We start from the raw sequence: 288,358 nt of genomic DNA, 5'->3' as shown, positions 1-288,358 counted from the left end.
TGAGCGGAAGACGGCCTAACGGTGTGCGGGACCGTAGCCCAGCTTCATGGAGACGGTTGCGAATGGTCCTCGCCGATACCCCAGGAGCAACAGTGTCCCTAATTTGCTGGGAAGTGGCGGTGCGGTCCCCTACGGCACTGCGTAGGATCCTACGGTCTTGGCGTGCATCCGTGCGTCGCTGCGGTCCGGTCCCAGGTCGACGGGCACGTGCACCTTCCGCCGACCACTGGCGACAACATCGATGTACTGTGGAGACCTCACGCCCCACGTGTTGAGCAATTCGGCGGTACGTCCACCCGGCCTCCCGCATGCCCACTATACGCCCTCGCTCAAAGTCCGTCAACTGCACTTACGGTTCACGTTCACGCTGTCGCGGCATGCTACCAGTGTTAAAGACTGCGATGGAGCTCCGTATGCCACGGCAAACTGGCTGACACTGACGGCGGCGGTGCACAAATGCTGCGCAGCTAGCGCCATTCGACGGCCAACACCGCGGTTCCTGGTGTGTCCGCTGTGCCGTGCGTGTGATCATTGCTTGTACAGCCCTCTCGCAGTGTCCGGAGCAAGTATGGTGGGTGTGACACACCGGTGTCAATGTGTTCTTTTTTCCATTTCCAGGAGTGTATTTATCTACAATCAACAGATATTGGGATTTGGAGACGTACATCCACAAGGTATAAGATGGATCACCAGAACCTTATTATTATGTGCTGTGGTATCAGAAAGATTTTCTCAGGACACATTCGACGAGCGGTGCAGTCAGCCTTATAGGCATCTGGAACAGATGAGTTTCCAGTTCCTCGAAAATGGCGCTGTTCACATTCGATTCGATATTATCTCCCTTACCTTCCAATTTTGCAAACTCTCAGGGCGTAGTCGAGTACACACGCTAATAGCAAGTAGAAATCTAAGATCAGCACCATTATTATTTTACAAGAAAACTAAATTAAATGTAGATTGTTTCCAAACTAAACATACAGCAGCTGTCCACCATAACATTAGTAAATTCATGTGTTCACCGAGTTGCTCTCTGTCTGGCGTTGGATTAGCACGTAACTTACGTATTATGCAGACCTCTGTCGAAATTTATGAAATAAAACTCTTCCTCAGGCACGTTAAAAGTATAGATACTCTGTAAAATTTAATAAAAATGGGTAATTTGTACGAGAAATCCTCTCTACCGTCTTAAATTCTAATTGCTTTAAGACTTTCAGTTTGTTATTGTTTCGCAAAAGGCAGACCAGAAACGGACCGAGTAGATTGTTTACAGTTTGCGTTTAAAGAAAGTATGTGGTACAATTTCAGCTGAAGTTTCTTGTTTTGTGACTTTCGGGATTTTCAAAAGGCCTAACGCCCTATCCAATCGTATCGCTCAAATTTTGGTAATCAGTCAGCTTCAGAATAAACAATCCGGCAAGTTTCACACTGCCGAAGATAATACGTTGCTGTACGAAACACACAACTTCCGAGTCTGATATACAATAAGCGATGTCAGTGCAGTAACTGCGCTGGCAGTTTGAACTATAAACAACAGATGTACATTCGAGTTGTTAATTGTGGGCAGGCAGTGATAAATAGTGAAATGAGGCCTTAGCGTGTCAGAGTCGTTATGTCACAAATCGCAGTGGAGCAACGTATCTAATGAAAGTGTTTAACACATTCTCCAGAGACCAGAGTGTTTGATGAAGAGGAACGTGTATGAAAAGTTTATCCACCACACCTAGGCTCACCATAAAGAAAACAATAATGTGAGGATGACTACCTCTTCTCGATTTAAATGCAAAACCCTGGCAACTCTTTTCTCGGGTGACGAGACTTGGTGTTCTCAATGCGAACCAGCCGCAAAACGGCGAAGTTCATAACCCTCGTGGAGGGTCAATGTTTGACCAAATAACCAAAATGAAACCCATTGCGACGCGCGAGTTGAACAAATATCCCGAAGAAGGACTTTTCTGTTACACATGTTTCTATGAAGTGTGGTATGTAGAACACCTGAAGTATTGCACCTACTATCGAAATGTTTCTATACCTTTTTATTAAAATTTTAGGACTGACGCGGTTAGTTGAAGGGGATCACCATGTGACTTAACGTGATGCAGAGACATCCCTTGGCTTATAATTGTAGCAGATTCGACTTTACATCAATAGTTATCGGTGAAAAATATGCTTCCAGTGGATTAAACAAAAAATGCATCCTAGTGTACATGGCCGAGTACTTATATGCAGCGCTTACAGCTGATTGTGAGAAAACATAGTAAAGTATTGTACAATAAAGTACAGTGGATTGTATATTGTTATTTTTATAACGTAACAGTCATCTGGGAACTCTACAAGCGCTACATATAAGGACAGGGTCATGTGCACAAGCTGCTTTACGATTATAGATATTTTATTTCTGGCAAACCTTTGTACAATGTGCTGCATTTTGTCAATTAACATGACCACTTGGCATGAGGATCAAATTCACAATGAACACATTACGTAAGAAAAATTTTGAAAGCCTGAAGATGTCAGCAAAGTGTATCGATACCGTTTGCTGAAAATAAAGAAGTATTTACGCCATCTTGGTTTCAGAGAGTTTTTCTCACCAAGGAAAACAAATGGCTCATTCAAATTTCACACGAAGGGAAGATTCAAACATAGTTTTGTTCAAATCCAATAAAAAATGTCTGGCTAGCGATATTTATCACCTCAGGACGCTGTTGAAGGTTTAAAAGGATTTTAAAGTGTCGCCATCACAGTCAAAAATATATTTTCAGAACTGGTTGCAACGCACGCAAGGAAAGAAATATGGGTACGGAACTTTTGGCGGAGGGTCCCGTTCAGGGGAGTTCGGCCGCCTGATGCAAGTCCTTTTGTTTAAGTCCTCCTCGGGTGACTTTGATGATGAAAGGATGATGACAACACTCGCACACACACACACACACACACACACACACACACACACACACACACACACACCCACACACACACACACATATATATACACTCCTGGAAATGGAAAAAAGAACACATTGACACCGGTGTGTCAGATCCACCATACTTGCTCCGGACACTGCGAGAGGGCTGTACAAGCAATGATCACACGCACGGCACAGCGGACACACCAGGAACCGCGGTGTTGGCCGTCGAATGGCGCTAGCTGCGCAGCATTTGTGCACCGCCGCCGTCAGTGTCAGCCAGTTTGCCGTGGCATACGGAGCTCCATCGCAGTCTTTAACACTGGTAGCATGCCGCGACAGCGTGGACGTGAACCGTATGTGCAGTTGACGGACTTTGAGCGAGGGCGTATAGTGGGCATGCGGAGGGCCGGGTGGACGTACCGCCGAATTGCTCAACACGTGGGGCGTGAGGTCTCCACAGTACATCGATGTTGTCGCCAGTGGTCGGCGGAAGGTGCACGTGCCCGTCGACCTGGGACCGGACCGCAGCGACGCACGGATGCACGCCAAGACCGTAGGATCCTACGCAGTGCCGTAGGGGACCGCACCGCCACTTCCCAGCAAATTAGGGCCACTGTTTCTCCTGGGGTATCGGCGAGGACCATTCGCAACCGTCTCCATGAAGCTGGGCTACGGTCCCACACACCGTTAGGCCGTCTTCCGCTCACGCCCCAACATCGTGCAGCCCGCCTCCAGTGGTGTCGCGACAGGCGTGAATGGAGGGACGAATGGAGACGTGTCGTCTTCAGCGATGAGAGTCGCTTCTGCCTTGGTGCCAATGATGGTCGTATGCGTGTTTGGCGCAGTGCAGGTGAGCGCCACAATCAGGACTGCATACGACCGAGGCACACAGGGCCAACACCCGGCATCATGGTGTGGGGAGCGATCTCCTACACTGGCCGTACACCACTGGTGATCGTCGAGGGGACACTGAATAGTGCACGGTACATCCAAACCGTCATCGAACCCATCGTTCTACCATTCCTAGACCGGCAAGGGAACTTGCTGTTCCAACAGGACAATGCACGTCCGCATGTATCCCGTGCCACCCAACGTGCTCTAGAAGGTGTAAGTCAACTACCCTGGCCAGCAAGATCTGCGGATCTGTCCCCCATTGAGCATGTTTGGGACTGGATGAAGCGTCGTCTCACGCGGTCTGCACGTCCAGCAGGAACGCTGGTCCAACTGAGGCGCCAGGTGGAAATGGCATGGCAAGCCGTTCCACAGGACTACATCCAGCATCTCTACGATCGTCTCCATGGGAGAATAGCAGCCTGCATTACTGCGAAAGGTGGATATACACTGTACTAGTGCCGACATTGTGCATGCTCTGTTGCCTGTGTCTATGTGCCTGTGGTTCTGTCAGTGTGATCATGTGATGTATCTGACCCCAGGAATGAGTCAATAAAGTTTCCCCTTCCTGGGACAAGTATTAAAGGTGAATATTTCGAGAATCACAATAAAATGTAATATATTGTAAGAGGTCCACGACTAAAGAATTTATTGCTAGCGCACTCAAGCAGATGCCACTTCGATGGACTGCTCACGTGCTGCTTGCGATACGTAAGCTACACTACTGGCCGTTAAAATTGCTACAACAAGAAGAATGCAGATCATAAACGGGGATTCATTGGACAAATATATTATACTAGAACTGACATGTGATTACATTTTCACGCAATTTTGGCTCATATATCCAGAGAAATCAGTACCCAGACAACCACCCCTGGCCGTAATAACGGCCTTGATGTGCCTGGGCATTGAGTCAAACAGAGCTTGGATGGCGTGTACAGGTACAGCTGCCCATGCAGCTTCAACACGATACCACAGTTCATCAAGTGTAGCGACTGGCGTATTGTGACGAGCCAGTTGCTCGGTCACCGTTGACCAGACGTTTCCAATTGGTGAGAGATCTGGAGAATGTGCTGGCTAGGGCAGCAGTCGAACATTTTCTCTATCCAGAAAAGCCCATACAGGACCTGCAAAATGCGGTCGTGCATTATCATGCTGAAATGTAGGGTTTCGCAGGGATCGTGTGAAGGGTAGAGCTACGGGCCGTAACACATCTGAAATGTAACGTCCACTGTTCAGAGTGGCGTCAATGCGAACAAGAGGTGACTGAGACATGTAACCAACGCACCCCATACCATCACGCCGGGTGATACGCCAGTATGGCGATGACGAATGCACGCTTCCCATGTGCGTTCAGCGCGATGTCGCCAAACACGGATAAGACCATCATGATGCTGTAAACAGTATCTGGATTCATCCGAAAAAATGACGTTTTGCCATTCATGCACCCAGGTTCGTCGTTGAGTACACCATCGCAGGCGCTCCTGTCTGTGATGCAGCGGCAAGGGTAACCGCAGCCATGGTCTCCGAGCTGATAGTCCATGCTGCTGCAAAAGTCGTCGAACTGTTCGTGCAGATGGTTGTTGTCTTGCAAACATCCCCATCTGTTGACTCAGGGATCTAGACGTGGCTGCACGATCTGCTACAGCTATGCGGATAAGATGCCTGTCATCTCGACTGCTAGTGATACGAGTCCACTGGGATCGAGCAGGGCGTTCCGTATTACTCTCCTCAACCCACCGATTACATATTCTGCTAACAGTCATTGGATCTCGACCAACGCGAGCAGCAATGTCGCGATACGGTAAACCACAATCGCGATAGCCTACAATCAGACCTTTACCAAAGTCTGAAACGTGATGGTACGCATTTCTCCTCCTTACACGAGGCATCACAACAACGTTTCACCAGACAACGCCGGTCAACTGCTGTTTGCGTATGAGAAATCGGTTGGAAACTTTCCTCATGTCAGCACGTGATAGGTGTCGCCACCGGCGCGAACCTTGTGTGAATGCTCTGAAAAGCTAAACATTTCCATATCACAGCATGTACTTCCTGTCGGTTAAATTTCGCGTCCGTAGCACGTCATCTACGTGGTGTAGCAATTTTAATGGCCAGTAGTGTACAACAGAAGTGCAGACCAGGGAGCAGTGTCGGCAGCAGCAGTAGTAGTAGCTCGCAGTCGAGCGGTTGGGTAGACTGGTCGCGGTGAACGATGGCGGTGCCTGAGCGATGTAGTATAAGGTAAAAGAAAAAATTTTTGTTCTTTATTGCCGCGCGCATATGTTAATTGCTTCAACTGATTTTTTGTACTATTGTTATCTTCCTTATAAAGATAACTTTTGACAGTCATTCATCTGAATTTAAAGCTGTCACTAATTTATGCTATCCATAGTCATGCCGATTATCGTAAACAATATCAGTTGTTTTTCATATATAACAAAATCTAGTGGCCGGCATTGCACTGGGCTGTTCCAGAAAAATTTCTTGTAGGAGCTGATATATACCCCTTATCCGGCGACATCACTGAGGTAAGAATTTACAGTTTATTCATAATGATTTTTCAGGGCCATAACGGAGCACTGCTGACGTCCAGATTTACCAGTCTAGATTCACTGTCAGTTAATTATTGAAACTTTAAATTACGATATTACTTTTGAAAGGTTATATATGAGTCACATTTTTATTGGGCGGTTAATCACTTTGTTATTGGGAGGTTACGGAATTTATCTGTTGGGAGGTAACACTTGGCGACAGACGGCCAGGATCGTATTTTTTTTTTTTTTTTGTGAATTTCTGAGAAATAGGCAATTATATATCTGCTCTTATTTGTCAAATGTTAAATGTAGTTTGCATCTGGCGCAACGCATTTAATAATTTGACACTCCTTCTTTCACAGATCATCAGCAATTTATTGCTCTTTGTTGTTATTGTATTTGTTACATTTTTGCTTTGTGTTTGTTTGATTTTGTGCCTATCTTTGACTTGTGAAAATACCGCGAAAAACTGCCAACAGTACTTCGCCATGCGTAATGACTGAAAAAGTCGACTTGAATAATTTGACTGATAATACTAGCGACACTCAGTGTCATAATGCTAATCCTCCAATTACAGATAGCCAGTGCATGCCGACCACCAGTAACGATGCTAAACTAAATGATGAGCAAACAAATTCAATTATGTCCACAGTAAATTTAACCACAACTGATGACGCGGCACGTTCCGTTACAATGAACGCTGCCCAGTTTGACACACCTGATTTGCAAAATTTACACAGTGAACAGATAAATGTTTCTAACGAAGATGGACAATGTACTCAAAATGCGTCAGATTTATTTGATTCCGACGTAGTGACCAACAGTGCACATCCAATTAGTAAACCTATTCATGAATTAGACAATGACCAAATGGTTACAAAAAACGTGACAAATGCAGATACACCATCACACAGCACAGAGAATAGTGTCGCTAATTTTGGCATGGATCAAGTTGTGGATAAATTCTAGTGTTCGATAACACTCGTCAGCCTTGACTAATGACGTCATACGTAAGGCAAAGATGCTGCAATGGACAATCTATGAATGGAACCGTGGAGGTACTTTTACCTCCATGAATGGAACGGATCATACTCGTAAACAAACGAATGTAGCATGCCATTTAACGCGACTATTATTTAAGCGCGAAATTCGTTTAAACGTGTTGTGGATGACTGAAATAAATAAGAACACGAGAGCAATTACGAGTGCATATATTATATTATATTTTCCACACATACTGCAAAAACAATGTAAATAAAGCAAAAATCTTATAACTTATAAGAAACGTGCTTAAAAATGATCTTGTTTGTGAACTACAGAAAACGAATAGATTTTCAAAAAATGAAAATCTTTACACACATTACTGTACACGCAAAGAAATAAAACGCAAAAATAGCCAAACCTTGCAGCCGATACTATATGAAAGTCACAGCAGCTACAGTAGCTCCTAATAATCGACTCACCAGGAGTGTCAGTAACAATATGAGAAGTGTAGCAGAAACATCGAAAAGGAAAACATAAAGGTGGCTAGATAAAAAGAAACTTACCGCATATGAAATTCCAAAGGAATCAAAGATCGAGGCTGACAAGAACGAAATAAGAACATAACAAGAATTAATAATGTTAGAAGCACAAACTATAACGAAAGAAGCAAAATCCAGAACAACAAATTAAAAAAATAATAAGAAACACAAACTGCCAGGCACGAATGAGGTACCACCCTAATTAGTTCTTCCCTATCACCCGCCCTCAAAAACACGCAAAATTTTAAAATAAAAAAAAAAATTGAAACCACGAGTCGATCACATAAACCTTCTGGCAAAGACACACCAATACCTCTCGGCCCACCATTGTAACCAAAAAAATATTAAAACGACACAGAAACCTCCCTCCAGAGAAACCAAAAGTGTAGCACTCGCACAATACAGTAACATAAAAAAACGCAACGTAAAACAAGAAAAAATTATCAGACCCACCAACACCTAACTAACAAAAGGAGACTTGTACATTATGCTGACTACTTTCATAAATGCAAGAGATAAACAATTAGCTTTAGGAATACTCGTCCACCAACAGTACTCATCTAAATGGCCTTGCAACACTGATATCCTACTCCTTCCCCGCCCGACAAAAGATTTCACAGCCCTCCGCAATACCCCTCGATAGTATTAGTACATGCCCCCGTCTTATAATCTTTAAACTGAACATTGTGATTCAGACCAAATTATGATAACCCCTTTCACCCAACCCCCTGTACGGAGCAAACCCATCCGACATGACTACAGAACCTTCTTCCACATATTCTTCTATTAAAGGTGTCAAGACTTCCTTTGTCCGATTTGATACAACCCTAAATACATCAGCCCAGTCTCCTCCAGAAACTACTACTCGAAAACCCAAAGCCCAGCAACCTCGTGGCCCCTTTAGTACTTTCTCTTTCCAAAATGTGACTCACCTACTTCAAGTATAACCCCTGCCCCCCCCCCCCCCCTATACTTTAAAAATTCCCCACAGATGGTTCAAATGGCTCTGAGCACTATGGGACTTAACATCTAAGGTCATCAGTCCCCTAGAAATTAGAACTACTTAAACCTAAGGACAGCACACACATCCATGCCCGAGGCAGGATTCGAACCTGCGACCGTAGCGGTCGCGCGGTTCCAGACTGAAGCGCCTAGAACCGCTCGGCCACACTGGCCGGCATTCCCCGCAGACTTCTCTACAAAACGAGAACAAGTCGACAACAGTGCCACACGAAACCTCTTCTTCGTGCATGACAGATTTGCAAGAATATTCGTAGCAAAAATAGTAGGTTAGCATGACAATTACTTCTTAATTCAGCCTCGATCTTTCGAACCACGTCCCCCTGCGCATGGATCTCCATATGTTATTTTTTTCTGCACCTCCACATGTATTCGTCGGAAGTTCGTGATAACGCAACCTTCATCAAAACCATGTAATGTCCACAGACACTGCACTAGCAAAATTCAGAAATGACGACCAATGATTGCAAAAATTTTATAATTGATTTACGGTCACTCATTTTCTGAAGCAGAATTTTCGCAGTAAAAACAACTGACTCATCCATAACGAACAGCGTGAGGAATCAAGAACTTATAAATCACGACTACTTATAAATCATGACTACTTTCATTAACAAAAGATGGCAAAAAGAAACTACGAGATGAAAAAAAAAATCTACATCGAATTTTTAATATACGCGCGTAACGAGCAAATCCAGAGAAATCATTTAACGTACATCGACAGCAAACTGAGGCACAAACAAAATAACATCACACATTACGTCATTGCTCAAAGCCGACGGATGGTATCGGACACTAGAATTGGCCCCAAGTTGTGGCATTATTGCTACAACTTAATGAAAAATACGACAACAATTACAAACAACTTAATGAAAAACAAGGCAATTATTTTAAACAATCGAATGAAAAGCAAGACAACAGTTACAAACAACTTAGAACAGATTGCAGCCTTTGCCGTGCAGTGTCATGATACCATAGAACAATTACGTGAGGAAATTAAGGCCTGTGCTAGGAGTAGTGGTGAAGAAATTAGATCTGTTGCACAAGAAATATGTAATACACAACCATCCACCACAAAATTACTTAGAGATGAAAGCAGTGCAGTCGCTAAACAATGTACAGTAAAACAACACAGTAACACGACGAGTATAAATTAATGTCAGCAGAACTTTCACACACTCTTGATGCAGAAGTCGACAAGAAATTTGAACAACAGAACAGCAGAACTGACGAACGTTTTAATCACCGTCTGCAAAATAGTGAAACGCGTTACCGTAAACTCATACAGGAACAGAACAAAGTAAAGAAACAAGTCATGGAAACAGTCACTTCACAGAGACAAGAAGACAAGCGTAAGTTGTTTGCGAAAGCAAAAACATACGTAGGCACCAACACTGCTTCAGTATCAGACTAAATCGATATTACCAAACAGTTGAACACTGAATTGCATGGTGAAATCTCCGATCTAAAAACAAAAACGGACACTAATATTCAGACTTTGGAATATAAATACACAGTAGACTTTCAGACAGTGACTAGCAGACTTGAACAATTGGAATTAATACAGGATCCTGATGCCGTTAAAGCAGACATTAAGAAATTAAACAAAACCACACGTTGTTGTTGTTGTTGTTGTGGTCTTCAGTCCTGAGACTGGTTTGATGCAGCTCTCCATGCTACTCTATCCTGTGCAAGCTTTTTCATCTCCCAGTACCTACTGCAACCTACATCCTTCTGAATCTGCTTAGTGTATTCATCTCTTGGTCTCCCTCTACGATTTTTACCCTCCACGCTGCCCTCCAATACTAAATTGGTGATCCCTTGATGCCTCAGAACATGTCCTACCAACCGATCCCTTCTTCTGGTCGAGTTGTGCCACAAACTTCTCTTCTCCCCAATCCTATTCAATACTTCCTCATTAGTTATGTGATCTACCCATCTAATCTTCAGCATTCTTCTGTAGCACCACATTTCGAAAGCTTCTATTCTCTTCTTGTCCAAACTATTTATCGTCCATGTTTCACTTCCATGCATGGCTACACTCCATACGAATACTTTCAGAAATGACTTCCTGACACTTAAATCAATACTGGATGTTAACAAATTTCTCTTCTTCAGAAACGCTTTCCTTGCCATTGCCAGCCTACATTTTATATCCTCTCTACTTCGACCATCATCAGTTATTTTGCTCCCCAAATAGCAAAACTCCTTTACTACTTTAAGTGCCTCATTTCCTAATCTAATTCCCTCAGCATCACCCGACTTAATTAGACTACATTCCATTATCCTTGTTTTGCTTTTGTTGATGTTCATCTTATATCCTCCTTTCAAGACACTGTCCATTCCATTCAACTGCTCTTCCAAGTCCTTTGCTGTCTCTGACAGAATTACAATGTCATCGGCGAACCTCAAAGTTTTTATTTCTTCTCCATGAATTTTAATACCTACTCCGAATTTTTCTTTTGTTTCCTTTACTGCTTGCTCAATATACAGATTGAACAACATCGGGGAGAGGCTACAACCCTGTCTTACTCCCTTCCCAACCACTGCTTCCCTTTCATGTCCCTCGACTCTTATAACTGCCATCTGGTTTCTGTACAAATTGTAAATAGCTTTTCGCTCCCTGTATTTTACCCCTGCCACCTTTAGAATTTGAAAGAGAGTATTCCAGTCAAACCACACGTAGAATGCAAAAACAAATTGATGTCTGTGAAACTAAAAATGATGATCAGGATGTAGTATTACAGAACATTATTATACATTATTCAGAAGTCTTCATTGAAAACAGGAGTTACCGTACTGCTACTACAGCTGACGCTGCTCTCTGGTCTGTGATCGTATAGTAGCTTAAATCGGACAACACACTTACGGTCGTATGTATCGCACAGAACACACGAGTGAAGAATCTAATACATCAGGAATGTACAGCACTCTTGACTCGCGTTTGGGAGAACGACGGTTCAAACCCGCATGCTGCCATCCAGATTTAGTTTCTTCGTGACTTCCTTAAATCACTCCAGTCAAAGGCCAGGATGGTTAATTTGAAAAGGGCACGTCTGATTTATTTCCCCAACCTTGACAAATCCGTGCTTGTGCTCTGTCAATAACGACTTAGGCGTCAATGGGCCGTTAAACCTAATCTCCTTCCATTCCTTTCCTGTTGAATATACATCCAAAAACCAACGTCTTTTATAAATACTGACGGCTGTGTGGCCAATCAATTTGTTGTTCGTAGTGTGTAATTAAAAGCGTCCCCTTTTCTTTTACTTAGGACTGTAGCTCGGTTGCATTACGAAATGTCTCATTCGGTAAGGAGATTGCTCACGAAAGTCAAAGTCCTGGCTTCGGGTCTCTGGCACAGAGTTTTTAATCTGGCTGGAAAAAAAGGAAACAGCGCCACGCTCGGGTGTCTTATGGCCCAAAGGTCTAAGCTAAACTTCCGAGGTAGGGAGGTGGGCCATACCTGTATCCAATCCACGAAACAGGAAAATTCTTGTTTATCGGCAATCTCTGCTTCAGCAAATATGATGCACAAACACTTTGTAATAACACACATAATAAAGCCATGAGTTAAGAGAAATACAGTTCTCTTCTGCAACTGGGCGTTGAATTAAATTCAGTGGGGACAAGTGAAAATTGGTGCCGGACGAGGAACCAGAACCACATTTTCTGCCTTATGCAAGTGGTCACCTTAGTTGCTTCGGTTACCTGGATGTGCTTCCCTTCCAACCCAAAATCAAAAATGGTCGCGCACTAATAATGTAGCGCTCAGCGTCCACTATCCCCGCTCTCGTAGCTTGACCTGATTCCCACAAGAGTTCAGACATAGTGTGCATCTACACTGAAGTCATCATTACCATGAAGACGACTATGTATACTGCTACATGTGTGGTGCCCATTCTGTTGTACATGTCCAACAGAACAGATGTCACATATACAGGGTGAGTCACCTAACGTTACCGATGGATATATTTCGTAAACCACATCAAATACTGACGAACCGGTTCCACAGACCGAAAGTGAGGAGAGGGGCTAGTGTAATTGTTTAATACAAACCATACAAAAATGCACGGAAGTATGTTTTTTAACACAAACCTACGTTTTTTAAAATGGAACCCCGTTAGTTTTGTTAGCACATCTGAACGTATAGACAAATACGTAATCAGTGCCGTTTGTTGCATTGTAAAATGTTAATTACATCCGGAGATATTGTAACCTAAAGTTGACGCTTGAGTACGACTCCTCCGCTGTTCGATCGTGTGTATCGGAGAGCACCGAATTACGTAGGGATCCAAAGGGAACGGTGATGGACCTTAGGAACAGAAGAAACTGGAACAGCACATTGCGTCCACATGCTAACACCTTTTTATTGGTCTGTTTCACTGACGCACATGTACATTACCATGAGAGGTGAGGTACACGTACACGCGTGGTTTCCGTTTTCAATTACGGAGTGGAATAGAGTGTGTCCCGACATGTCAGGCCAATAGATGTTCAATGTGGTGGCCATCATTTGCTGCACACAATTGCAATCTCTGGCGTAATGAATGTCGTTCACGCCGCAGTACATCTGGTGTAATGTCGCCGCAGGCTGCCACAATGCGTTGTTTCATATCCTCTGGGGTTGTAGGCACATCACGGTACACATTCTCCTTTAAGGTACCCCACTGAAAGAAGTCCAGAGGTGTAAGATCAGGAGAATGGGCTGGCCGATTTACGCGTCCTCCACGTCCTATGAAACGCCAGTCGAACATCCTGTCAAGGGCCAGCCTAGTGTTAATTGCGGAATGTGCAGGTGCACCATCATGCTGATACCACATACGTCGACGCGTTTCCAGTGGGACATTTTCGAGCAACGTTGGCAGATCATTCTGTAGAAACGCGATGTATGTTGCAGTGCTCTCCGATACACACGATCGTGCAGCGGAGGAGTGGTACACAAGCGTCAACTTTAGGTTACAATATCTCCGGATGTAATTAACATTTTACAATGCAACAAACGGCACTGATTACGTATTTGTTTATATGTTCGGATGTGCTAACAAAACTAACGTGGTTCCATTTAAAAAAACGTAGGTTTGTGTTAAAAAACATACTTCCGTGCATTTTTGTATGGTTTGTATTAAATAATTACACTAGCCCCTCTCCTCACGTTCGGTCTGTGGAATCGGTTCGTCAGTATTTGATGTGGTTTACGAAATATATCCAGCGGTAACGTTAGGTGACTCACCCTGTATATAATACACATAATAAAACTTACAAAATTCTTAGATAAATGGTGCAAGTGGCTTCACTCGCTTAGGTTAACTGACGACAGTAGGGCCGTACGGCGAAATAAACGCCAGGTGAGGGAACTTGAAAGCAGTGCACACTTCCAACAAGGTAGCAGGACCACTGTGAGGCTTAAAATGTTGAAGAGTGCCATCGTCAGGAATGAAGACAGAAAGTGGGCCGTGAAATTTGCCAGGATAACTCTGTAGATAAGAAAATTGACAACAAAATGCAAGGTTCCGGTTTCCAGTCTGTGTCTGTCAAAGAAATTAAATCGGCCAGGGAGTATAAAGAGAGCATGCATACAGCTGTCGAGCGAAATCTTTGTTCTGAAATGAAGTGTGGATAACTCAATCATTACGAGTATTGCTCGCAGAAAGCAAGGTTCTGTTTTCGAGATGAGAACTTGAGATCTACTTATTGTTTATTTTAAATGTCATTAATTCAAGCCCCCACGTACAACACAATCCCCAGATTAGTCACTCTTGTGTGTATACTTATCTTGTTGTCCTTGGTTATCCTGGGTTGCTTTATGCAAACGCTTTTCTGGTAACAGTCACATATCATATGCAAATTCATAATGAAAGAACCATTTAATAGGAACATGCTCTTGATTCAGATATGAATGCCTTATTTGAATGATTGGACATTTAAAGCATTCTGGATAGGCAGCCAGAAGTACACGGACTGCCAGGAGAATAAAAGTAGGCCACCTCGTTCTGTGCTATTTTACAGAAGGATAGCTGAGGGTCGTGCAAATCATTATGCCATGGGCAAGACAGCTCTTTGTATTTGCTATACCGGGGAGTCCAAGTATCCTGGAGAAACACAGGTAAGATCATCTGTGGCACAGAAACCCTCCAGCTGCAAAACAGTTTACAACCCAAGAGAGTGCGAGTTTTAACAGAAGACACTATTGTGCATCAAACACAAAGCTGAGTTATTCTCCATAAAGCACTGGACGCCACAGACAGACATCTCGAAAATGGAAGGGGAACCTGCAGTTTTGAGCCTTTTAAACTGTGGTATACCACTGGACACGTTGACTTAACAAAAACTAAATGTTTACTCGATGGAAGAATTACAGGGCAGGCTCAAGTAGATGAAGAAGAGGTTAGGAAGATAAGTTTGGCTGCACTGATGGCGACTGTCTCATTGGTCAAAGAAAAAGATGGGGAGAGAGGAAGTCGAATTTTTTCCATGTGAGCTATTAGAACACATGTTGCTGGTTAAATGAAGGAGGGAAAAGTACTAGTGTGTTCTAAAGACCCATTTGAAAACCCGAAACCCAGCCAATCTGAACAATGTAAGAGACGCGATATGGCGTAATGCGACGTATCCTTGTAGAAAAAATTCGATCACAAATCACTTCATTTCCTCCAACTTCTTCTGCCAAGAGTAAAATTCAGGCAGATTTGCACTTTGCGATTGGCGAGGGATGTTGTTGTTTTCCAACTTTATTCTCCACCTGCACACCATGGTGACATCGAGAAGCAATATGAGACAATGTGTAGGATGTAACGCCGGATGTGCATATCCTCCTATTTACATCTATAGTACTATAAATTTTTTTCCTTGTTTTGTTACCGCAATATATGACATTTCTCTGTCTTTAGATATTGTAATTGTTTTACTGTTCGTATATATATATATATATATATATATATATATATATATATATATATATATATATATATATGCATTTATGTTGGTTTGTTTTGTGAATATTATTTGTATTTATACGCTAGGTCTGGCCTAGGGAAAACTATGCTATCGAACAAATACATCGGTAGGTCGTATGGAGAACCAAAGTGTTTAGGATCTTTGGTAGTGTTAATTCTGTCGCGTGGAGCGCGGGCAGAGAGGGAGTGTGGCTGGGGTGGGGCAGTGGAGCAGGTTGTGTGACGCTCCCGCGAGTTGCCGCGCTTTCGGGGTTGGGCAGCATGTAATTGCGCTCGACTTGCTATGATAGTTTCTGACACGGTGTCGCGGACGGGAAGCATTAGCTGGCGCACATCAAGAGCCCGTTTCGCCTGGTGCCCGTGTCGAGAAGAAGGCGCGCCAACATCCAGCTTCTGCAACAGCGACGGCCGACAATGAGTGACTGTCACCACCTCCTCGATCGACGGCTTCAAACCTTCAATCAACCAACAAGAAAGACTGGAAGCACGTAAAGTTTTAGAACTGTATGGCAGACCTCAGCTTTTCAAACTGTTCAAATCACAAAATTACAGCAACGTAGCATGAACCTTTGTTGCTCATTGTCCCAATTGCATTACCAAGCAGGGTCCCTTCCTTTTCCGGAATGAACCCGAGTGTCGTTGAAAATTTCGATTTCACTGCTTTAATTTCAAAGTTCAGTTAAGGTATTCATAGCTGGCTACAATATTTAGATTACACAAGCACAAATTAAGAGTGCGAGTTTTGTCACCATATTTTAGCTTACCTGTGGCTGCAGCTCAGCTTGGTACGTTTTTACTATTGTTAATTGTTTAGAATCATTTAATTCAAGTTCAAAGCTAAATCTCTTATTTCTAAATTGCGTAGATTCGAGTAGCTTTTGAAATGATTGTTGAGGTGGTCCAAGACCAACCGTATTTTACTGAATTTCGATGTGCTTCAGAAAGAAAGCTCACTATTAACTTCAGTCACTAAATTAACTTTCGATTTTCCGGTTTTATTAATTCTTTTGCTAATTTAAGTCATAGTGTAGCGAAATTTATTACTTCTGACAAACTTTCAGTTTTCACAATGCACGTGTCAACCTTCAGTTGCCACGCTTCTAGTGCTAATTATATGTGTAATAACCTTTCGTTTTCAGTTACTATAGAAATTGTCCTTATGACTGGCGAACGTAATTTCCCCCAAATCTCAAATATCTAATTACCGCTCGTTAAATGTTAACGTAACGGCCGCACATTTACTTTCTTGATTAACTTTACCCCTTTTCAAAATTAATTTCCACCAGTTTCATTTGTATTTTTCCTTTCATTTAGATGTAACCCTTTCCTCCCTCTTTACCGACAAATTAACTTCGGTGGCGATTGCTTTTCCCAAATTTCCGTTAGGTACACGCGGTTTAATTTTTCACTGTCATTAAGGTCGATAAGTGAGGGGGGGGGGGCTAACAAGGGGAACTAATGTAATTTCATAACATTCCGATCGCTTCGTGCTAGACTTTGATGACTTGCACTCTTAGTGTAATGAGCAGTCTGCTTTCAAATCCACCATAGATATAATGTATTCCCTTCAGTTAACAAGATGACAATCACTGGCCACCTTATGATTACAATTAATTCAATTTCGAAATTTGTAGCATCTTTCCTCACTACCCCTTTGTTAGGTACGCCATGGTGTTCTATATTAGTATTGTTACTATTTGTCAATTTTTTATGCATAACATTATCGGAATAAATCAAAGTCACTGGAATTATTTTATCATATAGAAGTTGTAGGACTCCCAATTCATTAATTAACTTATGTGGGGGACGGTTATTACTTCCGTAGTTTTACATAAAATTGACATACACTCTTTACCTCTAGCAGTTGCAGGTGCATTTTTTAATTATAAAACTGAAATCAAACGAAAATGCTGAATAAGGATGGTTTACTATTGTTCTCTACATAAAGAATTAAACAAGATGGATAAATTGAAATATTTTGCTGCCTCATTGAGTCAGTATTTCCACCTTCGTTCCGGTCAAAAACAGTACAGCGTCATCTTGGAAACATACACACATATGTCTTCTGCTAAAGATTTTGCCAAAGTTCCCTACAACAACTGCCACACAAGTGCTCTACCCCCCATTCCGTTGAGGCTGGTGATTTTATTCTAGTGGTTAGTTACGCCATTACCATAGCGTCAGATGAGCCCTAAGTCAGAATTACACAGCTTATAAATCAAATTAAGTATAGGGTAACTTGAAGTTATTCTGATGGCTAGTTCTACAGAAAATTCAGTGCATCCCCATGATAATTGGAGTTCCTCACAATCTGTCGTATGCCAAATTTTGCTTATAACATAATTACTGAACTGGGTTGAAAGAGATCAGAAGAGGTAAAAACAAAAATCACTAGAAACTTTCAAAAATGAATATCAAATAGAAAGCTATTGTGATGTATATCAAACTATTCTAGTTGTTCAGAGGATTACGAAGGTTAAATGGGATTTTTTCTAACCATGCTGTCACGAATGTTATAGTATGTACCAAGTAGTTATAATTTAAGTGCAGCCACTCACAAAGGTCCAGTGTTGGCTGCAACTATAGTATGGCAGCAGAACTTAGTAGATATGCTAATGCGTTAATGTAGAGCTGATTAATGCTGAAAAAAATACTTACAATTTTGGCCACCACGTGCAAATCTTGTGCTGTGCTCCATCTCGTCGACGTCTCTGGTGCTCATACTAAGCAAGACGTGTAAGTGGCGGATAGTAATAAAATCAAGGTTATGGCTTTTCCAAATGTTTGACTTTTCTGCCCACATCTTGGTCCTAAATCATAGTGGAAATTTTCTGTCGGTTTTTCCTACGTTCCCAGTGGCAGATTTTCTCCTGGTGGCCAAAGTTGGAACTAATTAAAACACCATTTTTTAAAAAATTCAAACTAATCAACTGCTTCATGTTTTTCAAGATTTGTCGATGGAAGCCACCGCCCACAAAGCCTATTATGTCTCAGCAAATATCTTGCTCTGAATTCCAGTAAATGTTGGTAAAAGTAAGGATAATTTATAAACGACAAACCACATGATTAATTTTTAACCACACGAAGAAAGTGAATAGACTAAAAATAAGTGAAAAAGTCGATATGGAAATGTGTGGCTAGTTTCAGTTAGTTTTACCGAATGGGCGAGGGCGTCAATGAGGTTACGTAAGAACCACCTTTTATTTTGCAGAATTTAGCTTGTGACGAAGAAAGGTGCTTTTATCTGAAGTAATCGGCTGGAGATACATCGATTGGTCGCAACCTATCGGCTATATTTGAAAATTGCGGTGAGTTGAATTATATCACGATATTCATTCTGTTTTCAGTACAAACTTTCACCGTGTGTCCAAGCCGAGTCCAAACTTTGATGTACTATTCAGTTCATTTGTTAACAACTCTAAAGCCAAGACATAAATAGTCCTTTATTTACAAACAACCAGTTTCGACAGACTTTTCTGTCATCTTCAGGTCTTCAAAAATTTTTGTAGTAAAATGTGCCAATTTGGACCTCACGCCAATTCGTCATATTAGTGGATAAAACGTAGAACAATATATAAAGATTTGTCGTACATAAAACATTTAAAATGACAAAGCACGTTATGCAAATGGACCATGTCCGTATATATAGCGTTCATAGACGAATGTTACGTCGTACAAATGCAATAAATTATAACGTGCACAATAACATATGTGTTTACGTTAGCTGTACCACATGTTCTGATCACTGAAGATCCACCTTACACGGTGTATGAGATACGAGATTATATAGTACTTTATACGCAGTCTAAGGTGGTTCTTCAGTGATTAGAACACCTCCAGCAAACGTAAACAGACGTGTTACTGTGCCTCTTATTGTGTACTGTATTTTTCATGACAACGCTACATATATGGACATGGCCATGTGCACAATTGCTTTTTGAATTTATATGTTCTATAATGTGCATGATAAATCTTTATACAGGGTGAACATTAATAAAACCGACAAACTCTAGCGACGGATTCCTGACGGGAAATAGAAGAAACAAGGTACTACGTGGATGTATACGGAAATGCATCGTTGCCACGGTACATGCCGCTGATGAACGAAAGGTACCCTGACGACGTGCAGTGTGCTCCGTGTGTGTTACAGGCTGTGGGATTGATGCAGCGTACTGCAAAAGGGAGAATGGTCCGGTATTCATGTCGCGAACAGGAGACAGTGTTTGCGCAAGGACAAGCAGATGGGAACGGTCGATTGGCAGCACGGCTACACCGTAACAAGTGCCCTCACAGGCACCAGCCACATCAAACAGCATTTCAAACCACTTTTGGGCGATTGTGTGATCATGGGTCCTTTCAGACAGACAAAAGTACAGGGTGGCGGCGAACTGTGAATACATCAGATTTGGAGGACCGAGTTCTACAGGATATTGAGACGACAAGTGATCCGCCAACATGACGGGAGCCAAAGTATAACTGTGTGTATCCTGCATGACAGATATGTGTGAACGCGTGCATATCGTCCCATGGAAGCCAATTTGAACATCTGTTGTGATGTGTGTGCGATACAACTCTGTACTGGGACACATGTTCGTAGCTGCTTTTTGCCTCTATTTCCATTCAGGAATCCGTCTCAGCATTTTGTCGGTTTTATTGACGATCGTCTTTCAAATTATTGATGATCGCCTTTCAACTTCTGAAGGTGGCGGGGGTAAAATACAGGGAGCGTAAGGCTATTTACAATTTGTACAGAATGCAGACGGCAGTTACAAAAGTCGAGGGACATGAAAGGGAAGCAGTGGTTGGGAAGGGAGTGAGACAGGGTTGTAGCCTCTCCCCAATGCTATTCAATCTGTATATTGAGCAAGCAATAAAGGAAACAAAAGAAGAGTTCGGAGTAGGTACTAAAATCCATGGAGAAGAAATAAAAACTTTGAGGTTCGCCGAGGACACTGTAATTCTGTCAGTGACAGCAAAGGATTGGAAGAGCAGTTGGACGGAATGGACAGTGTCTTGAAAGGAGGATATAAGATGAACATCAACAAAAGCAAAACGAGTATAGTGGAATGTAGCCGAATTAAGTCAGGTGATGCTGAGGGAATAAAATTAGGAAATGAGACCCTTGAAGTAGTAAAGGAGTTTTGCCATTTTGGGAGCAAAATAACTGATGATGGTCGAAGTAGAGAGGATATAAAATGTAGACTGGCAATTGCAAGGAAAGCGTTTCTAAAGAAGAGAAATTTGTTAACATCGAGTATTGATTCTAGTGTCAGGAAGTCGTTTCTGAAAGTATTTGTATGGAATGTAGCCATGTATGGAAGTGAAACATGGAGGATAAATAGTTTGGACAAGAAGAGAATAGAATCTTTCGAAATGTGGTGCTACAGAAGAATGCTGAAGATTAGATGGGTAGATCACATAACTAATGAGGAGGTATTGAATAGAATTGGGGAGAAGTGGAGTTTGTGGCACAACTTGACTAGAAGAAGGGATCGGTTGGTAGGATGTGTTGTGAGGCATCAAGAGATCATCAATTTGGTACTGGAGGGCAGCGTGAAGGGTAAAAGTCGTAGAGGGAGACCAAGAGATGAATACACTAAGCAGAATCAGAAGGATGTAGGCTGCAGTAGGTACTGGGAGGTGAAGAAGCTTGCAAAGGATAGAGTAGCATGGAGAGCTGCATCAAACCAGTCTCAGGACTGAAGACCATAACGAGAACGTCCTGTAAAATGTGTTACGTTCTATGTACATGACAGCTTGGCGTGAAGTAGAACTGAAAATGAACACGAAGACCTGAAGATGATTTCAAAGTGAGCCAAAACCCGTTGTTTGTAAATAAAAAAATATTTGTGATCTTGGCTTTAGAAAGTTCTGGCCAAGTAAAACAGATCTCTCCTTTTGATTTCTCGACATGATAAAGTCCATTCAGTTCATTCTACGTCGTCACAATTTCGTAAGAAGTTTCGGATTCTTTTTAGTAACTACTATTGGTCACCTATTTTTATGTTTTCACAATTCATTTTAACTTTTGGCCTCTAGGGCCTAATGCCGGAGTGTCGATTTACGCTGTCTGTAGTCGAAAGATGTCGATGACTGCGTCGGGCAGTAAACGTGATAGGATCGCGGCGCTGGCCCTTTGTCCGACCTCGAGGCTGTTTATGCAGCGCTGGCCCAGCACCGGCCTCTGCCGAGATGCTATCTGCAAAGCACAGCGCTGAGGGGGAGGGGGGGGGGCGGAGCAGGGCAGAGCCCGAGGCGGCCACGATAGCGGCGAGCAAGTGGCTGCCGTTAAGGCACGGCTCCGCCTCTCCAGCTCCCCAGGGGATTCCCCTGATGCGCGCTCAGCTGCTCTGTCGGCAGTGGTAGTGCAGCAAAATGAACGTCTCAAAAATTAACATAGGCTTTTTTACTTCTGATCCACTATTGAGGCCGAAAACGCAGTTCTGTCACTTGGACGGCTATCTTCGGTACGAGACACATTTAAGAAAATGATGTGCAGGAGCATTGGGATCCCAAAATTAGGAAATGTTTGGAACGACCTGTAATGTCCTCACAGCAAATACCCTCTACCACGCACCAATTAATCATTTTCAATCAAACCATCCACATTCATTCACTTTGGAAAAGTTATCTGATCTGATTTTCTCGTAACATATGCGGCGACAGCCCGTCGACGCCAAAGTATCTTCTAGTGCATTTATTCTTTGAAATAACAGAGATGCATATATGCATTCTCCGTGGTTGTTAGAGGGGTAACTAGGACAGTTTCTGGAGTATCTGTCCAGGGATTGACGTGTTTCTGAGAGATACATATTCTGCTTTTCCTCTCGCTAAAGCGAGCCAATTAACATTCGTGCCGTTGGCGGTTTGTTTTGAAGAGAAAGAGATTGTAAAAGGAAAATAATTAAGGCGTGGAATCACCGGAGATCTGGACATGTAATGGAGATGGATTTAATACACGATTTCCTCCATAAATTAGGTTTGTGACTTTTTTGTTCTGGAGTGGATGAACGAATGAGTTTTTTTCTAAATCATTTGTTGATCACGTGGGCCCCGTAATTAGTGGGGAAGTTTTAGCTGTGTCGAAGAGAGCCTGCAATCACTGAGGCTGTGTTAAATCGTCCAAAAAGGCTTCGTACACATCTGGAATTCGTAATCTTTCGTAAAAGGAACAAATTGTCCAAACGATTGATTCCCCCGACTGACTGCAGTGTTTAACAGCAATAATAAATGTAAAGATCTCTTACAGCAAGCCAGCCGCTGATTACCAAGACGAAGGACCCCATCAAAGTTTCTATTTGGCTGATTCTTTTTATCACTATTTCACGTAATGCAATCTTATATTAAAAACTGTACATAGATAAAGGAGGGAAAGAGAGAGAGCGAATGAAAATAGAGATAATACTAACAATCCTCCATTAGCCTTATTTTTCGCCTGTCTTATCACGGATCAGCCAAGAACTGGGAGGGCCTTACTTTACTGTATAGACTTATGTGTGAAGGTGAAGGGATCTTAAAGGCAACAGATACACGTCAATACAGACAAGACATTACACAGGGATAGCGGCTAGCTGCATTGATCATCTATTCTTAGGTTAAAGAGACGGCAACTTATTATCCGAACATTAAAATGTTAAAGACTGAGTAACACATCCGTTACATGAAACGGGTTTGACTGAAATTTCTAATTTTGAGAAGACAGAAGGAGAGATTTGCTTTAATTCCCAAAAACATTCTGAAGCCAAGATTACACAAATATATCTTTGCTTAAAACAACCCTTTTCGACAGACTCTTCTGTCACCTTCAGGTCTTAAAAAACCTTTTTGTTCATTTTGAGCTGGACCGCACGTCAAGTTGTCATGTGGAAAAAAGGAAGCACATTATAAATGTTTATCACAACTAAAATATTTTAAAAAAAGTAATTTGAGTAATGGCTATGTCCACATACAGATATCACTCACAGATGACTGTTGCCACACATTAACACAGTAAACGGTAGTGTAACACCATAGCTTAGGGACTACATACCTTTTGTTGATTCATTTAGCTTTCTATTTTGTTCAACATCCCATCGTTGAATTTCTGTAATTAGTGTACGATTAATTCGATACTGTAATGAAGAGTAATCTCTGTAATATGTACAATATGAGCAAATGATCTTTTGTCTTCCTCATATAATCTCTTTGGTTATCTTTAAAATTAAATAATGTTGTGTGGAACTACCAACATATGCAAATGTTCTGTTTTATTTAAAATGTTTGTTTGCTGTTATATAAACTGCTGACCTTCCCTTATATGTAAAAGGAGTTGTGGTTCCCCTCGAGAATGGAACTGAGTTGCGCGCGCAAATTGTGGTGGGCATAGGAAGAAAAAGTGGAACCAAGAGTCAGTCCGGGACGATTTACCGAACTGTAAACTGCTCATGTAAAAATTGTGTATTGTGCTGGTGCCGAGAGAGGCTTTCCGGACGCTTTCCAATGCCTCGGATGGATGTATAAAGAGCTAGAACTATTCTGGAATTGGTATCTATCATCGCCACCAAGAAATGACAGAGTCCAACAATTCTACCTGCAAATCCACCTACCAACATACAATCGCCACCACATTGCGCAGTCACTATAATAGAAGAACTATACTAATGTACAGTGAAGGATCAGCTTATTGTATGTTTTAGGGTACTGAAATGTAAGGTAATTTTTAACTGAACTCTTGTACCTACCGTGATTTATCCTCAGTCACATATTGGCTTAGGGTCCCTCCCACGCTAAAGTGCTTACCGAGTGTCCTTTATTGAAAGCATATTAAAATTTATATGGCAATAGAGTGAGCTAAAACTTTATATTGTTAGTTGAAAGGATCTTACAAATATCTCAAATTTGGTGTTTCACTGCAGTAAAAGTTCAGAAGTGCAACTGTTGAGAGTTATATGTTCATGCTTGATAAGGGCTTGTTTGTTTAGTGTACTAAAAGTGTGTTTAGTTTGCTCTGCTACAGTGGTCAAGATTAAGGGGCCCCTGCTTGAAAGTAGTTAAAAATGCACAAAGTTACTTAATTGAAGAAAGTTTCAATTACTCTTGCTATTCAAGTCAAATTCTGTACAATATTGGGTTCCTCTTGTGTATTAAAAGTGCATATTAATGGTGTAACAGGATCCACAGTTTGTCTATTGTGCCCATGCTAGATAACGATTAATAAAAAGACCACTATCTATGAAAGCAGCACTTTCTTTATTCAGAAGACAGTGAGAAGTAATTTGTTAGGGAACTCCATTTAATTTTCATTCTAAATAGAATGGTGTTTAGTAGTGAAAGCCTTAATCTATACATAATAATTAATTTTGCTGTCAACCATGTCCATATATATAATGTCAGATAGGAATATGTTTCAAAAACTAATATTGAACCTATGTCCAATTTACGATTCTAAAGTGCACTGTAATACGAATATTATTGAAACCACTCAGTTTGACCAAGCTTTGAAGGCAAAAGTGTATGTCATTTTCTGTTATCGTTAATGCAAATAGCCTTGTTCTCCTATAACGGTTAGCACTTTCTTTAACGTCAACATTAGCTGGTGACAGAGTTCATTGCACTCTCAGTTGATAAAGTATAGACTGTGTCTGTCCATTAAAGTTACTCATACTTATTTTCTTGAACAAGAATGTCAATCATTCTCTTGCCTAATTAGGCTGGCGACCATTTTCCTTATTCTTTGAACAGTTTAAATAGGTAAAATATTGTTTGTTACTGTTTAAATATTTATGTAATTCTGACTTTCACTTCCGATAAGCCGCCTCCGCCAGGTACAACACGGTCCACATAACAAAATTCCTCTCAGAGGGTAACACTGCTCTGTTGCTTTACACCATAATTACTTTAACAAAATAGTTCCATTATAAGAGGTGCCTCCAGCTTTGAGGTTAAGGTATAATAGTAGCGGACGGTAATGTTATACTTGGCTTTTCTGTGACAGCACTATTTGTTCTGTTGGGGCATAGTACAGAATAAACCAAATTTGGTATTTGTTTGCACAAGCTACGTAAATGCAATTGCAGTGTTATAGCAGCAAATCTGTTTACATAAGGTGCACGTGTTTCAAGCATTGCAAATTCTCTTTAAACGGTGTATATTCACTGAAGAGCCAAATAAATTGGTACATTTGCCTAATATCGTGTAGGGCCCCGCGATCAAGCAGATGTGCCGAAACACGACGTGGCATGGACTCGACTAATGTCTGAGGTAGTGCTGGAGGGAATTAACACCATTAATCCCGTAGAGTTATCTACAAATCCGTAGGAGTACGAAGGGGTGGAGATCTCTTCTGAACAGCACTTTGCAAGGCATCCCACATATGCTCAAGAATGTTCATGTCTGGGGAGTAGGGTGGCCAGCGGAAGTGATTAAACTCAGAAGAGTTTTCCTAGAGGCACTCAGTAGCAATTCTGGACGTGTGGAGTGTCGCACTGTCGTGCTGGAATTGCCCAAATCCGTCAGAATGCAGGTGATCAGTCAGGATGATTATGTACATTACACCTATGAGAGTTGCATCTAGACGTATCAGAGGTCCCATATCACTCCAACTGCACACGCCCTACACCATTATAGAGCATCCACCAGCATAAACAGTCCTCTGCTGACATGCAGAGCAATGGATTCATCAGGTTGTTTCCATATCCGTACAGGTCCATCCGCTCGATACAATTTGAAACGAGACTCGTCCCACTGGGCAACATGTTTCCAGCCATCAATAGTCCAGTGTCGGTATTGATGGGTCCAGGCGAGGCGTAAAGCTCTGTCTCATGCAGTCATCAATGGGACACGAGTGGGCCTTCGGCTCCGAAACCCCATATCTATGATGTTCCGTTGAATGGTTCGCACGCAGACACTTGTTGCTGGCCCAGCCTTGAAATATGCAGCAATTTGCGGGAGGGTTGCACTTCTGTCACGTTGAACGATTCTCTTCAGTCGTCGTTCGTCCCGTTCTTGCAGGATCTTTTTCCAGCAGCAGCGACGATGCAGATTTGATGTTTTACCGTATTCCTTATATTCACTGTAGACTCGTGAAATGGCCATACGGGAAAATCCCCACTTCATCGCTACCCCGGAGATGTTGTGCCCCATCGCTCGTGCGCTGACTATAACACAACGGTCAAACTGACTTAAATCTTGATAACCTGCCATTGTAGCAGCAGTAGTCGATCTAACAACTGCGCCAGACACGTGTTGTCTTATATGGGCGTTACCGACTGCAGAGCCGTATTCTGCATGTTTACATATCTCTGTATTTTAATACGCATGCCTATACAAGTTTCTTTGGCGATTCAGTGTATAATACGCCATTTACGTGAATTTTCAATGTTTATAATATGTCCAGCTTACGTAAGCAAATGGGCTTTGTGTACCGTGATTTTCGAGGGTAACAGTCATCAGTAGGCGGTCTGTTTTTTATCCACATGACAACCTGGAATGTGGCCCAATTTAAAATGAACACATTTCATAGCAAAAAGATTTTTAAAACAGTAAACTTCGTATAAACCGTTTGTTCTAAATAAGGAATTATTTATGTAACTTCGGCTTTAGAATTTTTTAGTAAATAAACCGTAGCCAATGAAAATTCTACAGCACAGAAATTATAACTGTGTGTTCCATGAACTACCTTTCATCATCAAATACCTCATAAGAGCAAATTATTATGATGAAACATGATAATTATTGAAGCCCGAAATAGCTAAAAAGTAGGTGACCGAATTAAGAATCAATTGAACTCAAAAAACCGTTCTTCGCAAGAGAATCAAGTAAGTTGTCTGAACTGAAATTACTCTACAAACACCGTAATATTAACAAGTCTCAGTCTTTATGTAACGTAACTGTAAAGCTGATAATTATACTAAGGCTATAATTTGAAATGGAAAACGCAGCTATAGAAATAGATAATGGTACCATAAAATAGATTCTAACAATCTGTTTCTTCACCGGTTGTACTCAGAATACCAACCAGGAATGAGCATAATCGTATATTGAGTAAATTCTGCCTACTTCATCTGGCAGCCAGATCAACATTAGAATTTATTACTTTCGGAAACGATTCCTTCCCTTTTGTGATGCTCGTTCGCTTTCCAGATGTCGATGGTTGCATGGAAACACTTCTCTTACCAGTTTACAAGTTCTTGAGACAGCGCACAGGTGTCTCACAGTACAACTGAAACAACACAGCACTGTGAAAGGCACTAAAATACGAGTTCGCTATTGTCTGCGCCCGAGGCAACCTTAACATAAATTAGCAGCATGAAGTAGATACACTGCACAAATTTTTACTGCAATACCGGCTATGGCTACCAGTGAATAAATGAAGAAAAAATGCCAAGATAATGAAGGTGAGCCCAATGGCACGTGTGCAAGTAGCTGCTAATGCTGGGCACATAAATTTTACTCAGATTATCAACACACAATGGGTGCGGTTATGGCTACACCACAACAAGTAAAAGAATGCGCCCGTAATCCATGTGTACATCAAAGCCTCACGTGTGGCATACAATCTACCAATTGCTTCAAGAACAATTACAGTACTCGACAGCAAGAGTCCGTAACCTGAGACACAGTGATCACTATACAGAATTTGGATAGCAACGCACGGCGTCCTCCGTCCGGAAACAACTAAAATGTTGTCTGCGCTGACCGAGCATACATCGAGACGCGCACTTGTTGCTTACTCACCGTTACTGTACCGAGTCACGCCTCCCATTTTACCTCTAGACTGGCACAGAGAGAGCCTAACTTCAGTCAGAGAGGTCGCTTCAGCATATCTAGAGAGTATAGCCAACAAAATCATAATGCTGAACATGGTACAATGAGATGCTGCCGGCCGGAGTGGCCATGCGGTTCTAGGAGCAACAGTCTGGAGCTGAGAGACCGCTACGGTCGCAGGTTCGAATCCTTCCTCGGGCATGGATGTGTTTGATGTCCTTACGTTAGTTAGGTTTAATTAGTTCAAAGTTCTAGGCGACTGATGACCTCAGATGTTAAGTCCCATAGCGCTCAGAGCCTTTTTTTGTTTGTTTGTTGTTGGTTTCGCAGTCGGTGTGTTTTTTGAATGACAACCTTTTCTCATCCAATTACCCTACGCACGGTACATTGAGTTGTGCGAGACTCTCAAACAATGCTAAACCTTAACAAAGCTACACTAACAGCATTCTTTGCTCTGAAACTGGTGCTTCCATTATCAGACACTGAAATGAAAGCGATATATGCCCATGCCGCCCTCTTTGCCAAAGCCCCCAGATGTCAATATTGTCACGCTACGTGCGGCTTACAAGATGACCATTTGTAGGGAAGCAGCCTACTCACTTCGTAGAAAATTCACAGCAGTCTTTCCATTGTGTGCCAGCCTAGTCCGCTGTAACTAGCTCTGACGTCATAAATGTCGCACAATATTTTAAAAATAAAGCAAATAACCTGAAATGTTTCTAGCACGTTAGGAGTAATACTAAATTAATATGTGTTGAATATCAGTTCGATAACTTTAACCATTTTCGAAATTTGGACGTTTTACTGTAATAATCATTGGCGCAACAGAAAAGAGCTAGAGATTTAAAAATTTATACTTAGATTCCTCTTCAATAATAATTTAATAGAAACAGTCTTCTGGATCTCACAAATTAATATTTTAGTTGAAATTCATGATTTTTTGGTTTTTGTCTTAAAAATTAAGGAAGCAAGATAGATTAAGTAGGCTAATTTATAAGGCTAGGATGTTTATATTTCAGTAATATGGAGATCCGCTATAATAATAAAGAGGTGAGAAGTTTCATTTGAATACCTATAAAACTACAGCGACAGCGTATCTCCAAAGGGCCAGTTCAGAGCTCGTCTACTGCGTGCAGTGTAATTAAATTATTTCTCTCGCCCAAAATATTTAACTTAGCCACGTCAAACTTTTATTACGATTACTTAGCTGTGTGCTGAATGCACATTTAAATTGAGAGCTTCATTGGCCATCAGCAAAAGAAGCTATGATTTATTCGGTAACTTAAAGTGGTGCATTACTAGCCCAGCGGCTAGTCGGGAGAGCCAATTTACTCGGGCGTTCCCTTAGCCGTCCGCACCGCGGCTTTATATATAAGAACGCTGCGCGTGGAAAAAGGCCCCAGTTCTCTCCAGACGGTGAATAGCACGCCATCTATGTCGGGAGTCGCGTCGCGTCGGTATCATTGCTACAAACAGCCACGGATGCCGTATTAAGTTATTCGGAATACGCGTAACCATGAAATCATTTTCGAGTGAAGTGTTAATTCTGGGATGACTTTAATTGTCGATCTTCAGTTTGCGTATTGTCGTATTTTCACATGCCGCCGCGGGACAGACATTCTACCATTATTTTAGCGTGGCGTTTGATGAACCTAATCATCAAGTTATGACGAGCATTCATTTAAATATTTAATTTGGACAGTTATAGTAGCATCAGCGCATTGGACTCTGAACTGCTCTGTTAGTTAGATTGTGTAGATTCTTTTGTTTTCATCTGTGACTTTCAGAATACAGAACGATTTCTTTCACGACCGTTTTTAATTAGAAATCCCAGACAATCTCCTAATTCCTCAGAGCTATAAGCTGTAACTATAAGTGTATTCTCAGATGAAATGGGCACTAGGAATTCTAATTACAGGCTTCACGTTTTGCTAATCACTTTCTGGTTGCCAATATTGTAGTTAGAGAGCCAGTGTTGAGAACGGCGAAAGACAGCATAAATAACATTCTAAATAATAGGAACTGGATTTACATTCTACAAACCAAACATATAAACAACCAAAAATATTGATGAAAATCTACCCACCAACCCACATATGGTGCATTGGCCGGGAACACTGACTGAGTAAAAGTGAAAGTGATTTTAAATATTGGAATTCGCGAGTGAAATGCGACACACAACTGAGTAATAGAACAGTGAAAGTGTTACGTGTGTATGTGGACGACGCAATTGGATTAACGACGCATCTGGATTGACGGAGCTGGCACTGAGTCGAGCGGCGCTGCCTTCATCGCGAGAAGCCAGTTTCGCCGCACCGCAGTCATCCGCCGGAGCATCCAGAGCCGCGCCTGCAGTTGCGGGCCATGCAAACACACAACAGCCGTCGGAGTGCCGTCTGCAATTCAGCGAGCTGCGCCGCATCAGTAATCCTAGTACACCACGCCGGCAACGCCATACGTCGTGCAGAAGGAACTGAGTTAAGTGATAAGCTGTTAAAAATTTTACTAACCTGCACTAAAAGACTGTCGGCGATGGAACCGCCAAAAGAAACGGGTTAAACTTAAATCAGAACCTATGTCTGTTGAAGGAACTGTAAATCCAGACAACGGTTCAAGAGTAAATATGCATGAAAGTAGTAATGTTAAAGTGAAATATGAAGTATTGTCTCCTGACAGTAGTGTGGGAAGGGGCAATGATTCAATAATAGAGACCCCTGTAGTAAAACAGAAATCAGAAATTGTTAATTTATTGGATGATAGTTTATCTGATGAATTAAAAACGAAACAGCCATCAGAGGTGGTAGAGTTTAAAAAGGATAAGTTAGATATGACTGATCAATCCGAAGTTTCATTTAGTTTTGATCATCCTGGTGTTGGAGCTAGTTTTTCGTCACATGAGTGTGATAAAAAGCCAGCTAGTGAGCAACCGAAAGATACTGGGGCTATTGATGTAAATGTTATATTACAAGCAATAGCTACCAGTAATGCTTAATTAAAATCTAATATAATTGAGGTAGATAACAGGATTGTGGCTAGTCAAACCAATTTTAATGATCGGTTTGAGGTAATGGGCAATAAATTAGAATCCAATAAAGCTGAATTAGAAACTTTCTTCAAGGCTGGTTGCAATAAATTGAAAGAGGATCTGGACAGTTTAAATTATAAAATTGATTACAATCATGAGGATATTAAGAAAAAGGTTACTCAACAATTTTCTGAAATGTATAAAACAGTAAAATCCGAAGTTGCTGAGGCTCGCAGAGACTTCCGAATGGAAGATGCAAAGCTGGAGTACAAGTTAACAGAAAAGATCGAGGCGGAATCTGAACTGTGCTCAGATAGGTTTAAATATGTTAATATAAAAGTAAACATACGCCAAGCAGAAGTAGATGCAATCAAAACTGATACTACTCATATTGTGCAAAGAGTAGATAATGTTGAAATGAGAGTAGAAAATATTAGTACTAACATTGCTAACATTGAGAATAAAGTAGCTTCAGTAACTTCTGGTAATGGTAGTGTAGAACAAGTTTTAGCTGCAAACGCCGCTTTTATCGGGTGTCGGCAGTTCTTGCGGTTCGATCCAGATAAAAATAACCACCCGCTAGATTTCTGGAACGATTTTGAAGATGTGATTCCACCAACTTGGTCTGAACGAGAGAAAATCTCATTTATTAGAAGCCATTTAGCAGGTGACGCCATGCGTTGGTCAGCTGATGTTATGTTGAAGTGTAAAACATTAGCGGAGTTTAAAACTGCTTTCATTAATGAGTATTGGTCTAGTAATAAGCAAACTGAAGTGTTGAGAGAATTTTGGAGTGGAAAAAGCTTCAATGCAGGAAAGAAATCTATTAAAGAGTTTGCCAGGTCATGGATCTCATGTTTGTCTCATTTGGCGGAAAAGCTAAAACCTGAAATGATAATACTAATCTTGAAGCGAAACTGCCGTGGTATTGGCAAACTAGAATTATATCTGCCCCTAGAGACAATCTGGATCGTTTCATTGAATATTTGGAACGTGTAGAACGTGTGGCTGCCAATGAGGAGCAAGCACGTAATAACAGAAATGCTAATAACAATAGTAGTAATTTTAAGAACGAGCAGAATGGCAACGTAAACATCAGAACAGTAGGTGTTCACCATCCTAAGAGAGGCAGGAATTGGAGAAATAATTATCAGAACCAACAATGGCATCCAAATGATAATAATTTTGTTCCAAACAAAATTGTGCAGGTAAACAACAGTACGGAAAGCAATGCTATGCCAGTTAACTATAATGAAAATAAAGGAAACAGTAGTAGGCCGAGGCAAGAAAACTAGTTCCCGTCTATGAGGATACTGGCGCTCACCAGGCGGTTACTTTTCCTAAGCCAGTAGTTACGGGAATTGGTAAGACAGATCAGAATACTCAGACTGAACATGTGGGTGAAGAGTCGGTAGCATCTAAGAATACAGCAGAAATATTAGATCACTCACAGTATTTGATAGATACCGTGTTAGAGACGCTTTCTAAGTGGGAAGAGAAAGAGAAGGCGCAGCAGTGTAATGGTAGGGAAGAGCTACAAAATACTGAATTGTCAGGTGAAGAAGCAGAAGAAATTTATGCTTATATTTACGATGAGGATGATGTGCTCTTATCTAAAGTGCCTGTGCAGGATGTTGATACAGTACCAATAGATTTAGGACAGGAGGTAAGTGAGAATGTAGAGGGTAGCCTGTTGGGGGTCGATGAACCCAGTAGCTGTGACCAGTTGTCACTTGAGAAGGAACCCGACAATAATGGTGAAAGCGGTTTAGCTGTAACTAGTGTTATGCCTGGTCTGGAGGCGCAGAATCGCTCAGACTACAGTAATTTGGGTCATGTTCAGCAAACTAAGTGTAATGAAGTCGTGCAGTGTTTCGATTTGAAATTAATAGACTGACTGGAAAAGGCAGCTGAAAATGTAATTCAGGAAACCCCTACACACTTTGACCTAAATGTAATGAAGACAGATGTCGATCACTTTAGTTGGAGACAAATCAAAAAGGAACTATTGGATGAGTTTGAGGAACCACCTGTACAAACTAGAATAAGCCACCCTATAATAATAGAGAATATGTTGGGTATCAATGTACGTTGTCTCTTAGACAGTGGAAGTAAGGTGAGTGCGATATCTCAGTCCTTCTTTGATGCATTACCTGGTAAAGACAAGCTTACAGTAATGAGGGTATCAGGACTAAGAATAATTGGTGCTACTGGCAAGGTGTCAAAAACGGTAAAGCAAGAAGCTTTGCTGCCCTTTAATATTAATGGTAATTTAATTGATCATCCATGTTTAATTGTAAATAATCTCAGTATTGAGGTTTTAATTGGCATAGATTTCTTGTCAAAATATCAGAGTGTTGTTGACTTTGAAAGAAGCCAGTTAAAAATGGTCTTGCCAATAACCGGAGTAATTACAGTACCTTTTAGTGATAAAAATGTAGTAACTAATGATGAAACTTGGGAGCTGCCTATACGAGTTCTGAAAAGTAGGAGATATTGGGACGAAGGTGTTAATGTTAGTAAAAATAAGCTGAACACAGAAGAAGAACAAGCAATTATTTTGGACAAAATGGAAGCTAAATTGCAGGAAATCGATAAAATTTCAGCTAATCAGAAGGAAGAAGTGAGACAGGTTCTAAAAAGGCATCATAAGGTATTTTCAGATCGACCTGGCGTGGTCAAAGGTTAAGAATGTCAATTAAAGGTGAAACCCGGCCAAGTGTTTTTCAGGAAGCCATACCAAATACATGTAGCTAGGGAGGAGGCGGTTCGAAAGGAGAAACAGAGAATGCTGGAGTGGGGTGTGACTGAATAAGCGGTCAGTGAGTACAATAATCCTCTTGTTGTTGTACCAAAAAGAGGCGGGAGTGTCAGATTCGTCTTGGACGCTCGTTGGTTGTTGAATGAAATAGTGGTCAGGGAAAGTGATGGACCGCAGAACATGCAAAAGTTCCAGGGAGTAAAATTCTTAACTTCTATGGACATCACGTGTGGATATTGGAATTTGCCACTGGCGGAAAGTTCAAGGAAGTACACAGCTTTCTTGTACGAAGGAGTTTGTTACCAATACCGTGTGGTACCTTTCGGACTTAATATCTCCTTTTGTGCGAAGGAGTTTGTTACCAATACCGTGTGGTACCTTTCGGACTTAATATCTCCTTTTGTGCCTTTGTACGTGTGATGTGCCATGTTTTAGGACCAGCCTTAAGTAATAAAATAACAGTCTACGTAGATGATCTGTTAATAGCAACTCCTACCTGGGAAGAACACATAGTTCTATTAGAGGAAGTGTTAGAGGCTATTGAGAGAGGTGGCATGAAATTAAAGATTGAAAAGACAGAGTGCGTTAAAGAGGAAACAGGTTTCTTGGGATATATGATAAGTGGAAAGGGTATTCTGCCTGACCCAGGCAAGTTAGCAGTCATTGAAAAATTTGAGGCTCCCAGAAACAAGAAGCAGTTGAGATCGATGTTCGGTCTGTTCGGCTTCTATAGGCGTTTTGTTAGTGATCAGGCTTTTAATGCGCCCTGTCTTCACCTCCTGCTGAAAAAGAATACCCCTTGGGTTTGGATAGCAGAATGTCAACAGGTGTTCGAGGTGCTTAAACAATCTTTAATTAATAGTCCTATTTTACATCATCCTGATTTTGAAAAACCATTCTGTTTGTCTGTTGATGCTAGTGGCTATGGTATAGCTGTGGAGATATTCCAAGTAGAAATAGAGAACGAACAAGAAGTGCACAAGACTATAGCTTTCGCAAGTCGATCTTTACAGGCAGCAGAGAGAAATTATGGCATCTCAGAACTGGAAGCATTGGCAATTGTATTTGGGGTACAGAAGTTTGAGCAGTATCTATTAGGTCACAAGATAATTGTTTACAGTGACCATAAGGCTTGACCTTTTTAAAGACCTGTAAGTTGAGGAATGCTCGTTTGGTAAGATGGTCATTGTATCTCCAGCAGTTTTGACCTTGAGGTTAGATATATTCAAGGGAAAGACATTCTGGTAGCTGATGGGTTATCTAGAAGTGCGGAGCTCTGTGATGACGCGGGGATTACAGCAACAGACCTGAGTGAAGTTCGAATGTTTGCACTGCACGAAGTAAAGGAAGAAAGTGCATTAAAGAGAATGATTAAGAACTTGAGACGTGAGCAGAATGCAGATAACCAACTGAAATTAGTGAAGAGGTATGTAGGAAATGCGAACTATCCTAAGGTTTCGCAATACTATTGTCTGCATGAACGTATTCTGTTTAGGAGGAAAAAGGTAGGTGTTTCTGAGTGGAAGCTGTGCTTTCCCTCACAACATGTAGACTTACTAATCGACTATGTACACCTGAGGTATGGGCACTACGGTGCAAAGAAGTGCATTGCAAAATTAAAAGAGAAGGTTGTGTTTGACAACATGTACCGCCGTGTGGCCAAGTGTCTAGCATCTTGTGTCCGTGCTGCTAACACCAGAATACAAGGGGATATGCATTCAGTAGAGCCAACGGAAACCCTAGAATTACTGGCTTGTGATTTGTTTGGCCCTCTTCCTGTTTCGAGAGGTGGTTGCACCCATGTTTTTGTTGTTGTGGATGGATTCAGTAAATATGTTAAGCTATACCCAATTAAAAGAGCAAATGCAAAAACATTGGTTGAAAAGTTGGAAAAAGATTTCTTCGTGAACGTTGGCGTTCCGAAGAATTTGCTGTCAGACAATGGGACTCAATTTATTTCTGATAGATTTAAGGAATGTCTAGATAAGGCCGGCGTGAAACATCTGAAAATATCCGCGTATTTCCCCCAAGGAAATATAAGTGAACGTATTATGAGACAATTGAATAGGCTTTGCAGAACTTATTGTGCTCGGAAACACTCAAGTTGGGCAGAGCACATTAAGTATTTTGAGAATGTAATTAACAACTTAAGACATGATGCAACTGGTTTTGCACCTTGCGAATTGATGTTTGGCCAAGAACCGCACAATGTGATTGCAGATATGGTAGAATTCCCTATTCTAACGCAAATATCCACAGATGAGAAGAAATTAAAGGCTAGGGCAAATATAAGAAAAAGAGCGTTGGAAAGGAAGAAGCGTCATGACGCAAAAGCTGTTCCTACTAGTTTTGAAATAGGTCATTTAGTCCTTGTCAAAACCAAGGAAAAATCAAAGAAAGTAAATGCAGAAACAAAGAAATTCATGTTCGTATACCAAGGACCTTTCAGGATCATAGGAAAACCACATGCCAATGCATATAGGCTAGAGTACCCTAAAAGTAAAAAGCTATTAGGTCTCAGGAACGTGATCGACCTAAAGTAATTCATAGGTAGTGAATGAATGCTGTAGGGAGGAGGTTGTTCTGTAACCTCTACACAGTGTGGCAGCTGTGAAGTCCCAGCTGTGTGAGATCTTCTTTTCATTTCAGATCTCACTCACTCTTCAACTTTCCTATCCACAAAAATTTCGACCCCTTCTCTCCAATATGAAAATTTTCTGAAACCAATGAATTCTATAGCGAGGAGGTTGTTCTGTAACCTCTACACAGTGTGGCAGCTGTGCAGTCCCAGCTGTGTGAGTTCTTCTTTCCCATTTCAGGTCTCACTCACTCTTCATCTGTCCTATCTACTAAAATTTCGACCCTTTCTTTCCAATACGAAAATCTTCTGAAACCAATGAATACTGTAGGGAGGAGGTTGTTCTGTAACCTCTACACAGTGTGGCAGCTGTGCGGTCCCAGCTGTGTGAGATCTTCTTTCCCGATTCAGGTCTCACTCAATCTTCATCTTTCCTGTCCCCAAAAATTTCGACCTCTTATTTCCAACACAAAATTTTCCGCTATGGTTATCAAGTCAATAATAAACTAATGAATGCTGTAGCGAGGAGGTTGTTCTGTAATCTCTACACAGTGTGGCAGCTGTGCAGTCCCAGCTGTGTGAGATCTTCTTTCCATTTCAGGTCTCACTCATTCTTCATCTTTCCTATCCACCAAAGTTTCGACCCCTATTTTGCAACACATTAAATTTTCCGTCATGGCTACCAAGCCATGAGTTCTGGAACCATTAGTGAAGAAAAATACCTAATGTGACAAACCTAACAGTGACGTATACAATAGAGAAGTATGACGTAATTAAGATATAAATGTATCTGAGTAACAATTATGTATAGAACCATGGTAATATAGTAAGTACAAAGTGTTGTTTTATTGGAAATGGTCCCACAATAATATTTTAAAAAGATATACAAATTCGTGTACAATCAGGATCTGAAGTGGCAGTAAAACCTAGTGTATGCATTAAAGCTAACTAATTAATAGTAAAAGAGATTGCTTATTGTTATGAAAAAATATGCAGACAAGTTATAAGAATAAACTCACCTTGTGTAGCAATGAATGGCAGTGTAATAGAATTGAGCAGTGTTTGTGGTTGAGACGTGAAGGACACGTCCCTGAAGTGTTTATAAGGTTGGAGCTGGCCCTTATTTTGGTGTAGTGTGTGACAGGACACACCTACACGTATTGAGCTTATGAGTTGGAGGCGTGAATGCGACGATAGGTACCCTTATGTTAGATGAGACAGAGCAGCTCATGGTGTCCTATAGGTTTAAGGAATTTAGCATTACGCTCGTCCATAATTACTTAATGCATTGTAGTGGTAGGTCGAGAGAGACTACCTGTGGTTTCAGCGTCCGATCGAGTGGAAATGGATTGCCACGTGAGCAAACTGATCAGCTGCAATACACAATGGATATGAAATAAATGTGCTATCCTATGCTTTAAATGTTATTGAAGTGAGTATTACTTAAGTTCATACACTAGCAAAGTAAATAAGTAACATAATGACAGACGTGAAACATTATTGATAGCTCAGCATAAATACTCTTCGATGAAGTGAGTACACAATTGCAGATGTGGAACTGACACAGCAGCAGAGGACCAATAAGTGGATTTTGTAGTCAACTAAACGTAGTGTTTTTTGAACACTCAGAACTGTACTATTACCAAAAGTTACTCCCATGTAGAAAGAAGCTGAGAATACAACCACTAATCAAATATACTCATACTATCTCTAAGAATAAGGTGATCAAAGATGAGTCAGCTAAGTGAATAAAATACAAATGTATCAGGAATGTACCAAGCACTGGTTCGGTGGTCCAGCCCAGAAATAATAAATTGAAATTAAATAGGATTCATGATTGTATGCCTTGAGCATAACTTTTCTCTAGTACGTGACTAACGGCCTTTTGAGACATTTGTTTATCGATTTTATGACTATTAAGTAACCATGAGAGTAAAATTAAAAAGGTTCTGTTAACTTTGTTCCAGTAACATATTGTAAGATAAAATGTATATCCCCATTTCATTGTGACCCACGCATAGATATTAAGTGAACAGAGTCTGAGGCACTCTTTTTGCTTGTTCTACAGGACAAACCAGATAATGGCAGCCTGATAGCTGCGTGAAAGCGTGGAGTGACTTGGACACAACTCACAGTAACCCCTCCCCTTTCCCCATGTAATTTGGAGTGCACGTGAAGGACACACACCATAACAACTTCCCCTCTTCTACCCTTGTGAATGGAAGTGTAGAACGCCGGCCAAAGCGGCTACAACCACGTGTGAAAAAGATTATTTGTGAAATTTTCTTTCAGGTTTAGAAAAGACTGCTAAGATATAATCATCTGTTTATGTATCTTGAATAACTTATTTTCTTTGAATTTGTGTATGTAAAAATGTATTTAATGGATTTAAGATTTTCATAATTTTACATATTTTTATGTGTTTCTTTGTGTAAGGCAATATGTATGCCAAAGTGTTTCGTTGAATTTGCTTAAATTTTGAGGGATAATATTGCTTAAGAGGCAGTGAACATGCCAACAATTTAAATAATTCATGTAGGTAATCAGTTTTCTTTTAATATTTCTAAATGTTTACATTTCAATTTTAATTTTTCATAGGGAGCTAAGCTGTACTCTTGCTTCAGTTTTTTGTAATTAATTTTTTTTTCATTCATTAACATTCAAAAAAAAAAATTTAAGTAGAGGGTGATGTAGGGAAGCAACCTACTCACTTCGTAGTAAATTCACAGCAGTCTTTCCATTGTGTGCCAGCCTAGTCCGCTGTAACTAGCTCTGACGTCATAAATGTCGCACAATACTTTAAAAATAAAGCAAATAACCTGAAATGTTTCTAGCATGTTAGGAGTAATACTAAATTAATATGTGTTGAATATCAGTTCGATAACTTTAACCATTTTCGAAATTTGGACATTTTTCTGTAAAATTCATTGGCGCAACAGAAAAGAGCTAGAGATTTAAAAATTTATACTTAGATTCCTTTTCAATAATAATTTAATAGAAACAGTCTTCTGGATCTCACAAATTAATATTTTAGTTGAAATTCATGATTTTCTGGTTTTTGTCTTAAAAATTAAGGAAGCAAGATAGATTAAGTAGGCTAATAAATAAGGGTAGGATGTTTATATTTCAGTAGTATGGAGATCCGCTATAATAATAAAGAGGTGAGAAGTTTCATTTGAATACCTATAAAACTATAGCGATAGCGTATCTCCAAAGGGCCAGTTCAGAGCTCGTCTACTGCGTGCAGTGTAATTAAATTATTTCTCTCGCCCAAAATATTTAACATAGCCACGTCAAACTTTTATTATGATTACTTAGCTGTGTGCTGAATGCACATTTAAATTGAGAGCTTCATTGGCCATCAGCAAAAGAAGCTATGATTTATTCGGTAACTTAAAGTGGTGCATTACTAGCCCAGCGGCTAGTCGGGAGAGCCAATTTGATCAGGCGTTCCCTTAGCCGTCCGCACCGCGGCTTTATATATAAGAACGCTGCGCGAGGAAGAAGGCCCCAGTTCTCTCCAGACGGTGAATAGCACGCCATCTGTGTCGGGAGTCGCGTCGCGTCGGTATCATTGCTACAAACAGCCTCGGATGCCGTATTAAGTTACTCGAAATACGCGTAACCATGCAATCATTTTCGAGTGAAGTGTTAATTCTGGGATGACTTTAATTGTCGTATTCTCACATGCCGCCGCGGGACAGACATTCTACCATTATTTTAGCGTGGCGTTTGAAGAACCTAATCATCAAATTATGGCGAGCATTCATTTAAATATTTAATTTGGACAGTTATAGTAGCATCAGCGCATTAGACTCTGAACTGCTCTGTTAGTTAGATTGTGTGGATTCTTTTGTTTTCATCTGTGACTTTCAGAATACAGAACGTTTTTTTTTTTTTTTTTTCACGACTGTTTTTAATTAGAAATCCCAGACAATCTCCTAATTCCTCAGAGCTATAAGCTGTAACTATAAGTGTATTCTCAGATGAAGTGGGCACTGGGAATTCTAATTACAGGCTTCACGGTTTGCTAATCACTTTCTGGTTGCCAATACTGTAGTTAGAGAGCCAGTTTTGAGAACGGCGAAAGACAGCATAAATTACATTCTAAATAATAGGAACTGGTTTTACATTCTACGAACCAAACATTTATATAAACAACCAAAACAAGTGATGAAAATCCACCTGCCGCCCCACACAGTGAACCTGTTAATCATAGATTTTCATGAGTTTTAGATATGTCGCAGAGCCACGGCAGTGAACCTTTTTTGTCTACCGCCTACTTACGAATCTCTGTTAGTAGTAACATTTTCCAACCGCCCGCCGCCTCCGCAAAAAATGGTTCAAATATCTCTTAGCACTATGGGACTTCACTTCTGAGGTCATCAGTCCCCTAGAACTTAGAACTACTTAAACGTAACTAACCTAAGGACATCACAAACATCCATGCCCGAGGCAGGACTCTAACCTGCGACCGTAGCGGTCGCGCGGTTCCAGACTGTAGCGCCTAGAACCGCTCGGCCATTACGGTAGGCCCGCCTCCGCGGTAATGATGACTTACACTAGGGCGACAAAAGACATGGGATACTTCCTAACATCGTGTCAAACCTCCATTTTCAACGCATAGCTCAGCAACACGATGTGGCATAGATTCAACCATTCGTTGTAAGTGTTCTGCAGAAATATTGAGCCATGCTGCCTCTATAGCCATCAGTAATTGCGAAGATGTTTAGAGGTGCAACATTGTGTGCACTAACTGAGCTCCCGATTATGTCTCATAAATGATCGATGGGACTCACGTCGAGCGATTCTGGGTTACCATTGTCCAGAATGTTCTTCAGGACGAACAATTGTGGCGCTGTGACATGGTGCATTGTAATCCGGCAATATTCCGTCGTTGTTTGGGAACATCAAGTCCACGAAGAGCTGCAAATGGACTCCAAGTAGCGACACTCGAATCCTGCAGTCAGCCCTTACCAGCTGAAATCGGGACTCATCTGACCAGCCCATTGATTTACAGTCGTTCAGGGTCCAACCGATGTGGTCACGAGCCCAGGAGAGGCATTTTAGGCAATCTCGTAGCAAAGGTACTCTTGTCGGTCGTCTGAAGCCATAGGCCATTCACACCAAATTTCGTCGCGCAGTCGCAATGGATACATTCGTCGTAAGTCCCATATTGATTTTTACGGTTATTTCATGCAGTGTTGCTGGTCTGGTATCACTGACAACATTAAGCAAATGCAGGTGCTCTCGGTCGTTAAGTGAAGGCCGTCAGCCACTGCCTTGTCCTTTGTGAGAGGTGATTCCTCATGGCACTCTTGACGCTGTGGATCTCGAAACATTGAATTTCCTAACGATTTACGAAATAGAATATCTCATGCGTATAACTCCAACTGCCATTCAACGTTCAATGTCTGTTCATTCCCGCTACGCAGCCATAATCATGTTGGAAGCCTTTGCACATGAACACCTGAATACAAATAGAGCACCGGCATTGCACTGTCCTTTTATACGCAATACTACTGCCATCTGTATATGTGCATATCGCTTGAGGCAGCCCGCCACCAAATCCTCTCCCGTGCCAACCTCTTCATCTCAGAGTAGCACTAACAACCTACGTCCTCAATTATTTGCTGGATGTATTCCAATCTCTGCTTCTCCTACAGTCTTTGCACTCTACAGCTCCCTCTAGTACCATGGAAGTTATTCCCTTATGTATTAAGACATGTGCTATCATCCTATCCCTTCTCCTTGTGTGTTTTCCACATATCATTTTCCTCTCCGATTCTTCGCAGAAGCTCCTCATTCCTTACCTTACTAGTCCACCTAACATTCAATAATCGTCTGTAGCACCATATCTCAAATCATTCGATTCTCTTCTGTTCCGGTTTTCCCACAGTCGATGCTTCACTACCGTGCGATGCTGTGCTCCAAACATACATTCTCAGAAAATTATTCCTCCAATTAATGCGTTTGTTTGACACTAGTAGACTTCTTTAGGTCAGGAATGCCCTTTTTGCCAGTACTAGTTTGCTTTTGGTGTCCTCCGTCCGTCATTGATTATTTTGTTGCCTAGGTAGCAGAATTCTTTAACTTCATGTACTTCCTGACCGTAAATCCTGATGTTAAGTTTCTCACTGCCCTCATTTCTGCTGCTTCTCATTACTTTTAGCCTTCTTCGATTTACTCTCAGTCCATATTCTGCACTCAGACTGTTCATTCCATTCAGCAGATAATGTACTTCTTCTTCATTTTCACTCAGGGTAGCAATGTCATCAGTGAACTGTACCATTAATATCCTTTCGCCTAGAATTTAAAAAAATAACTAATTACGAAATACATTGCCAACATTTTTAGAAACACAAATGAAAATGTATTTCAAACCCAGTCTGCCTACCGTTCACGATGAAAGTTGTTTCTCCCACTACTGGACGGTAGAGACCAGGTGGATGGACTGTCACCTCTGTAGAGGGAGTTGTCGTGAGTACCTAGCTGGCTGCTATTCTTTTTTTTTCTTTCAGTTTCATCGTACAGAATATCATTAAATAGTATATGCCACGCAAAATTATTCAAAAATAGTCATTTTTACCGAAGTAATTTCATTACTAAATCTGTGGTTACAGCAAACATTGTTGAAATGTATATTCTGTTTGTTACGGAATGAGATACGTACTCGCCTTACTAACTGTCGCTTGAATCACCTGCTGTGTTAGAACGTAGATCCGGATTGTACTTTTTTTTGTAGAAGCAACCGAAACACAAATTCATAGAACACCACGCACATTTAATGAAAACTGTTGAATTGCAGATACCCGGATGTTACAGAAGCGATACGGGAAAACGCAGATCGTTTCAGTTCTCCTGTGACAAATTCCGTTCTAGCACGGATACCTCTACAAGCGACTGCGTGTAAGACATCACCTTAACGTATTCTCTAACACACGTAAAATGCATTTAAAGGAAGTTTCTTGTAATGATTGATTTATTAAGGAAATTACTACGGTTAAAATGACTGTTTTTGAGTAATGTTGTGTGACATACAATATGTGATCAAAAGTATCCGGACACCCCCAAAAACATACGTTTTTCATATTAGGTGCATTATGCTGCCACCTACTGCCAGGAACTCCATATCAGCGACTCCAGTAGTCATTAGACATCGTGAGGAGCAGAATGGGGCGTTCCGAGAAACTTAAGGGCTTCGAACGAGGTCAGGTGCCTGGGTGTCACTTGTATCATACGTCTGTCCTACACGTCACTAGGTCCACTGTTTTTGACATGATAGGGAACTGGAAACGTGAAGGGACACGTACAACACAAAAGCGTACAGGCCGACCTCGTCTGTTGACTGACAAAAGACCACCGACTGTTGAAGAGGATTGCAATGTGTAATAGGCAGACATCTATCCAGACCATCACACATGAATTCCAGACGGCACCAGGTTGCACTGCAAGTACTATGACAGTTAGGCGGGAGGTGAGAAAATTGGGATTTAGTGATTGAGCGGCAGCTCGTAAGCTACACATCATGCCGGTAAATGCCAAATGACGCCTCGATTGGTGTAAGGAGCGTAAACATTGGACGATTAAACAGTGGAAAAACGTTGTGTGGAGTGACGAAGCACGAGACATAATGTGGGAATGGGGAATGCCCGGTGAACGTCATCTGCCAACGTGTGTCCTGCCAACAGTAAAATTCGGAGGCGGTGGTGTTTTGGTGTGGTCGTGTTTCTCATGTAGGGGCTTGCACCCGTTGTTGTTTTGCGTGGCACTATCACAGCACAGGCCTACATTGATGTTTTAAGCACCTTCTTGCTTCAAACTGTTGAAGAGCAATTCGGTGATGGCGATTGCACTCCTGAAATTAGTAAGTTTCCGAAAGGAAGATTGTCTGTCTTGAATTGTAACCCATATTCTCTCGATGTAATAGAGGCATTAGTAACTGTACTGAAAGAATAGATGTGCGGAATTTAGCCCCTCCAGTAGATGGACAGAGTGCAAGTAAAAATCGAGATATCCACCATTATATACAGGTTGATTCTTGTTAACGTTTAAAAACCCCCGATGCTACGTAGACAACGCTGAGATAAGTAATTTAATATCAGAAACATGGGACCTAAAATGTCGTGAAATACCCTAAAAAAGGCCTACAAATGTTGAACATGTGACTTCACCAGATAACTTACCTCTCTGGGCGTCCAGCGGTGGATCCAATCGGTCTGTCGCACCTGGTCACACCAACGCAAATAAAATATTCACGTCGGTGTGACTCCGGGCCCACGTATGCGACCTTAGCGTTTAGGCCTCTTGGTTCGTGTCTTGCGTTTGGCAGACAGTACTGTTTTGCATTGAGTTAGACAACGGAATAATGGAATGTAGTCGAACCAAGTCGGGTGATGCTGAGGGGATTAGATTAGGAAATGAGACACTTAAAGTAGTAAATGAGTTTTGCTATTTTGGGAGCAAAATAACTGACGATGGTCGAAGTAGAGAGGATATAAAATGTAGACTGGCAATGTCAAGGAAAGCGTTTCTGAAGAAGAGAAATTTGTTAACATCGAGTATAGATTTAAGTGTCAGGAAGTCGTTTCTGAAATTATTTGTATGGATTCTAGCCATGTATGGAAGTGAAGCATGGACGATAAATAGTTTGGACAAGAAGAGAATAGAAGTGTTCGAAATGTGGTGCTACAGAAGAATGCTGAAAGTTAGATGGGTAGATCACATAACTAATGAGGAGGCATTGAACAGAATTGGGGAGAAGAGAAGTTTGTGGCACAACTTGACAAGAAGAAGGGACCGGTTGGTAGGACATGTTCTGAGGCATCAAGGGATCACAAATTTAGCATTGGAGGGCAGCGTGGAGGGTAAAATTCGTAGAGGGAGACCAAGAGATGAATACACTAAGCAGATTCAGAAGGATGTAGGTTGCAGTAAGTACGGGGAGATGAAGAAGCTTGCACAGGATAGAGTAGCATGGAGAGCTGCATCAAACCAGTCTCAGGACTGAAGACAACAACAACAACATAGACAATAATGCCTTTACATTGAGGTAAGGTTCATTATTATAGTCACCAGTCTCGCGGTCTCCGCAGGTTAACTGCAAAGTACAGTGCAACAAAAACCTACCGCCATTGCGCGCAAACTTCACAAAATTGTATCAGGTTTCGTTTGCTTACAGCGAGGAAAATAGTCATGTAACTTTTACATTTACAGATGATCACATTTTGTAAACAGAGTCGCCTATGTGAGCGATGTGTAGTGCTGTCCCCTCCCAGCGAGTATAGGATCAGCGAGGCAAACAGCACCAAGTGTGACGTGCTAGGTGACGTCATTACTTCACATTCACTTTTGGGACATTTCCCAACGTCTGTGGTTTCATGAGGCTTATGTTAAATTATATGTCTCAGCAACATCTATGATGACTAATTTTTAAATGTTTATAAGAATCAGCATCTATAATGAAAATGAAGATGATGAGACAGCTGACACCATGCAGCTTGCAGCATGAGACTGAGACCTTCAACGTTTTGCTAGCGCAGCGCACACAAAGTACCACCTAATGGCTGTGTTCCTACTTTTTCGTTTGATGCTCATGATGTTTGGTTTGTTGTGCTCTCAACTGCGCCGTCATCAGCGCCCGTACCAACTCCCATTTCTTCACAGTCCAATTTTGATCGTAGCCCAATCTAACCACTGTCTCGAATTATGATGAAATGATGAAGACAACACGAACAACTGGCCCTCGGGCAGAGAAACTACTTCGTGGGAGCGAGAGTCGAGTGTAGTTCGCACATGTCACATGATACGTGCCTGCACGTACTGTAGTGTACTGGTCATCCAATGCGCCGTGCATGCGCCTGCACATACTGCTGAGAACCTGGAAGCCCACGCTCCCACATGCTCATGATGTGCCCACATTCGGTCGTCAATTGTAGAGGTTCTGTGACGTCATGATATTATAATTATTTTACAGGGTGGTCCATTGATCGTGACCAGGCCAAATATCTCACGAAATAAGTGTCAAACAAAAAAACTAAAAAGAACGGAACTTGTCTAGCTTGAAGGTGGAAACCAAATGGCGCTATGGTTGTCCCGCTAGATGATGCTGCCATAGGTTGGTTGTTTTTGGGGAAGGAGACCAGACAGCGAGGTCATCGGTCTCATTGGATTAGGGAAGGATGGGGAAGGAAGTCGGCCATGCCCTTTGAAAGGAACCATCCCGGCATATACCTGGAGCGATTTAGGGAAATCACGGAAAACCTAAATCAGGATGGCCGGACGCGGGATTGAACCGTCGTCCTCCCGCATGCGAGTCCAGTGTGTAACCACTGCGCCACCTCGCTCGGCCGCTGCCATAGGTCAAACGGATATCAACTGCGCTTTTTTCAATAAGAACCCCTATTTTTTATTACTGTAATAGGATCACTGGAGCGGGTGACATGGTCGGGGTTGTAGGGCTTCTCTGGGTAGAAGAAGATGGCTGTTTTTAGCAATCTTCCTCTTTATTGTTGGTTCTCCCAATACATTTTCCAGTAGCTCAGCCCCACCGCTCGTGCCGTGGTGGAGACGAGCTGATGCACGCAGTCCAAGGAACGTGACGCTGCACCCGATCAGTGACTGCACAGGTGGTAGGAGGGTGGCAGCACGAGGCGCGGCCCAGCTCGGCCCCTGCAGACGCGGCAGCTCTTGACGACGCCGGGAGTCGCCGGTGCAGCAGTGGGCAACACCCTCTGCTGGCCAGTCCTCGGGAACAGCGTCACTGATGACAATGACGTGACAGCGACCGAACGCCCAATCGGTCGAACCGAATGCCAACGCCCTTAAATAGTGCAGACCGCTGCTGAATCCGCTGGTTATGCATGCGTGAGGCTGGCGCATCACGCATGGAAACACACTAAATCACAATTTCGCACCATATTTTTAAAAAAAAAACCTTGTCCTCTACATTACATATTCATGTAGTACGTAAAGAAATATGAATGTTTTAGTTGGACCACTATTTCCGCTTTGTGATAGATGGCGCTGTAATAGTGACAAACGTGTAAGTACGTGGTATCACATAACATTCCGCCACTGCGGACGGTATTTGCTTCGTGATAAATTACCCGTGATAGAATGGACCGTTTACCAATTGTGGAATAGGTCGATATCGTGTTGATGTGTGGCTATTGTGATCAAAATGCCCAACGAGAGGTTGCGCTATGTATGCTGCTCGGTATCCTGGACGACATCATCCAAGTATCCGGACGGTTCGGCGATAGTTACGTTACTTAAGGAAACAGGAAATGTTCAGCCACATATGAAACGTCAACCACGACCTGCTACAAATGATGATGCCCAAGTAGGTGTTTTAGCTGCTGTCGTGGCTAATCCGCACATCAGTAGTAGTAAAATTGCGCGAGAATCGTGAAACTCAAAAACTTCGGTGTTGAGAATGCTACATCAACATCGACTGGACCCGTACCATATTACTATGCATCAGGAATTGCATGGCGAAGACTTTGAACGTCGTGTACAGTTCTGCCACTGGGCACAAGAGAAATTACGGGACGATGACAGATTTCTTGCACGGGTTAGATTTAGCGACGAAGTGTCATTCACCAACAGCGGTAACGTAAACCGGCATAATATGCACTATTGGGCAACGGAAAATTCACGATGGCTGCGACAAGCGGAACATCAGCGACCTTGGCGGGTTAATGTGTGGTGCGGCATTATGGGAGGAAGATTAATTGGTCCCCATTTTATCGATGTCAATCTAAATGGTGCAATGTATGCTGATTTCCTACGTAATGTTCCACCGATGTTACTACTAGATGTTCCACTGCATGACAGAATGGCGATGTACTTCCAACATGATGGATGTCCAGCACAGAGCTCGCGCGCATTTGAAGCGGTATTGAATAGCATACTTCATGACAGGTCGTCGAAGTACAATACCATGGCCAGCACATTCACCGGATCTGACGTCCTCGGATTTCTTTCTGTGGGGAAAGTTGAAGGATATTTACTAACGTGATCCACCGAAAACGTCTGACAACATGCGTAAGCGGAAGGCGAACTACGGGAGGCGAACTACTCGCTGTTGAGAGGAATGTTGTTACACGTATTGCCAAATGCATTGAGGTTGACGGACATGATTTTGACCATTTATTGCATTAATGTGGTATTTACAGGTAATCATGCAGTTACAGCATGTGTTTTCAGAAATGATAAGTTCACAAACATACATGTATCACATTGGTACAACCGAAATAAAATGTTCAAACGAACCTACGTTCTGAATCTTAATTTAAAAAACTACCTGTTACCAACAGCTCGTCTAAAGTTGTGAGCCATATGTTTGTGACTATTACAGCGCCATCTGTCACAAAAAAGTGGTCAAACTAAAACATTCATATTTCTTTACGTACTACAGGAATATGTGACAGAAAATGGGGGCTCCTATTTAAAAAAAAAAAACGCAGTTGATACCCGTTTGACCTATGGCAGTGCCATCTAGCAGGCCAACCATAGCGCCATCTGGTTTCCCCCTTCAAGCTAGACGAGTTTCGTTCTTTGTAGTTTTTTCGTTTGATGCTTATTTCATGAGATATTCGGCCCGGTCACTATCAGTGGACCACTCTGTATATGAACAGTCTGTTTTGGACGGACTGACGGCATTCCACGCATGATACCGCCATTTCATCGCTGTTCGTGCGGCGTGTTTATAATTGACGAGATGCATGCTTTAATCAAAGATGAATCTGACAAGTCTATTTGTTGTAAACATCTTTCAGAGAAATATAACTAAAGCTTTCTGTACCAAGAGTGTGGAAGCACGCTAACGGAGGACCGTATGAATCAGAGAGGAAGAATATTGTTCAACAAATAACGGCTATGCAGCAGAATGGCGAGGAGATTCACGCACCAACATTCATTGCTCCATACGTTGAAATTGTTTATAATTTTTGGCACCACGCAAGAAATTTAAGCTATGGCAGTAAACATATTTATCTATCTATAATCGTTATTACGTTTTTATGGCATTATATTTTGGGTTTATTTTTTGTTGCCTCTACAGCTGAAGTGGAGGTGTTCACAGTAGCTACAGGTTGTAGGTTTTAAACATCCATGTTCAGTCCTCTCCCACAGAAATCGACATCTTGACATTTTGTAAAGTTGGCTGTAGGTGTCTAAAAAAATCGCAGTGTTAAGCATACAAACTGTGCAAAGCATCGAACGCAACGCCGTGAAGCGGCACCAAGAGGGCAGTGACGTGCTCACCAATGGGAAGAGCGGGCAACGCCACACCTCCAGCAAGACTGTCAACGCTGATTCAATCAACCGCCCGTCGCTGGTCGGCCCAGTTCGGTATCACACTTCGATAGCAGCAGCATTAATTGGGAGCCGGCACTTACCCTGCGTCCTGCGACTAGTAATAGAGAGTAAAGTACTTTTATGCAGGCGGCATAGGAATCACTAGAAGTTATGTTTCCTTCTTTACAATCATTAGTATATGATCTGTATAAATCATTTCCGATTCCTGCTACCAGCCATCGCAACTTCTCTCCTTCGTTGTTTTTGTCGGTGCCGGTTCCCACAGTTGCCGACACAACACGAATTTCTGTATCTACTTTTTTTGCCACAGTACTACGTGATGGGATTGCTGACGATGATGCACAGGTGAGTTCTGTTTGCAATGGTGAGCACTTGTTCGGTGCATCTTATTGTTGTGTTATTCCAGAAATTTTAATGAGGATATTTTCGGCAATTATGTAATAAAGACTTATAGTTTGAAAAAATGTAAAATTACTGGTGCTCACTGCAGTCAGAAGAAATATAATTATTTATTTTATTTTATTTATTGTTAATTATATATATATATAATTATTATATTTAAATAAATAGGCCGTCACACGTGCAGTTTAAATTTCAAAGGTAAATCAAACTGTCTGCTGTAATTGTCCATATCGATAGACTAAAGCCATATCACGAACAAGCTTCACCACCTCTTTTTTTTTTCTAATTGGCAGTGCTAGTGTTCTATAAAATCGACTTGATTCGGAGGTGTAATCTGTTTTATTTGATCTATTGTGGATGATTTTTCCATGGTTATAGAGTTTGTTGTACTGTTGTGTCATAAAGGAGTAGATCCAGTAGCAGATTTTCAGTGAGAGTGGAGTGCTGTAATCAGCATCAAGGAGATAGAGTGGTAGGGTAAGGAGTTTCGATGATTAACATTTATGTCGCAGTATGCTGTATTCTGAGTTATGTTCTATGTGTAAGTAACCACGGTCTGTATAACTGAATCATTTGTACGTTACTTGATGACAAGTATTAGCGAGTCATTTAGAGAAGATGTGGGCGTGCTGCTGATACCATAGTAATACAATGCGGTGGTTTTGTGGAGGTTTAGAAGTTCAAAAGTGGCTCTGAGCACTATGAGACCTAACTTCTAAGGTCATCAGTCCCCTAGAACTTAGAACTACGTAAACCTAACTAACCTAAGTACATCACACACATCCATGCCGAGGCAGGATTCAAACCTGCGACCGTAGCGGTCGCGCTGTTCCAGACTGTAGCGCCTAGAACCGCTTGGCCACCCCGGCCGGCGGTTTAGAAGTTCAGCTACGTTTAAAAATTGAGTACCGCAGTAGTGACGTAAGTTCTACTGATCGGGTTTATTTCGTGGACAGTAAGAGTTTTTACTCTGTACTGTCCGAATTTCGGTACGTATTGAGATTTGACTATGGAAAGTTATTACTCACTGTAAGGAGATAAACGAAAACGAGGGGTCTGAAAGCATATCTATTTCACTGTCATATATTAGTTCCTATAAAAAGCACAAACTTAAGGGCGAATTTTGAACAAGGAACTATAGTTCCACTATCTGTTGCTAATGAATCCCCTCATGCAATTAAGTATGAAATATGCATTTTAATCTTCTGTCTCTAGAAACACAAGTAATTGTATATTTTGGTATGTTGTTTTGAAACAAAGGTTCGCATTGACGAGTGAATTCTTTAGTTACGTGCACAAAAGTTAATATTAGAAATTAATTTGGGTAGTGAACAACACAGTAAGAGAATCAATATAGGAGGACGGCAATCAGCGTCATTATCTGTTTGCTATAGTTTTACGATATTTTTGAAAGCAACAGTTGACACATATCCAGCCTTTTAGTTAGCGCACACTAGGTTGAAGCAATAGTTCATGAAACAACATTATTTGAAAGTTTTAACAGCCTTCTGCAGTCAACGAACAATTTACACCGTACCACATGAGCAGCAGCAGTTTCGCCTCGTGCAAGGTAAAACATCTGTTACTGTTTGGCAGGAACTATTCATTAAACAATGTTTTCTTTGTGAATGCAAAAGAAATTATATGCAACCAAGATAAGGCTTGGTCTTCGTGATTTATGGTATATTGTATAACTGATTTGATAAAATGGCTAAGAAGCTCCTTACACATTTTGCGTAAGACTTAGAAGAATCTTATGTTGCTCTACTACGATACAGCAGCATAGGATTAATCGGAGAATTTAAGGAAACTTGCTGGATATGAAAAATGCTTCTTAGGAGTTCATATGTCGGACGAATGTTTGACCAGCGGCAGGAAAGTAGAGTAGACTAATATTTCAGCATGTAACTCCTTATGTACTCACTTAGTAGCGGAAAAGCATCCGGACCAGACGAGATACCCTTAAGATTCTATAGTGATTATGCTAAAGAACTTGCCCCCTTTCTATCAGCAATTTATCGTAGATCGCTGGAAGAACGTAAAGTACCTAGCGACTGGAAGAAAGCGCAGGTCGTAGATCGCTGGAAGAACGTAAAGTACCTAGCGACTGGAAGAAAGCGCAGGTCGTTCCCATTTTCAAGAAGGGTCATAAATCAGATGCGAATAATTATAGGCCTATTTCGCTTACGTCAATCTGTTGTAGAATAATAGAACATGTTTTGTGTTCTCGTATTATGACGTTCTTAGATAATACAAATCTCCTTCATCATAACCAACATGGATTCCGCAAACAGAGATCATGTGAAACTCAGCTCGCCCTATTTGCCCAAGAAATTCACAGTGCCGTAGACACTGGCGAGCAGATTGATGCCGTATTCCTGGACTTCAGGAAGGCATTTGATACGGTTCCGCACTTACGTTTAGTGAAAAAAATACGAGCTTACGGAATATCGGACCAGGTTTGTGATTGGATTCAGGATTTCCTAGAAGAAAGAACACAACATGTCATTCTTAACGGTTCAAAATCTGCAGATGTAGAGGTAATTTCGGGAGTACCGCAGGGAAGCGTGATAGGACCTTTATTGTTTACAATATACATAAATGACTTAGTTGACAACATCGGTAGCTCCGTGAGGCTATTTGCAGATGACACGGTTGTCTACAAGAAAGTAGCAACATCAGAAGACTCGTACGTACTCCAGGAGGACCTGCAGAGGATTAATGCATGGTGCGACAGCTGGCAGCTTTCCCTAAACGTAGATAAATGTAATATAATGCGCATACATAGGGGCAGAAATCCATTCCAGTACGATTATGCCATAGGTGGTAAATCATTGGAAGCGGTAACGACCGTAAAATACTTAGGAGTTACTATCCGGAGCGATCTGAAGTGGAATGATCACATAAAACAAATAGTGGGAAAAGCAGGCGCCAGGTTGAGATTCATAGGAAGAATTCTAAGAAAATGTGACTCATCGACGAAAGAAGTAGCTTACAAAACGCTTGTTCGTCCGATTCTTGAGTATTGCTCATCAGTATGGGACCCTTACCAGGTTGGATTAATAGAAGATATAGACATGATCCAGCGAAAAGCAGCGCGATTCGTCATGGGGACATTTAGTCAGCGCGAGAGCGTTACGGAGATGCTGAACAAGCTCCAGTGGCGGACACTTCAAGAAAGGCGTTACGCAATACGGAGAGGTTTATTATCGAAATTACGAGAGAGCACATTCCGGGAAGAGATGGGCAACATATTACTACCGCCCACATATATCTCGCGTAATGATCACAACGAAAAGATCCGAGAAATTAGAGCAAATACGGAGACTTACAAGCAGTCGTTCTTTCCACGCACAATTCGTGAATGGAACAGGGAAGGGGGGATCAGATAGTGGTACAATAAGTACCCTCCGCCACACACCGTAAGGTGGCTCGCGGAGTATAGATGTAGATGTAGATGGTAAATAAGGACCTAACCAGTAATAGCAAAGCTAAGATAAACAAGTAGCTATAAAGTGTAATTTCCTAGTACTATTCGACCAGAACAAGTATGTCCACTTACTACAACGAATATAAAGTATCTTATTCGCGCGGATTTGTTTGACAACGCCACACATAATTCACAGTTGTCTCACAAGACCTGCCACGCAGCTCTCCAAGACATCTAGAAAAAAACGGATATTTTAATCAACCAAATGCCTAGTATCAGTTCTGAGTTTTGGAGCATTAATAATTGATCGTGTGATATACATGTGGATGTCTAGATGGAAGTAATCACTGAACAACGCCGATGAACATCATCTCCATTCGTCTTATTGATGTTCCACTCAACCCTGAGTAGAATTAGACTCCAGTTACAATATCAGTTTTTTTTTTTTTTAACTAGGCGTTCATATCTTCGTACCCATGCAAGTTATAAAAATGTTTGTATATACTTAATTCTTCATTTGTGTAATCATATTTTCCATAGTAGCTGTAGAATTACTGAGGGTACTTCCGTTTCGTCGTTACAAGAAGATATGGACCTCTTCTTATTTTTTTCCGCCAGACGACTTTTGATTTAGTGTGGTAATCAGTGGTCTGTCGTTAATGATATTTACAATTTGATTTGTTTCCAAGTCGACATTTCCTGATTTAGGCGAGAAACCAAGTAGGAATCGCCGTAAGTAAAATCCAACAAACTGTTAACAAACTATTTTTCGATCTTAAATACAAGTCAAACTCTAAATCCATCAATTACAGACCACTGGTGGTACCTTACCTCAATAACATGTCTGGTGAAGAAAAAAACAAAGGAAAACGAATTTTCTTATAGTAACTACGTAAATAAATACCCTCAGTTGTGGATGTATATACGTATAAGGCATAGGCAAAATAATGTGAACACCTCTACTCACTAGGGAATGGTTTATTGATAGGGGTTGGATCCCCATTTTAGCGTAATACAGCTTGGAATAATGGCATACAATGATTGTATATTCTCTAGTGGAATATTATGCCACTCTTCGGTCAGAACCTCTTCTAACTCTTGTAATGACGAGGGAAGCAGATATCTGCTCCGGAGTCTGCGCTCCAATACCGCCCACAAGGATTCGGTAATGTCAAGTCCGGAGACTGTGCTGGCCAGGGAGAAAGCTGCGGTTCAGTTGCGTCCTTCTCATGTAGCGATCGCATGTCCTGGCTGTGTGAATGGGTGCATTATCCTGCTCAAATATGTTGGGGAACAACATTTGAATCATCAGGTGCAACTGATCACCTAAAATTTTCACAAAATCGATTTCTGTAACACGGGATTTGAGAGTAATGATGGGACCAGCAGAATACCATGACTTGGCTGCCCACGCAATCACACTTCCATCTCCGTGCTTCACCGTTGGAATCAAGCAATCAGGATTGCAGGCTTCTTTTGGCGTTCTCCAAACGCAAACACGGCCCGAAGTTGGAAATAACGAAAACATTGTCTCGTCGAACCATAGGACGTATTTTCACTGATCAGCTGTCAAGGATTTATGCTCCTGACACCATGTTTTACGCTTCTTTGCGTTGGTCGTCGTCACTAATGGTTTTGGTATAGTAGCTCGTGAATATTCGCCTTATGGAGTTCTCGGTTCAAAGTGTCGATAGATATTGGGTCTCGAAGATGACTATTGAGCTCTGCATACACTTTAGTCGCTGTATTTTCGTGTTGTTTTGACCCAATTAATGTTAGCGTACGACGGTCTCTGTCATTTAGTTTTGATTTACACCCACCATTGCGTAAACTCGATGATATCTTTCCATTTCTGTGTAGGCTGTCATGACTGTTGACACAGTTGCTCTCAAAGCAATAAGTTGGCTGTGTTGGTTACTGATGGTGGAGCTAATCGGGCCCCCACGATCTGCCCTCTTTGGGATTCTGCTAGGTGTTTCATTGCACGCCGACCTCGGCCTCTGAATGCAAATACGAAGTGTGCACTACTCGTAAACAACATGTACTGATACCTAGTCCATACTGAACCCGCACAGTCCAGCGTCACACGTGCCTTACCTGCGTATTTGAGCGTCAAACACAACCATTCCATTACTACAACTGTTCACATTGTTTTGTCTATCCCATGTATGTATGTAAGGTCCACAACTTCTTGCTAACCACTGGACCAATATCAACCAAACTTGGTACACATATCATTTACTACCTGAAAAGAATCACTGTAGGGTTAAGAACCACCCACCTATGAAAGGAGTGCTAGTTGTGGTGAAAAATAAGTGTAGCCCACGATCTGCAAATGTCCATAATACATTCATCCAGTTTCTGGCAATGAGAGCACTTAAAAATTTACTATAAACTTTAACATAATTTCCAATATTTGTGAAACCTTTTTCGCTTACTACCCCCACAAAGTTATGGAAGGACATAAATGTGTCCCTTACCACATTTCTTCTGTTTGCGTAATAAAACTGCCACATGAAGCATGATTTTTCAATTTATTTCATATGTATAACTAACTGTAATCGTGATACATTTTACAGACAGTATTCCCATACACCACGTCATGTACCAGAAAAATTATATCATTGTACGTCACTTAGTTCTGGAGATACAATGTCATAAACACCGAATTCTAGAGAAACTATCACATCACGCAAGACGTTCAAATATTACTTCGTTGCTACAAACTGTACTAGCAAAATTTCACAGATAGTATCCACATACGCCACTGAATGTACCTACAAAAATATATAATCGTATGACACATTTTTCAGGAGATGTGACGTCAAATACCAAGATGCATGAAAAACTGACATATCATACATGATTATTACTTCTTTAATACTAACTGTATCCACAACACATTTCGCAGACAGTGGGCACATATACCATTGGATGTACCTGCAAAATAAAACCTTTGACAGCACACAGCTCAGGAGATACGACGCCGTACACATTAAGCTGCGTTAAAATGAAACCGCAGGGTGACGTTCACTAAACATACACTGAAACATGTGTCAAAATAACAAACATGAAATATTTTAAATATGTGTGAAATATACTTGAGACGCACATATGTGCGCAAAGCCACGGGTAAGAAACTCATCCTAAACAGGAGAAAGATTTCAATCAAGTTTAGTACATGTATTAATTACAATCCGGAAAGAAGTCCTGTAGGGGTCAGAAACACAAACCTCCTATTGTGTTGAATGTGATAACATGGAAACAGAGGGGAGTGGAATAGACAAGCAGCGAGGAGGAAGGTGGAATCAGGCAAATATATGGGGAAGAGGAGATAGGAATAGAAGAGCAAGAAGTAGACAGAGAGGGGGGAGAGTAGAAGACTGAGAAAGAGAGGGGGAACAGGAGATGGAGTTACAAGGGGGAGAAGCAGTCTGACAGAAGGAGAGGCAGGAGGAGGAGGGGGAGAGAGAGGGGGGGCAGGAGAAGATGGACAGAAAGTGGAGGTTAGAGGAGGAGGAGAGTAAGAGACGATGGTAGTGATGGACAGAGAGAGGGAGGGGTGGAGTTGATGAACAGGGTCAAGGGGGATGGATAGAGATAGATGGTTGGAGATGTGGGTAAAGAGAGAGACAGAATGGGTGGAGATAAAGGAAGAGGAGTTGGATAGAGAGGTGGAGAAGGATCAGATGGACAGAGATAGAGAGAGAGGGGGGGATGGGGGGTGCAAAAGGAAATGGGCAGAGAGAGAGCAGGAGATGGACTAACAGAAGACTCAAATCATTAAATAACCGGGCAACGCTGGGTTTCTCAGCTAGTACTAGTTATAAAATAAACGCAAAGGAAACGCAGCAAGCAACTTACAGTGGTGTCTTTTTTTCGAATAATTAACGACTGCTGACGCTCCGCCATCATATGATTAATTTATGTATGTTCAGAAGCGAGCTTCTGGAGTACTACTCAGTACTAGTTTCAATACTGAGTGGTAATACTAATAACGATACGGAGTGAGACAAATCAATGAAATCTGTACCAGGGAAGAGCGAATGGCACCTAGCATCTGACGTTTGTCCCCCTGCTGGACTATTTTACCATCCCTTCTAAAGATACACATCCCATACTAAGTATACGGGTAACCTGGGCCAGGATTTTCAGAAGCATTATATAATTAAGTATGTACAGTGCTTAACTATATTACTTTGAGACATTATTTGCTAGTCTACGTGTATGCTGATTAAAAAATTATTACAAACGCAAGGTAGAAGCACAACTTCCTCTGTAAAACCGACACATTTAATGCGACCAGTATACCAACACCAACCGTGTCCTCAAAAACATGCGCCGGCCGGGGTGGCCGAGCGGTTCTGGGCGCTACAGTCTGGAACCGCGCGACCGCTACGGTCCCAGGTTAGAATCCTGCCTCGGGCATGGATGTGTGTGAAGCCCTTAGGTTAGTTAGGCTCAAGTAGTTTTAAGTTCTAGGGGACTGATGACCTCAGAAGTTAAGTCCCATAGTGCTCAGAGCCATTTGAACATTTGAACTCAACACGTGGCAGTACCTGGTAAATAAAAACACACCGACATTACGGAAGTCTTGGATTCCTCAATTCCTCCTAATAGCATTTTGTACCACCTTCTTCCCGGCGTAGTGCAGCAACTCGACGTGTTAACAAGTTGGAAGTCCCCTGAACAAACATTGAGCCATGCTGCCTCTACAGCTGCCCACAATTGCGAAAGCGCCACAGGTGCAACACTTTGTGCATGAACTGACTCTGGATTATGTTCCATAGATGTTCGATGGGATTCATGTTAGACGAAATGGTTGCCCAAACCATTTGCTCGAATTATGCAGAATGTTTTTCAAAATGGTTCAAATGGCTCTGAGCACTATGGGACTCAACTGCTGAGGTTATTAGTCCCCTAGAACTTAGAACTAGTTAAACCTAACTAACCTAAGGACATCACTAACATCCATGCCCGAGGCGGTCTTGCGGTTCCAGACTGCAGCGCCTTTAACCGCACGGCCACTTAGGCTGGCAATGTTTTTCAAATCAATCACAAACAATTGTGGCCTGCTACCATGGTGCATTGTCATCCACAGAAATTACATCGTTGTTTGGGAACTAGAAGCCCCTGAATGGCTGCGTCCGCAGCTCGTGGTGTAGCGGCTAGCTTTGCTGCCTCTGGATCACAGGGCCCCAGGTTCGATTGCCGGCCAGTTTGGGGATTTTCTCTGCCCAGGGCTGGGTGTTTGTGTTGTTCGCATCATTTCATCATCATCATTCGTGAAAGTGGCTAGATTGGATTGTGTAAAAATTGGACTGTGTCAAAATGGGGACTTCATATGGGCTGTGGTGACCGCACTGTTGAGCGCCCCACAAGCGAAGTCATCATTCATGAATGACTGTTAATGGTCTCCAAATAGCCGAACATAAGCATTTACAGCCAATGGTCGGTTCAGTTGGGCCAGAAGACCCAGTCCATTCAATGTAAACACAGCCCACACCATTGTGGAGCCTTGTTGTCAACTATGGTCCATGGCTTCGTAAGGTCTGCGCCACACTCTAACTCTACCATAAGCTTCTACCAGCTGAAATCGGGACTCATATGAGCAGGCCAACGGTTTTCCAGTCGTCTAGCGTCTAACCGATATGGTCAAGAGCCTAGGAGACGCGCAACAGCTGGAGTTGCGCTATTAGAAAACGCAATCGCGTCGGTTGTCTGTTGACGTAGTCCATTTATGTCAAATTTAGCCGCACTGTCCTAATGGATACGTTCGTCGTTCGCCCGACATTAATTTCTGTGGTTATTTCACGCCATGTAGCTTGTCTGTCAGCAACGACAACCCTACGTAAACACTGTTGCTCTCGGTCCTGAAGACCACTGATTTGTCCCCGGTGGTAGGTAATGCCTGAAATTTGGTGTTCTCGTCAATTTCTTGACACTGTGGAGTTCGGAATACAGAGTTTTCTAACTATTTACTATATGGAATGTACCATGTTCCTAGCTAAAACTACCATTCTGCTTTGAAAGTCTGTTAATTCCCGTCGGGCGGCCATATTCACGTCGATAATCTTTTCACTTTAATTACTTCAGTACAAATGACAGCTCTGTATAAGTGCATATCACTATCCCATAATTTTTGTGACCTCATTATAGAAGGCTCAAAGACTGGTTTATAGTCAGCCGTTTAGGAAGATAAAACTGCGATTAGAAGGTTTGACCAGAAGTTATGTGCTTCGCTTTCATGATAGTCTAGACAAGGGGAGATAATCATAGTATACACTCCTGGAAATTGAAATAAGAACACCGTGAATTCATTGTCCCAGGAAGGGGAAACTTTATTGACACATTCCTGGGGTCAGATACATCACATGATCACACTGACAGAACCACAGGCACATAGACACAGGCAACAGAGCATGCACAATGTCGGCACTAGTACAGTGTATATCCACCTTTCGCAGCAATGCAGGCTGCTATTCTCCCATGGAGACGATCGTAGAGATGCTGGATGTAGTCCTGTGGAACGGCTTGCCATTCCATTTCCACCTGACGCCTCAGTTGAACCAGCGTTCGTGCTGGACGTGCAGACCGCGTGAGACGACGCTTCATCCAGTCCCAAACATGCTCAATGGGGGACAGATCCGGAGATCTTGCTGGCCAGGGTAGTTGACTTACACCTTCTAGAGCACGTTGGGTGGCACGGGATACATGCGGACGTGCATTGTCCTGTTGGAACAGCAAGTTCCCTTGCCGGTCTAGGAATGGTAGAACGATGGGTTCGATGACGGTTTGGATGTACCGTGCACTATTCAGTGTCCCCTCGACGATCACCAGTGGTGTACGGCCAGTGTAGGAGATCGCTCCCCACACCATGATGCCGGGTGTTGGCCCTGTGTGCCTCGGTCGTATGCAGTCCTGATTGTGGCGCGCACCTGCACGGCGCCAAACACGCATACGACCATCATTGGCACCAAGGCAGAAGCGACTCTCATCGCTGAAGACGACACGTCTCCATTCGTTCCTCCATTCACGCCTGTCGCGACACCACTGGAGGCGGGCTGCACGATGTTGGGGCGTGAGCGGAAGACGGCCTAACGGTGTGCGGGACCGTAGCCCAGTTTCATGGAGACGGTTGCGAATGGTCCTCGCCGATACCCCAGGAGCAACAGTGTCCCTAATTTGCTGGGAAGTGGCGGTGCGGTCCCCTACGGCACTGCGTAGGATCCTACGGTCTTGGCGTGCATCCGTGCGTCGCTGCGGTCCGGTCCCAGGTCGACGGGCACGTGCACCTTCCGCCGACCACTGGCGACAACATCGATGTACTGTGGAGACCTCACGCCCCACGTGTTGAGCAATTCGGCGGTACGTCCACCCGGCCTCCCGCATGCTCACTATACGCCCTCGCTCAAAGTCCGTCAACTGCACATACGGTTCACGTCCACGCTGTCGCGGCATGCTACCAGTGTTCAAGACTGCGATGGAGCTCCGCATGCCACGGCAAACTGGCTGACACTGACGGCGGCGGTGCACAAATGCTGCGCAGCTAGCGCCATTCGACGGCCAACACCGCGGTTCCTGGTGTGTCCGCTGTGCCGTGCGTGTGATCATTGCTTGTACAGCCCTCTCGCAGTGTCCGGAGCAAGTATGGTGGGTGTGACACACCGGTGTCAATGTGCTCTTTTTTCCATTTCCTGGAGTGTATTTTCCACAGTTGTGTCAAATGTATTGAGGGATGTCATCGTAATTTTCGCTGCTAAAACGCCCTTCGTATAATAAGAGCGACGGAAAGCAATTATTGCAGAACGTATATAACGAAAAAAAGCATTGTTTACTGGAAACGTGTACAAAAGCTCCAAAATCTTCAATAATGAAAAATTTCCTTTCGTTATTGTAGTAGTGTAAAAAAAGACTAAGCATTTTTTTGAGTGCGGTGTGTCTCCTTAATACACCTTCTCAACCATCGAGCCCTAGAGCCTAAGGCCCACTGTAGCGTCGACCTTCGAGTCCCTGAACGCTATGGCCTAGGGACAGATCACTGTTCGTGACGTACAGAGGCTACCCACAACTCACCGCAATTAGAGCGGAATTAGGCCCGCATTTCCACTGCGACAGCCCTCTAGAATTCTTAGTAGATGGGCCAGCGACCGTAATTGCTCTCCTGTGTGTCACAGAAACGTCTTGTAGTACACTGTCTCACAAAAGTGTAACATTGAGAAGGGAAGGTAAAAACGAAGTGAACCTTCATGGTCTGATAGGATATTTAATGTTGTTATGAGTGATTACAAAGCCCATTAATCTGACTGCTGCTGGTCTGCGACCAATGGGGTTGGGTGACCAAGAATGTTGTCCATTTCTTGTTTTGGATGGCAGGCGCGGGTGTGAAGGGGTTACGATGTGTTTGGTGAATAATACAACGATCCTCCCTCGTGATGGGAACAAGTATCCTGTTCTTGGGGTCCAGCAGAAACTGACAGTACTGGGGTGGGTGCTACGAGAGTAAGCAATGGTTAATTTAAAACGTCAGGGCTTATGTGAAGGTAGCACAGGTCCGCGAGAGAGAAGGAAAGTACTTCACAATAAGAGGTACGGTCGTAATGAGGTTCAGGCTGCCATATTACCTCACTTCATAAATATTCAGTGTCGCATGATGGGACGCGAAAAATGTTACGATGCTTTGTACTGAGCTGTGATCACAGTCAACACTGTGCAATCCAATGAAATGGAAACAAAGTGGTTAGGCAATTATTATTATTCACGTATTAAATGACAGATGTATTCAAATGTTTTACTACCATTACAACGTAGCGACTATCGCCCCGTGCTGCCGCGGTAATAGACTAATGTTGATAGACACAAACACTATATGTAAATTAAAGGTGGAGTGGGGGAGGAATGTAAAGGAATGGGGTATTGATGTCAGCTGCATAGGTTCATTACGCGGAATCACCAGCGATGGGTGCCGGACCGAGATTCGAACCCATTATCTCCTGCTTACTAGGGAGTTGTGCCAACCACTGCGCCACACGCCACACAGTATTTATCCCAAATATCTCGGCACTCCTGACGGTCGACCCATGCTCCCATCCAGCGTCACTTATCCACAGCCTTCATGCCCGCTCCTCAGAGATTCCCACGGAAGGTCGAACGCATTTCTGCATCAACACTGAAGAAGGTGGATTCCTTGCCCAGCTGGGCGAATCAGTTATATTAATGAGTGGTGTCTGTTCTTTGCGACATGTGCGCAAGAGCGGTCATCATACATTCGTATAAGACACAAACACGAGAAAATTCCTTTACTGTGCGGGACCACGAGCAACCAGCGTCGAAGCCTGACGGAGCGAGAGCCTGAATTACCTGCCACTTTATTTGGCTGGTTGGGTAATCTACACCTAGCAACGATGGTGGCGCCCAGTTCTACGTCTTTTGAACTGCCTTGTTTACGCGCGTTCATACCCGCATCATGCAACTGATTTTTGGGGACAAATCGTGATCGTTGCCCTGCTTTCTTATGGTAAAATATAAACGTTCCTTCCACTAATACAACAGCTCAAATGAACCTTTTGTGTTCTTTATTTATGTACATTATGACAAAAGAACTTTCCAAAGTCAAGACCATATAAATATTTCTTTATTTTCAAGAACCGGTTTTGACAGACTTAACTGTCATCTTCGGGTCTTCATAAATATTTGTTAAAACACGTATTCAAGCTGGAAGCTTGCGCACACTTGTCGTGTTAATGGTAACATTTAACAATTTACACGTTTGCCAGTAAACAGCTACATTTTTTCCACAAATATGGCAACTTGGCATGAAGTTCCAACTCAAATGAGCACTTTTTTTAACAAAATTTTTTGAAGACCTGAAGAAGTCAGCAAAGTCGCTCGAAACCAGTTGTTGAAAATAGAGAAATATTTATGTGGCCTTTGCCTTAGAAAGGTTTTTACCAAATAAAGCAGACCGCTCCTTCTCATTTCGCAGCATGAGAAGTTCTTTTACACTACGGCAGTTTATAGTTCCAGCCGCAAATGAGGGCTTACCTTTGTTGACTATACAAATACATATTACCAAATAAAAGGTGTAGTCGCCACCGTGTATTTGTATCAGAGTCATATAAAAATTACCAACTCGACCCATGCAAAGAGCAAATGTTTCTGTCTGTAGTGGGTGGTGTTGTCAGTAACTAATTGTGAGAGTTTCTTGCTTACAACTGGCAATCATTTTTTGTAATATTCTCTTGTAAAAATTATAATACAAGCTTTTGTCGTAAAACAGTCACACTTTCCGCACTTTCTCCCTACAGACGTATAAAGCTGTCGTAACGTCAGTAAATTTCTACAAATGGCACCCGCCTCGTAAACAGGCCACAAGGCACAACAGCAGAGGCCTAACGGATGTTTCATTAATCTGTTAGGAATTTTAACAAAATTGGCGAGAACATGCTATTCCGTTAGTTCTGCTTGGTGTAGTTGTAAAATCTGCACGTATTATTACGCACATGTAGAAATGCCGAATCACTACGTGGTGTTTCATGTAGGCGTCTTACACAGCCTCAGTTAAGTGTCGCCAGAACTTTATCTGCGGAGCATATGTATTTGGAATAGAAACACAACTCGAGGTAAGTAGACATAGCGAGTTACTATCTTCCCAATATCTCCACGTATAGAAGAAGCATTGTACCAAACGAATGGTTATCTGGCCAACATAGTCTAATGGCTGGGAACAGAGTGGATTGTGTGTGTGATCCTCTCTAAGACTGTTAAATGTATCAAGGAACAGTTGCTGTGCTTTTTGGTAAATAGTCAGACGAAACCGACCGGTCGTCTGTGGTTCCTACATTTTTAACCCAATTAATCAATCATAATAGCTGCAGTGGGCGGAAGAGGGTTCTGACATTTGTGATAGGAAATTACTACCATGATAGACATAAGCTGTTGTGAAATTGGAAGTAGGCTGTTTAGGTTTTTATATCTATGTAAGTAGGCTGTTTAGGTTTTTATATTGGTAACGCCAAGTAGCGCTCTGTCTGAAAATCACTGGCTGTGCTGTGTGCAGTCTGTGTCTGGTTCGCATCGTTGAATATTTCTGTGGTGTCACCGCCAGACACCACACTTGCTAGGTGGCCTTTAAATCGGCCGCGGTCCGTTAGTATACGTCGGACCCGCGTGTCGCCACTGTCAGTGATTGCAGACCGTGCGCCACCACACGGCAGATCTAGAGACTTCTTAGCACTCGCCCCAGTTGTACAGCCGACTTTGCTAGCGATGGTTCACTGACAAATTACGCTCTCATTTGCCGAGACGATAGTTAGCATAGCCTTCAGCTACGTCATTTGCTACGACCTAGCAAGGCGCCATTACCAGGTACTATTGATGCTGTAAAACATGTACCGTCAAGAGCGATATTCACCAATTATGGATTAAAGTTAAGTATTCCAACAGATACGTACTATTTTTGCTAGTCTCATATCCCTGACCTGTTCCAGACCTCATGCCAGCCTGCGTGAGCTTAAACGCGTGCCTTTCGGCTTCCTGTCATAGTGGATTGGCTGTCTTGCCAGTCCACAACAATTTCTCTATTGTAGTGGGCAGTTAGATGTTAACAGCGCGTAGCGTTGCGCAGTTGGAGGTGAGCCGCCAACAGTGGTGAATGTGGGGAGAGAAATGGAGGAGTTTTGAGAGCGGATGATCTGGACGTGTGTCCATCAGAGACAGTAAATTTGTAAGACTGGATGCCATGAACTGCTATATATATTATGACTTTTGAACACTATTAAGGTATATACATTTTTTGTTCTCTATCAAAATCTTTCATTTGCTAACTATGCCTATCAGTAGTTAGTGCCTTCAGTAGTTTGAATCTTTTATTTAGCTGGCAGTAGTGGCGCTCGCTGTATTGCACCAGTTCGAGTAACGAAGATTTTTGTGAGGTAAGTGATTTGTGAAAGGTATAGGTTAATCTTAGTCAGGGCCATTCCTTTGTAGGGATTATCGAAAGTCAGATTGTGTTGCGCTAAAAATATTGAGTGCCAGTTTAGTGATGGTCAGAATAACTAAATAGAGAAATGTGTGAGTACGTTCAGTTTTGCTCGGCTGTTTGAAAATAAAATAATATAAGAGGTTTATTAGCGCAGTAATTCATTAATTTTTTAAGGGGACGTTTCAAAATGCGTTAGTGGTCGCGCACTTTGGTTGGAATGCCTTTGCCACCACACGAGTGTTACATTAAAGCAGCAGGAGAAATACACTTTTCGCTACAGTGCCATCAAGCAAACTTATGGTGTGGCAAGATACTGCTGTGAAACCGTTTACAAAATAAATCGTTAATTCAAAAAAGGGAAGGGTTTAACGGTGTGCTTAGCCTCAGACCCGAGGGCTGTCTGTTGCGGCTATACCACGAAAAAATGCACGTTGCTTGAGCGTGTGGATGCATTAGGCTGGTTTCCTCCGCACATGGTCCGGCAATAAACAAAATATTTATTTATTTATTCACTTTGTGTTTTTCCCCTCCTCATTTACAGGCTTCTGGGAAGAATTGACACACGTCGTTTGTACCCATCTTGAAGAATGCGACGTTTGAAGAGTCAGGGGCCGTTGTGAGGCGGCTGCAACAGACGCGGCGGAGCTGTGGCTGATAACTGGGAGAGCTAGCGGCTGCAGGAGCGGTACAACTATCGACTCAGGTTACGACAGCCACGGTACTGAGTAGTGGTCATCAGGTTTCCGACCTTGGCAGATACGCGAAAAGCCTTGCGCCGGCACGGTAATTCTCTACCCAGCCGTTGGTTCCCTGGTTGCGCCGCACTTTCTCTGCTCTTGTTCCAGCGCAGGTGGTTGCACTTAGTCGGAACAATGGATATCAAAATCACAGTCGTGGGAATGAGTGCAGTCTCCACGTGTCAGTATGCGTTCTCCAGATAAAATAATGATAATAATATTCTTGGCAACCAGACCAGCAACGTTATCACGGTGTAAATACCGGGTGATCAAAAAGTCACATTAAATTTGAAAATTGAGTAAACCACGGAATAATGTAGATATAGAGGTACAGATTGACACACATGCTTGGGATGACATGGGGTTTTCTTAGAACCAAAAAAACACAAAAGTTCAGAAAATGTCCGACAGATGACGCTTCATCTGGTCAGAATAGCATTAATTAGCATAAAAAAGTAAGACAAAGCAAAGATGAAGTTCTTTACAGGAAATTCTTAATAAGTCCACCATCATTCCTCAACAGTAGCTGTAGTCGAGGTATAACGTTGTGAACAGCACTGTAAAGCATGTCCGGAGTTATGACGAGGCATTGGCGTCGGATGTCGTCTTTCAGCATCCCTAGAGATGGCCGGCCGGAATGGCCGTGCGGTTTTAGGCGCTACAGTCTGGAGCCGAGCGACCGCTACGGTCGCAGGTTCGAATCCTGCCTCGGGCATGGATGTGTGTGATGTCCTTAGGTTAGTTAGCTTTAATTAGTTCTAATTTCTAGGCGACTGATGACTTCAGAAGTTAAGTCGCATAGCACTCAGAGCCATTTGAACCATTTTGAACCCTAGAGATGTCGGTCGATCACGATACACTTGTGACTTCAGGTAACCCCAAAGCCAATAATCGCACGGACTAAGGTCTGGGGACCTGGGAGGCCAAGCATGAAGAAAATGGCGGCTGAGCACACGATCATCACCAAACAACGCGCGCAAGAGATCTTTCACGCGTCTAGCAATATGGGGTGGAGCGGCATCCTGCGTAAACATCGTACGTTCCAGCAGGTGTTTATCAGCAGGCTGGGGGTGATGTGATTCTGTACCTCTCACCTGTCACGGTAGCAATTACAAAACCATAATCACGCATTTCCTCGAAGAAAAAAGGCCCGATAACGGTAGATGTGGTAAATCCAACCCATACAGTGACTCTTTCGTCGTGCAATGGAGTTTCCACAACAGTTCTAGGATTTTTGGTAGCCCAAATTCAGCAGTTGTGGGCGTTGACAGACCCTCGGAGCGTGAAATGAGCTTCGTCGGTCAATAACACGTTACTCAACCAATCTTCATCTTCCAACATCTTTTGAAACGCGCACACCGCAAATGCCCTCCGCTTCACTAAATCGCCAGGTAACAGTTCATGATGCCGATGGATTTTGTACGGATATCATCAGAGGGTACGCGTAAGTGACAACCAAACAGTAGTGTATGGAATGCCGGTGCGACGTGCGACTGCACGAGCGCAGACTTCCCCGTGCATAGACGAACCCGCTACAGTCTCGATTTCTTCCTGAACTGTCTCAGCAGCATTACGCCTTGTGCTCGGTCGGCCACAACGGGGTCTATCGTCTAAACAACCCGTGGCTTCGAACTTCGAAATCATTCTCGCCACAGCTGCATTTGTCAACGGACCTTCACCCGTTCGACTCCCCTTCCTATGGCGATAGGATCGTAACGCTGAACTAGCACATTCCCCATTCTGATAATACAGTTTCACTAAAAGAGCCTTTTCAGGTAACATCAACATGCTGTGACCGCTGGCGCATCTGATTCTATCTCTTTTTTTTTTTCTTTATTGTGAGTTTTATCACCTTACAAGGTGGGCTGTCAGCAGCTGAGTACGCCGCTCTTCAACCTTGAGGTTTACAATAAGTAATACATAGAGGGGGCACAGAGAATACAATCAAAACGGCGGGCAAAACAATGTAGACACTAAAAAACAAAAAAAAACATGGAGCCATTCACGCTGGACGAGAAAACATCACTGACGCTAGTTGACACGGCGCACAAAACATGGATGATGGCGACGGTACACGTGAACAGTGGCGGCGTGACGGCGAACAAACACCAAACACTAACGAAGGCACACACACGAGACACTGACGGCGATGACCTCTGGCGCACGGATGTTCACTGTGCGTGTGCGAGTCCGGGGACCTACCAAGAGAGGAGGAGGAGGAAGGGGAGTGGGAGAGCGAGAGGGGAGAGCAGAGATGCCACGGGCAGGGGAGATATGGGGAGGGAGGAAGGGGGAGGGGAAGCCCGGGGGAAGAGGGGTGGAGGGAGGGGCAGGGGAAAAGGAAAGAGAAGGGAAGGGAAGAGAAGGGAGGGAGGGTGCCTAAAGGAAAGGACACCGGAAGTGGGAGGTGGGGCAGGGTCAAAGTTGATAGGAGGGGTAGATGGAGGGGAGGAGGACATCATCAGAGAGGGGGAGCTGGTGGAAGCCACCTTGGGAGAGGGTAAGGAGGGTTGAGAGATGGAGACCGGGTGGGACGTGGGAATGTAGGTGCGGCAGCAGGCGGGGGTGGGAGAGGATCGGGGAGGCTAGCGGGTGGGGAGGATAGAGCTTACGGGAGGTGTACAGGATCCGTATCCTTTCAAGGAAAAGGAGGAGGTGGGGGAAGGGGATGAGATCGTACAGGATCCGTGTGGGGGAGGGGAGACGGATGCAATAGGCGAGGCGGAGAGCATGGCGTTCAAGGATTTGGAGGGATTTATAAAAGGTAGGGCGGGGCTGAGATCCTAGCCGGATGGGCATAACAAAGGATAGGGCGGATGAGGGATTTATAGGTGTGGAGGATGGTGGAGGGGTCCAGACCCCACGTACGGCCGGAGAGGAGCTTGAGGAGACTGAGTCGGGAGCGTGCCTTGGCTTGGATTGTCCGGAGGTGGGGAGTCCAGGAGAGGATTCTCTCTTTCATTACAGCTCCTTTTATACACGATTGTCATTCGCAGTCACTGACGTTTTGCTGTCCAGCGCCATCTGTCGGACATTTCGTGAACTTTTTTTTTTTATTCTAATAAAGCCCCGTGTCATTCCAAGCGTGTGTGTCAATTTTTACCTCTCTATCTACATTATTCCGTGGTTTATTAAGTTCTCAAATTTATACTGACTTTTTGATCACCCGGTAGTAGGACATCCAACAGCGTGATTACTGTGCAAGGGGCACGTCTACATGATTCCATCGGTAGTGGGGCTGGCTTTCTGAAACACTTTGTAAAACATGTGACGATAACGACAAGCGTGTACAAAATGCTACCCACTTACAATGTGATGCATTACCTATAGAATGACATCGTTAGAGAACAATATTGACTTTTTGTAACGTCACCACAGCTCTTCCTGCTACTGTCAAATGTTTACAGCACTGGACGACACATGATGCCTTCGTTTGTGTGAACTATACGGCAGTTTGCAATTACTCGGTTATAGTAGGTACAACATACTGCAACAACCGTACTGACTGCAGTGTTAGAACTTTCCATACACTGTGTCTATTGACGAATTGCACACATTAAACATGTGATTTTCTCGTAAAAGGATTAACACAGCATTACACTGTTCGTGAACAAGGTTTATTTTAACATGAATACATTTCCATCATATGAGAGCAACGATCATACCACCAACAACAATTTCACATTTAACTCTGTAGTCACTGGTTCATTTTTGTCAATATACAGTTTCAGTCAGAGTGTTGGGACACGCCTCTTCCTCGATATTGAAGACGTTATACTCCTGCAACAAGTCCTTAAGCCAATTCAAATACTCTAAGCCGTACACGAAGACAAACGCCTCTACCGGAATAACTGAGCGTATACAAGTCAACATCATCTCCAATGACTTACCAACTGAAACCATACTGTGACCATGATGATTCACGATTATGGTATCGGCTGGCTACGATACCTCAAACAGTCCTGTCCTTTGAAAATGCAGGGTTCAGCAGCTTGGGGGCGCTCTAACATTGGGTTACTGGGTTGGTTTGTCCAACGTGCCTCAAGAAGCAGTCAACTGAACTGTAGAAAAATTAACGCAAGGTCTTCCCCAAGAAATAGGAAATAATGTAGAGTTTGATGATTTCGCCTGGCAATCACTGACACCATTTCATTTATTAAAAGATGGGACTTAAATTCAGATGAAATGAAACAGATTATGGTTAATATGTGAGATGCACCAGTCTGGCAATAGATTGTCACATATCATAGTCTTCGTCCAAAACACATACATTTTGTGGATATTTGATAGTAATACAAAGCTTCAGTGTGTGTTAGTACAAACAAATGCTGTAAATATGCATAATTTATTAACAGAACCATTTTGATTAATGTGATACCAGCTTTCAGCTAAGGTGTTAATATACTGACGGAGAATAAAATAGCACCATCAGTAAGGAGTTACGCTATTTAAACGGAAGTTGGTAGCCGAGTTTCTACATCTGAGAGTATTCATATTTCGTGCCAGTCGCCTAACAGTGGCGTTAACAGCGTCACTATAAGGACGCAACTCAAAATTGCTTTAAAGACACGCTGTAACGGTCGTACCGACCGGGGTGGCCGATCGGTTCTAGGCGCTACAGTCTGGAACCGCGCGACCTGTAAGGTCGCAGGTTCGAATCCTGCCTCGGGCATGCATGTGTGTGATGTCCTTAGGTTAGTTAGGTTTAAGTAGTTCTAAGTTGTATGGGACTGATGACCTCAAAAGTTAAGTCCTATAGTGCTCAGAGCCATTTGAACTATTTGTAATGGTCGTGAACGTTAGTTACTTTGAGACTGGACATGATGAGTTGATGTTAGTCAAGAATGCTTTTAAGGCTGCAAAGACGTCATTGTAAACACCTAAATGAGTTTGAACAAGTTTTATTTATTTATTTAGCTTATGGCATATAACACATCATAAAGAAAAGACATAAAAATCATAAGACACAGAAATAAAGAGTAGTCACAGTATGTAACATATAGTTGTAGATATAAAAGTGTTTAAAAATAGTGTATATAACAAACAAAAGTTCACAAACAAACATCCAGATTTGTGACATAGTCTATTGCACTTTCAGTCGCAGTCAGAAACTCATTGGGGTCTCCTGCAAAACGTCTCAGAGGGCAATCTTCCACGATGTGACGAATCGTCTGCCGGTCCGCACCGCGGTCACATCGCGGGGTGGTGATTTTACCCCACCTGTGGAGGCTGTCTGCACATCTGCCGTTGTTTGTCCGAATTCGATTCAGGGTCGTCCAAGTTTTCCTTGGCAAATTGAATCCTGGTGGTTGGACATTGATGCATGGCATATTCTGCAGGTTTTGTGGCACAGATTCTCTCCACCGCATTTTCCAGAGGTTGCCATAATCCGGGTTGAGAGGATGCGTATTTTTTGCCTTTTTTAAAGAGGGGTGTCTTGAGCGCAATCTGTTCATCTCCAGGGCAGGAACATCCTTATGGATTGGCAGTTTCTCGTTGTTCAGCACTTTTCCCTACTCGCGTAAGAGAGCGTTCTCTCCGCGCAGGTCCGGTGGGGGAATGTTGCTCAGTATAGGTAGCCAGTGTAAAGGCGTTGGCTTTATTGTTCCTGATATCATCCTCATTGTGTAGTTTAGTTGAGCATCGATCAAGCCTGTGTGTTTACTGTTTAGCCATACCGATGCGGCATATTCTGCTGTTGTGTAGACAAGTCCCACAGCCGAAGATCTCAGTACAGCCGCGGGAGAGCCCCACGTGGTCCCACATAGCTTCTGTATGATATTATTTCGAGTTTTAAGTTTTGCGGCTGTATTACGTAGGTGTTCCTTGAATGTTAGGGTTCTGTCAAAGGTGACGCCTAGATATCTGGGGTAATTATTATGGTTTAGCTGCCTGTTTTCGAAATGAACGTTGAGTTTTCTTTTTGCTTGGGAATTGTCGAGGTGAAAGCATGTCACCTCCGTTTTTGTCGCGTTTGGCCGTAATCTCCACCTTCGGAAGTAATCTCCCAGCTTTGTTAGATCCGCAGTTAATGTGTTTTCCGTTGCCTCCATTGATCTGCCTCTTGCAGCTATTGCCCAGGTCATTTAATAGGCTACGCTGGATGTTCCTTCTTTGAGACTGCAGAAAGTCTTGGCAGAGATGTAGCCACTGTACATGATTGTTGGCGGGAGTGATCACGGATGTAGAGCCGGAAGAAGACCGGACTCCAGAACGCCACGTAGCACTAACGAGAAAGAGGACCACCGTGTTCGGCGTATGGCTCTGGCGCATAGTAGCGCATCTGCAGCAGCAATGTGAACAGCAACTGGCAACACAGTGACACAAGGAACTGCTACGAACCGGTTCATTCAAGGGCAGCTCCGAGCCAGACACCCTGTAGCGTGCATTCCATTGCCCGGAAGCCATCGTCATTTGCGTGTTTAGCAGTGCCAAGCGAGAGCTCATTGTCGGGCGGGGTAGTGGTCTGTTATATTTTCTGATGCATCTTGGTTCCACCCTGGTGCCAGTGATGGTCGTATGTTGGTTAGGCCAGCTGACAGCCTGTAACCAACCTGTCTGTGCGCTAGAGGCAGTGGAGTGTTGTTCTGCGGTGCGATTTCGGATGACAGCAGGAGAATTCTCGTCGTTATACCACAGACTCTGAGTGTAGATTTGTATTTCAGTCTGGTGTTTCGACCTGTTCTGCTGCTACTCATGAACAGCACAACATGTCGTGTTTCCCAACAGGATAACTTTCGCTTACATACCGCTGTTGGAAACCAATGAGCTCTACAGATTGTCGACATAGTTTCCTGGCCTGTTCGATCACCAGATCTGTCTCCAATCGAGCACGGACATCATTTGACGAAACCTCCTGCGTCATCGCCAAACAGTGTCATACCTATGTTGACAGACCAAGTGCAACAGGTATGGAACTGATCTCCGATACCTGTATATCACAATGCATGCACGTTTGCATGCGTACATTCAACATTCTGATGGTTACACAGGTTATTAATGTACCAGCATTTATCATTTGCAGTAGCTTATCTCGCTCGTGATCTTGTGATCTTGTAATTTTAATCGCCTAAATCTTTTACCTAGACATTAGCCTACATTAATTTTTCTATTTCTGCTGCGATTTTTTTCAGTTAGTGTATAACTCTCACGTCTTATGTACTTCAGCCATATTATTTTAGTAAGGATCTGGCCCACGCGTCTGCCTAGCCAACATCGGCTTTCTCTGAACTAGACCATCGCTCCTAATAAGGATCTGCCCCAAATATGAATACTCTCAAGACTGTTTCACCTCATTTTCGATTATGCGTAAGACATATTTCTAGCTAAATATAGTGATCTTTCGATTCAGTAAATGTTAAGTCTTATATTTGTAGATATGGTCTGTGACGTCTATTACACTACTGGCCATTAAAATTGCTACACCAAGAAGAAATGCAGATGATAAACGGCTATTCGTTGCAAAAATATATTATACTAGAACCGACATGTGATTACATTTTCACGAAATTTGGGTGCATAGATCCTGAGAAATCAGTACCCAGAACAACCACCTCTTGCCGTAATAACGGCCTACGCATTGAGTCAAACAGAGCTTGGATGGCCTGTACAGGTACAGCTGCCCATGTAGCTTCAACGCGATATCGCAGTTCATCAAGAGTAGTGACTGGCGTATTGCGACGAGCCAGTTGCTCGGCCACCATTGACCAGACGTTTCAAATTGGTGAGAGATCTGGAGAATATGCTCGCCAGGACAGCAGTCCAACATTTTCTGCATCCAGAAAGGCACGCCCAGGACCTGCAACAAGCGGTCGTGCAGTATCCTGCTGAAATGTAGGGTTTCGCAGGCATCGAATGAAGGGTACAGCCACGGGTCGTAACACATCTGAAATGTAACGTCCAGTGTTCAACGTGCCGTCAATGCGAACAGGAGGTGACCGAGACGTCTAACCAATGGCGCCCCATACTATCACGCCGGGTGATACGCTAGTATGGCGATGACGAATACACGCTTCGAATGAGCGTTCACTGCGATGTCGCCAAACACGGATGCGACCATCATGACGCTGTAAACAGAACCTGGATTCATCAGAAAAAATGACGTTTTGCCATTCGTGCACCCAGGTTCGTCGTTGAGTACACCATCGCAGACGCTCCTGTCTGTGATGCAGCGTCAAGGGTAGCCGCAGCCATGGTCTCCGAGCTGATAGTCCATGCTGCTGCAAACGTCGTCGAACTGCTCGTGCAGGTGGTTGTTGTTTTGCGAACGTCCCCATCTGTCGACTCAGGGATCGAGACGTGGCTGCACGATCCGTTACAGACATGCGGATAAGATGCCTGTCATCTCGACTGCTAGCGATAGGAGGCCGTTGGCATCCAGCACCGCTTTCCGTATTACTCTCCTTAACCCACCGATTCCATATTCTGCTAACAGTCATTGGATCTCTACCAACGCGAGCACCAGTGTCGCGATACGATAAATCGCAATCGCGAAAGGCTACAATCCGACCTTTATCAAAGTCGGAAACGTGATGGTACGCATTTCTCCTCCTTACATGAGGCATCACAACAACGTTTCACCAGGCAACGCCGGTCAACAGCTGTTTGTGTATGAGAAATCGGTTGGAAACTTTCCTCATGTCAGCACGTTGTAGGTGTCGTCAGCAGCGCCAACCTTGTGTGAATGCTCTGAAAACCAAATCATTTGCATATCACAGCATCTTCTAGCTGTCAGTTAAATTTCGCGTCTGTACCACGTCATCTTCTCGGTGTAGCAGTTTTAGTGGCCAGTAGTGTAATAATAGAAGGGGTGTCTGTTCCCTTTGAACTTTTATATGTGGCCGATCACATGAACGGATTACCGGAGTGAACCCGCACGGCAGCGAACCTCGGGCAGCTGTCCAGTGCCGGCTGCTGTCGGCTCGGCGCGAGTAATCAGTGTCACGGCTGTGGCGGGGGCGCGCCGCGGCGCGCCCGTCGTCGATTCTGCTGCAATTAACTGCCTGCTGCGCCCCGCCCTACCCACCCCCCAGCACTCGCCTGCCGGCGGCGGCCGTTAATTACTGATAACACTGCGAATCAAATTAAAGTGCGCGCCCGTCCCTGCAGAGCTGGGCATGACCGCCGCCCGCAATCTGAGCCGAGGCAACCGGTCGCTCGCGGAAATTACCGGAGGCGGCGCACCTAAAAGCGCGCGATGGCACGTTTGATTACTTCTTTCTGTCACGCATTTCTCACAATTACGTCAGCGTCACCTTTCACTGATAGCTCTTGAAACTCAGGAGGGAGAGAATCCCAGCCCTCGACTTTTTTTTTTTTTTTTTTTTTTTTTTTGGCGTGGCATCAAACTTTGGCGATGGCAGACGGCGATGGTAACACTGCACCTGTCCGCCGAACCTGTTGCTCACGCGCATTAGTAGCTCAGCGACTGCTTATGTGACGTAAACATATTGGTATTCGTCTAGAAAAACCTCTTTTAATTACAAATATGAATAAAAATCCTACTTAAATCTATAAAATGTTCCATTATATTAACATCCTTTGTCTTATTAGAGTCACGTGTGTATTAAATTAGTTGGATGCTAGTGCCATCTGGCAGTCAGTGTTTTCATGTCTTCCTACGTCCAATGGTATCGCATGTGATTATTTAGTTGTGCGTTGACGCTGCCGAAATGGGCCGCTATAAAAAGTCTCTCGGTAAACTGAAGAGCGAGCGAGCGACACCCCACTCTGCCTACCCAGCTACGTCACGAGGCGCTTCTACAGGCTGTTTCACTACGTAGTACCGGCCCTGCCGCGGCGCGCGCTTTAAATCTGTGGCGACGCCGTGTACATGTACGTCCCGGATGCGTTTATTTTTAGACAAATGCGATAAGACCATAATGAATACACAAGACGATAGCTTCTTCCGAAACACATCATTATAGAGTAAGTAATATTAAGATGGGAACGGAAGTCAGGATTCTGCTACAAACACAGAACCGAATCCCTGTTCATGTGAATGTATGTTCCCTCTACTGCTATTCGTAAAACGAACCACGTAGAGTGCAATCAATCTGTAGAATTTAAGGCTTGTTCTTACTTGGTGTTTCTTCTAAAAGCAAGAAATTTTCTTTGAAGGGTTGCCTGACATAAGAGATCCGTTCAGATAGCACTATCATCCAACTAATTTAATACAGACGTGACTCTAATTAGACAAAGGATGTTAATATAATGGAACTTTTATAAATTTAAGCAGGATTTTTATTCAAATCTGTGATTAAAAGAGGTCTTTTCTTGCTACACGAAGAGTGTTTAAAAAGTAAGGAGAAATTTATAATTTCGCGTGTTGTATTAGTCCGATTTGCACTATACTTTTTGACACTGTCTTCGTAAACATGTCTGAAAACTATGTGTCTGATGTTACGTATATTGGGTATTTATTTTATTGTCAGCTGTCAAAAAGGTTACGTGTGTTTTGGCAGTCTCAAGCAGTATACGTTTTGTATATAAATAGATTAGAGAATCTATATTAAATTTTGTTATAAGAATGGAATAAAGCGTATCAAATTTTTAGAATATTGCCAGCAGGCCTTAAAGGACAATGGTTTTACTAGCATGGATGAGATTAAAATTACACAGTTACGAGACCTATAAACTATCCCGAAGAAACCGTTCCAATTGCGTTTCGGGAACTGGAAAAATCACTGGCATAAGTTTGCAGTATCTATTGGGGAATATTTTGAAGAGGTTAACGTTGCTGTAGATTAACAAATAAAGTTTTTACCAAAAATAAAAATTAATATGTGTACGGACCTCGTATGTCAGGCTTTTTACATAGAAGTCCAGAATCGGTGTACAAGTTTCGAAGGAAATTTCAGCATTGTTTAGCGCAGCTATTGTGCACATCTTTTAAGCAATATGTCTTAGAATTAGGTTAAGAGTAACCGAGATAGAGATTTAACAACAGGATACATTCAAATGCCGCTGTTCCCTAAGCATCAAAGGTTTTACGTGATTAAATCACGTTCTAAATTAATTACTTTTATCATGTACAACTAGTGACAAAGGTATTTATTGCTTTGAATCACATTTGACTGTGTTTATCTCGGAAAACTGTTTAACACTTCTGTTGCCATGTATAACATTTCTACCAAAATAAATTTTGTATTGTATGAGCATAGTCAGTCTTCAAAGCATAAACAACGTATTTTTTTACGAAATTACTGATTGCCTATTTACATACGCAGTATTTTAGAGGCCACCATCAACAGTGTCACTGTCATTGTCTTCGTTGTCACTTTCTAAATTAATAACTATAGTGTCTAGTAGGCCTTCAATAATCCCATCCTTAACCCAGTACTCTCAAGTTTCTCCACGTGGAGACAGTATGCACTCCTGTCATCATGAGTTATCTCATCAAAACCTTTAACAGTTGGGACAAGTGTTTGTATATGATTTCTTAGGTTACTGAAAAATTTAGTTTGGAATAAAAAACGGAAACTCAGAAAACTGCTTTATACCTTCTTTCACCGACTGTAGCAACTTCGTCATGTAATTATCTCCAAGCATATTTCTTCCTACGACGAATTTTTTGAGTTTTTTCCATGCCATTTCAATTGGATTTAAATCACAATTGTATGGTGGAAATCGCAGCACAGTGGGCCCGTAAGCTTCAAGTATTTTATTAATTTCAAATACTTTGTATTCCAGCTTATGTTATGTAATTAAATGAAATAGTTTTGTTTTTATCATTGACAAATCAGCTTCCACCTTATTTTTTAATAATGATTAAGTCATTTCTCTTTTATTCGAGGACCCATTCGGAGCTTTGATATGCTCCTTGTTGTGACTTTAGGTGTTGTCCATCACAATAACAAAGTTCGGTGGCAGATTCCGAATTACTTTAGTCGATATCCAGTTTGAAAAATTTTCGTATTTCATTTGCCCATGATAGTCCCCCGATGCATACCCCGCTTTACAAATTAACTGCGCGTTGGATAAAAACCCATCTTTTGACTCAATATTGACCATTATAATCCTATTGCCTCAGCTAACATTGACGATAATGCTATCAACATCAGGGCCCCGCCGACATTTTCTGTAAGTAATATTGTTGTCCACCCAACTTTCATCAATATAAAAGAAATTTTCTGCCTAGCACTCTTGATTTTTCACTTGGTTCAGGTAATAACATCGCCAGTCAATTATATCCGTCCTCTCTATCAGAATCTTTCGTTTACTTATAGATCTTTTCCAGGTAAATCCCATTTCAAGCAGTGTCTTATGTAAAACATCTTTCTGCCAAAGAAAATCGATTTTTTGTTTCACGGCAGTAAGTAATGTCCGTAATGTCGGCACAATTTTTTGGTTTATGTGAAAGTCCTCCATCGTTTGTCGAATGACCGATTTGGTGAAGCTGCCTATAACGACCTCCCAAATTTATCAGTTTTCCTTCGTGGCGGTTCCAGTAAAATGGTTCAAATGGCTTTCAGCACTATGGGACTTAGCATTGGAGGTCATCAGTCCCCTATAACTTAGAACTACTTAAACCTAACTAACCTAAGGACATCAGAGACATCCATGCCCGAGGCAGGATTCGAACCTGCGACAGTAGCGGTCAGCAAAGGTAAATTAAACAGCTTTATCAACTGTTATTACTTCAAAGGCTTTTATATCTTGTTTTTAAAATGTCTTCGAACTATGATGATGCAAAATCCAGTGTTTGAAAGTGTTATTACTATTACTAACGAACAGTTTTCTGTACGGTACCACCCATGATACCACTGGATCTATTACTACAATTACAGTGGTTACGCTTATCAATTCTTAGGTGCACATTGAACTACTTACGCCTAAATATCATGTCTTTGACATTAAAATTTTAACAGTATATTTTTTCTTACATTGACAAAGTGTGTAATTGAGGTTATATTCATACTCTAATTGTCTTCAGGCTTCTCTGGAAGTCAAAGAAAGATGCAAAACCTGTGATTATCCCTAGGACAAATGCTGTTACCCACTACAGTTCTTTTACGGACGGAGTAGATCTATTTGGCAGAGTTGTAGGGAAGTAGGCAATGAGAGGAAGAACAAAAGTGGACAATAAGAATAATACAACATTCTGTGGACTTTGCCATAGATGCTGTATGGCTAGAATACAGACAAGATGCTATCATCAATAAATGGGCAAGGAAGGATGCACTATTGCGCATTTAAACTTGATACTACAAGAAGCCTGATGAACAAAATGGTCAGAAGAGGATGGTGGACAGCAAGAGTCCAAACGTTCGAGAATTACTCAGGCGAAGCCACAAGTTCAGTCTAGGTCGTCAAAAGCTTTGCACTTGCCAGAGATGAGAAATTCTTATCAGATCTACAGATAGAGATGTGGATTCGCAGGATGTAAGGGTATCATCTTCATTTGTTGTACATAATGCAATGTATTTTTATGCATCACAAGTGGATGCAACTCTTTCGTCAAAACTACATTCGTTGAAGTTTGCAAAGTAGGAACATAATGTGTGTTTTGTTTTTCTTCCTTTCATGTATATTATGTGACAGCTCAGTCCCGAAGTATTAAATATGACACCATCTGCACAGATTTATCAAAAATAAAAAATAAAAATAACAGTAATGTAATGTGCTAGTTTATGCGTGGAGTAGCCGAGAAGGAGACTTTCACTAAGGACGCAGAGGGGTATTGCCATGAAGCTAGACGCCAGCCAGTAGGCTGACAGCTGTGATACACATAGTTCCTTCTTCCTGTTATGAATACTACAGTTAGTATATTGTTTAAATCCACTCACAGGCGATCAACTATCATTTCTGTTGATCGTTTGTATACTTGAGTGGGAATACGGGCACTGTAACAATATTCCATTAGTGATTAACGTTGTCAACTGTCACATTCAGCTCAGATTTTTCATTTTAGTTGCAGTATTTCAAATCATTCACCATATACACTTCCATATTTTTATTGCGTCACATTTTAACATTCTTCCTGTTATGTGTATAAGATTTTTTGATTTAACTAGGGCCACTTAGTTCTAAGAATGTGACGAAGTGTAATGATTGTCATAACACAAAACATCATTTTAGACTCGTATGTACTGAATAACGAAAATTCAGATATTGAATGTATTTTGTGTTGTTCACTTTTTATATGCAATGTTAGATCTCAGGATGGCTGGCCAGTCAGTCCAAATCGGTAATCAATAAAAAGAAATTGGCAGTCCTGACGTAAGATTTTTATCCCACACAAGTTCTAAATCAACATATCTCATATCTCTCCACCGAAAGTTCCAATGGATAACTTCTTGTAATCGCTTTGTTAGTCACGACTCCCGCCCAACTACTTGGATCGTCGAGCATCTTTGAGAAGTAATTGTTGCTTTTGCTTGTCCAAAACCAAGTTGTAAATGAAGATGGTTTCGGACCAACAAAACCGTTAAATTAACTGTTTCAAACTTGAGTGATTCTTGTCTGTTTGCAGAACGGATAGTAAAGTGTACTTCAACCAGCAACTGACAAAATCGACCAATTTTTAAGTCCACAAGAGGTTTCCTTTGATCACAGTGATGTAAACAACAGACATTCATCATCTTAAAGATGGTAATTCATCTCTGAATCAGTTGTACTCCCCCCCCCCCTTTTTTTAGAGTTATCAGCTTTCTCACTGGTTTGATGGGGCTTGCCATTAATTCCTTTCCTATCCCTACGTCTTCACCTCAGAGTAGCACTCACAACCTACGTCCTTAACTATATGCTGGATATAAAAAGTGGAAGTCATTGTCTGATGTCATAACAGGTGTAATGTCGTCGTGTCTCTTCTCCTTGTTAGAGTTTTCCACATATTCCTTTCCTCTCTGATTCTGCGCGGAACCTCCTCATTCGTTGCCTTATCAATCCACCTAATTTTCAACGTTCGTGTGTAGCACCAGGTCTCAAATGCTTCGATTCTCTTCTGTTCCGGTTTCCCCATAATCTATGCCCTAACAGCCGTGTTTTTCACAATATTAACCCTCGCAATACCAAAGGGATTGGGGTGGGACCTTGTGTCCATCTTTTCAAAAGTCGTGATCTAGCATGTTAATGTATACTTAAAGACTTCAAAAAATATATTAATTTTTTTATGATTTTTTGTATCATATTCCATACCTGTTTTAAATTTTTCAGTAAAACTGAACGTAAAAATTGAAGTCTTTGTAGTGAATGTGACGTTTTGAAATAAATATCATACTCAAATTTTCAGGTTCAAGACACTTCTCACACATCTACACAACTTTAAAAGGTATGTTGTGTAAGGAAATCACGACAATTAACGAAGTTAGTCTTTTTTTTCTAGAGTGTTGTTGTGGTCACTCTGTTTAAACATTGCCGTAAGTGCGTTCATGTTGCAAAGATTATGCTAAAAGGTATTTTCAGATTCTGTACTCCACTTATTAACTATTTAAAAAGTGTCTTGTTATTAAAAGTTTAACGTATTTAACTTAATTTACCTTTATAAGTCTTTCTTTTAGGTGGTGGATACCAAGTGCCCCTCCTTGGTATTCGTGTTACTGATTGAAGTGTACGGTAGTCTGAAAGAGAAGCAGTACATACGTTGCACGTCTATCTTGCCGTTCGAGATTTTTTTTCTAGTCAGACAGTTTACATCTTTTCCGCGTATATCTAGCAATTTGTTTGGATTCTCTTGTGTCGATTTCCGTCCTACACCCATTAATTCGTGGGAATTTAAACGCTATAAATGACAACCTTAAGGGAAGGTCTTCATTTGAAATTGTCCTATGCAAGTGATCTTGAATCGAATATTTCCTAGACATTGAAGACAGCTCAGCATAGCTTTGCCGTTTCCGGAATATATAAGCTGGCTGTTTGTTCCTGCAGCCTTCATAATTGAACGCATTTTTACTATTGTCCATGCTTTCGTATTTTGGGATTCCTTTTGGCTGAACAACATCGTATCTATAATACCAACAGCCCATTTTGTTTACTTCAGAAGGTTATTGTTACAGGTTTCATTTTACTTCATATTTCTTCGTCAGTCGGTCCATGAAAAACTGTATGGGAAGTTTGATGACTTTCTTCCTCGCTTTCTGCACGTAGGAAGGCATGGCTTCTTTCTTTGTAGTATGTTTATTTATAGTTCGTTTTTTTGTAGTTTGTTTTTTTCTTTGCATTCACCCTCCCCTTTCTCAGTCCATCTCTTCCTCCGTCTCCTCCTATCTATGTTCGTCTGTTCCCCTCCCGGCTCCTCCATCTCCTCGTCTCTCCACGTTATCACACACGGCCCTACAGGGAGCTGGTTGTTGTTATCACTACAATATTTCTTTACAGATCCTAACAAATATGTGTACCAAATTTGACTGAAATAATTCCAGGTGTTTAGGATGGTTTTGCTCGCTTATGCTCATGTGAAATACAGTTCGCACTCATTTAACTTATTTCACACGTATTTGTACACATATTTGACAAGTATATCTAGCAGATTTCGCTCAGAAGTGTCATTTTACGGAACCTGATGTTTAAGACACTGTATCTCCTGACCTTTGCAGGTGCATCCATGTATATTTCTGCTGTCTGCGAAATGTTTTGTGAATAGAGTTTGTTGTAAGGAAGTAATGATGAAAGGTCACGCATGATGCAGCAGTTTCTCACGCATCTCGGTGCTTATGACGACGTACCGGGTGGTTATAATTAAACTTTCTCTATTTAACACGTTATTACTGCACGTGTACCAAACGTGGTAGCATTACTGTCCAGAATATGGGGTGCATGATATCCTTGCGTCACAGCGCCATCATCTATAGCTATGACCACCAGGTGCCGTGATCAGCCATCGTGATTCATAGTCTCACACACGTGACCAGTCTACATCTACATCTACATCCACAGTACGCAAGCCACCTGACGGTGTGTGGCGGAGGGTACCTTGAGTACCTCTATCGGTTCTCCTTTCTATTCCAGTCTCGTATTGTTCGTGGAAAGAAGGATTGTTGGTATGCCTCTATGTGGGCTCTAATCTCTCTGACTTTATCCTCATGGTCTCTTCGCGAGATATACGTAGAAGGGAGCAATATACTGCTTGACTCCTCGTTCAAGGTATGCTCTCGAAACTTCAACAAAAACCCGTACCGAGCTACTGAGCGTCTCTCCTGCAGAGTCTTCCACTGGAGATTGTCTTTGCCTATCATCTCCGTAACGCTTTCGCGATTACTGAATGATCCTGTAACGAAGCGCGCTGCTCTCCGTTGGGTCTTCTCTATCTCTTCTATCAACCCTATCTGGTACGGATTCCACACAGTATTCAAGCAGTGGGCGAACAAGCGTACTGTAACCTACTACCTTTGTTTTCGGATTGCATTTCCTTAGGATTCTTCCAATGAATCTCTGTCTGGCATCTGCTTTACCGACGATCAACTGTATATGATCATTCCATTTTAAATCACTCCTAATGCCTACTCCCAGATAATTTATGGATTTAACTGCTTCCTGTTGCTGACCTGCTATGTTGTAGCTAAATGATAAGGGATCTTTCTTTCTATGTATTCGCAGCACATTACACTAGTCTGCATTGAGATTCAATTGCCATTCCCTGCACCATGCGTCAATTCGCTGCAGATCCTCCTGCATTTCAGTACAAGTTTCCATTGTTACAACCTCTCGATATACCACAGCATCATCCGCAAAAAGCCTCAGTGAACTTCCGATCTCATCCACAAGGTCATTTATGTATATTGTGTATAGCAACGGCCCTACGACACTCCCCTGCGGCACACCTGAAATCACTCTTACTTCGGAAGACTTCTCTCCATTGAGAATGACATGCTGCGTTCTGTTATCTAGGAACTCCTCAATCCAATCACACAATTGGTCTGATAGTCCATATGCTCTTACTTTGTTCCTTAAACGACTGTGGGGAACTGTATCGAACGCCTTGCGGAAGTCAAGAAACACGGCATCTACCTGGGAACCCGTGTCTACTGCCCTCTGAGTCTCGTGGATGAATAGCGCGAGCTGGGTTTCACACGATCGTCTTTTTCGAAACGCATGCTGATTACTACAGAGTAGATTTATAGTTTCCAGAAAAGTCATTATACTCGAACATAATACGTGTTCCAAAATTTTGCAACTAGTCGACATTAGAGATATAGGTCTATTGTTCTGCACATCTGTTCGACGTCCCTTCTTGAAAACGGGGATGACCTGTGCCCTTTCTAATCCTTTGGAACGCTACGCTCTCCTAGAGACCTACGGTACATCGCTGCAAGAAGGGGGGCAAGTTCCTTCGCGTACTCTGCGTATAATCGAACTCGTATCCCATCAGGTCCAGCGGCCTTTCCTCTTTGAGCGATTTTAATTGTTTCTCTATCCCTCTGTCGTCTATTTCGATATCTACCATTTTGTCATATGTGCGACAATCTAGAGAAGGAACTACAGTGTAGTCTTCCTCTGTGAAACAGTTTTGGAAAACGACATTTAGTATTTCGGTCTTTAGTCTGTCATCCTCTGTTTCAGTACCATTTTGGTCACAGAGTGTCTGGATATTTTGTTTTGATCCACCTACCGCTTTGACATAAGAACAAAATTTCTTAGGATTTTCTGCCAAGTCAGTACATAGAACTTTACTTTCGAATTCATTGAACGCCTCTCGCATGACCCTCCTCACATTACATTTCGCTTCGCGTAATTTTTGTTTGTCTGCAAGGCGTTGGCTATGTTTATGATTGCTGTGGAGTTCCCTTTGCTTCCGCAGCAGTTTTCTAACTCGGTTGTTGTACCACGGTGGCTCTTTTCCATCTCTTACGATCTTGCTTGGCACATACTCATCTAACGCATATTGTACGTTGGTTTTAAACTTTGTCCTCTGATCCTCAACACTATCTGTACTTAAAACAAAACTTTTGTGTTGAGCCGTCAGGTACTCTGAAATCTGCTTTTTGTCACTTTTGCTAAACAGAAAAATCTTCCTACCTTTTTAATATTTCTATTTACGGCAGAAATCATCGATGCAGTAACCGCTTTATGATCGCTGATTCCCTGTTCTGCGTTAACTGTTTCAAATAGTTTGGGTTGTTTGTCACCAGAAGGTCTAATATGTTATCGCCACGAGTCGGTTCTCTGTTTAACTGCTCAGATAAAGCACTTAAAAAAATTTCACTGGATTCTTTGTCCCTGCCACCCGTTATGAACGTTTGAGTCTCCCGGTCTATATCCGGCAAATTAAAATCTCCACCTAGAACTATAACATGGTGGGGAAATCTACTCGACATATTTTCCAAATTATCCTTCAGGTGCTCAGCCACAACAGCTACTGAGACAGGGGGCCTATAGAGACATCCAATTACCATGTTGAGCCTGCTTTAACCGTGACCTCCACCCAAACTGTTTCACATTTCGGATCTCCGTCAATTTCCTTCGATACTATTGCACTTCTTATCGCTACAAACACACCTCCCCCTTCACTGTCCAGCCTGTCTCTGCGGTATACATTCCAATATGAGCTTAGAATTTCATTTCTGTTTACATCTGGTTGCAGCCAACTTTCTGTCCCTAGTACTATGTGGGCATTGTGACTGTTTCTTAAGGAGAGCAGTTCTGGGACCTTTCTATAGATGCTCCTGCAGTTTACTATTAGCACATTAATATTGTTATTCCCTGATGCACTTTTCCTAATCCTACGTTGCCGCGTCTCAGGAGGCGTCTTGTCGGGCCTAGGGAGGGAATTCTCTAACCTAAAAGACCCACATGTGCACTCCACACGTACTCCGCCACCCTTGTAGCCGCTTCCTGCGTGTAGTGCACGCCTGACCTATTCAGGGGGACCCTACATTTCTCCACCCGATAACGGAGGTCGAGAAATTTGCACCTCAGATCTCCGCATAATCGTCTGAGCCTCTGGTTTAAGCCTTCTACTCGGCTTCAAACCAGAGGACCGCGATCGGTTCTGGGAACGATATTAAAATAGTTAGCTCAGATTACACCCCGCGAGCGAGGCTTTCCGCCTTCACCAACTCCGTCAACCGCCTGTACGAACTAAGGATGACCTCTGAACCCAGACGGCAGGACTCATAGGTGCCGACATGAGCAACAATTTGCAGTCGGGTGCACCCAGTGCTCTCTATCGCCGCCGGCAGGGCCTCCTCCACATCTCGGATGAGACCCCCCGGCAAGCAGACAGAGTGAACACTGGCCTTCTTCCCCGACCTTTCCGCTATTTCCCTAAGCGGCTCCATCACCCGCCTAACGTTGGAGCTCCCAATAACTAATAAACCCCTCCCCCCGTGTGCCTGCTCGGACCTTGCTGAAGGAGCGGCCACATGTACAGTCACAGGCAGAGCGGGCGGTGCCACACGGCCAGCCTCCACATTGACCCTCTGCCTCGTGCGCCGCGAACGCCGCTGAACCCGCCACTCCCCTTGTGGAGAGTGTGGCCCAACCACGCCCGGTACCCGCGAAGATGTCTCGACAGCAGGGACGGTGGGTGAAGCATATAGTACCTGGGGTGTACTTTGCGACGCACCAGACTCCCCACTGCCACTACACTCCGAGGCAGCAGCCTGAAGACGGCTGACCGCGGCCATCAACACGTTCAGCTGTTTGCGAACAGTGGCCAGCTCCTCCTGCGTCCGTACACAGCAGTCACACATCCTATCCATCCTAAGAATGTACTGTAGAGAGTTAATGAAGTTTTAACTAGACTGCTAATTCACTAAAGGCGGCTGATAGTTGATAAAACTGTGGTTACTAGACACTTCTTGTAGAAAACAATGAAAATAGCACTACCTGTCTCTGGACTGAATTGAAAACAAACACTAGCACTACTGGCACTATGGTTGACTAAAGGGACTCTCTCTGACTGTATTCAAAACAAACACGAAATCTATGGAACACTATTACTAGCACTCGACAAATAAAGCTTCCTAAAAGCCGAAACACATGGAAGAAGAAGTGAAAAGTAAGAAAAATACAGTTAATACTCAAATTAACGTAGCTCGCTGCACAGCAGACGTGAAGCAGACGGCAGTGCAATTGTTGATGTGTCAACACGAGCTTGGAAAAAAGGAGCAGGGCGCTATTGCTGAAGCTCTATTACCAAAACAACAGTACTGCTGCAGCTGCACTTTGACAATATCGCCGGCTGAAAGGATTGTGGAAGGGTCCTCTTTCTCCACCTGCTTCAGTTGAGTAAAACAGTGAAAACTATTAACAACGACATGACATAGGCAGAAGCATATGTGCCCTTTGTTACATATAGTTATATGATATAAAATACATCGCTTTGAGCCAGTTACATAGTTAACATCATACCTGTCAATTGCTAACGTATGTTCTGTGTTTTTTATAATTTTTGTAATAGTACATTTCTTCTACTCATTGTACAGGGGCCTGAAGATGGCATCAGTGGAATGACGGAACTGGTAGCACATAGAATTTGATAAAATAAAAAAAAAATTCTGTAATACATACGGATGTCGGTATATTATTGCAATTAGAAGTTCATGCCAGCCGTCGTCCCATGATCCATAATGGATCAACGAAGATTAAATATACCATACCAGGTGTCGGGACAAGCCCGTGAGTTAATTAACATTAAAATCAAATTAATGAAAACGACAACAGCTATTGACTTTAGAAGGAGGTGCACTGCCGCAGGGGTCACTCCGAAATTCGCACAAATTGAGATCAAAAAACATGACCGGGTTAGCTACGCCATTAAAACTAAGAGCGAAAGACTATGGATGAAGCTTGAAATAAGAAGGTTATACTACAAATACGATGACCTTAATAAATGGCTGTACCTTAACCACCTAAGACTCAGCAAGATACTAAACGAGTACCAATTAGACAGTTTACTGCAGTATACTGAGAAGATAGTAGAAGACAAGCGACTGATTATTGTCAATAACCACAATAAGAAAATTTGTATTTTAAAATGGCGCCAAAAAGCATGTGCGACAGATACAGGTAGCTTTAGCGATCATAAATTCTCTGATAGAGCTGCAAATAAAACTGACCTTGTTTTCAGTAAGATAGAATCGGATCTATTACAACAAGGTAGCAAGTGTGCAGTTCAGAGATCCATACACAGGAAGGATATTAAATCTTTAATTGTAGACACCAAAAGAGCATTAAATTATTGTAAAGTTAGCAAACCACAACAGATTGTTTTAGGTAATAATATAACTGAAGCTATGGCTCCACTCCACAACAAAAATAAAAACCGCACAACAAAGAACACTAAACTGTAAACGACGAGTCAGTTGCACGTAGTATTAACGAGAAGCTTCAAACCCATGAAGCAGTACTTCTTAAAGCAGATGAAGGTAATACCCTGGTTGTGATGTATGTAAACGACTATGGAGGTAAGGTAAATGAGTTTTTTGGGAAGAATGGCATTTCTAAAATGAATCACGACCCCACTAAATATTTTGCCAGAGAGATCAAACGTAGTTTAAAAGAGTCTTCCACCTTGTTTGACGATAGAACTTCCAAGATCTTAGAAGTGATGAATCCTCATGCCCCAACACTAAGAGTAAAACCTAAAATGCATAAAGAGAATGTTCCTATTGACCCATTGTTAGCTTTATTGGTACCCCTGCCTATAGGTTATGTGCTAAATTAAATGAAATCTTAGTCACTAAGTATAGTTTCGAGAAATGCTTTTCTGTGAAGAACACATATGATTTAGTAGACAGAATCAAAGACATAAAAATTCCCGAAGGTTATAAATGGGTATCCCTTGACGTTACTAATTTGTACACCAATGTACCTATTACAGAAACTAGTAACATTGTCAAGAGGAATTTCCTCAAGTCCAAGCGAATGTCAGTAAGAGAAATTGAAGAATTCATCCAGTTTCTCAAACTGGATCTCTCTTACAATTACTTTCAGTTCAATAGTGATATCTTTCAACAACAAGACGGGTTAGCCATGGGATGTTGCTTATCACGGACACTATCTAACATCTTTATGAACCATATTGAAAGTGTGGCCTTTACACAACACCCAGAGCTGAATGACTTAATCCTTTACTACTTTCGGTAGGTAGACGACGCCATCACGTTATACAACGAAATAAATAATGGGTTAGATAAACTGTTAAGTATTTTCAATAACCCCCACCATAAAATAGCCTTCACATATGAGCAACAAAGTGAGGACAGAATAGATTTTCTCGATATAACTGTGAAAAATATGAATGGCGGGCACTGTTTGGACATTTTTAGAAAATCTACAACTTCTGATGCTATTATTCCCATCGGTTCTATGCATTTTAATGGATACAAAACACCATTCTTTTACAGCATGGTTAGCCGCATGAGTAAAATCCCACTAGGAAACGCAGAAATCGAAAAAGAAAAGAGCATACTAAAAGATATAGCCATAAAAGATTGATACAAACCTGAGGTTAGAAATCCAATTTATTGCACGAAATTGATCTATCCCGGAATGAAAGCAACAAAAAGATACATTCTAACATGGAATTCTTAGGTTTTATCTCTTACAGAGTCGGGCAAACGTTCCGCAAAAAACAATATAGAATTAGGCTTTACCAGTAAAAACACATTAGCAAACATACTCACTCATTCTATTGAAAAACACGACCCGCTTATGTGATCTGGAGTCTACAAAATTAAATTTAGTGACTGCGACGGAATATATGTTGGTCAGACTGGAAGGACATTTGCGAAAAACAAAACATACGATCACAAATATTCATGATAATTTAGAAATACTACATATTGTCGATAAAGGAGGGACGATGGATAAACTTGAAGAGTTATAAATTTACATCCGTGCAAAGCAAGAGGATAAAAATCTGTTGAATGAGCAAACTGAATCCAAAAATAATTTCTTTTTCGAAATTTTTCATGACCTATTACTCTGATACCAAGAACATTTGATAGTAACTGATACGTCAGCCTCCCCATATCTTGATTTGTAATGCGTCGTCCTCACTAAAGTTCCACTAGAAACGACTATACTATTATCGATTCTTGGCAGCAACGTTTCCTATAACCTTTGACTCTGTGGTTTCATCTTTGACCACCCATCGATGTTTGCAGACCGCCTCAGTCTGTGTCGCCTGGCCACCAAGAGCTGTTGCAGGACGGTATGTAGAGCACAAAACGTAGTGTGTTGACATCTTCTTCATACTCTATTGTTTACCCCCCTGTTTTGGATTTTAGATTTGACTCACGGATCCAGTTATATGGCTCCTTCCGTGTGTAGCGATTTTATGACTATGGCGAGTGCTGAGTGATATATTTTACTCTATAACGCACTAATTACAAACTTCTTTGATTATGCATCATAACATTACAGTAGGTATTAGAGAGGGTGCTTATAAGGTTATAAGTAGCGTGAGAGCTAGATTCTTTTGTGTAAATATCTCACCTGATACAAATAATTTTAGGTGTTGATTGTTCATACAGCTTTTTCTTAGTGTTTACTGTGTCCCGTTACCTCCGACACCTCTTTCGTACATTTGGCGATAGCGTTACGCAATATTTGCATTTCATCTGTCAGCCTCTTCCTACATGAATCGTAATAAATGTGTATATTAACTGTTAATACCATGGTAACGCCGATGTAGATATAAGTGACAGGATGAAGAAAAGAATTTTTTAGTAGTTTAGACTAAGGTGTAGATAGCCGTCGCCACCTAAGATAAGGGGTTTTTATCCGAAGTTCACATATTTTATATTTTTAATTTTGACTGGTATAAGTTGAGTGTTTGTGTTTGGTACACGTCAGATCTGTAATATTTGAACTTAATCGAACCACTGCGTCCCTTTCGAATTGCGTGGCCTCTGATGCATTTGAAGCCAGGGAGCTTTACACCTATTTGGTAACATTGAGATGATGTTTTAGACTTACTTCTGATAACGTTCCCCGGTTAGGTATTCATATAATCTTACCACAAGTTAGTTATAAGGGGGTGTTTACCACAGTGAGTATAGTGTTAGCTGGTACCGAGGATAGCTGAATAGTTTTACAGACACAGCGCTATAGGTGTTACCCCTCAAGATTTAATAATAACGGTACACATAAATAGACAGTGACTTATATTTTAACTTAGTCCACGTCATCAGTGATGTACCAGAAAAGTTACTTATATTCTCATAGATATTCTTTGGACAATGTTGCCACACATCTAAAAATGAGATAACACTTGAGTACTGATGATCATGGGGATTGTAGTATAATAATTTGGAATTTCATGTACTATACTTACATGCTGTTTTGATATTTGCCAATATAAGGCACTTATGGTCAATACTACATTTTTTCCCTCCCATGGAAGTTGTCCACTGCCATAACATACAAGTATGCCCAACATCATTTTCTAACCCTTCTGGATTACTGTACTCTTCACACATCGTTCCACTCTTGAGTTGCCACTTAACCAATTTTATACTTGATGCAACATTGCATTACCTGACATTCAGCTAATGGATATCAGTCCGTTATTGTTTGACTTTAACTCGTCAAATATTTTTTTCCAGTTTTTAGGTACCATGACATTTTGACCCATGCAGATAATTTCCGACATATTAAGGTCATTAGATAGAATATGATGACGCTGGATGATGTACTTAGGTTCCTGATAGTCATCTCATACGCTACTACACGCGGCCTGAATGCAACCTGAGAATGATTTGACATGATTATAAGTGATACCCTTAGTCTTAGGAGTGATAAACATTTAATTTTGAGATTTATGTTGAGACACATAGGTGATCTCTTAGATGTATCTTTTTCTTCCTTTCCTTTTTATTCTATCGATTCCACTTTGTATAATTCTGTATAATTGTATAGGATATGTGAGGAGACAGACATTTTTTTATATAGGAAGTCGAGAATTTTCTTTGTAACCATGACTATATAAGCCGGCTACTGGCGTTGCATTAATCCACTCAGCACAATGTGGGGTGGTCCTACATAAGGGTCCTAGTGAAATGTTTACAATAACCAAATGTTTGATGATTTTATGTATTTTATTGCATTGGTTTACTTCACGAGTGCAATTGGGTTTTAAGACAAACCCTTTCATGCTTTTTATTGTTAATATTGCGGCAGCTGTTTGTCGTACCACATCGAAAAGTATATGCTAAGGTCTGATCAGGGTAGCTCCAGAAAATAGTCTGTAGTTGCCAACCGCAAAGTGGAGCAATTATAATATCTTTGAGTAGGAGGATCCTTGATGGTTAAAAGGCGACATCCTCTTGTGGTGACGATCTTGGATATATTTTCTGTAACTGTGGACTTTGTTTTTGAGCATTCTTTTCAACACCACTGTTTTAGCTGTGCGCTGTATAGCTAGTTGCGTAATATTGAGTTTGCTGCTACGCTTGTGATAATTTTTTTGCTCTGCTTCTGCTTATACTGATTTTTATGTGTATTCCAAATACTTTGCCTTTTGTGTACAAAATATCCTCTTGTGAATTACGACCATTTTGAGATTTTTTTCCGCCATATTATCTTCCTCAAGATGTCCAAAACAAATCGACAGGGTGATAAAGTACAATTACGCGGTTCCTCAAAATCGCGCAAGCAACAACAACTGGACAATGACCTAGTTTTGTCAGCTAACCCTCTTACTTCACAAAGTGATCAGGAATTTGAGAACAATGCTGCGGCAAGTAATGACGCCACACAGCCACAAAATTCCGCATCGGTTCCTCTTTTGCCTTCGGATTCCCAGAACGCAGGAGGACAATTAGAAACAGTTTCCCATGACTCGTTCACGTTAATTCAACCTTCACTAAGCGATGTGGTTGATTCTGACAGCCAATTTCTCTTGCAATATTCTTCCACAGACAGAGAAATTGTTTCATCTGAGAATTCTCAAACAGTTGTTAGCAACCCTCCCCAGCAATATGAGTTGCAACACCCAAATCCCGAGGTGACATGCCCTGCTCTAGCTGAACATAAATTAGATTGTTTTCTTCGACTACTGAGTGAACGTGACGCAAAGCATGATGAACAATTCGCTAAATGTGATGAACAATTTGCTCAGTAACGTGCAGAGTGCCAAGCGTGATGAAGAGAACATAAAACGTGACGAATACCTCACCGGTAGCATTCAAAAATTAACACAGGATATCACTGAAACGCATAAGCGTAACGTTACTGACGTTAGGGACAGAATCAATTCAGTACTTCCACCAGAATCTACTCAAAAGTTGCAACAAATTTCCACTGCTCATTCTGAGCACATACAGGCCTTAGAATCATGTACCGAATCCATGACATCTGACGTCACTCAACTTAAAACAAAGATCAAACATAACGGAAAGAATAGCCGCTTTGGAAAGTAATGCAGAAAATGAATTAGGTCACACAAACCCAGTTCCCTTTTCAGAGACAACTGAATACCAAGCTCTTGCTAAACTTAAGAGTAAACAAATTACTATTAATGAACAACAAAAACGAGAACTCAACTCAATTCATAGTAAACTTTACGATATTCAGCAACAAGTACAGGACGACAGTGAGCCTCGTAATTTTGAGCCAGGACAGCGGGAAAACCCGTTTCCATACCAGCAACAACGCCCCCCATTCTTATCTTCACAGGCTCCATTTGCACGAGATTACCCTCTACAAAGTAGTACCTTCCCATACAATTTTCCTTTGCCCCAAGATGTTCCTTCTTTTCCAAGCCAAGACAATGTAGATTACAAACACTTCCTGTCAATCAAGGAATTTAAGACGTTCCGGAATAACCCGAATGATTTACATCCTCTTGATTGGATTCAGCAATTTACATTAACTTTTCCTCCAAATTGGCCAGTGGCACATCAATTAGAACTTGTCTGCAGTTTCTTGGAGGGCGAACCTGCAACGCGAATGAGATACATTGCTCGGCAATGTCTGTCTTTCCAGTCATTCCAACAACAATTTCTTGATGCTTACTGGAATCCAACTTCTCAGCGTTCTGTGAAAGATCAGTTGCTGAACATGCCACCTTTTTATAACTCACAATTTGGCACTTTGACACAATATTTTGACCACATGATTCAACAAAAGCAACATTTAACTGAACCTTACAGCCCTTCCGGTCACATTCAGCTTAGTATTTCAAAATTCTCTAGATCATTGAGAGTTCCGTTGATGACAGGGAATCGCACAGAATACTTGAACACTTTTCGCGATGTCTTACAGCTTCTTGAACTGGATGTAACACACAATCCACGATCTAGTCAACACTATTTCCCGGAATCACAGAAGAATAGAGACAACCGTTTCCGTAATAACGGCAGGCAGTTTGCAAATAATAGACCTCAATATGGAAATGCAGGACGCTCTCTTCCACAACCCCAGTATCAGCAGAATGCTGTGAATGCCTACCCATCCAGGAATCAAAATTATCATCCCCTTCCATCAATGTCATTCCGCAATGGTCAGTATGGCAATACTCCACTAAATTATCGGTGGTACAGTAACAACTAGAGAAACTGGTAGAATCAGCGGAATAATTCCAACATTTCTTTTGTACAAAGAAACCAAATGTGGCACCAGAACCGCCATAAGCCATACGGAACCAATGACTACTACCAACGACGACAGACTTTTGATCCCCCACCCACTCATGAGTACAGGAAACAGAATTTTTCAAATCGTAATGATAATTATCCAAGTCATAACCAGAGACAAACCAATGACAACCAACAGAATTACGGCAATGACAGACGAGTACCATTTCATCAACCTGATTCCCGGTTCCACCCCAGACATGATTTCAATAATTCATCAGCTAGAACAGTACAGTTAGTAGAAGTTCGTCCACCAAATCCACGAAACGATGGAGATCATCAGCGTGAAACAGAACACCAACAATAGCAACTAACTGCTCTGCCTACCGCGTGCTCGCTGCAGCGCGAGCGGTGCCGTGATTCTTCTGAAAATCTTACATCACACGTTATCCGTTGTGACGATATACGAGAAGACCTTCTGCCCCAAAAAAATCGAACTACAACCAACTGTTCATCATCTACTCATTAATATTTCCATTGTTGTTGTGATCTTCAGTCCTGAGACTGGTTTGATGCAGCTCTCCATGCTACTCTATCCTGTGCAAGCTTTTTCATCTCCCAGTACCTACTGCAACCTACATCCTTCTGAATCTGCTTAGTGTATTCATCTCTTGGTCTCCCTCTACGATTTTTACCCTTCACGCTGCCCTCCAATACTAAATTGGTGATCCCTTGATGCCTCAGAACATGTCCTACCAACCGATCCCTTCTTCTGGTCAAGTTGTGCCACAAACTTCTCTTCTCCCCAATCCTTTTCAATACTTCCTCATTAGTTACGTGATGTACCCATCTAATCTTCAGCATTCTTCTGTAGCACCACATTTCGAAAGCTTCTATTCTCTTCTTGTCCAAACTATTTATCGTCCACGTTTCACTTCCATAAATGGCTACACTCCATACAAATACTTTCAGAAATGACTTCCTGACACTTAAATCTATACTCGATGTTAACAAATTTCTCTTCTTCAGAAACGGTTTCCTTGCCATTGCCAGTCTACATTTTACATCCTCTCTACTTCGACCATCATCAGTTATTTTGCTCCCCAAATAGCAAAACTCCTTTACTACTTTAAGTGTCTCATTTCCTAATCTAATTCCCTCAGCATCACCCGACGTAATTTGACTACATTCCATTATCCTCGTTTTGCTTTTGTTGATGTTCATCTTATATCCTCCTTTCAATACGCTATCCATTCCGTTCAACTGCTCTTCCAAGTCCTTTGCTGTCTCTGAGAGAATTACAATGTCATCGGCGAACCTCAAAGTTTTTATTTCTTCTCCAAGGATTTTAATACCTACTCCGAATGTTTCTTTTGTTTCCTTTACTGCTTTCTCAATATACAGATTGAATAACACCGGGGAGAGGCTACAGCCCTGTCTTACTCCGTTCCCAACAACTGCTTCCCTTTCATGTCCCCCGACTCTTATAACTGCCATCTGGTTTCTGTACAAATTGTAAATAGCCTTTCGCTCCCTGTATTTTGCCCCTGCCATCTTCAGAATTTGAAAGACAGTATTCCAGTCAATATTTCCATAGGCACACATAAATTTTCTGCAGTCCTTAATTCGGGTTCTCCCATTTCTCTTATTAGTGAAGCTGCTTTCCAAAAATGCGCCACTGTTTCTACCATTCCAACACTTCCGCTTTCTCATACTAAGCTCAGTGGTGCTGTTCCTGGCAAAAGTATAGATATTAAACAGCAACGTTATCGGCAGTTTCAAGTCGATACACATTTTTTATTGCTTCTCTGTTAATAGTTCCATTTCTCACTACAGACGTAATTTTGGCGATCGATTTTATGAAGAAATATGAAGCAATTTTAGATTTTGAAGATTATTGGATTCGTCTCTGTGAAGATGACGTTTGCTTCTTTTTGGACTTACACAAACATTTGTCGCAAGCAGAAGAAGACCTTAACAAAATCAATTTGATTCAGGCTCAGCTCCCGCTGGATATAACACTCACGTCATTTTTTGTTCCTTCCACAAACAATGACAATGACTATACGACACCAGACATTGGTAACATTATTCAGGATAAAATTAAAGTAGTTGATTCAGCTTCAGTTCAAGAAAAGGAAGATTTACATGCCATTTTGACTGAGTTTTCCCATGTTTCTGACATGGCTCCAGGCACAATTAAAGATTTTTTATATGAATTTCAAGTAAAACCCCATACCTCTTTCGCTGTTACACTTTATCCAATATTGCTAGTTCACCGTGACAAAGTCAAACAGGAAATCAAATCTATGGTAGCTCACAATACTATTGAAAATGCTACCAGTCCATACAATTCCCCAGTACATGTTGTGCCTAAACAGGATTGTTCAATTCGTCTTGTTTTGGATTCAAGACAGATCAATATGATCATCATACCAAAGACAGGAATGCGGGTAAGCTACTACAAACAGCATAGTGAACGCATTATTGTGGCCAAGATAGATACGAAGCCCACGCCTACTACAGTAGTACAAGTTTATATGCCAACTAGCTCTGCAGATGACGAAGAAATTGAAGAAATGTATGATGAAATAAAAGAAATTATTCAGATTGTGAAGGGAGACGAAAATTTAATAGTCATGGGTGACTGGAATTCGAGTGTAGGAAATGGGAGAGAAGGAAACATAGTAGGTGAATATGGATTGGGGGACAGAAATGAAACAGGAAGCCGCCTGGTCGAATTTTGCACAGAGCACAACATAATCATAACTAACACTTGGTTTAAGAATCATGAAAGAAGGTTGTATACATGGAAGAACCCTGGAGATACTAAAAGGTATCAGATAGATTATATAATGGTAAGACAGAGATTTAGGAACCAGTTTTTAAATTGTAAGACATTTCCAGGGGCAGATGTGGACTCTGACCACAATCTATTGGTTATGACCTGTAGATTAAAACTGAAGAAACTGCAAAAAGGTGGGAATTTAAGGAGATGGGACCTGGATAAACTAAAAGAACCAGAGGTTGTACAGAGATTCAGGGAGAGCATAAGGGAGCAATTGACAGGAATGGGGGAAATAAATACAGTAGAAGAAGAATGGGTAGCTTTGAGGGATGAAGTAGTGAAGGCAGCAGAGGATCAAGTAGGTAAAAAGACGAGGGCTAGTAAAAATCCTTGGGTAACAGAAGAAATATTGAATTTACTTGATGAAAGGAGAAAATATAAAAATGCAGTAAGTGAAACAGGCAAAAAGGAATACAAACGTCTCAAAAATGAGATCGACAGGAAGTGCAAAATGGCTAAGCAGGGATGGCTAGAGGACAAATGTAAGGATGTAGAGGCCTATCTCACTAGGGGTAAGATAGATACCGCCTATAGGAAAATTAAAGAGAGCTTTGGAGATAAGAGAACGACTTATATGAATATCAAGAGCTCAGATGGAAACCCAGTTATAAGCAAAGAAGGGAAAGAAGAAAGGTGGAAGGAGTATATAGAGGGTCTATACAAGGGCGATGTACTTGAGGACAATATTATGGAAATGGAAGAGGATGTAGATGAAGATGAAATGGGAGATATGATACTGCGTGAAGAGTTTGACAGACCACTGAAAGACCTGAGTCGAAACAAGTCCCCCGGAGTAGACAATATTCCATTGGAACTACTGACGTCCGTGGGAGAGCCAGTCCTGACAAAACTCTACCATCTGGTGAGCAAGATGTATGAAACAGGTGAAATACCCTCAGACTTCAAGAAGAATATAATAATTCCAATCCCAAAGAAAGCAGGTGTTGACAGATGTGAAAATTACCGAACTATCAGTTTAATAAGTCACAGCTGCAAAATACTAACACGAATTCTTTACAGACGAATGGAAAAACTAGTAGAAGCCAACCTCGGGGAAGATCAGTTTGGATTCCGTAGAAACACTGGAATACGTGAGGCAATACTGACCTTACGACTTATCTTAGAAGAAAGATTAAGGAAAGGCAAACCTACGTTTCTAGCATTTGTAGACTTAGAGAAAGCTTTTGACAATGTTGACTGGAATACTCTCTTTCAAATTCTAAAGGTGGCAGGGGTAAAATACAGGGAGCGAAAGGCTATTTACAATTTGTACACAAACCAGATGGCAGTTATAAGAGTCGAGGGACAGGAAAGGGAAGCCGTGGTTGGGAAGGGAGTAAGACAGGGTTGTAGCCTCTCCCCGATGTTGTTCAATCTGTATATTGAGCAAGCAGTAAAGGAAACAAAAGAAAAATTCGGAGTAGGTATTAAAATTCATGGAGAAGAAATAAAAACTTTGAGGTACGCCGATGACATTGTAATTCTGTCAGAGACAGCAAAGGACTTGGAAGAGAAGTTGAATGGAATGGACAGTGTCTTGAAAGGAGGATATAAGATGAACATCAACAAAAGCAAAACAAGGATAATGGAATGTACTCTAATTAAGTCGGGTGATGCTGAGGGAATTAGATTAGGAAATGAGGCACTTAAAGTAGTAAAGGAGTTTTGCTATTTGGGGAGCAAAATAACTGATGATGGTCGAAGTAGAGAGGATATAAAATGTAGGCTGGCAATGGCAAGGAAAGCGTTTCTGAAGAAGAGAAATTTGTTAACATCCAGTATTGATTTAAGTGTCAGGAAGTCATTTCTGAAAGTATTTGTATGGAGTGTAGCCATGTATGGAAGTGAAACATGGACGATAAATAGTTTGGACAAGAAGAGAATAGAAGCTTTCGAAATGTGGTGCTACAGAAGAATGCTGAAGATTAGATGGGTAGATCACATAACTAATGAGGAAGTATTGAATAGGATTGGGGAGAAGAGAAGTTTGTGGCACAACTTGACCAGAAGAAGGGATCGGTTGGTAGGACATGTTCTGAGGCATCAAGGGATCACCAATTTAGTACTGGAGGGCAGCGTGGAGGGTAAAAATCGTAGAGGGAGACCAAGGGATGAATACACTAAGCAGATTCAGAAGGATGTAGGTTGCAGTAGGTACTGGGAGATGAAAAAGCTTGCACAGGATAGAGTAGCATGGAGAGCTGCATCAAACCAGTCTCAGTACTGAAGACCACAACAACAACAACCAAAGACAGATAGGCCACTAACTTTGGATGAAATCTTACAACAGTTTCATGGTGTATCTATTTTTTCCTCTGTAGATCTATGGTGCAGCTCTTACCAAATAGATTTACACTGCATCTGCCAACTATTTTCTGGAGCTACCCTGATCAGACCTTAGCACATACCTATCATATAGTGAGAGTATTAACCAAAATTGTATCCTTTTATTATGTGAAAGTATCAGTGATACGATCGTTCTAAATTAATTATTCAGCATATCAGAAGATTCCAGGTTCGAATCCTGGCAGGGTCGCCAAGTGAAAGTATCTAAACAAAATTGTATCCTATTATTTTGTGAAAGTATCAGTGATAAGATTGTTCTAAATTAATTATTCAGCAAACCTGCATCTGACTGCAACTGTGAACTTCTTTCTTGCACTCCTCCATTTTGCCAGAAATGCAACATGTATTTGACTCAGCAATCAAGTTTAAGAGAACAATTCCGTTTGTGCACTGGCATTAAGATGGTACTGGAAAATTAACTTTTTGCCCTCATGTTTACTTGGTTCTTTCATTGGTGGGTAACTTTAGTTTACAACTCATTTTTGTATTCAGTACATGCAACAGATGAGGATTATGATTCAAGCTGTTAGATTTAAACACAATGTTGATCTTAATACATATATATATTGTTAAAATTTTAAGTCATACACAAAACCTACTGTTTTAAACATTTTCATAGCATGTATCACACTTGAAAAATATTTTACAAAACGCTTGCTGTGTCAAATCTTGGACATACAAATCCTAACTGTGAACATTATCTAACAAAAACCAATTTGAAATGATTATATATATCTTCTCTCATTTACGTGCTAAAGTTTGGTCAGGGGCAGCGACCTACCTTACTGCTGTCACCTCACATCTGCTTCCTCCGGGCACCTAGCTGCGACTCCTCAATTAAAGCTGTCTGCACACGTCTGCTTCCTCTGGGCACGTACCTGCGATTCCATGGTTTTTTTACTGTGCGGGCCTGGCTCTCTCCACCATCAAAGATCCTCCCACTCAAAGATATTACACTTGTTCCATCTTGTGGTTGGCAACTACCGACTATTTTCTGTTGCTACCCTGATCAGACCTTAGCATATACCACATATAAGTAACTATGTAATCTGACATGGTTGTCACAATTTGTTGTAATTTAATTTATTTTATTTTTATTTATATTAGTTAATCTGCTCCTGTGTATGCCTTGCACTCCAATATTTGATTTCGGAATCTCTGCTTGACCGTGATGTTATATAACTGAATTCTTCTAATATCTCCCAGATTTTTCCAAGTGTGTCTCCTCTTCTTGTGATTCTTGAACAGAGTATTCGCTATTACTGTCCGAAATTTATTGCAGAACTCAAGTAGTTTTTCTCCACCATCATTCCTAATACCAAGCCCATATTCTCCCGTAACCCCTTCTTCTACTCCTTCCCCTACAAGTGTATTCCGGGCCCCAGCGATTTCGACTTTCCTCACGTACTGAATTACATGTTCAACATCCTCATATACTTTCTGTATCTCTTCATTTTCTGCTTCGGACGTCGGTACGTATACCTGAAATATTATTGTCGGTGTTGGTTTGGTATCGATTCTGGTGAGAACAACCTTATTACCTAACTGTTAACAGTAATTCACTCTTTGCTCTACTTTTCTGTTAATAACGACTTGGGGACTTAACATCTATCACATAGTGTAGTAGAAGATGCGTTCTATTGAGAACTTGCTGATAGAGTATTACACAAAAACAGCATACACTCACAAACGAAAACAAAGTGAGGGCGAATTGGGAACATTCTCAAGAAACGAGGGAAAAAAATATCATTCCAAAGCAATAACTATATACATAAATTTCTAAAAAAGGAAAATCAAACTGATATGTACAAAAAATGGGGCATTTGCCCGATCCAGTGTAACAACCGTGATACTCCACACATAGGAAAGATACGCAAAACTTTTGAAATTAGGTATAAGGAACAGGAAAGAGCATGAAAATGTGGCACCAGTCATTCAACATTTGCTGAACGCACTCGGTGAGGAAACCACGACCCTACCACAATAGAGAATAGCAACAAACTCCTAAACTTACTAAAAAACTTCCAAATTCAAAAATCAGTACTAGAGAAGAAACATACCATAAGTGACCAGACAAATATCAGCAACCAAATGCAATTTAAATCAATAAAACGGATTGCTGAGAAAAACAACCCTCCTAGAGACCAGAAAAAGTATCAGAACCTAATCTCCTTAGTCGAAAAATGTAAACATTCACAGAGCGATAGCAGACGCTCATACCACTACAAAAACGAACAAAAGACGAACGCATCCCCCAAAATACCGCTATTGGCCCAATAATAATTCTTAGAATAATAATCATTCAAATACATGTTGTTAATTGAATACAAACACTCAAAATAGCGAGAGGACAGTGATACTTCTTAACACAGAAACGTGAATATATTTAATGCAGTGGAAGTGTGTGTGTAAAAAGCAACACATACACGTGGAAGAGGAAGAAGGAGAATGAAGTAAAAAAAAAAAAATAATAAAACCGTGAGTAACTGTGTTGAGTAGTAAGTAAACCGTGTCAACAATTCATTATTATAGAAAAAATTCTAAGAGAAAGAAAAACATATTGTTGATGTGACCACTGAAGATGCATTAGAATAAAAACACGCGTAAAAATTCCAGTACTGTAACAGTGTTGTGAGATTATTACAAACAAATAGAATCTTATACGTCCTAGACTCGTTATATATCTCATTTTAATTGAATCTTCAACTCAGTCGTGCATTTTCCGCCCTTGTTACGTTCAATATCTCTGTTCAGAGAACGTTTCCACAATTCCGCTAAGTACTATGCAGGCAAACCACCTCCGCTAGGACCTTGCCTGTCCGCAGCTCGTGGTCGTGCGGTAGCGTTCTCGCTTCCCACGCCCGGGTTCAATTCCCGGCGGGGGCAGGGATTTTCTCTGCCTCGTGATGACTGGGTGTTGTGTGCTGTCCTTAGGTTAGTTAGGTTTAAGTAGTTCTAAGTTCTAGGGGACTGATGACCATAGATGTTAAGTTCCATAGTGCTCAGAGCCATTTGAATCATTTTACGACGTTGCCTAGTACGGCGGTGCGGGACTCCCGCATCGTCCCCTACGCTCCTCGGAGTATGGGACATCATCATCATCACCATCATCATCATCACTATGTATATGTAATATGTGCGACAAGTCTTACGAAGTCGCGGCTAGGTACAGAAATATGTGAGCATTTTTGACTAACTTTCCCGCCGTTTGCAGGAAAGCTTAATGTTTAATTGAGCATTTCTCCGTCAGCATTCAAAGAACATCAGCAAATGTACTATATGACTGGAGATTAATCATCGCCATTCTCTCGACTGTCCTGCCGGAAAGTACGGTCCTAAAATTAAGCGCGGTTATTCCGCGAGTCGCCGCTCCCTTCATTTTGCAGACGTCGACTGTGGCAACGCCCCGATGCAACCCTCGCCGCCGTTGTAACCGTTACCTCTGCGCCCGTTCAGTGTTTTTCTCCTCTCTGCTTTGCCCTCCCCGTCTGGTCCCCCCCTCCCCTCCCCACCATCGCCGCTCCACCCCGTCTTCTCGTTACATTTTCTCCCCTGCCTGTATCCCTTTCTTGTGGAAGCTGCGCAATTTTTGCCGTTCTTTAGATTCTTAGTTTTGCTTTATGATCCACACGGCGCTGCGCGGCGGCAGCGCTGAAGCTCCATTTAGCGCCATTGTTTAGTGTGGCCATTGTGGCGGCCCGGGCGGCCGGCGGCCATCCCTGTGGGCGGCTAATGGCAGCAGAATGGCCACAGACGCGATACGGACCCTGTCCCATTCAGCGGCTGCCACACCGCGCGCCTCGCTGCCACGGGCTAATTCCTGGAAACCCCCCAACGTCTGACCTGCTGCTGCCATCGGTACGTTTCGAGTAGAGATGGGCAAACTCGTTCATCCTTGGGAACTAGTTCACTGCTGATCATTCTTTTCTGGGAACCGTTCATTTTTACTCGTTCACCATTCATTTGTGCTTGGTATATGGTTCTTACGAAAAACTGAAAACTAGTAGTGTGGGTGACTGAAGGATGGAGGCACCAAGGGAGGGCACTTGCCTCCACCTGGAGTATGGAATATTTAATCATTACAGAGTTCTTACACACTTTTAGAAGTAACTTCTGTGATTCTGCAGAACCTCTCGTTTAGCCAACTGTAGCGGTGTGTGGCTGATCGCAGGGGAATAATATAGGGTGGCGCACGAAAACCGGCCCCGAGTACAGACTGCTCGCCAGTTACGGACGTTGAGTTGCCCGTTACAAGCAGATACAACAAACAGACAAACATGTAATAATTAGGCAGTGAAGAAATAACAAGTTAATGCAAGCAACAATTTCGAAACAATCGATGACGATGTGTAGAGAGCTGGAGAAGAGAACATGAAAATCTCACGCGACGCGCAATGGCTATAGCTCATGTAGTCTTGTAAACCTGTTGGTAGCTGTTTCCCAACTTAATAGACCACAAGTGTCTTGTATAACATTCTTCGTTTCGACTTCCACTACATAGCTATGCTTCAGTGTAAACAATAATCGTTTCCACCCTATATACACTTCACGTTGTCCTTGAGTTCGTAGGCGAAATAGAGACTTCATGGAAGCATAAAATAAAATGTGGTTTTCTCATCATACTTGGCGGTGTGCTGACCACACGCCCCTCCTATCCGCATCCTCAGCTGAAAATGACACGGCGGTTGGCTGATCCCGATGGGCCACCTGTGGCCTGTAGACGGAGTGCATCAAACTTGCGTAACACGCTTAGTAAAAATTAGGTTTTTATGTTGCATTATTAAAGTTAATGCAGCAGTAATAATAATAAATAAGTTCGCAGTAATAAAGTTTTTGGTTTGAAGCTTCTTCTGAACAAATGTTTTTGTGATAATAAGTAAATTCGAATTTATGGAAATCTATGTCTTTTCAAATGGAGAGGCACCGCTTTTCCTAATGAGACAAAATGACCCACAACCAACTTTTTTTTTTCCTTCAAAGAAACCAAACTAGCAGGTAATGCAAATTGGAAACAACCAAATACAAAAATAATTAGAGCCTTCCTAATTATAATGTTTTGTATATGATAGATACACGAAAATCGTTTTATACGAATTTCCTTACACTAAAAATTAAGTAAATTATTGAAAGTTAGTTGCTAAATCAAGTCGATGAAACCAAAAAATATATGAAGTTGCCTTGTTATAAGTAGGTCTTCCGCTGTTCATCGATATAATGAAGTGAGCTGATATGCCCTTTTGTTACCTGAAAAGACGTACCTATTAGATACAACGTAATTTTTACGTAACTATAAAATACTTTTGATTACCGGTCGTGGACGCTGAATAGCCAGAACCAAGTGCAGTTTGGAACACATGTAAAATTGGCGAGCGCAGTGAACGAAACGAACTGGATACTGAACTAACTAGGAGCAGTCGGCAGTGGAACTGAGACAGGTGGCCATGCGAAGAACGACGAGTGCGGCCGAGGATGATCGAGAATGAGACGAGCACGCGACCGGCGCTGGAACGAGAACTGCCTAAGTGACCGCCGCGACCGAAGTGAACTAGTGAACTATGAACCGATCGTTCCTCGTTCCCAGGAACTATAAGTAGACCGCCGCGACCGAAGTGAACTATGAACCGATCGTTCCTTGGAATTCGTTCCTCGGTCTTTTCGTTCATCTTAGTGAACCGTTCCTTTGCACCCGTTCGTTCGCGAACTACCCATCTGTAGTTTCGAGGAGAAATGCACGTACAGTGACCCAGACTTGTGGACGGTTATTTTATCCCCACCATCGTAAAGTGTTTGTATTGTTGTAGCAGGAACTTTATGCTGGTCATCAACCAGTCAAGGGATATGTGGACAACCCACCAAAGTGATCCACCAGATAGGCACTCCAAATGTCTGTTTCTCTTCCTTGCAAAGCTTCCTTATGCCATCAGTGGTTCAACGCCTTTTGCCATGAGTGGTTGGATCGATACAAGGTGTAGCCGACGAACAACTTTCACAGCAGACTATAGGTCCTGCCTACATCTACATTTATAGTCCGCAAGCCACCCAACGGTGTATGGCGGAGGGCACTTTACGTGCCACTGTCATCGCCTCCCTCTCCTGTTCCAGTCGCGTATGGTTCGAGGGAAGAACGACTGTCTGAAAGCCTCCGTGCGCGCTCGAGTCTCTCTAATTTTACATTCGTGATCTCCTCGGGAGTTATAAGTAGGGGGAAGCAATATATTCGATACCTCATCCAGAAACGCACCCTCTCTAAAACTGGACAGCACGCTACACCGCTATGCAGAGCGTCTCTCTTGCAGAGTCTGCCACTTGGGTTTGCTAAACATCTCCGTAACGCTATCACGCTTACCAAATAACCCTGTGACGAAACACGCCACTCTTCTTTGGATCTTCTCGATCTCCTCTGTCAACCCGACCTGTTACGGATCCCACATTGATGATCAATACTCAAGTATAGGCCGAACGAGTGTTTTGTAAGCCACCTCCTTTGTTCATGGACTACATTTTCTAAGGACCCTCCCAATGACTCTCAACATGGCACCCGCCTCACCAGCAATTAATTTTGTACGATCTTTCCAAATGGCTCTGAGCACTATGAGACTTAACTGCTGTGGTCATTAGTCCCCTAGAACTTAGAACTACTTAAACCTAACTAACCTAAGGACACCACACACATCCATGTCCGAGGCAGGATTCGAACCTGCGACCGTAGCGGACGCGCGATTCCAGACTGTAGCGCCTAGAACCACTCGGCCACTCCAGCCGGCACGATCATTCCACTTGAAATCGTTCAGTACGCATACTCCCAGATATTTTACAGAAGTAACAGCTACCAGTGTTTGTTCTGCTATCATATAATCATACAATAAAGGATCCTTCTTTCTATGTATTCCCAATACATTACATTTGTCTATTTTAAGGGTCATTTGCCACTCCCTGCAACAAGTGCCTATCCACTGCAGATTTTACTGCATTTGGCTGCAATTTTCTAATGCTGCAACTTCTTCGTATATTACAGCATCATCCGCAATAAGCCGCATGGAACATCCGACACTACCTAGTAGGTCATTTATATATATTGTGAAAAGCAATGGTCCCATAACACCCCCCAGTGGCACGCCAGAGGTTACTTTAATGTCTGTAGACGCCTATCAATTGAGAACAACATGCTGTGTTCTGTTTGCTAAAAACTCTTCAATCCAGCCACACAGCTGGCCTGATATTCCGTAGGCTCTTACTTTGTTCATCAAGCGACAGCGCGGAACTGTATCGAACGCCTTCCGGAAGTCAAGGAAAATGGCATCTACCTGGGAGCCTGTATCTAATATTTTCTGGGTCTCATGAACAAACAAAGCGAGTTGGGCCTCACAGGACGGCTGTTTCCGGAATCCATGTTGATTCCTGCAGAGTAGATTCTGGGTTTCCAGAAATGACATGATACGCGAGCAGAAAACATGTTCTAAAACTCTACAACAGATCGATGTCAGAGATATAGGCGTAGTGGCCGTGTGGTTTGAGGCGTCATGTCACGGATTGCGTAGCCTCTTCCGCCGGAGGTTCGAATCCTCCCTCGGGCACGGGTATGTGCGCTGTTCTTGGCATAAGTTAGTTTAAGCAGTGTGTAAGTCTAGCGACCGATGACTTCAGCAGTTTTGTGCCTTAGGAATTGACACACATTAGAACATTTGACTGTATGCCCATCTAAATGAGTTGAAGGAATGTGACGACATGAACAAAAGGCGTTAGACGTGAGCTCCTCTTGGCGTACATTGTTCTCAAATGACTTACCGGAGTACAGCCTGTCATTTTCAAGGTAAAAACACATTTGAATGGAACAGTCTTGTGCTTAATTTCGCGATAAATTTATGGAAGATGTGGGAGCATGAACAAAAATCCTATACAAATGCCCTTGAAGATCACAAATGGATGAGGAAGCCGAACGGAAAGTCACGTGATTACCTTTAAGGTGAGTGCGTAATTTCAATTAGTAGGTACACTGCAAAAGGGGAGATGAAGAAATTCTTCAAGTGGTATCAGCGTCCGTTTCAGGTAGTTAAAATGACCTCACTGATGAATGTAAAACTACAACTTGTTGCACACAATACGCTCGTCAATGTCGGATGTATGGGAGCCTTCCCGGTCCCGCCATGGTCGCTAGTGCCATTTCCGGCACCAGAAAAGGGCGGAGAAGTTAGGAAGGGAGAGGTAACGCAGATGGTAGAGCAGAAAGCGCCTACGCAGTTAACGTACACATTACCTGGCGTTCCGGGAAGGGGTGGAGGGGGGGGGGGGTAGCAAGACCGATGTAAAACGAATAGTGCATTCAGGAATGGGTTTTGTTTGGTGAGATTCTTACCAAGTCTTGGATCGTAGGGCTATGAGAACTATATGATTAACGAATGAAGGAATGTTTGTGTGTTTTTACCTGGATAATTAATTTGTGGATGAGATTTTTCATTCTTATCGTATGTTAATACACTACTGGCCATTAAAATTGCTACACTAAGAAGAAATGCAGATGATAAACGGGTATTCATTGGACAAATATATTATACTAGAACTGACATGAGATTGCATTTTCACGCAATTTGTGTGCATAGATCCTGAGAAATCAGTACCCAGAACAACCATCTCTGGCCGTTATAACGACCTTGATACGCCTGGGCATTGAGTCAAACAGAGCTTGGATGGCATTTACAGGTACAGCTACCCATGCAGTTTCAACACGATACCACAGTTCATCAAGAGTAGTGACTGGCGTATTCTGACGAGACAGTTGCTCGGCCACCATTGACCAGTCGTTTTCAATTGGTGAGAGATCTGCTGGACAGAGCAGCAGTCTAACATATACTGTATCCAGAAAGACCCGTGCAGGACCTGCAACATGCGGTCGTGCATTATCCTGTTGAGATGTAGTGTTTCGGAGGGATCGAATGAAGGGAAGAGCAACGGGTCGTAACACATCCGAAATGTAGCGTCCACTGTTCAAAATGCCGTCAGTGCGAACAAGAGGTGACTGAGACGTCAACCCCATACCATAACGCCGGGTGATACGTCAGTATCGCGATGACGAATACACGCTTCCAATGTGCGTTCACCGCGATGTCGCCACTCACGGATGCGGCCATCATGATGCTCTAAAAGGAACCTGGATTCATCCGAAATAATGACGTTTTGCCATTCGTGTACCCAGGTTCTTCGTTGAGTACACCATCGCAGACGTTCCTGTCTCTGATGCAGCGTCATGCGTAACCGCAGCCCTGGTCTCCGCGCTGATAGACCATGCTGCTGCAAACGTCGTCCAACTGTTCGTGCAGATGGTTGTTGTCTTGCAAACGTCCCCACCTGCTGACTCAGGGATCGAGACGTGGCTGCACGATCCGTTACAGACATGCGGATGAGATGCCTATAATCTCGACTGATAGTGATACCAGGCCGTTGGGATCCAGCACGGCGTTCCGTATTACCCTCCTGAACCCACCGATTCCATGTTCCGCTAACAGTCATTGGATCTCGACCAACGCGAGCAGAAATGTCGCGATACGATAAACTGCAATCGCGATAGGCTACAATCCGACCTTTATCAGAGTCGGAAACGTGATGGTACGCATTTCTCGTGCTTACATGAGGCATCACTCAACGTTTCACCAAGAAAAGCCAGTCAACTGCTGTTTGTGTATGAGAAATCGGTTGGAAACTTTCCTCATGTCAGTACGTTGTAGATGTCGCCACCGGCGCCAACATTGTGTGAATGCTCTGAAAAGCTAATCATTTGCATATCATAGCATATGCTTCCGTCGTTTAAATTTCGCGTCTGTAGCACGTCATCTTGGTGGTGTAGCAATTTTAATGGCCAGTAGTGTCGTTAGTTGAGGAGGAGAATGTGGGTTGTTTATTTTGTCGTTTTGCGTAAGTTTACAGTAGTTAGGGATATTTACAAATGTTTAAGTAGGTAAAACATGGGAATGAAGCCCTAGCGAGCAGATAGCATGTAGGGCAGTAATGTAGACACTGAAGCAGTTGAATTTTAGTTTATGTAATGTAACGGTAGTCTCGCGTTTTGCAATCATAAATTCATTCAGTCAGTAACATTGTAGTTGCTCATTCGTTTTGTTTTGAGAGCAAGCGTATGTTAGTTTGGTGAGCCAGTCAGTCAAGCCATCTGCTGTCGCATTTTCACAACTTATGTATTTAGCTTGGCCTGTGTTCCACTACTAGCATATTTGAAATTTCGTGCATCTTTTCCTACATAAAAGACTTAATCTCGCGTTTTGCAAGTGTAAATTCTGATAGTCTGCATCGCGCTTTTCTTTTCTTCTGAAGAGCCAGATACACAGCTCATTGAGGCAACAGCGACTATTAGTGACACATCAGGAATGTAGCACGTTGCACGTCTAGGTTTATGTCTGCTTTGATCATATTTTAATCTTGCCAGGATGGGTAGGATGTGTGAATGCCGTGTGTGTACGCAGGAGGAGCAGGCCGCAGTTCGTGAATAGCCGTATGCGCTTTCTGCTAAAGGCGGTCCTTCTTCACGTTGCTTAGGGGCGTAGGGGCAGTGGAGAGCCGGCCGCTGTGGCCGAGTGGTTCTAGGCGCTTGCGTCAGGAACCGCGCTGCTGCTACGGTCGCAGGTTCGAATCCTGCCTCGGGCATGGATGTGTGTGATGTCCTTAGGTTAGTTAGGTTTAAGTGGTTCTAAGTTCCAGGGGACTGATGACCTCAGATGTTGAGTCCCATAGTGCTTAGAGACATTCGGAGGGGCTGTTTGGGGGAGGAGTCCAGACAGTGAGGTCATCTGTCTCATCGGATTAAGGAGGGATGGGGAAGGAAGTCTGCGGTGCCCTTTCAAAGAAACTATCCCGGCAATTGCCAGGAGCGACTTAGGGAAATCACGGAAAACGTAAATCAGGGTGGCCGGACGTGGGGTTGAACAGTCGTCCTCCCTAATGCAATTCCGGTGTGCCCCACCTCGCTCGGTGTGGAGAACATGGAGCGTCGCATGGGACACCTCAGGTGTCGCTTGTTTGCCCCACGGGCTTTACTGTCGAGGCATCTCCTAGTGTACTGTAGATCGTGTCTCTCAGCGTAGTGAGTGGCGGTTGTTAACGCGTTCGCTTTACTCGAGGGCCTGTGTGGAGGTTTCTCGTCTGCCCTCTCGTGTTCGCCTCGTGAGTGAACAGCAGGGTCCGAGCAGGCACACGGGGGAAAGGGTTTATTGGTCAAAATGGTTCAAATGGCTCTGAGCTCTATGGGACTTAACATCTATGGTCATCAGTCCCCTAGAACTTAGAACTACTTAAACCTAACTAACCTAAGGACATCACACAAATCCAAGCCCGAGGCAGGATTTGAACCCGCGACCGTAGTAGTAGCGCGGTTCCAGACTGAAGCGACTAGAACTGCTCGGTCACAGCGGCCGGCTAAATACCTAAGTCATGTAATACTAGCTGGAGACGGATTTAACCTACTAAGTATAGACTGGGACGTCTATGGATTCGTTGCGAGGTTACAAGCAGAAAAACTTGCGCAGTACTTTTGAACACGTTTTCCGAAAACTGTCTTGAGCAACTAATTCTGCGGCCAACACGCAGTGCAGCTGCACACAGGAGACGTCAGTATAGACATGAGGTTTATTGGTAACGATGCCATTATAGTAACTATGGCCACGTAAGTTAATAAATCAGTGCAGAAGCCAGGATGGTGTTTATGCTAGAAAGAGCAGATAAGCAGTTGTTACCATCTCAGAGAGTTGGCGTCACCTAGTTCCAGTAAGATGGACGTAGAGGAATTATGGGCAGAGTTTGAACAGATTGTAAGTCGTGGTCTGGCGAACTATGTGAATAGTAAGTGAAAGGATCCACGATGGTTTAACAATGAATTTCGGAAAATGCTGAGGAAGCGGAGGCTGTCGCACTCTCGGATCACTAGAGAACGCACAAATGACGACTGGCAAAGGTTAGTAGAGATTCATGTGTCTGTGGAAAGATCCATGTGCGAACCACACGACAACTATCAGCGTCGTACCATAGCAAAATATCTGGCACAGAATACGAGAAGATTCTGGTCCTACGCAAAATCACTAAGCAGGCCTAAGGCTCCATCCGGTCATTCGTTGACCAGTCTGTTGTGGCAGTTGAAGATAGCAAAACGAAAGCCGTAGTTTTAAATTTCGAGTTTAAGTAGTTTTTCACTTAGGAAAATCGTACAAACATACCGTCATTCGACCATCACACAGGCTGCCGTGTGGATGAAACAGTAGTAAGCATCCCTGGCGTACAGAAACAACTGAAAGAGTTGAAAATTAATTAGTCGCCCTGTCCGGAAGAAATCCCAGTTCGGTTTCACAAAGGGTATTCTAGGGTATTGGTGTCTTACTAAGCTTGCATTTATCACGAGTCCCCTGCCCAGCACGAAGTCCCACGCGAGTGGAAAGAATGCAGGTAGCTCCATTATTAAGGAATGGTAACAGAACGGACCCGCGAAATTACAAACTAAAGTCCCTAAAGTCAGTTTTCTGCAGAACCCTTCAACGTATTCTCAATTCGAGTACAATAAATTTTCTTAAGTACAAGAAGCTTCTCTGCACGAACCTGCACGGTTTTAAAAAGAATCTCCCATGCGAAACGCAGCCTGCCCTTTCCTCACATGATATATCGCGATCTGTGGACGAAGAGCAACAGGCAGATTCGGTATTTCTAGATTTGTGGGAAGCATTTGACACGGTGTCCCAACACAGACTGTTAACGAAATTACGAGAATAACGAACAGATTCCCAGATATGTGTATGGCTCGAAGATACCTTAAATAATAGAATACAGTATGTTGTCCTCGACGGAGAGCGACTGTAGCAGGCTACAAGAACACAGCCGTGGGGCTCCAGTTCATTTTATCTCTATCTTCCCGGTGGCTTCTTTCACTGGCGACACCATAGGCGGCTCGAATTTAACTTGCAGTTTTCATAGATGATCGCCGGCTTAGAGAGATTTAAATGGGCAGCTGAGGGGATAGCGGGCGGGAGGGGCTCAGCATGTCACCTGTGGGTTTTAGCTCTCGGTGGTTCGTTAGTCTGTTAGTTCGTTAGTTCTGTTTGTGCCAAGATCGACTTGCCACAGCTATGTCGACGGTGTCCTCCTAAAGCCTTCAGTGGATTTACACTTCATTGTTTATACATATTGTGCCGACCTGGACGCTTGCAGTTTTTCCCTCATCATCGTTTCCGTGTATGCTAGGACCGTAACTAGAAAATTTTTCGGTCAGTATTGCTCACACTCTGATATCTGTGCCTTTGGTGATGGTGCCTTGTGGATCACTGCAACATTTAATTTATTGCGATTGATCTTGACAGTAACCGTGTTGTATCTTTCCTTTTATTTCATTGGTGAAAAGTTTAGGTGTAAATTATTGACTGTCCCTGTGTTGGCGATAAAGTGTAAAACTGAGACCATTACTTGCTGTGGATAACCAAGGCCATAAGCCTTGAAGCAACTTCAAATTCGTTTGTGGCAGTTTACTGTTTGAGCTTTAATATTTAATGAAGTGCTGGCCGGAGTGGCCGTGCGGTTCTAGGCGCTACAGTCTGGAACCGCGAGACTGCTACGGTCGCAGGTTCGAATCCTGCCTCGGGCATGGATGTGTGTTAGTTAGGTTTAAGTAGTTCTAAGTTCTAGGGGACTGATGACCTCAGAAGTTGAGTCCCATAGTGCTCAGAGCCATTTGAACCATTTGAACCATTTAATGAAGCTCTTTACTGAGTTTTATTAATCTGGTCTTGAGCCATCTGCCATAATTCCTGTTTACTGTGTTTGAAATTTTTGTTACGTATTGTAAGATTTGTAATTTTAGCTTTTAATTATTTTAAGGGGAATTCCCTGTATTATTATGTCTGTTTTTAAACAACCTTCAAGATCGTTGTCAAGCCTGAGGTCTGATTCGAAGAAACACTGTTCGTAGTGCCTAGTCATTAAGTGTTCACTTGGAGGGGTAAGCTTAATCAATCATTTTTCTATCTGTTTGATTCAGGTAGGCACATGGCCGTGCAATTTTGGTGTAAAGTTCATATACACTCCTGGAAATGGAAAAAAGAACACATTGACACCGGTGTGTCAGACCCACCATACTTGCTCCGGACACTGCGAGAGGGCTGTACAAGCAATAATCACACGCACGGCACAGCGGACACACCAGGAACCGCGGTGTTGGCCGTCGAATGGCGCTAGCTGCGCAGCATTTGTGCACCGCAGCCGTCAGTGTCAGCCAGTTTGCCGTGGCATACGGAGCTCCATCGCAGTCTTTAACACTGGTAGCATGCCGCGACAGCGTGGACGTGAACCGTATGTGCAGTTGACGGACTTTGAGCGAGGGCGTATAGTGGGCATGCGGGAGGCCGGGTGGATGTACCGCCGAATTGCTCAACACGTGGGGCGTGAGGTCTCCACAGTACATCGATGTTGACGCCAGTGGTCGGCGGAAGGTGCACGTGCCCGTCGACCTGGGACCGGACCGCAGCGACGCACGGATGCACGCCAAGACCGTAGGATCCTACGCAGTGCCGTAGGGGACCGCACCGCCACTTCCCAGCGAATTAGGGACACTGTTGCTCCTGGGGTATTGGCGAGGACCATTCGCAACCGTCTCCATGATGCTGGGCTACGGTCTCGCACACCGTTAGGCCGTCTTCCGCTCACGCCCCAACATCGTGCAGCCCACCTCCAGTGGTGTCGCGACAGGAGTGAATGGAGGGACGAATGGAGACGTGTCGTCTTCAGCGATGAGAGTCGCTTCTGCCTTGGTGCCAATGATGGTCATATGCGTGTTTGGCGCCTTGCAGGTGAGCGCCACAATCAGGACTGCATACGACCGAGGCACACAGGGCCAACACCCGGCATCATGGTGTGGGGAGCGATCTCCTACACTGGCCGTACACCACTGGTGATCGTCGAGGGGACACTGAATAGTGCACGGTACATCCAAACTGTCATCGAACCCATCGTTCTACCATTCCTAGACTGGCAAGGGAACTTGCTATTCCAACAGGACAATGCACGTCCGCATGTATCCCGTGCCACCCAACGTGCTCTAGAAGGTGTAAGTCAACTACCCTGTCCAGCAAGATCTCCGGATCTGTCCCCCATTGAGTATGTTTGGGACTGGATGAAGCGTCGTCTCACGCGGTCTGCACGTCCAGCACGAACGCTGGTCCAACTGAGGCGCCAGGTGGAAATGGCATGGCAAGCCGTTCCACAGGACTACATCCAGCATCTCTACGATCGTCTCCATGGGAGAATAGCAGCCTGCATTGCTGCGAAAGGTGGATATACACTGTACTAGTGCCGACATTGTGCATGCTCTGTTGCCTGTGTCTATGTGCCTGTGGTTCTGTCAATGTGATCATGTGATGTATCTGACCCCAGGAATGTGTCAATAAAGTTTCCCCTTCCTGGGACAATGAATTCACGGTGTTCTTATTTCAATTTCCAGGAGTGTAAGTTGTTTGGGGAGACGTTTATTATATTTTTATACTCACTTACCTGTAATTTAAGATGTATTTCCTTTAGGTAGTTTGTTTTAGAGTACGTGTTGCCACCCTATTCTATGATGGAGTCCGCCGCTCGTGGTCTCGCGGTCGCGTTCTCGCTTCCCGAGCACGGAGTCCCGGGTCTGATTCCCGGCGGGGCCAGGGATTTTCACCTGCCTCGGGATGACTGGGTGTTTGTGTTGTCCTCATCATTTCATCATCATTCATGAAAGTGGCGAGATTGGGCTGAGCAAAAGTTTGGAATTTGTATGGGCGCTGATAACCGCGCAGTTGAGCGCCCCACAAACCAAACATCATCATCATCTGTGATGGACTTTCTGGGCTTGGAGCAGGGATCTATTAACATGGTGCCGATTGTCGTTCATGTAATTTGTATTTCTGTAGTCTATGCCCTACCTTTGTGGTGGCTGTTAGCTGCGCCTCTTAGCATTACGAAGGGCGAGGACGACATTTCAGCTCCTTCTGACCTGAAGGCCTGTCGCTGTTGTGGCCCTGCACGTGCCCTCCGTCTTTGAGGCGTGTCCGCTGTTGCTATAGTGAAACCTCAAATAGGCGGCTTGCCTCCTGTAAAGCTCTACCTTTCCTTTCTTAAGGCCCTTACGTAGTTGCTTTAACTTCTAAATATTAACCTAAAGGCCTATATGTGTACGATAATGAAATAAAATAGCTCGTTTGCCGGTTCAAATAATTGCGTATATATAATCGGTGGGCTGAGAAAAATTTTAATGCAGTTTCCGTTATGACTCCCATCTCCTTAGATTTCCATCTTTAATTATAACTCACTTTTGTTTGATTGAGCTTAATTTGTCGTTGTATGCGTTCTATGGATGTAAGAAAATTTGTCGGATCTGCCATGCTTGTGTGTTAATTCTAAATTACCAGTTCTTAACTTAATAACTATGGCTGCTTAAGGAAATTGTGCAAGAATTATCTTCTACTTACATATCGTTTTAGAGAGGTTTTGTTACGATTTTTTTTTATTTGTTGCTGGCACTGATGCCTTGCGGTAGTAAGAATTGAACGTTTAGTCACGTCAATTTATGGTTAAAATGCAAAAAGGCTTGTTTTCTTTTAACTATCTCTTAGTGTTAAGAGATATTTGATAACTGTTGTATTTTATTTTGTGCTATCATGTGCATTGTAAAAAAATGTGTTCATTCAATGGACAAATGACCGAAGAATTGTGGACCCATCCTTCCATGTGATTCTTTTCCTATCCCAGTGTGTATCTTGAGGCGTCAGGTAGCTAGTTCTTCATGTAGAAAAATGTAAGTTAACGCGAATGAGTAGGGAAAACAAACCCGTAATGCTCGGATACAGAATTAGTAGTGTCCTGCTTCACACATTCATATCGTTTAAATATCTGGGCGTAACGTTGCAAAGCTCTGTGAAATGCAACGAGCATGTGGGGATTGTGGCAGGGAAGGCGAATGGTGGGGATAAGTTTGTTGGGAGAATTTTGGGAGGCGTCGTTCATCCATCAAGGACACGGCGTAGCGACCTGTTCTTGAGTACTGGTCGAGTGTTAGGTTTCTGTACCAGGTTGGATTAAAGGAAGACATCGAAGCAATTCAAACGCCAGCTGTTAAATCCGTTATAGGTACGTTCGAGCCAAAAGCAAGTATTGAGGAGATGCTTCGGGAACACAAAGGGGAATCCCTGGACTGACGGCGACGTTCTTTTGATGGTGACTGGAGAAGGTTATACTACTGCTAATTGCGTAAGGATCACGAAGATAAGATACGGGAAATTAGGGCTTATAAGAAAGCATATAGACAGTCGTTTTTCCCTCAGTCATCTTGCGAATGGAACAGGAAACAAAATTACTAGTAGTGTTACAGGGTACTCTTCGCCACGCAACGTACGATGGGTTGTGCATGTAGATGTTAAATATAATTGCGTAGGCGTCTGCGGCCAGAGTCAGTCGATATGAAAGTTTTCTGGGTACGGTACGGCGTCATATTGTAAAAAACTACTGCTGGAGAAAATCAACACGGTTGCAGCGGCCTTCTTCTGGGTCTACTGGTGCGTTCTAGCTATGCAGTGTCCCTTGTATTTTGTTATTAATGATCACTGCGGATGCCATCACATTTTAATTTTAGGACAATGGTTCATTTCATTGGTCACTTAAGGATGAGGGAGAGAGAACTTTACTTTTAATAGGTTACTACATTGGAAAGAGAGCGTAGCCTCTGTTGTCTGCTGGCTCCTGCATCATGTGCCGTGATCGGTGGTCACCGGCGAATGAGAAGTTGGTTCCCGTTTACCAACTACTGGACGTCACCCGATCGGCAGCCTCGTATTGACGGAGCGGTCTGTTAGGCTTTGATTGCTTGCAGCCAAAATGGGGCAAGCCTGAGACCATCCTCTCTATTCATGTTCTTAAGGTATTTGCTGGCCTCTCTAATTTTGCGTTTCGTCATAACCGCCTGCTTGGCAAACACAGGCTTCCCTGAATTTTATTTCTTTTTGCTATCTTGCTGTTGTTCTGCCACTTCAGATTTATTGTTTTGCCCTAGACGAATATAGCGCTAGTGTTCCCGAATGCGCGTTGCTATTGGCCTGCCAGCCTGTCCGATGTATGCCTCTCCACGTTCGCATTCCGCTTTGTACACACCTGCAGCGCAGATAGGGGACACCCCATTGCTATCCCGTTTGTCTGCCCGTAATATTGTCCTTGCTATTTGAAGTATGTTGAAATCAGGCACTACTCAACCAGGTCGCATATGTCTGGCGGGACATGCTCCTGAAGGATGCGAATAATTTCATCTACTGGTACGTTCGTAAATACTGATTTCACGTCAGTGCTGACCATGATGTCCGTAGGAAAAATTGTTTCTCCATTCAGGTGTCCTATAAAGTGCGTCGAGTTCTTCACATAAGAGTCCGCCTGCCAACTAGACTTCTTAATTTGCAGGCTAGGTACTTTGCCAAATTGTCAATAGGCGAATTGATCCTTTCCACTATTGGCCTCAAAGGCTAACTTTTCCACGTATCTTTGGAACACCGTAAATTCTAGGAGCGAATGATACCCTGGAAATATCAGCGTCAGTTCTCAAGTCCTTGATCGAGGCCTGCGTCTTTCGAATTATCTTCACCGTAGAGGTCACCCATCGTTTTTTGTAGCTGGGATCATTTAGTAATTCTTTCGTCTTGTCTTCGTACTGCACCGTGCCTAAGATGACAGTAGCATTGCCATTTTCTGCTGTTAATATCATAATTTCGTCCCTGTTCTTTAGTTCCTTGGTAGCTGCCCTTTCCTCTCGGGTAAGGTTGTGTTTCGGTGGCTTGGCACGTAGTAAAAGTCGAACGGTTTCCTGCCTAATTTTCTCAGCTTCTACCGCAGATATGTGTCGGAGTGCTGTTTCCACGGATTCGATGATTTCTTACGTAGGAATCCGCTCAGGAGTCACGGAAAAGTATAGTCCTTTAGCTTGTGCTTCTGTGGCTGCGTTGTTGATGTGACGAGATGAAAGGTTCACCACTCTCCGATATATATCCAGTCGAGGCTTAGTGTTCCGTGCCGTCTTTGCTAGCTCCTCAAATTTATTCTTCTGGCGAATGGAGACGGTTTCACTAGTCACGTACGCTTCCAGGTGAGTGATTCTGTCGACGTTATTCCAGTCGGTAGGCGATAACGTAGATTATAGCACAAGATATATTAGCAGTAATTGTTTGTTGTTGAAGTCAAGTTCTCTTCGCACCCGCTGAATACCCTCCTTCAGAATAGATTTACTGGCTCGCCTGTAGATGCTTCTTGCTTTGTGAGTGTCGATGTTAAATTTAAACTGAAGGAATTTAGGTACAATGACATGATCTCTACATCTCTTCAAGTAGATAAGATCGTTGAGAAGTTTCCCTTTCTTCTTCCTGAGCGTTTCCAGTTGCGGATGTTGTTGTGTGATTCCTGCCAATACAGGTTGCTAATATTATTGCGTAGGCTTCCGCAGGCAGAGCCAGTCGATATAAATGTTTTGTGGGTATGGTACCGCGTCATATTAAATAAAACTACTGCTGGAGAAAACCGACGTTTCGGCCATGGTTGCAGCGACTTTCTTCTGGGTCTATTGGTGCGTTCTAGGTATGCAGTGACTCTTATATTTTGTTATTACTGTCCACTGCGGATGCCATTACGTTATAGTTTTAAGAAGATAGTTCACTTCATTGGTCACCTAAGGAAGAAGGAGAGGGAATTTTATTTCAATAGGTTACTACGTTGGAGGGAGAGTGTAACCTGTGTTGTTTATTGGCTCTTGTATTATGTGGCATGATTTGTGGTCACCGGCGAATGAGAAGTTGGCTCCTGTTTACCAAGTGCGCGTTACCATACCCACAAAACTTTTATGCAGATGTGAAACGCGTATCATTGCAATACAAACTACCACAGAGAAATAAAATGCGACATTTTGGCATCAATTTTTCATATTCCGGCGATGATAGCAGGGACTACGAATCTGAACCTGACATACTAACTTCTCTACTTGCTCGATAAGCCTATACAAATATTACATCTAGGAAGCTGATCACCTTGAACAATACCTTGAATATACCTTTAGCCAGTACTCTCGACGAAGTTATAATGGCAATAGCACGGAAGACGTATTCCAACATATTCAGCAGTATCGCAGTAGACACCGAGTCTTGTTGGTTGGAATCTCGTCTTCGGGTATAATCGTAATATTAGTTCACTATTACAGCCTTTGTACCTAGCGGAGAAATTTTCGGCCTCCCGAAGCACCAGTCCACAACATACCAACCGAGCGGGTCATGCTTAGGTTTTAAGTAGATGTGAGTGTACCTATCTCCAAATAAGATGAGTGGGGCTGGACTAAGAGGAAAGACAGTTAGTGTGGAACGTGTAAATAAGTAAAATAAATATAAATAGGTGCTAATTCTCATTTATTGTGGAATCAAGGTACGACTGGTTTCGAAATGAAATCGCATCTTCACATTAAATTTTGCTGGATTACTGGATTACACGAAGCGATTAAAATAATAAGATCCAAATCAGCATGTCCCGCAGTCATGACGCTTAACTGCCTAGGATTATCGATGGACGTTTCAACACGAAATACATTTCATCATGCCAGGATATGTTCCTTATAGAGCGTTAGGTGATTGTATTAGTAGATTGGCTTAATGTAATCCAGCCATATTCAACCTGAAAATGCAATTTATTACCGCGAAACTCCACAGTAAAAGAGAATTAGCAGCTACAAGCTGACTCTACAATTTTTAGAGGATTTTACAACGAAAATTAAGAAAAAAATTAAGTAAGTGTAGATTAACCTGCGATTGCCCTCATTTTCTTTCAAATTGGTCCAGAGATTTAGTAGGAAACTGTGATTCGATGGGCCGAATCTTCTAAAGGGGGGTAGGGGTACTGCACCAACACCAATCCGAACAGACTTCTTAAGCTTTCTGTGAATTTCGCTGCCAGTGGCAGAATCTGAGGCGGCATGGTTCAAGACAGTCTGACGCCCAACAGTGAGCGGAGTTAAGTCAGGCAGTGACCTGAAGTCCTACTGCCTCACCCCCCAAGAGATAACAAGTGTGACACTTTCCTAACAAAGACAGGTAAATCCACCATAAATACTCGTCCAGAGAACGAGCAGTATGTTAATTTCAGCTACTACCGAGACACTCTGCACCAGTGAATACATAGATGTGGGTCATCCAGCCTCGTCTACATCCAACCACCACCTCTGCTAGTCGATGGTCTATGGGCCTGAGCTTGAATTAGCACCTTCCAGGAGGAGGGGGGGGGGGGGCGTCTTCCTAGTATCTCCAACTGACCTCTAGGTATCTCCAGTGGGTTTTAGGTTCGTGGCCAGCAAGTGACATGACTGACAGATGGTCATCTGTTCTACATACGTCTATATGGCTTGCCAGGCGTTTGACTTCAGTCTCGACTCAGCAAGGCCTCTGGTGACTGTTCTTCTCTGATGCAACACACGGCCACCTTGACGTCCTTACCCACCGTGAGCCAAATGCTCTGCTTTGTGCGTTGCTGATGTGTCCAAGGCTGCCTGGGGGTGAACGCATGCTTTCGCGTGGCCTCCGGCAGCCGCTCAATAAAGATTGTAATTGATAATCGAGCATTTCTGATTTCACGACTGCCGAGAAACTGGTAGCATGCGTCATACGCTTTAGACAGCATCCTGAATCGACCATCCTGGCACGTAACAGAATCTGTGGTGTCACCGCCAGACACCACACTTGCTAGATGGTAGCCTTTAAATCGGCCGCGGTCCATTAGTATACGCCGGACCCGCGTGTCGCCACTGTCAGTGATACCGGACCGAGCGCCACCACACGGCAGGTCTAGAGAGACGTACTGGCACTCGCCCCAGTTGTACAGCAGACTTTGCTAGCGGAGCCACACTGACAAATACGCTCTCATTTGCCGAGACGATAGTTAGAATAGCCTTCAGCTAAGTCATTGGCTACGACCCAGCAAGGCGCCATAGCTTTGATAATTAATATTATGAAGCATGTATCATCAAGAGCGATGTTCTACAAATGTGGATTAAAGTTAAGTATTACAGCAACTGCGTCCATTTTCTAAGTTCTCATTTCCTTTTAACTGTTCCAGACCTCACGCCAATCTGCGTGAGCATACTCGTGCCTTTCAGCTTCCTCTCGTTGTGACTTGGCTGTCCTGCTAAGTCACAACAGAATCCACAACTACTACTCTATTACAATGGTGTCAAAAGTAGCCAGTGGTAGAGAGCGACGTCATGGATCAGCGTTCAGCATTATTATCTCAACGGGTTGAATGAGAAGAAAGAGGGAAATATCCTTTCTTCCCTCTCCAGTTCTTGGCAATGGCGAAGAGATTAGACTGGAAGTTGTACTAAAAGAGCTCGATATTGAGGTTTCGTGAATGCGGACATAGGCACTGATTTGAATGAATATGGAGGTAACTCTAGAGAAACATACGCTCCTGTGCATCCAGATAGCTATTGACCTTGTAGTTTTACGGGGTATAGTTTTTCCAGGAATATTTTCTGAGAATTTTTTGTCGGAGAGCTGTGGTGTCCGGTGACTCATTACACAATAATACTGTAATCATGATTATTCCGGTTGATAAACACGGTTGGCTTTGTTTCTATTAAAATACCACCACCACATTTAAATATATTGTAAAAGACAATCACCAAAATATGCAGCACAAAACACAGAGTAATACAACAATCCTCAGATGCAAAAGTGTTTTGACGCGGATACAGTTCAGCATAGCGTCGATGTCCAGTCTTCTACTGCATTTAGCGTATAGACACGACCTGCAAATAGGGAAACTCTTCATCAGTCCATTGTACTGTGTGCCGCTGTTAACATACAAACCCGAGACAGAACCGAGCAGCGGTGTATGCAAATTTGAAGCTGACGTGCAAAGTGTGCGTTACTTTCACCAACAGAGCTATTATAAGGGAACGGAACAAGTTTGGTCACAAACAAATACACAACGCGTACCGTCGACGTTGCCTGTTGAGCAGGTATTTTCAGTGTCGTGCCTGTACAAAAATAACATTTGGTAACAAACCAAACTAACGGCAATTACTCTTAACAAGCCATCAAAGACTATGGCTGCCTTACAAGAAAACACTCAGAAACTATATGCGAAGTATATCGGAAGTTTTGTCAGCACAATTTGCGTTCACCTGGATACAATGGCTAAGAGTTGTTACAAAATAGTTCTGCTGCATCTAGTTGCTTCTGCTTCGTCACCGCCTGACACACGTTAAAGCTGAATAATGTATATCGAGTGTCCATTATTGCACAGAATGTTAAGTGTATAATTAATGCTACAGTTAATAGGCCGGCCGCGGTGGTCTCACGGTTAAGGCGCTCAGTCCGGAACCGCGCGACTGCTACGGTCGCAGGTTCGAATCCTGCCTCAGGCATGGATGTGTTTAATGTCCTTAGGTTTGTTAGGTTTAAGTAGTTCTAAGTTCTAGGGGACTGATGACCACAGAAGTTTAGTCCCATAGTGCTCAGAGCCATTTGAACCATTTTGGCTACAGTTAATAGTAGGGTATTTGGCGTTCTTTCCGCAGTGGACACAGGATATATACATCCACACGACTGTTCTGCATTTTAAAACTGGGTGCTTGGCAGAGGGTTAGTCGATTCGCCTTTAGAATGGTTCTCCACCGTTCCATTCTGTGACAGCCGGCGGGAAACTGAATATTTAAATCATTCCGAGATCTCCGATTTTTCGTATTTTATTACGATTATCATTTACCTCTATGCAGGTGGGCGTGAACAAAATATTTTCATATTCGGAAAAGGAAGCTGGTGATTGAAAATTCGTGAAACGATCTCGCCACAACAAGAAACCCCAGTGTTTCAATATTTGCCACCCCAACTAGCATATCGTACCCGTACCCCCCTCCACTATTTCGCGGTAGACAAAACGAGCTGGCCTTCGTTAAACTTTTTCTATTTGCTCCATCACCGCTATCTAGTATGGATCCTATACCTCGCAGCATTATCCCAGAAGAGAATGGACAAGCAATAGTGCAGGCAATCATAGTTGATATGTTGCATCTTATAGGGGTTCCACCAGCAAAACTTTCTTTGGTTTGCCTTCCCCACAAAACTTTCTATGTGATCGTTCCAGGTTAACTTGATCGTAATTGAAATTTTTAGGTGTGTGTTTGAATTGACAGCCTTTAGAGTTGTGTGAGGTACAATGTAACCGAAATTTAACGGATTCGTTTTAATGCTCATGGGAATTGTGGTATCGATAGCTATGTTGCCACAACGTAGGTGCGCTCTCGTAGGTTGGCACCAGGAAAGCGGACGAACAACGCCGACCACAGCGCCCTCTAGCCGACACTGTGCAGCCCTAAGAGCGCCGCTCCACATTCAGTCCATTTGATCCCGAGCAGACGACCTAGCGAGATTGTTTCTATTGCAAAGTGTGCGAGCACTACAGATTTTGCCTGTGTTAGCTTTGATACATCCGGCTTCGCACCTGCATGCTCTTCAGTACAAAGTTATGTATTCTCATATTTTAGTGTGTTGAGATATAGTGAAACCACTTTTACTTTAAAAGCACAACCGAGATTTTTACCTCACCTGCTTCTACTCGCTTCTTACATTCGGCGTACCTTTCAGTTTCGGTACTGCTTTCTTTTCGTGCTATCCCAGTGTGAATGCGTATCTGAGTGCTTCCACTCTTCGATCTAAGACTTTCATTTGCATCAACGGTGGCTTTGCCACAGGAACAGGCTTCGCTGTCCGTTCTTGTACGTTTTCAGGCTCAGCAAATGACGCAGCTGCTAGCTGCCGTAAATGGACTGGTCGCACTACAAAGTGCAGCTACTACGGCGCCTCCGACGTCTCCGCCTGTACCACCTCCGACGACGCCGCCGGCGCCGCCATTTCGTGCCTTCAATTTTGACGTTGAACGCTGACCATAATAAGGTTTACCAGAAGCCTGGCCATAATACATTACCCAGGTCGAGGCACACTTCGCAGCATACAACATACCAGATACAGAGCGGCTTGCCTTTTTTATTGCCAACGCGGGTGTTGTGTTACACCGTATGCTCGTATAACTGTTTCTCACCACCCGCCCAGAAACTAAAACTCACGACGAAGTAATTGACGCTTTGAATTCCCACTTCCATGATACTGTAAATGTGGTAGTTCCACACTAATAATTCTTTCGTCTCCGGCGTGGTCCTACACAGTTCAGTAAATCTTGGTTAGCGGACCTTCAGGGACTAACGTCTGATTGTGACTTTAATTGCTCATGTGGGCGTTCATATGCGGATATAGTATTAGAGACAATACTGCGCAGAATGGAACCGAGCTACTGCTGCGGTCGCAGGTTCGAATCATGCCTCGGGCATGGGTGTGTGTGTGTTGTCCTTAGGTTATTTAGGTTTAAGTACTTCTAAGTTATGGGGGACTAATGACCTCAGATGTTAAGTCCCTAGTGCTCAGAGCCATTTAGCAGAATGTGGCGGATCACCGCATACGCGAGAAAATCCTCAAATTTAAAACATTTCTTTGCAGGAAGTGGTGGATTTGCTAGACAGACAAGATACATTAGCCATCCACCATGTAAATACACTGAAGAACCAAAGAAACTGGCACATGTGCCTAATGTCGTGTAGCGCCCACGCCAGCATGAAGAAGTCCGCAACACGACGTGGTATGGACTCAATAAATGACTGAAGTAGTGCTGGAGGGAACTAACACGATGACTCCTTCAGGGCTGTCCATAAATCCGTAGGAGAACAAGGGGGTGGAGATCTAGTCCGAACAGCATGTTGCAAGGCATCGCAGATATATTCAATAATGTTTGTGTCTGGGGGGTTTAATGGCCAGCGGAATTGTTTAAACTCAGACGAGTGTTTCTGGGGCCACTCTGTACCAATTCAGAATGTGTGCGGTGTCGCATTGTCCTGTTGGAATTGCCCAAGTCCGTCAGAATGCACAATGGACATAAATGGGTGCAGGTGATCAGACAAGATGCTTACGTACGTGTCACATGTCAAAGTCGTATCCAGATCTGCTTACGGTCTGGCAATGCGACTGCTTTGCTGTGGCGGCGTCCAGCTTCAGCACCGCAACCCCGCTTGCCATTATGTTCGGAGCGGTAGCTGGAGCGCGGTCGGAGGCGTACCAACTGCGTTCCTGCTCGTGGAAAGTGGAGTGTTGTTTGCCTGAGCCAGAGCTAGACAAGCAGCGGTCAGAGGTACATGAAACAAAATAAAAGCACCGTGTTCCGTGTTCTGAAAACTTTATTAACAACCTAGATACAGGCACGAATTTGGTCTCTTTTTTTCTTTCTTTGTAATATACGCTCTACAAAAGCGTCATCAATAAGCACAAATATCCCTTTATTCTATGAACTTTTACTCAGTGATATCTCGTTAATGTAACACACAAGTTATATTACACTAGTGGCCATTAAAATTGCTACACCACGAAGATGACGTGCTACAGACGCGAAACTTAACCGACAGGAAGAAGATGCTGTGATATGCAAATGATTAGCTTTTCAGAGCATTCACACAAGGCTGGTGCCTGTGGCGATACCTACAACGTGCTCACATGAGGAAAGTTTCCAACCGATTTCTCATACACAAACATCAGTTGACCGGCGTTGATCCAATGACTGTTAGCAGAATATGGAATCGGTGGGTTCGGGAGGGTAACAAGGAATGCCGTGCTGGATCCCAACGGCCTCGTATCACTAGCAGTCGAGATGACAGGAATCTTATGCGCATGGCTGTAACGGATCGTGCAGCCACGTTTGTAGCAGCATGGACTATCAGCTCGGAGACCGTGGCTGCGATTACCCTTGACGCTGCATCACAGGCAGGAGCGGCTGCGATGGTGTACTCAATGACGAACCTGGGTGCACGAATGGCAAAACGTCATTTTTTCCGATGAATCCAGGTTCTGTTTACAGCATCATGATGGTCCCATCCGTGTTTGGCGACATAGCGGTGAATGCACATTGGAAGCTTGTATTCGTCATCGCCATACAAGCGTATCACCCGGCGTGATGGTATGGGGTGCCATTGATTACACGTCTCGGTCACCTCTTGTTCGCATTGACGGCACTTTGAACAGTGTATGTTACATTTCAGATGTGTTAGGATCCGTGGCTCTACCCTTCATTCGATCCCTGCGAAACTCTACATTTCCGCAGCGGTATGCACGGCCGCATGTTGCAGGTCCTGTATGGGCCTTTCTGGACACAGAAAATGTTCGAATGCTGCCCTGGCCAGCACATTCTCCAGATCTCTGACCAAATGAAAACGTCTGCTCAATGGTGGCCGAGCAACTGGCTCGTCACAATCGTCGTCGGCTAATACTCGTATCCGAGTTTTCATTTCTCTGTTGAGATTTCCTTTGTCAGGGTTCAGGCGTGGAAGTGTCGTTGATGGCTTAGCAATCCAATCCTAGCGTGGAACAGGCGACCACAGACATTACAGCTGATGGAAAGTGGAGGACGTTGCTGAGCCTGGAAGAGTTTACGTCTCCGGCGTTTGTCATTCTCCATTCTTCGACGTTCCAGCTCAAAGTTTTGAAGAGCATGTGAGGTAACTGAGCGCCAGCGACTTTGGTCTTCTGCTGTTGTGGACCAGTTACTCGGATCGATGTTCAAGTTTTTCAGATTTTTCTTGTACTGATCCTTATAACGTTTGAAAGGGGCACCTCGTGGCCTTTTACCTGTGCTCACTTCGCTGTACAGCATTTGGCGTGGAAGTCTGTCATTTTTCATCCGCTGGACATGTCCGACCCATCTGTGTTGATGCCCAATGACAAGAGCTTCCATGCTATACATTTTTGCTTTCTCAAGAACAGCCGTGTTGGATATGAAGTCATCCCATTTCAGGTTCATGATATATCTTAGCTTCTGTTGGTTGAAGCGTTCTAGTTTCTTCAGATCACAGCGATATAACGTCCAGATTTCGTAACCATATAGCAGAGTGGAAATGACTACAGCTTTGTACACCATCAGTTTGGTGTACAGTGTTAGGTCTTTCTTCAGGAAGGCACGCTTTGTAAGACGTCAAAATGCTACATGGGCAGCACGTAATCTATTCTCCACATCTTTTCCAGATGAGCAGTTAGATGACAGTACGCTTCCCAGGTAGAGGAAATGGTCCACTTGTTCCAAGGGTGTATCATAAATGGATATGCTGAAGTCAAGATCGGAGGAGCCAGGAGATGGCTGTGCCATCACCTTTGTCTTTGGAATATTGATGGAGAGACCAAATCGTTCGTACGCCCTGCTGAAGGAATCAACTGACAGCTGCAACTCTGCAGGTGAATGAGCTGGAGAAGCATTGTCATCAGCATACTGCAGCTCTGTCACACGAGTGGTACTGGTGAACCTTATTGAATGGAGTCTGGACTGGTTGAATAATCCTCCATCAAACCTGTACTTTAGTTCTATTCCTGCATTGTTTACGGTTTTCTCGTGAAGCATAGCTGCCATGTACAATGCAAATAATGTTGGTGCAAGAACGCATCCTTGTTTAAGCCCACTTGTTATTGGAAATTCACCAGTCGTTTCATTCTGGCAGAGGACCTGTCCAGTCATACCATAGTGGAGAGCTTCAATCAGGTCAACAAAATGTTCAGGGCAGCCGAAGCGTTTTAAGACCATCCACATGGCTTCTCTGGGAAATGTATCAAAGGCCTTTTCTAGATCGTAGAAAACAAGTAGTAAAGGCTTTTGCTGTTCTCTGCACTTCTCCTGTAGTTGTCGTGCACAGAAAGTCATGTCAATTGTCCCTCTTGAAGGTCGAAACCCGTATTGAGACTCAGGTAGAATAGTCTCTGAAAGTGTCTGGAGGCGATTTAAAAGGATTCTTGCAAAAATTTTTCCAGTGACAGAGAGTAGAGATATTCCCTGGTAGTTAACATAGACGCTTCTGTTGCCCTACTTGAAGATGGTGACAATTGTGGAAGAGTCTAGAGACAAGCCGCCACCCTCAATAAGCTCCATCGGGATGCTGTCACGTCCAGTAGTCTTCCCAGGTTTCACATTCTTGAGTGCCTTGCAAAATTCTTGAAAAGTTGGAGGATCAGCCATCCAGGGTTATGGAGGGTGCTGTGGGACATCTTTGAGAAAATCTCCAGCGGCAGTAGAAGGGTGGTTTAACAGTGAGCTGAAGTGCTCTTTCCAACGATTTAAGATGTCCTGACTTTCAGTAAGAATGGTGGAGTTGTCAGCAGCTTTCAGTGTTCCTGATGAGGAGCGGATAGGTCCATACAGCTCTTTAATACCACCGTAGAAGCCACGCAGGTTCCTTGCATCGGAAAGATTTTGGAGTTCTGTGGCTTTCTGTTGCCACCATTTGTTCTTGATTACTCGTATTTCACTTTGACATTTCTGCTTGAGTTCTTGAAAGTGTGCTTTCTTTTCTACGCAGGACGGATCTTGAGCAAGGGATAGGCAAGCATCCCGCTTTGCATTGATGATGGCTTGGATTTCTCTATGGTTGTCATCAAACCAGTCACTTCTTTTCCGTGCACTAAAACCAACAACATTCTCAGCAGTTTCTTTGATGATGTTCTTTAATGTGGTCCATTCTTGTTCGACGTCATCTGTGGTTGCTGGAGCTTTGTTAAGTTGTTCAGACAGTATGTCTTGGAAGTGTGAGCGAACGTTTTTGTTGTTCAGGTTGCTTATGTTGAATTTTCTGCGTGGTGGGTTTGAAAAGTGGGATCGTGGCTTGCGGTACTTGGTACTCACAAACGGCTGACTGAAAGTCTATGGTCAGTCCAGCACTCATCGATTTTTAGTGCTGCTTTTGTGACGAGAATGTCTTTCTTGTCACGCTGTCGCGTAATAACGTAGTCTATAAGATGCCAATGTTTGGAGCGTGGGTGCATCCACGTGGTCTTATAGCGGTTACGAAAACGGAATTGGGTATTGGAGATGAAAAGCTCGTGCTCAGCACATAGACCAAGAAGTAACAACCCATTTGCACTGCAGTTTCTCACCCCTTGTTTACCCATGACGTCTCTCCAAAAACGGTTGTCCCTTGCCACTCTGGCATTGAAATCACCAAGTAAAATTAATTTATCTTGAATGAGTGTTTTAGATGGAGTACTGTTCAATTGGTGGTAGAACTGATTCTTTGTGTCTTCATCACTGTCTAAGGTAGGAGCATATGCAGAGACGAAGGTTATGAATCTGTCTGAATCAATCGGTACTCTAAGAGTCATCAGTCTTTCATTAATTGAGACAGGTGTAAGTCGAAGATCTTTCACTATTTTCGTTTTTACGGCAAATCCTGCACCATGGATGCGTGGTTTTCCTGCATCCTTTCCCTTCCAGAAGATGGTGTACCCTGAACGTACCTCACTAATGTGTCCCTCACCTGAGAGTCTTGTCTCACTCAAGGAAGCTATGTCTATATCTAGCCGGGCTAGTTCTTGGGTGATAAGAGCGGTTCTTCTCTCTGGCCTGTAAATGTTCACGTCCAGGAGGGTCCTGACATTCCATGTCCCTATTGTCATAATCATTTCACTCTTCTTTTGTTTACGTCCGCAGTATAAGGAGTGACCTACTGGGTGCGGATTCCCAGCCCGGTTCAAGTGCGACTTCCGATGTTTAGCCTACATTTTCTATGGCCTTCCCCATTCAGGGTGGGCAGCGGTCATCCTAAATAGGCCTGCCCAGTCGCAGATGCAGGACCGGATTCCCGAGTAGTCACACGGGTTCTCAGGAAGGCGACCATCACACACCTGCCGCCAATGTGCAGGCCCAGACTAGTAGCTTCCAGCCTCACTCGGAGCCTGCTACCATCGTCCTTATCCCATCGCCATTGGTCTTTAGAGAAAATGACAGGAGAAATTGCCATTTGCGTGAATTTGTTTAAGGTGGATTACAGCTTGCGAGGAAGTGACCCACACACTATGATTCTGGAACAATTCATCACGGTATTTGACATGTGACTTCAGGTACCAGAACTGCAACGAACTGCCGCGAGCTCAATGATGGCTGAGCGGCGCCTTTACAAAAAAATGGTTCTGAGCACCTAACTAACCTAAGGACATCACACACATCCATGCCCGAGGCAGGATTCGAAACTGCGACCGTAGCGGTCGCACGGCTCCAAACTGTAGCGCCTAGAACCGCTCGGCCACTCCGGCCGGCGGCACCTTTACAGCCAGTTTGTCTGGCATGACCTCTTCCGCCTCCACGATCGTTGAGAACCTGGGATATAAGATTCTTCTACCACTCGCTTCGCCGTTGGGCCGAAGGGTAGATAATAGATACTAGAGAGGGAAGTGAAAGACACCCTTCGGCCTCGGAAACCTAATCCGTTGAGGTAGAAGAAACCAAGAGTTGGCCGAGGTGGGGGGGGGGGGGGGGGGGGGGCGGATAGGAAAGGATACAGGAGAAGCCTGACACAAGTAAGTGGAAGTAATGCCAGGCTTAGCTAAGGGCCCGTGTGGTTGCCACCCACTTACTCCCAAGATGGGAGTCCCCTGCGGGGGAATACACAATACGCCAGTCACTACTCTTGATGAACTGTGGTATGGTGTTGAACCTGCATGGGCAGCTGTACCTGTAGACGCCATCCAAGCTCTGTTTGACTCAATACCCAGGCGTATCAACGCCGTTATTAAGGCCAGAGGTGGTTGTTCTGGGTACTGATTTCTCAGGATCTATGCACCACAATTGCGTGAAAATGTAATCACACGTCAGCTCTAGTATATTATTTTTATCCAATGAATACCCGTTTATCATCTGCATTTCTTCTTGGTGTAGCAATTTTAATGGCCAGTAGTGTACTCAGTTCATGTCACGAAGATCCGTTATTCTGACGGAAAAGATAGCATAGCTTCACGTAAAGAAAAGGTTGATGCCTGCTTCAAGAACCGGACTTCCTGCATGGAAGGTGACGCTCTTTTCGAAGAGCATCATTGAGAAAATTTAGAGAACCGGCGTTTGAAGTTGACCGAAGAGCGATCCTAGTGCCACCAGCACACATTTCCCCTAAGGACCACGAATATAATATATGAGAAACTAGGGCTCATACTGAGGCATATAAACAGTCGTTTTCTCCTCGTTCTATCTGCGAGTGGAACAGGAACGGAAAAGAGTAGTAGTATCTTATGGTTTCTTTGGGTAGTATGTACGCGCATGCAGGTGTAGATGAATGTGTAAATCTTGATTATTAATGAAGTTGCGACGACGCAACAACTACGAGTCCCTTGCTACTGTTCATCTAGGTGAAATCAATGCAGATGTCTGAGCAGCAGTAGTAATAGTTGAGCCGTGGCGAGACAGGCGCCTGTAGTACCTCTGACATGAGTACCATCGATTTCCTAGTACAGAGGTTTGTCTTGGGGCTTTGGCCGGCTCGGGATATAAGCGAGTGCCCACGGCGAGTTAAGTAACAGGAACAACGCTTTGAACAGGGAATGCAGTGGTGCGCGAATCGGCGATTGGCTGGCGGGCAGAAGCATAGACGGCGTGCCTGAGGCCGGGCGGTTGTTATCACGTGGTTATACTGGAGTTGGCGCGAGTTGGCCGGCACTGTGCGCTCTCCGGCAATCTCGTGAGCTGGTGGATGTGCCCACTTCCTTGGAGGGACACGCTGTTATGGTCTTGCGAAGTGATGGTATGACATCTTCGCAAAATCGCCCCAGCATCAAGACACCCTGTAAAGTACTCTAATTACTAAGAGCGCGTAGTTAACTGAGATTGTGATCGCTGTTTGTACAGTAAGGGATTGCAAGACGTGTGACGTTATGTCGATTTGATTTCATTTGATGCCTCTTACTAAGCATGTGCTCTGCTTCGCATAATATTGATGTATTTGCAGAATGTTACTTCATTAGCTATTATTAGTAGGTGTTTAATTTGCTTACGATATCGTTTAATCCATGTCAATATGTCCTCTGGGGGCAATCTGAGTTTTTATTTCTAAAGTTTATCGTGTTGAGCTTTGCAAGCTCGCTTAATGTGGCCAATATGCGTGTCATTAAGTTCTAGTGAGGGTCGGTTCTCGTGAGCCAGTTCATTTCCCTATCTTAGCGTTTGTCATCAGGTACTGTTTCACTTGAGCAACGGACTTGCGAGTGAAATTAGTTGTTGTTGAGCCTTGATTTAAAAGTGTTAATTTTCGTGTCATTCTTGAATGTTAAAGTTAAGAAAAAATTTTTGGCCTCCTGTTGTCGGGTGTGGTCTGTGTTTCAGTGAGCTGAGGCAGCGGGCAAACGAAGCGCTGAGCAGAAAATAAAGTGAACTCAGACAACGACGAGAATGCGCAAAACAACCAAGAGCAGATGTTTGGTGTGATATGATGAGATTGCTACAAACTAGGGAAATATGGTCGATAGCATCAAAGCGGTCGAAAGACTGATGACCTAAAAAAACCTGATAATCATGTCTAGAACTAGCACTCTGAGGCTTCTGTACAAACTTAATTCCGTACTTAGATAGTTCGTCTATAGGTTCTGAGGAGTGAGTTTGCGAGTATCAAAATGCAGAATATAACTGGCCATATCATTTGACTGGATGAACTCAGAGGCTGAAATACTTTATACCATAAAGGGACCGAAGACCTTAGTATTTAAAATAAATTTCAACTTGACACGTCTTCCCGTTCCCCATAGAAATGATCTTACTAGAGAGACCGACGGACTGACAGCAGAGTGACGCAATAAGGGTTCCGTTTTCACCGATTGAGGCACGGAACCTCGAGAAAGGTTACTTTAGCGTGATACGTAAGTGCTGTTCTAGAGATATTAGTACACTTTTTGACGGTTATCAGACACCGTCTTGATTACTGATCGATTTGCAAGTTTAAATTTTGATATTTATGTAGAAAACTCGTTTCTATGTAGTGATGTAAATAAAAATTTATTCATGGCACACTGGCGATTAACCGTAGATAAATCCACAAAATGCCAAGGTATTCGTGGTTTATATAAGTCTGCGGACTTTCGCGGCCGTTGTAACTGCAGCAAAAATGTTATAGGACATTAGGCCAAGTCATGCAGTAACAGCATGACTCGGCATAACAACATAGGTTCTTACCTACGATTCTGCACTTGTTTTTATAAAATAGATGGTGGGGTGCATGTACAGAATTTATTATTTAAACCAAGTCATAAAGGATGAGAATTACCTCTGATTGACTTAAAACAGTAACTATTTAACTCGTGTTGGTTGTTATTCACCCATGTAGCTGATTAAAATTATGCGTTATATCGAGAATCTAAATTAGGTTTTCCCCGGGACACATTTTGAGTCTTTCAAGTAGATCAGTACAATACTTACTTTCATTCATTCTTCCTTGTTCGTAAGTTGCAACTTTTCTAAAGATTACTGTTTACTTAGCTTTAGTTTGAAGAATCTTTGGCCCTTAAAGCCTTGAATTTCTCTTAGTTTTCGGCTATTGTTTACAATTTGTATCAGAAGTCGTGATTTAAATACTTACCTTTCTTCAAATATTATGTAAGTGACTTAGCGGCCTATATTAAGTTCTGCCTGGTGCCGCAATAACGACAGATAACGTGATCAGGAAATTTCTCTGGAAATTATTGAATGGTCTGACGGGCTTTGTGACGTTTGGACCGGCCCGATAAAAGGACGCGTCACGTCAATCAGGCGGCGGCAGACATGAAAGGCTGAAGACCACATCACAATATTGCTCACCACTGACAGCAGCAACTTTAACAGCTGCGTTTTTCATTAATTACGGCCCAGTGCAACACTTTGCAACGCTCTGCGGCATGTACCTGTTTATCCGACTTTCTGAATGATGCTCCAAACACTATGGAATTATTATTTATTTTGGAATCATAATCGTACGTGTTAACAATTTCTTATGGAATGTAGAGGTAAAGATATCAAATCATGCTTTACCAAAACGTCAGTCCACCAATATGCGACATTGTATGTGATTTAGTGTTCTTAATTCGCCCATATTTCCAAACCATTCATTTTATTATTGGAAATGGCTATTTAAATCACACGGAAGATTTATTTGCAACCAATCCTGTTCACACTACAGGTGTCTGTATGGACCTGTTCGTAAACTGTTTTGAATCTAGAAAAGTTTCGAGAACCGCAATTTCATTATTCTCCCGCACTGTATACACTTTGTGCTAAAAAATATCTGAACTGTTTTTCTTTTTTTGTCTACAGTTTCCTCAAAAAAAAGTTTCAAAAATGATATCGAGAGGTAGTGCAAAATGGCTAAGCAGGGACGGCTAGAGGACAATTGTAAGGATGTAGAGGCTTATCTCCCTAGGGGTAAGATAGATACTACCTACTGGAAAATTAAAGAGAACTTTGGAGAAAGGAGAACCACTTCCATAAATATCAAGAGCTCAGATGGAAACCCAGATCTAAGCAAAGTAGGGAAAGCAGAAAGGTGGAAGGAGTATATAGAGGGTCTATACAAGGGCGATGTACTTGAGGGCAATATTATGGAAATGGAAGAGGATGTAGATGAAGATGAAATGGGAGATATGATACTGCGTGAAGAGTTTGATAGAGCACTGAAAGACTTAAGTCGAAACAAGGCCCCGGGAGTAGACAAAATTCCATTAGAACTACTGACAGCCTTGGGAGAGCCAGTCCTGAGAAAATTACCATCTGGCGAGCAAGATGTATGAGTCAGGCGAAATTCACTCAGAATTCAAGAAGAATATAATAATTCCAATCCCAAACAAAACAGGTGTTGACAGATGTGAAAATTACCGAACTATCAGTTTAATAAGTCACAGCTGCAAAATACTAACGAAAATTCTTTACAGACGAATGGAAAAACAGATAGAAGCCGACCTCGGGAAAATCAGTTTGGATTCCGTAGAAATGTTGGAACACGTGAGGCAATACTAACCCTACGACTTATCTTAGAAGAAAGATTAAGGAAAGGCAAAACCTACGTTTCTAGCATTTGTAGACTTAGAGATAGCTTTTGACAATGTTCACTGGAATACTCTCTTTTAAATTCTGAAGGTGGCAGGGGTAAAATGCAGGGAGCGAAAGGCTATTTACAATTTGTACAGAAAGCAGATGGCAGTTATAAGAGTCGAGGGGTATGAAAGGGAAGCAGTGGTTGGGCAGGGAGTGAGACAGGGTTGTAACCTATCCCCGATGTTATTCAGTCTGTATATTGAGCAAGCAATAAAGGAAACAAAAGAAAAGGTCGGAGTAGGTATTTAAATCCACGGAGAAGAAATAAAAACATTGAGGTTCGCCGATGACATTGTAATTCTGTCAGAGACAGCAAAGGACTTGGAAGAGCAGTTGAACGGAATGGACAGTGTCTTGAAAGGAGGATATAAGATGAACATCAACAAAAGCAAAACAAGAATAATGGAATGTAGTCGAATTAAGTCGGGTGATGCTGAGGGAATCAGATTAGGAAATGAGACACTTAAAGTAGTAAAGGAGTTTTGCTATTTGGGGAGCAAGATAACTGATAATGGTCGAAGTAGAGAGGATATAAAAGGTAGACTGGCAATGGCAAGGAAAGCGTTTCTGACGAAGAGAAATTTGTTAACATCGAGTTTAGTTTTAAATGTCAGGAAGTCGTTTCTGAAAGTATTTGTATGGAGTGTAGCCATGTATGGAAGTGAAACATGGACGATAAATAGTTTAGACAACAATAGAATAGAAGCTTTCGAAACATGGTACTACAGAAGAATGCTGAAGATTAGATTGGTGGATCACATAACTAATGAGGAGGTATTCAATAGAATTGGGGAGAAGAGGAGCTTGTGGCTCAACTTGACTAGAAGAAGGGATCGGTTGGTAGGACATGTTCTGAGACATCGAGGGATCACCAATTTATTACTGGAGGGCAGTGTGGATGGTAAAAATTGTAGAGGGAGACCAAGAGATGAATACACTAAGCAGATTCAGAAGGATGTAGGCTGCAGTAGGTACTGGGAGATGAAGAAGTTTGCACAGGTTAGAGTAGCATGGAGAGCTGCATCAAACCAGTCTCAGGACTGAAGACCACAGCAACAACAACAACAACAGTTTCCTCTAATACTATAGAGATTATTCCCTGACGTCTTAACTCATGTCCTATCTTCCCTCTCCCTTCTTCTTGTAAAAGTTTTCCATATGGTTCTGCGGAGAACTTCCTCGTTTCTTGGCTTATCATACAGTTCTGTGTTCCAAAAGAGAGTTCTCAAATATTTGTTCCCCAAATTAAGTCTATCACTGTTCCAAGTAGACTGCCCTTGGCTATAAATGCCCTCTTTACCTACTTTACTCCGTTTTTCATTTCCTCCTTGCTTCTTCCGTAGTGGGCTATTTTGCTTCCATGCAGCAGCTATCCCTCACGTGGTCTACCTCGTGATCATCAGTTTGGTTGTTACGTTTCTGGCTATTCTCATTACTTTTATCTTTTTCTGGTTTACTCTCAGTCCATATTCCGTAGTCATTCCATTGAATACATTCCGAAATTATTTCTCATTTTCACTGAGCATAGCAATGATATCAGGTAATCTTATCACTGATACCCTTTCATACCGCATTTTAATCTCAGTCTCGAACTTTTCCTTTGCATCCACCACTACTTCTTCGATGCATAGATTGATCACTAGGCGCGAAAGACTGCATCCCAGCCTTTCAACCACCTCCATCCGAGCAGAACGAGCTGAGTTTCGTAGCGAAAATTTAGAGGTCATTTGCTGGAGGAACACTGCAAAGAATGTTTACAGGAAAGTGTTAGAGCTGCAGAACAGGGTGTCTCCGGCTTAGAGAAAAACAGAGGCCCAGCTGACTCTAGAAATTTCAACCACTACTGCGCCCGTCTTCTGCCCTCCACAGCAATACTCCTACGTAGAGCCACCGAGACGAGGTGATTGTAATGTCTATTAATTTTCCTCGGGGCTTCATTTCACACATTTAATTTTCATAACAATCTAGTTGGACCCATCATGTACTTACATGCGTGTACCGATATTTTTCATAGTTTCCCAGCATTTTACTTCAAATCCCTGAACCGTATCTCTAATCATCGCACGTATTGGCGACACAGTTTTAAATCGTTATTTTCTGTATTCACCCTCCTGTACCAAGGCTGTAGTTCCATGAAATTTCTCGTCGGCCGCTGCAGCCGAGCGGTTCTAGGCGCTTCAGTCCTGAACCGCCCAGCTGCTGCGGTCGCAGGTTCGAATCCTGCATGGATGTGTGTGATGTCCTTAGGCTAGTTGGGTTTCAGTATATCTAAGTCTATGGGAGTGATGACCTCAGATGTTAAGTCCCATAGTGGTTAGAACCATTTGAACTATTTTTGAACCATGAAGTTTCTCATCTTTAATTAACTTTCAGTTACCATTTTCATAACAAATTATGTCATATAAATGATGTGGTATTCAGATTTACTATAGCTTAGTAATATCTAAACAATGAGTGCACATATACGCTACTGGCCATTACAATTGCTACACCAAGAAGAAATGGAGATGATAAACGGGTATTCATTGGACAAATATATTACACTAGAACTGACATATGATTATATTTTCATGCAATTCGGGTGCATAGATCCTGAGAAATCAGTACCCAGAACAACCATCTCTGGCCGTAATAACGGCCTTGATACGCCTGGGCATTGAGTCAAACAGAGCTCGGATGGCGCGTACACGTACAACTGCCCATGCAGCTTCAACACTACGTCACACACAGTTCATGAAGAGTAGTGACTGGCGTATTGTGACGAGCCAGTTGCTCGGACACCACTGACCAGACGTTTTCAGTTGGTGAGAGACCTGGAGAATGTGCTGGCCAGGGCAGCAGTCGAACATTTTCTGTACACAGAAAGGCCCGTACAGGACCTGCAACATGCGGTCGTGCATTATCCAGCAGAAATGTAGGGTTTCGCAGGAATGTAACGTCCAATGTTCAAAGTGCCGTCAATGCGAACAAGAGATGACCGAGACGTGTAACCAATGGCACCCCATGCCATGACGCCGGGTGATACGACAGTATGGAGATGACGAATACACGCTTCAAATGTGCATTCACCGCGGTGTCGCCAAACACGGATGCAACCATCATGATGCTGTAAACAGAACCTGGATTCACAGGAAAAAATGACATTTTGCCATTCGTGCTCCCAGGGTCGTCGTTGAGTACACCATCGCAGGCGCTCCTGTCTGCGATGCAGCGTCTAGGGCAACCGCAGTCATGGTCTCGGAGCTGATAGTCCATGTTGCTGCAAACGTCGTCGAACTGTTCGTGCAGATGGTTGTTGTCTTGCAGACGTCCCCATCTGTTGACTCAAGGATCGAGACGTGGCTACACGATCCGTTACGCCATGCGGATAAGATGCCTGTCATCTCGATTGATAGTGATACAAGGTCATTGGGATCCAGCACGGCGTTCCGTATTACCTACCTGAAACCACCGATTCCAAATTCTGCTGACGGTCATTGGATCTCGACCAACGCGAGGAGCAATGTCGCGATACGATAAACCGCAACCGCGATAGGGTGCAATCCGACTTTTATCAAAGTCGGAAACGTGATGGTAAGCATTTCTCGTCCTTACACGAGGCATCACAACAACGTTTCACCAGGCAACGCCGGTCAACTGCTGTTTGTGTATGAGAAATCGGTTGAAAACCTTCCTCATGTCAGCACTTTTTAGGTGTCGCCACCGGCGCCAACCTTGTGTGAATGCTCTGAAAAGGTAATCATTTGCATATCACAGCATCTTCTTCTTGTCGGTTAATTTCGCGCCTGTAGCACTTCATCTTCTTGGTGTAGCAATTTTAATGGCCAGTAGTGTATTTCCATTTCTGTATCAGTAATTGGCTTTTTCATTCAAGTTACGTTTGTCGCTTGATATCACGGTGTACATGGGCTTAGCTTAAAAGAGCAACAGGGTCTTGTCAGAGCTGAGCAAGAGAACAAAGCACACAGTCTTCACAATCGACAGAGCGAGACCAGGACCCTGCTCTGACGGCTCCACATACATACGTCCGCGGCCGGCCGAGGCCCTGTTCCGGCAGAGCTGGGCTGACGCCACTACCTGCTCAGAGGGGTGCCCGGAAGTGGCTAGCCATCTCCCCATGCCAAAAAGATCGGCCACGACAATTCATTTGCTCCTCAATTAATAAGTAACTTCAGAGCCTTTGAAACATAAAACATGCTTTTGCGTTTTGCTCTACTGCCTACTGTATGCTACAGAAGGACTCTCCTCTCTCCACCCAATGAAGACATTTTAGCAGATTAGGACCTCGAAAATAAAGGCACAGGACGCAAAAATACCGCCTGCCACGTACTTTTAAATAGTGGTTTCTTTTGCAGCTCCAAGTTTTTTTGTGAGACTACTATAACGTTCAGAGAGCGCAACTCCTATTCGCAAAGATGTTGTGCCAACAGAGAGACGCCTGCCACGGCTCGCACCTGTACTAACAAGACTGAACCTGACCATTCGATTGGATAAGGTTCCTTCTCTTTTTGTAGTAAAGGGTGCTCGGGCCTGTAATTGGAAAAGACAAGTGAAAAATTATAAATGTAGTGGGGGTTCGAGGTTTTGTAATTTCCACCAGAGACATACACTTCATTCTATCTTCTGACAACAGACTGGCCTGGAAACTCTGTTCTCAGACTTACAAGATCAAAGAGTCTGTAACACCATAGCCTAGACACTACATACTTTTTGTTGATTCATTTACCTTTCTGTTTTGTTCAACATCCCATAGTTGAACTCCTGTAATTAGTGTATGATTAATTCGATACTGTAATGAAGTGTAATCTCTGTAATATGCACAATATGAGCAAATGTTGTTATGTCTTTCTCATATAATCTCTTTGGTTATCTTTGAGGTAGAATAATTGTGTTTGAATAATTTTTTAGAAATGTCGATATGTGTAAATGTTCTGTTTTATTTAACGTGTTATTTAATGTGTTATGTAAACTGCTGACTTTCACTTAGGGTTCTTAGTCATTTCATATGTAAAAGGTGTTGTGGTTCCCCTGGGGAACGGCAACATGCAGAACCTGCAAATTGTGGTGGGCATGGATAGAAAGGTGGAACAAAGAGTCAGTCGGGGACGAGCCACCAAACTATCAACTGCTCATGTAAACGTTGTGTATTGTGCTGGTTTCGAGAAACGCTTTTCCTGACGCTTTCCAATGCCTCGGATGGATGGGTGGATAAAGAGATGGAACTCTTCTGAAATTGGTGCCTATCATCGCCACCAAGAAATGACAGAGTGCAGCAAGCCTACCTGCAAATACATCTACCAACATGCACTCGTCACCACATTGCGCAGTCACTGTAATAGAACAGAACAACTATAGTATTGTACAGTGAAGTATCAGCTCATTGGATGTGTTAGTGTGCTCAAATATAGGGTAATTTACAACTGAATTTATGTACCTACCTTGATTTTTTCCTTATCACAACACCTCACAGGTTCCTCTCCGTTTGAACTATGATTACCGAGTGTCCTTTATTGAAAACATATCAAAATTAATATGGCAATAGAGTGTGCTAAGATTAATAATGTTTGTTGAAAGGATCTAACAAATATCTCAATTCTGTGTTTCACTGCAATAAAAGTTTAGAACTACAACTAATCAGAGTTATATGTTCATATGTGCCAAGTGTTTCACTGATGTAATGAAAGTGTGTTTAGTTTGCTCTGCTACAGTGGTAAAGATTAAGGGCACTCCTCGACTGACAGCAGTTCAAATGCACAAAGTTACTTAATTAGAGCAGGTTTCAATTACTCTTGCTATTCAAGTGAAATTCTGTACAATATTGGGGTCCTTTCGTGTATTAAAAGTGCATATTAATGGTGTGACAACATCAACAGTTTGTCTGTTGTGCTCATGCTAGATAACGATTAATAGAAAGACCACTATCTATGAAAACAATGATTTCTTTATTCAAAAGACAGTGAGAAGTAATCTGTTAGTGAATTCCATTTAATTTTCATTCTAAGTAGAAAGGTGTTTACCAGTGAAAGACTTAATCTATGCCCAGTAACTAAATTTGTTGTGGACCATATCCACATTTCATTTCAGATAGGAATTTGTTTGAAAAGTATGTAACCTCCCCCTCGCTTATCGACCCGTTGTTGACAGTGAAAAATTAAAACTCGTGTACCTAATGGAAATTTGGGAAAAGCATTCGTCACCGAAGTTAATCTGTCGGTAAAGAGGGAGGAAAGGGTTACATCTAAATAAAAGGAAAAATGCATATTAAACTGGTGGAAATTAATTCTGAAAAGGGGTAAAGTTAATAAAGAAAGTAAATATGCGGCCGTTACGTTAACAATTAACTAGCGGTAATTAGATATTTGAGATTTGTGGGAAATTACGGTCGCCAGTCCTAAGGACAATTACTATAGTAACTGAAAAAGAAAGGTTATTGCACATATAATTAGCACTATAAGCGTGGCAACTGAAGGTTGACACGTGCAGTGTGAAAACTGAAAGTTTGTCAGAAGTAATAAATTTCGCTACACTCTGACTTAATTTAGTAGAAGAATTAATAAAACCGGAAAATTGAAAGTTAATTTAGTGACTGAAATTAATAGTGAGATTTGTTTCTGAAGCACTACGAAATTCAGCAAAATAGGGTTAGTCTTGGACTACCTCAACAATCATTTCAAAAGCTACTTGAATCTACGCAATATAGAAATAAGAGATTTAACTTTGAACTTGAATTAAATGATTCTGAACAATTAACAATAGTAAAAACGTACCAAGCTGAGCTGCAGTCACAGGTAACTAAAATACGGTAACATAACTCGCACTCTTAATTTGTGCTTGTGCAAACTAAATATTGTAGCCAGCTATAAATACCTTAACTGAACTTTGAAATTAAAGCAGTGAAATCGAATGATGCTGGCGTTTGAATTTCAACGACACTCGGGCTCATTTCGGAAAAGGAAGGGACCCTGCTTGGCAATGCAATTGGGACAATGAGCAATAAAGGTTCATGCTAAGTTACTGTAATTTTGTGATTTGAACAGTTTGAAAAGCTGAGGTCTGCCATACAGTTTTAAAACTTTACGTGCTTCCAGTCTTCCTTGTTGGCACACTTTGGTTCTCCACACCTCCTATCGATGTAATCGTTCGATAGCATAGTTTTCCCTAGGCCAGACCCAGCGTATAAATACGTATAATATTCACAAAACAAATCAACATAAATGCATAAATATATATATATATATATATACAAACAGTAAAACAATTACAGTATATAAAGACACAGAAATGTCATATCTTCAGGTAACAAAATAAGGAAAAAAAATTATAGTGCAGCAGATGGAAACAGGAGGATATGCATTTCCGGCGTTACAAGTAATATTAAACCTATGCCCAATTTACGATTCTACTGTGACTATTAATACTAACGTTATTAAGACCACTCAATTTGACTAATTCCTCGCGGTAATAGTATGTTTCGTTATCTCTTATATTTATGCAAATCATTTGTTCTGATCTCCAACCTTAACGTGAACATGCTGTATTCTGGTGCCAGATTTCATTGCACTTGCGTGTGGTAAAGTATAGGTTGTGTTTGTCCGTTGAAGTTACTCATACCTAGTTTCTTGAACAAAAATTTCAACCATTCTCTTGCCTAATCATGCTGGCGATCGTTTTCTTTGGTCTTTGAACAGTGTACATAGATAAAATATTGTTTGTTACTGTTTAAATATTTGCGTAATTCTGACTTTCACTTCCGATAAGTAACCTCCGTTAGGTACGTCACGGTCAACATGACAAAATTCCTCTCAGAGGGTAACACTGCTCTGCTTCTTTATACTACAATTGCTCCAATAAAAAAAATTTCATTATACAAACTGCCTCCAGCTTTGAGGTTATCGTATAACAGTAACGGACAGAAGTGTTATATGCGACTGCAACAAAACTTCTGCCTTGGCTTGCGATCATGGACAACTTCTGCTTGGTACTATGAAATAGCGGAATGTCCTTCTGCTTCAGCATTCGCCCGACTAGATAGATTTCTGTCTAACCTCTTGCTTTGCAAGGCTGAAATCTATTATTTGCTGTGAGATTTGGCTGACTTCTGGTTCACATCTCTGAAGGTGTAGAGGACTTAACATTTTTAGATTCTAGTAGGAGAGCGTCACCCAGAGTGTGGATTTAATATGAGCACCACTGAGGATAACAAGTTTCATTGAATTTAGTCCTTCTGACTTTATTCGTACTGACAGGAAATTTCCACCCACTTTGGTTTTGTTGTTTGAAAGTTTAAACATAGGTTTTCCATTGCTGTGGACGCACACAGTTCTCTACATTTAGGTAAATTTTAATAGGGATTATTGGTAATTATTTTAACATTGAGCAGGATTATTCGCATTGTCGCCACGAACCACCAGACTTGCCTGCACTAACAAAATCTTCTTGCAGCACGTAATCTAAGCCGTCATATCACCGGACGCTGCCACGACCACACAGCATACATGCAAGACACGGTGAAGTAAAGCTCACATCCAGCGGTTCAGCGAAACTCAGTGTCGACTCCTTTCTAAGATCTGGTCATGATTCAGTTGATCTGTAAACTTGCATGCCATTTTTAATACTATAAAGAACATTCATTTTTGTTTAGGAAGGGCATATTATTTCGTGAATGGGCAGCATAAAAACTGTAAGCTCACTCAGTTTTCTTTCCCTTGCTATAAGACATTCATCAACCAATTAATTGAGTTAATTTTTCAGAATAATTCTTGCTTATGTTCACTATTCAGTCAGCACCGTTGTTGAAAAATGTTATGTATGTCCTTAATTTTAGTGTTCAAAATAAATGAAATTCACTGACCATAATACCTTCCCTTTAAGTAGCGAGTAACAGCCATCATTAATACCTCTATGTGATTCTTAAGTGTAAGGGAGCCGGTGATTTAATTTCAAGGCAACCGTTTTGGCTACATGCGTAATTTTTCAGTAAGTTTGTGAAAAGAGGTTTTGCATCTTGATTTTTGATTCAGTGGGCTCCAGATTGTTACACTGACATTTAGGTTTTTCTCATAGTTCGATGAATTCCGTTGTTAATATGTCTGTACTTCCTACGGTTCCCCTAATTGGGCCACACCTTCTCTATTTAACAAACTGTTACCTATTGCCCGAACTTGCTTCTCTTAAAATCCATAGCACGAACCTGCTTCTTATAAATTTTCGTGACGTTTGGTCAGCTTTTCATCTCTAGTAGGTCACCGGAGACACTATCTGTAGTATCTTAGGGGTATGCTTAGCAGCTCAACCGACACCTCATGTAGGAATTTTGTGTCTCGTGTCCACGATTAATTTTCGAAGTCCCAAAATGCTATAAGTTTTGCAGTCATTTTTATAGACCAATACATAATAATTTGTAGCCCAATATATAAATAATCTGTTCATCCATAGCGTTTTAAGTAGAAAAGTGTATGTCAACTTCGCAACAATAACGAACGTCGAGCAAGCTTAAGCGGCATGGGCTGTAGTAGTTCGTCCTTCTCTTACAGGAAAGAACAAGAAAAGAAAACAAAGCCTGTGAATAGAGTCAGTCGTTGACCTGATTCGCGACTTAGCAGTTTTTTTGAGAAAAGTTTTGTATCTTTGTGTATTTAGTAGGTTTTTCTACATTTTAAGGCATGCGTAGGTTAGAGGTTTTCTAACTAGGGGTAAGTGTTTTATTCGTATCACTAACTCAGCCTTACCGATCGCGCTTCTGTTCCTTCATCGGCGCCACCTTTCGATCTCCATTCCCCACTGATTGAGATAACATTGGTAAATAAGACTCTGTACGAGAAAAACAACCAGTGGCATAGAAAGACGGAAGATCTCCATAAAATAATGTGAAAGCGTTACTGCAGCACAAGAGAACGCAAGAGTTTTGCAAATAGGTGGAAGAGCTTCACGAAATGACGTAGGAGTTTCTGATAAAGACAAAGGAAAATTTCGCACCTCTCATGTTGATCAGTTAACAACAAGACGAGAAGAGCGATGTGTCAAAAAGTATCGACAGATGAATTAAGCAAGAACATTGATTCCATTGAAGTATGGAATAACGAAGTAACAGACGAGACAACGCGAGTGAAGAAACAAGTAGAGCAGTTGGCATTATGCAATGATGCGTATTTCAGTAGGATCGTCCCAGCGAACTTGAGACATCAGGAAAATGTAAGAATATTGCTAAACTTTAATGAAATATAAGTGTATATCAACCGTCAAAGTAGAGAAACACTACGAGAATTATTCAAGGAAAAAGTACAAAAGAGTGCTCCAGGGAATAGCGCTAAATAGGAGAAAGATGAATGAGCCAATAGGATAAGCAGAAAGAACCGACAGACTTTATCTATACGTAGCGAGCCAGTAGACTCGTTTGCGAATGTACGGCCAACAGTACCTGTAAGAATAGGAAACCAGGAAGTCCAAAACGTACAGAAGTATGCACTATTCTCTGACTGATCAGACAATTTACATTTGGATCGAACAGTTTTAAGACGAACATTCAACGCTATGGACTGCAGGGTACAAAGTAAATTTCCTATGCGGGCATCTCTGGAAACAAGCAGCTATAAGTAATCGCCGCAAAATGCAGGACTTATTAAGAATTTAAATGGGCATTTTTTTCAGTGTTCTGGGCGCAACAGGACCAGGAGCGTGTGGAGTCAATCTGATAATCCAACCTTTAGTTGAATCATCATTTCGGAACCCAGGTCATTTCTTTGAGGAAATGGTGAAAACAAACAAGTTCCTGGACGCGCTATTTGAGCAGAACGACTTAAAGGGAGCCGGGGATGGTCAAATCGAAAAAATTACGATTTTTTTTTGCTACCGAAAATTAATTGGAACATTTCTCTTTAATGTAAACTTTGAATTATTGTTCTACTCGCCCTAGAAGTGGAGTTATTACCATTTTCCCCCACACCTGCAGAGGAAATGGGCGGCCGCTGAATGCATCTAACACCCTCTCGTGACTTCGTGGCGAACTGCTTGGGATTTTCTCGGCCTGTTACGCATACAGCGCCTTATGTTACGCATACAGCGAGTGTGCAAGGGTTGGCTACATTGTTTTCTGTGACAAATGAAGCGCTAAGAGCGCGGAACATCGTCTCTTTGCTGTTTACCGTTTCGAATTAGTTCAGTGTTGCGCCTGTTGTTGGTAGTATTGTACCTTTTGTGTAAAGCGTTGTTCTGGTTACGATGCCATGTTTTAGTAACCGTGTATGTAAGAAGAGGAAGAACATAGGGAAAAGAAAATTAACACTACTACCAAGTTGCGATACTACAATTACTGAAACAGTGCGTTCTTCTGCTAAGCAACACATGGCTGGCCATAGCCCTGTGACATCTTCTAGCAAGACGCTGACTGGTGGAAGTGACAGATTTCGTGAATATGTTAGTGACAGTGATGATATTGACGAAGTACTGAATATTGGATTATTATCTTCTGTGCTGAAAGAAAGTGTTCTGTGCAAAATGTGTTGAAGTGTAGGAGTGGGACTAGAGATAACAAAGCATTTTGGTTTAGCTTGTGAGATGAAGATTGTGCATGTTGCAAGTATCAAGTGACTTTCTACAATTCACATGCCAGTCTCTTTGGTGAAAATGGACGATCTAGAGTGTATGATGTGAATGTTTGACTTGTGTATGGTCTTCGATCCATTGGAAAAGGATCTGCTGCTGGTAAACTGTTTTGTGGTATTATGAACTTGCCATCACCTAAAAGCAAATTTGGGTGCTGCTGTGAACTGGTATGGTCCTCTGTTGAAGATGTGGCATTGAAAACCATGAAGGAAGCAGTGGAGGAATCTGTAGAAATAAACGGTGGTTCTAGGGATTTGATAGTGGCATTAGATGGTTCCTGCCAAAAGAAGGGTAATAAATCCCTGAATGGGGTTGTAACTGCTACTTGTGGTGATAGTGCAAAAGTGATAGATGTTGCAATATTATCAAAACATTGTAGGTGCAGAAATAAAATCAAAGGAGAGCACAGTGGAACCTGTGAGGCAAATTTTAGTGGATCAAGTGGAGCAATGGAAGTGGATGGAGTGAAACAAATTTTTGAACGATCAGTTCCCAGATACAACGTTAGGTACAAATACTACCTTGAGGATGGTGACTCCAAAGGTTTCAAGACTATAGAGGAACTGAAACCATATGGAAGTGAATTTGTAGTTGAAAAGTTGGAATGTAGTGGGCATGTGCAAAAGCGTATGGGTGCACAGCTTTGAAGGCTCAAACAAACTTTGGGTTCAAGTAAGCTCTGTGATGGAAAGACAATAGGAGGGAGAGGCAGGCTTACTGATGAGGTGATTGAACGTCTACAGAGATACTATGGGTATGCTATAAGGCAAAATGCTAGTAATGTTAGTGACATGCGCAAAGCAGTGTGGGCATTGTTCCTTCATACTGTCTCTTCCAATGAAAACCCTCAACACAGCCTGTGCCCAAAAGATTCCTGGTGCAAATATAATGCAAAAAGGACTATGATCACAAACATGGTTTGCTAGCAGCTGTGATAAATGCAATAAAACCAATTTTTCATGACTTAGCACAGCCAGAATTGTTACACAAATGTCTACAAAGAAAGACACAGAATACTAATGAGAGCGTGATTCCTAAAAGGGTGTTTGTAAGCATAAAAACACTGCACTTCGGCATTTATGATCCAATAGCAACCTACAACCAAGGGAACAGTGTGAAGTGTGAAGTTCTGAAGGCATTTGGATTTACAGTTGGGGTGAACACTGTACGAGCACTAAGAAATATTGACAGCGAAAGGATAAGAGGAGCAGAAAGAAGAGAAAGGCATATGAAGTATGATGGAACAACAGGCCAGAAAAGAAGACAGAAGAGGAAGCTTTTGGAGGATGAAGAGGAACACTCTGATAATCCATCCTATAGTGCAGGAATGTATTGAGTAACTTTGATAGCCATTTCCTGTAAATTAGAATTTTTTGAATATAAGGAACATTTTCACAAAATCCACTGAAGCTAGAGAGATGAAATTTGTATACAGCACTCCTAGTGGTCAAACTTACATTGTAACACAGCCATTTGGCGATATGTTCAGTAGTTTCTTTCAGTTTAATTATAAAGCAATTATTTGTAAAAAAAATTGGGTCATTAATAAAAAAGTAATTGGAAGGAAACTAGAAAAGATACTCCAAAATTCCTCTGTCATAACTGCAATACTAAATCACTCTATATGTAAAAAAAATCAAATTTTTCTATTTGGTAGTTTATTCATAAATGTTCCTCAAACTTAGTGATTTTAACATGGGCAGCATAGGCACCTCCGGTTCCCCTTAATGAAAGGTTGGCAAACTAACCTGCTGAGCAGAATACAGAAAGATATTATGCTTGCCGGTAGCGGCATGAATTGTGTAGGTGCAGTCTTTCATTCACTAGATGAACTTGTATACGATCGTGGAGTAGACGCACTTCATGCAAACCCACAGCTTGCCGGTACAACACAAACCACTCAATGCGAACTGGCGAGCAAAGCATCCAGACTGCAAAAATGGAAATAAATGAACTAACAACATTCCACGTGGGTCATGGCTGTCACGGTATCGAACAGATGATAGATGGTACCACGCAGTGTGCGATGATCAGCAAAGAGATCGCACACAAATAACAGAGGTTTGCGGTCCAGATAGACGAAAAAACCAGCGAGGAGATGACAGAAATGCTAGGTGAGACTGACTAGCGGCCGAGACTTCGATTTTCTGTTGGTTTGCATTCAGCTTCCAGCACCCTTAAGTGTAAACTGTGGACTGTTAAATAGAAAACTGTCAGAAGGTGTCGCTAAGTTCAACAACCGAATGAAAGGTATTGTATACTCCGTAACTGACGGGGAAATATAACTATGCTTTGTATTACGGAATCAGACAGCCAAGTCTCGGTACTTAAGAATGTGTACGAAATATGAGACGAAGAAAACAAGTGGTCGATTTTCAAAATGCAGGGAATGAGAGGACTCAGTGCAGTATACGGAAAGTATGCGGAAATAAAGGTACAGATGAGAGCTGACATCGTGTGCTAGTCATACAGTGTCAGTTTTCTAATTGTTCAAATGGTTCAAATGGCTCTGAGCACTATGGGACTTAACAGCTATTGTCATCAGTCCCCTAGAACTTAGAACTACTTAAACCTAACTAACCTAAGGACAGCACACAATACCCAGCCATCACGAGGCCGAGAAAATTCCTGACCCCGCCGGGAATCGAACCCGGGAACCCGGGCGTGGGTTTTCTAATTGTACGCAATCTGAAAGTGAAGGTGATTACCATGCTCAAATCTTTGAAAATCTACTACTGTGTTGTACTGTACTGGAGGCAGAGATATGCGTCAGTAAGTTTAGATAAGAGAGAAACTAAGCTAGGCTTGAAGGATAATCCGGATGACGCGGCCATCGAGAACAGTAAAATGTTAGGCATCGTACTGGCCAGTGAAGGAGAGTATTACCAATAGACGAGAACGAACAGCCAGCGGAAATAGACGAAGATAAATTAAGTGAAGAAGAACGAGAGAGTGAACCAACTAGTTTATCAGACGTTCTGGGATCAGAGGCGACGTCAGAAGCAATCACGTAATGAAATGCGTCAGAGTCCGAAGAATATTGTGAAGATGATTACAAGAGGGAAGATGTTTGCGCAAGCGTCTACAATGACGAGGAGGTGAATTACGCGTACTTAGGAGTTAACACGTTAGCAGAGACTTCTGAAACGTTTGATATATTACTCCATGCAGATATATTGCTATATGCCACGTTAAATTTACCATAGGATGATAATACGTGGAGTGGAAATGAATCTGATTGGGTGAAAGGGTAACTGATGATAAAACCAAGCGAATGAAGTCGTATTATGGATACCGGAAGTCCGGAGATTCTGATCGTGGTAATAGAGAACCAAGTAAATGGAACAGTGGACAACGACGCCGAATATTAACGGTGGGATACGTTATTCAATTTGAAAGTGAGCATAGGTAATAATTACTGGAAGTAATCAAATTCCTAATAGGCAATAATGTTCTATTAAGGACAAGGAAAAGACCATGCAAGAAAAAGTCTGTGAGTCATCAATTCCTTTACATCTGTTGTGGACTGTATCGAATTATGATCATGATACATAACAATGTAACGCAGAACGAAACCCACAGAAGCCGAAATCAAAGGGACAGCATCAAACCCCACACTTCAAAATATTTATTGAGTAAGCAATGGTAGAGACCGACTATTAAGTCTAATAGCCATTGGAGAATGTACGATGAAGAATCAGAGAGAATGATATGGAGTTTTTTTTTTAATTGTAGTTTACGTTTCGACGACTTCCTGTGAGGTCAAACCATTGCAACCTAATGGACGATTACAAAGATGGTAGTAGAGTCGGATTAGACATTCAATACATTTACCCTACAAGAATGGTTTTCTTGTAATTTTGTTATGAGCCAGCGGCGGGAGCAACATGGCAGTATTTCCTGGTAGTATTGTTGCATCGAGCTCTTTATGTTTTGTCCAACGCAATGGAGTGCTGAATCTCTGAGAATTCTTTTATTCTGTTCAAGAAAGCCAATAGGATGGGGTACAGACTGACAAAGCAGTGAGGATGGAGACACACCGCATCACTTGTAGGTACGTGAGTTTGATTAGCTGAAGGGGTGGCCGTTTTTTGTTTGTTTTTGCTTATACTTTTAGTAGTGGATGCGGCTGACATCTGAACAAAGTCCTAAATTTTAGTATTGAATGCACTCTAGGAAAATAAATTAATACGCTCCTTTCCAGGTCTGCAATTCACTCGAGATTTACTGTTACAAAAGTACAGATTAAGCAGTACACGAAATGATTACATTTACAGATCAACTGCACACGCGGTTCTCACGCGACAGGCATCGACTCATCCTGACACATCCATATTCGTGCATTGCCTAGTCTCCACGGACGGCAATGCAGGCGCTGACTCTACCATCCAGTCAATTGCACAGAAGGCGCATACTGTCCTGGGATACTTTATTCCACGCCGGCTCGACCTGTTCACATAGTTCTGTGAGAGTTGTTGGTTGATGAGTCGCACGAATCACCTATAGTCCCACATAGCCCCCATATGCTCGATTGGTGACAAGACTGGAGACTTTTTTGGTCAGGAAAAAGTGGTGTACCTCCTGTAGAGCACGTTGAGTTTAACAGATAGTGCGTTGGCGAGCATTATCCTTTTGGAACAACACATCAGATTCCTGTTGCAAGAACGGCCAAAGAAGGGGTCTAACAACAATCTACAACCACTGAGCGTTGGTTAGGGCTCCCTCCAGAAGCACCGAAGGTGAAAGAGAATCGTAGTTTATCACTACCCAAATCGTAAGCCCTGGGGTGTGGCTAGAGTGCCTTGGACAAATGCACACTACGAGACTATGCTCACCAGATCTACATAGTGCTCGCAAACGAGCATCATTTACCTGCCGGCAGAGTCTGCTATCATCGCTGAAGACCACGGTGCACCATTCCATCGTCCACATGATCCACTGGCAACACCAGTCGAGCCGTGAGTGGTGTGTGCGCCCGGAATTCCACTGCTAACAATTGGTTTGCAACAGTTCTTGTTCATCTCCATCTACATCTACATGGATACTCGGCAAATCACATTTAAGTGCCTGGAAGAGGGTTCATCGGACCACTTTCATAATTCTCTATTATTCTAATCTCGTATAGCGAGCGGAAAGAATGAACAACTATATCTTTCCGTATGAGCTCTGTTTCCCTTATTTTATCGTGTTGATCGTTCCGCCCTGTGTAGGTCGGTGTCAAAAAAATATTTTCGCATTCGGAGTAGAAAGTTAGTGATTGGAATTTCGTGAGAAGATTCCGTCGCAACGAAAAATGCCTTTCTCTTAATGATTTCCAGCCCTAATCCTGTATCATTTCTGTGACACTCTCTCCCATATTTCGCGATAATACAAAACGTGCTACCTTTCTTTGAACTATTTCTATGTATTCCATCAGTCCTGTCTGGTAAGGATCCCACACCGCGCAGCACTATTCTAAAAGAGGACGGAGAAGCGTAGTGTAGGCAGTCTCCTTAGTAGGTTTGTTACATTTTCCAAGTGTCCAGCTAATAAAACGCAGCCTGTGGTTAGCCTTCCCCACAACATTTTCTATGGGTTCTTTCCAATTTTAGTTGTTCGTAATTGTAAGACCTCGGTATTTAGTTGAATTTACGGCCTTTAGATTAGACTGATTTATCATGTAACCGAAGTTTAACGGGTTCCTTTCACTACTCATGTGGATGACCCAGCACGTTTCGTTATTTAGGGCCAACTGCCACTTTTCGCACCATTCCGGTATTTCTTCTAAATCGTTCTGCGGTTTGTTTTGATTTTCTGATGACTTTATTAGTCGATAAACAACAGCGTCATCTGCAAACAACCGAAGACGGCTGCTCAGATTGTCTCCCAAATCGTTTATTTACATAAGGAGGAGCAAAATGCCTACAACATTACCTTGCGGAATGCCTGAAATCACTTCTGTTTTACTCGATGACTTTCCGTCAATTACTACGAACTGTGACCATTCTGACAGGAAATCGCAAATCCAGTCGCATAGCTGAGACGATATTCCATAAGCACGCAATTTTACTGCTAGCCGCTTGTGTGGTATAGTGTCAAAAGCCTTCCGGAAATCCCGGAATACGTAATCGACCTGAAATCCCTTGTCAATAGCACTCAGCACTTCATGTGAATAAAGGGCTAGTTGTGTTTCACAGGAACGATGTTTTCTAAACCCATGCTGACTGTGTGTCAATAGACCGTTTCCTTCGAGGTAATTCATAATGTTCGAACACAATATATGTTCTAAAATCCTGCTGCATAACGACGCTAACGATATAGGCCTGTCTTTTAGTGGATTACTCCTACTACCTTTCTTGAATATTGGTGTGACCTGTGCAGCTTTCCAGTCTTTGGGTACGAATCTTTCGTGGAGCGAACGGTTGTACATGATTGTTAAGTATGGAGCTAATGCATCAGCATACTCCGAAAGGAACCTAATTGGTATACAGTCTGGACCAGAAGACTGCTTTTATTGAGTAATTTAAGTTGCTTCACTGCTCCTAGGATATTTACGTGTACGTTACCCATGTTGGCAGCTGTTCTCGATTCGAATTCTGGAATATTTACTTCGTCTTCTGTGTTTAGTAGATCTGCTTCGCAGCACTATCTTCGATAGTATCTCCATTGTTATTGTGCGGAGAAGGCACTGATTGTTTCTTACTGCTAACATACTTCACATACGATCAGAATCTCGTTGGATTTTCTGCCAGATTTCGAGACAACGTTTTGTTGTGGAAACTGTTATAAGCGTCTCGTATTGAACTCCGCGCTAAGTTTCGAGCTTCTGTAAAGGATCGCCAATCTTGGGGATTTTGCGTCTGTTTAAATTTGGCATGTTTGTTTCGTTGTTTCTGCAACAGTGTTCTAACCTGTTTTGTGTACCAAGGAGGATCAGCTCCGTCGTTTGTTAGTTTATTTGGTATAAACCTCTCAATTGCTGCCGACACTATTTCTTTGAATTTAAGCAACATCTGGTCTACACTGTTATTAATTTCGAATGAGTGGAGATTATCTTTTTTTCAATAGGAATATTTTTGGCTTATTTTCGATGATTTGGGGATTACAATATTCAATCTCGCTACGGTAACCCTGTGTTCGCTAATCCCTATATCGGTTTTGATGCTGGTTATTAACTCAGGATTGTTTGTTGCTAAGAGGTCAAGTGTGTTTTCACAACCGTTTACTATTCGCGTGGGCTCATGAACTAACTGCTCGAAATAATTTTCAGAGAATGCGTTTAGCACAAAAATCAAATGTGTGTGAAATCTTATAGGACTTATCTGCTAAGGTCATCAGTCCCTAAGCTTACACACTACTTAACTTAAATTATCCTAAGGACAAACACACACATCCATGCCCGAGGAAGGACTCGAACCTCCGCCGGGACCAGCCGCACAGTCCACGACTGCAGCGCCTTACACCGCACACGTTTAGCACAATTTAGGATGATATTTTGTACGTACCTCTGGGATTAAACGTGTATTTTCGCCAACATATCGAGGGTAAATTAAAATCACCACCAACTATTATCGTACGAGTCGGGTACGTGTTTGAAATAAAACTCAAGTTTTCTTTGAACTTTTCAGCAACTGTATCATATGAACTGAGAGGTCGGTAAAATGATCCAAACATTATTTTATTCCAGTTGTCAACAAAGACCTCTTGTCAGTAGGCTGTTTAGGTTTTTTTATTGGTAACGCCACCTCTGTATAAAAATCACTGCCTGTGCTGTGTGCAGTCTGTGTCTAGTTTGCATTGTTGCATTGTTTTCTGCCATTGTAGTGTTGGGCAGCAGCAGCTGGATGTGAACAGCGCGTAGCGTTGCGCAGTTGGTGAGCCGCCAGCAGTGGTGGATGTGGGGAGAGAGATGGCGGAGTTTTGTAATTTGTCATGAACTGCTATATATATTATGACTATTAAGGTAAATACATTGTTTGTTCTCTATTAATATCTTTCATTTGCTAACTATCCGTATCAGTAGTTAGTGCCTTCCGTAGTTTGAATCTTTTATTTAGCTGGCAGTAGTGGCGCTCGCTGTATTGCAGTACTTCGAGTAATGAAGATTTTTGTGAGGTAAGTGATTTCTGAAAGGTATAGTTTAATGTTACTCAGGGCCATTCTTTTGCAGGGATCTTTGATAGTCAGATTGCGTTGCGCTAAAAATATTGTGTCAGTTTAAGCACAGTCATGTATAATTGTTCAATGGGGACGTTTCACTCTGCCCATACTAACTCACAGGAAGTATCTACTTCAATTTCGCGACAAGTTAAACTACTTCTCACAGCAACAAACACGCCACCGCCAACCGTGTTTAGCCTATCTTTTCGGAACACCGTTAGGTTCTTATCAAAAATTTAGGCTGAGCATATCCGGCTTTAGCCAGCTTCCAGTTCCTATAACGATTTGAGCATCAGTGCTTTCTATTAGCAGTTGGAGTTCTGGTACTTTCCCAACGACAATTTACAATTGTTGTACCAATGGTTCACGTATCTACGTTCCTCCTATGTTAAGCCTGCACCCTTTGTGACTGAAGCCCTCCTTGTGTTTTCCCGAGACCCTCTAACGCCGGCCGGTGTGGCCGTGCGGTTAAAGGCGCTTCAGTCTGGAACGGCGTGACCACTACGGTCGCAGGCTCGAGTCCTGCCTCGGGCATGGATGTGTGTGATGTCCTTAGGTTAGTTAGGTTTAATTAGTTCTAAGTTCTAGGCGACTGATGACCACAGAAGTTAAGTCGCATAGTGCTCAGAGTCATTTGACCCATTTTTTTTTTTACCCTCTAACCTAAAAAACCTCAGAGTCCACGCCACACAGCCACTGCTACCCGTGTAGTCGCCTCCTGCGTATAGTGACCTATTCAGCGGATCCCGAAACCCAACCATCCTTTGGCACGTCGAGGAATCTGCAGCCTACACGGTCGCAAAACCGTCTGAGCCTCTGATTCAGACCCTCCACTCGGCTGTGTACCAGAGCTCCGCAATCGGTCCTGTGGACCATGCTGCAAATGGTCAGCTCTGCTTTCATCTTGCAAGAAAGACTGGCAGCCTTTACCACTTCTGTTAGCCTATCGAAGCCAGAGAGAATCTCTTCTGTTCCAAAGCGACATACATCATTGGTACCGACGTGAGCAACCACCTGCAGTTGGCACCACCCTGTGCTCTTCATGGCATCCGGGAGGACCCTTTCCACATCTGGAATGACTCCAGCCGGTATGCACACAGAGTGCACATTGGTTTTCTTACCCTCCTTGTCAGTCAAGTCCCTAAGGGGCCCCATAACGCGCCTAACGTCGGATCTCCCGTCAAGGCTTACAAGACCACTTACCTGTGCCGTGGTAGCTGTACGATCTGCCACTGCAGCGCCTGGCGGTTGTCTGTGTAGTGTGGACGTTCAGAACCTCGTCTACAAGAGTTAGAATGTTCACGTGACCACTGATACAAGCATCGTTGCACAACTGGCGCAGCACGTCCAACTTACGTGGCAATTGTCCAAAAGGACCTTCCTGCCACTTGGAAGGCCACAATTTGACCACTTTCAAACTCGCTCAGTAGGCTCGGTTGCCTGCTTGCTTCATACGTTTGCATATTCAGTGGTGTTCACATTTGTTGTTCATTCATAATTCAGTTTTTCATTTTCAAAATAAGAAGGAGCCTATGTATCCAGTTCATTCACTTTTAAGGGGCCAAGTGGAACATACTAATGTACATGTCCTGTAAATATGAACATCCTGTCCATCGTTCAAGGTGGTCTGCTTTTTCTGAACATGAGTGTACATTCCCGAAATGACAGAAGTAGTACGACCTGTCATTCACTTATTGGAAGCAGCAGTAAAGTATCACTGGACATTAGAGTAATGCGATGCATTTAGTAGATAAAGAGTACTATTGACAAATGGTCTGTTGTTAGTTCCAAACTGTTGTTGTTGTTGTTGTTGTGGTCTTCAGTCCTGGGACTGGTTTGATGCAGCTCTCCATGCTACTCTATCCTGTGCAAGCTTCTTCATCTCCCAGTACCTACTGCAACCTACATCCTTCTGAATCTGTTTAGTGTATTCATCTCTTGGTCTCCCTTTACAATTTTTACCCTCTACGCTGCCCTCCAATACTAAATTGGTGATCCCTTGATGCCTCAGAACATGTCCTACCAACCGAGCCTTTCTTCTAGTCAGAGTTGTGCCACAAACTCCTTTTCTCCCCTATTCTATTCAATACCTCATCATTAGTTATGTGATCTACCCATCAAATCTTCAGCTTTCTTCTGTAGCACCAAATTTCAAAAGCTTCTATTCTCTTCTTGTCTAAACTATTTATCGTCCATGTTTCACTTCCATACATAGCTACACTCCATACAAATACTTTCAGAAACGACTTCTTGACACTTAAATCTATCCTCGATGTTAACAAATTTCTCTTCTTCAGAAACGCTTTCCTTCCCATTGCCAGCCTACATTTTATATCCTCTCAACTTCGACCATCATCAGTTATTTTGCTCCCCAAATAGCAAAACTCCTTTACTACTTTAAGTGTCTCATTTCCTAATCTAATACCCTCAACATCACCTGACTTAATTCGACTACATTCCATAGTTCCAAACTATGAGAAGGAAATCGTTTTGTCATGTGACGCAATTACTCCCTCTTTTAGATGTGTATTGAATGAAGAAGTAGACAGGATGTAGAATCTTATGGCCTAAACATCATATCCGGTAAATAAATTGGAAATCAATTTATCTACCATGGAGAAGGAAATGTGGAGCCTCATAAATGGTATAACATGCTTCGAATATTACCTACACAGCTGGAAATTTAGGTCTGAAAGACACGTTAAGCGTACTGATGCTTTTCGAGTTCGACTTTCATGTAATCCATGGACCTACAAAGAACCATAGGAATGCAGACAGCTTCAGTAGAAAGGTAGGTGTGTGTGTGTGTGTGTGTGTGTGTGTGTGTGTGTGTGTGTGTGTGTGTCTGCTTGTATGCTTGTATGAATATTTGGCGACAACCCTGCAGAATGGGAGACAGCACAAGCAACTGTTGAAGGCTGTGAGATATTTGCGACACTATCACAGTTAAAGGTGCTTGGTAGAATTTTATGCAAGAAAACAACGCTCAGACCATGTGTTTTGGATAAATCTGTACTGTAGGAGCAAGCATTGAGAAAAGCACATGATCATGTCTTAGTGAGCTGTGGGGAACAGCATTTGGTTGACGAGAACTGGTGATGAGCCCTTTAGCAGGATATGGAATGATATGTGAAGAACTGTGTAACGTGAACACAGCAGTCTGAGTTAAGTCATCAACATATTCCGATATGAGTATTACCAAGGGATAGAAAACCATTTAAAATTATTGGTACAGACGTCTTAGGTCTTTTTGGGCAAACACTTGCAGGAAACTGCAATGTACTGGCACTAACAGATTGCGCTATGTGGCAATCTTGGCTATCCTAAATCAGCAAGCCACAATTTGGCTCATACTGTGGTAAATAACTGGATTGTTGAAGTTTTGTGGAATAAGTAGAATTTCAAGATCAGATGAGGTGATAGAATTATAGTTTACCTGAATACTTTGTTGGATTGTGGATAATGTTAATGAGCCCATACAATGGAAAGCAAAAGACAAAAAATATTTACTCATTATCAAAATTCATATCAACTGATTGAAATGACCTCACCAATAAGTATGAAGCTAAAACTTCCTATTCATCCAACAGTTACCCATACTGGTCAGATCCATTCCTTTCAGAGCACTCCAGACTCTCTGCTGTCTTTACCGGTGTCAGATCCAAAGAAAAGGGTAGTGACATGTGGTAGGAAAGGGAACGTAACACAGCAAACACAGAACGCTGCTCCTGCACAATCTTCGTGCACATTCCCATAACTGCTAAACGTAGAGGCAGGCGAATATTAGGGGGAGGGAGTGATGTGTGAATGATGGAGTTTTCTCTTATCTTTGTTCTGTTTGAGATTTTAATTTGGAGATTGTAATATGTGAATGGATTCTACTCTTGTTTTCTGTTAACAGTTACTTGAAGAATTTGATTATTTGGAGTGATTGATGTGTCTTGTTAGTTTAGTTATTTGGAGACCAGCATATGTTTTAGAAGTTCAGGTGACAGGAGATGGTGTTTATTTATTTTTTAGTTTGAATGCAATGTAAGTGAAGTACAGCTATGAATATTTTTCTTTTGTAGATTTAGATAAACACTGTCATGTACATGTGAAAGATAGATTACTGAATTGGTACAACAGCTGCAGAAGGATGCACATGGGACATTTTCACTATACAACTATATTTCCACGAGGCAAGACCTCACTGGAGAAACACAGAATGCGACCCAGGTGCAGTTATCACCACTTGCTATGAGCAGGACGTTAAATTGCAACACTGGGATACTACTGAATGGAACAAAGTGGTACTCCATGGGAATGACCTCTTGACTTCTGGCAACAATAACAGGGCTGTGGCTCTCATACTAATGTGCTTCATTACTATATTTTCCCGATAATCCCTTAGAAATACTGGCATCTAAGAACCTGACGTACCTGAATAATGTCCTAGCTCCTGATACCGACTACATCCCATTTTGTTTCAACACAAAGGCTTCATGACTTGGTACCGCAAGTATCTGTTTAGGTACCATGGATGAACGGGTCCATTTCAATTTATGGAGATTTTTTAGTACATATTCTAATAATCAATGGGATGGCATCATTAGCATATATGACATCTCTAGTTTGTTTACTGGCTGACCAATTTACCTTTTTCACAATTTTGCAGTGGATCCAGATATTTTTATTTTCAGGTATGCATGTTGTACGGTAAGGACCAGTTTTAATTATGCTCTGTGCCTCATAATGATCTTGCACTCTTGTTATATTGCAGTGCATAATTGAGGTACATAGTATAGCATACTGATGTACCATCTTGGAAATATATATAGAAACTATCATATTCAGTTAAGGTTTCATTTGCTGTAAGTGGTTGTGTAACACCGAAAATGCAGGATGCATGGCACCTATCTATCAGATAGATTATATAATGGTAAGACAGAGATTTAGGAACCAGATTTTAAATTGTAAGATGTTTCCAGGGGCAGATGTGGACTCTGACCACAATCTATTGGTTATGACCTGTAGATTAAAACTGAAGAAACTGCAAAAAGGTGGGAATTTAAGGAGATGGGACCTGGATAAACTAAAAGAACCAGAGGTTGTACAGAGATTCAGGGAGAGCATAAGGGAGCAATTGACAGGAATGGGGGAAATAAATACAGTAGAAGAAGAATGGGTAGCTTTGAGGGATGAAGTAGTGAAGGCAGCAGAGGATCAAGTAGGTAAAAAGACGAGGGCTAGTAGAAATCCTTGGGTAACAGAAGAAAAATTGAATTTAATTGATGAAAGGAGACAATATAAAAATGCAGTAAGTGAAACAGGCAAAAAGGAATACAAACGTCTCAAAAATGAGATCGACAGGAAGTGCAAAATGGCTAAGCAGGGATGGCTAGAGGACAAATGTAAGGATGTAGAGGCCTATCTCACTAGGGGTAAGATAAATACCGCCTACAGGAAAATTAAAGAAACCTTTGGAGATAAGAGAACGACTTGCATGAATATCAAGAGCTCAGATGGAAACCCAGTTCTAAGCAAAGAAGGGAAAGCAGAAAGGTGGAAGGAGTATATAGAGGGTCTATACAAGGGCGATGTACTTGAGGACAATATTATGGAAATGGAAGAGGATGTAGATGAAGATGAAATGGGAGATATGATACTGCGTGAAGAGTTTGACAGAGCACTGAAAGATCTGAGTCGAAACAAAGCCCCCGGAGTAGACAATATTCCATTGGAACTACTGACGGCCGTGGGAGAGCCAATCCTGACAAAACTCTACCATCTGGTGAGGAAGATGTATGAGACAGGCGAATACCCTCAGACTTCAAGAAGAATATAATAATTCCAATCCCAAAGAAAGCAGGTGTTGACAGATGCGAAAATTACCGAACTATCAGCTTAATAAGTCACAGCTGCAAAATACTAACACGAATTCTTTACAGACGAATGGAAAAACTAGTAGAAGCCAACCTCGGGGAAGATCAGTTTGGATTCCGTAGAAACACTGGAACACGTGAGGCAATACTGACATTACGACTTATCTTAGAAGATAGATTAAGGAAAGGCAAACCTACGTTTCTAGCATTTGTAGACTTAGAGAAAGCTTTTGACAATGTTGACTGGAATACTCTCTTTCAAATTCTAAAGGTGGCAGGGGTAAAATACAGGGAGCGAAAGGCTATTTAAAATTTGTACAGAAACCAGATGGCAGTTATAAGAGTCGAGGGGCATGAAAGGGAAGCAGTAGTTGGGAAGGGAGTAAGACAGGGTTGTAGCCTCTCCCCGATGTTGTTCAATCTGTATATTGAGCAAGCAGTAAAGGAAACAAAAGAAAAATTCGGAGTAGGTATTAAAATTCATGGAGAAGAAATAAAAACTTTGAGGTTCGCCGATGACATTGTAATTCTGTCAGAGACAGCAAAGGACTTGGAAGTGCAGTTGAATGGAATGGACAGTGTCTTGAAAGGAGGATATAAGATGAACATCAACAAAAGCAAAACGAGGATAATGGAATGTAGTCTAATTAAGTCGGGTGATGCTGAGGGAATTAGATTAGGAAATGAGGCACTTAAAGTAGTAAAGGAGTTTTGCTATTTGGGGAGCAAAATAACTGATGATGGTCGAAGTAGAGAGGATATAAAATGTAGACTGGCAATGGGAAGGAAAGCGTTTCTGAAGAAGAGAAATTTGTTAACATCCAGTATTGATTTAAGTGTCAGGAAGTAATTTCTGAAAGTATTCGTATGGAGTGTAGCCATGTATGGAAGTGAAACATGGACGATAAATAGTTTGGACAAGAAGAGAATAGAAGCTTTCGAAATGTGGTGCTACAGAAGAATGCTGAAGATTAGATGGGTAGATCACATAACTAATGAGGAAGTATTGAATAGGATTGGGGAGAAGAGAAGTTTGTGGCACAACTTGACCAGAAGAAGGGATCGGTTGGCAGGACATGTTCTGAGGCATCAAGGGATCACCAATTTAGTATTGGAGGGCAGCGTGGAGGGTAAAAATCGTAGAGGGAGACCAAGAGATGAATACACTAAGCAGATTCAGAAGGATGTAGGTTGCAGTAGGTACTGGGAGATGAAAAAGCTTGCACAGGATAGAGTAGCATGGAGAGCTGCATCAAACCAGTCTCAGGACTGAAGACCACAACAACAACAATGTAAATATTTGTAATTTAAATGCTTTCTTTTAATAAGTAGGGACATTGCTTCACTGTATGTCTACATTTAGGTAGAAGTCTGTTGACGTTTCATTGTATTTATCTGTGTTTTACTGTGAAACTTATAAAATCTGGGAAAAAGGCATAGGAATTGTTATTTGCATCGACTAGTAACGATATTAGCAGTGCTTGTGCGTTGTAAAATCTTTGGCTAGGAAGTTGTTGTGCAGAGCGAGCGGAGATAGGGAGCGAGGGGTTCCGACGCTTGTAGTGTCCGGGAGTGTGGTGTTAATGCTCTCGCAGTAGAGAGTACCATTTTCGGCGGCATCATGTACGCGCGACGGCCAGATGTCTAGAGCACGAGTACGGACAATGGACGGGCGGAAGAGGCTATATTAATTACGATTGCCCGTTCCTATAATTAGCCGTGGCTCCACAATATGCTACTGTCTTCAACAGGAGCAGCAGTTCCAGCAACACAGTTTCGTCGTCGGCTCAGAGTTTCGTCTATGCACAGCACTGAAGTAAGACTGTTCATTGGAAGAAAGTATTAACGACTAACTCAGCAGCACAACTGAATGTGATTTGATTGATAAGATTTATTTAAATAATAATCAGTTAAACTGAATGTGATAGTGTCCTCATTGCCCCTAGACATTGTTACCAAGAAAGATCCTTGTTCCTTTTTTTCTTAATATTGTAACTAAGTATCATAAGAAACAAATTGAATAGTTACAGCCAGTTTATTAATGAATAATTTCTCTTTTAAGAATTTTAGCCTTAGTCCACTTTCAATTAACTGTTGTACAACAGGGGCTTCAGTATATGGCTAAAGTGAAGCAATTTCATTTTTCAAGTTTGAGAAACAATCACTTATAAAATCCAAATCTAAAGAAATGCATAAATTAAGAGTGCGGAAGTTTTATTTATTTTACATATAGCTAGGAGCACATGGCTGTTTGGTTTGGTACGTATTCTAATATTTAATTCTGTTCAAGTCAGTAAAAAAGGCTCAGTTGTTCAGACAATAATATGAAATCCAGTTTGCAAAATAAGTAACGGCAATGTAAAAAATGCTTGCTTTTTTTCTAAATTTCATTGATTATGTTACGCTGAGGTCACTGAAAGTCCTTGTTTATGTAACGAAGTTCAGTACTAACATAGTTTAATTGCATATTTTCAAATCATTACATAGAAACATAACATAAGATTGACTTCTCAGTTTTCTTTATGATTACATACTCACTTAAAATTAGACTCAAAATAAAAAAACCGTCACAACCTTGAGTTGCCACGTCAGTGATTAATAATACATGTTTTTCTTTCCCATCATCTTGTACAGGACTTTGGATGTAAATTGCCTTAGTGGGCTGGAGACCGTTAATTACTTCCTTTTCGTTCATTAGTGTAACTTTTGAATTCATGATCAGTGGTACCCCTTTCTGTTCAGTGTTGTTCGTGAGTGAATGCACAAAATAACTTTCATTTTTCAAATTATAACCCTGTTCAGTTTAATTACTTTTACTGTAGTAGACTTTTCATCATAAGGGTCGGTTGTACACTTTACTCCAACTTATCGGTATCAGTTCGTCGACAAAGATAGCCTTGCACATTTAGATAAAATCCATTAGGAATACACGTGACCCACGGTCATATTTTATATCGCAAGCAGGATAGGCCGATTAGTAAGAGGAAGGTTACAGTTGGAGTACATCAATACGAATTCACAGAAGTACCAAACTCTACTTAACCTCCACCCCCCTCCCCCACCACCACTATGTCTACCCATGCACCCACCTAAATCTGTTCCACCCCTCATACACCCCAATACCCCCCACTCACACTCAACTATACTCTCTTCCCTCTCTCCCCACAACCCTCTGACATTCTATCACCTGCTCCTCCCATTAACATCCACCGCCTCCCTTCTTTCTCCTTCTTCCCAACAGTCGTGTTCTCTTTAGGGGGCTTTCTGGCTTAGGATCTTTCATTCCTGAATTTTGTGGCACTCCCGCCTATTTGCGTTGCCTGTACAACAGGTGTGACGTCTTTTATGTAAGTCTCAACGAATTACTGAGCTACAATTTTATTATACTGCAGCCACGCGATCGTTGTGAGATCAAAATTGTATTGTACAGCTGAAATAATTATATTTACACTCTGAGTTGGATTATTAGATTGTCTACCTGTAAGAAGCTCCTATGAACTTGTATTAAAAGGACATGTTAAGCATTTAGCTAAATAAATATCCACCTCCCTTTTCTGTTAATACCTCTGGTAAAGCAATGATCATGTGGCTCCAATAGTATTGCCGCTTTTTTACTATCTCTGCCACTGTTTTGACATGTCAACGTCATTTGATGAACAGAAGTGATGCACGCAAGTCACAGGAATTTATTAGTTCCTAAACACGCCACACTGTATGCTAGTGGATTCTCATAATGTTCAGTGTTAGCTATATTTTGTATCTCGGATAAGTATTCGTATCTTGTAATACGACAACTGGTCCTTAAGACCAGAAATATGTATTTTCGTCGATGGCATGTCAAGGAAGGTCACACATATTTAAATGTGAAACTGACGTTCATAATATGTAATAGTGCCTTGTCTCCATGTCCTGCACCGTATAATATATGTACTTTATTATTTTTCATTTCAACATGCGTTTGAGAATAGTTACAATGCCAAAATCGTAATTGTGTACAAATAAATGAACATTATCAATGAAATGACGGAAATTTCTTTCAAAAAATTCTGTATGACTGTAATCCCTCATGAAGGAAAAGTCGTGAAAGAAAAGTAATTCATCCGCTAAAGAAGTGGCTCTCAAGGCGCTTGTTCGACCGGTTGCTTAGTATTCCTCGCCAATTACCCTTTCCAGGTAGGACTGATAGAAGTGATTGAGAAGATTGAACGAAGATTTTCCTCACGGATTCGTTTGATCGGCTCTAGAGCAGTACAGAGATGTTGGACAAACTCCATTGGCAGGCGCTACAAGAAAGACGTCTTGCATCACGGAGAGGTTTATTACTAACAGTTGAACAACTGTCCTCCTCCCACATATGTCACACGAAATGACTACCACGAGAAAATTACAGAATTAACAGCTAATACAGAGGCTTAAAAAAATGGCTCTGAGCACTATGGGACTCAACTGCTGAGGTCATTAGTCCCCTAGAACTTAGAACTAGTTAAACCTAACTAACCTAAGGACATCACAAACATCCATGCCCGAGGCAGGATTCGAACCTGCGACCGTAGCGGTCTTGCGGTTCCAGACTGCAGCGTACAGAGGCTTACCGACACTCATTTTCTCCATGTGCCATTCGCGAATAGAAAAGGGAATGGTGGATCAGTTAGTGGTATCAAAAGTACCTATGGCACACACCATTAGGCGGTTCGTTGATTAATTATTTTACTACAGATTACTTCTGACGTCGGACATCTTTGGTTTGCAATGGCGCTAGTATTTACATTGCGTGTGCGTGTGCGTGTGCGTGTGCGTGTGTGTGTTTTATTTTAGCGATCATTCCCTGACAACCGAGGATTTAAATTCGTGTGCACATATCTAACTTACTGCAGTTTTGCCTTGAAAATGCCTGGCTGTGCTCCTGTCGAAATATGGACAGCTATCGATAACGTTATCCGGCTACGTTCTCGTAAGTTATTTGAGGTGTATAATTGTTTTCTTCGAGGCCCTTCACACACTATAAGGGAGCGTTAAAAGTGACTGAACATCCACCTCCTGTCACTATTCTCCGGTCCACACATTGCGTAGCGCATGCGTGTAACCACTGATGCTGCTCCGCGGGAGACCTGCGCCTCTTGGTGAAAATATTGGACGGTAGCAGCAGGAGGCAGGAAATTGCGTTGGAAGGTCGTGTTCGCTATCCGTTCCTCCCTAACGATGATTGGCGTAACGAATGCAGTTACCCGCGTGCACGTGGCGTCCCTGGAGGTCGGCCGCTTACTGCTCGGCGTCACAAACATCAACATTGCTAGTAGAAAACTGAAGACGACAACAAGACGGCACAGGTGGTAAAGATGCAGGGGGAAATATTTGTCTTCTTGTTTGGATGATCATCTGAAGTGAGCTCGACATTATGGTCGCTAGTCCGAGTTCTGGTAATGGTAGAAGTCTCGTGTCTAGTATTTATCTGACAAGTTGAAGGAAGTTTTTATTCATATTCGTATTACTTGAGTGTATACCAACATACCCGATTGTATTGTGAACATATGTGGAGGGATTTTAGTAGAGAAAGGAAAACGAAATATATTTAAACTACTGAATCGTTGATGCCACTCCCTTCGTCCCAGTCGCAGCGTACTGGAACGTGTCTGTATAGAATGTCACAAAAAATTTAGCAGTCTAAATTAATGCACTGACACTAATTGTTAATATTATAACACAATATGTGTTAACTAATAAGAGAATATCGCAAATCCCTTTTATCCGTCTTTGTTTATTTCCTGTGAGCGACGTGCACGATTTGATTATTAGGTGCGAAATAAGACGACTCCCTTCTTACTTACATTAACCACGAAGTCAGTAGTATAGAAACGAAAGAAATAAGAGATTATAATAGAAATATGCTTAGAAGTACTCTGAGTTCTCTGTGTACTGAAGATCGCTACAAGACCAAGTCCTTTCCTGTGATGATTTCATTGGAGGTCGGTATGCGTGTTACCAAATTTCCCAGCTCCCTTCGAAGCCGAGGGACATAAACGTAAGTCTTCCGTGAAGCAGTGAGAGAAGAAATCTCACTGGAGGGCATGCAATGAGCCGGATTTCAACGTACTTTTGTGTTTGGGCACTGCACGAGAAATCCAGTGGACTGAAAGGGATCAGAGAAGCGACCTCCATTCATCCATTTGACAGAGTGAAAGGATGCGCTCTGATTCCGTGCTAACTACTCCCCTTGTCCCGTGCGGCAGCATATTCACCATAGCTCTATACTTATCATATCCTCTCAGAAAATTTCGTACAACAAATATTCATTTACTTACACTAGAAATTTCAGGAAAGTAAATATTCTCGCTTCTCATCGTGTCTATCACAACAGTCATTGTATAATCATGCAATCAGTGTTGTGATCTCGGTGTGTGGAAGCTGCTACGTGAATTCTAGTTATTTACAATTTCGTTAGCAATACCTAGAAAACAAATTTCTTGTAACTTCCGTCGATTGCGATGTATGGTATGTAATGTAGTTCCTACCTGTCTTGGAGTAGTTATTTGTCTTGTTATCTTGAGCCGAGAAAATCTGTTTAGGCCTTGCACGTAGGCCTTTACGTTCAATTTCAAAAGCAACGTGCTCTCATAAACATTCGTAATGACGTTCCCAAATAAATACATCGGTGTGCAAAACTTAAGGATGAAAGTACCATTCGCATTATGTGTCACTTCCAAGTAGCATAGCTCGGTGAAACTTGGTGCAAAGAACTACTACTACATATTACAGAAGGTAACCGATTAAATACGGAAGGAAACGACCTGCGATATGATATTTTCATTCAAACACAGTAATTACACTGAAATTACCGCGTTTCACGATAGTTCCGTGGACATTACAAAAAGCGGGTCATGGTTCTTAGTAGGATAGGTGATCACCACATACCTCAGTGCCTATTCTTACAATATGTTCCCATTCTAGCCAAAAGGTTGGTACAGATTTGCTGCGACAGGTCGTTCCATAACTCCACCAGCGTGGCTGACCACTGCTGAATGCTCGTTGGCGCAAGAGGACGTGCTGAGCCGGCCGCTGTGGCCGTGCGGTTCTAGGCTCTTCAGTCCGGAACAGCGTTGCTGCTACGTTCGCAGGTTCGAATCCTGCCTCGGGCATGGATGTGTGTTGTCCTTAGCTTAGTCAGGTTTAAGTAGTTGCTTTGAGGAATTTGAACCATTTGAGGACATGCTGCAATACTTTTCCACACCACGTCCTGCAGTTGTTCGATGGAATTTCAGTCTGGAAACGGCAACTCAGTCCATTCATCGAATATCCTCTGGTTCCAAGAGCTCCTCCATCTAGGGGATTCGATGCAGTCGCGCATTGTCATAAATAAAATGAAGTCAGAGCCGAATGCACCCCTGAAAAGAGGTGCATGTCGAAGGAGTCAGTGTCACACTAACATTGCCCAGTGAGTGTACCGTGTCCAGAGATCGAGAGGTGAGCACGTTCCTGCAACATTAGGCCTCCCCACACCATATCACTTGGACCATCAAAATGATCATGTTCAACAATGTTTCTGGGTGTAATTTGTGTTCCTAGTTGTGGTGTTGGTGGTAAGTTCCTATGGGACCAAACTCCGGATGTAATCGGTCCCTACCCCTACACACTACTTAATCAAACTAACTTACGCTGAGGAGAACACACCCAACTATGCCCAAGGAGGGCTCGAACCTAGGACGGGGAAAGCCGCGCCAACCGTGGCAAGGCGGTTCTGTTCGCGCGGCTACCCCGTGTGGCTGTGTTCCTACCTCTCGCCACGCGATGGTGTCCCTTCCCTTCTCAGATTGAACTTGCTGTGATTCGAGAAGTGTACACGACTCCATTCGACGTTAGTTCAGTCCCTGTGCTCTTGGCACAATTGAAAAGTGGCGCTGATGTGCGGGGGCAACGGCCTTGCCGCAGTGGATACACCGGTTCCTGACAGATCACCGAAGTTAAGCGCTGTCGGGCGTAGCCGGCACTTGGATGGGTGACCATCCGGGCCGCCATGCACTGTTGCCATTTTTCGGGGTGCACTCAGACTCGTGATGCCAATTGGGGAGCTACTCGACCAAATAGTAGCGGCTCCGAACAAAGAAAAACATCATAACGACCGGGAGAGCGGTGTGCTGACCGCACGCCCCTCCTATCCGCATTCTCAGCTGAGGTTGGCACGGCGGTCGGACGGTCCCAGTGGGCCACATGTGGCATGATGACGCAGTGCTGATGTGCGGGTGTCAACGGAACACAACGTATGGTCGTCGGGGAACGACACCGCCCCTTGCAGTCGCCGTGCCGCTGAGGAGCGTCAGATTGCGTGCTCTTCACTCCTGTTAAATATGTTTGGAACACCACCCGCTGTTTGACGTTCGTCCTTTCTCGCCTGCTGCACAATACAGCGGTCGTCTGCTGCTGTGGTTGACTGTGGCCCACCACCTCCTATCTTTCAGGCGGCACTGCCTGTGGTACAGAACGCTCCGCTAGCACGTGGAACAGTGTCATCGGCAGTACCATACTCCTGAGCTGCACTCGTACCACTTGGTACTTCTTCTAGTTTCCCGATGATTCTTCCCCTTGTTGACACTTCCTGGCAGATTAGTTCTATTTACTGACATGGCAGGAAGTACTAAGAAATTTAGGTCTACCTCAAAGAGGTAGGTAACTCAAAACAAAATGTCCAGACACTCTGTGACCAAAATGGTACTGGAACAGATGGTGATAGAGTAAAGGCCGAAATACTAAATGTCATTTTCCAAAGCTGATTCACAGAGGAAGACTGCACTGTAGTTCCCTTTCTTGATTGTCGCACAGATGACAAAATGGTAGATATCGAAATAAAAGACAGAGGAATAGAAAAACAATTAAAATCGCTCAAAAGGGGAAAGACCGCTGGACCTGATGGGATACCAGTTCGATTTTACACAGAGTACGCGAAGGAACTTGCCCCCCTTCTTGCAGCGGTGTAGCGTACGTCTCTAGAAAAGCGTAGCGTTCCAAAGGACTGGAAAAGGGCACAGGTCATCCCCGTTTTCAAGAAGGGACGTCGAACAGATGTGCAGAACTATTGACCTGTATCTCTAACGTCGATCAGTTGTAGAACTTTGGAACACGTCTTATGTTCGAGTATAATGACTTTTCTGGAGACTAGAAAACAACTCTGTAGGAGCCAGCATGGGTTTCGAAAAAGACGATCGTGTGAAACCCAGCTCGCACCATTCTTCCACGAGACTCAGAGGGCCATAGACACGGATTCCCAGGTAGATGCCGTGTTTCTTGACTTCTCCAAAGCGTTCGATACAGTTCCCCACAGTCGTTTAATGATCAAAGTAAGAGCATATGGACTATCAGACCAATTGTGTGATTGGATTGAAGAGTTCCTAGATATCAGAACGCAGCATGTCATTCTCAACGGAGAGAAGTCTTCCGAAGTAAGAGTGATCTCAGGTGTGCCACAGAGGAGTGTTGTAGGACCGTTGTTATTCACAATATACATAAGTAACCTTTTACATAGCATCGGAAGTGTTGAATCTCAATGTAGACAAGTGTAATGTGCTGCGAATACATAGAAAGAGAGATCCTTTATCATTTAGCTAAAATATAGCAGGTCAGCAACTGGAAGCAGTTAATTCCGAAAATGGTTCGAATGGCTATGAGCAGTATGGGACTTAACATCTGAGGTAATCAGTCCCCTAGAACTTACAACTACTTAAACCTAACTAACCTAAGGATATCACACACATCCATGCCCGAGGCAGGATTCGAACCTGCGACCGAAGCGGTCGCGCGGTTCCAGACTGTAGCGCCTAGAACCGCTCGGCCACAACGGCCGGCAGTTAATTCCATAAATTATCTGGGAGTAGGCATTAGGAGTGATTTAAAATGGAATGATCATATAAAGTTGATCGTCGGTAAAGCAGATGGCAGACTGAGATTCTTTGGAAGAATCCTAAGGAAATGCAATCCGAAAACAAAAGAAGTAGGTTACAGTACACTTGTTCGCCCACTGCTTGAATATTTCACACCAGTGTAGGATCCGTACCAGATAGGGTAGATAGAAGAGATAGAGAAGATCCAACGGAGAGCAGCGCGCTTCGTTATGGGATCATTTAGTAATTGCAAAAGCGTTTCGGAGATGATAGATAAATCCCAGTGGAAGACTTTGCAGAAGAGACGCTCAGTAGCTCGGTACGGGCTTTTGTTGAAGTTTCGAGAACATACCTTCACCGAGGTGTCAAGCATTATATAGCTCCCTCCAACGTACATCTCGCGAAGAGACAATGAGGATAAAATCAAAGAGATTAAAGCCCACACAGAGGCATACCGACAATCTTTATTTCCATGAACAGTACAAGACTGGAATAGAAGGGAGAACCGATCGAGATACTCAAAGTACCCTCCGCCACACACCGTCAGCAGTATGGATGTAGATGTAGATACAGATCAGGAATGTGTGCCGGACCGAAACTCGAACACGGGACGTAGGTCTCCGCTACCGTGTGAAAATTTCAGTCCGCAGCTCGTGGTCGTGCGGTAGCGTTCTCGCTTCCCACGTCCGGGTTCCCGGGTTCGATTCCCGGCGGGGTCAGGGATTTTCTCTGCCTCGAGAAGACTGGGTGTTGTGTGCTGTCCTTAGGTTAGTTAGGTTTAAGTAGTTCTAAGTTCTAGGGGACTGATGACCATAGATGTTGTCCCATAGTGCTCAGAGCCATTTGAACCATTTTTGAAAATTTCATTCTGAAACATTTTGTTCCCTCCCGGCCCTGTTGTAATGGAGAACACGTACACATTCCACTGTAACTGCTCGATAAGTCACACACACCGTCTTTTTCCCTTACTTCAGCTGCCTAGTATTGCGGGGCCAAAGCCATGTGGCGCTACAGTCACGCTCACTTCACCTAGACCGAGCGAGGTGGCGCAGTGGTTAGCACACTGGACTCGCATTCGGGAGGACGACGGTTCAATCCCGTCTCCGGCCATCCTGATTTAGGTTTTCCGTGATTTCCCTAAATCGCTTCCGGCAAATGCCGGGATGGTTCCTTTGAAAGGGCACGCCCGATTTCCTTCCCCATCCTTCCCTCACCCGAGCTTGCGATCCGTCTCTAATGACCTCGTTGTCGACGGGACGTTAAACACTAATATCCTCCTCCTCACTTCACCTAGCTTTATTAGTACTACTGAGAGACCCTTGGCAACATGCTTCCACACTTTCATTCAGTTTTATCGAGCAGTTAATACATTATTTCACTTTATCAATTGTGTCGTTAAATTTTGCAGAGCGGTGCACTATCGAAGCAGCACTTCTGTCCATAGAACACAAGATTCGTAAAGAAATGAAGGCTACTGAGCGATGTCTCGGTTCTGTGAGCTATAAGAAGCTCTAAGAAACTGTTTTAACATTTAGACCTTTCAGTTAGTCAGCGTCAAGAGAAGAGTACAGTCGATCTTATCGGTCAGTTTCTGTTCCCACGAACGACACTGCTGCGAAATTCACTGCTTCCTGGCCGGGATTTCTGATGGCACTTCTCAGCTTTCTCCGAGCGAGGCTCGACAAACCCTCGTGTCAGTAGATGCCGAAAGCAGCCCTGGAAAGTATGCAACCGTGCAGCACAGCTAGGAATGATTGCACTATTACCCTCGCACTGACGTCACGTTATCAGCAGAAACTCAGCTCTTCTGAAAGTAGTCTTTAGCTTCTGAAGCACGTTAAACGAGTAATTCTTGGGTTGTGTTCCTTTATTTTAATTCAGTACGCCAACAGCCGTTTAATGCCTGTAAATTGAGCTGCGGAATTGTTGTACCTCTGTCATCTCTGTGGGAAGAAATGAAAAAGCGATGATTTCTGTTCTGTTGCCCCAACAGAAGCTTGGTTGGATATTTCGATGTAAAAAATTGTGCTACAAAATTTCTGTCACTCCAAGAATCAGAAACGGTCTCCATATAGTTTGCATCCGACACAGTTTATGAAGTAGCCTGAAAGAGATGGATTCTAAGATGGCTGACACAATGATACTCAGTTTTCATTGCCGTCTTTAATAGAAATCAAAAGTAGACTCTTTATTCCCGTGATTCCTGTAAAGATGGGGTGTTAATTGAAGTAGACGACAGTAATCGAGAATGGAGTTTTCTTGCCGAATGCAGCTAGTCCGTTTTCTGACAGCGATACCCTCCCTCAGCGCTTGCGATATTCAGCAACATACGGCGTTGGCGATCTTCTGTGCTGGCTAATAGCTAAGCTAGGGTGATAAGTGTCTGCCGTAAACCGGTACGATTCCATTCCGTCTGGACACTGCAAATGCCATCGTATTCCGGAGGACATCATCCGTAAATCTACTACCCCTGTTATAACGTATATAACTAGAAGCTTATTTCATAAAGAGTGAAGAAGGCAAAGAGACGCAGCTACTATATTACATTACACTTAAAAAAATGCAGTCTCTGAAGATGCTATGTGCAATGCTGTAATTTAGTAAAAACAGCTTAGAAGAACTAGTTGCATTTTATACGAAATAGTACGAAAAAGTTTCGTGATTGATTTGTATGTTGTTGGTAATTGGTGTATAATGGTATCTGAACAAGAAAAAAAGCACAGTATGAAAAGTAGTGATGATGCATACAAGTGCAGGAAATCTTCATAATGCGTTACACAAACGTGAAACCCGGTAGCATCAGTATGGATGTGATTCTGCAACATCACTAAAACGGAAATGTCGTTGCCATGAGAGTGATCACAGTAAACGGACTAGAGTTGGTCTGAAGACGTCAATTGCATTTAAATGGCTCTCCAGCATTCTCGACATAAATCAGTGCGATGTGCTACTGCCTGCAACGAAACTGGTGGCTATACTTTCACTCTCGGAGGAAAGTGAAAATTGCCTAAGACAGGCAGAATTATCTGGATTTTCTTGGTGTTTGTAGCCAACAAGCATGAAATCACTATATTCCGTGTTTGCGGGTGTCCAGAAAAGTTGGTCATTCCGTTATTGCGCGTGGTACTTCGATGACCGACAACTCCGGCTTCATCAGATACTAGGAGCTGTATTGTTAGGCGTACTCGCTGTTTCGAATTCAGTTAGACTGAAAAATAGTCCAAAGTAATTTTCCTCTTCTGAAGACGTTTCATACTAACAGATAGACGTCTGCCACTCCAAAAATCGGTTTATGAAGTAACTTGAAAGGTTTGGATTTTAAGATGTCTGACACAATGATGACCAGTTTTTAGTACTCTGCGTGGTAACAGTCTGATAAAAATACAATCTCCGAAGATACTATGTACAATTCCATAATTTAGTAAATATAGCTTAGAACAACTAGTTGCATTTTACATGAAATAGTCGTGTCAACATGACACAATCTGGTCGTAAAATACACAGCCAGTAAGTGTAACAATATAGCTCGTAGTATCTCAAGAATACGACTGGGGCGTTCGTCAAAAAACTGTACGTAGAAATGGAATCAGCAAGTCGGATGGACGCCTGAGAGGACACCGTAAATCATCTATCCAAGTAAAACCTAAGAGATAAAATAATTTCTGTACACTAACAATCTCACATGTACCAATCCGTTTAGCAAATTGACTAAAACATTATTAATTATTGCACTATTGTTGAGTTAAGACAACTTACATGAGTAGAGAAAAGTAACTGGAGACATATAACTATAGGATAAATTACCAAATAAAACGAATAACACAACTAAAAGAAACAAGTTTTAAAGACTACTAGTAAAATGTACCACTTACATAATATTTACTAAAAATTAAATAATTACTTAAATAACACAAAGCACAGGTTGATAAAACATTAAAGATATCTCTAATTTCATAACGAATTTTCAGGGTACACCGCAAATTATTAGAAAGATTTGCCAGCTTATGCTCCATGTAATTAAGTTCAATGTCATACTTCCTATCAAAGGGGTTTTGTTACTTTGAAAACAGTTTAACGCTGAAACGCGTCTGTATAAAAACAATATAACAAATAATTCTGATCAACACGGAGGTTTTATCATGAGAGCGGAATAGGAGCCCCACGTCCCATAAAGCTTCTATGCACTATGTATCAGAAATCTGGAAGACGTCAAAATTGGAAAGATCTGTTTAGGTTCCGGAGCAACGTAGGAACGGGTGAGACATACTGACCTTACGTCTTGTCTTAGAAGATAAATTGAAGAAAGGCAAATCTATGTTTATACAATTTATAGACTTTAAGAAAGCTTTTGACAATATTGATTGGAATACTCTCTTAGTAATTCTGAAAGTGTCAGGGGTAAAACACAGGGAGCGAAAGGCTGTTTACAGCTTTTACAGAAACTGAGTGGCAATTGTAAGAGTTGAGGGGCATGAACCGGATGCACTGATTGAGGAATGAGTGAGACAAGGCTGAAGCTTATCCCAGATGTTATTCAATCTGTACATCGAATAGGCAGTGCAGGAACCATTGAAAAATCTGGAACGGGATTTCGCGGAGAGGAAAGAAAAATTGAGATTTGTGAATTTGTCAGAGACAGAATAGGACTTCGGAGAGCAATTGAACGGAATGGACAGCATCTTGAATGGGGGATACAAATTGATGAACAAAAGCAAATCGAGGACAATGGAATGCAATAGAATTAAGTCAGACGATGTTGACGTAATTTCATCGGGAAAGGAGACAATAAAGTTAGCAGATGAGTTTTTTCTTTGAGCGTAAAGATAACAACAGAAGAATGTCGAAGTAGCGAGGATGTAAAGTACAAAATTGAAGCTGGAAGGAAAGCATTTCTGAAAAAAGATAAATCTGTTAACGTACAGTTTAAATTCAAGTGTCAGTCAGTCTTTTCTGAAGGGAATCCGTGCGCAGTGTAGCATTGTACACAAGTGAAACATGGACGACAAGCGGTTCACACAATAGGTTTTGAAATACGGCGGAGAATAGAGCTGAAGATTATATGAGTTGAGTTCTTAATTGATGCAAAGCTACTGATTCAATTTCGGGAGAAAACATGTCCCTGGCACTATTTGACTGAAAGAAGAACTCGATTGACAGGAAGAATTCTGAAGCATGAAGGAAGTGTGGGTGAAAACCGTTGAGCGAGACCGCTGCTTGAATAGAGACGGGGAACTTGCCAAGAATAGACTAACATGGAGAGCGGCATCAAACCAGTCTTCGAAATGAAAGCCTCAAGAATATCAATAAATTATTAAGTGTTTTATTATTAAGTAATTTAACATTAATTATGAAAGGCAGAGAGATGCCCGATATCATTTTCACTTATTAACGCCACGTCTGTATGGATAACAGCAATGAGTAATTAATGTGTAGGTTTCATCTGTGGGCAGTGCTGCGCAGTGTTGCTGATCATTTGAAATTTTAATAAGACCAATTTAGAAACAATAAAATTTTAATATCCTCTTGTATCAGATGAATGTATTGACTAATTTACTATTTCAGTTAATTCATCTGATTTAACAGTACGCATTAGTTTTCAGGTTTTTTTTAATTATTTGCGTTGCAAATGAAATTTCAGTGTAATAATTGCCTTATAGGAATTACAAATAAGGTACAGTCAATGGAAATAATCAAATTATAGAAAAATTGTACTTTATTTATGTCATATTATTACAGATCTCACAGAAGCCAATAATTTTGATTTGTCGACACTGAAAGATGCATACATCAATCATCGTCTTCGAAGTGTTCCTTTGCTGTACTCAGAAGACAATGCTATAAAGTGTCTTCATATCCTTCTGCGTTTATCTTCTTCTTGATTTCAGGTAGTAGCTGACATAATTTTGGAACGAAACCTACTACCAATAATGTCAGGTCAAGTGATATGTTTTGCTGCTTGCCTTTAAATATTAAGGTAGTCAACAAAGGAGAGAAAAAAATGGTTCAAACGGCTCCGAGCACTATGGGACTGAACATCTGAGGTCATCAGTCCCCTAGAACTTAGAACTACTTAAACCTAAGTAACCTAAGGACATCACACACATCTATGCGCGAGGCAGGATTCGAACCATCGAGCGTAGCGGTCGCACGGTTCCAGACTGAAGCGCCTAGAACCGCTCGGACACAGCGGCCGGCAAAGGGAGGAAACCTTAATGAATAACACATCGATTAGCCCATAAAGAATGTGACGGAACTATGTAATTTGCACATATTAGTTATTCGCACGCATTTTGAAGAATGTTTTATCGGTATAAGTGGTAAATACACAATAAAGGCATGTATTCACGAGAATGAGAACATATTCGTACGCCAAAATCTCCCTAACATAAGTACTCCCTCAGCACTCGCTGGCTGCATCGGAGCCGGCCGGATCGGCGTCCGTGCCACGCTTTACAGTTATGATCCTTCTAGAAGCTCGTGCAAAGATGAGTATATGTTTCCATATGCAACTAGATCTTTCATAGCATGCTCTCACTCAGAACCTGTTCCCATGCAGTGTTATTTACCTTCATAATTTCACTTCAGAAATAGAAAACGGTCTTTGTTTGGTCCCAATTACACTTTTTGAGATCAAATTTCTTCTAAACTGCGCCGTTATACTCACTGGTCCACGAAACAATCCTCAGCTTCAATGATTTTGTTACATGGTTTTGTGGGGGATTTATTTAAAATCATTCCGAACAGCTTTGCTATCAAATATACAGTACCCCTAATCACTAGTTGGGATTTATCGGATGAGTTTTCTCCAGGCACCTGGTAAAACCCATCCCCAATATCTGACTGTGCAGCAGCAGCACGCTGGGAGGCGAGAAAGTGAGACAGTGACAATGACCCCAAGCAGATCTTGAGGCGAAAGATAAGCGTTATGATATGAGTTACGTTCGTTCCATCCGAAACAGCTGTAACAAAAGTTTACATTCAGAATCAGTCCTATCATGTCGGGTGGAACAGATTCGACTCCTCAAGTTGTGTAACTGTATTTCACAGTATTACAAATACAAATCTAAGTGTACCGCAAGCCAGGTACACTTTAACCACCGTGGTTACTTTGACCACTCATACACCAGAAACTATACAGCTGTCTGCTGGCCCTTATCTGAGTGTTCAGGTTGGTTAGTTGGTTGGTTTGGGGGAGTAAAGGGGCCAGACTGCGACGGTCATCGGTCCCTTGAGTGTTCAGTATGTACAGTTTGATGGTAAAGCTTCATCAGTATACATTGGCTGACGCCTTGTGCAACAGTTGGAGAAGCTCTTGCCACGGATAATTGTATAATAGTGTATTAAAATCTGGTTGTGAAAATCCACCGATATAATTTTACTGCAAAGCCATTGGTGTTTTCAACCACCTAATGTACGTTACTTTCCTAATCTCAAAAGACACCACTGTTCACATGCATATATCTGCCAGTATATCACCATTTATGAGTTCACGTGCATGATTTATCTATTTTGGGGGCCTCTTCGATCTCTGGTCATTGTTACCCGCGGAATACAGACATGAAGTTTATGAACAGTGTGAATGCCAGTGATAGTGTGAAACTGAAGCTTATGAAAATTAGCCATCGATTTGTAGACGAAGATTCATTTGCAACTGTTAATGTGCTAACAACTAAGAAAAACAAACATCAGTCATATATTGCTCAAAAATTGTAAGCTATTGTGGTTAAGACAGTGACTCAGTTATAGCTTACAATGTCAAATATCTCCGAAAACAAGGAATTAATTTTGGCCACAAGTGCCAGATGTTGACTCCATAACTGAAGAAAAGATGACCTTTGTTGTAATTTACCAGATATTTTGACACGAGTATTTAGGTTTAAGATGGATGAAACTGAATATATTACGCTCAATTAAATTTGGAGCTATGTGTGTGGTACTCCGTCCCAGTACCATTCATTATATCTACAACTGATGAGGAATCACATTATTTGACTTCTGCACCGTGCTAGTTTTTTTCTTTTATGAGGCTTAATAAAGCACCTAAGAAAACCTTAGATCAGTGTATTTATTTCTGGGTGGTCGCAGTTTCATTGTCTCTTTCAAATATTGAGCAGGAACGGAGTGGTAGTTGGTCGTTGTGGTGGAAGTACAGGCAGGTCAATGTATCCCCAAAGCCGTGGTAACTCTGACGACCTAAAATTTTCGTATTACCTCCTCTGCATTTTACAAAATGTATTGTACTAATTACTATGTCATGCTGTCACAAAAACCCCTATTTTCACTACCGTAAATGACACAGAAGTTAAAAAAACAGCCCACGACAGTCACATTTGAATGTGCATCTCGGGAAAAGAATACCCGGCTCGCGATTATCCATTCCTTACGGGTCCTAGCAAAAGGCATGACACAGTGTCTCGGAAGATGGTTTAAGCACAGCGATCAATATCAGCTACACTGATCAAAAGTATCCGGACACCTATTAGTGGACTTTAGTATGGTACATATCCAGTATCAATTCCTCGCCCTATGAAGGCTTTAACTTTTTCTCATGGGCACCTTCCCTTTAACAGCCCCCTCCCGGATATGCTAATGGGAGTCTACTGCAGAATCATTGGCCAGTGAGGAGATCATCAAACACTTTTTCAATTACAGACAACATGTCTCGGATATACCTCATGTAATTTAATGTAGTGCTTTCCATTGCCTTCTGCATCCTCATACCATTGATCACTGTTGTTTACCCGCGTTTCTGGGGCAGTTTCCCACCTCAACCGCAAGACACGGTCCTGAACCTATGTCCGCTTCTCCGTCCACTTTGACGAGCCTGTTGGCAGGACGAGGGTGACTTCTAACGCCGAAAGTCTCCGGGCGCCGTTTCTGATGAATTTGATTCAAAATAATCAGTGGCTCGATTCGAGTACGGAAGCCAGTCGATTTTATTATCAGTCCAAGACTCCACACCTAAGCCACTGGTCAGCTCCGTTCATAGTGTTAACGTATGAGGAGCTATGGGAATTGGCTTGTAATAGCTGCAACTTTCTCACTGCTGCCTTTGTTCGGTTGAATGGGTATGGTCATTTGCAGAGACCATTGGGAAGCAGTTTTTGTCATGTTCAAATTGTCGTACAGGATGTTGAAATTGATTCATGATTGATTCCTACTTTGTCAACTATTGCCACGAAATCGACCAGCAGGTCTTTGGGCACCAGGATCTCCATTTCTATTGCAAATGCCAGTGTTTAACAGAGCAAAGTGTGCCAGTTCGTACTTCGTTATCCAGTCTCATTTGAAACGTCTGCGACACATAACCAGTTTTTGCTAACTAACAGCTCTTTGGATTAATCTCCCCTCTGTTAATGGTCCTGACCTTGCAACTATCCATTTTGAGTTGGTGAATGTACACTTCTGGAAATTGAAATAAGAACACCGTGAATTCATTGTCCCAGGAAGGGGAAACTTTATTGACACATTCCTGGGGTCAGATACATCACATGATCACACTGACAGAACCACAGGCACATAGACACAGGCAACAGAGCATGCACAATGTCTGCACTAGTACAGTGTATATCCACCTTTCGCAGCAATGCAGGCTGCTATTTTCCCATGGAGACGATCGTAGAGATGCTGGATGTAGTCCTGTGGAACGGCTTGCCATGCCATTTCCACCTGGCGCCTCAGTTGGACCAGCGTTCGTGCTGGACGTGCAGACCGCGTGAGACGACGCTTCATCCAGTCCCAAACATGCTCAATGGGGGACAGATCCGGAGATCTTGCTGGCCAGGGTAGTTGACTTACACCTTCTAGAGCACGTTGGGTGGCACGGGATACATGCGGACGTGCATTGTCCTGTTGGAACAGCAAGTTCCCTTGCCGGTCTAGGAATGGTAAAACGATGGGTTCGATGACGGTTTGGATGTACCGTGCACTATTCAGTGTCCCCTCGACGATCACCAGTGGTGTACGGCCAGTGTAGGAGATCGCACCCCACACCATGATGCCGGGTGTTGGCCCTGTGTGCCTCGGTCGTATGCAGTCCTGATTGTGGCGCTCACCTGCACGGCGCCAAACACGCATACGACCATCATTGGCACCAAGGCAGAAGCGACTCTCATCGCTGAAGACGACACGTCTCCATTCGTCCCTCCATTCACGCCTGTCGCGACACCACTGGAGGCGGGCTGCACGATGTTGGGGCGTGAGCGGAAGACGGCCTAACGGTGTGCGGGACCGTAGCCCAGCTTCATGGAGACGGTTGCGAATGGTCCTCGCCGATACCCCAGGAGCAACAGTGTCCCTAATTTGCTGGGAAGTGGCGGTGCGGTCCCCTACGGCACTGCGTAGGATCCTACGGTCTTGGCGTGCATGCGTGCGTCGCTGCGGTCCGGTCCCAGGTCGACGGGCACGTGCACCTTCCGCCGACCACTGGCGACAACATCGATGTACTGTGGAGACCTCACGCCCCACGTGTTGAGCAATTCGGCGGTACGTCCACCCGGCCTCCCGCATGCCCACTATAAGCCCTCGCTCAAAGTCCGTCAACTGCACATACGGTTCACGTCCACGCTGTCGCGGCATGCTACCAGTGTTAAAGACTGCGATGGAGCTCCGTATGCCACGGCAAACTGGCTGACACTGACGGCGGCGGTGCACAAATGCTGCGCAGCTAGCGCCATTCGACGGCCAACACCGCGGTTCCTGGTGTGTCCGCTGTACCGTGTGTGTGATCATTGCTTGTACAGCCCTCTCGCAGTGTCCGGAGCAAGTATGGTGGGTCTGACACACCGGTGTCAATGTGTTCTTTTTTCCATTTCCAGGAGTGTATTTGGCAAATATGCACGATAACTTTTGCCGGATACATTCACTGGCTCATGATGGATTTTTTGCAATGGTCTTTCCCTTCAAAAGCAGGACATGAGTTACTGCTGGATTCTACATTTTTTCGATTCACGGAGCCATTTTATTTGGGGTCCTATAGCAGCATGCTGCGGTACTGTCACCCAGGAATTTCATAGTGAACCATGTCTACAGTCACGTATCTGCAAATAAGCAAAAAGTTTCATTACGTAACGCCCACTAGAGGGCGTGCCTTGCTGCAGCCGCGCGACTCAGGAGCGGTGAGTGGCAGTCAGGACTGCTTGTGTATCAGTCGTCGAGTGCCTTGGAGTCTCCGCGCTGTCCCTGACCAGTGCATACGGTGTACGGCACGCTGTCCAGACAAGCCCACTCGAATAGACTTACTGCATTTGAGCCGAGATGCGATACAGACAGTGGTCCGGCTGTGACAGACCGAGAGCCACTGAGGCTGTCGGCGGCTACGTTCACTGCGCCGCCAGCGGAGGACAGAAGACAACTCGCCGGCCGGGGTGGCCGAGCGGTTCTAGGCGCTACAGTCTGGAACCGCGCGACCGCTACGGTCGCAGGTTAGAATCCTGCCTCGGACATGGGTGTGTGTCATGTCCTTAGGTTAGTTAGGTTTAAGTAGTTCTAAGTCTAGGGGACTGACGACCTCAGAAGTTAAGTCCCATATTGCTCAGAGCCATTTTTTGAAGACAATTCATTTGGCGAGAAAGCTTTTGAAATCGACGCCTTTAACTGTTTTGTGTTCCACAGCGAGTAACTTGTGTCTTTGCATAAGACAGAACCTAGCAAAAATTATTTAATCTGCGAGGCTTCATTGGTTTCTTCAGTGTGGTGACAGTAGGATCTGGGTGAAGCTGTCATTCTACTAAACTGTATAAAGCTGCAAAACAGTGGTCTCGTATACGATTGCTATTCGGAAAGTAAGATCCGATAAGTTGCAAAATGAAAACCCCCGTGAAAATCAAAAATATTTTATTTTCAACACTTAGCTACTCCTTCCAGCAACTTATCTACAATGTTGCCGCTCCGATTTAGTCATTTGTCGTAGCGTTGAACCAACACTCCAATACCTTCGTCATAGAAAACGCCGCCTGCGCTTCCTGCCAATTCTCTACGCTTGTCTACAGCTTGTTGTCTGTGCCAGAACGTTGTCTTCATAGCTAGCGGTTCATGTGAGCAGAGATGAAACTCAGGGAGAGTCAGTTACTGGCTCTATTATGGGTGATCAAACACTTCCCACCGAAAACGCTGCAGGAACACCTTCATTACCCCTTCAGAGTGCCGCTGACAATTGTGATGCAGAAGGAAGCGTATGACAGTTATGTTACGTGGACTGCATGACATCAGGTGAAATCTCACACATGGCGGGAGACACTATTATTCTAAGCGTCTTCAAGTGTTCACTGTGCTCTCAGAACTGAAAAGAGCGATGTGACGCCATCGACGGGCATACCAGAGACACTGTCCGTCACATCAGTGCAGAGCTACATCGGATTTTCACTGTGGTTTGCATTGCGCACCCCAACGGACTTTACTTTCCGAATAGCCCTCGTATGTGTACCCACAGCACGTTATGTTTTATTGTAATTATATTTTGGTATTGGCATTAATTACTTCCTGTCCTACGGTTGGTAAATTTTAAATTCCTCTTTTATTTAATATTAAAATGTCTTCCTAAAATTTATTCAAAACTGTCAAATGTTTCCTGTTTATATGCCCTTATTTGTAATCTGAAGTCTGTTTGCCTATTTTTATTATACTTCGGCATTTATTAGCTCATGTTTCCTGTGATCTTTTGTTTTCCTAAATTTTGCACCTACCACGTTACATCGCGAAACTGTCAAGTTTTGCGAGGCAGAGTGCGCAACCAGTCTTTATGTCAGAGGCCAGCTGCCGACAGTAAATTTGCCTGCATTAATGCTCGCTATTATGCACGGTCCAGTCACAATCATCATTAGGACTGGAGAGAATATGAAGCTTGTCGGGGGGGGGGGGGGGGAGTGGGAAATGGTGCAGACTTGTCGTAATGCAGGGACGGGATGATTTATGTGACGTCCAAAATAGTACGATCACTGGCATTCGGACCAAGACTAGAAGTAGCTCCGAAACGGCTAAGTTTTTAAATTGTTCGAGTGCCGCCGTAGTTAAAGAAGACCGTGCATGGTAAGAAGGCGCAATTCAAAACTGGCGCCGAGACAACTGTAATGCACCTCTCGTCATAGATGACGAAGGTGAACGACAGATGCAGAGATGTCTACTGGCGAACGGACCTGTAAATGTTGAGCAGCTTACAGTCCAGGTGAACCAAAGTGTGGGGCGGTGAAATATTACTTCACTGGTTTAAAGTTTTGATGCAGTCTTTAATCACGTCAGCCTGGGACCTAATTTGGTGGTCAGCCAGAAAACGAAGGGAAACATACTGACCTTAGTTTCCAGTCTGCACGGCCACATTCCGGTCCAGCCCATTGAAAGAAAAGTGTCTATCTCCCACTTCTTTGCGGGATCAGGACTATGACTTCAGTAAAAGTTTAAAGTTCCAATCAAGATTTAAATTAATTAAAGTTTCTCACAAACAACATTTAATATTGCGTTATGTTCAATTTAAAACAAGTGTTTCTAATCTAACAGCACCTTTAGCAGTTCAGAGGCGACCTCTACAGTAACTTCCTAACAGATTGTTTTTCGCCCTGACTAACATCGCTCAATTGAAAGTTCGCAATAAATGTTCAAAAATTAATGCTCGCCATAAAAGTGGAAATAAATTCAACACTTGCCACGCGGAATTTAATTTCACACGGCACACTAATAGTTATTTTACCGAATTCTAAACGATCCAGGACAGTGTACAGTCCTCGCGAGTTCACTAACCGTTTGCACTGCCAAATACGCGCTTGTCACAGCTCGGCTCTGACGTCATCCGAGGCAGATCGCGAGCAGACGTTTAACTGGCGTGAACCTCACAGTGTCTGAGAGCGAAGTAAACCTTCCTACTGCTTCAGGAGCTGTATTTATAAGGTGCCGGTGCGCACTGCCGAGAAAACATCTGTTGTCTCCGTCTATTTGCATACGGCGGCAGTCTAGAAACGACCGCTATCTCAGACACATAATCGTGAATAATATAGTTAGCAATTACTTCAGAAACTTCTTAAATTTTGGTGGTATGCAGATAAGTAGTTTGAAAGCACGTAGAAAGTTTCAGCTCGCTAGAATGAAATCTTTGCTTAACATAATTTATTTAGTGGAACTGTCGGTTGATTGTTACCTCTGAACCATACCTTTGCTAAGACTTATATCAGCTGCTATTTATGTTACAAGTCTTAAACTTGGTGTGGCTCTAGTATTTGATATATTTCATCATCTGGTTTAACCAAAATCCTCTATCATTAAAATTCCAAGTACTTAATCTACAACACTTAGGTTCATTTTAGTTACAAAATTAATTTTATTTAATTACTCAAAAACTATAAGAGATAGATTAACGTGGACACTCTGTTATTATTTTTTGGGATGTACTGAAGCATAAAACTTATTTTCAAGTTTCTAAGTCCGTTATTTAGCGTCTCTGACTTTTTCCGAAAAACGTGGATTCTGGCGTTAATTTTTGTTTTATGGTTTTGGAAACCAGCATCATTTATTTATAACTTGTAACTGCACCTTCTGACCTAATTCTAGCTTCCTAGCGTCATTATTTGGCGCCTCTTATTTTTTCTCTGAAAACGGCATTTTTCCGTAAACTATTATGTTTAGAACATCAAGACTGTATTTGGAACATTATTTGACTAAACTATAATATAACAAAGTTTTCAACATAAATTTTGATTTTTAATTTCATACTAAATTGTCGTGCAATACTTGTGCGCTACATGCAGACGCGTTAAGGTGACGTGGCGCTACCAGCAGTGAACTGGGGTAAGTCCCGGCGCACTCGCTCGCGTCTGTATCTCACACACGATACAGCGCTTGGTTTGCTTCAAAAGGGCTACCAATAGTGTTTTTCCAAAGACCGTTGAGCAAACATTTTGTTTATGACCCTCTGTAGGAGGTGCCTGGTTCTTGCACCAGTGCTGACTCCTCTTCATTCTGAAAACCTGCGAGCCGGCCGTCCTGGCCGATCGGTTCTAGGCGCTTCAGTCTGGAACCGCTGGACCGCTACGATCGCAGGTTCAAATCCTGCCTCGAGTATGGATGTGTGTAATGTCCTTAGGTTAGTTAGGTTTAAGTAGTTCTAAGTTCTAGGGGACTGATGACCTTAGATGTTAAGTCCCATAGGGCTCAGAGCCATCTGAACCATTTGAACAACACAAGAATGCATTTATCCTGGGGGACCACGCCTACCTCAAACATGCAGAGTGTTTTTCTTCGGCACCATAGTGTCTACTACATGCACAACGTGAAATGTCACACAGTTCGAAGAGTACGTGCCTGGTTCGCAGATCACCATGATGCGTTTACTGTACTCCTCCTTTCACCAAAGTCCACGAATGCAAGCCCAGTATAGAATCTGGGGACCCAACTCTATCTCATTCGGTGCGGTTCCACACAGTTGTCTTTACCTTCCAGAGCCTCAATGACTCTCTTTCAGCACGTATCGTGCTGCAGAAGGTCGTTAATCAGGCTTGTGACAGGTATTCACATATTAGTGTATTTGGACGGTGTAAATTCTTTAAGTGCCAGCGTGGCATCTCATTAATTGCTTGTATTTCTTCTTAAGGCTCGCAGTGGTAAACTTGTGAAGATTTTATTGTTCTGGCGCAGTCCTAGCTCCTAAAATAAAATAGTTTCTTTGGGATAAATATCATGTTGGTCTAGCAACTTCTGCTCCTACCGCCTGGCGCTCAACATTTCGATTGTTGAAACTTTATGACCACTTATCGTAGGTAGCCACATATGAATGATACATATAAAATAATTTCGGAGTAGGCATTAAAATCCATGGAGAAGAAATAAAAACTTCGAGGTTCGCTGATGACATTGTAATTCTGTGAGAGACAGCAAAGGACTTACAAGAGCAGTTGAACGGAATGGACAGTGTCTTGAAAGGAGGGTATAAGATGAACATCAACAAAAGCAAAACAAGGATAATGGAATGTAGTCGAATTAAGTCGGGTGATGCTGAGGGAATTAGATTAGGAAATGAGACACGTAAAGTAGTAAAGAAGTTTTGCTATTTGGGGAGCAAAATAACTGATGATGGTCGAAGTAGAGAGGATATCAAATCTAGACTGGCAATGGGAAGGAAAGCGTTTCTGAAGAAGAGAAGTTTATTAACATCGGGTATAGATTTAAGTGTCAGGAAGTCGTTTCTGAAAGTATTTGTATGGAGCGTAGCCTTGTATGGAAGTGAAACATGGACGATAACTAGTTTAGACAAGAAGAGAATACAAGCTTTCTAAATGTGGTGCTACAGAAGATTAGATGGGTAGACCACATAACTAATTAGGAGGTATTGAATAGAATTGGGGAGAAGAGGAGTTTGTGGCACAACTTGACTAGAAGGAGGGATTGGTTGGTAGGACATGTTCTGAGGCATCAAGGCATCACCAATTTAGTACTGGAGGGCAGCGTGGAGGGTAAAAATCGTAGAGGGAGACCAAGAGACTAAGCAGATTCAGAAGGATGTAGGTTGTAGTAGGTACTGGGAGATGAAGAAGCTTGCAAAGTATAGAGTAGCATGGAGAGCTGCATCAAACCAGTCTCAGGACTGAAGACTACAAAAACGACAACAAAGTAATATTCCCGAAACGAACAAAAAATGACACGTGAAATATGCGATTGGCCCTCAGATAAATTTCGGAAGCACAGGAGAGAAGTAAATAGCTGGAGACTGGGTACCACTGCCTGTGGCTTCCCAAGAAGCAAAGCAATTTGTCTCGGCGCCTCGGTAGGATGAGGCCCGCCGTAAAGGCTGCCGGGTCCGGCGCCCGGACCACGTGGGCTGCGGTCTGTTTCCCGGCGACTCATTCAGGGCACGTGGCGCGGCTATAAAACAAGGCCCCCCACGCGGAGTTGTCACTCAGGCGGATTAGCGGGCCGCCTCCACTGTCTCTGGGGCCGCACAAAGTGGCCGTCTGCAGCTGGGTGGCGCTGGCCCTGGAGGGGGCGGGGGGGGGGGGGAGGCGGCGGTCAGTGGCGGACGGCTAACAAGCAGCGCGCCGCCATCTGACGCGAATGTCAGCGCGTAAAACCTTGCACCCTACATCTACACCACATTAACCAAAGTCACTCACATCGACGGACGAGTCTGCAAAGTATAACAAGTGTAACTCTAGATGTTCACATCTTTTACATTATTCTTTCCAATAACTTTCACATGTTAACTCGATAACGGATTCCACCATTAAATTATTTGGCCCTGACCTTAACGAAGTTGATAACAATATTTGTTTAAATTTTTTTCGCAAAGAAACCTGCACTGGTCAAATTGTAGCGACCAGATCAAAACACCCTCATTATCACAAAGAGACTTTTTTTCATTCTTGCATCCACAGAGCTGTTTGCACTCCTTTATCAGATGTTAATCTAGACGCTGATATTAATGTTATTAAAACTATCTCAGTGAATAATGGATACGAACCAACAATATTTTCCAAAGTATAACCAGTAACAGACTGACCACTGTTGGCATTTCTGCTAATAACGAACGTAAGGAAAAGGAAGAAAGAATTTCTATACCACTTATAGGGCCCGTACGTTACAGGATTCTGCGTCACTTCCAAAATAAGTACGATTGGAAACCAACATTTTCTGCTGAGAACAGGTAGAAAAATAATCTTTTCCACTGTTTGAAACAAGTGCATTCCCCCTTAAAAAATAGCTATGACAGGTATCCTGCCTTTTACATAGGACAGACAGGACGAGCAATTGCTATCAGACTTAAAGAATACAGGAATAAAAGCTATATATATATATATATATATATATATATATATATGCATCCCATATATATATATATGGGATGCATGAGCTGTCTAGCGGATTGAGCGATAATTCTCGCACTTGTCAGCTCTGGCAATGTTTGGAATTGCGTGAATGCTATCTTCCAAGATTCATACATTCTACACACCAACGTGAATAATCGTTTTGTTGCCAATTCCCCCAATGAGTTTAGAAAATCTGATAAAATATTTATCGACGCCCTTTGTTTCTAGAGGAGCCAAGAGTGGCTAATAAGAGTGGACGGCCAAGAACGAAGTGCTCTTATTAAAAAGGGTGTAAGTCAGGGATACAGTCTTTCGCCGCTACTATTCAATCTGTACATCGAAGAAGCAATGACGTAAATAAAAGAAAGGTTCTGGAACGGAATTAAAATTCAAGATGAAATGATATGCTTCGTTGATGGCATTATTATCCTGAGTGAAAGTGAAAAATATTTACATGACTAGCCGAACGAAATTAGTACAGAATATGGACTGAGAGTTAATCGAAGAAAGACGAAAGTAATGAGATGTAACAGAACTGAGAACAGCGATAAACTTAACTTCAGGGTTGATGGGAACGAAGTATATTAGGTTAAGGAAGTCTACTACCTTGGCAGCAAAGTAAACAATGACGGAAGGAGCAAGGAGGACATCAAAAGCAGACTAGCACTGGCAAAAAGGATTCCTGGTCAAAAGAAGTTTATTATTATGAAACGTAGCACGTACTTTGAGGAATAAATTTTTGAGAATGTACGTTGGGAGCACACCATTGTATGGTAATGAAACATGGACTGTGGGAAAACCGGAACAGAATCGAAGCATAAGAGACGTGGTGCGACAGACGAATGTTGAAAATTAGGTGGACTTATAAGGTAAAGAACGAGGTATTCGTGTGCAGAATCGGAGAGGAAAGGAATATGTGGAAAACATTGACAGTGAGAAGGGACAGGATGGTAGGACATTTATTGAGGCATCAGAGAATGACTTCCATGGTACTAGAGGGAGCTGTAGAGTGCAAAAACTGTAGTGGAAGACAGAGACTGGAATACATCCAGCAGGAAATTGAGGAGGTATATTGCAAGTGCTACTCTGACATGAAGAGGCTGGCACAGTGGCATAGGAGAGGAACTCATGGCGAGCGCATCAAACCAGGCAGAAGAGATGAGATCAAACCAATTGAAGCTTCACATGGGGTCGATAACAAAATGTGAAATTAATTGCATTACTACCTAACCACTAGAGAGTGAGTTTATAAACTTCAACATTTCACATCTGATTAAGCAGGGTTTCGCCATGCATTGTTGTTTTAATCTCTGGATGGATTATTCATCAAACACCTCAGTCAGCAATGACATACAGTCAAATACTTAAATAGATCAATATATGAATTTTGATCATTAAAAGTATAACAATAAGAAAAAAACGTGTAGGATAATTATAGGCACTACAACCAACGGAATACATTTTGACTATGTGTCTACTGAAATGACACACAAATTTATTCCAATAATAGACTCTCGTAGGTTCATAGAGAACACGGTTTAGATTCAAGACAACATAGAACAATTAATTTTTCAGCGCAAGCGGAGCATTCGGAGACAGATACGCCTATGACTTAAGGGCAGAAAAATCACTAAAACAGCAGGGAAATCTTGTAATTCAATAGCTACATACAATTCTTTCCACATTAACAAATTTACTTCGGTTGGAATTTTCAGTTACTGTAAACCTGACTGTGTGCTCAAGTCCACTAGCACTTAGAGCTCGATAATACACTATGTGATCAAAAGTATCCGGAAACCAAGCTGATAATGACTTGCAAGTTCGTGTCGCACTCCATCGGTAATGTTGGAATTCAGTATGGTGTTGGCCCACCAATAGCTCTGATGACAGCTTCCACCCTCGCAGGCATACGTTCAATCAAATGCTGGAAGGTTTCTCGGGGAATGACAACCCATTACTCACAAAATGCTGCACTGAGGAGAGGTATCGATATCGGTCGATGAGGCCTGGCACGAAGTCGGCGTTCCGAAACATCCTAAAGGAGTTCTGTAGGATTCAGGTCAGGACTCTGTGCAGGCCAGTCCATTACAGGCAAGTTATTGTCGTGTAACCACTCCGCCGTAGGCCGTGCGTTGCGAACAGGTGCTCGATCGTGTTGAAAGATGTAATCGCCATCCCCAAATTGTTCTTCAACAACGGGATGCAAGTAGGTGATTAAAACATCAAAATAGGTCTGTGCTGTGATAGTGACACGCAAAACGACCAGGGGTGCAAGCCCTCTCCATGAAAAACACGACCACACTGTAACACCACCACCTCCGAATTTTACTGTTAGCACTATACTCGTTGGGAGATGACGTTCACTGGGCATTCGCCATACCCACACCTTGCCATCACATCACCACATTGTGAACGGTAATTCGGCGCTCCACACAACGTTTTTCCACTAATCAATCGTCCAATGCTTTGTTACGCTCCTTACACCAAGCGAGGCGTAGTTTGGCATTTACTTGCGTGATGTGTGGCTTATGAGCAGCCGCTCGACCATGAAATCCCAATTTTCTCGCCTCCCGCCTAACTGTAATAGTACTTGCAGTGGATCCTGATGCGGTTTGCAATTCCTGTGTGGTGGTCTGGATAGATGTCTGCCTATTGCACATTACGTGGCCTGTACGTTTTGTGCTGTACGTGTCCATTCACTTTTCCACTTCACTATCACGTCGGAAACAGTGGACCTAGGGATGTTTAGGAGTGTGGATATCTCGCATACAGACGTGTGGAAATCTCGCATACAGACGCAATCACGTGACCACGTTCGAAGTCTGAGAATTCCGTGGAGCGCCCCATTCTTCTCTCTCACGATGTCTAATGACAACGAGGTCGCTGATATTGAGTACCTGGCAGTAGGTGGCAGCACAATGCACCTAATATGAAAAACGTATGTTTTTGTGGGTGCCTGGATACTTTTGATCACATAGAGTATAATGGTGATTGTAAGGATCAGTTTCACTTCTTCTTTCTTTATTGTACTAGAAATATCTTAGTGCCTGCTGTTATGATTACGTTGGCTGAACTTCCAAGCTGTAGCATGCTGCAGTTCTTGGTGTAGGACGTTCTGTGTTATACAAAAGCGAAACACAATACCACAGCTAATGAATAAGGTGTTCCGGGAACTGGGCAGTGGACGACACAAATAAAGGCGACCGAGGCCTCCGGAACAATATGTGCCCACATGGCAGTCAAGATAAAAAGTCAAAGTCCAATTCGGAAAAGATGCTTTTTACGGCCTGCGCCGTGTTAGAGAAAGGTGCACTGAAAGCTTCAGTTCTGCAGCGAGGAGTTTAGCAAAACAGAGGGCGGCAGTTGGGTGTGTCAAAGAGAGGCTCTGGGAGATACACATTACTTTGCCATCCTAAAATAAAAATATGACTAAAAGAAACTGTATCTCGCAGGTGGACAACAGATTGTCAGAGGGCAATAAAGTCATTTTCTCTATTTATTTATTTTTCCTACAGCTAGAGCCAACTGGGCATCTAGCAGAGGGACTGAGATTCGAATGATTTCTATGGACTGCCAGACGAAATTTTCTAGGTGGTGAATGTTGACAGTTTCTATGCTATCTTCTGAAGGACAGGAACTAGAGCCTCGGACATGGAACGAGAGGGGAGGTATGGGATGCTTGGCATTGCTCTCAACCGGGATGTCAGAGTCCCAAGGCGGCTCTCCTCTGGAGTCGAGACTGACAGGTTACAGTGTTTGAGATCACAGCAGACAACCCTCTAGGTGCACACTTGGCGGCATCCAGCCACGCCATCAGTGGTCTGCTCACGTTGCATCAACACATGTGGTGAGAATACCTTGCAGCACTCTCAGCTTAGAACGAACGGAACTTAGGAGTTCAACATCATCCTCGGTTTAAGCTTCCCATGTTCGACAGTACTGTCATAGTTGCACGCATAATTTCAGTTTCCCTTTCGAGCCACACAATCTATGCTGTTAATGCATAGACAAGTTGCGGTAAATTTATCAGGAAGGGCAGAAGTGTTTAGCAAATTCCCATTTCCAACAACTAAATTTGCCAACCGTGATTTGAATTACCTCAATTTCATCTAAGTCAGTGTTTAATTGCTCAGCAGGAAATTTCATGCTATGCGCTTTCCTTTTTTTGTGAATTTAAATTTTGAAATTCAGAGTACACAAGTTATGCGTTTGATCAGCAAAAAATGGTTCAAATGGATCTGAGCACTATGGGACTTAAGATTTGTGGTCATCAGTCCCTTAGAACTTAGAACTACTTAAACCGAACCAACCTAAGGACATCACACACATCCATGCCCGAGACAGGATTCGAACCTGTGACCGTAGCGATCACGCGGTTCCAGACTGAATCGCCTACAACCGCACGGTCACACCGGCCGGCGTTTGATCAGCAAACCCTGTATCATAATCGTTGTTTTTGATAGAATAATTATGGATGTCACAATTCAGGTTCCACTGCTAGCACGCCCGGGTTCCCGGGTTCGATTCCCGGCGGGGTCATGGATTTTCTCTACCTCGTGATGACTGGATGTTGTGTGATGTCCTTAGGTTAGTTATGGGCTCTGAGCACTATGGGACTCAACTGCTGAGGTCATTAGTCCCCTAGAAGTTAGAACTAGTTAAACCTAACTAACCTAAGGACATCACAAACATCCATGCCCAAGGCAGGATTCGAACCTGCGACCGTAGCGGTCTTGCGATTCCAGACTGCAGCGCCTTTAACCGCACGGCCACTTCGGCCGGCTTAGGTTAGTTAGGTTTAAGTAGTTCTAGGTTCTAGGGGACTGATGACCATAGATGTTAAGTCCCATAGTGCTCAGAGCCATTTGAACCATTTTTTTCCACGGCTAGGGCTGGAAATTTCCATTGCGCACATTTAATCCACCATTGGGTCTTTATTGTGGATCTGTCTCTCAGTTGCTTCTGACATAAATTGTTTTCGAGAATACTAGTGTTTCGCAATATGACCGCTACCATACTGAGTACAATGACCTACAACTAGAGCACCAATGATGTGAGTGGAGATACACTGCCTTAGTCACATTAATATGATAACCTGTCAAACGTCTCAATAACCACATTTTGCAGCGCAGTCTGCTACGAGACACGCAGGAAGAGGATCAGTGATGGTGTGACGGGTACTGACAGGGGTATGGAGCCACGCCGACTGCCGCGCCGAAGCTAGTTGCGCAAGGTTTCTCGGTTGAGGATCCATGGTGTGAACCGCCCGAACGAGGTGGTACCACAGATTCTCGACTGGACTTAAATCCGTAAGTCTGGTGGCCAGGGGTGCAGAATAAACATATCCTGGTCGTCTTCGAACCACACACGTACACTGCGTGCTGTGTGACACATTGTCTTATCGTGCTGGTAAATGCCATCATGCCGAGGATAAACAAACAGCATGTAGGGATGTACATAGTTCCCAAGGATAGATTCATATTTGTGTTGGTCCATCATGCTTTTCCAGAATGATGAAATTACCCAGGAAACGCCACGAAAACACTCCCCGGAAGACCACGCTCCTTTATTGTTGTAGGGTATTTGATTTCAGACATTTCGCTCGGTACAACCCATTGGCCACCCGTCCAATGCAGCTTAAAACATGCTTCATCCGAAAATGCCACCTGTTGCCACTCAGTGGACGTTCAATTTCGGTACGTATTGGTGTGCTAAGCTTTATGGCCGATGAACAACAGTCAACACAGGTGCATGAACCAGACTCCTCTGCGGAGGCCCGTGAAGTTTCATGAACAGTCGTTGAGGAGACGCTGTTGGTAGCCCCTTGGATGATGTGGCTTTTATGTGCACAACCGTTGCACTTCCATTTGCCCGCAAGAATTTCCGCAGTTGTCGTTCATCCGTGTTGTCTCGGCACTGGTTTTTGAAAGCGTCGTTTTACCACTTTATTCACGGCGGCACGTGAACAGCTAACAAAGCTATGCCTTACGGAAATGCGTCCATCCTTGGACGTCAGAAACATTCCTTCGTTTCCACATAACGACAATGACTGCACTGTTTTCCGTGTCCTCCAGACACTCTTTATGCATTCGTCTCAGTTTGTGGTACCAGCTACCATTTATTAGTCGTTACTCCATTTTAATGCCGAAAATAAGTGGTGGTGGCATTAATGGGGCTATACCATGAATTATAACATTTATAGATTTTAAATAGATACCACTAATACACCTGTTCGATAAGCAACCTTGTAGCACATTATTCAGATTAAAAAATTGCGATAATAACTGGTTTTATTGAATTTCATACACTACAAACAGAACTGCTGAATAGCTTGTGGTGGGGCGGGGTCGATCGTCTTCGTTTGAATTATCGAAAGTCCACCTACCTCGAGATGTTGCTTTCCGATGTCCCTACACTCTGTAGTAGGAGATACGTGCTAGGCAGTGTAAAGCAGCGTTAATGAAACCACTACATAATACCTACCACACAGAGGCCGCGTAACTCGAGCTAAAAGTCAGTTCCTGAAAGTTCATGTTTGAAAAATCGGGCGTTCAGAGGATGCAGTCTACATGCAGAAAGCATTTGAAAAAAAGATTGAATCTGCTTTTTATTCATACTGAAACACATGAAATAGCTATCACGTCCGTATTTAATATCGTAAACTTTATCCTTAAAAAGTCACTGTTTGTACAACAAATTTTCACTCGAAAAGTAGCCAGAATTTTTGCTAGTCCGACCCGAATAATTTTCGCGATCTAACAGTCACAGACACACCACTCTTCGCGCGTTAAACATTCTGTCCTTTCAGTGGTCTTCTTAGCAAGAAGTGCTCGCCAAAGTATTCCGTACAGAGCACGAAATATGCCACACGGAATTGATACTACGGCCAGAAAGCTCACACTCTCTCATAAATCTCCAACTATGTAATTTAGAAACACCAAACTTTCATTAAAATGTTCATAACTCCAGTTGCTTCAATCACAACACGTTCTAACCGAAATAAACTCAATAGTTCTTCATCTTTATTTTTAAAGAGCTATCGAACATGGTGTTATCCGTAGGCCAGTAATCAAGCGACTATCTCGGGTCCATCTACTCTCTGGCCACCTCACTATATTCACACGGGAACAGCCTAATTCTGATTGGCTGTTGATCTAAACGACGAATCAGAATGTTCCTTCCCGATCGTTATCCAATCACTAATCTGATACTAATTAATGTCATTAAAACTTCAATTTCTAGTATATTGTTTAATGAAAATAAGCGAAGTTCAAAATATTCTCCAAATTGATAAATAAACATCTTTCGCTTCTCACTTTCATTCTGGCTACTTTTATACAAAAGCAAGCACACACCGACATACGTCACCTGAATCGTGGTTAAACCGCAACCTTCCCACGGTCTATTCGTGAAAGGTTGTATGAAAAATGACATATTAAGTTTTAACATATGTCCCACATACACTCTCTCAATCATTCTCACGCACTCACACGACAAAATATAATCAAATAATAATTCTGACCAATTCTTGTATCACCCTAATGTTAAGTAACTAAAGTTTTGAAAAGAAAATTTATTTTTATTTTATGCACTGATAACTTTGTAATTGTTTGAGATGATCATGAAAGTCAATATGTTAATGTACGAAACTGGTTTTTCACAGAAAAACGTCGATTTTAGGACTTTCAGGTAATTTTCATTATCTCCGGAGCTACAATAAATAAAAATCGGACATTTTGACAGCATCATTCCATTAATATCAAAAGACTGTGTACAAAATTTGAACAAAATCGAATAATAACTAATATGCCTTATTTAGATTCGTACAGCGTATGAATTTTCGTACCCACTGAATATTACTCTATGCAGCTCTCACGGCAGGCAGTGTAAGCTGCACTGTGAGAAAAGCGAAAAAAAAAAAACATAGCCATCCTGCAGCCACCGTACCAAACGGCTGCAACGAATGTCATCTCGTAATAACTTGCTACGCTACAAGCTGTTCGGCCTAGTAACTTTATTTAACTAGTTACTACAGTCCTACGTTATTCAAGTGAGAACCTTACATATTTTAGGTTTCAAAATGTTATTAAATAAACGTATGGGCTGATAGGATAACAGAACAAATCTCTCACGCTGGTCATAGTCGTTGCTGTACTTTCGGCATCGTTATTCAACAAAAATGATTTATAATCATTTGCTTATTTGTTTAACAACAATACTGATTTTATAAAAAAATATTTAGTGTAAGTGTTAATAATACACTGATGGCCATTAAAATTGCTACACCATGAAGAAATGCAGATGATAAACGGGTATTCATTGGACACATATATTATATTAGAACTGAGATGTGATTACATTTTCACGCAATTTGGGTGCATAGATCCTGAGAAATCAATACCCAGAACAACCACATCTGGCCGTAATAAGGGCCTTGATTCGCCTGGGCATAGAGTCAAACAGAGTTTGGATGGCGTGTACGGGTACAGTTACTCATGAGGCTTCAACACGATACCACAGTTCATCAAGAGTAGTGACTGGCGTATTGTGACGAGCCAATTGCTCGGCAACAATTGACCAGACGTTTCCAATTGGTGAGAGATCTGGAGAATGCGCTGGCCAGGGCAGCAGTCGAACATTTTCTGTATCCAGAAAGGCCCGTACAGGACCTGAAACATGCGGTCGTGCATTATCCTGCTGATATGTAGGGTTTCACAGGGATCGAATGAAGGGTAGAGCCACGGGTCGTAACACATCTGAAATGTAACGTCACCTGTTTCAAGTGCCGCCAGTGCGAACAAGAGGTGACCGAGACGTGTAACCAATGACATCCCATAACATCACGCCGGGTGATACTCCACCATGGCGATGAAGAATACACGCTTCCAATGTGCGTTCACAGCGATGTCGCCAAATACGGATGCGACCATCATGCTGCTGTAAACAGAACCTGGATTCATCCGAAAAAAAATTACGTTTTGCCATTCGTGCACCAAGGTTCGTCGTTGAGTACACCATCACAGGCGCTCCTGTCTCTGATGCAGCGTCAAGGGTAACCGCAGCAATGGTCTCCGAGCTGATAGTCCATGCTGCTGCAAACGTCGTCGAACTGTTCGTGCAGATGGTTGTTGTCTAACAAACGTCCCCAACTGTGGACTCAAGGATCGAGACGTGGCTGCACGATGCATTACAGCCATGCGGATAAGATGCCTGTCTTCTCGACTGCTAGTGATACGAGGCCGTTTGGATCAAGCACTGCGTTCCGTATTACCCCCCTGAACCCACCGGTGCCAACTTTGTGCGAATGCTCTGAAAATCTAATCATTTGCATATCAGAGCATCTTCTTCCTGTCGGTTAAATTTCGCGTCTGTAGCACGTCATCTCCGTGGTGTAGCAAATTTAAATGGCAGTAGTGTAATTGTGTACATACGTCATTACTTTGAGTCACCTAGAGGAACGATACTGAATCCGACGCTACATTTAAGTTTTTCGTACCCTGTCTGTATGCAATTCCTATGAACGATACCTTTTACTACAAAATATAGCAGGATTCTACAATCCAACAAGGGCTAATAAGGGAAAACTGAGTTCTTTTATGAGTAGATTAAACTACAGTTAGTGTTCTGGTTTCGAGTTCTGCTGACGCAGATCAGTCTTGGTCGGGAAAAATAAGGTTCTGGAGGAAATCTCGAAATCTAAAAGTTCCCGTTTCCTTTATCGATCATCAGTACTGTATCATAACTGTTAGTACATCTTTTCACCGTCTAATACTGTTGACCCTTCACTTCGGACATACGCAACAGTGATCTCAAAAAAAGGTAAGGTAAAAACTCAGTTTTAAAATAAACTAAGTGGTGTATTACATAGCACATTCGTAGAACGAGGAAAGCATGGGAAGGTGACTAGGTTGTGTTCGTTTCAAAGGCTCGATACCTACAAATTCCGTAAACTATTTAGGGTCACGTGGATGTATGAAGAGTATCCTGTTGCATTCGAATCCATTACAGTCATCACTGCGTCACCTCGCTCAATGTCAGTTTCATGACATTATTATAAAAATTCGTATGGGACACGTGTTTTGTCTTTAGAAGGCAATCAGACAGGTCACACAGACTGCAGGGGAACATCCGTTGTGGCAACGGTCAACAGAATTTGTATTTTATATGAATCGTGGCAACTAGTCTGTTAGTTATGTCACGTCTCACCTCACGTACTCCAGTGAACCTGAAGTGAGATCATGTACAGCCAACGAAGACATCGTCCGCAAGCACATGAATAAACAACAGTATTCTGACACCTCTATTACCACACAACGCTCTCCACAGCAATCTGTCTCAAATACACAAATTTTACATCAGTGTCATACATATTACAAGACCGTCTGCAACATCGTTATAAACATTATCATTACAAAACCACTTGCAATAACATGCACCATCATGATATGTTTTACATGACAATCCTACCGGAACATCGAACAGCGCATGGTAACTACTGTCTTGAATTCTAGATATGATTCTACGAATGTCCTAGTGCACGTAATTCCTGTAGCTTGTATAAGAGAATCAGCTGTGTATCGATTGAAACTCACATTCTTTTATGGGGAAAGAGACGATCAGTCATCATACTTGTGGCACAAGGAAAAATCTACAAAAGATAACGGGTGAAAGGAAACGCGGGAAATAGAATTTATTCTATGAACACTGTGGATCGGTATCCAGAGTGAAGCGAGTTATCAGGGTTCGAATAAAGATTCTGAAGAAATCTACTCTTCATGTATAGTATAGCAAGTATGTACGAAAGCAAGAACCGTAAAATGTCTGTTGACAGCCTGTAACACTACTGCCCTACTCGGACATAGGTTAGCTATATAAAGCCTGTACTGCAATAAGTTCACGGGCTTCACCTTATGAACAAGGATTTTAGTACAAAAGTTGACCGCGTGTACCTAATAGAAGCAAGATCGGACTTATACTCAGTCAATAACTACAGTGATGCATCAAGCAAATGTACAGTATAATTATTCTTTCGCATGGACAAGAAGTACACACAGTAGATGCTACCTATAACTAACAATTCGGTCGCCAGCCTACTTAGGCAATTAGTGAGTTTTTCCTTGTACAAGTGGGTGCATGTACAAGCATATTAACACGTAGTAATGATGCGTTATATGGCAAAGTTTGGAACCCGAAAAATCCACTGAACTAAAGTTTTCTCTTTTTGGTACTAATTTGGACGAGCTACATTTACACAACACCACACAGTAATGATTACTACTAACTGCATTTTGTATGTTGAGCAGACTGAAATCGGGCATAGAGTGCCCTAGCGTCGACAATCTTAAAAGTACACACACAATATCACTATGAATAATGGAAAAACTCTAATACATTTAGGATTAATATAGAATTTAGCTTTACTAGTCAAATTTGATCAGTACACATCAAGGTTTGAACGAATGAACAAGAGCAAAAGGGGGAGGCCCTGAAACTGTTATAGTCGTTATTCTGAAACTATCTAGTACTGAAGGCAAATTAACACACAAAATTATCAATCTCTGGATAACTACTCTTTTGTCTTACTTCTGAATAATTTAACTGTCATTATTTCTGTCTCAAATTAATTAAATAACATCGCTAACTCAATCCAACAAAAACTCTTTTGTTCTTTACCAATGTTTGCAACAGCACACAGAACTATAGATTCCTTTATGGCATAGATTAATCTGCTGATAATTTTCATTAACACAAACATTAAACTTTCAGTTTAGGATACTCGGATTGCACAATACGAGGTAAGGATCCTATCTAGGTCAGTGATCAGGATAAGTCATGGCTAAAGCAATTCTGGTGAAAGTCACGTTATTATTGAACCATTAGAAACAGTTTCGACACTGGTCCACACAGATACACTTCTAAAGATGAAGTAAATGTTTGACCTGTGCAAGTCGGTGCGGCGGTTGGCGGGCAGCGAGATAGCGGGCAGCACGGCACACATGCAAGCACGGCTAAGGCTCACACAACATCGGCACTTTCCATCTTCTTAGCGTCGTAATCTTTCCAATTTTGTGCCTCAGAATATAGCCATGCCAAGTAGTCGTCGGAATTGGTTCATCCGAGGCTCAATGGAATCCACTTTTCCTGGGTAGCCTCCTCGGTACAGTACGTGTACTTCCGACTGTTGCTCGCCTCCGACTGTTACTGTGCCCGTTGAGCCGAACCGCGCCAGTGTGCGTTTTCCCGCCTCGCCTGCCTCCACCTTTTCCCGCTCCCCTACAGGCAGGGTATTCACCACAGGTTTTCTACTACACATATCCTAATGCATTACGTACGTATGGACCAAGTGTATAAATTACAATTTTCACATCTTACAATAGTATTTAACATTAAATACACTTTCCTTAGATTACCACATTATTTGAAATCTAACATAAATAATATTCGTTTCAAAAGTTACTCACAGTTTCTTTAACATGACACGAAAAGAATCGAAAAAGAAATTCAACACATTGCTATTATTAATTTATCTAAATTCATAAAGAAAAAAATTCTTCTACGTATAATTCTCGTTACACATGCCCCTGTTTCCAGAAAATTTTCTTAAGTCCAAATTTTATGGAAACACTAAATCTTACAATTATACAGTGGTTCTGAATTTTTACTTAACTGTCCAAAAAGATTTACACTACATATTTCCTTTTGCTCACTGTATATAGGTTTACACTTTTTTAATACTTCAAGAATACTGACTTGTCATTTACTCAAGTGCCTTTCGCACAGTCCAACTTCCCATCACAGTCTCACTAAAATAGCAATTTACTTATTTTCTCTAAATTTCTCAAAGAAATAATTTAAAATTCTGGAATAAAAACATTTAACTACAAAAAACCATTTCATATTTTGTGTACACTATAAGAAAATTTATCGCTGCATGCTTTGAATAGCAGTCCATTTTCTTACTTACTAAACAAAACACACACACATATATTCAGAAAATTAACTACATTTATTTGCTGCCTATTATGTGGATTTGGGCAGTCCTTTTTACTTCATATTGTCACATCTCCTGGATCACATTTACAATTTTCCATCGATTATTTATCTGCCCTCATTGGTATTTGTTAGTCCTTCATATTATGGTTCTTACACTGCCCATTTTCATTTTGACAGTCCCATCTTTTATCTGGCTGATAGCATTTATCCTTTCTTTTCAGTCCTTTTCTCCATACATTTTTACAGTTACAGTACAATTGGTAATCTGAAACTCACATAACTACATTAGCACACTTTCAAGGGTATACAGACATTTACCAAGATTAGATACATTTAGAATAACTTGGGTTCAGCATAAGATACAGCACACTTACTCGTTCCTAGGTACATACAGTTTCAGGTCCACAATATTTCTTACGCCTAAAGGTCTTTTGGATTTTGGGTAGATCAGGTAGTAAGCATTGTCGTGTGGAATATTCTGTATTGTATATGGTCCATTATAAATATATTTAAATTTTGAAATTTCATGGTTTAGTTCACTAGACTTTTCGTGGGTTTTTAAAAGAACATAATCTCCAATTTTAAATTTTGAAACCTTTAAATTTTTATTGTGTCTTTTAGATCTAGATTCAGCCTTTTGCTTTGCCCTTTTTATCACCAATTCTTTCTTTTGATCAAATCCCAAACTTGTACAAGGTGGAAACTCTAGTTTTTCTTCAATTAAATTTTTACTACTTCTGCCTAACAAAATTTCTTCCGGTGGAAATCCTGTAGTTTCATGATGTAATGTGTTCATGACATTCTCAAAATCCAATATAAATCTGCCCCAGGCTCTAATTCAACAAACAATAATTCACTTTCAGATAAAACTGAGTTACAGTAATAATAAAGTCATGCATAATATTAATAATATATAAAAATACAGCACCCTGCCCCCTCCTGTCTTTTCCACAAGATACGTTCCTGACCTGTGAACCATTTATATCTGGCGGCTTTTTCGGTTTCTGGAGTTCAAAGTCTTTACTTACTTGAACTCGTTGTAAAATAGACACTGAGTCGTCTGGTGGTTCTTTCTTTCTTTGTTCTGTTTCAACGTCTGGATTTTGTTTTGATACGTCGTCATCGTTAGGTACAATATCGCAATTAACTGCGTCCCCTTTATTTTCACTGATTTTCTCATACCCTCTTTCAGTAAAAGTATATTCATTTTCCTCTACACCTGAAAATTCATCTTCACTAGAGTCATCACTACTCTCTTCCTCTACATCAGATTCACTTAAGTACGCTACTTTAGCACAATAGGGAGCGTTAGTACATTCATTTTCGTCTATATTTATGTATCTTTCATCACCCGAACTATCGTCGGAACCCGACCATTCCGGATCGCTTTCAGGTTCTAACATAAACGCTTTTCTGAGACAGGCACTAAGTTCTTCCTCTGTATTGTTGTCAGGTTTAGATTTTAATTCAGTCTCCTCTTTTGGCTAAACGGCCTCATCCTCAGTTTTATTCACATCCACTGTGACTTCATATTCGGTGTAATTCTCGTGGACTTTAATTACTTTCAGGTAATCATCTACCCCTTCTACACGGAGCCTCTCGGTAGCAGCTTGTACTATTGGCGGACTGTTAGCAGAAGTTATTTCTTCGTCAATGCTGAGGATTTCATCCTCCAAATCCTTCCTATCATTAACCTTCATCCTATTGGCGGCACGCGTACTTTGCGCGGCGCTATTTATTCTCCCCTCTTCAATTTTGGGCCACGTCACTTTATGGACGTCCCTACTATCTCTCTTTCCACCAACTAATTTCTTCGCCTCATACTCCCTTTTAAAATCCTCCCACTCACATTGCTTTAGGCCCTTGTACAGATCGTCGATCTGCACACGCCAATCAGTAACTTCTGCTAATTCATTATCGCCTTTTACCTCATTGCAAACACTGCTAACCGCACCTCTCTGTGTACTCACAGTCTCATTTATTGTTTCCTTTGCCACGGAATTATTACTCGTAAAATTTTCATTAGCTCTGACTGCTACGTTCGTACCTACTGCTGCCGTATTGCTAGCGGCTTCTTTCCGAACAGATGTTCGGCTAGGCTGGGCCGTTGCCCTCTGATGCTCCACTCGCCTGTTAACATGTAGCGCTCTGTGCGGCAGCGATGATTCATTCTGGCTCGCACCTGACGCTTGTTTCGCCACAACCCGTCGCGGCGTTCCATGCTCGTCCCTAGCCTGTCTCATTACATTACGGTCGGTCCGGTATCTTTTCTTGAATCGGGGCCGGTATGTATTGTCCGCTTCCGTTTGGCCCGCAACGTTCGCGGAAATTAGTTTCCCGCGTCGTTATTGTTTTGCGCGGTATACCCTCTACCGCGACCTGGATTATTTCCTCTGCCTCTTCCTCTTTGTATTACATTGACGCGAAATCCATCGCCGTCGTTTCGTTCGTCATTGTGTCGGTTATTACGGTTACCAAAATTTTGATAATTGGCACGGCTTTCGCGCCAATGGTCTTCATCTTCGACCCTTTCTAGAAATGCTTGGAAGCTACGATGATTGCTTCCTACGTACCTCTTGGAATCCTCCGGAAGCTTTTTATATAGCTCCCAGATAATTTCTGAATCTGATCTTCGACCTTTTAAATGCGTCAGTTTCCGGTACCAATGCTCGCAGAAATCTTTCAAAGAATTCCTGCCCCTGTTATCATGCTGTTTGGCCATGATGAACTCCCGCCATAAATGGTCCTGCTTTTGTTCAGACCAATATTCTTCCGTAAATCTTTGCCTAAATTCTTCGAACGTCATTCGTTCGGTATTTAAATTTATCCCCCAGCGCTTAGCGTCACCTGCTAAGGCGCTAATTACAACGTTTATCTTTTCCTGATCAGACAAGTGCTCAGGAAATACTCTCTCGCAATTTTTGATAAAATCTAACGGATGCCACCCGTTATGTTTCTTGGCTGGATCGAAGCGTTCCTCGCCTTCTAGCAGCTTCGTAATTGGTGTGCCATTACAGACAACACCAGACCTATCTTTAATTTTGCTCTCCAGATCGAAAATTTTGCCCTGAATTTTCGTAGTATTTTGTTCCCAATTTTGAACACATTCGAATACTTTTTTACTTAAATTACTTTCAGTGTCCAAAACTACCTTTTCAATTGCGATATCCCATGTTGACATTTGTTTACGACCTCAGTTTTAAGACCGAAAACTTTTTCGTCTACCTTAGTTTCAACCAGAGGTTCTACTTTCTCTTGGATGTTGAGAATTTCAACATCGAATCTACTATTAATGTTTCCAATTTCCTCCTGCATAGTATCCATATTTTTGTTAATGGTATCAATTTCAAGTTTCAGAGTATTTACCACAGAACTTAAATTACCCACTTTTTGTTCTACCTGTTCTATTTGTTTACTAATTTTAATTCCCTGTCCTTCGACCTGTGCTTTAATCTGATCACTCTGTGTTTTGAGCTGCTCTGCAACGTGTGTTTTGAGCTGCTCGTTCTGTGTTTTGAGTTGCTCGTCAACGTGTGTTTTGAGCTGATTAACCTGATTGCCGACTTGTTTTTGAAGTTGCTCATTCTGTGTTTTAATCTGCTCACTCTGTCCTGAAATTTGTTTGGTTAATTGTTCAAATAAATCGTTTATGCTTAAAATTTTCACACTGTTTTGTTCTACGGAATCGGTGTTTTCCGATCCTACTTCAAAAGTTTCTTTCGGTTCTTTCTTTATCTGTGGAGAATCAAACATGTCAGTGGATTCATTCACATAACCACTATCATCTACAAAGTCACCTTCTACTTCCTGTTTTATTCCTTGCTGTGTCCGAGGCGATCTCAACCTTTCAATCTGTTCATTGACATGTTCGTGGTATTGTATGTACGCCAATTGTCTTCCGCTAACGCCATCTGTTATCTGGCCGCGTAAACTCCGGCTACTGCCAGCCGCATTCTCCATTTCACTTGGCGCATCTACCCCCTCTACGTTTCTGTCCATATTGAATGCCAACTATACCACACTATTATACTTGACTCACACTGCAGTTTCTTTTACTGAACTTTATTGCTATTCGTGCCACTGAACATCCACTGTTCAATCTTTACGTTAATTTGTAACCGACAACAACTGGATGTCCTGTCACCGGGAAGCCACTTGTAACGCTACCTACCTACTCGGACATAGGTTAGCTATATAGAGCCTGTACTGCAATAAGTTCACGGGCTTCACCTTATGAACAAGGATTTTAGTACAAAAGTTGACCGCGTGTACCTAATAGAAGCAAGATCGGACTTATACTCAGTCAATAACTACAGTGATGCATCAAGCAAATGTACAGTATAATTATTCTTTCGCATGGACAAGAAGTACACACAGTAGATGCTACCTATAACTAACAATTCGGTCGCCAGCCTACTTAGGCAATTAGTGAGTTTTTCCTTGTACAAGTGGGTGCATGTACAAGCATATTAACACGTAGTAATGATGCGTTATATGGCAAAGTTTGGAACCCGAAAAATCCACTGAACTAAAGTTTTCTCTTTTTGGTACTAATTTGGACGAGCTACATTTACACAACACCACACAGTAATGATTACTACTAACTGCATTTTGTATGTTGAGCAGACTGAAATCGGGCATAGAGTGCCCTAGCGTCGACAATCTTAAAAGTACACACACAATATCACTATGAATAATGGAAAAACTCTAATACATTTAGGATTAATATAGAATTTAGCTTTACTAGTCAAATTTGATCAGTACACATCAAGGTTTGAACGAATGAACAAGAGCAAAAGGGGGAGGCCCTGAAACTGTTATAGTCGTTATTCTGAAACTATCTAGTACTGAAGGCAAATTAACACACAAAATTATCAATCTCTGGATAACTACTCTTTTGTCTTACTTCTGAATAATTTAACTGTCATTATTTCTGTCTCAAATTAATTAAATAACATCGCTAACTCAATCCAACAAAAACTCTTTTGTTCTTTACCAATGTTTGCAACAGCACACAGAACTATAGATTCCTTTATGGCATAGATTAATCTGCTGATAATTTTCATTAACACAAACATTAAACTTTCAGTTTAGGATACTCGGATTGCACAATACGAGGTAAGGATCCTATCTAGGTCAGTGATCAGGATAAGTCATGGCTAAAGCAATTCTGGTGAAAGTCACGTTATTATTGAACCATTAGAAACAGTTTCGACACTTGTCCACACAGATACACTTCTAAAGATGAAGTAAATGTTTGACCTGTGCAAGTCGGTGCGGCGGTTGGCGGGCAGCGAGATAGCGGGCAGCACGGCACACATGCAAGCACGGCTAAGGCTCACACAACATCGGCACTTTCCATCTTCTTAGCGTCGTAATCTTTCCAATTTTGTGCCTCAGAATATAGCCATGCCAAGTAGTCGTCGGAATCGTTTCATCCGAGGCTCAATGGAATCCACTTTTCCTGGGTAGCCTCCTCGGTACAGTACGTGTACTTCCGACTGTTGCTCGCCTCCGACTGTTACTGTGCCCGTTGAGCCGAACCGCGCCAGTGTGCGTTTTCCCGCCTCGCCTGCCTCCACCTTTTCCCGCTCCCCTACAGGCAGGGTATTCACCACAGGTTTTCTACTACACATATCCTAATGCATTACGTACGTATGGACCAAGTGTATAAATTACAATTTTCACATCTTACAATAGTATTTAACATTAAATACACTTTCCTTAGATTACCACATTATTTGAAATCTAACATAAATAATATTCGTTTCAAAAGTTACTCACAGTTTCTTTAACATGACACGAAAAGAATCGAAAAAGAAATTCAACACATTGCTATTATTAATTTATCTAAATTCATAAAGAAAAAAATTCTTCTACGTATAATTCTCGTTACAAGCCCACACTGTCCTGCGTCTGGATGTGGCGGTACGCCACAGAACGTGATAGAAATGATACTGAATAACTTCGCAAATGTACCTGTCATCGTAACGAAACATAAATATTATCTCAGAAAAATAACAAAGACACTGTAATCAATTAATATGATCTGCGAATGTAATTGCAATCACTGGTTTTCTTTCAAAAGGTCGCTCACTCGTCCCTTTTCTTTCTTCGTAGTGTGAGAAGCTATTTTGTGACGAGGCACGAAAACGTGTAAGTTTCATGTAATATTTAGCCTAAACATTATAAAATATTACTTAAAACTATTGCTAATGTTTATCTGTATCCATCTCCTATATTCATGAAGTGGTAGATTTAAATTCTTTATGCAAATTTTATCGGGAAATACTGGTGCAGACGTCAGCTCCTTTGTTTTAAACGATAACGGCCAGGAGTCGTAATAAATATCTTAGTTTTCGCTAATTTTGACAAGTAAAAATAAATGTAAATGTAGAAGATTTCTCTTGATTAGTGGTTCTTCCTTTGAAGCAATAAGAACAAACAATAATTCCAGTATTGAATCATATTTGACCCCCCCATGAACCATGGACCTTGCCGTTGGTGGGGAGGCTTGCGTGCCTCAGCGATACAGATAGCCGTACCGTAGGTGCAACCACAACGGAGGGGTATCTGTTGAGAGGCCAGACAAACGTGTGGTTCCTGAAGAGGGGCAGCAGCCTTTTCAGTAGTTGCAAGGGCAACAGTCTGGATGATTGACTGATCTGGCCTTGTAACAATAACCAAAACGGCCTTGCTGTGCTGGTACTGCGAACGGCTGAAAGCAAGGGGAAACTACAGCCGTAATTTTTCCCGAGGGCATGCAGCTTTACTGTATGATTACATGATGATGGCGTCCTCTTGGGTAAAATATTCCGGAGGTAAAATAGTCCCCCATTCGGATCTCCGGGCGGGGACTACTCAAGAGGATGTCGTTATCAGGAGAAAGAAAACTGGCGTTCTACGGATCGGAGCGTGGAATGTCAGATCCCTTAATCGGGCAGGTAGGTTAGAAAATTTAAAAAGGGAAATGGATAGGTTGAAGTTAGATATAGTGGGAATTAGTGAAGTTCGGTGGCAGGAGGAACAAGACTTCTGGTCAGGTGACTACAGGGTTATAAACACAAAATCAAATAGGGGTAATGCAGGAGTAGGTTTAATAATGAATAGGAAAATAGGAATGCGGGTAAGCTACTACAAACAGCATAGTGAACGCATTATTGTGGCCAAGATAGATACGAAGCCCACACCTACTACAGTAGTACAAGTTTATATGCCAACTAGCTCTGCAGATGACGAAGAAATTGAAGAAATGTATGATGAAATAAAAGAAATTATTCAGATTGTGAAGGGAGACGAAAATTTAATAGTCATGGGTGACTGGAATTCGAGTGTAGGAAAAGGGAGAGAAGGGAACATAGTAGGTGAATATGGATTGGGGGACAGAAATGAAAGAGGAAGCCGCCTGGTAGAATTTTGCACAGAGCACAACATAATCATAGCTAACACTTGGTTTAAGAATCATGAAAGAAGGTTGTATACATGGAAGAACCCTGGAGATACTAAAAGGTATCAGATAGATTATATAATGGTAAGACAGAGATTTAGGAACCAGGTTTTAAATTGTAAGACATTTCCAGGGGCAGATGTGGACTCTGACCACAATCTATTGGTTATGACCTGTAGATTAAAACTGAAGAAACTGCAAAAAGGTGGGAATTTAAGGAGATGGGACCTGGATAAACTAAAAGAACCAGAGGTTGTACAGAGATTCAGGGAGAGCATAAGGGAGCAATTGACAGGAATGGGGGAATTAAATACAGTAGAAGAAGAATGGGTAGCTTTGAGGGATGAAGTAGTGAAGGCAGCAGAGGATCAAGTAGGTAAAAAGACGAGGGCTAGTAGAAATCCTTGGGTAACAGAAGAAATATTGAATTTAATTGATGAAAGGAGAAAATATAAAAATGCAGTAAGTGAAACAGGCAAAAAGGAATACAAACGTCTCAAAAATGAGATCGACAGGAAGTGCAAAATGGCTAAGCAGGGATGGCTAGAGGACAAATGTAAGGATGTAGAGGCCTATCTCACTAGGGGTAAGATAGATACCGCCTACAGGAAAATTAAAGAGACCTTTGGAGATAAGAGAACGACTTGTATGAATATCAAGAGCTCAGATGGAAACCCAGTTCTAAGCAAAGAAGGGAAAGCAGAAAGGTGGAAGGAGTATATAGAGGGTCTATACAAGGGCGATGTACTTGAGGACAATATTATGGAAATGGAAGAGGATGTAGATGAAGATGAAATGGGAGATATGATACTGCGTGAAGAGTTTGACAGAGCACTGAAAGACCTGAGTCGAAACAAGGCCCCCGGAGTAGACAATATTCCATTGGAACTACTGACGGCCGTGGGAGAGCCAGTCCTGACAAAACTCTACCATCTGGTGAGCAAGATGTATGAAACAGGCGAAATACCCTCAGACTTCAAGAAGAATATAATAATTCCAATCCCAAAGAAAGCAGGTGTTGACAGATGTGAAAATTACCGAACTATCAGCTTAATAAGTCACAGCTGCAAAATACTAACACGAATTCTTTACAGACGAATGGAAAAACTAGTAGAAGCCAACCTCGGGGAAGATCAGTTTGGATTCCGTAGAAACACTGGAACACGTGAGGCAATACTGACCTTACGACTTATCTTAGAAGAAAGATTAAGGAAAGGCAAACCTACGTTTCTAGCATTTGTAGACTTAGAGAAAGCTTTTGACAATGTTGACTGGAATACTCTCTTTCAAATTCTAAAGGTGGCAGGGGTAAAATACAGGGAGCGAAAGGCTATTTACAATTTGTACAGAAACCAGATGGCAGTTATAAGAGTCGAGGGGCATGAAAGGGAAGCAGTGGTTGGGAAGGGAGTAAGACAGGGTTGTAGCCTCTCCCCGATGTTGTTCAATCTGTATATTGAGCAAGCAGTAAAGGAAACAAAAGAAAAATTCGGAGTAGGTATTAAAATTCATGGAGAAGAAATAAAAACTTTGAGGTTCGCTGATGACATTGTAATTCTGTCAGAGACAGCAAAGGACTTGGAAGAGCAGTTGAACGGAATGGACAGTGTCTTGAAAGGAGGATATAAGATGAACATCAACAAAAGCAAAACAAGGATAATGGAATGTAGTCTAATTAAGTCGGGTGATGCTGAGGGAATTAGATTAGGAAATGAGGCACTTAAAGTAGTAAAGGAGTTTTGCTATTTGGGGAGCAAAATAACTGATGATGGTCGAAGTAGAGAGGATATAAAATGTAGGCTGGCAATGGCAAGGAAAGCGTTTCTGAAGAAGAGAAATTTGTTAACATCCAGTATTGATTTAAGTGTCAGGAAGTCATTTCTGAAAGTATTCGTATGGAGTGTAGCCATGTATGGAAGTGAAACATGGACGATAAATAGTTTGGACAAGAAGAGAATAGAAGCTTTCGAAATGTGGTGCTACAGAAGAATGCTAAAGATTAGATGGGTAGATCACATAACTAATGAGGAAGTATTGAATAGGATTGGGGAGAAGAGAAGTTTGTGGCACAACTTGACCAGAAGAAGGGATCGGTTGGTAGGACATGTTCTGAGGCATCAAGGGATCACCAATTTAGTATTGGAGGGCAGCGTGGAGGGTAAAAATCGTAGAGGGAGACCAAGAGATGAATACACTAAGCAGATTCAGAAGGATGTAGGTTGCAGTAGGTACTGGGAGATGAAAAAGCTTGCACAGGATAGAGTAGCATGGAGAGCTGCATCAAACCAGTCTCAGGACTGAAGACCACAACAACAACAACATCATATTTGAGTAAACTCAGTTCAGAATTTTGTTTTCGTTTCCCAAGAATAACAGTAATGTACCTGTATCCACGTTCTTTATGTCTTTTAATATAAAAACACCGTGTCCTGCAAACCAACTGCGAGATGTAACACAACCGAGTCACTGACGTAAGAAATTTTCCAGTTATGAAGAAAGCACAATATCATTAGCTCCAGCTTTTCATGACATATAAATTCCAATACATAAAGAACTAATACATGGATTTAAGATGATCAAAGTTAAATGCTAACAAAGTAATTAAATAAAGTGTTAACGCAAATGAAGACCTACAAAATAACACAGGTTTAAATGCACAGTGAAAGGAATGAAACAATTCCGTTTAAAGCAACGAAACAGGTCTTCAATAAAAATGTTGACTTTTGAAACGTTGTCAGTATGTCAAAGCAGAGCTCTAAAAAATGTGCAGTTAGAGAACAGTATTGTATGTATTTCAAAGTTAGATTGTGTAGGAACTAGAGAAATGGAAGGTGGATGTCTTCGAAAGGTAATTTAACAGAGGCATGTTTAAAATGGAATAAACGTATAATATACCTGCGGAAGAAATGCTTCAAAATACTTCAAAAAACAAATAAAACCATATGTGTGAAAGGATTATCAAATAAAGACACAAGTTAGTGGGACAAGAGCTGAAAACAGAAAGGAGAGGAATAGGGAATGCTGTTGATATGTAGAAAATTAAGCAAGTAGTAGTTTGTAGGATCGATGGCAAATTATGGGAAGAGATGGTGGCTTGCATCGAACTAGACCTATGCTGATGAGGCAAAAATAACAAACGTAAAAATATCTCCAGCTTCAGTTGTGCTTGAGTATTAGACTCAGTACTGCATTCACTCCGCTAGATTGCGCGTCTACACTTGTAGGAGCTTAAGATTAACCTAATACTATCGTTTAACTAATACATAAACCACGATTTTCAAGATAATATCGGGCTTCCTTTAAGATACTACGAAGCAATCGATTTGGGAGAGATAATAGGAAAAAATCCTTGAATTATCTCACTTAATCGGACTGAAGCACCTTAACGCTTATTTTGTAACGTGTTCGCTCCTTTAACAAGAAAGATAAAGAGAGCAAACATGAGGAAAAGCAAACAAGCGCAGAAATCCCAAAAATTCCTATCGAGTCGGAGCTACCAGTTAATTAATCGCGTTGACTGACGGCTCTGAATTTCTAGGCTCTGCATTCAAGCCACGTCAGAATGCAATTTTAACTGGCAGAAAATCCATTAACACCGCGCTGTGTTCAGTTGGACAGAAATTTCTGCGCTGACCGCAAGCGTCTCATCGAATAGACATACCCGTCTTATAGAAATAAAAATTCGAGCAACAGTTTATTTTGTTTCAGATTTTCCGAATGTGATGGCGCACTGAGAGAGCAATTGTAATTCATCGTCAATCGCACTTCCACCATGTGTTATTGATACGACTGTAATAAAGACTTGAATAATTTTTATTTCTAAAAGATTTATGAAGAAGATATATTGCTTTAGGTGCAAAAAAGACATTCAGGCGATGTGAATTAGTGCCATTTATCAGCATATAGTATCAGTTACCATCACTACGAGTGTGATATCTCAAGACTTATATATGCTAGTAAATTTTATTACCAGTTGTAGTGATATTACCAGTTATAGTGTTAACATTCAACTAATCGCAATGGTCTCTAATTTACATTATGGTAGCTGCAGTCAAAACTGAAAACGTAGTTTTATCTACTCGACATCTAACGAGTTATGTATTTGCTTTCTCTATAGGCTGTCCTTTCCTATGCTGTCTAACATAATGTCGCGTGGTATTACAAAAAGTTAGCATGAATTATCTATGCAGTGTGTTCCTTGCTACAGAATATTCGAAGGAAGATAGTATAGAACGAAATTCACTTTCCACTGACATCAAATCATTACAGACGAAACACGTGATTATATAAAAAATGATTTATGAAGGAAGGGTTAAGCGACCATTCACTACTAAACTGGTGATTCAGGGCAGCTCCACAGATGTTTCGAGTGTCAGACTAGTCTTTCTGCATTTCACAACTTTGACTGATATTGCTCCCTTTAAGGTCATTATAGCTGCAAAGAGCTGACATGTGCTTTTATTACAAATAATATTAAATTTGGACGCGAGTTAAGTAACCTAAGCAGTGTGGCTCATGAGCAAGACTGCAGTTGTAAAGGAGGAGGCCATTTTCACAGACAGTCACTCCCAGGCATCTGTCACAACAGATACACAATAGTGAAGCGAACGCTTGGGTGAGGGTTGGTGATCCTCATGAGAAGTGAAGCTCGTATGTAGCTAGTGCCAAGACAGAGAGACACACCTGTATTTCAGAGTCAGAAAAGAATTTTTTCGTAACACATATGGACCAAAGAATACATCTCCTTATAGATTTCCTGTATTAATTATGATTTTAATTTACTGAAAAGTTAACGTTTTATAATACCACTCTCATCATGTTGTCGTTCCAAAAATAGTCTATTGGTACGAATTCTGTAAAATTTGTAATGCTGAAATATAGCACGACAGAAAGCCTGTCATTTTTCTTTTACTTTGGGGGGGGGGGGGCATACGTTGCTTGCTGTGAAGCTGTCATTACACTTCGGTTTTATGCACCGTTACAGTAATTGGCACTTCGAGTATAGGGGCTTCTGAATAATGCCATGTGACAAGTGATCATTGTGTGATAAACGTAGCTGGGGTAGAGATGGATGAGGTAGTGACAATTTGTATGCTCTGTTCATTTCAAGAAGTCGTTAGATTTAGATTACACAAATACATTACAGTTAATGGTAATCTCTATGACGTTACCGAAACATTTTTCTATGTGATATTAGTTCATTTTGCGCCTTTTGGCGGTTATTTCAGTGAATATACTGCAGCGGTGTGCTTGTAAATCACCACTTGCGCTCACCTTGGTGGCTTGGTATGTCACCTGAAAGGCCTCAATGGTAAATTTTTTGTCGGTGGAAGTGAAAAGCTACGTGACCTGTTTAGTACAGGCTGATAGAAACCTAAAGAAAGAGGAAGAGATGGACAACTCGCTTTCTCTGCAGCAGTATACAGAGTATGAAATTACAAGATGCATGCAGTTCTCGGAAACAGAGAAATTGCCTCAAGTAAATGAGATACTGAGAACCTCGAAAAGAGAATTGAGCGGCCGCGACTTGTAGAGCCATTATTGCCTCTGGCAGAGAGTAGGACAAGAGCGAATAACTAGCGATAAATTTGTGACAGTTTTACACTGACGTGAAACAATCGCAACACCAAAAAGTAGTAAATATAGAGTAGTGAAATTTCAGGAATAAATTAGTCTAGGTAACTGTTATATCCTAGCCAGTAATGCCACCCGAGCCCGCTGCCAAAAGGTTGGCAGCATCAAAGTCCGGACGCCGTCCGCATAAGCAGCGCCAGCGAGACAGGAAATCGCCGCAAGTCTGCGCGCGCCACCGCTGGCTTCTGGCTTCTTAAGCGCTGGAGTCGCGAGCGCTAGGACAGTTCTGTATTCGCCGCTCAGTTGTATACTCGCCACCGAATTGTGTACTTGCTAGTCAGTTGTGTGTTCATCGCAGCAGAGTTGTTGTTTGTCGTCAGCCGACGCTGACCTAGCCGCTCCGACTCGAACTAGACAGATTTCTGTAGACACGGAGTTCACTACTGTGTTTCTGTACCTTCGTTAATAAAGATAAGTAACGAATTTTATTTAATCAGAGTGTTTGGGTTTTCATCTTTCTGTTCACTGTTCCAGCGGACCGGTCGGCCCGCTATTAAAAGTGTGGCGGTGACTTCGTAAGCCGTTTCTACAGCGAATTGCTTGTCGCTACGAACGCCGCCACAAAACTGGCGACGAGGGCTTCCGAACTCGTGTGCAGGGCTGGTTCATCTTGTTTCTGGTTATACTAATTATAGCGATAAAATTTTGGGGGCTGGTTTAATTTGTGTTCACTATGTCTGCCGAATTACAACAGTTGATCTTGTTACAGAGTCAGCAAATACATAGTCTGGTGGAAGCAATCGCCAAACAAGCGGCTAATCCTCCAACACAACAGGAACAAGCACAGGCAGCACCACCTTTCCGTGCTTTTGATGCATCAAGAGAAGAATGGCGAGAATATTTCGCGCAGTTGCAGGCGCACATGACAGTCTACAAAATCACGGGTACTGAGAGGCAGCTTTATTTAATTTCCACTGCAGGCGTGGAAGTCTATCGACTACTTTGTAAGTTGTTCCCGGAATCCCAGCCAGAAGCTTTAGATTATGACGTTGTTGTTAACAAGCTTGCTGAGTATTTCGAGTCGCGAGTTCATGTGGCAGCAGCCAGATTCAAGTTCTTCAGATTAAAGAAACTGCCACATCAATCTAATAAACAGTGGTTAACAGATTTACGGGGCCTCACCCGTCAGTGCCGATTTAATTGTGTGTGTGGAGCTTCCTACAGTGATGTCATGCTACGAGACGCTATTACTCAAAACATTGCAGATTCTCGTATTCGTGCTGCTATCTTAAAGTTGCCTGATCCGTCATTAGAGACTGTGATGAACATCATTGAAGCCCAAGATACTTTTGACTATGCTGAGTGTGAGTTAGATCAGCCATGTATTTCTCAAATTGCCTGTGCTAAGCAAGTTCTGTCACGCCCGCGGCCCCCCGGCAGAGTCGGACTGTAAACACTAGCCGGCCGCGTCATGTTAAACACATTCGTCAGCCCTAAGTGTGTTCTTGCTCATCCTCGTGAACGTTGCCCGTTAAGAAACGCGGTTTGTCACTTTTCTCAAAGGAAAGGACACATCCAGACTGTTTGTTTGCGTAAACGCAAGAACAATTCTAGTGCTGCCCAGCCCATGGATATTCATGTTCTTCAAAGCCAGCCCGCCCAGAAGGTCGCGTTTAAAGACTCTTCCACGGTTCGTGTGGGTAATAAACTTGTTCGCAATAAGCCACCCACCCAGCCCTCTGCTATGCGACCCAAGCGTAATTCAAACGCTGTGAAAAGTAATGTACAGACTGCAAGAGAAGCGGGAGTTGTTGTTCCACCCGCCCAACCCACAAGTTGTCGTAAGCAGCGAACACGCGCTACACGCGCTGATTTTGTGTCTTCCGCCTCCACTGCACCGATCCAGAGACAGTGTAATAAACTATTTGTGAAGCTACGCATCCAGGATAAGACCTTCAATTTTCAATTAGACACTGGTGCGTCTGTGACTCTCATAAATAGTGCTACGTATGCGGCTATCGGCCGCCCTAAACTTTCAGCGGCAAAACATTCTTTGGCTACTTATAGTGGAAAACAAATTCCTGTGTTAGGTGTATGTAGCGTGCCAGCCACATTCCGTGGCAATACAAAAACAGTTTCATTCACAGTGCTCCGCGCTACAGACAGTGTAAACATTTTCGGATTAGACTGTTTTGACTTGTTTGGCCTGTCTATCCAAGACAATGTGTTGCAAATTAATTCTGTTGTTGTTCCTCAAGACAGCATAACCGATTTGTGTAAACAATACAGTGACATATTTAAAGACGAACTAGGCTGTGCTGCGAACTTTGCCGCTCATATTACGTTAAAAGATAATGCTCAGCCTCGATTTTTTCGTGCTCGTCCAGTGCCTCACGCCCTCCGGGCACCTGTAGCAGATGAACTTCGTCGTTGGCAAAACAACGGTGTTATTCAACCCGTTTCAGCGAGCCAGTGGGCTTATCCCTTAGTTATTATAAAGAAACCGTCTGGCAAGTTACGTTTGTGTGCTGATTTTAAGTCGACAGTTAATCCTCAGACTGTCATTGATTCTTTTCCTTTTCCTAGACCGGACGAGCTGATGGATAAGTTAGGGGAAGCTCGTTTCTTTTCCAAAATTGATCTCCGTGAAGCATATTTGCAATTGCCCCTCGACGAGCAATCACAACAGTATTTTGTCATCAACACGTCGTTGGGATTGTTCCGTTTTCTGCGTTTGCCTTTTGGTTGTGCGTCAGCTCCAGCTGTTTTTCAGCGTTTTTTGTCACAACTTCTGGCTAATGTGCCATCGTGTTGCAACTATTTAGACGATATTGTTGTGTCCGGTCGGACGCCTGCTGAACATTTCCGTAATTTGGAGTGTTTGTTTAAAGTGTTGTCTCAGGCAGGCCTACGTTGCAACATCGATAAATGTTCATTTTTCCTTACGGAGATGGAGTATCTGGGACATGTTATTAATGCTCAAGGCATTCATCCCTCCCAGTCACATTTAGCAGCTATTCGTGATTTGCCCGCCCCTCGCAATCTGCATGAATTGCAAGCAGTTCTTGGCAAATTGACATATTATATTAGGTTTATACCTAATGCATCACAGATTGCTGCACCGTTGCATCGTCTCCGCCGTAAGAATGTTCCGTTTGTGTGGTCAGCTGATTGCCAATCAGCCTTTCAGCAGCTTAAAGAGGCTTTATTGAATGATCGTTGTCTGGTCCATTACGACCCTAACAAGCCTCTGGTGTTAGCTTGTGATGCCACTTCTTTCGGCCTCGGTGCTGTGTTGTCTCACCGAGTCGGTAACACCGAACGTCCTATTGCGTTCGCATTTAAATTGCTAAACAAAGCTCAGAGTAATTATAACCAATTGGACAAGGAAGCGTTGGCTATTGTGTTCGGTGTCACAAAATTCCATCTCTACCTCTATGGTAGACCATTCTATTTAGTAACAGATCACAAGCCCCTGACGTCGCTGTTTCATCCGTGTAAACCAGTTCCTCAGCGGACAGCTCAGAGACTGCAACGTTGGGCTCTTTTGTTATCACAATACCAGTATGAGATACTGTATCGCCCTACAGCTCAGCATGCAAACGCTGACGCGCTTTCTAGATTGCCGATTGCTGCGGATGATGTCTTCGATTCCTCTGACGACTCTTGCCATCAGATTGACGCCGATGAGCATCAATCCCTCCGGGATTTTCCGATTGACTATCGTCAGGTGGCACGTGAGACAGCTACGGATCCTCATCTGAGTTTACTATTACGTTTTGTTCACCGTGGTTGGCCGTCCAAGGCAAAGGACATATCGGATCCTGTGGTTCGTCGCTATTATCCGCAACGTCATCTGTTGTCTGTTTCGCACGGAGTTTTGCTGTTACGCACCGAGAATGACCAGCTTCGTGTAGTGGTTCCCCAAGTGCTCCAATCCAAGGTCCTCGACTTGTTGCATCAAGGTCATTGGGGAGTGGTCCGCACCAAGCAGCTTGCCCGCCGCCATTGTACATGGATCGGCATTGATAAGCAGATTACGCAGATGTCTACAGATTGTTCGACGTGTGCCGAACACCAAGCTGCTCCGCCTCAACGCTATTTTGAGTGGGCACGCCCTGCCGGTCCCTGGCAGCGAGTACATATTGATTTCGCTGGTCCATATTGGAATTCTCGTTGGCTCATCGTGATAGATGCATTTAGTAATTTTCCGTTTGTTGTGCCCATGCATTCTACAACGTCTGCACAAACTATACAGGCGTTGACTTCAATTTTTGTATTGAGGGTCTTCCAGAAGTTTTAGTGTCTGACAATCGTCCACAATTTACCTCTGCTGAATTTGAAAGTTTTTGTTCTGCCAATGGCATTCGCCATGTTCTTACTCCGCCGTTCCACCCTCAATCGAATGGTGCAGCGGAACGTTTTGTACGCACATTCAAGGATCATATGGACCGCCTTCGTGCTACGCACTCTCGTCAGGAGGCCCTCATCACGTTCCTGTCGTCGTACCGGACCACGCCACGCGACGGCCCTTCGCCTGCGGAGCTTCTCCACGGCCGTCGTCATCGCACCCTACTATGGTTGCTGCACCCCCCGGATCGACCCGCCGCTTCTGTGCATCGCACTCGTTTTCAGCGCAACGACGCCGTTTTTTTCAGAGTTTATCACGGTCGCCGTCGTTGGGAACGTGGTACCGTGATAAGTGTCCAGGGTCGCGGTTTTTATACTGTTCAAGGTGCTACTGGGGTGCACAGGAGGCATCAGAACCAGTTGCGCCGCGCTGGCCGCCCGGATTCTGCCGCTCGTTCTTTGTCCACAGATTTGGGCCGCGGCGGGTTCCAGCCGCGCCTTCCGACTTCGCTGCCGCCCCCAGGGCAGCAGCAGCAGCAGCCGTCGCCGCTACCACGCCGACAGCCCGTCCCGTTGATGCCTCCCGCGCAGCTTCATCCGGGAGCGCCCCAGGTGGTCGCTCCGGCGCCTGCGGTCCCTCTTCAGTCGCCACCGCCTTCGGAGCTGATGGACGTCGACCCCTCAGCCGGGCCGCCTTCCCAAGCGGTGGCTGTGCAGCCTGTCCTGCAGCCGCTTTCCTTGGGCACCCCCAAGGAGTCTGACACCGCAGCGCCTTGTCCGGCGCCCACTCAGCAGCCGTCGACGCAGCGTCAGGAGACGCTGCCTCTCTTCGTGGGTCCCGACGCCCCGTCGCGTCCAGTACCAGAAGCTGCGCCCGTGGTCACAGGCGTGCACCCTGACCTCGGTTTTCAGTCGGTGTTTCCCGAGGCCCCGCGCAGCCAATGCTGGGGTGCGGACCGGGGGCTGCCACCGACAACAGTCTCCGCCCCGGTCTCTTCTGCTCCGCCTGCGGCCAGACCCCTCCCCCGCCGTCGACGCTCGCCACGTCATTACTCAACGACGGTGCGGCGATTTGGGGGGGAGGAGTGTTATATCCTAGCCAGTAATGCCACCCGAGCCCGCTGCCAAAAGGTTGGCAGCATCAAAGTCCGGACGCCGTCCGCATAAGCAGCGCCAGCGAGACAGGAAATCGCCGCAAGTCTGCGCGCGCCACCGCTGGCTTCTGGCTTCTTAAGCGCTGGAGTCGCGAGCGCTAGGACAGTTCTGTATTCGCCGCTCAGTTGTATACTCGCCACCGAATTGTGTACTTGCTAGTCAGTTGTGTGTTCATCGCAGCAGAGTTGTTGTTTGTCGTCAGCCGACGCTGACCTAGCCGCTCCGACTCGAACTAGACAGATTTCTGTAGACACGGAGTTCACTACTGTGTTTCTGTATCTTCGTTAATAAAGATAAGTACCGACTTTTATTTAATCAGAGTGTTTGGGTTTTCATCTTTCTGTTCACTGTTCCAGCGGACCGGTCGGCCCGCTATTAAAAGTGTGGCGGTGACTTCGTAAGCCGTTTCTACAGCGAATTGCTTGTCGCTACGAACGCCGCCACAAAAGTAACATACGTAAGTGATTAACATTGTAAGTTAACATCGCAAGATGACAGGTTAATGTAAGTGCGAGATAATGTCCTGAAGAATTCCTATGGTACCTATCGAACTGATTTTTAGGATCTGGTGGATGTCAGTTTTCGTCAATAGAGCGCTGAGCGACCTCGGTCATGTATCTTGTTTGGTCTTGCTGGCCTTTAATAGTTAAGTGGGTGATGAGCCCGTCATAGAAATGGCGACCCGGTCGGGAAAAGACGCCACTGTCCTTTATGTTTGCTTGCTAGGGAAGTAGGGTGGGGTGGGGGTGGGGGTGGAAGGGATATTACCCGCGATATGGAGAGAATCTGCCAGCAGCGATTGAGCGTACTGTATGCATTCACCAGCAAACTGAGGCTCATATCGGCATGAATGATGCCTTCCACCTGGGTTGAGCGGCTGTCCTCCGCCCTTACAAGTGGCTGCCTGATTTGCTCAAGACAGCTGGCTCTCAAGAGAGTGATAGTAGAGCTGTGTAACATTGTCCCCAGAACCGATCGCTGTCCTCTGGAGGCTCAGAGATTCTGTGACGATCTTGGATGCGGATTTCTCTACCTCTGCTATCGAGTTGTGAAATTTAGGGCCCTCTTAATTGCTCTGGCGTGGTCTACACACAGGAAGTGGGTAGTAGGATCGTGGAGTATGTATGGTGTGCACATGTGGGTCTATTAGGATAGAGAAATCACAGGTTCGGAAAGACGCGTTCTGCGTTCAAACAGGGTAGCATTCAAGAAAGCAGATCAGAGGAAGAAAATGTCTATGGAAGGATCCCAGAAATAGTCTAGCTTAGAGACAGTAATAATGTCCGTATAGTACAGGGGATGGAAAGCTGGCTGAAACCAGTTATCAATGCCAATGAAATTATAAACTCTGACTATAATGTGTATCGTTAGCACAGGTTGAACGCTGGTGATGGAGATGTGTTTGCAGGATTAAGATAAACGATAATCCGTAGGGAGATTAGTACAAATTCAGAATGCGAAATAATGTATTATAAGTGAATAAGACATGTCTGTCGGATGCTTTTATAGGCATATTATAGTTTTAGGGAGAGATATTAACGTACCAGTTACAGACTGGGAGAGAGTATGGGACAGAGAATCGATTGTAATTGTTCTAGGTGATTTAGCCGAACTCTGTCTTGAACAGTTAGAAAGCGACTCGTGGAAACAACACCTTTGAGCTGTTGATGACAAACAGACCCAAACTTTTAGAATATATCAAAGTAGAACAGGTAATCAGTTATCAAAGCGTCATTACAGCATCACTGAACACGGCTGTAAATAGAAACACAAAGGAAGGTAGGAAGATTTTACTAACAAGAGCGACAGGAAACAGTTTCAGATGAACTGACAAGTTAACACTGAAATAAAATCTCCAGTACTTTCATTGTTGAGCATCAGTGGTCCAATTTGAAGAGTATCGTGCAAAATTGTGAGGGATAACCGGTGTTGGGCAACCGTGTTAGACAGCTTTTATGAAGACAAGGAAAGCTTCACTACAAATCTAAACGAAGGCAAAGCGTCACTATAGAGAAAAACTAAACTAAACAAAAAACTGCGTAACGAGGTCTATGCGTGAATCGTTCAGCTCATTCAGAAATCCCTAAGCAATTTCGATCAAATGTTGCATGAGTTACCGGGTCGAAGCAGTCTATCCAGACAAGCTCTGCCCATAACGGCACTGAAACAGAGGATGATAAAGAAAAGATGAAAATGCAGAACGTCCTTTTCCGAAACAGATCTACGAAGAAAACTCACACTGTAGGTCTTCCTTTAAACTGTCGAACGAATGGCAAAATTACAGGTATCGAAACAAGTAACCAACGGAAAGAAAAGAGGAGAGGGCACTAGACATGACGGGATGCCGGATCAATTCCACAAAGACTATGCTTATCTACTTTCTCTTTTTGTAGAAGCAGGTCTGTAGATGAGCGAAGCGTTCCGGAGGATTGGAAAAAAAATCCCGGATTATTCAATTGTTCTAGAAGAATGGCCGAACACACGCACGAAACTACGGGTCTGTATCTCTGACGCCGGTATATGGTAGCCTTCTGGAACGTGTTTTATGGTCGCGAATTAGAAGGCTGTTGACCGAAAATCTCCTCTGCAGAAATCAACGTGGATTCCGAAAACAACGATTGTTTGAAATGCAGTTGTCTCTGTTCTTCCGCGAAAGGCAGAAAGCAGTAGATAAAGGCACCCAAGTAGATCCCGCGTTCCTTGACTTCCGAAAGGTTATCGATACACTTCCGCACTGCCGCCTAGTGAACAATATATGAGCGTACAGAATATAAGACTAGCTGTGTGACTGGACGGAACAATTTTCTGCCAAGCAGAACACAGAATGTCATTCTGAACGGAGAAGTCTGCAGACGTGAAAGAAACTCCGAGCGTGCCCCGAGGAACTGTTATAAGAACTTTACTTTTCACAATATGCGTAAACGACCTAGTAGATGTTCCATGACGTTCTTAGCGAATGATGTTGTATAGAAAGACATCACTAAGCAAGAAAGAAAATTGTAGAGAAATGCTGACAGACCTGCAGAGTATCGACAGGTGGTGCAGGGGGTGAACCCTCAACAAAGACAAATGTAACAGACTGCGAGTTTACACACAGAAGGCTCCTTTATTGTGTGATACAACGATTTCAGAACAATCAGTGGAAGCAATTACTTCCATAAAATATTTAGGGGTAGGAATGAGGAACGATTTGAAGTGGAGCAGTGAAATAAAATTAATCGCGGTTAAGGCAGACGCCTGGCTGAGATTCATTTGAAGAATCGTCGGGAAATGTAGTCCAGCAACAAAGGGATTAGCTTACAAGACATTCATTCGACCTATACTTCAATATTGCTCCTCAGTCTGGGATCTCCATCAGATGAAACACAGACGATTCAAAGAAGAGCAGCACGTTTCGTTACATGTTCATTTTACAAGCACGCAAGCGTCACGGAAATGCTCAGTCAACACCAGTGGCACACGTCACAGTATCGTCTACTGTCCGAGGCTGCACGTTCCTAGAAATATTAACAAAAAACTGCTTCCTCCAACGTACATATCTCGAAAAGACGATGAAGGTATAACTAGTGAGGTTAGAGCCCACACGAAAGCTTACCAGCATCTATTGTTCCAATGGACTGTATGCAACTGGGGTAGCAAAAGGGGGAAGTACAGTAGTGCACAATGACACTACGCCACACACAATAAGGTGGCCTGTGGAATGTGGATGTGGATGTAGAAATAACAACAAAAAACGGCAAAATGAATTAATACCGTATAGCGATATGTGACAGTGTCACATTGTAACCTCCCCCTCACTTATCGACCTTAATGACAGCGAAAAATTAAACTGCGTGTACCTAATGGAAATTTGGGAAAAGCAATCGTCACCGAAGTTAATCTGTCGGTAAAGAGTGAAGAAAGGGTTACATCTAAATGAAAGGAAAAATGCAAATGAAATTGGTGGAAATTAATTTTGAGAAAAGGGTAAAATTAATAAAGAAAGTAAATGTGCGGTCGTCACGTTAACAAATAGTTGGCGTTAATTAGATATTTGAGATTTGGGGAAAATTGCGGTCGCCAGTCCTATGGACTACTACTACAATAACTGAAAAAGAAAGGTTATTGCACATATAATTAGCACTAGAAGCGTGGCAACTGAAGGTTGACACGTGTAGTGTGAAAACTGAAAGTTTGTCAGAAGTAACAAATTTCGCTACACTCTGACTTAATTTAGCAAAAGAATTAATAAAACCGGAAAATTGAAAGTTAATTTAGTGACTGAAATTAATAGTGAGCTTTGTTTCTGAAGCACATCGAAATTCAGTAAAATAAGGTTAGTCTTGAGCTACCTCAACAATCATTTCAAAAGCTACTTGAATCTACGCAATTTAGAAATAAGAGATTTAACTTTGAAGTTGAATTTAATGATTCTGAACAATTAACAATAGTAAAATTTAGTACGTACCAAGCTGAGCTGCAGTCACAGGTAAGCTAAAATATGGTAACAAAACTCGCACTCTTAATTTGTGCTTGGCGTAATCTAAATATTGTGTCCGCCCCTCGTGGTCTCGCGGTAGCGTTCTCGCTTCCCAAGCACGGGGTCCCGGGTTCGATTCCCGGCGGGGTCAGGGATTTTTCCTGCCTCGAGATGACTGGGTGTTGTTGTGTCGTCTTCATCATCATCATCATTCATCCCCATTACGGTCGGAGGAAGGCAACGGCAAACCACCTCCATTAGGACCTTGCCTAGTAAGGCGGTGCGGGTCTCCCGCATCGTTCCCCTACGCTCTATAAAGAAGCACGGGACTTCATATATATCATAATCTAAATATTGTAGCCAGCTATGAATACTTTAACTGAACTTTGAAATTAAAGCAGTGCAATGGAATGATATTACTTTAATGCTGGCGTTTGAATTTCAACGACACACGGGTTCATTTCGGAAAAGGAAGGGACCCTGCTTGGTAATGCAATTGGGACAATGAGTAACAAGGCTTCATGCTAAGTTGCTGTATTTTTGTGATGCGACAGTTTTAAAAGCTGAGGCCTGCCATACAGTTCTAAAACTTTACGTGCTTCCAATCTTCCTTGTTGGTTGATTGAAGGTTTGAAGCCGTCGATCTAGGAGGTGGCGACAGTCACTCATTGTCGGCCGTCGCTGTTGCAGAAGCTGGATGTTGGCGCGCCTTCTTCTCGACACGGTCTCCAGCCGAAACGGGCTCTTGATGTGTGCCAGCTAACGCCTTCCGTCCGCGACGCCATGTCAGAAACTAACATAGCAAGTTGAGCGCAATTACATGCTGACAAACCCCGAAAGCGCAGCAACTCGCGGGAGCGTCACACTACACACCTGCTTCACTGCACTCCTCCAGCCAGACCCCCCTCTGCTGTGCCCGCGCTCCACGCGACAGAGTTAGCACTACGAAAGATCCTAAACACTTTGGTTCTCCACATGACCTATCGATGTATTCGTTCGACAGCATAGTTTTCCCTTGGCAAGACCCAGCGTAAAATACAAATAATATTTACAAAACAAACCAATTATACAGCGACATAGATGCATAAATATATATACAAATAGTAAAACAATTACAATATATAAAGGCACAGCAATGTCATATTCAGGTAACAAAATAAGGAAAATATGTATAGTACAATAGATGGAAATAGGAGGATATGCATTTCCGGCGTTACACGTGCCCCACATTGTCTGAGGATGTCCCAAAAAAGAAACAGCGGAAATGCATATACTCAAAACATCAACAATTAGCATTCATCTAATTAACCATAAATCAATTTTTATACCATAATAATTGAGTGGAGACACTCCTAATCTTATTCCACTCTGTCATTTTACACAAAAGAAAACAGGTTGACAACATATTAAATTCATAGGAAACATAGAAAATGGTTTAGCTATTCTAAAATCATCAAAATTCCTAACAGTATCAAGAAATGGAATATTATTTACAAAATTAACCAGAATACATGGTCATAACAAACAGGTATATCAAAATACGCAAATTAATAATTAATGACATAGAATACACATTTTTATGTAACCTTTTCATAATTAGTATTCCCGTCATGAGAGTCCACTTAACGCTAAACAATGAAATAATATACAGCAGATCGACAAAAACATAAATACTGACAGCAGAATTCCTTCACATCAGCTGTCCGGGAAGAAAAACAACTCCGCCTTCCGTACCTGCAAATACAAAGAATGCCGACAGCGGCCAAGAGCCGACAGCGGCACAAGAGCAGACAGCGGCTCCGCCTCGCTAGTTTTGTTGCGCTCGCCTGTGCGGCACGCTTGATCTCACTCGCCTGTGTAAGGGCATTTCCAGAACATTTCAAGTCTACAATGTTCCGTATACCTAATAGTTTTCCAGAGCTTGGATACTCTAAGCAATAAGCATTTGTGTGACGTATACCAATGGCTTTATAAGGTCCATTATAAACAAACTTAAATTTAGAGCTTTCACTGTCTATCTGGCTCAATTTCTCATGAGCTTTTACAAGTACTAGGTCTCCGATTGCAAACTTAGCAAAACGCGCTTTAGCGTCATGACGACGTATGCGAGCATCGGCTCTTAGCTTCATTATTTTTCACAACAATACTAATGTCAATCCGTGGATTCCTCACGTTACAGTAGTTCAAATTCATACCTACGTCAATACCATCCGGCCAGTTAACCATGTGTATAGGCTGGTATTGCCTATGCACACCGTCTCCTGCCTCTTCAAAACTAACTACTATTGTTTTATCTTGTGATGTACATGTCAAAGTTTTGCTTTCGCAATTAATCACTGCACGGTACTTTAATAGCCTATCTAACCCGATAATTGCTTCTGTAGTTAAGTCTGGTACGACGACAAACTCTTGTTCAAATCGTGCCCCACATATCTCGAAGTTGACAAAAATCTGTTTTGTGACCCGTTTACTGGCATTCCAAGTAGCACCGATAATTTTCACTCCTGTTACTGGAGTAACTACGATACCAGGTCTGTCTTTCAGTAACTCAAATATTTTCCCAGATACAGCACTCAATTCTGCACCGGTGTCAATCAATACGTTTCGATGTAGGTCGTGCATATTAACAGACACTACTATCTGTCTACACTTGTCCTCGACTGTTTCTTTACTTTCCCATAGTAAATCCTCGTCTACATCCAGGTCATTCCAGAAAAAACCATCCGGCTTTGATCCTAAACCCGGATTATCTGGCGGCTTTTCAGCCTCTGTTCACATACAATTTTAATTTCAACACGTTTGTCCTGAGGCTTAGTCTGTAGCTTCGCCTCCAATACCGAAACCTTTTCCTGTAACTCGTCAACTAGTGAGTGTTGCTTTGCTATCCATTCACTAATTGTCACCTTCGTTGAGTCCTCTTTGGTCAGATTGATCTCATCTGCCAATCTACCTGGAGGAATGTGCCCAGTAGTATCTGCAATTACTTCCTCTGGATCTGCGCAACCCACACTGCTACCGTCTGACCGTATAACGTCAGCTCTAACCTCATACACGTGCTTTTCTACCAATCGTGTCCGGCTATCACTAAAATTTTCGTAATCTTTCTCCTTAAAACTCTCGCAATGTTTAAAGTGAAGTTTTGCGTCGGATAGGTCGGCCACTTCTAACACTATATCCTACGGTAAAGTCTGCCGGTCAGGGCCAGAACTTTCCGTTACTACTTCAACATCCAACTCCTGCGGGACGAAACACGACGAATCTTGCTTGTGATCCCCATTAACATCAACTATTTCTGGTAAAGTCTGCCGGTTAGGGCCAGAACTTTCTATCACTTCACAAACACTATCTTCCTGCGGGACGAGACGTGGCAAATCCAGCCCGCGCTCCCCATAAACACTTCTCCCGTACAGGCCCCTATAATCTCTCAGTTCGTCGTATAAGCGACCGAACTGCCTTAACCAGACCTCATCCCTCTCTGCATCCCCTCGCTAGATGACGGACGTGTTATCCGACATCTGATCTTCTCTCAACAATTGCGAATCATTCTTAAACTCAATTCCAGTTCCGCTGTAGGTGTTACAGCTGCCACTTTATAATCGTTTTCCGGAACACTACTTAAATTGTTCTCACTGACAGTGAATGTATTTTCTACTGCCGTGTCTACAGCTGATCTACTACTCGTGGGCGCACTCCTTTCACCCAACACTGGCGCACTATCCTGCCGTTGATTATTCCATACGGAATTTTCATAACGACGACACCTGGGTTTTCTCTTGTTATTGGGCCGCCAAAATTTCTCCACGCCCGGTCGGCCCCTCACTGGCGCGGCTAATGGTTTCCCTGTCTCGTCCCAGCAGATACGCTCCCCGGCTGCTGCTGAGGCGGCTTATTACACCCTCTGGCGTTATTACTATTCTGTGAAGCCCGTATCACGTTAGTATGATATTGGTTTCCGTCATTCCTGTTATTATTTGCACTGTACCGATTGTTATTACAGTCCGAACCATTATTGTTATTGCTGCCATGGTTGCGGTACGCATTATTCCCATGGTTATCGTTGTTTTGGTTGTTGTGGTACCCGTTGTTGTTACCACGGCCTCTACCACTGTCGCGATTATTGCGCCAATTGTACTCGTCCTCAACTCGTTCCAGGAAATCATTGATTGTCTTGTAATGGCTTCCTACGTAGCGTTTTGTATCATCTGGAAGCATCTTGTAGAGTTCCCAGACTTTTTCGGATTCCGTGCGGCGATCACGCAAATATTCCAATTTGCGGATCCAGCCCTCACAAAACTCCTTCATCGAGCCACACGAATGCGCATCGAAAGGCCTCGATACGACAAATTCGCGCCAGGCACTTTGTTGCTTCTGCTCTGACCAGTATTCAGCCAGAAACAAATTTTTAAACTCGTCAAAAGTCAGGTTCGTAAATTTGAGGTTTAAGCCCCAACGCTTGGCATCACCAGCCAACATGTCAATAACGGCATTAATTTTCCTCTCATTAGTCCATGATCTGGGCAAAACTCTTTCACAATTTTTAATGAAATCCGTCGCATGTATACCGCCTTTTTTCAAGGGGTCGAACCGCTCCTCTTTCGTCAACAATTCCGAACTATGTGCACAGATTGCACATACCTCTGTTTTTCGTCAAGTTTCTTTTCTAATTCTGAAACTCTCGTAATTACTTGGCAAGTGGTTGTCGCAAGCGTTTCCACTTCCCTCCTTTTCTCTTCGTAGGTATTAGCCTGCTTCCTCACTTTAATATCTACTTCGGACACTAAAGCCTTTAAAGTTTCCACCTTCTGTTGATCCTCTTTCTTCACTAGTTGAATTTGTTCCGTCACCTTATTCTCGATGATAGGAGCAACTGCTTCTCCTACACTTTTCTTGATTCTGCTAATTTCGGAATTAAAACGAGTATTTATGCTCGCAATTTCCGCCTGAACGCCTATCATTTCCTGTTTAATTACAACAATATCTTCTTTGATTTTATCAACTTTTGTGTTAACAACTCCAACATTGTTGTTAACAACATTAATAGCTTTGTTCTGATTGTCTAGCTTCCGTTCAATTTTTTCAGACTGAGCTTCTTGCTTGGCAGACTGAGCTTCTTGCTTGGCAGCCTGAGCTTTAATTTCTGCCGATTTACTCTTGATTTCATTAATCAAAACATTCAATAAATCAGTTAAATTCCCGGAAACTACCGGTTTTACTTCCGTAGCTGGTTCCTCTATATATGTTCCCCCGTATTCGTCATCAAGGGCTACAGATTTGATTTTCGCTTCCGATTCCGAAACATTTTCTAAAGTTTGGAATTCCATTTCTGCTCTTTGTTGCGTTTCGGCGGTCGCGTCTTTCATGCTAGCCGCCTACCCCTGAACAATGGGTTCCACGGTGCGTGTTTCCCACTGTTCGACCGATTGTTCCGTATCCAATTCTACCAAATTTTGGTAATTCTTGCCTTCACTCATTTTAATAATTTTCAATATAAATGCCAAATCTCAAATATAATTAGGATTACTCCCACTACTTATTCTCGCTGACGTAACGGCCTGTTCGTAATCAGTACTTTGTTACGAGATTTGCACAATGCAAAATTCGTGTCCAGAACAACCTCAAATCCGAAGATTGTCCTGTCACCAGGTCGCCACGTGTAACCTCCCCCTCACTTATCGACCTTAATGACAGTGAAAAATTAAACCGCGTGTACCTAATGGAATTTTGGGAAAAGCAATCGTCACCGAAGTTATTCTGTCGGTAAAGAGGGAGGAAAGGGTTACATCTAAATGAAAGGAAAAATGCAAATGAAATTGGTGGAAATTAATTTTGAGAAAAGGGTAAAAGACTTACATATTAGGGACGGTATAGCCACCATTATTGTGCCCCCCCCCCCCTCATCTTTTTCTTTCTCCTCGCAATCATAGCTTCGAATTTTACCATTCTATTTCTCTTCCTCTAACCTATCTACCTCTTCTATATCTCCTTCACCCCATTCCATCGTCTTATGTCTCTGCTTGATGAGAATAACTCACAAGCTGCAAGAATATAACGAGAAAATTCCCAACTAGCAATAGGACTGACACTCATAAAAGTAAAATATGTTTACTTTCATATACATAGTCATTATTATTATTATTATTATTATCGTAATTATTATTTTTATTATTCTTGATTGTTATAATTATTTTTTGATTGTTATAATTATCATTGTACTACTTTTATAATCTCTATTTTTTTTCTTTAACATTAATACTGTATAACATGTTATATGTCCTAATTTTCTGTAGACACTGAAATTTGTTGAATCTGAGTATGCCTGGTTAGGTGTAAGAGAGGGCCTGAAGGCCCTAATCTTGCCAGGTAAAATAAATGCATAAATAAATAAATAAATAAATAAAATTAATAAAGAAAGTAAATGTGCGGTCATCACGTTAACAATTAATTGGCGTTAATTAGATATTTGAGATTTGGGGGAAATTACGGTCGCCAGTCCTATGGACAACTACTACAACAACTGAAAAAGAAAGGTTATTGCACATATAATTAGCACTAGAAGCGTGGCAACTGAAGGTTGGCACGTGTAGCGTGAAAACTGAAAGTTTGTCAGTAGTAATAAATTTCACTACACTCTGACTTAATTTAGCAAAAGAATTAATAAAACCGGAAAACTGAAAGTTAATTTAGTGACTGAATTAATAGTGAGCTTTGTTTACGAAGCATATCGAAATTCAGTAAAATACGGTTAGTCTTGGGCTACCTCAACAATCATTTCAAACGCTACTTGAATCTACACAATTTAGAAATAAGAGATTTAACTTTGAATTTGAATTTAATGTTTCTGAAAAATTAACAACAGCAAAATTTAGTACGTACCAAGCTGAGCTGCAGTCACAGGTAAGCTAAAATATGGTAACAAAACTAGCACTCTTAATTTGTGCTTGTGTAATCTAAATATTGTAGCCAGCTATGAATACTTTAACTGAACTTTGAAATTAAAGCAGTGAAATGGAATGATATTACTTTAATGCTGGCGTTTGAATTTCAACAATACTCGGGTTCTTTCTGGAAAAGGAAGGGACCCTGCTTGGTAAGGCAATTGGGACAATGAGCAACAAAGGTTCATGCTAAGTTGCTGTATTTTTGTGAAGCGACAGTTTTAAAAGCTGAGGTCTGCCATACAGTTCTAAAACTTTACGTGCTTCCAGTCTTCCTTGTTGGTTGATTGAAGGTTTGAAGCCGTCGATCGAGGAGGTGGCGACAGTCACTCATTGTCGGACGTCGCTGTTGCAGAAGCTGGATGTTGGCGCGCCCTCTTCTCGACACAGTCACCAGGCCAAACGGGCTCTCGATGTGCGCCAGCTACAGCTTTCCGTCCGCGACATCGTGTCAGAAACTATCATATCAAGTCGAGCGCAATTACATGCTCCAAACCCCGAAAGCGCGGCAACTCGCGGGAGCGTCACACAACACACCTGCTCCACTGCCCTACTCGAGCCAGACTCTCTCTGCTGTGCCCGCGCTCCACGCGGCAGAGTTAACACTACGAAAGATCCTAAACACTTTGGTTCTCCACACGACCTATAGATGTATTCGTTCGCCAGCATAGTTTTCCCTAGGCAAGACCCAGCGTAAAATACAAATAATATTTACAAAACAAACCAATTAAAAACATCGACACAGATGCGTAAATATATATACAAATAGTAAAACAATTACAATATATAAAGGCATAGAAATGTCATATTCCGATAACAAAATAAAGAAAAAATTTATAGTACAATAGATGGAAATAGGAGGATATGCATTTCCGGCGTTACAACATCATGGCACTAACGTCACATTTCTTTTCATTGTTCATTACAACGTAACAACATCCTACTAGTCATATCATCCTTCAAATGAAAGTAAAATTTATTTCAGCGAATGAGCAGTAAATCCGCGAGGGACAAGACATCAAGACCTACATCAGCTCAGGGTTCATACACGTAAGTACTTTATTGAAACACCTGTCCCTTTGTGTAACATATCTGCGAGAGCAGTTCTTCAGTGGAATCACTACAGCGTACGAATAATTTTGCAGGGTATTTATGACTGAGCATGTAGTTAGCTCGCACCTAGGAAGGCGAAAGTTTCCGTTACTTTGCTTATGGAGGTCAGTTTCATTTGCTCATCTAGCAGTTATTTTAACTTCTCCCCTTTCTTCTTGTTTTGAGCATCAGCAACTTAGTGCTTTGTTTTACTATCAAAATTTAAAAAAAGTCTGAGATAACAACTGCGACGCGGACGTCTGTTGCACGTGTCTCCCTGTGTGGGATTACGAGCCTGCAGCACCTGTTTACGGTGGCCCATACACACACATTAGAAGCATGTGTGGCTTTGCACCAGTGCATGTGCGTCCTTGCCTGTTTGTTCCATGGTCGCATGCAACTTGCGCATACGGAAACCTGCACAGTGTAATTGATCCTTAAGCTTACACAGGCACGCAACACTCAGTAATTTTCGAAGCGCAAGTGAAATGAATGGCTACTGTGCACGGCAACTCCAATTCTCGGTTGGCGTAGCTGCGACTAAGCAGTAATCAAAAGAGCATATATGCGGAAACACAAGACATACCAGAAACAAACAGTACCACGACACACCTTACGCTAGACAGTATCGACTGTGAAATTTTAATATATACTGGGTTGTTCGGTCCCTCAGTTGCTTGAGAAGGTGAACTGATTGACTCACGAAGTCATGAATCTCTGTCTACAAGATCGTTGGCTATTTTAACTTCACCAACTTCCTTAACAACAGTACCTCAATATCTGGTATGTAACTTTTTGAGTCATCAGTCTTTTGCTGTATTTCACGCGGTGTAGCACATGCAGCCTGCGTCCTCAGTTATTTGTTCGACATTTCCAGTCTCTCTCTCCTCCTACAGCTTTCACCGAATACAGCTACCTCCACCCCTACGGAAATTACATACTATTGTCTTAACAAAAGCCCCATCATCCTGTCGGTTCTTCCTGTTAGTGTTTTCGGTATGTTCGTTTCTTAACCAGTTGTGCAGAGAAAGCCCTTATTCATGATCTTTTCAGTCCGCATTCCTCTATACCACCACATATCAAACACGTCGATTCTTTTCTGTTCCATTTTTCCCATTCCCCATGATTCACTACCATACAATGCTGCACTCCAAAAGTACAGTCTCAGAAATTTCTTCCTAAAATTAAGGCCTACCTCTGCTATCAATACATTTATTTTGGCCAAGAATGCCCTTTTTGCCTGTGCTAGCCCGCTTTTCATAACCTCATTTTTCCGTCAGTCATGGATTTCTTTTCAAGAGACCAGAATACTTTACCTTCGTCTACATCTTGATTCCAAATGTTTCTCGCTAATCATATTTTTGCTATTTCTCGTAAATTTTCTCTTCTTCCTGTTTATTCTCAATCTATATTCTGTAGTCATAAGACTGATCATTTCATTAAAAGGATCCTGTAATACATCTTAACTTTCACTGAGAATAGCAATGTCTTTTAGATTTTGAATCTAATACTGGATCCCCTATCTCTTCCTTGCCGACTATTGTTTCTTCTTCCATCCCATAGGGGCCGTCAGTGTACTATTTACACCTTTCCGCTCTCCCCATAGCATTTAACAGTGGAATTAACATTGCACTCTTGAAGTTGCCGCTGTTGATTTTAATTTCACCTAAAATTGTTCCGATTTTACGTATATTTATACAACACATTTATCTCCAGCCATTTCTCTTGGCTGCTCTACACTCCTTATTTATTTCATTACCAAGGGATTTATATGGCTGCGTGTCTCTCCCTGAACGTTTGAGCATTTCCTTCTTTCGTCGATTCACTGAAGTATTTCCTATTCATAACGAATCCAACTTCCGTTACATTACTTTTTGCTGCTCTTGATATAACGTTAATCTTCTTTGAATTTCACTTCACTGACTGCCGCTATATCTGGATGGGGCTTTGCATTACCCTTTCCAGATTTCCTTTTCCACGTTTAAGACTCTGACATTCCACATCCCGACTCGTACAACGTTATCCTCTGATTGGTTATCCCATCTCTCTCTCGTGGTCGCCTTACCATTGGCAACCCCCTTCTGGGTATCCGAATGGGGGACTAATCGGCAATCTTTTGCAAATGGAAGGATCATAATGAGTCTTTCTGAATCACAGGCAGACCTCCATTTGGATACACATTACGTGTCTTTAATGCGGTTGTTTCCATTGTGTTCTGCTTACTCATGCTGCTTATAATTGCTGAATCTTCCCCCTTTCGGGAACAGTTGTAAGTAGGCTGTTTAGGTTTTTATGTTGGTAACGCCATGTAGCGCTCTATATGAAAATCACTGACTGTGCTGTGTGCAGTCTGTGGCTGGGTGGCATTGTTGAAATAGTCGCTATTGTAGTGTTGGCCAGTTGGATGTGAACAGCGCGTAGCGATGCGCAGATGGAGGTGAGCCACCAGCAGTGGTGGATGCAAGAAGAGAGGTGGCGGAGGCTTGAGAGCGAATGATCTGGACGTGTGTCCATAAGAAAGAGTAAACTTGTAAGACTGGATGTCATGAACTGATATATATATATATATATATATATATATATATATATATATATATATATATATATATTGAACACTATTAAGGTAAATACATTGTTTGTTCTATATCAAAATCTTTCATTTGCTAACTTTTCCTATCAGTAGTTAGTGACTTCTGTAGTTAGAATCTTTTATTTAGCTGGCAGTATTGGCGCTCGCTGTATTGCAGTAGTTCGAGTAACGAAGATTTTTGTGAGGTAAGTGATTCATGAAAGGTATAGGTTAATGTTAGTCAGGGCCATTCTTTTGTAGGGATTTTTGAAAGTCAGATTGCGTTGCGATAAAAATATTGTGTGTCAGTTTCAGCACAGTCATTTCTAAATTTTTCTAAGGGGACGTTTCACAGTTTCCTATCCCACTGGCAAGATATTGCCATGAACCTCTGTTCGCTCTTCCTCCCTCTTTGACAAAACTGTTAGCGGAAGAGAATAACTTCTTATGTGCGATGTCTTCGGCGTCCAATGCTGCAGTGTCTTCTTTCACATTTGGGAACGAAGACGTTATGATTACTGGTCGAAGATACTAACCTTAGACCCTTCTCTGAACCTCAACCATATCCTCCGCCGTCTTTCACAAGACCGTTGGCAGTACGAGGGTGACTTCTTATGTCGCATACCTTCAGACGCCGTTGCTGATGAATTGTATTGAGAATATAAGCAGTGGCTGATTTCATATTAGGGGCATTAGACGTTTCGATTTCTAATCAAAGACGCTCCGCCTAGAACTGTGGTTATGTAGTAACTTGCATCTGCAGGTTACAAACAGTACTGTCTCTGGTTGTCCTTAACCTTGGTTGACGGGGTGATGGACTGCGCAGCTGCGGGGCGTCCGTTCTGTATTCAGCTGGGCGGCCACTGTGAGAGCGGAGGCGAGGCGAACGTGTTTGGCGCGTGGCCTAACTGCCGGGGGCGCTGCCAGCGCGCTACAAGGCTGCCCGCTACCCGGCGGTCTGTCTGTCGCGCCGCCACCAGACCCCGTGTTGCCTCCCCTTTTCCTCACCCTCCCAACCCACCCCCTTCGAGCACCGGTGTCTGTGCATCACGAAACCGGCAGCAACGCTGGTCAACCATTCCCATTTGCTTTATCTGTGGAGGATATTTAAACACTGTTAGGGAACGTCACCTGTCTGGTGAAGAGAGAGAAAAATAAAGGGAATCGATGTGGAAGAGTTTAACACACGCCACTAAATAAGAAGGAAGGCGTAGACAACATTCCTTCCTAATTTCTGAGGTAGCCGTGTGAAGACTCAATCAGCCGACTATTTAAGTTGGTGTACAGTGACTATGAGACTGGAGATTGTAATGATTCTTTATTCCCGTGACCATTACGGCAGTCCAACCCTATTTCTCGATACCAGTAATGTCGTACTACTTTTCTGCGAAGTAACAGACATACTTTTGTTACAATATTCACATTTGGTTTTATTAATATATACGTACTCCGATGTATCGATATATTACAGTGATATGGTTCTCGTGTGTATTTATTTCTGTGAGACTGTCATAATCTTTGACTGTCATAATCTTTGACTTACTTGTTTTGGCGCGAATGCGCACAGAGCAGTCTTTGTTTCAATTTGCAGCAGTGAAGTTGTTATTTCGCTTTGGAAAAGAACAGTCAAGTCTTGTGCTTGGTTAAAGTGGAAATTAAATATATGAAGATTGAAACAAAACTGTCTTCTTGATGATGTGACAATTAAGAAGAAGTGTATGTGAATTTCCAAGAAGTTTAATAACAATGTGGATCGTGAACACCAAGTCAAAAAGTATTTCTACCATACCATTGTTCTGATCAGGGATTGATTGATCATTAAGAATTTCCTGAAAAACGCATTTGTTAGATCTTCAAATATTGCTAAAATAAAGATCTGGACCTTCTAGCAGTCAAAGTGGAATCAGCATAGAATCAACAAGATGAGCCATAACAACTTAGACGAAATCTGCGTGGGAATCGATTCTAGATAAGTGCCAAAATTAATGACTTTTTTACAGTGACTTCATTATTTCCATTCTGAAGATACCATCCACAGTCAATAACTTTGTTGTTGCCCGATAAAGCGAACATATGCTCCGTGAGCAACATCATTAATCTGAAACTTCCTGGCAGATAAAAACTGTGTGCCCGACCGAGACTCGAACTCGGGACCTTTGACTTTAGCGGACAAGTGCTCTACCATCTGAGCTACCGAAGCACGACTCTTGCCCGGTACTCACAGCTTTACTTCTGCCAGTACCTCGTCTCCTACCTTCCAAACTTTACAGAAGCTCTCCTGCGAAGGTTCGCAGGAAGTTTCATATCAGCGCACACTTCGCTGCAGAGTGAAAATCTCATTCTGGAAACATCCCCCAGGCTGTGGCTAAGCAACGTCTCCGCAGTATCCTTTCTTTCAGGAGTGCTAATTATGCAAGGTCCCGAGTTCGAGTCTCGGTCGGGCACACAGTTTTAATCTGCCAGGAAGTTTCATATCAGCGCACACTTCGCTGCAGAGTGAAAATCTCTTTCTGGATTATTAATCTGATTTCTCACCTACTTTGCAAGTGGTGGTCTTCTTAGAAGATGCACCAATCAGACTTTCGGAACAATATTATCCACACTGTCCCGAAGACAGAGGGAGATGATAGGAGTGAAACTCATCATACAATCAGCTTAACGACTCGTGCATTTAAGTGGCTGACAAGCACAATGTACGGAAGAATGGAAAAGAAAACCGGGGACAACCAGTTTCGCTTTAGGACAGATAAAGGCGCTAGAGATCCAGTAATGACATTAAGCTCGATAGGTAAAGGAAGAAAATAAAAGTCAAGATACATTCATTAGATCAGTACATCTAGAAAGAACGTTCGACAATGTGAGATGATGCTGAATGTTCGAAATTCTGGGCAAAATTGGTGTAAGCTAAGGTATTATGCAGTATGTACCCGAACGATGAAGAGACAATGAGGACAGACGGCCAAGAACGAAAAGAGTGTAAAACAGAGATGCAATCTTTCTGCTCTACTCTTCCTACAGTACCTCGAAAAAGCAATGAGAGGAATAGAAGCAGTTTCAGGAGTAGGATTAAAATTCGGGTGAAAAATATCAACAATAACATTCGCTGATGGCACTGTTGTCCTAAGGGAAAACGAGATCCAATTATGGAACATTCTGAGAGTATTATCAATCTACTGCGCAAAATACGAGGATGGAGAGTAAGCAGAAGAAGGACGAAAGTAATGAGGAGTAAGAGTAATGCTATTAGCGATGAACTTAACATTGTGGGGCCACGAAGTAGAAGAATCAAAGGAACTGTGCTACCTAGGAAGCAAATCAACAAATAACGGACGAAGCAAGGAGGGCATCGAAAGCAGATTAGTACAGGCAAAATGGCCTTTCCTGGGTAAAGGAAGTCTATTAGTATCAAACGTCGGCTTTAATTTAGAGGAAGAGTTTCTGAGAATGTATTTTCGGAACAGACCTTAGTGTGCAAGTTATTCGTAGACGGTAGGAAAACCAGAAAAGAATCGAAATGCGTAAGAGGAAATACTATAGAAAGATGCTGAAAGGTAGGTGGACTGACATAATATTAAGTGAGGAGTGTATCTGCGCACCAACGAGGAGAGGGAATTTATAAAACATTGTCAAGAAGAGAGGGCAGAACGATACGTCACTTGTTAAGATATTAAGCAGAACTCCGGTCATACAAGAGGGATCTGTAGCTAGTAAGCCGGCTGAGGTGGCCGAGCGGTTCTAGGCGCTACAGTCTGGAACCGCGCGACCGCTACGGTTGCAGGTTCGAATCCTGCCTCGGGCATGGATGTTTGTGATGTCCTTAGGTTAGTTAGGTTTAAGTAGTACTAAGTTCTAGGGGACTGATGACCTCAGAAGTTAAGTCCCATAGTGCTGAAAGCCAATCTGTAGATAGTAATAACTATAGGGGAAGACGGGTATTGGAATATGACCAGCAAATTCCTGTGTAAATTGGCACAGGAGAGGACTTTATGGCAGCCCGCATCAAACCAGTCAGAATACTGACGAAAACGAAACGTTCGTATGTAGTCTGGCCTCTTACCGATAGTAGGTACTCCATAGCAAAACCAATAATATTAGGCTCTTGTAAGAAAGGGAAATATACGTGAACAACGGGAAATAGAGAGCGTGTTTGAGACTGCGTTGCAGCTCTTCGACGTGGGCCACAATGGCTGGCAGCCGCGGAAATATTTTGTTATGATGATTTGATTAATATTCGTTCAGAGCGTGAGGGAAGGTGACTGAAAGGAGAAAGAGGCACGTCCACTTCAAGAGTGGACCCAATCTACTCTTTCTGTGATGGAAGTTTTCGTGGTTCTCCTTAGCATAAGCGCGTTGTGCTTTTCGTGAAAGTTGGTTCGGCGCTGGATGGTGTAGAAACAAAAAACCGTTTGGAATGCTAAATATCAACATATACTAGAATCTTAACTATTCCATGCGTATGCAGCAGTGATTTACGTACGAAGACTAGCACGTAGAGCTGTAATTTATAACATTAGGAGCCAAAATAGTTTGATGTGGAATAGTTTATTTCACACCAAGCGATCTTGGTGTCTTATATTTTAAATTACAACATTAGATGGTCCCAACAACATGTGTAAATTGTATGTGGAGCTGTACTATCGCGCGAGGCCCACAAACGTCGCTACCAGTTTCAATTTCGTTTCTGATATTCGTCACCACTAACCAGTAATATTAATTTTGTCGATAGGATACTCGTATCAAGCGTATGAAGGACTGAAGCGGTATTTATGTCGAACTCTCACTGGCTGCCAATGAAATGTTTTCGCGTTTCCAGTGTCCTGCAATGGTTAAAGTTCTTCGATCCTTCCATCAAGTGTTCCGTGGCTATTGCCAAGTGGAATGACTGCTTATAGCTAGCTGGTACGTCCTAATATAGTCTACTTGCCAGCTATTGAGTCAATAGTGCGCATATATGGTCACAAACCGGGATTATTGAACGCAGATTCAACGTATGCCCACCGAGGAGTATAACGTCGAAAGATCCCCTGAAGAGGCTGGAAACCCGAGAACATTTTATCAATACTACTGCCGTACAACTACGCGTTATTACACTCGTTTGGAGACTTTTTTTATTCTATAGTATGATACAGATCAAGTGAAATCGGGAACATATTTCAAGTGTAGAGTATTTAACACTTAAAGTTATCTTCAAAAGGCAATGTCTTAAAGGCCAGGTACATATAAACATAAAACTACTGCCCCAAATGAAACCCGAGTGCGACAATGACTCCTTCGAACGTATGCACCTCCAAGGTAGGAAATGAAACCTGCACGAAATACGTTGATGTCAAGACTTTCCCTAATATGACCACCACTGTAAACGTATCTGTTTTACGCATCCCTTAACGGTAAATCAGAGGAAAGACTGGCAGCGCATCTCAAGTATTCATGGCTTCCACCGTTCTTTACTAGTAGAGGAGCTAAAGCTGATATCTGTTACAATTTTATTCCCGTTACTGAGTCACGATTTTTATACGCCGGGTGGTTATAGTTACACTTTCCCTATTTAACTCTTTGTAACACGGAAACTAATAACCACACGAGTACCAGACCTGGAGGCATTAATGTCCAGAGTCTGGGGTACTTGATTTCCATGCATCACAGCGCCACTGTTCAAATCCAACTATGACCACTTGGCGCCCTGATCAGTCACTGTGATTCATAGGCTCACACACGTGACCAGCCGCAGTGACATGTTGATGTATGACCATGATCTTGGACAAAAGGAACATGGCGTTATTAGTGAAGCTCTGTTGTGAAAACAACAGTTATGCTGCAGCTGGACTTAGAGAATATCGCCGGCTGAAAGGATTGTGGAAGGGTCCTCTTTCTCCACCTGCTATGTGTGACATGAGAAAGAAGTTCGAATCAACTGGAGAACTGGGCGTTGCCCCGAGATGAGGCCGACTACCGGTTGCACCACAAGTGGTTGATGGGATTGCTATTGATATGGAAGACTACGCTGCCCGACTCTGTCTACCCTTGCAGTTTTCCCTCTACAGTTCCCTCTGTACCATGGAAGTTATTCCTCGTTGTCTTAACACATGCCCTATCATATTGTCCCTTGTTCTTGTCAGTGTTTCCCATATATTCCTTTCCTTGCCGATTCTACGGAGAGCCTGCTAATTCCTTCTCTGTAGGTCTATCTTTATACAGATGGTCATGGGACCTCGGCTGGTCAGCATAAATGTCGAATAAAAGCACCTTCAATAGTTATTTTAGTGAAGCAGCCCCCTTACCGATGTCTAGGAACAAACGCACCTCTGGTCCAGTCAAAACAGGGGTCAGCATTCATTGACTGGCATCTGTAGCTATCTTGTTGACACAGCGGTCCCTTCGATCATCACTTGCCGACTGTTGGACAAACATTCAAACCAAATAATATTTAGTTATGGCTAAGAGCTGCTGAAAATATATTCTAGTTTCACTCCCCCTCATTTGTCACCGTACTTAAGAAAAATACAGTAATTGTAACGGGCCCTCAGCTGAAGTAATAAATTAAAGAATATTAAACACTGTCCTCAACAGTTATCATCCGACTCAGAGAGAGACAAGGCATACATCGGTAACTGTCATCATTCACACTAACATTGAGTTCATACTGATGAACACACAATCGAAATATTAATCTTGGCAAGCAGAAAAGGTAATTTTTCAGTGCCAGTTTTCAGGTGAGATCAGAAGTGATGACAACAGGTTTCAATGAACTTCTCACGAGGTAATTATCCTCTGTGGCCGTCCTGGAGTAACTGATTCACGGTCTTCGATGTCGTGTGCCAAACTTAAGCCCTGATGCTAACTTCCTTCTCAACACGCTTCACGAAGTTAACAATCAGGGCTGTAATGCAGGCAACACAGAGAAAGTAGAAAAGTGCCAAAAAGAACTATCCCACTCGGCCACAACATGGAATTATGTCGCAATGTTCCACACTTTACTTGTCACCGGTGGTAAAGTCACACTTCTCTCTAGCACACGACTGACTTGGTAAGCCCAGCCCATAGGAATATTAAGGAGTCCCAAATGAAACTACTACGAAGGACAAGGAAGGCACTAGCAAGTCGAAATTTCAAATTCTTCGTTAATGTACATTTGAACTACAATGTATTGAGTTTGAGAGATTTCACGTAAATCAATAAATTAGTCATGGCCCGAAAAACCAAAGCATATAGCTACCAATCTCTAAATTGAGAGCACTGCAAGACAAAGATTTGGAATGATGAAATTTACCAAATATTCTTTATATGCCAGCCGGAGTGGCCGAGCGGTTCTAGCACTTCAGTCTGGAACCACGCGACCGCTACGGTCGCAAGTTCGAATCCTGCCTCGGGCATGGATGTGTGTGATGTCCTTAGGTTAGTTAGGTTTAAGTGCTAGGGGACTGATGACCTCAGATGTTAAGTTGCATAGTGCTCAGAGCCATTTGAACCATTCTTTATATCAGCGAGATTTGAAACTAAAATTTCACAATCTTAACGGTGTTGGCTTTAAACAACATGAAAAAGCTCTTGAAGCTTTTAGCTGTGCGTCAAATAATATACACAACTCACAGCAACACAAAAATAAACCTTGTCAGCAACAAAGAAAGGTATTGCAGGGCGAGCTAGAATTAGAAAATCACTTATGCAAATGCCCGTAACAGGAGAAGATGCTGCGTATGACATAAAACCTTGAGTATTGAGCAATGGGAGGAAGACATTTGTGTGGATGAGTCTCGTTTTACACTGTGTCTGCCAGAGTTTAGTTCTCAAGAAGGAAATATCGTGGGGGTCTGGTGACGATTTGGCAGCCACATCGTGATATACCGCGGGCCGTTACTCCGCGAGGTTTCATTACTGCCAAGGACTATGTGACCATTTTCGCTGATCACGTCCACCCCATGATACAATGTTTGTTCCTAAACTGTGGTGCTGTGTTTCAAGCAGGGAACCCCTGTTCTTACAGCTCGCATCATCCAGGACTGGCTATTACAGTCACCAGAACACAATATTTTGAGCCTTTGTGGTATTCTTTCGAAGAGAGTGTACGTCATTCCCATCCACCGTTATGAAAGTTACCTGAACTGCTGATATTTAGCAGGAAGTATAAGATCCCATGAAAACGGCCTAGTGCCTGTATACGTCCATTCCGAGGCGAATGGACCCTCTTTTCATTGCAGACATGTTTCCTAATTGCGTAACACATGGACATGTGTTTTTGGTTTCTCCATATTTTCGTCCACTCCCAGTACTCGGGCTTAGCCTTAGCCTTCTTTGTCACAAACCATCATCTTTGATTTAGATTCGGTTATTTTGGCGTTATATCATTTTGTAAAAAACGACATTTTGTCATAGAGTGCGCGATTGAATATTTTGCAAAATTTTTTTGTTTCTTTATAGACGCAACCACATTCTTATGACCCAGTCATAACCGGTTGCAGCCATGCAATGACCATCTTCGGATTCTAAAGGAGGCATACACTGAACATAGGTTCATGCGTTATCAAATTATATGGCCGAAACCGGTTATGACTCTGTCATAAGAATGTGATTGCATCTATAAATAAACAAAAAAATTGTAATAAAATTTTACACTATATCATTTCCTATTACCTTTTTTTGGGACCCTGCCGACCATGATATGATGAATGAGGGACAAAGATATATAATGTGCAACAATCATTAGGACCCTCCCCCGTTGTTTAAGTCCACCTTTCAGGCAGTGCTGACTCTGTGAATTTCATAGGTCACTTCATCAAGGTTGGGTTGTACCGTGAGTATCTCAATTTGGAGGTAAACCCCTAGAGTATACTGCCACAGGCAACGACTAACGCAAAAACGAATAAATAACTTAACGTGTTCTTGCGTCTTAGCTATGGGAGCTTGTTCTTCCTATATTGTATTTTATGATTGAACGTCCAGGACGAAAAGTTGTAAGGTATGGAAACCAACGAAGGTTAGGGTAGCCAGACAATATTGAAATATTATGCAGGAAAAGCATCATCCACACAATTCCGAAGACGGCAAGAGCTGACAAGTGCGAGAATTATCGCACAATCAGCTTAACAGCTCATGCATCGAAGCTGCTTACAAGAATAATATACAGAAGAATGGAAAAGAAAATTGAGAATGCGCTAGGTGACGATCAGTTTGGCTTCAGGAAAAGTAAAGGGACGAGAGAGGCAATTCTGACGTTACGGCTAATAATGGAAGCAAGGCTAAACAAAAATCAAGACACTTTCATAGGATTTGTCGACCTGGAAAAAGAGTTCGACAATATAAAATAGTGCAAGCTGTTTGAGATTCTGAAAAAAGTAGGGGTAAGCTATAGGGAGAGACAGGTCATATACAATATGTACAACAACCAAGAGGGAATAATAAGAGTGGACGATCAAGAACGAAGTGCTCGTATTAAGAAGGGTGTAAGACAAGGCTGTAGCCTTTCGCCCCTACTCTTCAGTCTGTACATCGAGGAAGCAATGATGGAAATAAAAGAAAGTTTCAGGAATCGAATTAAAATACAAGGTGAAAGGATATCAATGATACGATTCGCTGATGACATTGCTATCCTGAGTGAAAGTGAAGAAGAATTAAATGATCTGCTGAACTGAATGAACAGTCTAATGAGTACACAGTATGGTTCGAGAGTCAATCGGAGAAAGACGAAGGTAATGAGAAGTAGTAGAAATGAGAACAGCGAGAAACTTAACATCAGGACTGATGGTCACGAAGTCAATGAAGTTAAGGAATTCTGCTACCTAGGCAGTAAAATAACCAATGACGGACGGAGCAAAGAGGACATCAAAAGCAGACTCGCTATGGCCAAAAAGGCATTTCTGGGCAAGAGAAGTCTACTAACATCAAATACCGGCCTTAATTTGAGGAAGAAATTTCTGAGGATGTACGCCTGGAGTACAGCATTGAAACATGGATTGTGGGAAAACCGGAACAGAAGAGAATCGAAGCATTTGAGATGTGGTGCTATAGACGAATGTTGAAAATTAGGTGGACGGATAAGGTAAGGAATGAGGAGGTTCTACACAGAATCGAAGAGGAAAGGAATATGTGGAAAACACTGATAAGGAGAAGGGACAGGATGATAGGACATCTGCTAAGACATGGGGGAATGACTTCCATGGTACTAGAGGGAGCTGTAGAGGGCAAAAACTGTAGAGGAAGACTGAGATTAGAATACGTCAAGCAAATAATTGAGGACGTAGGTTGCAAGTGTTACTCTGAGATGAAGAGGTTAGCACAGGAAAGGAATTCGTGGCGGGCAGCATGAAACCAGTCAGCAGACTGATGACAAAAAAAAAAAAAAAAAAAAAAAAAAAGTGCAGGAAAGTGAAACCTTCCATTTGTATAAACTCCTGAAAGTATGATTTCTACCTACAACCATGAGAGGGAGCCACAATATTTATTCTATCCCACGGCAAAATATTTTAAGCCAGGCCTGTGAGATACGTAGTATACAGTGGGGCATAATGGAATGTGCTCGATTTGCACGTTTCAAGCAGTATGGATCAGAAGCATCAACTGACATACACTTCCCCATTCAAACTTAAATAACCGACATGTCTATTTGACGATAATTTCTCACGACGCGCTTTTATTGTCGCAATATCCATTACCGCGTCTGTAGCTGGGATTACCGAAACAGAGTTCTGGTGATATTAGCTTTTTGTGCTAAATCCGAGAAGTCTAAACACTGATTGCGGGTTGCATGTTAGCTACATAACTTGTGTACCAACTATTTTATTCCGAAACGGTATGGTATCCTATGCCTTGTGGTGAACTACCTACCGCGCTCCGCTGGCAAACATAACGGAAGCAAAGTAATTTCAAATGGTTCATATGGCTCTAAGCACTATGGGCCTCAACATCTGAGGTCATAAGTCCCCTAGACTTAGAACTACTTAAACCTAACTAACCTAAGTACATCACACACATCCATGCCCGAGGCAGGATTCGAACCTGCGACCGTAGCAACAGCGTGGTTCCGGATGTAAGTGCCTAGAACGGCTCTTCCACAGCGGCCGGCGCAGTAATTTCTTTCCATCACTTATGAGGTACGTAATGTCCGACAGTGAACGAGAGGGCCATTTATATTAAAGATTTGTTCAACAGCAACACATTTAGGAAGATGAAAATCAGAACACCTAATCATTTTCTAAGTAAGTATGTATAAATGTATACTAATTTCCATTTAAGAGGTAAGCACAATTTCTTCTTCACTTTCCACATTATATGGGTTGGTTAATCTTCTATGGCGTAACGTTTGCGCCTGTAGCAAGTTGCTTACTGCTACAAAAATTAATGTCACTAAACTAATTATTAGTAGTCCCCTTAAAAGAACTCAATGATCACTTTGGTGTATTGTAGATGGTGTTCAACCGTTACCAGGCAACATTGTGTCTCTCCCTGACTGACGTAAGAGAAATGACAAAATGGTATAAATGAACTTTCACGTTTGAGCTACCCCGTCACCAGACCACCACTGGCGTCGTCCAGTGTGTTGGTGTATCAATGCGGACTGTTCAACGCAAAGTAGTGATGTATCACTCGTAGCCAGGTAGCACTACGGAAGAATAGTGATCGTAGAAAGATCCTAACCGTCAGTTGAGAGGAGCACTTAGTCCGTGATAATCACCTCCATGCCCGATATAGTCGCTGCTGCCAATGACCTCAACTAGTTTCCGAGTGAACATTGTGAAGAAAAATTCGGGCAATGATACTTTCGCTTTTTGCGACTATGCCTTGAAGTTAGCTGTTTACGACACATGAAAATTTGTCCCGAAGCGAAACTCTAACCCGGATTTCCCAAATATCGCGAGTGGACTCCTTAGCCACTTAGGCTATCCAAGCACGATTTCAGAACAGATCCAAACTTCTGTATGTCACCTAGTCACAATCATTATGCTAGCACAGTTCGTGATTGTCGTACAGGGAGATAAATATTATACTGTCATTTTAGCCTATCGAGGCATGGATACATTATTGATGGATACAACGTCAGCGTTTATACAGTGCGTGGATCCTCAAAGTACAAAAGGAACAGGCACTGTCACTGATAGCAGAAGGACATTTTATTGTGATGATACACTATATAAAAAGAGACATGGTAACCATCAATGAGATATCCATCCGCCGACGGGAATATAAAAATATTTGTCTCCCTGTGCGGGAATAACGAATTGTGTGAGCTGAAGGTTTGTGACTACTTAAGGTATGGTAGTTTAGATCGGTCCTTGAGGCGTGCTCGGAGAATCTAAGCGGTTAGGGCGACCTCTCGCTATTTGCAGGAATCAGGGTTCGAATATGGCTGCGGCACAAATTTTTATGTGTCACAAACAGCTAACTTCAATGCATGGTCTCAGAATTCGAAACTATTTCCTAATGTTTAACACAGCTGTAATCGTCTGTGATACTGACTGTTCCTTTAGACATGCATTAATTTTTGAGTGACGGTGCATTCTGAAGATACAGAGACAAACAATGAAACCATCAGTGCCGCATGCAATGTACGTTAGGAGTCGCGTAATTGGCAAAAGGTCGTTGTCCACAGCGGTACATGAAGCTGTATGTCTTCATTGGGCCGAACAAAACAGAAACTGGAAAGTACCTGATTGGAAGTGTGTACTAGGGTCCAGTGAGCCACGAGTTTGCATGTTTTCAAAAGCTGTGTGGGGTCGAGTGCCTGGAAGGCCCAATAAAGTGTCTAACTTGCAGCGATCTGTGATGTTTTGTGGGCTTTCCTCGTACTATGACTTGAGCTCACTCTTTCATGTCACCGCAAAAAGCATCCTCAGTCACCAAGAGTTGCCAGAGTATCTACATCTTATTGATAAAAACGCTGTGCACTCTCTATTTTTCCAAGATCAGAACAGCGATGGATACAAGATTACACGCAGTCAATCATGGCTTTGTAAACACTCAGGCATCTTATTGCACCTCAAATGCCCAGCTAAACCCCTCTGTCTTCATACCACCGAAACTGTCTGGTACTATCTGTAACAACATATGGCTCTGAGCACTATGGGACTTAACATCTGAGGTCATCAGTCCCCTAGAACGTAGAACTACCTAAACCTAACTAACCTAAGGACATCAGACACATCCATGTCCGAGGCAGGATTCGATGCTGCGACCATAGCGGTCGCGCGGATCCAGACTGAAGCACTTAGAACCGCTCGTCCACACCGGCCGGCTCTATAACAAAAGCTGAAACCTAGTAATGAATTTCGACATATGACACAAAAGTTTTCTGCGCATCCTGCTGCGTCATAATATAAAAAGTATATGCTGGTTTGTCCAACACAGTTTTTTTTTTTATATTATGATGCGGTGTGTATCACAGGAAACTCTTATGTTAACTGACTTTGGTCGCAAAAGCCTACGAATTATACATTTCGCCATAATTTAGCATGTATATCATCACTAAGTTGCTTGATTTCTTCATGGAATTTCAGAAGAAGTTTCACTTCTTGTTCAGACAACATGTACAAACCTTATCAGTGGTTATACCACCGCTGTCAACAACGGTAGCTTCGATAACAATAATGTGAGTTCTCTTTCTAGGCGTGAAGAGGCAATTATGAAGCCTATAGGGGTTCTTAGAAAATATTAGCGTGATATCCTCCTGAGATCGTAAACTTGTATTTACGAGCCGCACAAAGCATATACGTCAAGACAGCTGCCATAAATTATTTACGTGTAGCTGATATGAATGTAGGATACTCAATATTTCTGTAAGCGAAATTTTCGCGATATAGTGGAGTTATTATCTTCTGAAAGAAAGCGCAAGTATTTTTGGGAATGCAAGCGATTCGCACAAAACCGTCCGACTATCGACCCACTGATGGCCAGGTATATGCTTCGGAGACAGAAATTCGCTATGGAATATCATAGACATACGAAAAGAAGACTTTCGACATCCCTGAGTGAAATCTCAGTAGTCACCCGTAATTATAAAATTGCAAGTGGACGCGCATGAGTAGTCGAGGCTGGCAGCTGAAGATGAGTCGCCTTCAGGAAAAAACCGGCAGCAGCGCGCTAGCGCCTCGGTGCTAGGCAGCCCGCCACACGTGGGCCAGCAGATGTTTGCGGGACGGAGCGGCGCAGCGGTGGGCGCTGGAAGGCGGGCGGGCATTGATTTTACAACGCGCATGCGCCCTGCGGGTTCTGACGGCGCAAGAGAGGGCGAGGGGGCAGGGGGAGGGGGGAAGAGAGGGGAGAAGGCTGCCAGGCAATACCGCCCCCGGCCGCCTTGCGCGCCGACAACGATGTTTCTTCAAGAAAGGCGCGCTCCGTGGCAGCAACGGACCACGTCCGCTGAGCAGCGGAGGAACGACACGAGACCCACTTCCAGTTTCGCTTCTCGTTCAGACAACATGTACAAACCTTGCCAGTGGTTATGCCGCCGCTGTCAGCAACAGCAGCCTCGATAACAATATTGTCACGCAAACTTTCCACAACGGTAGTGTCAGTGAAATAATATTTTGTGAAGTTGGGAAAAGCCAGTCTTTGTGTCCATTATAGGCGTTACTCAAATGTAATGCGTTAGATTAATTGCACTGCAACCAAATTCGTTGACATTACTCGAGTGTGCGGTCGTAATACTCCTGACGATGCTCTTTGTAACTCTATCGACACAAGCCATAATTTCTTGTTACGTGCAAATTGTTTGTCACGTGAGATTTAAATTATCGCGACACGCAGATATCCGATGTGCTAGGTCAGGACCGTATAGCGGTTTCGAAGCGCTGACCATACCAGCAGATGAATTTTGAGGCCATTCAAGTGGCTTTTCGTTAAGTCTCTTGTATGTTAGTCTTATCCCATTATTCATAAGACACGTTGCAGCTTGTCCAACTAAGAAAAAGGTTTTCCTAGATTCGTTCACGTCACGTACTCCACTGTTTGTTTTGAAACTATTTCACCACCACTTTGCTGTGTGAGCATTTTTTTTTTTTTTACGTGTCTACTTCAGTTAAGTCCAAATGGACGAGCAAATGTCCATGATCATGGAACGAGTCACTATATGAAGTTAATATCAGATAAGCTGTTAACAGATACTCTAAAATTTACACGAATCGTATGCAAATGACAAGCTGCAAGGTAGAAACCAGCCTAACCAACACTGTAGTACAGAAGTTTCCTTAATTTTTTTCTAGGAATTCACCAACAGTATAGAAAGAGTGAGCCATGAGGAATTTCTCTAGCTTGGACTTACAAGTGTGTGGATTAAATGTAGAGGCAGTTTATTCAAACTGCATACAGGAGACTCCCTCCCGTGTTTCTACCTAAGAGTCAAGGAAGTGCGATCAAAATGTAGATTGCATTTTTGCCTGGTATTAATAGTTAAGTCTTGGGAATAGGCTTATATCCTTAACAACAACATTAAAGGAAATTTACTCTGAGAGACGAATGTCAGAATCCCCTGATTCCTTGACAAGGGTCAACAAGACATTTGTGAACTTAAGACCACACATTGCTCGAACTGCCCTTTCTTTGCCATTTCACCCTTTGTGAACGGGAAGAGTTACACCAGAATATTATGCCATATGATTACGAGGGGAAAAAATGAAGCATAGCAGACTAATTTCTGTGTCCGACTACCAATTATTGCGGATACCACTACTTTGGCAGTCATAGAAGAATTCATTTTTTTAAATTTTGAGTGTTTAGGACCAATAATCATTTGCCCATTCTGTGTAATCAGAATGTCAGTTTTAAATGAATTGTATCATACAAACTCCCAAAACCGAGTCTTACTGTACTTATGTACTTTATTCACAAATATTTCAGAGCACAACCTCCTCTGCAACACCCTTACAAATTTTTCAGACTGTTTCTGACCTCCTTAAATACGTTCCGTGTAATGCATGCTACACTGACGGAAAAAATCCCAACACCAAGAAAGAGTTGTGCGAAATAAACGGAAGTTGGTAGGCGTGCTTCTGAGCCTGGAAGATGACGTGTATTCAAATTTGACGCCAGTCGCACAAGAGTGCCGCTAGCAGCACCACCAAGAGGGTGCAAATCAGGCTTGCTTAACCTCTAACTGGGAGGTGAGCATTCATAACATAACTAGGCACGTGGGTCTTCACAGCACCCTATATAAATACGATACTGAGGTTTCAATTTTTTCTTAAATTGTTTACTGTACAACAAACATTGCATTTAGTCTTTTATTAACTCATTTAAGTACAATTTTGATCACAAAGGTAGGCTACTCGAATAATTATCCGTAACTGATAAATCACTAACATGTGTGAAATGGCTTCAAATGTTCGTATACATACTATTTTTCACATTAATCTAATAAGAAAAGCTTTTACCATTTCAGAATTATAGAGAGATGTTAACAGACAAAGCAACAGACATATTTATGTAACTTAAAACAATCATTCATGTGAAAAGTCTATAGAGAAATCACATTTCAACACTGAACATTTTTATCATGAATGGAGAAAGATTCTGAATTGATACATTTACTGCAGATGTTTTTCATATGATTTAAACACATAAATTGATTACTCTTGCAACAGAAGAACTTGGTATTTTTGTCAGTATTTCTTGGACAAACTGTGCATCTTCCTGATGTGCGTTTATTACCATGAACTGCTGGAATAAACTCTTCCTTATTTGAGATATTAGCTGCCTTCAGCAGGATGGATCTTGGTACAGCCGAGTTTGAAGCTCTTTTTAAAACCTGAGGATGCACAAGCTCTGCCTCATGTGTCTTATAAATTGCCTTTTTTCCACAGCAACACTGGGGATGTTGCTCTTCATTATAACTTCAGCATTAATGCAAGCATTATCTAACGTCCAAAAGAACACCGCTAATGGCCATCGTTTTGTTCTTCTTGCTACGGTGTATGTTGCACACAACTTGTCAGCTTTATCAGGTCCGCCTTTTGTAAGGTTGTACAAGGTAATGATCTTAGGTTTCTTTCTGTCATCTGTTGTAGTGTCAATACTCTTGGAATTTGGATTCATTTTTGACAATAGTATAACATTTTTACCTTTTTTAGGTACACATGAAACGCAAGTGATGTCCCCCTTGCAAGCAAAAACTGTACTTGTGGTTTCTCTCCCTTTTATGACAGTTAGTTCAGCGGGAAGCTGAGGCTCATTTTTCCTCATTGTGCCAACACGTGTTAGCCGCTTTTCCGGTAATTCTTCAGCAAGCAAGATACTAGCGTGTCAGTTATCTGTTGTTATATTCCTTCCTTGAATCCTCTCAGTAAGTCTCAAAACGACCTCTTTACCTGACTTAGAAACTTGGAAGGCCCTTCAGGCTGTTTTTCCGCATATCCTTAAATTTAAGACCTATACTAAGTCCTTGCATCACACAATGTCTGTATTTTTATTCCGTATTTTGCAAGTTTACTAGGAATATAAACCGAAAAGGAACATCTATCTCGGAAGGGAACCAGTTGCTCATCAATAGTGGTATAACTTCCAAAGCTGTATTCATTTCTGCAGTTTTCGTTGAACAAGGTGAATACTTCCCGTATTGCAGCCATTTTATCCAGTTCCTTAAGTTGTCCCCTATCATGAATATTATCAAATCTCAAACACCTCATACGGAACAAAAGTCTGTCCAGAGACATAGTAACGTGAAATACTTCTGCTACTAATCCCTGTGAAGAAAACTGATCTTGTAAAATAATTTTAGCTGCTCTATAAGAACCAGAAATTATAAGTAGTCGAATGAAAGATCGTATTTCTATTACATCTGTTTTCCGGCATCTATTTTTGTTCTTCTGGAAGGCCTCTATGCGATCAATACAAAGGTTGGTGCACTCTACTAATGAGCGAATTATCTGCTCATTTATGAACACATCAAAGCATTTTACAGCAGTCTTGCAGTCTTTAGCAATTAGTTTGGCACCGGAAAGCTAAGTTACTATATTTTCTTCCTTGTTATGATATCATTAGGCTTAGATGTAGTCATCCATTTAGTTACTTTATCCCTACCAAACATAATTATAGAGGGTGTAAAACAGAGATATATTATTTCGCTGCTACCTTTCAATCTGTACATCGAAGAAGCAATAATGGAAATAAAACAAAGCTTGAGGAGAGGATTTAAAATTCAACGTGAAAGGATATCAATGATAAGATACGCTGATGACATTGACATCCTGAGTGAAAGTGAAGAATAATGGCATTATCTACTGAATGGAATGAACAGTCTAGTGAGTACGGAATGTGGACTGAGAGAAAATTGAAGACAAACGAAGTAGTGAGAAGTAGCAGAAATGAGAACAGCGAGAACCTTAACGTCAGGATTGATGGTCATGAAGTACACGAAGTTGAGGAACTCTATTACTTCATTAGCATAATAATCAATGACGGACCGAGCAAGGAGGAAGCAAAAAGCAGACTAGCAATGGCAAAAAGTGCATTCCTGGCCAAGAGAAGTCTAGTAGCATCAAACATAGGCCTTAATTTGACGAAGTAATTTGTGAGGGTGTACGTTTGGAGCTCAGCACTGCATTGTAATGAAACATATACTGTGGGAAAACCAGAACGGAAAAGAATCGAAGCATTTATGATGCCATGCTACAGACGAATGTTGAAGGTTAGGTGAACGGATAAGGTAAGGAAAGATGGGGTTCTGCGTACAGTCGGAGGGAATAGATTATGTGGAAGTCATTGACAAGGAGAAGGGACAGCATAATAGGGCCTCTGTTAAGACATCATGGTAGGACATCATGATAGGACATCTGTTAAGACATCATTTTTTTTTTCACTGGAAATAGTTCGGCAATGATCGAAATCCATATATGCAATAAACATGATTGCGACTGATTGTTGTAACCTTTACCACTTTTAATTACTTGCGTCAAGTGCTGAAGATTTCTACCAGTTGTTAAACTGCTTGAATGGGTGGGCGGGCCCGCATCTCGTGGTCGTGCGGTAGCGTTCTCGCTTCCCACGCCCGGGTTCCCGGGTTCGATTCCCGGCGGGGTCAGGGATTTTCTCTGCCTCGTGATGGCTGGGTGTTGTGTGCTGTCCTTAGGTTAGTTAAGTTTAAGTAGTTCTAAGTTCTAGGGGACTTATGACCACAGCAGTTGAGTCCCATAGTGCTCAGAGCCATTTGGGTGGGCGGTTAGAGCAGGTATTTTTTGAACGCATGTGACTGAAACTGCCTTTTCAAGAATTTTGGGAGGTAATTGGATGAAATAATCCGTGCGACCAGGCTCGAATTCAGCTATTAGCCAAGAGTAATTTGCCGGTGCAAAAATATGAAGAATCACTGGCTAAGTTTGTCAAGAGAATCATAGATTGTTCTGGAAGTTTGTGTTTGAATTACAGTAAATAGCTAATTGTTGAAAACGTCCTTGAGGGAATATGTCTAAGTGACCACAGCAGGGGTCCGTTTTTGATTAGCCCAAGGCATCCATTAGTTAGAAAAATTTGTCACTCTTGCGCAAGCCATAGAGCATGCTGACCAAACTCGTGACCATGATTTTGGTCCTATATGGCGGAACCCTAAAATAGTTACCCGGACCGAAGGCCGGATTCGTTTGATTCCTTGATGATTTTAGTGAGCTCATCCCCAGCAAGATTTCATCAAGGTTTATGTCCAGCTCCTGGTTAAACATGAGACTCAAACCATCGGCCGCGATGTTTCCAGTGCCAATAATGTTTCTAACCGTAAACTGGAACATTGAAATAAGTACTGACCACCTAGCAAACCGCCCCATGTGCCTTAACCTTGCCGTTACCAACTGAGTGCTTGATTGTTGACTTCTAAGAGAAGTGCTGGGAGGTCCAAAGGTAGTTTAAACTTCTCGAGTGTGATCAAAACTGGCAGCACCTCCAGCTCATGTACTGAATGAGTATGAACCTCGGCAATCAAACAAGTCTCTCACTTATGCTAGGGACCAATTCAGTAACATACATAGCTGGCCGCTGTGGCCGAGCGGTTCTAGGCGCTTCAGTCCGGAACCCCACTGCTGCTGCGGTCGCAGGTTCGAATCCTGCCTCGGGCATGGATGTGTGTGATGTCCTTGGGGTAGTTAGGTTTAAGTAGTTCCAAGTCTAGGGGACTGATGACCTCAGATGTTAAGTCCCATAGTGCTTAGAGCCATTATAACCAAGTAACACACACAGTTTAATGAGGACCCAAGCTAATGTGATGACGCACCGTTAACTGAAGCCAATGAACTACATAACATGATGGAAAAGACAGCAAAAACGGTAAGTTCCTAATGAAGCACGACGACGCCCGAAACAAAGTCTCTAACACGAAAAACAACAATGTCTACCAACAGATATCGGCCAAATACTACTGAAGCCAAAAATAGACGTATTACTGTTAATAATATAATTGAACAACAAAGTTCCAGTGATACGATAATCTCTTCCAATTATAGTCGCTGAAACACTGAGGGGTCTCACCTTATTTACTCATCACTCTGCTGTACCATTACGCAGATAGAAACATTATACAGGAAGACAGACTAAATAGCCTGTACCAGAGAACAGAAGGCGAAGCACTGTGAATAGACCATAACTTCATCTCTGGTGATAGCTGGTGTGGCGGCTATCTGTCCTCCTGCAAACGCAGCTGAGCGCTGCTTAAATAATAATGTCACTTCTGCATCCATCTTCGTCAGAATTTGACACCCGTAGCATCCATTACGGCACTGTACTGTGTGTACACTCCCTCGTTTCCAGGCAGACTGCTTGCTTTGACTCCATAGTAGCTCAATCTCCTTCAATTCCTCCTTGGACACATTTAACCTTAGCCAAATAGCACTAGCAGCAAGGCAATAGACATAGACGTTCATGGAACGACTCAAACACAGTGTACTACCCAACCACGGTATTATTGCACTTGGCCTCCCGTGCATTTATCGCAAACGCGCGGTGACATTACAGTAAATGAAAACCACATATAATTTTTTGACTATCGTATAACTGACGAAGTCCGAATAATTCCAAGGGCTAATTTTCTGGTCGTCAGAATTGCAGAGCACATACTGATCGGCTTCAGGCCCACAGGCAAGCCTACTAGCCGACAGAAGCACCCTCAGTCCCAGGTGCGACAGTATGGTGATCGACTAGTAACAAAGTCGGTTTCTTTTACTGTACAGCCTTTCGCCAAAAGGCATCAGTAAGTCGAGCAAAATGGTCCAAATGGCTCTGAGCACTATGGGACTTAACATCTTAGGTCATCAGTCCCCTAGAACTTAGAACTACTTTAACCTAACTAACCAAAGGACGTCACACACATCCATGCCCGAGGCAGGATTCGAACCTGCGACCGTAGCAGTCCCGCGGTTCCGGACTGCGGCGGCTAGAACCACAAGGGCGCCGCGGCCGGCCTAAGTCTAGCACATAAATCATATAAAGTCGCTTCACGAAAATCTTTCAGCCATTCCAATAATATTACAGATTACGTTAGATGGACATTAATTTCTGGTGAAATATTAGCGTTGCCCATGAATAATTAGTAACTTAAATTGAATACATGTGTTAATGAATGCATTACTGTCATTAATATTTGCCATGTGAGAACACATTGCTCCGTTGTTACGCTTTATGGCTGGAAACGTACCACGAGTGTTGCCTTCAGCAACCTTTCCTTTATCATGCCAAATACAATCAGTTTCTCTAATGTTTAAATCTTCGATTTCAAAGTTCTGCAAATCCGCAAAAATATGATTCCACAACTGTGCTTAGCTGCAGCATTTTCCTTGAAACACGGTGCTGGGTAGTCTGATACGTTCGCAGTCTCGACACGTGATTAAGCAGAATAACCCTGATGGCCGCATTCCAACTTCTTCTGGAAGAAATTTCCCAGACCAGCTTTCACTGGAGTATTAAAGACATGCCTCCAGAGAATTAAAACGAAATGAAACTCATTGGAAACATCATCAGTACTGAAGTAAATCTTTTCTTTTAAGATTTAATAATTTTGGGAACTCTTGTATTTCTTCAATTTAATAAATTTATTTTTCTTTATGAGTGGAGCGGCTCTGTGATGCTGTAGGAGCCGAAGACAAAAATCCACAAAGATTACTGTCTTTGATTTCATTTAACAATTTTTTACATGCCTAACATCGGGTTTCATCATTGGAATTGCGTATAAGAAAATACTTAATCTCCCAGTCATTACTGATAATACGGTTTTAACTGTTCTTTCTTTTCGACTTCCTGAAGAAACGAAAAAATAGTAGCCACAGTAATAACCAGAATCAAAATCAGATTACTAATCACAGTAATAACCAAAACGGCGACATGAACGCTTGCGTATTATTAAGGAGAATAAGTTCCAATAAGTGACCTACAATAAATATATCACAGAATCATATAAGCCGGTTGGAAGACGGCCAGCTATATACAGTGTTATGCGAAAGGATTATTTAACAATAAACTGAACTAGTACTAGTAAACTGTGTGTGTGTGTGTGTGTGTGTGTGTGTGTGTGTGTGTGTGTGTGTGTGTGTGACGTGTGCGTGTGCGTGTTTGTTTCAAAGTCAGCAAAACTGCTTTGTCTGGCAATTATGAACGGAGATGAATCACTAAATGAAATGCAGAGTAAGGAAAGGACCGAATTACAGTGAAAAATAAACATGGAAGAAACTAATAGAAATTTTAAGAAACGCACAATTGGCATAAGTAGACAAAAAAGAAGAAATATTAACCTTTCTTGACGCAAGATGACAAATGAATGCCGTAGAAACGAAGGTATAGTACGGAGAGAAGTGGAAGTGAGAGCTTTCGTCGACACACGTTCTATGATATGAGATACTAAATCTACGTGATTACTCTGCTATTCACAATAAAGTGCCTGGCAGAGGGTTCAGTGAACCACCTTCAAGCTGTCTCTCTAACGTTCCGCTCTCGAACGGCGCGCTGGAAAAACGAGCACTTAAATTTTTTGTGCGAGTCCTGATTTCTCTTATTTTATCTTGATGATTATTTCTCTCGATGCAGATGGGTGCCAAGAGAATGTTTTCGCAGTTGGAGGAGAAAGCTGGTGACTGAAATTTCATTAGAAGATTCTGTCGCTACGAAAACTGCCTTTGTTTTAATGATTGCCACTAAATTTCATTAGAAGATTCTGTCGCAACGAAAAACGCCTTTGTTTTAATGATTGCCACTCCTATTCCCGTATCATGTCTGTGGCACTACCTTCCCTATTTCACGATAATAAAAAACGAGCCGCCCTTCTTTGTACTTTTTCGATGTCATCCGTCAGTCCCACCTGATGCGGATCCCACACCGCACAGCAGTACTCCAAAATAGGGCGGACAAGCGTAGTGCAAGCAGTCTCTTTAGTTGACCTGTTGCACCTCCTAGGTGCTCTGCCAATGAATGGCAGTTTCTGGTTTGCTCTACACACAACATTATCTAGGTGATCGTTCCAATTTAAGTTTTTGTAACTGTAATCTCTAAGTATTTAGTTTAATTTACAGCCTTCGGATTTGTCTGACTTATCGCGTAATCGAAATTTAGCGGATTTCTTTTAGTAGTCGTGTGAATAGCTTCACACTTTTCTATATTCAGAGTCAATTGTCACTAGTCGCACCATACGGATACCTTATCTAAATCATTTTGTAATTCGTTTTGATCATCTGACGACTTTACAAGAAGGTAAATGACAGCACCATCTGCAAACAATCTAATACGGCTACTAAGATTATCTCCTATACCGTTAACGTAGATCAGGCGCAATAGAGGGACTATAACACTTCCTTGGGGAAAGCCGGATATTACTTCTGTAATACTGATATGAATTGAACAGACTGTGCTTGAATCACTATACATAAGCAAAGTGCTGTGTGTAAATGATGTACAGTGTTAGAAGATGAGGATATAAAAGTCAACAATGAAGTACTTATAGAATAAAGAAGTAACAAGATTAAGGAAACCTTCAATAGTTATCTTGATTCTGAAGGGTGAAGAAGGTGAGAGAAATGATCTGGTCAGGATAAGAAACATTCCTCAAGGTAAATTTACACGTAGCAGCTACATATAGGCGAAAAGGATAGTACAATACAAGATATTTAGAAGTATGTTATAGCTGTTTTGTTTATTTCTTCGTAATATTAGTTATATGAAAATTCATGTCCAAAAATGTAAGGCTCTCAGACCAAGTGTCTCAGGCGAAGAAATTAGCCCTCATTTAGGTTTCGAGCAATTGGTTTATTTGAATAATTGCATTCTTCCCTTATTCTGGTATATTTTATTATGTATTTCTAGTTCCGTTCCGTTTAATTACGTTTTCAGTGAAACTACGTGACAAACCGAAACTTTGTGCTGTATTGGGATTCGAACGGTGGACCTTCGCCTTTGGCGGCAGGTGCTCTAACGATTGATCTGTTTATTGCTTTTTGATGTTGGTTACAGCCCAACCTTCGCTCTCTAAATTCGTTTTTATCGGTATCGGTTTTGTCTCCCACTCTATATTACTCCACATAGGTTACTGAAAAGTGAGCCCGTCATCGGTACTGGAGCCTTTCCACCAAATTTGACTAATTCCCCTGTCCGCGAGATTTGAAGTTGTCGAAATTAAAGGCATCTTTCTTAAAACGAAATAAAATAACACTTACATATTGTAATGAGTGTGTACCCAAAATCGCCTCTTGACCTGTCTTCACAGCCCTTCACAGAAGTTCTCCCACATACCTCCCGTGATTAGTAGTCCTGGTAGAAAGGGTATCGCGGAGACCGGGTTTAGCATTGTTTGCTGAACGAGTTCTCAATCTTCAGTGGAGTGTGCGGCGAAGAAACTTTCTGGCAGATTAAAACTGCGTGCCGTAGTAGTACGATAACCTTGGGCTCTTGCCTTTCTCGGGCAAGTGCAAGTGTTCACCTATCCAAGTACGACCCATGCCGCAATATCTCCATCCTCCGCCCACCTCCCTTTGAGATTTAACTCCAACAGTACCTCATCTGCTGCCTTCCAAAATTCGTAGAACTTCTTTCTTCTTTTCTTCCAGGACGCTAGTCCCACGACGTATGCGGGAGAACGGGTTTGACGTTTGGAAGGCAAGAGACGAGACACTGGCCGAAGTAAAGTTCGGAAGGCAGCTCGCGAGTCGTGTTTGGACAGCTCAATCGGTAGATCACTTAGACGCGAATGGTAAGGCTCCTAGGTTCAAGTCACGGTGCGGCACATTTCATGCAAGTAAGTTCCAGATCATATCACACTCCCTACAGAGTGAAGATCTATGGTAAGTCACAATAGTTAATCGCATATATCGCTGTGTTACACAGGTTAAGAGGAATCATATTCTTCCATTCGCATAAAACTAGAAACAGTTATTCACTCGTAATTATTTCGCTTTCTATACAGTGACGTAGTAAATGTAGTAATTAGGAAGAAGGGACAAAACATGGAACAGCATCGCGATGTATTTCAGTAAAACTAATATTAATCGTGCAAAGCGAGATAGCTGCTTGCTTAAAAAATGGTTCAAATGGCTCTGAGCACTATGGGACTTAACATCTATGGTCATCAGTCCCCTAGAACTTAGAACTACTTAAACCTAACTAACCTATGGAGATCACACACATCCATGCCCGAGGCAGGATTCGAACCTGCGACCGTAGCAGTAGCGCGGCTCCGGACTGGGCGCCTAGAACCGCTAGACCACCGCGGCCGGCCGCTGCTTGCTTACACACTTGGAGAGATGTACCGAAAAAGATGACAGTGCACCCTAACCAGGGAAACCTCATCTCCAACCCACCACCGAGAGTTAGGTTCTTAGGGCGTCCCTCTCGTTTTCCACAACCGCATCTTGTCCACGGAAGTACTCCTATACCTGGCGAACGTCAAAACTACGAGACTTCGGAAATAGCCTTCATATTGGTTTGAAGAAACATAAGATGTATTTGTCATCAGTTTTCAAAAGATTTGAAGTTACCATCTCTCATGAATACCTATTTATCTGAGAGTTCCTCTTAGACACAACGTATGTTGTCTATTTCAGTCTCTGTCTTCCCTCCAGTACCTGGGAAAGTTGCCCCCTGTTGTCTTAACAGCTTAAATCATGGCCAGCGTCCTAGTCAGTGTATATCCACATACAGCTTTCCTCCTCAGTAATTTTGAATAGTATTTGTAGTGCGCAGCTTTTGCAGTTTCGTTACTTGTTCTTGCCAACAGGTGCAATTCCCTTTTCCTTTCACAAGATACTTCAATCCCGCTGATGGTCCACAGCATTTTGCATGGTTGTGTAATGTCCTGTCTGAATAGATTATGTGGAAATCTATTTAAAATAATGATGTTATGCAATCCAAATTAGTGCGCCTTTTTGTACTTAACGTGATATTACGTTCCAAACAAGAGTAATCTACAGAATTGGTGATACTGTGTTTCATACTGTCTGAAAGCAGTCGAATTTCAGGATTAACATTTCACTTTGTTGCTGAGTGTACAACGGCGAAACGTCCTGAAACATTAAAATAGTTCACTGAACCGGGATTTTAACATAACAGCTCACTTTCCATAGGAAATAATTTTAGTGACTGAGCTACCAAAGCACGAACCACAATTCAGCCTCAAAGCATCACCTCTGCCAGCACTTCTGTCGTACTTTTCAGACTTCATAGAATCCCTCCAGTAGACCTTGCTTAATGAGCGGTCTCATACAAAGAAGAAACAGATTCCAGTTGATAACTGAAATGAGAATCTCAAGATCATTGTATACCACATGTACTTACTACATGAAAAGAAGCTTTACGATTAACCTCTAGAGCAGTAAAGAATATTTGCCGAGGTATGGTTCAACCTGGCACCTCATAAACCATATCCACAGATTGTTGAATAGAAGCTGAGGAGTTTCACATTATTCTCAAATAATATGATCCACATCTGTGTTTATACTAATCGGCCGAGTGTAGTAAGTATAGTGCTGCCATTTTATACGTTTGCTCTTCAAGTCTCGAATGTTACGTCACTGACACCCAGAGTACTGATTACCATTTTCTCTGATATCTACACTGATCGGCCAAAACATTATGACCACTGCCCACGCCGACGTTGGATGCCGACTGGTAGCGTTTTGGGCAGGTGACGCGGTAACAAAAGCATATAAGCATAGCGAATATATGGGCTCAAAATGGAGAAATCAATTGACATAAGCGACTTTGACAAAGGAATGATTACGATTACACAGCGCGTGTGAACGAGTACTTGAAAAACGGCGAAGCTGGTCGAATGTCCAGGTGCTACTGTTGTGGGCATCTAATGAAAGACGCAAAACGACAGTGAAATTACGACTAAGCGATACACGATTGAACGTTCAGGACTCTAAATGCGAACATTTTTAGGTTAGGCTTTACCGTGACTGTTACTGAAATTAAATGAAACAACAAGTTCACCGATACCAGTCACCGTTTTATTGATCAAGAAATTGAAATAATAAAACAAACAGCTATTGAAAATGGTTATAACAGCTCCATAGTAGACACCCTAAAACACTCAATAATGGCAAAGGAATCACAACACAAAAAACAAAAAGAAAATAACACCTTCCATACAATCACCTTTCTGGGTAACATTTCTTATCAGATTGCCAATGTCTTCAAACGGAAAGGCATAAGCATATCCTTTATAACAGACAACAAGATTGGACAGAAGTTACCCCACAACATCGGCACACGAAACCCACTTCATCACAAAGGTGTGTACAAAATTGAATGTTTGGACTGTGACTGCTTCTACATAGGCCAGACAGGCAGATCATTTGAGATTAGGTTCAAGGAACACATGACAGCACTAAAAAACAAAAAATATCACATATCAGCAATAGCTACCCACCTGCATGAAACAAAACACCAAGTTAACAACACAAGTATTAGCATCTTACACATCCAATCAAAAGGCAGAAAACTAGACATCCTTGAAACACTCCAAATATACAAACATCAAATGAAACAACCAGAATCCATCTTAAATGACAAAAATGACAATATTTACAATAGTATCATCTCCGTTTTGAGCAACTTCCTACACTCATAAAAATGCACACACTCACACCACACACACACGCACACACACACTTGTATACACACACACACACACACACACACACACACTTATACACACACACACACACACACACACACACACACACCTAATATTTACCATAAATATTGACAGCTATAAAGAGTACAAGAGATTGACCTAATTCACAGATAATTCATCACACCAACAGCTTGTACCCCTTGTCAGCTTAAAACTGTATGTACTTCAACTACTGGCACAAATGAATATCTATCTGCATATTTTAGAGCATTAACCAATGTATTACCCAACCTTTAGGCAGCTAATATATGCAACATGCAATCTTGAGACTCCTTGCCATGTAAATGTTTCCTCTCATATAATCACTCTTTCCTCTCTCCCTCTCTCTCTCTCTCTCTCTCTCTCTCTCTCTCTCTCTCTCTCTCTCTCCCTCTCCCTTTCACTCACACACACACACACACACACACACACACACACACACACACACACACAAACTCTTTCTCTCTCTCTACCTCTCCTTCTGCCTCCAGCCCCTCACTTCACATCTGTTTACTAACCCCAATCAAAGAGTGTAATGTATGTATGATTTTACTGTTGTAGCCAATATGATCATTGTAATTACAGTCTGTAACATTTCACCTAATTGTTATCAATAAGTATGAAGCTTAAGCCATTTTAACATTTCACCTGATTGTATAAACGTGTACGAATGTTTGCTGTTTTAACTTGTCAGAATTGGATTTATATACCACCTGAAGTACACACACATATATTTGACACCTCAAAACAAACACCGCCAATTGCTTAAAGCAATTATTCTGTAACAATATTGTTATGATGTATATTCTTTGCACTTTGCGATTATGTCTTCACTTCTGCTATAAGAACCTTGCACCCAGCTGATTCCAGACGCCATATTTGTTTACAAATGTGGCAGTATTCATGTGATGTGTTACGATAGCAAAAGGAACCTGTGATCACTGAAGGTACTGTAGCTTACTTATTTAATGTTTACCATTAGATATCAGTTTAATTTTTCGTCAAAAGTAATCCTAAACCATATTCTGAAATAGTGTCTCGTTTCCCCACTAGGCAGTGCCACAAGTTCCTCCAAAAAATCGTAACACAACACACACACACAAATGTAATACTTACTAATGTAAATCCACCCGATGATGGAGGTTTAAACCTTCGAAACGCGTCGTGGAAATAAATAAAACGGTGACTGGTAACAGTGAACTTGTTGTTTCATTTAACGTTCAGGACTCTTCACAGGTTAAGGGATTCGGAGGCTTATCTGCTTTGTAAAGTCGGATAGACGGTGATCTGTGGCATCTCTGACGAAAGAGCACAGTGCTGGTGCACACACAAGTGTATCAGAGCACACCGTTCTTCGTACATCGTAGGACATGGAGCTCCACAGGAGACCACCCTATCTGTTCACATGTTGACCCAACGACATTGTCAGTTATGATTGCAGTGGGCAGAAGACCATTGGGATTTGACCGTAGTTCAATGGAAGCTTGTCGGCTCCTCGGGGAATCTCATTTTTGCTAAAATATCTAGATGGACGTTTTCAACAACTGCCGTCATTGAGGTGAAAGGCGCATCGAAACGTGCAGCGCGCCAAGGACGCAGGCTGATTAGGAGCAGCATTATGCTGTGGGATACAGTATACTGCACCTGCATAGGACCTGCGGTAGTAATCAAAGACACGTTGACTGCTGCCAACCACCTGCATCCCTTCATGCTTGATGTCTTCCAGGATGACGACGTCACCTTTCAGCAATATAATCGTCCCTTTCTCGCAGTCGACATGTAACGCCGGAAATGCATACCCTCCTATTTCCATCTATTGCATTGCAAATTTTTTTCCTTATTTTGTTACCTGGAGATATAACATTTCTGTGTCTTTGTATATTGTAATGGTTTTGCTATTTGTATATACATGCAATTATGTCGATGTATAATTGGTTTGTTTTGTGAATATTATTTGTATTTATACGCTGGGTCTGGCCTAGGGAAAACTATACTATCGAACGAATACAGCGATAGGTCGTGTGGAGAACGAAAGTGTTTAGGATCTTTGGTAGTGTTAACTCTGCCGCGTGGAGCGCGGGCTGAGCAGGGAGTCTGGCTGGGGTGGTAAAGTGGAGCGGGTGTGTTGTGTGACGCTCCCGCGAGTTGCCGCGCTTTCGGGGTTGGGCAGCATGTAATTGCGCTCGACTTGGTATGATAGTTTCTGACATGGTGTCGCGGACGGGAAGCATTAGCTGGCGTACATCAAGAGCCCGTTTCGCCTGGTGACCGTGTCGAGAAGAAGGCGCGCCAACATCCAGCTTCTGCAACAGCGACGGCCGACAATGAGTGACTGTCGCCACTTCCTCGATCGACGGCTTCAAACCTTCAATCAACCAACTAGGAAGACTGGAAGCACGTAAAGTTTTAGAACTGTACGGCAGACCTCAGCTTTTCAAACTGTTCCATTTTCGTAACTATAATTACAGCAACATAGCATGAACCTTTGTTGCTCATTGTCCCAACTGCATTACCAAGCAGGGTCCCTTCCTTTTCCGGAATAAACCCGAGTGTCGTTGAAATTCAAACGCCAGCATTAAAGTAGAAGCATTCGATTTCACAGCTTTAATTTCAAAGTTCAGTTAAGGTATTCATAGCTGGCTACAATATTTAGATTACACAAGCACAAATTAAGAGTGCGAGTTTTGTTTGCATATTTTAGCTTACCTGTGACCGTAGCTCAGCTTGGTACGTACTAAATTTTACTATTGTTAATTGTTCAGAATCATTTAATTCAAGTTCAAAGTTAAATCTCTTATTTCTAAATTGCGTAGATTCAAGTAGCTTTTGAAATGATTGTCGAGGTAGCCCAAGACTAACTGTATTTTACTGAATTTCGATATGCTTCAGAAACAAAGTTCACTATTAATCTCAGTCACTAAATTAACTTTCAATTTTCCGGTTTTATTAATTCTTTTGCTAAATTAAGTCAGAGTGTAGCGAAATTTATTACTTCTGACAAACTTTGTTTTCACACGACATGTGTCAACCTTCAGTTGCCACGCTTCTAGTGCTAATTATATGTGTGATAACCTTTCTTTTTCAGTTACTATAGTAATTGTCCTTAGGACTGGCGACCGTAATTTCCCCCAAATCTAAATATCTAATTACCGCTAGTTAATTGTTGACGTAACGGCCGCACATTTACTTTCTTTATTAACTTTACCCCTTTTCAAAATTAATTTCCACCAGTTTCATTTGCATTTTTCCTTTCATTTAGATGTAACCCTTTCCTCCCTCTTTACCGACAGATTAACTTCGGTGACGATTGCTTTTCCCAAATTACCATTAAGTACACGCGGTTTAATTTTTCACTGTCATTAAGGTTGATAAGTGAGGGGGAGGTTACAAACACCGTGTTACAGTGATTTGAGGAGCATTGTAGTGAACTCATAATGATGTCTCGGTGACCATATTCGCCTGATGTAAATCCTATGGAACCCATCTGGATCGCTATTCTGCGCTATCGCCACGCACCATATCAGCGGCCCGTTATTTAGGCGAATTACATCACCTGTGCGTAGACATCTATCGCCACATACCTCCACGAACCTACCAACAAACTGTCGAATACCTGATTGCAGAATTTCGTTGCAAAGACGGACAAACAGTTTATGAAGCAGGTGGTCATAACGTTTTGGTTCATCAGTGTATCTACGTCCTTAAGAGGGCCTCTTACTTCTGGAGATTAGTTTGCGTGCCGAGTGTGCGCAACATCCTTGCTGGTCACTTACCTGTGGTATCTGTCGTGTGCTTACCTCTGCGCCCTTCCTTTGAAACTGGAGGACTTCGGCTCGTAAGAGGGCATGTGAGCAGCAGTGGCCGGTGATATATGGGCGTGAGCGGCAGCAGGAGGCTAGGGAATTGGGGCAGCAGTGTGGAGAGTTCGAGGTCCGGGTTTACCCAGGACGTGTGAGTGCTTCGCTAGGGCCGAAGATGGCTGGAATGCGGAGGCCTAGCGTGTGGTGTTACTGGAGCCATCACGCGATGCCGGTCGGAGTTTTAACCGTCGGCTACTCGGTCACTGGAGGAAACGAACCCGCTGAGGAAACTGTTGAAAAAATGTATTGTGGTCTCGACTGTGAGCCCTTTTCTGTAACGAGCAGTAATTTTATTCTTAAGAGACGTGTGATCCACTAAATTCTGGTACCTTTCTGGTCTAGCTGGTATTTGTAGTCATTCTTCCAATATTCTGTTGTGAGTGAACGCGCTCGTTTGTATTTTTCTACGAAACCATATTTAGCTAATTTTCTGGGCACATATTCGGGACACATGACGATTGGGGTTGTGATTTCTACTTACCTTATAACTGGAGAGCGTGACCTTGTTACTTGTGTACGCAGGACCACGCTTACTGCTACAATTTCTGTGAAGGCTACATGTACGCAGTATTATCTATTCAGTGCATCCTAGTCTTGTTTGACTTCCTTGTGTTTTGTATTTTATTCAAAATAGCTCTGAGCACTATGGAACTTGAGGTCATCAGTGCCCTAGAACTAACAACTACTTAAACCTAACTAACCTAAGGACATCACACACATCCTTGCCCGAGGTAGGATTCGAACCTGCGACCCTAGCGTTCGCGCGGTTCCAGACTGTTGCTCCTAGAACCACTCGGCCACCCCGGCCGGCTGTATTTTATTAGCATATTGTTTAATTCTGATTATGTCTGGGCGTTATAGGAGATATTTGCCATTATTTATTAACTTGTTTATTGAATTCAAGAGCGAACCCGGAAAGGGACCTCACTGAATGCTCTAATTGGTGTTGTGGCTGTCATCAAATCATTTTTCTTGATAACCGCCGGAGATTGTTTTCTTCCTTTGACGTTCTACATTTCAATTGTACGCGGTACTATTGGAGATATTTATATTTGTAATTAGTTTATCTTTTGATTTACTACAGCTGATTCCTTCTAAATCCCGCTTAAATAAATCTAACCAACACCGTCTAGAGACGGCTGTTAGATAACTTTGCTTCAGCCGTTAGTGGCACCCTATATGTTTTAGGCAGTTTGCCGTGGAGGTCTCACGCACTTCTCTACATGTGCTTCGTGACTTTGTTGGCCATTGCGGCGTAAATCTCACTGTCTTTACAAGTCTGATATCCTGCTTACTCGCAGAGGCGCGTTTGGACGTGACCCTAAGGTCCCTTAAAGTAGTTACCTGTGTGTACCTTGTGTTCTTTAACAAACTTGGTCTAAATGCTACGACACCAATGTAAAACTTGTTACATGGCCGCCGGTCATTGATCCTGTTATCCTGTACCCATCTAAATGTTACTAAAGTGTTTTGAGTGGCAAAAATTTGTTCACACGTGACTGGTCAGTGTTGCCGTAAGCTGGCTTTATGGGGGAGGCATTTTGTTCCTTAATGAAATTTGTATATAACATTTAATTGTTTGAAAGGCGTTTATCATCAGGCTTTAAGCCGTTTGTGCAGTTGCTGAGAGCAGTTATTTGTTTTATCGATTGGAGTTACTCGCTTGTAATTGTCTGTTAACGAGCAACACCGTGTGCCAATTAATAAGTCTTACTGCACCTGTTTAGTTCTTTAATAAGAAAAGGAAGAAAACTTTATTTTGGGTCCGCCAAAGTGCGGCGATTTTTGTGGTAATTATTTATTTGTTTTTTAAATTATCACCTCGTAACCATGCATTTAAGAGTTGTATTTATTGATGTGACGAGTCTTGGGTTTAACTGCCTTCTTTACTAGTAACCGGTGCTCTCACTACTAAATTGTTCTTTTTACGTATAGTATAATTTTCGTTTGTTTTTCTACAATAAACTACTGTTTAAACAATTTTGTTAACCCAACCCCATATCACTCCCCAAGCAGCTACTACCGCCTCACTTTGAAATTAACGTAACAGTAGTGGTTATGTACGGAGTATAACAGTGATATTCAATTCGAATAAAATTGACCTTTTGATTTCCCTACGCTTACCATAATCACTGTCGCTTCATGTTATTCTGTTGTGGGCACCAGAAAAATTAAGTGCTAGCCCAAAACTTTTGATAGGGAAATTTTCAGCTGAACCGCAACAGGGATAATATTTATTTTGAACAAATACGTAAACCATCAAGTACACAAATGAATAAGAATTTCCGTGGTTTTTAGGGTCTCTTGAACTGGACTGAAAGTAGGGGCCGATTTATACAGCTTGGAAATGTGAGGAATTCCAATTCTGTAGTGGCTACCAAGTGGGTCATTTGTCTGCCCCAGGTGGTCAAAGAGCCGTCCAGTACACAAATATCATACCTGCACCCGGTCGCAGATGTCTGATGTGCAAATGGCGGCTGTGTATGAGGTGGTCACTGATTTTCGCAGCCTCTCCGTCATCCTGAGATGAAGACTCTTCCAGCACACGCGTTAGGGCACAATTCCCAACACGTTACTTTCCATTGCCATTTAAGAACTTCGTTCCCCTTCCGTTCGACAAATTGCATCAACACTATTGGCTGGTTTCATTATCTCTGCTCACCAACGCCCACCATTCAAACAAGAATTAACTCTCCCTTTCCTTTCTCCTTATTTTTAACCACTTCCCTCTTGGTTTTCGTAGCCTGTTTGAAGTGATAAGCGCCATTTCATTGCTCTCTGCATGTCATACAGTGCTATTGACTTGAAATCACATGAGAAAACATTAAAGCGTGACAGGCAGTTGCTGGTATAACGAATAGAGGTCGGTCACCTCTCTGGAACTCTGCCCACTATTATGTTTTAATTTTCATTGTATTTTATAATTTTATAGACAGAATTAGCAGATTTTCTTGGCTTTCAAATGGTCTATTGAAATGTCCATAGAAATTAAACTCGCCTTGTGCGTGAGTTTTGTAGTGTGGTAATATGCTGGTAAAGAGCTGTGGCAAATTTCTTGTTGCGTGCTCCTGAGTCCGTTGAAATTCTCCGTGTTTATTTGCAGGTTCGTTCACCAATCTCCGCAGCGTGTCTCCAAATCCAGGTCGACGTAGTGTAGCTGCAACTTTCTACAGTAATTAGAATGACCAGGAAGTCTCACGTAATTACTTATGACAGATGAGCACTCGTTTATTTCTCCCTTGAATACAACTTTTACTCTTACTATCGAGTTGTAATACGTAATATTTACAATCATAAGTTCCCTTCGTCTTTATCAGTGCAAGAACAAAACCAGAGTCACTAACATTACGTTCAACAACAAAGATAATAAAAATCAGATATAATGCAATGACAATATTCGGTTTTATTGTGCAAGGAATAACGTCTTTGATTCCTACACACAGCACAGTATCTGGCACTGCCACTTCCGTAATAAATTGTGATATTACATCAACACTTGCTTCAAATTTTTCAACGTTACTTCATGATAATAAGAAAGTCCCTATAGGCTTTACCTAAAATTGAACCGTAACTCGTAGCATTGTAACTTACTTAGTTTTCATTCGCTCCTAGGTGAGCGAATGTAAACGTTGGTGGACAACCAAGACACGGACTTTATTTGGCGGAACGTTAGGTATCAGGTGCGCCTAAAACTGTATTTTTCCAGAACGTTGTAGAACCTTCGCGGCTGTTACGCGAAAACACACGAATTTCTGGTTATCTTCCGGGTATTACTCTGAACACTAAATCTAACTATAATTCTGAGTAGCGATAGGTGTTAGATCCGCATCTGTGTAGTGCGACGATTAGAACGTGTACCTACATTATCAATTAGCGTAATTTTACCAGTGCAGATATTCACATAGAAGGTAATTTGCGTATATAAATCTTGACGCTGCAACTGCAGTATGTGCGAGTGGTTTCAGCACACATTTTTCCATTTGCCGGGCTTACGATGTGTATCGTTCGTACACGGTGATAAGGTGTTGGTTGCGTGATTTTGTTCTTTATTGTGACAGTACTTCCAGAAAGAGCAGGCGAGGCAAAGTTTGAACGCATGTTTGGGGGTTCCGCCCTGTTAAAATGGTAGAGATTCAATCCTCTTAGGTTCAATTGAAGCTAAATAACAGTGATGTGCAATACGTAAGGACGAAAGTAACTTTCCTATGATGTGTCACTGGCAAGTAACATAGCTCGGCAAATCTTGGACCATACACAGAAGGAAATGCTACAGTGTAGAACAGAAGGTAACTCAAAGAAATACTCAGTAAGCTAACAGAAATGATTTATTCAAAGATACACCTGTAAAACCGCACAAGGAGGAGTACGTGGTCACAACAACGTACACTCGTCGTTTTGAAGGCTCTGGAAGCTAGTACGCCCACGCAGCATTATGACTCCCGATACTGTGACACCCGGACCACTAAAACAATGATGTTGGATAATGCTCTTGGGTGCATTACTTGTTCCCACATCTCGTCATACGCAGGTGCATCTAGAATCACTACTCAGACTTAATCTGCTCTCATCCGATAGGAGCACGCAACCTCACACATAGATTGTCCAATTATTGAGCTGTTGGCAGCTTCCCCAAAGGTGCCGCCAAAATACGGGCATCAAAAGAAAGCAACATCCTGGTCGGCGGACAAAGAGACAACCACTATGCAGCCACCGATTCACTGTGGATCGTGAGACTGCATACCTTCCAGTTCTGATATACAGGGTGGTCCACTGATCGGGCTAAATATCTCACGAAATAAGCGTCAAACGAAAAAACTACAAACAACGAAACTTGTCTAGCTTGAAGTGGGAAACCAGATGCGCTATGATTGGCCCGCTACATGGTGCTGCCATAGGTCAAACGGATATCAACTGCGTATTTTTTTTTAAATTGGAACCCCCATTTTTATTACATATTCATGTAGTAAATAAAGAAATATGAATGTTTTAGTTGGACACCTTTTTTTCGCTTTGTGATAGGTGGCGCTGTAATAGTCACCAACATATGGCTGACAATTTTAGTCGAACACTTGGTAACAGGTAGGTTTTTTAAATTAAAATACAGAACTTAGGTACGTTTGAACATTTTATTTCGGTTGTTCCAATGTGATACATGTACCTTTGTGAACTTATCATTTCTGAGAACGAATGCTGTTACAGCGTGATTACCTGCAAATGCCACATTAATACAATAAATGCTCAAAATGGTGTCCATCAACCTCAATGCATTTGGCAGTACGTGTAGCGACATTCCTCTCAACAGCGAGTAGTTTGCCTTCCGTAATGTTCGCACATGCGTTGACAATGCGCTGACGCATGTTGTCAGGCGTTGTCGATGGATCACGATAGCAAATATCCTTCAACTTTCCCCACAGAAAGAAATCCGGGGACGTCAGATCCGGTGAACGTGCGGGCCATGGTATGGTGCTTCGACGACCAATCCAACTGTCATGAGATATGCTATTCAATACCGCTTCAACGGCACGAGAGCTATTGAAACGTCCCCTTTGAACAATTTTACAAGACTGTGCTTAAACTGACACACAATATTTTGTTAGCGCAACGCAATCTGACTTTCAAAATTCCCTACAAAAGAATGGCCCTGACTAACATTAAACTATACCTTTCACAAATCACTTACCTCACAATACAGTGAGCGCCACTACTGCCAGCTAAATAAAAGATTCAAACTATGGAAGGCACTAACTACTGATAGGGATAGTTAGCAAATGAAAGATATTAATAGAGAACAAACAATGTATTTACCTTGATATCATCATATATAAATATAGCAGTTCATGACAAATTACAAAACTCCGCCATCTCTCTCCCCACATCCACCACTGCTGGCGGCTCACCTCCAACTGCGCAACGCTACGCGCTGTTCACATCCAGCTGCCGCTGCCCAACACTACAATGGCAGACAACAATGCAAACTAGCCACAGACTGCTACACAGCACAGCCAGTGATTTTCATATTGAGCGCTACGTAACGTTGCCAATAAGAAAACATAAACAGCCTACTTACATAGAGAAAACATAAACAGCCTACTTACATACAAAGAAATCAAATGCACACACTTATTGATACAACGTTGGTCAAAAGCTAAAATTTTGTCACAGTCCATAAAGACAGTCCTGATCATTCATTACGGTAAAATATAGTGTTTTTCTCAAAGTCTGAGCAGTAGAAGAAAATGCACACGGAAGTAGTGGATTTCCATGCAGTCTTGAAGAAGTAGTGTTGTCCTTCCAACGGAAAGACAGTGCTGACGCTTGACATGCATACAGGTAATGGGCCACAACAGAGCAAACCCACAGCAGAGTCAGTCGTAGTTTGGAAGAATATTGGTAGGTAGGTCATCACAGAGCAGACCCACTGTAGTCCTTGTAGAGATGGCCAGCAGCCATCTGTTGCGATTGTGCAGGTACACATTCACCATCGAAGAGTCTTGCGGAGAATATAGCAAGTCCATAAACCATCACTTGTGCACTCACAAAGTTTTTGGAATTGTCCTTAGAACCAGCAATGCTGTTGTCCAGTCCTTTGCTGAATTAGTAACACACGTGCAAACACGAACAGTCCCAACTTTTCACATATTGTCCATATACTATGACCAACAGAAACGTGTGCAGTGAAATGTAACTAACAAGTTAATAATATTATGAACTGGTGACAATTACAATTTAATAACATAAGAATACAATTACAAAGGTACAAAATACATCATTAAAAACATAACAATACAGATAACATTTGTAGTACAGGCTTTACAAAAGAATCGAAATAACATATACGTCAGTGTTCCAGGAATTATGACATGAGTACATACATAAAAGATCAGAATAACTTTCGAAACACCAACTTCACACATGAACATTAAGACAGAACAGAATAAATGATGTATAAACATCTTTACAAAGAAAATAACATGGTATTTGAAAAATTCTACGACATAAATCTTATTAGCTAAACACATAAAGACAGGAAAAAGACAAATACACAAGGGTACATAAACATATAGCGGAATAATACAAAAGGAAAGGACAGGGTTTGTTGTACTGCAGTATTTTGCAAACAAAACTTTCTTTATTTCTCGGAGATCTCCCTTCATTCGTCATTATTCCCAAAAAGTCCTATCTATACCTGCTTTCTGTATTCTATTCATATTTCTTTCAAAATAAATGTGGCTCATTGTACAATACTCATTTAGGCCCAAACCGTTTTCATGTAACTTTCAAAGCATTCTTCCCCTATTCTCCATAGTTCGTTTCTTATAGTCTACCCCCTCTTAAGCTAACTTAAATCTACTGAGCTCAGATATTAAACTAAGGGACGAGGCAATGCAGCAGCACATAAAACAATTAACACAAGCAGCAATGACAAAAAATACAGATTGGCAAAGCTAGCAGCAGCAATTGTAATAACTTATATCAAAACATGACATAGCTCAAGCAGAAAAAAATATTACACTAAAAATGGCCATGTCTAATACCTATGTCACATCTTAACACTAGAGTGATGCATCACAATTTATTCTACAAAAGAAATTACCAAGTACTTGAAAAGAAAATTATGTGTTACTGTTACTAGTTCCTTCTTATTGTTCTTTCCTTTCCAAGTGCTCCTTTTTTAAAGAATGTGGATCATAAACTATGTAAGTAGGCTGTTTATGTTTTCTCTATGTAAGTAGGCTGTTTATGTTTTCTTATTGGCAACGTTACGTAGCGCTCAATATGAAAATCACTGGCTGTGCTGTGTGCAGTCTGTGGCTAGTTTGCATTGTTGTCTGCCATTGTAGTGTTGGACAGCGGCAGCTGGATGTGAACAGCGCGTAGCGTTGCGCAGTTGGAGGTGAGCCGCCAGCAGTGGTGGATGTGGGGAGAGAGATGGCGGAGTTTTGTAATTTGTCATGAACTGCTATATTTATATATGATGATATCAAGGTAAATACATTGTTTGTTCTCTATTAATATCTTTCATTTGCTAACTATCCCTATCAGTAGTTAGTGCCTTCCATAGTTTGAATCTTTTATTTAGCTGGCAGTAGTGGCGCTCGCTGTATTGCAGTAGCTTGAGCAGCGAAGATTTTTGTGAGGTAAGTGATTTGTGAAAGGTATAGTTTAATGTTAGTCAGGGCCATTCTTTTGTAGGGAATTTTGAAAGTCAGATTGCGTTGCGCTAACAAAATATTGTGTGTCAGTTTAAGCACAGTCTTGTAAAATTGTTCAAAGGGGACGTTTCACTATGTGCCGGACATCCATCATGTTGGAAGTACATCGCCATTCTGTCATGAAGTGAAACATCTTGTAGTAACATCGGTAGAACATTACGTAGGAAATCAGCAAACATTACACCACTTAGATTGCCATCGATAAAATGAGGGCCAATTATCCTCCCATAATGCCGCACCATGAATTAACCAGCCAAAAACGCTGATGTTCCACTTGTCACAGCCATCGTGGATTTTCCGTTGAACAATAGTGCATATTACGCCGGTTTACGTTACCGGTGTTGGTGAATGACGCTTCATCGCTAATTAGGACACGTCCAAAAAATCTGTCATCGTCCCGTAATTTCTCTTGTGCCCACTGGCAGAACTGTACAAGACGTTCAAAGTCGTCGCAATGCAATTCCTGGTGCATAGAAATATGGTACGGGTGCAATCGATGTTGATGTAGCATTCTCAACACCGACGTTTTTGAGATTCCCCATTTTCGCGCAATTTGTCTGCTACTGGTGTGCAGATTAGCCGCGACAGCAGCTAAAACACCTACTTGGGCATCATCATTTGTTTAAGGCCGTGGTTGACGTTTCACATGTGGCTGAACACTTCCTGTTTCCTTAAATAACGTAACTACCAGGCGAACGGTCCGGACACTTGGATGATGTCGTCCAGGATACCGAGCAGCATACGTAGCACACCCCCGTTGGGTATTTTGATCACAATATCCATACATCAACAGGATATAGACCGTTTCAGCAATTGGTAAACGGTCCATTTTAATACGGGTAATGTATCACGAAGCAAATACCGTCCGCAGTGGCGGAATGTTACGTGATACCACGTACTTATACGTTTGTGACTAATATAGCGCCATCTATCAGAAAGCGAAAAAAGTGGTCCAACTAAGACATTCATACTTCTTTACGTACTACACGAACATGTAATAAAAAATGGGGGTTCCTATTTTTAAAAAAACGCAGTTGATATCCAATTGACCTATAGCAGAGCCATCTAGCGGGACAACCATAGCGCCATCTGGTTCATCCCTTCAAGCTAGACGAGTTTCGTTCTTAATAGTTTTTTCGTTTGATGCTTATTTCGTGAGATATTTAGCCCTGTCACTATCATTGGACCACCCTGTATAGCCTTTAACACTTATAGGTGATAGTAGCCGTTTTCCCGGAAGAAGAAGCTGGTTACCGTGGATCCCCTCCTGAATCTGCTGCTGTAGTTGACCGTGGCCAACCACTTACTCTCTTTGTCTGTGGCAGCAGCGCCCGTACTTCGGAACGCTTCCCATCCACTAAAGCAGTCTTGTGAGCAAAGCCAAGCTGATGGGCTGCACACATCACACTTCGTTCTTCCTCCAGTTTGCCGATGATTCTTCCCAGTGTGTAGTCATTCAGCTGTTAATTCTGGACCACGTTGAAATTAAGAATACAAAATTGCTCCGTAACTGCTCTCTGATAAACACTCTCTTTTCCCGTTCCTTCAACCGTCTCGTTTTGAGGGGTCAATTCATTTGGCGCTCTAGTGACACTTACCTCACGCCATGTGAAGTGAAACAGATTTCCGCCGCGTAAGTAATAACTAACGCTACTTCGTGTACCTCGGCCTTAAGTTTTGCGCAGCAGTGTAATTTAAAGGCTTGCATTGTCGTTTTTCTGTAAGAAGTTTAACTCCGGCTAACGTCAACCGATCGTCGCTCATAAGTAATATGGCATATTTGTTTCACAGACGCGGTTAGCAGCTGCCTCTTCAAGGTGTGCTCAGAAGGCGGATGCCAGAGATCATTGCCTTCCGTGTGCTCTCTCATCTCAGGTGCCAAAACAGTTTTACGATTACAAGGTTATTGTACAAACGAATTGTCGATTTCAAGAGGACTGCGTCCTCCATCAGTGAAAAAAATCCTTTCTTATCTGCTAATTTCGGCTACAACATTTAGCAACTAACAACTTGCATCTTCTGCCCAACCATTTGCAGCATTTATTCATTGGTATTTACAGCAAATATGATCGAGAGGGGATGTGCTGGGATTCATTCGTTCCCATATTAACGGTAAGTGCTACTCTTTCGCTGTTACGCAGGGACATTCATGAAATTGACCTAAAATGGCAATTTTTAATTTATATTTTATCTTTGAGGGGAGCTCGTGGACACCAATTCCCGAAGGTTAAATGATGAAATCGCTTCCGAAGTTCCTGAAAAATAATTAAGCGTGTGACGCAACATTCCTCTCTTTTTGAAGCAACACGTCAATACTAGCTCTGTGAACAACGATTCTGTGGATTACTTTCAAGCAGACACGCACGGGATATATCTAGAAAACTTTGATATACACTCTCCGGATGTATAAATCATCCGTGACTCTGTTTCGAATATTAGAAAAAAGTAACAAAACAACTGGTTTGTTTATGAAGAACGAATTCTTATTCTTCCTTGTGCTACTGACCGATATTTACGCCAGTTTTCGTATTTAATTATAGAATCGTTGGAAGGATGAAGGGATTAGTGAGAAAGGGCTTTTAAAATAGGAAAGACATCTTGAGGAAAACTTTCCAATTGAAAAGACATTTGGAGCTCTATTAAAGGAAAGAAGGCAGAAAACAAGATACCAGAAGAGAAGCCTCGAAGTAAAGAGGACCATGAGTACGAGTCTGGGACTTCCTGAAAAGGTGACATAAGGAAAGGCGTTATGTTGATCTTAACATTGCATTTTCAGAAAATTATATTTTTTGAAAGTTTATGTACCTTTTTCTCAGAATCTACGACGGCTAGAATTATAAAATTTTGCGCAGTTATTTAGATAAATGGTAAATGTAGGCCGGCCGCGGTGGCCGAGCGGTTCTAGGCACTTCAGTCTGGAACCGCGCGACGCCTACGGTCGCAGGTTCGAATCCTGCCTCGGGCATGGATGTGTGTGATGTCCTTAGGTTAGTTAGGTTTAAGTAGTTCTAAGTTCTAGGGGACTGATGACCTGAGATGTTAAGTCCCGTAGTGCTCAGAGTAAATTTTTTTGGTAAATGTAGTGTTAAGAGTAAATTTTGAAATTTGGCGCGGAAGCTGAGATATGTGGAAAACCACTCGGAATTTTGCATAAATTTTGTATTTTAATGACTGAATTATAATTGAGAATTATTAAAATTCTCCTACTCGATATTTTCAAGAAAACGTCACCAAAGTAGCTTACTATACGCAAAGGGATAAAACGTAGAAAATTTTGTAGAAATCTCTTGAACTGTTTCTGAGAAAAGGGTACATATATTATTGTTTGAATATAATTTTTAAATGTCTTAGAAAACATTAAGTATCTATAGTCCAAGGAACTTAACAGTAAATGTGTTAATTTCTTGTTAAGCATAGTACATGATTTCATTCTCATTTCTTCAAAATTGCCGATCTGGTGCATATTTTAACTAGGATGTCTTTTACATAAATGTCCCTCCTTAAGGCATTCGTAGAACTGTTGCTGCAATGATGAGTCTGTTAGTAGGCAATTACAGCCGGTGGTTGACAATGATCAACCAATTCCTCTCTTTCTGGGCACTAAAAATGGCCAAAGAGTGCAGAATCATACTGCCATCAGTTCAGTAACTGTGGTACTCATTGCAGATACCGGTACGTTGCAACCAGTCTCACATAACTTATCTTAAAAGTAGTACAGATACTGCTTTCAGCACGAAGAAATGGCGCCACTAAAGTTAGGCGGAGTCGTATCGCCAGAGAACAAGAAATAACTAAGAGCCCATCAGAAGGGATATCACTGCAGCTGCGACTGTAAAGGCGGAGGGAGCCGGCTGCAGTTGTGGGGGAAACGATCCCCACGACTCCTTCAGGGCGTCTTCGTGCCGACACCGGGCCGCGCAGTCGGGCTGCGATAAACCTGTATCCAGGGGTGGCGCCCGCCGGCCCCCGTAATGGGCCAATAAAGAGGCTCACGGCAAAAACGCTGCCCCGCCGGGGACGCCGCCCAAAGCCTGCCTCCTGCTGCTAACTTCGTAACCTTTTCCCCCAGACACCTTCGAAATAGCCTGCACGTAAGTCGGGAATTTCGTTAGAATTTTGTGTAATTACTTCGGAAGTTAATGTGTCGAACTAACGGTTACAAAGTACTGCGATAAAGGTCACCACCAACTCCGTGGCTTCTTAACGATACGTCATCCGCAGAGTGTGCCGGAGATTAACTGTCACTCACGGGAAAACTGAAAATAGCTTCTCATATTACGCTGGAGTGTTAAAAACTGTAATGTCAGTATGTTTTGCTTACTGTGACTAACGTGATGCGTAAATACACTACTGGCAATTAAAATTGCTACACCACGAAGATGACGTGCTACAGACGCCAAATTTAACCGACAGGAAGAAGATGCTGTGATATGCAAATGATTAGCTTTTCAGAGCATTCAGACAAGGTTGGCGCCGGTGGCGACACCTACATCGTGACGACATGAGCAAAGTTTCTAACCGATTTCTCATTCACAAACAACAGTTGACCAGCGTTGCCTGGTGAAACGTTATTGTGATGCCATGTGTAAGGAGGAGAAATGCGTACCATCACGTTTCCGACTTTGATAAAGGTCGGATTGTAGCCTATCGCGATTGCGGTTTATCGTATCGCGACATTGCTGCTCCCGGTGGTCGAGATCCAATGACTCTTTGAGAATTTGGAATCAGTGGGTTCAGGAGGGTAATACGGAACTCACTGCTGGATCCCAACGGCCTCGTATCATTAGCAGTCGACATGACGGCCATCTTATCCGCATGGCTGTAACGGATCGTGCAGTCACGTCTCGATCCCTGAGTCAACAGATTGGGACGTTTGCAAGACAACAACCATCTGCACGAACAGTTCGCAGCAGCATGAACTATCAGCTCGGAGACCATGGCTGCGGTTAGCAGGTGCGCCTGCGCTGGAGTACTCAACGACGAAACTGGGTGCACGAACGGCAAAACGTCATTTTTTCGTATGAATCCAGATTCCTATACAACAAAAACCTCTAAAACTACGTATGTATTCTGGAAGCTAACACACTGTGCGGGATGGATGTCACACAGTTTACTTGGTATAGCTTCTTTTGTTTTATGGAATCTCCGCCCTGCTAACTAACTGCAGTTCAAAGTAATTAGATATGGAACTAAGAAAGGTCGAAACAGCTAAACGGAATAACCAGAAAATATAGCCCAGACGGTCTTCTTCCATTATATTTAAAGTGGTGACGGTGCCCTCAGACGTCATTTCTTGTATTATGAAGTTCAGTAACCGCCGGCAGTCTCGTACACGTGTCTGACTGGAGCACCTGACAAAAATAACGGGATGTTGTTTCCCTGATTATCTCTATTATCCAACTAACTTTTGGGCTCCCAATGAACAACAAAACCACTCTCTGCTGTTGTTCAGACTTGGGCCGGCCGGAGTGGCCGTGGGGTTCTGGGCGCTACAGTCTGGAGCCGAGCGACCGCTACGGTCGCAGGTTCGAATCCTGCCTCGGGCATGGATGTGTGTGATGTCCTTAGGTTAGTTAGGTTTAATTAGTTCTAAGTTCTAGGCGACTGATGACCTCAGAAGTGGTCAGAGTGCTCAGAGCCATTTGAACCATTTGAACCTACTTGGCGGGAAAAGCAGCCCCTGTGAGGCGTAGCGCCGTATAACGATGCTGCCTTGGAGGTGGTTAAGTGGGAGATGTGTCTCAGAGCTGGATGGTTACAGATGGTGACGCGAGACTGGACGCGCATGTAGTTTGTATCAGCCGATAGATGACAGTATTGGATAGGGGACTTTGATTTAGTTTCGATTGTGGCCACTAGGGTGCACTAAAGTATTATAATGTTTTTTATAAAGTGTTCTAGTATTTTCATAAAGTGTTATTATGTCTTTTTGTGTATGTAAAATGTTGTAAATGTGTTTAGCGGTATGAATGATGCGTGAGTGTGGTTTAAGGTTAATATGAAGAGAATTCTTTAACGAGTTATGTAGTGGGATTTAGTGTGGGAACATTTCGAAGAAGTATGGATGTGGACAAAGGGGATTTTTGTAGAATAGATTTGTAAAGTAAGTTTATGGTAAAGGGAAAGTTAATACAGGTATAAATGATAATAACTAACTTTATGCATAACCAAAACTTCAGCATATTAGATAATTACGTTGATGAAAGTGCAGTCGTTAGGTTTACTTTTTGGTTGGTGGTTGTTGTTGAAAAGCGCGGACTGACGCGGGAGAAGGTTGTTTTGCTATTGGCTGTTGATAAACTGACCAATGGTAAAGCAATATTCTTCGCGCGCCTTTCTCTGCTGGTAGAGAAGACTCAGAGTATCCTAGAGAGGAGTCGGAGCCTAGCCATGAAACAGTTCGGACGTGTGTAGTAGTAGTTCTGATGGAAATGAAAAGTTGCCGGATCTAGCAGTGTTTCACACACCAAAAGTGTTGTAAAGTGACGGCATAATTATTCCGATGGGTGTGTAGAAATTTAGGAATTTCTTAGTGAATTTTGTGACGAGAAAAACTATAAATTCCTCGTGACGTGTTGAGCAGTTCGGTGGCTAAAAACTGTGACTGCATTAGGTACCGACAGACTTAATATCTGTCGAGCATTCTCAATCAAAAACAACCCGTGTTTTTGTAGCTATTACGTTTTCGGGAAACGCGGTCGCTCGGTTCCAGACTGTAGCTCCTAGAACCGCACGGCCACTCCGGCCGGCTGCTAACGTGAGTGAAAGTTATTGAGAGTGACTGTGTTAAGACTAGCACGGGCTTGGCAGTGATACTTGTTCACCTAAGTTTCAGAATATATTAATTAAGGACCAAATTTCCTACCTTTCATTTCGTGTGAAAACTTTCTCCCGAAACGTAGATTTGTGACTTTAATTGCAGCCTGGTTCACGACGAAGTACAGTAGGTTTCGCTCGGCTTCCCTACTGTTGATGTGCTGAGACAAAGTTCACGGGTAGGTGTAGGTGTGTCGTAAAGGGACGGAAGGAAACGCGCCGCCGCACCTGTCCAAAAGATTAGGCATCCCATACCGTCTGAGATCTGTTATCAACGCAGGACTGTGGCTCAAACCTATTACTAAAGTGTAAAGGGACAGCCGTGTGGGCAGTTGCCACAGTTGACATCCGCCTACTGGTAGTTGGGAGCTCCAACGTCGGGCGCGTAATGGGGCCCCTTAGGGATATGGCAGCAAGAGAGGGGAAGAAAACCAATGTGCACTCCGTGTGCATACCGGGGGGAGTCATTCCAGAAGTGGAAAGGGTCCTTCCGGGTGCCATGAAGGGTAACGGGTGCACCCATCTACAGGTGGTCGCTCATGTCGGCACCAATGATGTGTGTCGCTATGGATCGAAGGAAATCCTCTCTGGCTTCCGGCGGCTATCTGATTTGGTGAAGACTGCCAGTCTCGCTAGCGGGATGAAAGCAGAGCTCACCATCTGCAGCATCGTCGACAGGACTGACTGCGGACCTTTGGTACAGAGCCGAGTGGAGGGTCTGAATCAGAGACTGAGACGGTTCTGCGACCGTGTGGGCTGCAGATTCCTCGACTTGCGCCATAGGGTGGTGGGGTTTCGGGTTCCGCTGGATAGGTCAGGAGTCCACTACACGCAGCAAGCGGCAACACGGGTAGCAGGGGTTATGTGGCATGGACTGGGCGGTTTTTTAGGTTAGATGGCCTCGGGCAAGTACAGAAAGGGCAACAGCCTCAAAGGGTGCGGGGCAATGTCAGGAAATGCGGGGACCAAGCAGCAATACCGTATTGTAATTGTACAATACCGTATTGTAATTGTAAACTGTCGAAGCTGCATTGGTAAAGTACCGGAACTTCAAGCACTGATGGAAAGCACCGAAGCTGATGTCGTTACAGGTACAGAAAGCTGGCTGAAGCCAGAGATAAATTCTGCCGAAATTTTTACAAAGGCACAGGCGGTGTTTAGAAAGGATTGATTGCATGCGACCGGTGGTGGCGTGTTTGTCGCTGTTATTAGTAGTTTATCCTGTAGTGAAGTAGAAGTGGATAGTTCCTGTGAATTATTATGGGTGGAGGTTACTCTCAACAACCGAGCTAGGTTAATAATTGGCTCCTTTTACCGACCTCCCGACTCAGCAGCGTTAGTGGCAGAACAACTGAGAGAAAATTTGAAATACATTTCACATAAATTTTCCCAGCATGTTATAGTCTTAGGTGGAAATTTCAATTTACGAGATATAGACTGGGACATTCAGATGTTTAGGACGGGTGGTAGGGACAGAGCATCGAGTGACATTATACTGAGTGCACTATCCGAAAATTACCTCGAGCAATTAAACAGAGAACCGACTCGTGGAGATAACATCTTGGACCTTCTGATGACAAACAGACCCGATCTCTTCGACTCAGTAAGTGCAGAACAGGGAATCAGTGATCATAAGGCCGTTGCAGCATCTCTGAATATGGAAGTTAATAGCAATATAAAAAAAGGGAGGAAGGTTTATCTGCTTAGCAAGAGTAATAGAAGGCAGATTTCAGACTACCTAAGAGATCAAAACGAAAATTTCTGTTCCGACACTGACAATGTTGAGTGTTTATGGAAAAAGTTCAAGGCAATCGTAAAATGCGTTTTAGACAGGTACGTGCCGAGTAAAACTGTGAGGGACGGGAAAAACCCACCGTGGTTCAACAACAAAGTTAGGAAACTAATGCGAAAGCAAAGAGAGCTTCACTGCAAGATTAAACGCAGCCAAAACCTCTCAGACAAACAGAAGCTAAACGATGTCAAAGTTAGCGTAAGGAGGGCTATGCGTGAAGCGTTCAGTGGATTCGAAAGTAAAATTCTATGTACCGACCTGACAGAAAATCCTAGGAAGTTCTGGTCTTACGTTAAATCAGTAAGTGGCTCGAAACAGCATATCGAGACACTCCGGAATGATGATGGCATTGAAACAGAGGATGACACGCGTAAAGCTGAAATTCTAAACACCTTTTCCCAAAGCTGTTTCACAGAGGAAGACCACACAGCAGTTCCTTCTCTAAATCCTCGCACAAACGAAAAAATGGCTGACATGGAAATAAGTGTCCAAGGAATAGAAAAGCAACTGGAATCACTCAATAGACGAAAGTCGACTGGACCTGACGGGATACCAATTCGAAAAGAACTTCCCCCCCTTCTAACAGCCGTGTACCGCAAGTCTCTAGAGGAGCGGAAGGTTCCAAATGATTGGAAAAGAGCACAGGTAGTCCCAGTCTTCAAGAAGCGTCGTCGACCAGATGCGCAAAACTATATACCTATATCTCTGACGTCGATCTGTTGTAGAATTTTAGAACATGTTTTTTGCTCGAGTATCATGTCGTTTTTGGAAACCCAGAATCTACTCTGTAGGAATCAACATGGATTCCGGAAACAGCGATCGTGTGAGACCCAACTCGCTTTATTTGTTCATGAGACCCAGAAAATATTAGATACAGGCTCCCAGGTAGATGCTATTTTCCTTGTCTTCCGGAAGGCGTTCGATACAGTTCCGCACTGTCGCCTGATAAACAAAGTAAGAGCCTACGGAATATCAGACCAGCTGTGTTTGGATTGAAGAATTTTTAGCAAACAGAACACAGCATGTTGTTATCAATGGAGAGACGTCTACAGACGTTAAAGTAACCTCTGGCGTGCCACAGGGGAGTGTTATGGGGCAATTACTTTTCACAATATATATAAATGACCTAGTAGATAGTGTCGGAAGTTCCATGCGGCTTTTCGCGGATGATGCTGTAGCATACAGAGAAGTTGCAGCATTAGAAAATTGTAACGAAATGCAGGAAGATCTGCAGCGGATAGGCACTTGGTGCAGGGAGTGGCAACTGACCCTTAACATAGGCAAATGTAATGTATTGCGAATACATAGAAAGTAGGATCCTTTATTGTATGATTACATGATAGCGGAACAAACACTGGTAGCAGTTCCTTCTCTAAAATATCTGGGAGTATGCGTGCGGAACGATTTGAAGTGGAATGATCATATAAAATTAATTGTTGGTAAGGCGGGTACCAGGTTGAGATTCATTGGGAGAGTCCTTAGAAAATGTAGTCCCTCAACAAAGGAGGTGGCTTGCAAAATACTCGTTCGACATATACTTGACTATTGCTCATCAGTGTGGGATCCGTACCAGATCGGGTTGACGGAAGAGATAGTGAAGATCCAAAGAAGAGCGGCCCGTTTCGTCACAGGGTTATTTGGTAACCGTGATAGCGTTACGGAGATGTTTGGCAAACTCAAGTGGCAGACTCTGCAAGAGAGGCGCTCTGCATCGCGGTGTAGCTTGCTCGCTAGGTTTCGAGAGGGTGCGTTTCTGGATGAGGTATCGAATATATTGCTTCCCCCTACTTATACCTCCCGAGGAGATCACGAATGTAAAATTAGAGAGATTCGAGCGCGCACGGAGGCTTTCAGACAGTCGTTCTTCCCTCGAACCATACGCGACTGGAACAGGAAAGGGAGGTAATGACAGTGGCACGTAAAGTGCCCTCCGCCACACACCGCTGGGTGGCTTGCGGAGTAAAAATGTAGATGTAGATGTAGAGTTGATCCCACCGCTTGATGCACAAAATGAAAATTTTCTGTAGCGTGAATATTACTGTCAGAGGCATGTAATGTTCTTGGTACAACTACGGTTCGGGTAAGCAGCTGCGGTTATAAAACGCATCGTTGTTTTAGGTGTAAATGTGGTGGTTGGATTCATCCCTGTAAAGACGCATCTGATGGTGCCCTCTGCGCCTAAACGGTGGACCATTGGCGATGCAGGATCCTAGTTGGTTTTGCGTTGGGGTCCATAAAGCATGGTTTTCCTTATAAAGAAAAATCACACGCCAGTAACTAAACACAATGTGAGCACCGGGGGGCGTGCAATGTACTGCAACAGAAGAGGACCTGCATCTTATAGTGCAATTAGTTTCTTTATTTCCTTGTATCGTCATGAAATATTATGTTTTCAGACTAACGGTTTCGGTCAGTAATGTCCATCTTCATATCTTGAGCAGAACATGGGAGAAACAAGTACAACTAATGGAATATCTACACATTAAAACAATTAAATAGCAATACTAACATATTAGCGAAAATGATCCTCTTTAACTATGATAATGCATATCTGTTTTTTTATGTCCTAATGTAATGCAGCCATGTCCTAATGTAATGCAACGTCGTCGAAAGACAAACACAAATCACCTCAGATTCGTCAAACATAAATGAAATATCGTGTATACCAGAGTCATCTTTTAAAAGCGGCACTGTTTAAAACAAACTTACAGTGGTCACAAAACGATGGTGTAGTAAGAGCGACAGATGTCGTAATATAGGTGTACACACATTCTTCAGTCATACAATAGTAGGATATGAAATAAAAAGAAGAATACAATCGGTGAAGTCTGTAGTAGACTTACCACGTCTGCAGCTCATTAGTTACGACACGCTCTTGTGGCGAATTTTAGACAAAAATATAATGACATACATAAGAACAAGCTTTTAGATTTCACAGATTTAAATAAATACGAAAAGAAGCCAAATGAATGACAACAGACAGCAGTAAGTAATCAGTGCCCTCTTTAGGAGTGATATCTAACTTTGCAGTAAATAGCATTTTAATCACATCCTCAATAGTGTGGAACACATTGCCATATTATAGCGTGGTCTAAACACACTCTAGTCCAAAATTAAATGTAACGAACACAAACTACCTTTATGTTTCGAAGATATCAGACTTTGAGGAAAATAGCATTTCAGTCAGACGCTGCTACCTACTGGGAACATGGAGAGACGAAACAAAAGTGATGCAATGGAAACAGATGGTGTAAGCTGAAAACTACAATTAGGCACAACGAGTTTGGTTGATTCCCCGAGCCAGTAAAAAATAAAATTTGGATATAGCATATGTGCTACATAGGGACTGAAGAGGCTATAGA

General features: G+C 42.4%; 1 protein-coding gene across 1 annotated transcript; it reads left to right on the top strand.

The window, feature by feature from the left end:
- The first annotated feature begins 93,289 nt into the window (after window positions 1-93,289).
- Window positions 93,290-250,723, top strand: LOC126456646 (splicing factor, proline- and glutamine-rich-like). The gene is made up of 3 exons (XM_050092390.1): window positions 93,290-93,440; window positions 220,521-220,909; window positions 250,274-250,723. The coding sequence occupies exons 1-3, from the start codon at window positions 93,290-93,292 to the stop codon at window positions 250,721-250,723; spliced, it is 990 nt and encodes a 329-aa protein (XP_049948347.1).
- Window positions 250,724-288,358: the final 37,635 nt, after the last annotated feature.

The sequence above is a fragment of the Schistocerca serialis genome, chromosome 2 (genome assembly GCF_023864345.2).
Source record: "Schistocerca serialis cubense isolate TAMUIC-IGC-003099 chromosome 2, iqSchSeri2.2, whole genome shotgun sequence".
Lineage (NCBI taxonomy): Eukaryota > Metazoa > Arthropoda > Insecta > Orthoptera > Acrididae > Schistocerca > Schistocerca serialis.
This window is presented reverse-complemented; position numbering and strand designations above follow the sequence as displayed.

Bases quoted from the DNA above. Each gene is read 5' to 3' on its own strand.
- LOC126456646 (XM_050092390.1), top strand. From the start codon at position 93,290: ATGTCCAAAACAAATCGACAGGGTGATAAAGTACAATTACGCGGTTCC. The intron at 93,441-220,520 runs GTAATGACGCCA...CTTTGTCCACAG, and splicing joins TGAGAACAATGCTGCGGCAA to ATTTGGGCCGCGGCGGGTTC. The intron at 220,910-250,273 runs GTACCAGAAGCT...GCGCATGAGTAG, and splicing joins CCGACGCCCCGTCGCGTCCA to TCGAGGCTGGCAGCTGAAGA.